This window comes from Vanessa atalanta, chromosome 1 (genome assembly GCF_905147765.1).
Source record: "Vanessa atalanta chromosome 1, ilVanAtal1.2, whole genome shotgun sequence".
NCBI classification, from domain to species: Eukaryota; Metazoa; Arthropoda; class Insecta; order Lepidoptera; family Nymphalidae; genus Vanessa; species Vanessa atalanta.
Genome location: NC_061871.1, coordinates 1,737,330 through 2,025,687, shown reverse-complemented (window position 1 = coordinate 2,025,687; position 288,358 = coordinate 1,737,330). Strand labels below are relative to the sequence as shown.

The 288,358-nt window shown below is 32.2% G+C and overlaps 10 protein-coding genes and 3 non-coding genes across 29 annotated transcripts; 6 read left to right on the top strand and 7 right to left on the bottom strand.

Moving 5' to 3' along the window:
- Positions 1-33,915: 33,915 nt before the first annotated feature.
- On the bottom strand, positions 33,916-34,003 carry Trnay-gua. The gene is given in 2 exon segments: positions 33,916-33,951; positions 33,967-34,003. It is a non-coding gene; the product is annotated as a tRNA-Tyr (tRNA).
- Positions 34,004-34,932: 929 nt separating this feature from the next.
- Positions 34,933-35,018, top strand: Trnay-gua. The gene is given in 2 exon segments: positions 34,933-34,969; positions 34,983-35,018. It is a non-coding gene; the product is annotated as a tRNA-Tyr (tRNA).
- Positions 35,019-37,462: 2,444 nt separating this feature from the next.
- Trnay-gua lies at positions 37,463-37,548 on the top strand. Its single transcript is given in 2 exon segments — positions 37,463-37,499; positions 37,513-37,548. It is a non-coding gene; the product is annotated as a tRNA-Tyr (tRNA).
- A 64,361-nt stretch (positions 37,549-101,909) lies between these two features.
- Positions 101,910-207,605, bottom strand: LOC125064075 (neuronal acetylcholine receptor subunit alpha-7). 13 transcript variants are annotated; one of them, XM_047670860.1, is made up of 13 exons: positions 207,452-207,605; positions 136,305-136,444; positions 126,011-126,055; positions 121,729-121,838; positions 108,708-108,888; positions 107,500-107,575; positions 107,187-107,381; positions 106,316-106,402; positions 104,863-104,949; positions 103,305-103,414; positions 102,740-102,966; positions 102,324-102,527; positions 101,910-102,193 (listed from the first exon to the last, which is right to left on the bottom strand). In XM_047670860.1, exons 1-13 carry the CDS (start codon positions 207,495-207,497, stop codon positions 102,109-102,111), a joined length of 1,593 nt encoding a protein of 530 aa, XP_047526816.1. In that variant the 5' UTR covers positions 207,498-207,605; the 3' UTR covers positions 101,910-102,108. The 13 variants fall into 13 exon arrangements, with proteins under 13 accessions (XP_047526816.1, XP_047526832.1, XP_047526849.1 ...); XM_047670876.1 differs by lacking the exons at positions 104,863-104,949; positions 106,316-106,402 and adding an exon at positions 106,905-106,991; XM_047670893.1 differs by lacking the exons at positions 104,863-104,949; positions 106,316-106,402 and adding an exon at positions 106,905-106,991 and having other exon boundaries at positions 102,324-102,512.
- Positions 113,858-114,753, bottom strand: LOC125064143. The gene has a single exon (XM_047670976.1). The coding sequence runs from the start codon at positions 114,548-114,550 to the stop codon at positions 113,942-113,944; it is 609 nt and encodes a 202-aa protein (XP_047526932.1). The 5' UTR covers positions 114,551-114,753; the 3' UTR covers positions 113,858-113,941.
- Positions 207,606-216,197: 8,592 nt separating the features above from the next.
- On the top strand, positions 216,198-217,948 carry LOC125066202 (mediator of RNA polymerase II transcription subunit 27). Its single transcript, XM_047674183.1, has one exon. It carries the CDS (start codon positions 216,266-216,268, stop codon positions 217,163-217,165), a length of 900 nt encoding a protein of 299 aa, XP_047530139.1. The 5' UTR covers positions 216,198-216,265; the 3' UTR covers positions 217,166-217,948.
- LOC125066194 (RCC1-like G exchanging factor-like protein) lies at positions 217,806-221,219 on the bottom strand. Its single transcript, XM_047674170.1, has 7 exons — positions 221,002-221,219; positions 220,613-220,791; positions 219,840-220,031; positions 219,288-219,490; positions 218,876-219,048; positions 218,377-218,541; positions 217,806-218,188 (listed from the first exon to the last, which is right to left on the bottom strand). Exons 1-7 carry the CDS (start codon positions 221,111-221,113, stop codon positions 217,851-217,853), a joined length of 1,362 nt encoding a protein of 453 aa, XP_047530126.1. The 5' UTR covers positions 221,114-221,219; the 3' UTR covers positions 217,806-217,850.
- Positions 221,220-221,792: 573 nt separating this feature from the next.
- Positions 221,793-227,632, bottom strand: LOC125065989 (centromere/kinetochore protein zw10 homolog). 2 transcript variants are annotated; one of them, XM_047673865.1, is made up of 7 exons: positions 227,436-227,632; positions 226,478-226,547; positions 224,486-226,255; positions 223,847-224,053; positions 223,115-223,244; positions 222,222-222,363; positions 221,793-222,056 (listed from the first exon to the last, which is right to left on the bottom strand). In XM_047673865.1, exons 3-7 carry the CDS (start codon positions 226,050-226,052, stop codon positions 221,841-221,843), a joined length of 2,262 nt encoding a protein of 753 aa, XP_047529821.1. In that variant the 5' UTR covers positions 226,053-226,255; positions 226,478-226,547; positions 227,436-227,632; the 3' UTR covers positions 221,793-221,840. The 2 variants fall into 2 exon arrangements, with proteins under 2 accessions (XP_047529821.1, XP_047529830.1); XM_047673874.1 differs by lacking the exon at positions 226,478-226,547 and having other exon boundaries at positions 227,535-227,626.
- Positions 227,633-227,871: 239 nt separating this feature from the next.
- Positions 227,872-229,434, top strand: LOC125063857 (translocon-associated protein subunit beta). Its single transcript, XM_047670529.1, has 3 exons — positions 227,872-227,995; positions 228,156-228,532; positions 228,970-229,434. Exons 2-3 carry the CDS (start codon positions 228,161-228,163, stop codon positions 229,168-229,170), a joined length of 573 nt encoding a protein of 190 aa, XP_047526485.1. The 5' UTR covers positions 227,872-227,995; positions 228,156-228,160; the 3' UTR covers positions 229,171-229,434.
- Positions 229,435-235,121: 5,687 nt separating this feature from the next.
- On the bottom strand, positions 235,122-237,825 carry LOC125064589 (CSC1-like protein 2). The gene has a single exon (XM_047671715.1). It carries the CDS (start codon positions 237,592-237,594, stop codon positions 235,354-235,356), a length of 2,241 nt encoding a protein of 746 aa, XP_047527671.1. The 5' UTR covers positions 237,595-237,825; the 3' UTR covers positions 235,122-235,353.
- Positions 237,826-238,438: 613 nt separating this feature from the next.
- LOC125066629 (scm-like with four MBT domains protein 2) lies at positions 238,439-245,733 on the top strand. Its single transcript, XM_047674801.1, has 7 exons — positions 238,439-238,635; positions 241,255-241,665; positions 241,895-242,017; positions 242,119-242,247; positions 242,459-243,324; positions 244,634-244,809; positions 244,895-245,733. The coding sequence occupies exons 1-7, from the start codon at positions 238,564-238,566 to the stop codon at positions 245,731-245,733; spliced, it is 2,616 nt and encodes an 871-aa protein (XP_047530757.1). The 5' UTR covers positions 238,439-238,563.
- A 97-nt stretch (positions 245,734-245,830) lies between these two features.
- On the bottom strand, positions 245,831-247,851 carry LOC125066630. The gene is made up of 2 exons (XM_047674817.1): positions 247,735-247,851; positions 245,831-246,909 (listed from the first exon to the last, which is right to left on the bottom strand). The coding sequence occupies exons 1-2, from the start codon at positions 247,736-247,738 to the stop codon at positions 245,831-245,833; spliced, it is 1,083 nt and encodes a 360-aa protein (XP_047530773.1). The 5' UTR covers positions 247,739-247,851.
- Positions 247,852-249,351: 1,500 nt separating this feature from the next.
- On the top strand, positions 249,352-283,803 carry LOC125067222 (neuroglian). 4 transcript variants are annotated; one of them, XM_047675715.1, is made up of 16 exons: positions 249,352-249,470; positions 249,850-249,933; positions 252,091-252,217; positions 268,321-268,938; positions 269,679-269,869; positions 272,644-272,919; positions 274,731-274,872; positions 276,465-276,592; positions 276,796-277,077; positions 277,160-277,527; positions 277,609-277,770; positions 277,864-278,836; positions 278,947-279,154; positions 279,264-279,361; positions 279,524-279,589; positions 280,580-283,803. In XM_047675715.1, the coding sequence occupies exons 2-16, from the start codon at positions 249,876-249,878 to the stop codon at positions 280,705-280,707; spliced, it is 3,825 nt and encodes a 1,274-aa protein (XP_047531671.1). In that variant the 5' UTR covers positions 249,352-249,470; positions 249,850-249,875; the 3' UTR covers positions 280,708-283,803. The 4 variants fall into 4 exon arrangements, with proteins under 4 accessions (XP_047531671.1, XP_047531644.1, XP_047531663.1 ...); XM_047675688.1 differs by lacking the exon at positions 279,524-279,589; XM_047675707.1 differs by lacking the exon at positions 280,580-283,803 and having other exon boundaries at positions 279,524-279,787.
- The last annotated feature ends 4,555 nt before the right edge of the window (positions 283,804-288,358 follow it).

Here is a 288,358-nt window from a genome sequence, read left to right as displayed (position 1 = left end):
AAATTAGTATTTTAAAAATGGGCAAACATCTAGACACGCGGTAGCGTGTCAGCCAAGTTCTAGTAACAGAACTGGCGAGCAGCACCGTGTGTAATATTACACGAACCATTTGGAGCCACTTTTGACCTCCTCATAACTCAAAAACTATTTGACATAAATGTGTCAAATTTGGCTCATATATTAAGACTAGCGAGATACATATGTGTTCCAAATTTCATAAACGCATCTCAAATGGTTATTTAGACGTTAACTTCTAAAAATCGTCATTTGTATCACTGACTGACCTATAGATCAAAACTATAACCTACTTCCAGGTGACCTAGAAAGTTGAAATTTGGCATGCAGGTAGATAATTAGGCCAATATAAAGGAAAAAATCTGAAACTGGTAATTTTTTATCATTTTATTATAATTTTTCATTTTATTGGGTCTATAGGAACACTTATATACTTAGTTCCTGTAATAACTGTAATAAGAAAAATGATGTAAGAACCAGCAATCAAAACTTATGACAGCCGGTCTTAATGTGGATTTTAAGGTCTTCACGTGAATATATAACAAGTTGAATACCACTCTTAAGTTTTTTAAATCCAAATATTTCCGTTTTATTACTTATTAGTATAGCCGACTTTGGTATTTATTATGTTATTAACTAGCATTTAGTGCACATCAATGGCTGCAAATAATTATACTTAAAAAAATAATAATAATAGGCATTTCGGTACACGTCGCGTGACGTGACGCCAGAGCAGCGGGATAGGAGCGTTGCGATTAAACCTTAAAGCGGACGTGTCTGAGCGAGTGGCAACCGCGCTCATAAGAATTATTTCAATGCCATCCGATGGAAGCTGCCTAGTCTATTCGACTGCATTTTTTTTGTTTGAGTATACTAGTATACAACAACAAAATAGGTTTCGTGAGACTAGTAGAGTATGTATATCGTAACAGGAATGATTTAAGTTGTAATCTAGCGCTACAAACGGGGATCCTTATTGCTTGGAAGAACAGTATCGAGCGAGCATGCTGATGTCAGCAAAGGACTGGTGAATTTGTCCAATGGAAAAATAGAGGAAGTACATTGGGGACGTCGACAACAGCAATAGCGCACGTAAAATAACAATTCAATTTAAACATAATTTAATTTGCGAACTAGAAGTCAAAACCAAGTTACAGATATTAAGTAATGTACATATATGTTCAAAGGAAACAATTCTCTATTTGCTTAGCATATTCTACTACTATACACAAATCACAAGGCCTTCGCCTTCACGGTGCTCTTTTCGACGTAGGCTCCTCTATATTAAGTAAAGAGCAGGCTTACGTTGGCCTCTCTAGAGTTAAAAACTTAGATGGAATACATCTTATCAATTTAGGTCCAAGTCAAATCAAGACACAAGAGAGCTCTATTGTAGAGTACAACCGTCTGCGCACGTTATACCACCCCTACTTGGGCAAATTAAGTATAAACAGAAAACGCGTAAAAATATCCGGACACTGAATGGGCAATTCACTCGAACATTTCAGAGGTACCTACAAGAAAAATAAGAAAGTATAAAAAAAAGACAATTATATCCCGTAAACATAAGAAAATAGAATAGTTTAACAAAAACCATTTGGTATTAATTTTGTTATTAATAAGTACCTAATAATAATTTATATACAAAAAGTAGTGATATCCCATCAAAAACATAAATGTAAAAATGAGAGTCAAGTAAAATATTATGCTATTTACCTTGGTTGTTGTCTTCAACGACAAAAGAAGTGAGATCTAAATTTGTGCCAAGTTAAATAGTCCTTTCTGAAATTTATTTATAACTACATAAAATATCATTTCTTCTTATAACTTGGGGTAATATATTGTTGCCTAAGCTCTGACTTGGCTAGTTCTCATATACGAATTATATTATAGCTTTCGTAAGTTCTAAGCCTGTTACAAATGAATTATAAACACAAATTAAGCACGCAAATACTCAATGGTACTTGTCTGGATATGAACTCGCAATATCTGGTTAAGATTCATGTTTTCTAGTGACTGGACCATCGCAGCTCTTCATGTACGTTAATACTAACTAAGCAATACTGAGCTGTCCTGCATTCTTTTTAGATGTTCTGAGTTATAAATTGTTATTCTAAGCACAAACTACAATTTGTGTTTATAAACATATAAGAACTAGCCAAGTCAGACCCTAGGCAACAATATATTACCCCAAGTTATAAGAAGAAATGATATTTTATGTAGTTATAAATAAATTTCAGAAAGGACTATTTAACTTGGCACAAATTTAGATCTCACTTCTTTTGTCGTTGAAGACAACAACCAAGGTAAATAGCATAATATTTAACTTGACTCTCATTTTTACATTTATGTTTTTGATGGGATATATTTATCAATAGACAAAAAACAGATCAGTTCCTTTTTCCTGCTATATTGGTCGACTGTCTTTTTTCTCGTTTGTTAACCAATGGAAACAAGAGTACAAACGATAAAGGTTTTTGTTTATGTAATTTTCCTTTAACTTAAAGTTATTATGGTTGATTATTGTCTGAATTTCGACCACTGGCCGAACACAAGCTGTTTCAAAATATACATGTTAGTTCGATATATACTCGTGGAAATTGTATACAGTACATTGTTAAAAATATGTATATTTGGAATTACTAATTGGACTACACCCAAAAATTTCCTTATTTCCGTGTTTTCTTAGATAAAATTGCTGTCTCTTATAGTTTTAAAGTTTTCTATCCTATCCTGATCTGTATCAAAACACCGTGCACAGTCTCTAAGAGTTTCAACGAGTAACGTAATTTTGTTTAGTTTGCAGAGTGCAGGTTAAATATATTAAAGATACGAAAGTTTAGTTATTTCGCTAAAGGAAGGATATAATTTGGCGTCTTTGTTCGTTATCAACGTTAATCGTTATTTTATTATAATATTGTATTAAATTTTTTATTATTATTTTTATTTCATATAGAATTGTATTGAAACCTAGCAGACAATTTTACACATGACTTAAATTTATATTTTATATATAGTTAAGGCCTAATTTTCACAATTCTTATGTAAATAATCAAAATTTAAATGATGTATCTCCAAGATATAGTTTCTCAACATAGTGGTGAAAGCAAGTATTGTAATACACTCACAAATCCAACAAGTCTACCTAGTGCTAATATATCTTACCGTAAACCCGAACCCTCTAAAGCTTATGCATATTTTAATATATCCGAAAGTTGTGGTCCGAATTATAAGGTTACAAAAGGAAAATTTATTCAAAATCAACAACTTTATTATAACACTTATCTAGGCTCTTACAAGCACTTAAAAATTATTATTTAACAAATAAGTGTTTCGGAAATAATGATATGATTGGGTTCCCAAATTTACTTTTATAATTTTATAAAAATCATTGAAAAATTTCCAACGACAAACATTTCCTTCCTTCCCCTGGGAATTATTTAGTTGCAATAGCTGTGCTAGAAATTGCGTCATTACCGCTTAGGAGTTAAAATCCCAATGGTCATTTTTACCAATCCGCTTCATCTTAATTTGTGGTATCAATGGATTAATAAAAATATTATGATAAGGATGTAAGATATGTTTAACTATGGAATATTTTATGATTTTATTCGTGGCTCATGAAAACTTTTTACAACTTAAAATTGAGTTTTAGTGATTTGGTGAAATCATAAACAAATTAAGGTTATCCCAATATTTCATCCCAAGAAAAATAATTTATTTGTAGGTAGGTTGGTTACAGGCGTGTTATATTTATAAGTACATTTATTATTTGTAGCTGCATGAGGCAGTGGTGAAGCACCACAGGATTTTGGCGTATGTACGTTATTTGTAATTATAATTCATTTTATGCCTGGCTGTATAAGACATCTTGGTGATAAAGTTGCAAGCTTGCTGGGTAGGTTTCTGGACGCATCATATATTCTACTACCATGAAGCAGTATTTAGTATTGTTGTGTTTTCAAATGAAAGGTGAGTTAGCCGGTGCTACTACAGGTACAAAGTAACATCTTCACCTATGTATATGTTCATCATCAGTTCGCAAGATTGGTAACACATTGGCCATATTAGGAATGGTTATTATTTTATACAACGCTAAATTCTATGAGTGTTATTAAGAACTATCCATCACTTTCACTGTAATCTAAATTTAAATCCAAATACGAATTCGACGATTACATAAATTTCTGATACCATATAAACTAACAAATAGAGCACGTGCATCTAGATTAAGATGTAATCTCGTAAATGTCAAAAATCCTCATAGTTCGATTGAACCCGTCTATTATTCTGTTTGTAAAGGTGTGTATACAAAGCCGAACCTTTCGCAAACCGCGACAAAGGAACTTTCCTATAATCAAATTTAACTGTTACGTATTTACAAATAAGCAGGCTAAGGTTCAAGGGTCTTGTGTTATGTAAAAGGGAATATCGAATTACTCGTTTGATACCCCGTTTTAAACCTTTGTAAGTAGATCAGAGATGGGTTATGTTGTTTTTATAGTTCTGTCAAATGTTTCTGATATTGTTGTTAATATTAATCTCATAAATGTTGAACTATTTCAAAGTTTGATATCTTGATTGATTTTAGTTCTTGGCTCGAAAATGTGACAAATTTAATGTAACATCAATTTGTCTTAAAATTACTATTGAATATAAGAAGTTCGTATTTTTAACTGATTTTAATTTTTTTTTTATTTTTTATATCTCAATCTGGCGTATATAGACGGATTAATCTTTACTAGACATGTTTTATGCAGCATCAAAGCTATAGATGGACATAATTTTTGCAAGCTCGTGACATGCTTTTTAGGAAAAACGATCAAGTAAAAGTATACGGGATGGTAACAGATCAATGTTTTATTTTATTGCCTACTTGGTAAAGAAATATTTTTTAAATTCCGTGTACCTGGTTGCTTTTAGGGTTTAATTTTAAATGACTTTATAATCTCAGCATCGATCTTTTTGTTGTATTCTCCATCGTACGTGACTTTGTTTTAATGACCAGTTCTCTCTTCGTACACCCGAATCCGCACATTGAAAATCATCGAATTGAGTTACACGGTTTTATAATTGATTTCATTTTCTTTTTTATATTTCATATCTTGATTTTTACTGCCTCGTTGGTCTAGTAGCAAGATATAAGGCCGCTGGTCCCGGGGCCTTGGGTTCAACATCCCGGTAGATCAAATAAAATTGTGTTGGGTTTTTCTATAGAATACTTCTCAGTTTTTTAAAAAAAATTGGAATTGTGGACTATTTCGTGTCTCAAGCAGCAATCAGTTAACGTTTAAAATAAGCACACTCACACGTCTTGATTTGGAAAAATAACGTTAAAGTCTTTATTTCGGAATATTTATCATGTATCATAGTTACAATTCAACAATAAACGATATCCACTATTATGTATTATTTTTATGTAATATAAATATGTGATACTCAGCGCAGTATTCACCTTAAACTACAAAAATGGGATATTTATAGATATTTATGTATCCAGGCGCGATAAGGATATGGGGATCTCGTAATGCGATACTGATTATACGTAATATATGTATATCCATTATATGGTCTTTAATATATTTTAATGTGAAATCAAATGAAGTAGTAACAAATAAAAACAGCTGTCATTGTATTGTGATTTGGCTTTTGTGTGTGTCTATCTTTAATTTGTTCGTCTAACCTTTTCGTATCTTGGGTGAATTTTATTTTAAATCATGAGCTTGATTTTAAATTTGGCTCTCTTTTGATGTAACTGTATATTGTAGTAAGTGTTCTTTTTATAACTCAGATAGACAAACTGGCGCTGTAATAAATAGTGAAAATTTCATTCCTTAGATTGCTATGCGCCACTAAACTTAGGAGCTAAGGTGCTACGTCCCTCGTGCCTGTAGTAACATTAGCTCACTCATCCTTCAGAAGACAACAACGCTAAGTAATGTTGTTTGGTGGTAGAATAACCGATGCCACTCATCAAATATTCTACCACCAACGTAACCAGTGGAACCTACCCAGACGGGGACAAATGGACAAGGACAATGCCCTACCACGAAATAAATGATTAAGTGGAATATTATGTATAAAACATTTATAGCCTCGCTGAGTATTGAGTATATCATAATTAATATATTTTGTATTAGGACTTCTTTCAGCACAATATCTCCAAAAATGGTAATTCAAATTTATGTTATTTTCTCTGTCACTATTTACGTCTGTATTTACTTGAAGATACGTCACGACTCCTGTGTGTTATGATTTAAGACATAAACTCATAGACTACCCGCATAATGATAGATTAATAACATGATGTGGGTGATTTGTGTGCCTGGGAATGATTTTATGTATCGATAATAATTAGCATGAGGTTACTTGGACATTTTATAATGAGTCGTAAGTGCCGTACAATAATAACAAACTATCGACCATCACATTTCTATATAAACTAACAATTACAATATTACGTATACACTAGGTACTGAAAATCCAGTTACACGGGCAAACTGCTCGAGCGCCTCTTACAATTAGCAAAAGACTAATGACAGAAAATACCTACTGGGGTTCTTCACGGTAGAATCTACATTTCGAACCAGTGGTAGCATTACGTCTAGCTTTTCAGATATCCTAAGTTTATAGCTTATTGTTAGTACTAAGCTTTTACAAATATATTTGCAAAAATAAATAAAACCTGGCCGAGATGGCCCAGTGGTTAGAACGCGTGCATCTTAACCGATGATTTCGGGTTCAAACCCAGGCAGGGACCACTGAATTTTCATGTGCTTAATCTGTGTTTATAATTCATCTCATGTTCGGCGGTAAATTCACTACTCCCAATGTAAGATGTGTCAAAACGAGTGTACGTTTAAACGGGGAAGCATTAGATGTTTTAGAATCAACAGAGTTCCTTGGTATGACAATAGACTCTAAGCTCCAATGGGGCCCCCATATAAATAAATTGGCGAATAGACTTAGCTCTGCAGCCTATGCGGTAAAAAAAATTAGACTTTTGACTGATGTGGATACGGCACGCCTTGTGTACTTCAGTTATTTCCATAGTATAATGTCGTATGGCATCCTACTCTGGGGTAATGCAGCTGACATTAATACTATTTTTGTACTGCAGAAGAGGGCTATTCGTGCAATTTATAACCTGGTCCCAAAAGATTCGTTAAGAGGTAAATTTAAAGAAATTAAAATAATGACTGTCGCTTCTCAATTTGTTTTTGATAATGTTATGTATGTACGCAAAAACATAAATGATTTTCCCAGAAATTGTGACGTACATTCTATTAACACTAGGAACAAGAATAAACTTGTTACTCCAAGTACCCGATTACACAGGGTTAGTAACTCTTTTCTGGGGCAATGTATACGTTTTTACAACAGGATCCCAGAAAACGTTCAAAATTATTCAATTATAAAATTCAAAAGAGTCGTTAAAGAGCGTTTGTGTGCTAAAGGATATTACAACACTAATGACTTTTTAGTTGACTGCACACCTTGGGAATGAAATGATCGCCTCCAGGCTGTTTCAAACAACTAATATATACTTATCATTGTACCTACATGGAAAATGGTTAAAAAAAAATGAAAAAAAATATATCCCGCTGAGTTTCTTTCGCCGGTTCTTCTCAGGTCCGAGGTGCTAAATTCCGAACCGGTGGTAGATTTTTGACAATCAATAAGCAAGTGCAAACACTTCTATATTGAATAAAGATTTTTGACTTTGACTTGACTTTGACTTTGAAGGAAAACATCGTGAGGAAACCTGCATGTGTCTAATTTCAACGAAATTCTGCCACATGTGTATTCCGCTAACCGGCATTGAAGCAGCGTGGTGGAATATACTCCAAACCTTCTCCTCAAAGGGAGAGGAGGCCTTTAGCCCAGCAGTGGGAAATTTACAGGCTGCTAATGTAATGCTAATGTAATAAAACCTTCGGCTTTAATAGTCTCTCGTTGTAATTAACCAAAAACAAAGTAAATAAAAGGTATTATGATTTTCATAAAATTCCTTTCATTACAGTATCGCGACCGATTAAAGTAATTTTTTACATTAACGACAATAACTTTGACTCGTATAACGAATATTTATGAATTTTATCCGACGTTACGTATTACGCATAATTAAATGTTGATAATAGTTATTAATTATTCGATAGTTTTGATATGAGATGAAAATAAATACATATAATCTGTAAAATTATTTCGTTTTAAATTAAATTTGTTTCACTGAGAGTAGTTTGAAACGTGTTTTTATTACAATCAAATTAAGATGTTTATATTTGATATATTTATTTTAATTATAAATCAATCGAAATGTAAAATAATCTTTATATTATTTTTAAATTATAATATAAAATGAAGTAACCATTACGCTACTAGTAAAATTATCACTATTAAAAATTTAAATTACACTATTTTAGTAAAACATCAAATTATAACCGAGATAGCCCAGTGGTTAGAACGCGTGCATCTTATCTGAAGATTTAGGGTTCAAACGTAGGCAAGCACCACTGAATTTTCATGAGCTTAATTTGTGTTTATAATTCATCTCGTACTCGGCGGTGAAGGAAAACATCGTGAGGAAACCTGCACCAAACCGCATTGGAGCAACATGATGGAATATGCTACAAACCTTCTCCTCAAAGGGTGAGGAGGCCTTAGCCTAGTAGTAAGAAATTTACAGGCTGCTAATGTAAAATTATCACAGTGTTACATGGTACTAGAGAGCCAAGATGGCCTAATCCACGTGTTATTACCAAATAAAACGTGGATTTCAATTAATATTGCGTATTTATTTTATTCATAATGATCCGGAGTCGGTCTTTGTTGACGTGTGATGTAAGTCTTAAATATGTAGCCATTAACCCATTTGCTCAAACGGGGAGTAGGTCTTAGCCCAGCTATGGGACTTTTATTACTCTTTTATTTTACGTACAATATCTTCTGTAAGGAAAAAAATAAACGTGGTTTCGGTCGGGCTTGGTTCAACCCCCTTCAAAAATTTATGGCTCTAACCTATCGGGTTCACTGATATTCTAAATTTAAAATGTTGACCTTCAGAGCGACCTCAATTTAATGTATTAGAAGGCTAATTTAAGGGTTAACTGTTGTAAGTAAAATAATCAGGAAACAATACTCAGCATTTTAATTGCATTTTTTTTACAGAAACTAAGTTTATGTTTTTGCAGTTGTTACAGTCTAAAGATTATGATGCCGATTTTTCAAAGAGAGCGGATAAGAATCGTTTCGTGAGTTCTTGGCTTTAAAGTAAATTGTAAAATGTATGATAAAACCCCATAACGCATTTTCAATTTTTCGGTAGAGTATTTTACGACTCGCGCCCCACCCGGTGTTGCTGTTGAGGCCAGTCTGGATAACGGCTACGGTATATTTGAAAAAAAAATCTTCCATTTTTGTGAAAATTTCAGCCTCGGCCCAAGCATACTGAGCAAAATATACGGTAGTGCGAGGGTATCCAAACACAGGTTCACTATCTACACCATCTATTTTATAAATAAAATGGACGGTAAATCCTATATGACTAACGATAATCTGAATATTTTTTTTACATCAGGATGATACAATGATTTGTTTTCAGAAAGAACCGTTAACTTTTTTATTGACCTTACCGCCGATTTAAGTCGAGGACCTCAGGCTTTGCCGCCTTATACGCTACAAAAAAGTATTACAAAAATAGTGTAACAGATTTAGTTTTTTACAAAAAATAAAATACAAAAACCTTTGACGCGTATTACAAGCCTAAGCTGGCTAGTATAAACCCAATAGTCTACACGTCTGTCAATAAAGTTCCGACATATTTTTCATACACCGTTCAATAATTCATTTTCGTTTCTCGCTTTATTTCCTAACGAACTAATGTGGTACAATTCTAGTGGAACGAGTAGCTCCTGAACTTCTAAGCGCTTGGTATTTTTAAAATTCCGTACAACATTTTAGTTTCAAATCGTTGATCGAATCGAAAGTAATTTGTAAAAGTGCTTCAAAATGCCCGGCTGACCTAAATCTTAATGCTAGGAATCGGCCGGCAAGTTTAAAATCGTAAGTATATTTCGAAATAATAAAGCTCTACGAAAATCCGTTATTCCGCAATTGTTTAAAACTTTCGTTTGCACTGTATATAATAAGACAGATTATGAAATATTCACCATACCTTTCGGAAATCATGAAAAAATACACTGTGTGACAACGCGGATGTGAATGTTCAATTCTGACCACATTGTTCAAACACAATGTCTGGAAAGTATCAAAGATATTATAGTGCCACCTATGCACTAGACACACATATAAGTACCCCTTATTTTTATTCTTATTTTTATTTTATTCTCCATTCCAATAGTTTAATAGGACTGCAATCTGAGAGAAAGTCAGAGCAAGATAAGGCGTAAATCTTTATGATCCATCCAGCCAAAAAAAATCCGATTGCATTATGTGGTCTATGTCTATCTATCTATATCTTATTATGTATTTTTTTAATTACACGATCATTCTCACGCAACTATCTCGTTGTATTTTTTCTTAAAAGTAAGCTCTAGGAATATTTAATGGTATACTTATCATATGCTTAGCTCATCAATTCCAGTCTGAAACCGGATTATGTGGGATTCTTACCCACTAAAATGCCTGCGATGACCATCTTCGGAGTATAAGGGAAAATGAAAAAGATAGATATGGAATAGTTCCGATATAAAATCGGTGGAGCTCTCTTTAGAGGTGAAAGAGTAATCTTGCCCCACTTACGTCTCGTAAGTGCGTATGACATTTCAATGCCATTCTAACTGCCATGCTTATATCATTAATATCACTACTATTCTGGACGAAATCTGGCACGCGCCCTTAGACTATATCAACTATTAGTACAGTCATTTATTAGGTTTTCCTTGAAATTTGAGATATAAAGCTATAAACTTCTATAAACTATAAACCTACCTCAAGAACGATTGTAGGTATAAAAAAATATTGCGAGTTATATTGACTGCCGATACGAGTGAAAACTTAAAACTTTTAGTAATAAAATGTATAGTTTCCTAATGTTTCAATTAAAATCATCAACATCAATCCGGTTTTCACATCTATTGACACTCCGAGCAACGATCATATGCATGTTTATACGTTTTTTATTATTATGATATAGTAGTACAAGATCATGACGAAATATAAATATAATTTAATTGAAATTAAAATACAATCATATTATTTATGGATATTTTTTATTTACATAAATGTCAATGAACTTGATTTTTAACATTGACTTTGCGTCATTGTCATCATCAATTTCAATAATACTTAAGACTTTTTCGACTTTTAATCAGTTTTTAAATAAAATAAAATATTTAATGGAATAATAATTATATACTATAATTTTCCATTAATAATCATATTTTAAACTTTAATTATTTTTTGTTCAGTATAGTTTCACATATCCCTGTATGGTATTTACGGAACGTCCATTAAAAGTATTTCTTCATCTGCTACAGTTCTGCTCGTTATAAAATCACTAACAACTATACTGTATATACATATTTCTATTGATCACCACATGGCTATAACGGTCAGCACGCCTAAGTTCATCATGTGTCTTCGTGGAGTCTTCCATCAATGTGCCTTCATAATATTTGAATACACAATTAAATATTATTCCATATTCAAATATGTTATTAGTATTCTTAATATAATTTTAACAATGTTCTTAGAAGCGATAAAATCCTTCGAATATCGATAGTTCGACTACGAGCTGAGCCCCGTGCCACACAATTTATCTTGAAATGACAAGTTTAAAAGGCGTGTTTCACGGATGTTGAGTTTTGATGACGTAAAAACTTACTAATGCGAAATGAAGACGATCCGCTCCAACGACTTCCTATAAAATGTGTTTTCTTTCAGCTTTCGTTATTCACTTTTTTTTATTAATGAATTTCGTTTTTATTTTGAACTGTTTGATCATTGAAGTTAAAAATTGTATCTCAAAATTCGTTTTTGGTGGTAGAGTTTGTGCAAGTCCGTCTTATCACCACATTATTATCATGTATACTACTGCCAAACAGCATAAGTATCGTTGTGTTCTATTTTAATGGACCAGTATAACTACAGGCACGAGAAAAATCTATTCTTATTGTAATGGTAATATGAGGAATATTCCTTACAGTAGCAATGTATATGGACAAAGTTACCACTTACCATCAGATAAAACATTTTCCAATCCGCCATTATGACATGTTAACTTTATGACATCAAAATATTTAAAAAAATGTATTCCTTCACCGCTAAGCAGTAAACAAATTACCAACACAAATCAAGCGTACAAAAATCCAATGGTATTCTGTTTTTGAAACTAGAATGTTAGGTTAAGATTTTGGTAGTTTTTATGGTCTTATCATAAAAGGTTTTAAATAAAAGTCATTGCATTAGTCAAAACTTGTTATAAATAAAATCTAATAACAGTTTATAATACGTATATTTTCGCCATAAGCTTCGAATTAAGATTGATTTCTTTTAAATCTCTTTCCAAACCGTTGAAAGTGATAAATTATTCTCAGCGCGTTTACGTCTTTAGAGAAATTGACCGTTTATTTAAGTTTGAAATAAATAACGTTTACAAATACTTTAAAGTGAATATTTTAAATTTAAATATTTTATAGAAACAGAAGTGCTCGTGATTTATTTTATACAAATTGTCGCCAGAGTCTTCGCTCGTCTTCAGGGTGGCTGATTATCAGGTATTAGGCACAAAAACCTACCTATGTCATTCCTTGAAAGAGCAACAGACAGTCAGACTTACTTTCGCAGTATGATATTATATAGTTTTCATATTTAACAATGGAAACGCGATTTAATAATAAATTGGTGCTTGCAATTCTACCATGTTTGAATTTATTAGAAAAGATACATTATATAAGGCGAGTGTTTATTGTATGAGCTGGGGTCCAGTAGTCAGAACACGTGAATCTTAATCGATGATTGCAGGTTCAAGCACCGGGTAGCGCCACTGAATTTTCATGAGCTTAATTTGTGTTAATAATTCACCCCTTATTCTAAACCATCCCTTCAAAAGGAGAGCCTAGAGGTAGCCTGATGTTACTTTCATTTACATTATTTAAAGTTAAATGTAATTCTGAAAATTTACTTCTATTGGTAACTCCTTATCTCTTTGATGCAAAATTCATTGATTCAAATGCCCATTGACCCAAATGATTCGGATAAATTTAAATAACCTTGTTTAAAAAACCTACAAAAAAATTTAGTAGCCTGAAAAATCTTCTAATCGAGTCGTAAAAACACTTTCCTTTACAATGACCCAGGAGAGATGTAAAATGTGAGTTTTTAAGTGAATTCAAAATTTATATCATATTATGCACTTTCACAATATTCAATTTTAACATCTTAAAAAAAACAAAGATCTTCTTGGATTCAAAGCCTCAATTTTCAAAATCTCATTCAAAGTCCGATAAAAAGTTATTGGGTTCGATCGAAAGACATATCAAAAAAAGCCCAGAAACAGACCGGTGTCTGGAAGTTGGAAGGCACGTTTCATTTAGTTATAAAAATACCATAGCAACTTATAATGACAGGACAGCCATATTGTGACCACAGAGTGTTTTATATTTATGAGTGTAAAAATTTTAGCGTGTAAAAACTCCACCTATATGACAAAGGAACACTAATACCTTAATAATATACAATTTGTTGATGTATGTACATTCCAGGCCAAGTTTGCATGGACCGGGTGCACAAAAATAACCCAACTGAACCCAAGAGGGAATATTGGTAGGGACCAAACAAAAAATATTTTATCTAAATCTCTTCATAAATGAAGAAGTTTTGAGACAACAAACATTAACAAAAGTTTTAAGTCGGTTGTCCTTAGAAAGGGTTTCTGAAAATTTCAACTGTAAGGAGGGGAACAATAATTAATAATAATAATAATGGGAGGGATTTAACTTGGTATGAATTTTACCCGCACGGAGTCAATATTTATGTTGCTTTCGCATAACTGTTGTAATCCCTGGTATCAAGATACATTAACAGCCTGTAAATTTCCCACTGCTGGACTAAGGCCTCCTCTCCCTTTGAGGAGAAGGTATATAGCATATTCCAGCAAGCTATTCCAATGTGGGTTGGTGGAATACATATGTGGCATAATTTCGTTGAAATTAGACACATGCAGGTTTCCCCACGATGTTTTCCTTCACCGCTGAACACGAGATGAATTATAAACACAAATTACACATTACACACAGCACTTGAAAATTCAGTGGTGCTTGCCTGGGTTTGAACCCGAAATCATCGGTTAAGATGCACGCGTTCTAACCACTGGGCCATCTCAGCTCAAGTATCACGGTAACTTGGGTTCAAATCCCAGCTCATCTTATAATTTTTTTTTCAGTTTTACTGACAATATTTTCCAGTAGATGTCCGGAGATTGAAAATTCAATGTTTATATTCCAGTGGAGTAAAGCCGCGCTTGAAATCTCTCCGGCCGTGTTCGTCGGATTTTGATGAAGGAATAAAGAGTGCACATGTGACTGTGCACATAATTGTCCACTATAACCCGCAGTGGTTATAGTTTTAAACAATGGCCGTCGTGGATAAAATTAGTTCAGTAGAACTGATGATCGTATTCTGTATGGACCTAACGTTCGTTAACGATTCGTATGCCGTATAACAACAACGAATTCTCCGAACTGTTTGTAATTGTATACTCAATAGTAGTATTTCATTGAATTGAAAGTCGAAAGAAACGATAGGCTGAATAAAGAGCACTATAAAAAAACACTTAATATTACCTTTTTTTTTCTATCAAACTATACGACGATAAAAACCCATACAATATGGGATACTTATGATCCTTTTCGCAAATATTAACGCTAAAGTAACAAAGATAGCGAGCGTAAACAACATAATTCAAACGGTAATATTTACAGAAGCCTACGTCAGCTGAGTCGTTATAACTTCGGTGAAGTTTTCAGCACAATCGCAAGGAGCATTTGCGAAATAAACATTTGAATTTATGTCTCTTACCGCCGAGTTTCATTCGGACGTTTAAAAATAACTCCCTCGAGTTAGTTTTACGAGCGCACCCGTTTCGTATTTACTGGAGGTAAGGCACCCGATTTTATTACCATATGTACGTTCCACAGCTAATTAAGATTTGCTGCGTTACGCTATTAACTTTATACGCCATCGCGCTGAAATCGTATTCGTTGATAATTATTTCGAACTTTGTATGGTACCAATACTAGCGTATCGGTAATTAGAAGTATTTTTTGGGACGTGGATTGAAGTAATTGTATATGTAAAACGTATTCCTACTCCTTTTCAGCAAAGGCGGTCATTTTTCTTGGACACTTTGAAGGGCTCTGGGTGCCGCTAAACAGTATCAATATTGTTGTGTTTCGGATTGCTGGCGGAGTAAGTCAGTATTATTACAGTCAAAAAAGATAGTCAGAGAACTGCTTAGTTTCAAAAGTTGTTGGTGTATTGTCGATGATATCTCGTAAAATAAAAATATTTGATATGATGATGACTTACATATCCAACATATAAGGTGTGGTCCGTTTGTCAGGACCTCGAGATCAGCAGCTTTATAACTTAGGCACAAGAAAAAAAAAATTGTTATATATGCTAAGGAGTAGAACTGCGTCAATTAAACCACGAGGCTAGTTACACACTCATTTAATATAAGCGTTACACCGGCGGGGACGCAGCCACACGCACACACGTAAACGTATTACACAACTACATATATAACAACCTTGAACTTCAAATGAAACACTTTAAGAAAGTCACCTATATTATTTACCCAGCGTACCGTCTCGTTTTATCCCACTTAATACATTTATTTAAAAAATAAAGAGAACAAATATTCCATCAGACATAACGAACAGACCACAATTACGATTGAAAACAATTTAAAATATCGATTCCACATTTAATCAACGCGATCATGCAGCGGCCTCTCATTAATCTACTGAAACAATAATATATTAGCAAACAAATTAACAGAGCGCCGCAGCATTCACATTGATCGTTTATACGAACCCTCAATAATGCAACGATTTGAACTTAAAAATTATATGCAATTTGACATTTAATATCCAGGATAAACCTTGGAATCCCAAGTCAGATATATAAAGAATCGCTCTTCTTAAATATATTTGGCATTTGAGAAATGTGTATGCTCTTTTCTAGAAGTTTTCCAAATCGTATCGGTTCATAAAAATCACCGGTGAAAACAGGTTCCACAGAGTGGTTGTACGAGGAGAAAATGACTTAAAAATTGCGTTGTTGTGGATTTTCGGACATGTGCGGATAAATCTTCGAAGTTTGACGCGATTTCCGTAGGTGAAATTCAGCTCATTCGTACTCCATGTGAGGCCAAATATGCGCCTCGTCGTTTAGGCCTGTCGCCTGTGTAGTTTTAAGCGATGGGCTGGCGTGTCTTACTATGTTGAGCACACCAAGCTTTTCACCAAAAATCGTGGATATACGACAAATAGTGATTTTTTAGCGGTTTGACCGACGTAATCGCACACTCCACGTCGCGATACAAAAAAATGTTCCAATTTGTATCCCGGGTGAATATCCGGGTCTCGATAAGAAAAAACAGGGCCGGCTTCGCTCTCAAACTGAAAGTAAACGGAGTTCAAGTTGAAGTTTATCCTCTTTATATTCAGAAGTACATAGCGAGGGTGAAAGGGGTTGCCCTACGATGCCTGCTTGCCCTGAACGACGAACGACGATGTGACGAGCGCTAAATAGTGATTAATGGTGAGCATTCAGCATCGCCCATACATATTGGCGCTGTAAGAAATATTAACCATTACTTTTTTCGCCAATGCGCCACCAACCTTGGAAGCTAAGAAGTTATGTCCCTTGTACTTGTAGTTATACTGGCACTCACCCTTCAAGCCGGAAAACAACAATACTAAGTATTGCTGTTTGGCGCTAGAATATCTAATAAGTGAATGAGACCTACACAGAACACAGCACTTGCTTGCCCCTCTACCAAAGTCGACTCCAAATGACGTGAATGTAAACTAAATTATTGTATTTATTATATAGTATGTCATATTATATAATGTGACTTATTATCAAAGCTTAAATATATTTAAAGTTTCCGATAGTGATTTTAAAGATCTTTAGAAATATATACTTTAAGGTACTATACCTACTTGTACTACTTATAATTTAATACGAAACGTATAAAGTTTTTACTACTTTTCGTCAACATGGACTTGAAATTAACAAGAAGAAGATATTGTATTATTAAAATATTTACACACTAAACAACATATATGACTAAATAACATATTGATAAAGCCGTAAATGTTTCAGCACTACGGAGAAGGTCAAAATTACCGTTTACAGTGCCGGATTTAGGGAAGGACAATAGGGTCTTTAAACTTACCCCTATGGTATTCACGAGTAAGGGGCCTCAACAAAATAATATTTATTTATAGGTAATAAAAAAAACAGTTTTATCATAAAACTCATTGTAAATTTATCATCTTGAAAAATTACCCCAGAACGTCCAAATCTTTAAGTCCGGTACTGACTGTCTATAATTTAATTATTACCAAGAGAAGGTATTCCATAAATGTATATTCAAAATCTGTGCAACGTGTGTGTGTGTGTGTGATTAAATTAAATTGCATTAAAATATATAATTATTGTTGGTTAAAGCAAATACGCACAAATCAATTTCAAATTTACATTTAAATCTACAGTACGCGTACATCGCTCACTGCTTTTCGATAAAAATGGTGACTCGTATAGTTTCTTGAAACATTTCATTTTAGTTCGAGGTGTATCTTAGCTCTTAGCATTGTGATAAACACCTTTTATTAGTTATTTTGCAGTGAGCCAATGGGTGGGCGTGCAATGACCTAATATGTACAAGTGGGTTTATAAAGGGGTCACAACTTATATTACACACAGACAACGCTCAAAGCGCATTCGATACGTGGCTACTTGTCTACTCCCTGAAACTCTCAATAATCGGAATCTCAGTTCGTTTCTTTTTTATAGTGGTTATGGACAATTTTTTGTGTTATTAAACGTCAATGTATGGATTCAAATAGTGCACTCCTGCTAAAAAAATACGTTGAAATTTTGTCGCCCTCTAAATTATGTCGGTTTCACTCGGCTAATAGGGAATTCCGCCGCTGAAATTTCATTTAAATAGGTAAGCAGACTGGCAAATGGGCCACCTGATGATAAGTGTTTACTTCCACTCATAGAGATTGGTAATTTAAGTCCATCTCTTACATCGCCATTGCGTGGGCGCTGACTGCACTTGTACTGGCTTACTCAAGTTTTCTCAAGACATGCGTTTCTTAAGAATTAAAATGGCAGACTTTGAAGAATTTTCGACATAAACTGAATTTCACACTGGCATAGCCACTGGATTAGTATAAATATTTAGGAATATAATATACAATACACTAGTAGAAATCACTTAATTAATTCTTTTAAATTTCGATGTTAATAGAACCAATTTTAACTGACACAAATAATAAGCATAATTATGGCAAATAAATCTAGTGTAAATATAAAGCACCACATCAGTGAAGCCAGATCAAATTGCCAATATACTCAAGTTTAACTGCGTCTGCGCGAAACTTGTACGCGCGTATACTCATACGCACGTACAAGTTTTGCGCAGAGCTTGCACATCTAAACTCAACTCAACGGACTATAGAATTTTTGATAGGAATTAGTCATTTCGGCCTATAAACATCGGCATCACGTTGCAACGCATCAAGGAATTTTCCCTCCAAACCAAAATACACTAAGGAAAAATACCCCATAGTCACTACCTACGTTTCAATAAAGAACTTCTTTTTAAATCCATGTGTAAATATTAAAAAAATAGTTAACATACATCTACTTCTACCAAACCTACTTCCGTGGAAACTGTTTGGTAGAAATTAATGGAAATCTTAACAAAGACTCCTTTGTTAGCTAGCTACAATAATATACATGTCTTCTATCTAGTTTGAGGCAGAACTGAATCACACTCACACAAACATGAATGAAAACATATGTCGAAAATCATAGAGCTTGATCATCCGAAGAAGTGGCATAAGCAGAGACAAACAAATATAATGACCTATAATTCCCTACACAATATAGAACAGTTGAAAGAGCAAATAATTTTAATCGCTTGAAATAAAAAAAAAAATCATGTTATGTTAAGTGTCGTTCTTTAAAAGCCGCTGACATTTTCAATCATCTCTTTATCTGTGACGGAAATTATATAACATATTATGCAATCATATTATGCATCCACCTGGGCAAATATTATTCAAGATGCAACGCGGCTCGGAATATCTCGCCCGGTTTAAGCCAACCTCAGCTAAATTAGCTAAACACATAAACTAGAATGTAATTTAATTTTCTTGATGTCTTAACTCGTGTTTGAGGTAAATGTAGGCGACTTTATTTGGAGCTAAAATTTTTGATGTTACTTATTTTTATATATATGTTCTTTTTATATTTTATGTTCAGTTGAAAGTAGTGATCATGGAAACTAATAGGCTGATAAGAAAACACATCTTTCCGTTGCCCACAGACATTGGCGCTATAAGAAGTACATCACTAATATGCCACCAACCTTGGCAACTAAGATGCTATGTTCCTTGTGCCTACACTGGCTCACTCATCCTTCAAACCGGAACATAATAGTATTGCTATTTGGCGATAAAAAAATGTTATGAATGAGTGTTACCTCCCCTAACGGGCTTGCACAAAGGGCTACCACCAAGTATATATTAGTAGAATAGTTTTAAATGGTATCTTTCTTAAGATGGCTAAAAACCAAAAAGAAGGCTTCTTAAACAAAGTATTTAAATTTTAAAAAGCACCACTGAATTTTAATGTGCTGGGATCATTTTACCTGTGTGAGATCGGAAACGAAAGCACGACGGTATGCTTGTGGCGTGGGTCGGTACTCATCCCAGCATACGCTGAAGACTTGCCTTGGGTGAAAAGCGGTGAGCAGATCCGGGTCCGCAAATTGGGCGAGCGTTGTCCTTACGAGTAGTGATGTTGACGATGCTCTGTAAGGAATCGGCGTGGTCTCTTTCTGTGAAATCCAGTTCCCTTCCAGAGGCCGAGTATATTTCGAAGATTACATTTAGTCTAAGAATAATAATTTAGTAAAAGGGTAAACCTTTTTAATACTGTAACATTTGGTTACAGTGAGTGAAATGTAAATGAGATATTTATAATATTTATAATTGAAAAATTCTCAAGTTTTATTTATTTACATTTATTTTTCATAGGTAAATGTAAAATTTGCCTATGAAAAATAAATGAAAATAAATTATACATTATTCTTCACATAGATAAATTGATCGAGTTTGTTCAGGCGCTCGAAATACTGAATTTTCACAGGGTTTACGATTTTAACGAGAAAGGTTTTAGTATATACACCATACTATATATAGTACTCGCATGAAGTAGGAAGTTACAATCGATTTAATTTTTCTGATTAATTAACATTGCCTACTATGTTTCAAGTAAAAATACATAGCGAGTAAGTGTCCCACGGTTTGGCCTGTTCATTTGAAGATAAATTTGGAGCTTATCACAACTCTGTCCCAATGCAGGTTAGTGGATGCTCCTGATACAGAACATAATTTTATGTTTTCCTTTACCAACAAGCTCAAGATCGATCATAATTACTACATGAAAACCCACTCAGATTCACGTATTTTGCCAACGGACAATCTCAACTCCTGAAACATTTATTTGACTAAATACGATTCAAAGATTTTACTACTAAGAAATGTTGTATACCAAAACGTAAAACATTGTTTTTATCTGAAGAAGGAGGAAAGTCAGTTTATACAAATAAACTCAATGTATACATGTAAATGACTCCTAGTGACAACGGGGAGGATCTTTAACAAAGTTTTGAACGACATCTTGTCATTATGTCACTAAACGAGCACTGTATAAGTAGTCCTTACAGCGTAGGCAGGGGACATATTATAATGTCTTTACATTATAGAGCGCTGAAAACCTTATCATGTCGTCCTAATTACTGCGCTGTTGAAACACAGGCTTTCCAGCGCTGAAATGCTTGATTAGTCTAATTTTCGTTTTGAGTAAAAAATATATTTAAACGCAATGTTGAATTGCATACCGATATAATATTTTGTACTATTTTTTGTAAAATATTTGAAATTGTTTGTTTATGCAATAATTTAAATTGTTTTTGGAATGATTATTTCTATCGATATATTAGTATTACAAGCCATTAGTTTACATAGACCAACAAATTTCTTTCCAATTTAATGGACCTTGTCAATCGTATTGGGAATGATTATCACGTATCCCTAGTGTTTATAACGTAAGCAGATCAGATCCACGATTACATCGACCGGTTGCCTTTCGTCCATTTATCGGAGGAACTAAGTACCTACTTCGAATGTTAATGATTTAGAGTAACCAATTGTATTCGAACGTATTCAAATATCTCAAAGACACGGATGAGTCTTTTTTAAAAGTATAATTTTGCATTTGATTGGTACACAGAGACTCGTAAGTTTCTTTTAGTCTTGCTTGTTTTTTTTTTCAAATAATTTCCACTTGGTGATTTTGGTTCTTCTTAACTTACGCGAATAAAGGATCTACGATACCAAATAGGATACGTCGTGGAGCCTTTTAATGTTGTAAGTGGGAAATATAATCGAATAGCTTCATGCAATGTGACAGAATTTTTTTCTACTACTTCATCAATATTATTTAAATAAATAATAAATTTAGCCAATCAATGTTATAAATGTATACAATAAATAAAAGCGTCAAATAATTTTAGCTTTTAAAATATTCTCAAATTATTTCTGAGACTTTTTATAAAACAGTAGATTAAACAAATGAACGTAGCAAATTTTATTCTACATTACTCATTAACTCATTACGTATTAATGATATATATTTTCAAAAAGTAGCATTATTTCAATGAATAGATCTCATATATTCCTTATCATTTAATTTAACTCCACTGACTTTTACAAGCGTATTATTTTTCTGTATACAAATAATATAAACGAACGAATTATTTCATTATTTATAAAGCATTGTACTCAAAAAGAAAATAGTATAGAAAGGCTTAAAACTAATTACAGTATAAGGTGTCATATAAGATCGCCAATTATCAATATCTTCCAGACAATATATAATATTCAAAAGGGTATAATCTGCCTAAGTATTAGCAAGTACGAACAAATTTACGTGGATATAAGATCAAGTTTTCCAAACTACGGACAAGTGTTGAGCTGTATTAGGGTTGATGCTTATGTATATATGTATATAAACTAAACAGTTTATTAAATATAAAAATGAATGAATTTGTTTTATTTTTAGTCAGATTATTTAAAGTTTTTCCATGACGTAGCTCTAACGATTTATTCCTGATATTCGTTTCAATCTATTCTAAATGAGCTCTTATAGTTTTCGTTACAACACGTGAAACGTAAACGAAAAATATAAATGAAAATGTATATATTTCAGATATCAGATAGATTTATCTTTATACGGTATGATAATCTGTACTAATATCACAAACGTGACCACTTACCATCAGGTGGCCCATATACTCGTCCGCCAACCGATGCCATAAAAAAAAAGTAACTATGTCCGTCTGCCTTTTAAACTCTTATACTAAACACCGAACCAATTTTGATGAAATTTAGTATGAACTGAACCCGAAAGACGGATAAAGGCTACTTTTCTTCACCCTTTGAAATAATAATTTTGGGGATAAGGGGCTGTGTACAAGTTGTTGAATCATTGTCTTCACAAACTCAATTCCATGTGGGCGTAAGTTGAGCTAGTACATAATAAAATATGACAATGCATGTTGAGTTCGCGTAAATCTTATGATAATTTTTTTATAAAATACATATTAGTTCGGCACTATATAATGAAACGAAGTAAAATTTCAAGTCTGTTAATTTATACGCTTAGACATTGATAGTCGCTCAGTCAGCTTTTTTACGTATATATATGTATGCATCGATCGAATGCGATCGATTCGAAAAATCACATAATTTGAATCGGGCTCCAAATTCAAGATGTTTCTGATAATTAAAAATCAAATTTAGCATCGAATACTATAAAATCGTGGACCCATCGTGGATCGTGGAAAAAACAACATAAATATTAAACATTACACGAAAAAAAACAACAGTTCAATTATTGTTGAAAGTTTTATTAAACAACAACATTGTATGCAGTGTATAATTATACATACATATTGCTCATTGTACATCCCTATTGTTACAAACTGCAACAAGACTGAGAAGAACACTCTTATTGAGTTTCCCAGCGTGTCGCCGGCCTAATGACTCAGTTATATTACATAACATCTGTCAACAATTACGCTATTGTTATCACTTTTGAATTAAAAACCGGGATAGCATAGTTTATAGAAGATGTGGAATTTAATCTAACTTTAGTAGTTGAAATCCTGGTGTAGGTATAGCTTTTTCTTTTTTAAGGGTAATAAAGTACTATATAATGTTAATATACACCGGGCATTTTTGTTACTTAACTCGTAGTTCAACATTCTAATACTAATAACAAAAAGTAATAGGAGACACCCGCTTGGAATGAAGTTGCTTCTACTATATATTATGTTTTAAATAACAGACAGGATAAAATTAAAAAAAAAACACGAAAATAGTTGAATAACAATGACAATTCTATAATTAAAAATCCCGTGTGAGTTAAAACAAAAACATAAAATAATTTAAAATAATGTTACATAAAACCGTAAATGATGAAAAGGGTTAGACTGAAAGAGAAAGATAAGGAAAGATCGCAGGTCCTTAAGTGACGATTTCAGCCAGAGCACTCTATGAAAAAAAAAATCTCGTATAAGCCGCGTTAAAGAACTTCGGTCCAAAAAAATGAATAGAAAGAAGGATTTTTTTATTTGGCTTATTTGTCATCAAAATTAATTTTTTCATATTATTTATTTAGTCGGATTCAAAATAATTAAAGCCTGTTTACTGATGTGAATCATCAACATTAAGAGTTACTGCAAGAGTTCCTAAGAAAAGAAAACCAATGAGCATTTATTAAACGAAAGTGGTCGACATAACTCAGAGGATTAGCCAGTTGAAGGCCGGTCACATCTGTAGAAGAACTGATAGCCGTTGGGACAGGAAGGCTCTAGAGTGGAGACCGCGAATCGGCAAGCGCAGTGTAGCACGCCCTGCGGCACGGTGGAGCGACGATATATGGAAGGTGGCCGGTAGAACATGGATGAGAAGGGCTCAGTAGCGCGCCTTGGGAGAGTCCTACGTCCAGCAGTGGGGTAATACAGGCTGATCATGATGATGATGATGAATGAGCATTTATTAATAAATGATTTTGTTTAATAACTGTATAAATTTAATAATAGAGTAACATTAATTAAAACATAGATTTATTTTATTATAAAGGAACTAGAATTAACCTTGCCTTTGGGCTTCACAGCATAAGAGTCAGTATTACTCCGAACGTATGCCAATAGATGTTTACACCAAAAACAAAGTAAAGTGACCGCCTGTAATTTTTCCACTGCTGAGCCGAAGCCTCCTCTCTCCATCGAGGAGAAGGTTGGAGCTTATCGACGGATACACATACACATTCTGGGTTTGATCCCGCAATTATCCGTTAAGATGCACGCATTCTAACCATTGGGCCATCTGGGCTCTATATCAATAATATATTTATGAATTATATTCGCTCTGTATAAAACGGTACGAAGTAATAGGCGGATGAACTCGTACTTAAGCATTTCAACAACCCTAATACACAGTCGTAATACCGCTATTCGTAATGGACATCGCGTCCGTACGAGACTGCATACGCTGCGCTCTATATGATATCTCTACGTGAGCAAAATTCATCAGAACACCATTCGAGAAACGTCTTTGATCAATTTTAATACACTTTTGCAAGATTCTAACACATAAAACTCTCTTAAGGATATTTTTACACAAATTTAGAGTTGAAAGAAGGAATGAAGTTTTATTTAATTTTTAGTGTACTAGGTATTCCAACTGTCATGGCGATCGGTTGTACGATATGGATGTCGATGTTCAGAAGTACCCTCTAGAGGCGAGTTATAACAATGTAGATAGTACAAAAACTTTCTCCGTGCCAAAATCATTTAACATATACAAGCTATCTTTCATGGTGATCAACATATTAATCGCAGATATATTCCATTTTTATTTATAATATTTCGGTGTTTTTCTATAATAATCACGTTCTTGTCAATTCTGTAAATGTGGGAGAAATCTCCCTTCAGTATCGTTACGGATAGAAGATGTCTGTCCTCAAAATAAAAAAATTATATTATTATTATTTTTTATGACGCTGATCCAACAGCGCAATTATTAAGGCATTTTCTGGCTCGCACCAGAACCAACATGTGGTTTTTCCGAACCGATAAGACTTCGGAACGTTCAAAAAGAGAGCCTACTCAATCCTAAAAGGCCCGAAGCGCACCTACAAGCTCCGTCCGCTACATGGGTCGTGGGTGACGAAAGTCACATTCCATCAGTGAAGATTTACCTCATGGAAAGTGACTTATACTTCACCACTAACCCGTTTGCCACCTACGTCAAAGTAAAAAGTTAAACGTAACAATTCCAAATGTTTATAGACTATATAGTATAAAGACTTTGGTAGAAAGGCAAATGTAACGCCAAAAATTATAATATTTAGTTGCATTTAATCGAATTATATAATTTACTAGTCGTGTACCCGATGGAATATTAAAAACTCATCGGAAAAGTACAAAAAAGCCAAATTTTTTTATTAAATTAATTACGGCTTAAAGAGTTCTAAGATCATTGGAGTTTTAAAACTCACAAACTTTCATTTTGGGACAGATTTTGATTTTGAAGTGCTGAGACAATTGTCTTTTAATCACAGACAGATGTCTAAAGACTAATTTCCATAATCCTCAATTTCACCACATCGAATGATAAATATTCAAAAAAATTCGTTTTTATGCAAACTTAAAATCCCTCATTAAACCCAATTAAGAGATTTGATTACCTACATTCTATAAAAAATTCTTGTGCAAAATTGACATCCACTGGTTTAGGCTGTGCGTTGTATCAGTCGTCTTTTAATTGTATTAAGTATCGATGAATAAAAAATAGCATAGATTCATTATTAAGGTTTGCCCATTAGTTCAACCATCAAGTTCCTGATTAGGATTTAGGATTTACTGACATTAGTCTCCTTTGATTCACTCCAAATTTTCCTGCCATCCAAATGATCAGTCTTTCTGTGAGTCTTTTTCACTTTTTTCGGGGTTGGACTCACCGTCCATCCATATCCAGCCGATCTTTGTTTTTAATATCAATGTATTTCATATGTTCTCCTGCAAAAATCTTTATTCATAAGATAGAATTCCACCAATTCGTACCAGATTCGTGACCCGAAGGACCGTATATCTCTACTTCGTAGAGAAGAAAGTATTACGAAGTTTATTCGAACGTTAAAAACTTATTCCTGTTTATCCCCAACGGGATAATGCGATTCGCGTATGTTCTCGAAAATTAAAGAAAGAATTGACATGAAATACTTCTTTACTTCTTTAGTCCCTTATGGAAGAAAGGAGATTCAAAATGAACTTTAATATTTATGATATTAAAAAAAAAACCTAATTTGGTGCCATGCATGTTCCAATTTATATGGAGTTTTTATGTTTAATAAACAGATTATTTTTTACGTAAAGCTAATAATAATAAAAAGTATTATTCAAATGTTTAGATTTTTGAATGCTTGGTACAACTTTGAATAACGTTGAATATTTTTCAAGTGAATTATTTTTATGTAGCCTGGTTGTATACGCCACATCATTATTATTTTATAAGTAGATCTTTTCGCTTCAGTGCGTTACATTAATAAATTTTTAATAAAATAAACTTAACAAATATAATCTTATTTTGTATTTTTTGCCATCCTTACTGTTAGTTGTCTCACGGACACTAAGACATATCGTGAGCTCTAGCATCACTCGCTTATACTAATGCACTCCGATAATAATATATCGTGGAGGGGCAAACCTTCGTGAACGAATTGATCTTTCGTGTGGCTAAAAGTGACAGGTTGAAGATAAATTTATACAACATTATTCTAACGTATATAGATACATATACGAGTGACTCTTGCTGAATTTCGAATAGTTAATCATGAATAAATATTAATAACTACTTTTAAAACGTTTTTCTAGTTGTTGAACTTACGGTTAATATCCCAGTTTGAGTTGACAAAAACCTACAACAATTATTATTCTAATAAGTATGACGTAAGGAGTTTTATTTCCGAATGAGGAATATTTTTGTCCCAAATAGCCAAATCATTAGGGATTTTATAACATCACGCTACAAACTACAGGATCAGTAGCAATAGTCGCGGATGTAACTGTGCGGAGGAATGAGTTTGATATATAGTTATATATAATTTTTTTTTTAATATTAAATTTATTTCATTTGAATATATATTAATATTATGCAAAGGTAGCGAAAAATTACACAATTTTTCTTTTTTCTTTCGTGGAATACGTATATGATGGTACTGTGTTACTCGTGCCGAAAGTATTTACTTGATTCGAGAAAAACAAACCAATAAAGAAACTATCCTCTTTATACCATCAGTATAATTTATGGGTAAAGCAGTAAATATGTTTATTTCGCATAATAAATAACTCGAAGATAACGACCTAATCTTTTCCGTTTCAATTAACTTTCTACAAACCGCGACAGCTACCCATTCCTATAACTACTAAGTACATTAATCAAGATTAACCCGAAGTATACTATTATAATATAATAAATGCGAAAATAGCACTATCTGTCTGTTACCTCCTCACGACTAAACCACTTTTGACTGCCTAGTTGATCTATAATCCTGGGTTCAAACACCAGTGTTTTGGAAGTTAAAAGAATATACTCCGGTTCGGACAACACACAAAAGCGATCCTGTGGCGCCCGCCGAAAAGACAAAGATGCTATCGCTGGTTTTTTAGTGGGTATTCCGGTGTACTTGGGCGCACTAGGCGTCCTGGTCACCGGCTAGTCCCACTCCCGTGCCTCGGAAAGCAAGTATGGCTGTTGCTCCTGCGCTCCTTAACTCGTTTCGGTGGTGTTGTATTTGCCGTCTCATCGGATTGTGAGAGTGGGATTATCGAGAGATTATCTATATTTGACCACTCACGTAAGCATTATATTATGTCCTGTATTGTTGACTAGAGACTCCTTAAGATTGGCCGCCATGATTAAAATCGATTAGAAGACATACGAACTACTAGTCCATTAAACATATTTTTTACATTAATTTTGGTATATACTAAAATTTTGTAGTGATCATGTAATTTGATATGGGGTTAACCTGAGACCTGAGCGCACATAAGCACATACTTATAAGACAAAGAGTAACGTAACTGACGTAAATGACGTCGGAATAGCAGTGCCAATATAAAAAGTAACAGATATTCTGTGCTGATGTGGTTGTTTTAAATACAATTGCTATAGATCACACTATGATTTTAATCTAAGTAATTATAAATCTTAAAAGCATTATCTTATATGCGAAAACGAATACTCTGTTAAACTTCAAAATGAGCCTGGATAAGTTATTTAAGAAAAACATACAGAATTAAATTGAATTTACTCTGAGGTGATGATCCCAATATCATAAACTTTTAATAAAAACAGTAACGGAATATCTACAAGAAAATAGGAAAATAGAAATCTAAGACTGTCCCGATACCTAGAAATAAATGAAATATTAAATCCTAGATAAACTCTGGTATTTTACGATGTATTAAAATAGAAACAAAATGCAACAGGAGTTAAAATCTGATTCACAGAATGAAAATTTAAAGATAGCATAGAAAAGTAAAAATATCTATTACAATTATATATAAAAAAAAAAAAAAGAAACAGAAATATGAAATAGAACAACCAAATAATTGAACGAAAATTCCAATCTTTGGAAAATATAAAGTAAAAATAATAAATACAATACAAACTACAACTGATAACACGAAAATATTGTACGACAAGCCGTTTTCGATATATTTTTTATACAGTTCATATACATCCGATACAGTTTATTTTCTTCAACGAATTCTTTGCAAACCTAGGAAAAAGGCCTACTGGAATCATTAACTTTACTACTTATGCAGAACATAGCTAATCGTATCAAACAACAATGAATTCCTAGCTATTGATCTACTTCTATTGATTTCTAGATCCCGATTAAAATTTCAGGATTAGGTACTGTCAATCATCATTATCATTAGCTAGCATCTTTAAGCTAATCTAATAACAAATACATTTGTATCTCCTCTTGTAGAAAAATCGTTACAAGGTTTATGATCCGTCTGGGTGGATTATGTACCCGGTACCACACTTATTTATTTTACCGCTACAGCGCAATACTTTTTTTGGTACCGAGAGTGTAAAATAGTGCGCCGTAAAAAAAAAAAAAGTGTGACATAAAAACATATCTCCCACGCGCTTTCCTATTCTTTCAGATATTACAAACTGTTACTTGGTCCGAATTGCAAACTTAAGAAATATAAATTGGAATTGCTGTATTGAAAATTATACCAATTTAAGGAACGAAACCCGAATAAAATTAGTATGTCATTAGTTCGATATGTGTTCATTTAAAATTGTGCACTTCAGTATTTTACAGTTTGAGTTTAATTAGAGGAGTAATATAAATATGATAACTCAAACCAAATACTTCTCCAAGCGATGTCATAGCTTGAGTATTGTCGAATACGTAGCGAAGTTTAATTAACAGGCGCTAAACAAAACAAGATAATTAATGAAGTTCAGTGCAAAGTTCGACGCTCTATAGCATAATGGATGAGACTAAAGTTGTTGTTAATACGGCTTTAACCAATACATGCTTTTTTACACATGCGGGTTGCATGCGTTAAAATACAATCCAATATCCCATATTAAACCTTTTTGGTTGTATGTTTTTATGATATTATTTTCGATGTAGGATATTGGCTTTTACTTAAACCTGTCCTGGTTTCATTTAAAATAATATCCAGAAAAAGATATGTAATATTCATTTGTAAAAATTCGTTAATTTTTTAATCATACGTTACTCTGCGAATATTATTTCAAGAAAAAATTAAATTAGAACTATTCGAGCACATATTTGCTATAAAAATCTATTTCACTAATGACTCTTTTAATTCGTCACATTCAATAAATATTATACCTGGTAGTGGAGAGTTCCTGCTTAATACTAAAATATAAAAAAATGCGTTTTATATGTAAAGTTCCTAGTTGCAGCTTCGCTCGCGGAATTAATCAGTTTTGCAACACAAATAGCCCATTGACAACAGAATTCGACAATGAATTCGAACTTTAAAAGACAATGAATTTTAAATTGTAATTGAATTATTGTTTTAAAACGACAACAAGAATCCACAAAAAATCTTCTAAAAAATAAAATATGCCATGGTTTCTTGTAATGATGTTAAATTTTTAGTGGAGGGGATACTTATAGAAATTGATAAGTTGAACAATATTTGTAAAATAAAAGTATTAGCTTAACCCATTTGGAGAGTAGTAGGCCTTTACCCATTAAGCCCTCACCTCCGCTAAATAGAAAGTTTGATGTATTCTAGTCCAGGTTACTGTATACATAAGTCGCAGAGTTTTATTTCCTCCAACTATATTTTCTCGCGCTATCTTCCTTTACCACCGAGCACAAGATACATTTTAGGCATTATTTAAGTGTATGAAAATCTTGGTGCTACCGCAAGTCATGCTATCGCTAAAAATATTCTTTCCCATTAGCTAGGCCAAATCTAATGATCTCGGCACTTATGATTAATCTAAATTCTATAAAAATCAGCATTTGATTTTCTAATAATTAACAACCCTTATAGGTTTGTCATGTCTGTCTGTCCGTCCGTATTTCACAGCCACTTTTTCGAAACTATAAAAACTATACTGTTGAAACTTGATAAGTAGATGTATTCTGTGAACCGCATTAAGATTTTTACACAAAAATAGAAGAAAAACGCAATAAATTTTTGGGTTCCCTATACTTAGAATTGAAACGCAAATATTTTTTTTTCATCGAATCCATACATTTGGGGATATATGGATCTTCAAAAATGATAGTGAGGTTTCTAGTATCATATTTTAAACTGAAGCTTGCTAGAGACACTTCCGAAGTGGTAAAATGTGTTCCCCCTCCCTCCTGTAACTTCTAAAGTAAGAAAATGCTAAAACTAAAAAAAATATATGATATACATTACCATGCAAACTTCCACCGAAAATTGGTTTGAACGAAATCTAGTAAGTAGTTTTTTTAATACGTCATAAATCGAAAACTGCAATTTACCACAATTCATTTTTATTTCATAAATATAAACCTTGTTACTTGATGCTACGGAACCCTTCATGGGCGGGTCCGACTCGCACTTGGCCGTTTTTTTCTTCATATTGTCAATATATAACTCCATATAAGTTATCTTTAAATGAATTGAATCTAACAGGTCCTATTTGACGACGTCCTCGGGATTATCCCAGATAAAGTACGTACGTGAGAGCGGTACAAATGAAACTTGAAAAGTTTCTTAAATGGTCGTTTAGTTCTAAAGAAACATTATTGTGTAGTTGTTTCAAGACCTAAAAAACATTTAACTACGATTTCATGTTGAATTAGCAGTTATTTTTTACAATGTATTTCAACAAGAATATTACTCAAATAAACTGCTATAGTGTATAATTCACGGCTCATATTTTTATTGAGTAGATACAATGTAATGTTAATAATAAAGTAATAATTAATAATACTTTGGCACGATGTATCAGCTGCATGTACTTAAGATTTTAATAAAGTAAGCGATCTAAATGTATATCTATAACCAAAATTTCTATAAAAAAATAAAAACTTTCTAAAAACTGGACCCGATTTATCATCATCTGGTGTAAGATATGAAAAAATAGCTTATGTCCTCCCTTTTGGTTCAAGCTTGCTTCATACAAAATTTCATCAAATTTGGCTTAGTAGGTTGACCTTGAAACTGTAACATAGAGACAGACAGAGTTACTTGTAATATTAAACAGTTTTTTTTTTAAATAATAAATCCTGTACACAAAGCATAAAATTATATTAATCTGATATAATATACTTATTTTTAGTAGTTTATTATAGTTACATATATATTATTTTATGTGTGCATATACATATATGTACATATAAATATTCGGGTTAAAATTCGGTAAGTTTGTCTGGAATAAATGGCTAATTAGCCATAAGTTACACATAAATTAAGTTTCTTTTATTTTATAGTGGTGTACAATAAAGTATAAATAATAAAAACATTTTTGAAGACATGCCTTTGACGTTTTTTTTTTTAAGACGAACGGCCACTATGTCATTATTCATTCGTACCTTAGAATAATTGTTTGAAATTGTTCGTTATATTTTCTTGTTGATGAAGTAAATGTTAAAATTGAAAAAGCTATTGAGGTTAGTGTATCTTTTGACTCGAACGTTTGGAAAACATCATGTGGAAATTATGACTTCCGTGCGTTGTTTTCTGTTCTAGTTTAACATTTTTTGCAGGTTTCGGACCGGTTTTTCAGAAGTGCACATACGTGACGGGCGTTTATCTCATCGATTATGATTGCCATCTGTAATGATAGAAGTCTTAGCAATAAAGGACAATTTGTCCTATTCCTCACATGATTGATACACCAGTACTTATATCATACTTACAGAATGCTATAATTACAGAAAACTTACGACAACCGCACGTGCTACACAACCTTACATTTATTAGAGAGAAATTCATTGTTAATTGGAAAATTTGTAAAATATAAATAAGTCAAACTCAAACTCAAACTCAAATTCCTTTATTCAATATAGAAGTATTACACTTTCTTATTGATTGTCAAGTTAAACACTACCACCGGTTCGGAAAAGAAAACACCCTGACCTGAGAAGAACCGGCGAAAGAAACTCAGCGGGACTTTTTTTTTTTTTTTTAGTGTACATTTTAGTAAAACATAAGGATACCTTGAACTATTTCCTAATTAATAGATTGGTAGTAGACGCCAGTAAATGGCCCACAGCTTAGCAAATATCTCGTCTTGAGGAGATTTGGAGCTTATTTCAACAAACTGCTCGAATGCGCGACGTGTGGCAGAATTTCACGAGGTTATCCTACATCGCCAGGCGCAAGATTAATTACGGACAGAAATCAAACTCATTTATAATTCTAACGAAAAAATATAGTGTTATATTATTTTAATAATAAATTGTGGTAAATGATCCTTAGTAAAAGGTTTATATTTATTTAAAATGAATTTTGTTTTTTTTTCATAAATCCACTGGACCTGTGCCTGATCCCTCTCTAGACTTGTAGCATTGATCTACCATCATTAGGAAAAAGATAGTGTCCTAATTTTGCACACACAAATATTTTTTTAAAATATCAGGGCGAGCATAAATCCCGCTGGATGGGAAATTCACCTATACCCATAGACAATCTGTAAGAAATATTAACCACTCCCTTGTATGGCCTTTGTGCCTGTAGTACACTCACCCTTAAAACCGGAACATACATACAGATTTAGTGGCCAGAATTGGAATGCTTTTCAGAAATGCTTATTCTGGAAGCCCTGAAGGCTTAGTCCCGGATGCCGTCTTCTAAATCCGAACCTGGTATAGCGATATCAAAATTAAATGGATACTGGTTTAATTCATAACTTTTTTTATAATATAAGAAATTACTAATATCAATAAATTTGAATACATATTGTCTCAAACCAAATGAACCAAATTAAATTTGAATGTTACTAAAAATTATCCTTCGAGCCGGATTTGAACCAGCGACCTATGGATGACAATATTAAGAAGCTACAGTCCACCGCTCTACCAACTGAGCTACCGCAGGCTTGACGTGATATCTTACTTATTAAGGCATACTTTCAAATTACCGACGTGACATTGTATACTAAGTAATAATAGTTCGGAACAAAAAATAACTAGACCTGAGCAAAACCGGTGATGAAACTCAATAATTTCAACCCAGCAACCCATATTTTTTTCCAATTTTAATAAAAATAAGAAAACAAGGCTGACCTTAAAAATGTCAGAAGATGCTCTAGAAATTAAGTTTTTATATTATTCACAATAAAATACTATCCGAATAACAAGCCCAAAAAACTTCCTATTATTTTTCACACACTTTTTTTTTACATTAGCATTAGCAGCTTGTAAATTTTCCCACTGCTGGGCTAAAGGCCTCTTCTCCCTTTGAGGAGAAGGTTTGGAGCATATACCACCACGCTGCTCCAATGCCGGTTAGCGGAATACACATGTGGCAGAATCTCGTTGAAATTAGACACATCCAGGTTTCCTCACGATGTTTTCCTTCACCCTCGAGCACGAAATGAATAATAAACACAAATTAATCACATGAATATTCAGTGGTGCCTGCCTGGGTTTGAACCCGAAATCATCGGTTAAGATGCTCGCGTTCTAACCACTGGGCCATTTCGGCTCTCGTCACACACTTTATTGATCGAGAAATAAAAATATAATTGACAAATCATATTATTAAATGAAAACTATGACAGAAATAAGTACATCAATAGTTGAAGAATAATTAGGGGTTTAACATTGACAGTGAACCAGTTTTATGATATACAAGCATTTAAATAAATAATAGAACAAATTTGGACGAAATAAAAGTAATCTCACAGAGGTTGCCTACCGGTTTTGCTCAGACCTAGTTCTTTTCATGTCCAAACAACTTTCTCTTATTATGCAATGTAACGTTAATTTGTGAATGTATAGTAATAAGTCAAAAATAACATCACACCTTCGATAGCTCAGTTGGTAGAGCGGTGGACTGTAGCTTGTTAATTGTCATCCATAGGTCGCTGGTTCAAATCCGGCTCGAAGGATCTTTTTTTATGAATTGTATTTAAATTTTTATCTGCACGTATAAACAGATAAAATGTCAAATGTTTATTCATATACCACAAGCACATACTCTAGTACTAACATAGACATATATATAAAATTAATGTATGTCTAAAAATATATGCCTATTTTTTTTTTTGTTAAACATTTCATGGAACATCTTGTACAAATTATTTAATAAAGGTTAATTTTGAATATCAGTGAATGTTCCAAATTAATGTCATCAATTTAATTAGGGGTTAGTATTATATATTAAATTATAATTTGACTTAAAGTGATAGGAAATTGAACGAACCTCGGTATGGGAGCGTTAAATTAAGTTGCTTCATCATTAGTATTTATCTAAGAGACTACGAAACTGTTTCTCTCTTTAATAAAGAATTGTGTACAATAAAGTCTTAATTATATAAATATAAATAACTACTGTACAAACCATGACCGTGTTGAACGTCCGCAAGAATTCTAGCAGCATTTTCCTGTTGAATTGCAATTCCGACCCTTTGGGTAAAAAATTAACCGGCCTTCCTTTCACCAGTGAAGGCAATAAGTCGAGGTATTATACTTTTAATAAATGTTTATGCACTATTACACTAAGGTCCAAATGTTTCTCGTTACGGTAGCATGCGAAAGCGATCATGACCCGCCGAAGCCTGCCGAAGAGATGGAGAGGGTACCGCTGATTTTTTAGTAGTTAGGTAGTCTAGTGTACTAGAGCGCGTTAGGCACCCTGGGCACCGGAGAGTCCCACATACCCCAACCCCCACTTTAAATGGAGGAAATAGTTTACGCGTTTGTCCAGCAAGAAAAGAAAAGTCCAACTGTTTCAACCGATTTTCATAAATCAAATGAATTGCTCGAAATCAGGCGCCACATTCATTCTGAAAGTAATATAAGTAGACTGTAAACAAAAATCATTCATCATATTTTTTTCGAGTCAATTAATAAAATACGAAACACGTGCATCTTAACCGATGATTTCGGGTTCAATCCCAGGCAGGCACCACTGAATTTTCATGTGCTTAATTTGTGTTTATAATTCATCTCGTGCTTGGCGGTGAAGGAAAACATCGTGAGCAAACCTGCATGTGTCTAATTTCAACGAAATTCTGCCACATGTGTATTCCGCCACTCGCATTGGTGCAGCGTGGTGGAATATGCTCCAAACCTTCTACTCAAAGGGAGAGGAGGCCTTTAGCCCAGCAGTGGGAAAATTTACAGTCCTTTTATTAAATCAGTGTATATAATTTTTTGTCATAAAATTTTAATTATAACTAACAAATAATTCAGGCTCCGCCAGAATTATTAGAATTCTAGCTGTACAAATACTCCGAACAATACGAACTCGTAGGTTATTCTCACATAATTGTTTCGAGCATTTACACGAGTACGTTTTGCTTTAGTTTCTGTTTTAGTTTAGATCTTAATTATCTTTGGAAATGTTAAGCAGCTGAACTAAGACACAAGATGTGTCGATCTGCGTTTGTCGAACTGTTATTCTGTCGTTCACTTCCTATTACGAATCTTGAACATAAATGTATGTACATATATTTACACAGGAAAAATACATATAGGTATATTTTTTGTTACTTGAAAAAACACATTTGTTATTGTTTGAAATGTTAAGTAAGAAGTGAGTATATAAGGTACTTATATCCATTGGGCCTATAATCATTTATATTTGTTAACTGGCTCACTCGCCCTTTGAATAAGATTTCGCAAATAAAAGAACTGATGTTTTGTTTGTTTACAATACAGTTATTGTATAATAGGTAGGCGGTTGCAATCTAAGCACGCGTGCACAAAGTCTTACCACTAAGTAAGCGTAAATAGGGTTGTAGCGATTAAAATTACTTGTATACGTCTACATATTATTTAATGTTATTATAACTTTACTTGTTTAATTAATATAACTAAAATTACATTTATTGTAAATCATTATAAATATAACGATATATAATATTTGATGACGTCCGTGTCGAGTACTGTGTAGGCCGGTTTTCATGGGTAAGCCACTCCGAGGTCCCGGGTTCGATTCCCGGCCGAGTCGATGTAGAAAAAGTTCATTAGTTTTCTATATTGTCTTGGGTCTGGGTGTTTGTGGTACCGTCGTTACTTCTAATTTTCCATAACACAAGTGCCTTAGCTACTTACATTGGGATCAGAGTAACGTATGTAGTAATGTTGTCCAATATTTATTTATTATAAAAACAATACTAGATTAATCAGTGCGTACCGATTTATATGAAAGCATTTACATTGAACCTCGAAATCGAAACAAATACTCGTAATCATTGATATTGAAAATACAATTGTATCAATAAATACTTTCTTGTACTCTTGTACACCTTGTTTATATTTCAAAGATTATAGCGACAGTCGTTAATTTAATTTAAATGTGCAGTTATAAGTCAGATATCACGTCAGGCCTTCGATAGCTCAGTTGGTAGAGCGGTGGACTGTAGCGTGATCATTGTAATCCATAGGTCGCTGGTTCAAATCCGGCTCGAAGGATCATTTTTACTATTTATATTTAGAATAGTATCCACAAGTAAATAAATAAATAAACGTCATCTTTATTGATGATAATTGATTTGGGATGAAAAATATTCTTAAAACTATTACGGAAAATTCTTTATATACATATTCTAAGTAATTTTATTTTTGTATCTATATAATTAAAAACTCGAAATCGAAAATGTCAGTTACTAAGCTGAATGAGTCTTTTTTGTATTTTTAGAATAATATTTAAATATCAAAAGCGAATTGTTGAATATAAACAAAAAGAAAAAAATTAAAATTCATTCTGACATTGGCGTGGATACCTTCACACGATATATGGGCTGTATAAAGTACGGGGGACGATCCTCTGTCACTGTTCCATGGTTTACACCCTCGTAAATATAAGGATCATTGGAATTTCTGTTCACAATGGAACTTCAGAATAGATAATATCTCAGTTTATATTATTTTTTTAACGTTCTGTGCGAAAAACTCTCTAACACTACGTTGTAATACGATTTTTTGTTGCTATTTTAAAATATTTTTAAATGATCATGTGAAAGGCAATAATAAAAATAGCTGAAATATCCCAATACGTATTTCAATGTAATATATTTTAACACTTAACTTGTTTCACGATACTGTTTATATAATACGAATTCAATTTTCTTGTTTCCTAGAACGAAGTTCATTTCTACTCAAATCGCCTTAATTGAAGTAAACGAAATAAATTAAAATAAATAAAATAAATTAATTAATTCTCTACATAAACTTGTTGAATTATTGACCACTAAAAACTATTTTCTACTGATACGCCTTTGGATAGTTACGAATAATATATACCTATATTATATATTTGTGTTTAATATTCACAAGCTCGGTAGTGAAGGAAAATCGTTTGGAAACCTGCATACCAGTAACATTTTATGATAGTAATACTTTTAAGAAGCAATACAACCTTAGCAAGTAAAATAAAAAAAAAAAGCTATATTTCAAAATTCAAATGCCGACTTCGAACTCCATGTAATTTTTAACTTTTGTGTTTCAAAAGGCAAAGACATAAAACAAAAGGCCAGTACATTAATACAATAAATACTCGTCGTCCGTATTGATATCAAAAGTTTTATGTTAACTCTAACAGAAAGTGATATGTTACGTACATTTAGAGCATTGATGTTGGTCACAGCTCAGCAAATACATATATTACCAGGAACAGAATTTATGATCTCGTAAATACGCGGTGTGTCACCAGTTGAATGTGAGTACACGTCAACGTCGACAATATGCATGTTAGAACTATTTGTGATTCACTATCTACCTATTATTTATTTAAACACATGTTGAATTTTTCAAAAGTGTTTGGTTATGTCAAATGTATGATAACATGAATAAGGTAGCTAAGAAAAAAATTGCGCCGATTTTAAAAATAACAATAACGCACTATAAAAATACATTTCATTTGGGTTTGTCCCATCAAAATATTTTTTTTTTTTATTTATCAAATATTATTGTGGAAAACTTTGTTTCTATCTCATTGCATCTCTTCCTTATTTAAAAAATGTATTATTTACCGGTTGGCTTTGTGACAAAATAAAAATTAAAATAGTAAAGTCCATTCTCGTTGAACCTCGTTTGTTTGCTCACATTCGTCAAGCTCATGAACTATTACAATACGAAACAGTTAGTACCTTTTCATCAGTTCTGCTACCGGCAAACATCAATACTAGGTTGCTGTTCCAGTTTAATGACTGTCCTCCTTCCTTTTGTTAAGGGTGCATTAACAGTGTACAAATGACCTATAACATACTCCCATAGAAGAAAGAATAAAGATAGCCGAAACTAAGATTTACTCATTCCATGCATTATCTAAGAACTACTAGTAGTGTACAATACAGTGTACCTAACACTGTATTGTACACTACTACTACTAGTAATTCTTTATTAATTAATATATCTTCACTACTTCTATCCACTTTAATTTTACTTCCATAGTTCCGATGACAACTTCGTTGACGTTCAAAACGCAATTTTTTTCGCAAGTCTATAACGAATACCATGTATTAAACGTGCATTAATGATACGGACATTTGGAATGATACAGCATCTTCATTCAGAAGATTACGACTGTTCCAAGCATCGCGATAAGGGATCATAACAAAATGGCTAAACATAAAAGATCTCGTGGGGTCGAGAAGGTTGAACCGAGGTTTGCGTTGCCTAATTTAATTGGCTTGGCGGTAGAGCTTTGAGAAAACCCGTCTGGGTCGTTAATGATTGGGTATCAGATATTCTATCAGCAAACAGCAATTGTTAATTATTGTTGATTTAAAGAGTGATTTAGCCAGAAATTACAAACTTAATAAATATTACTCCGTGTAAAATTTGACGGCGTAAGACACTCGGCTGTCATGTAAAGTCAAAACATAAAAACATCTTAAAACATAAAAACGTTAATAACATCTTCATATATTAAAAGCGTAAGCCGATTTTTGTCCCAGTGATTATGGGATAAACAATGGGATATAGTTTCATTTTGAAGGCCTTCAGCCGTAGATGTGCAGAAAAATAAAGAGGATTTATTAAGTTGTTTTGATTTAACAGATAATTAATTTTAGAAAGCGGTTTAAGTTACTGGCTGGTTACGAGCGACGCTATGGCTGTATCTATAAAAAGAAAAGTAAAACGTGCGAACAGACGTCGTCAGTTTACGTTCAATTTAAATCAATACAAAACTTAGGTTTCGAAATTCCTAAAAATCAGTTGAATAAACGCGAAGTCTAGCTGGCGACCCACTAGTTTTAGTTAATTATATTATGTTGATAATATTTATGAATTCGAATTTCAAATGTTTCACTAATATCGAACATTAAATTTTACGTCATTGTTATTCGTTCCATATGATGTATCTTGTATTGAAATTTAATCATAATTATCTATATGTAAGCATTTCCAATGACAAACAGAAATTACGGTTGAATTATCAAATTATAATCAAAGCAAAATGAATTTGCAACTTGCTTATTTAGCGTTATCGAATTGTATTTGTCTTTGGTATGAAAACGTTTTCAATTTATTAAAATGATCTATTAATTTATTTAATTGTTTTAAAACTTATATTTCAATATTCTTCACAAACAATTTGTAGCGAAACTTGTTCCCAAAGATTTCGTGTGTAACTACCCCGTTGCATCTGATTTACAATTTAAATAAGTAGTAAATCCAAACAGGCTCCGAATCTCCAACGAAGGCATAAAATATAAAATAGTCAAGGATAAAAGTTCAACGACTTTTGCCTGTTTGTGTGGGAAAAAAAACACCCTTATGTCATTTGTTCTATTCAAATTCTTCTTTCAATAAAAATCTTTTATATAGATGTATCTTTTATATTTGAATATAATTAAGGTTTTAAAGTAAACAATTCTTATGTAAATAAATATTTTAACGATAGAACAAAAAACAATAATTTTATATGAATAATAAAATAAATTGAAATTAAAAATAAACTATAAAACATGTGAAATGAAATATAAAATTTCAATAATAATAAGTTCGTTTACTGACTGACTAGGAATATAAAAATACAAAATCGAGACACATTTGATTTATTTTTTGCTATTCCAAATAGTTTCGGATTTCACCATCCAACTCCAGGTGAAAAATTCAATGAATATAAAGGATATTAATTGGTCTTGTGTGTGTTTTCATTTAATCACTTACTTTTGCAGTAAGTGTAGTAAATATATTATAAGCTTTGGTTCACAACATGGATAAGCCCCTTATATTGAAATCCTGCAAAACATTGACTCAATATTGTTGACATTTATTAAAGGATTTCTATTATTATTTATTGGAAAAGTTACACCATCAACTTATCACTATGCACTTAAAATTAATATCTGACTTGGGTAACATACAAAGTGATACGTCTTTAAAGGTGTAAACAACTTTGACCTTCAAAAATACTTTTGATAGTAAACTATATAAGCTAAACTAACCTATATAAAATATAAAATTAAATTTAAAAACTAAATAATATTTGAAATTAAGATAACAAAGAAAAAATACCGTACTGAGGAATATAAAAGCAAATTAGAAAATTTATAAAAGAAAAAACAAAACTATATTACTTATACGGTATGAGATTGAACAAGAAGATCTTTGGAATGTTTAACAAAATTCGTTTTATTATTATGAAAGATGTCAATATCGCCGTTAGGTAATAAGTCATTGAACGAATTCATGAGTCTGTTAAGAGGTGCATATTTACCTAAATTTGTTTTAGATGTTGAAGTACAAAATTTTTTTTTTAATTGGACGTCTAGGAATAGTACGAGGAACTGATAAATTGATTTGCTGGATTAATTCAGGTAAAGATATGTCACCATGAATTATTTTGTATAAGGTAACGACTTCAGTAATTTTACGGTGCAATTCAAGCGATATAATTTTAAAGTGAGCCAGCCTCGTATTTATAGGTAGCCCGATAAGGACAACTGCGATCTTTATAAGCTAAAAATCGGGTAAAATTACGCTGTATACGTTCTAACCTTACGACATGAATTTTATAAGACGGGACAATTATTATTATAATACTATCAACATTCAATTATAGGCGGCGGAGTAGTACTAGATAATTATCTTCAATACAAATACAAAAGAGGCAATTTACATAAGATTTACTTATAATAAATTAATAAATGTGCTGATCGATTAAGAATCAAAGTAAAAAAAGAAAAATAATTTTTGGGAGCCTAACTTTAACTTTTTTACTTTATGGTTAAGGTATAATCATGTGTTTTTAGGCTATTCTTTTAGACTGTCTGAATATAATCTTTCCAGTTATGTTTTTCAGAGACCGATGACTAACAATCACAAAACAATTATAAGTATACACAAATACAGTCTAATTTTTTAAAAATAAATAATAAACCAATATACATAAATACCACACTTATTTATGTATTATAAATCTTGTTTCTGTCAAACGTTACACTTTAAATGCGAACTTGTAATTATACTGTCATTTTGACAATTTGATTTTACTATAAATATAAAACAATTTAAATCAAACAAGAAACACTTTCATAAAACGACACTTTAGTTTATTTACAAACTTCTTATTTTCGCGCCTTGGCCAGTATTTACGATTCGGCACCCAATAAGTGTGACAATATTTCTCGTAGCGGGAAGCAATCTTTTAGACGAAAGCGGAACCGCCCACGCTTGTTTACGAGCAATAAACTAGTGGCCAGTTTTACGTGTTGTACTTCACACTGTAATTCTTATTCTGCAACGGTAATAGGGTTATTCATTTTTTAATAGTCATATTATTTTGATCTTTGTGTAAACATTTCTAATTCATAAGACCCATAATTTTCTCGTGTCATTGCCTAAACGCCTGGCCTATCATCAGTCGGGCAATATGTTACTACACTAAATATTATGTCAAACTTTTATGACGGGCTTCCTGACATCGATCTTTCTCAGGAATGATTTTGATAATGGGTTGGTATTCTGACACCTTACGGTTTAGTCCTATTTCGACCCCAGAAAACATGCTTACATTATTTAAGAAAAGATTTAGTATTGCCCTTGAAATTGTTAAAACGTTTAGATTATTTCCAATACTATCGAAAAGTCACCAGACAGTTATAGTAATCGCCTTGTAAAAATCCTTGATTTATCAGGAGTAATTAAATGTCTCAATCAAATGGAACGTTGCTCGCTTAAAATAACAAAAACAGCACAGAAATAACATTCGCCGTCTCTAATTACTATTAAAAACAACCGAACGATGAACGTGCTTGCCATCTAAAAACACATTTAAAAAAATAGAACATACGTGATTGTGACATAATTAATTCCAAATCGATTCTTGTTTTTTTTTTTATTTTAATTGTCTCTTTTTTAAGGTTGCAAGTATAATTACGTTTTGAGTCAAATGAAAAATAATGTTTGAAATAAATTACTGTATACTATTATTACGATTAATTTAGTTTTGTTTAAACCTCAAAAAAACGTAATCCAACACTAATAGTGAAAGTCATCAATAACATTTATTTATTTAATTGAATTTAATTAAAATAAAATGTTGCTTTTGCGTCTTTAATAATTTATAATAAAATGCTGTTTGTAATTTTAATCCAATACAACATTTTCGCTTGATAAAGTCAGTATAAGTACAAAAGAGTGGGACTGCCATCTTTTATATTATAATAACCACATTTCATTCAATTGTGTTCAATTAATCTATCTAACTGGTTGTTAAATAAGAGTAACCACTAATTTTGTTGACGGTTCTTCTCTGTAGAATCTACATTCGTAACCGGTGGAAGCTTTAGAATTAATTTAATCCTGTAAAGCATATTTGATAATTATTATAAAATCACTGCATCTTTACTACATATAATTAAGTAATATAATCCAAAAACAAACTAAAATAAGACAAATTTATTTTGAACATCATCAAGAGTAATAAAAATATAGATAAGTTTTACTCACTTTATTAACAGAATTAAACTTTTAATTGGTTATTTATATATAAGACTCTAGAAACATAAGGCTACTCCCAGCGTTAAAAGGAAAAGTTTCCTTCAAGCACTGCTCAAACTTCTGACATCAAGTGGCCCTAAATCAACATGTTCCATTTAAAGAGACAAGGATCAATGTGTACTCTGCCTTATTGAACCTATCTCATTGTATGAATAGCACATAATATTGATATAAGTGAATTATATACTTATGTAATAAAATCTTGCAAATTTATTATCCAATAAATAGTCATGATAATAAAAAATATGATATGAGTATTTTCATCAGCTCTTGATTAAGTTTCGTCTGTCCTTTATTTATACATACAGTATTTAAAAAAATATACTACTTGCTAATATTACTGTCGGTGTGTTTCCCAGCTATACAGGGACCAGGGGAGGATTGATCTTCATGCAGTATTTATACTATATTATGAAGTATATAAGCTGTATAATATTTTCATTAATTTAAAAAAAAACCGATGTAACTATCGAGTTATTAATATAATTCTATCGAGAATTCATATTTCGAATCAGTAACTCCTAATCGAATGAAAGACATTTTCGATTTGAATTCGATATTCAAATTATTTCAAAAACAATCGTTGCATTATAGTTTTGAACAAAATTTCCACAGATACACGAAATAAAAATTGTAAGATGTAAACAAGATATTCTATAAGTTATATATACATTAGATTGAATCAAATAGCGCACTCGGTACTGTCAAAGAACTTTCGCAACAATTTCTAGAATCTAGATTTCTAAATTCAGTTGTCAAGTCACGGAGAGACGGAAAACTTGAACTGCGAAGTGAACTGTGACTTAAATAATAATACGCTGAACTAGATTGATCTACTTCGAATTAATGTTTGAATAAATCTACATTTGAAAACATCAAGTAAAATAAATGAAAATGACTATTTTTTATGAAATACTAACTCTATTTTTATTTTTAAGAATATACAATGGCTTTATTTTATCGCTCAGTCATTTAAAATTATTTTTATTATGTTTAAAGAATACTTAATGGCAATATAAAATAAATGTAAGCAATACATACCAGAATTATTATTAATTATTATTATTATTAACTCTAAAACATAATTGATTGATAAGTCTCAATTGTTGAGGTGTTCGCAATACAACATGAAAGAGAAGACCCGTTTGTTCGAGAACATTGTTTTCCGGTTTGACGGTCGAGTGACCGTGTGACCTTTCTCTTGGATCACTCTATCTATTAAAAAAAATCCGTTGCGTAGTTTTAAAAAAATAAGCATACACAGGGACAGACAGATAGCGGGAAGCGACTTTGTTTTATACTATGTAGTGATTATATAGGCGTAACATAAAAAGCAATCACCGTGATGAATAAAAAATAAAAAAAATTTCATTGAAATTTAATTTAAATCAGTCCAACGGTTTCCTTTACACGAGCTCAGATAAATAAATTATTTTACTAACATTAATTTTGTTCTTATCTTTGCATCAATATACTTTAAAAATATTTTATATAACACGATCCATTAAAGGTTAATAATATGCATGGAACGCCGCTTATTCGTATGTGACATATGTGTAACGTTTAAAAGCAAGTTTAATTAAAACTTAATTGAGTTCGTTTTGTTCTCAGTGGAATTCGGTCGGTTATTATTGCTGTCCCTTTTTACTATCTTTTGTAACTTTCAACGTGATTTTATATAAAGGCAAACGAAATGTCCAGTCTCCGCATGAGTAAAGTTTATTCCTAGATTTTCTATTTACGCCTGTAACTACATATATATGTACATTATCAGTTTTATCTATGAATTATTTTGAGGATTAAATAAGCAATACTGTCTTCTTCTTACACGCTTTAAATTTAGTATGTCTGAGAAAGAGAGAAAGAAAAATCAGCGACTTTACTAAACACCGCTTAAAATTTATAAATAAATTCGTTAATATCTTACATACCACACGACATATTCTTTGGAAAACATGAAAATTTTATCCCCCATTATACTTAATAAGGCTGCATATTTGGAGGTCTTGGACCGCAATCTCGGGTTGAACCTATTAAAAAAAAATCCCCAGCAACTCGTAGTTAGGAAATTCACAATGTTTACAAGCCCAATTTTAGGAAAGCACGAAAATTTGTTGATTCGGCACCTGAATTCTGTCCAATCGCATTAGGTTCGCTGTCTTATCAGATTATGTGAATAGCCGTGCTCGAAATCAATCAGGAAGAAATCACATCATTATAATCCGTGTTAAGTGTATTTATAAGTTATAAATTCATATATCGAAAATAGTCAGATAATATCATTTCATATCAAATATATTCAACCATTTTAAAACTAAAAATATTCTACTATCCTTCGCGCCTTACGAAACATCCCTGAAGCTGCAAATTGTTTGACCTGCTGCCTTCGTAAACGTTTCGAGTTATCGCTCGGGGCTTTGACTGTTGACGCGTTAACACAAGGTAGGATAGCTTACCGCGAATTCAAATTTAGATTGTGTTGAGTGTTTTATTAAAAATACGAAGATTTAAAAACATTTAACAGCCTGAAAAGGTTTTTTGTTTCCCACTTGAGAACGTACCTACGCTTTAATTCAAAGGCTATTCTAGATGAAAAATAGCTGTATAGAAGGAAATGTATATGTCACCTGCATATAGCTTTTTAACTCGTATTGCTAAATTACTTAAATTGTTGTCGCACTACAAAAAAAACTAGAAGAAACGAGCCAACTTTGTTATTTTAGTGTGGGTGATACCCACGCTTGACACTCGCCAAACGTCATAATACTTTAATAGTGTGCGTTTACTTGGTGATACTATTTTTTTCGACGCGTTATCAGTTAGTTGTTCACACTATATAGACATATAATGAATCAAAGCCAATTAATATATTAATTTTCGTTTCGTTTTTTAATTTTATAAGGCTGCAGATCCTAAGATCTTAGATTTAAAACATTGGTGGAACAAATAAAACTTTTCGGTGTTTTAATTAAATTTTTAATTATTAGCAGCCCGAAGATTCGACGTTGGCGATACAATCCTGTGTCTCGAAAAGCACGTTAAGCCGTTGGTCTTTCGCCTAATTTCTCTTCGATGCTGTGGGATTTTCGTCCCATCTGATTATTTGAATGAAGCAATAGATTATAGGTACACATTGTGTTTACACTTACTTAGTATCATGTAGTTGGTTAATTCTTGAAAATTGTAACCGTGGCAAAAAACCTACTATGAGCATATATGTAAATTTGTAACGATTGATAATAATGACAAGTGAAAACCATTATAATCCTTTATTCGAGTAAGCAAGTAACTACAGGCTTCAACTCTAAAATTATGGAGTTCTTTTCACTAAGACAGTTTTAATTTCAAAATAAACGCAGATATGAAGCGCTTTATTATTTAAATGGTTCAACTAAAAAAGATGACGTAATACAAACTAATAAATATATTTATCTCAAATCGAGATTAATATTTTAAATGTCAATATCATGTGTTCGGATGTTTGTTACACAATCACACTGAAACGGCTCGATATATACTTATAAAATTTGATGTTGATGTTGAACCTGACAAAACCATAAAAATGCGTTTATAGTTTTGGCATCGGGCTTTGCATTTACGGAGACTGCTTTACGTATCCACATGATATTGAGATTGCAATAAATGGCCATAAAGATTAACGAAAAAACAAGCAAAACTGCAACCGTCGACGTTCGAAAATCAAATAGCATGAGCGTTTACACAACTAGGTCACGCTCAACACTACTTTCAAAACTGGCCAGGGCTCAAGAGGCGCGGACGCCGGGATTACTGGGCGGGGTATCCACGGTGCACTCCCGAACGGATTATGCGAAAGTCAAAATATACATTTCCACAGTTTTATTAGTGCTAACTTATACAATCCGTACACAAATAAACTATCGACTCGTTCGTGACATTGGCTTCACAATTAAAACTTACTATGCGTGTTAATATTGACTTACAAATATATCGAAAGCTTGACGAATTCATATACCAATGCATCAATATTTCAATATACCTTGTTTATTCTCCGTTTTATTTTCGTACTAAATTCACAAAGATTCTGTTTGGAAAATATCCAAAAATGCTTTTTGATTTCGTATTATAAAAAAATATTTTATTTTACAAATTGTATAAAATATAACACGAAAAGCAATAAAATATCAATTTTGTTTTATCAAATTATCGCAAGCGCAAAATATAACATCTCAATCGATAACTGTCACCTCGAACCGCCAAAACAAACAGACTTTATATTTTATTTAGTTCGTGACGCGCGTAGCTAAGAAACTGTTGTATACAGCCAGAGACCCTTTTTAAAATATTGAATACTCTCTCCCGCATTGATGTAATCTGGAAAGACAGATATTGTTCGATTTCGATTTATTTAAAGTATTTTTAATACCATTAAAACTATGATATTTTAGGATGAATTATATAAACATAACGATTGTTGTTATATGATGTTCATTTTATATTAGTTAACAGACGAGAAGGGTAATCAAAAATATCGATTTTCAATAATTATTGAAATTAACTTCTAAATGCCACTCTGCAGCCGTAAGCAAATATGCCACACATATAACGCTAGTAATAAGCGATATTTTCGTGCTATATAGAACTATAGATATTTTTTTAATTAATGGCTAATAATAATCAAAAGTCAAGTTACTGATAGAAACTCAAAAAGTTATAAATTACAGTACCAGAAGCTCCTTTCTTTCAATATTTTTTTTTTAGTCTTAGCAGCCTGTAAATGCCCAATGCTGGGCTAAAGGCCTCCTCTCCCTTTGAGGAGAAGGTTTGGAGCATATTCCACCACGCTGCTCCAATGCGGGTTGGCGGAATACACATGTGGCAGAATTTCGTTGAAATTAGACACATGCAGGTTTCCTCACGATATTTTCCTTCACCACGAGATGAATTATAAACACAAATTAAGCACATGAAAATTCAGTGTTGCCTGCCTGGGTTTGAACCAAAAATCATCAGTTAAGATGCACCCGTTCTAACCATGGGGCCATCTCGGCTCTTTACTATCTCTCTAATTTTAAATGTTATGTTAACTGAATTATTGAAATAATTATACAAATCATATCAAGATATCAGAGAAATTGGCGGTAAACTTTATCGGCTTTCTATAGCGGTTTTATCCTAAAGAAAATAAAAAGTCAATCAACCCAAATTTTTCAGGAACATTACTAGTAATTTATAAACCAAACGACCTTGAAAAAAGTATTTGCAATATCTTTTACTTTATAAACATAAACGCTTAAAAAGTACTGAGATCACTCTTTACATTCATTATTCATTACGACTTATACCAATAATTTTACAAATTATGAATACGGACCATAAAAACATAATAACGACTAATATCAAAATAAAAAGTTAGGACCACAGATAATCAAGAAGCACTTTTATAGCAGTCGCGAAAATGCGCGCTCGTAAAAACTGAACGTTCTTAATTCAAATGTATCTATTCCATATTCAAATTAGCTCGCGCTTGAAGTGCTCCGTTCTCGCGTAGGAAACGCTCGATGCATTATTTACGCCATGAATACATATTTCGTGAAGAATAAATATTATTTAAGAGATGTGAGGTTAAAATGATACTATGCTCCAGAGAGATACGCTACTTACTCAACTATTTCCTTCTAACTTTATATTTCTAGTTGTTGGGTTAAGTTAGCTAAAATTTATTTATTATTTTAAATAATTTTAAGTCTAATAATATGTTATCAGTTAGTACATAAAATTAAACATTCGAATTTTAAATTGAACGTATTTAAAAGTCTTTTTCTGTTTCTGACGCAAGATATAAGATTTATTTTTCAATACAACACTTCGTAATATAAAATAATTTCCAAATCGAACCTAAAAATTTGCATTTCGAATAAAAAAAAATATGCAAAGAATCAAGAACAAAGTTCAATGTGTTTATTCAGCTTGTTTTATATAACCTGACTGTGGGAAACCGGGAGGGTATTGTGGTTTACACCACTATTGAAACGTACGCCGTAACCGCACACAACTGAGGTTTTCTTTAATCACGAACTCCTTTAACGTAATAACAAAATGAGACGTTATTTTAAAATAACGCTAACAGAAATAACGTTATATAAATCAAATACAATAAATAAACTGTACTACTTTATTTGTAATGATTCTTTTCGTAAGGAAAAAGAACAGACTCTGTGGGAAACTTTTAGTGCAAAAACATCATAAAAGACGTATAAACCGTTGCACTTAAACTCTTGTTTTGTTTTATTCGAGGGCAACATTTAGAATTAACAGGAAAGTATATTCATTTAAGATAATTGGATTTTAATACATATTTATGAATGTTTAATTTGCAAACAAAGGTGAGCAGGTGGGTCGCTTATATATTGTAATTCTTGGGTAAAAGGGTACAGGATGGTTTCATAATTTTCCAGTACGTGACAGAAAATACCTCGTAAGTAATGACAATTAAATCGGTTTCTGAAAACGAATTCTTCTAATATTATCAAGAAAATTATAAAAGTAGGCTTATTATAACTTTTTTTTAAGATATCGGTAGGCGGACGAGCAAATAGGTCACCTGATGGTAAGTGGTCACTACCGCCCATAGACAATGGCGCTGTAAGAAATATTAACCATTCCTTACATCACCAATGCGCTACCAACCTCGGGATCTAAGATGTTATGTCTCTTGTGCCTGTAGTTACACCGGCTCACTCACCCTTCAAACCGGAACACGACAATACTAAGTACCTACTACCAAGTGGTAACTAACTTTAATGTTACGTATAGTTTTAATATATTTCCTTCTTTAACTGAATATGAAGTTAAGCTAATTATCTATTTATTAATTTAGCAATAAATTTAAATATTAATAAATCAGTAATTATAAAATCTGATAAGTAATGAAGTCGCTTACAAAACTACCCTTGAAACAGAAATTCATATTACGCTTAGACATTCTTTTAATATTCTTTACATTTCCATGGGAGACACACATTCAGCCGGTGTATTATCACGTCGTCTTTCATAGCTGTAACAATGTTTTGTTCCTCCTTTAATGCATTTCTCGCGTTTTCCAACAAAAGACACAAAAACATTTGCCCTTAAAATATCTCAATGCGGGGGAATATGAAAAGTTATAACGGAACTTATTTCGGTAATACTTCGTTGATTTCAAAACATTTGTTTGGTTAATTAATCAAAAATATGTTCGTTTATCGTTATTTATTTCTTCGTTCCAAGAGAGAAGAAAATAACGAGAATTTTAATTTACTCCTTTATTATTTACTTTAGGAATATTTTAAATTATAAAAGTACGACAGTAGAGTAATTAATAACTCTTGATCGAAAATATTTCGATAAACTTTTATCAATGAGTTTCAGAAATGTTGAGTACCAAGTTGTCACGCAGCTGTGCCTATCCGACCATTATAAAATATTTGTATATATATACAAAATATTTATATTTATACATATATATATATATAAAGTACAATGTTTAATTCGATTTGTATAACATATAATATGACATAGACACACATTCCCATAATCGTAATTCCCTTCCCGGCCACTGTACTGAACAGAAGCTATTATGATGATTTTCTACTCACTGATGCTCAGCAAAACTACTACGTGTTTATTCTCTCACTCCGATGGATAACAAGGACCGTCTTTTCTCTCTTTCGTACGCTGAAGGCACGGAAGTGTAACTTCCTGTCTTGTCTGTGAATATTTGACAGTATTGCATACATTTTAAAGTGGCTTCAATTAATGTAAAGGATGATGTTTGATGTTAGCCACTTTGCCATACATTGGTTTAAAATTCGTTATAATTTATACCGATTAAACAAATAAAAATCAACTATGTGTTAGCAGATAAAATAAAACATACCTTATGTTTCCTATTCATTTACTTTGAATCAGATTTTGTATCACTATTTATACTAATTTAATATAAATTTTAGTTGTCAGTTTCCATCGTTTTATAAATTGTTAATGTGATTCCACCTTGAATTATAAATTTCTTTAGTCTCACTTTAAATGTAAGTTTTTATAAAAAAATGGTCTATTCACATATGATACAAGGTACACGATAAAGAGTGCTACGTTGTAACAATAAGTTGTGACATTATATATACTACATCAAATTGTATTCAACGTGTGCACCTTTCTTATCTCGCTGAAAAAAGACATTAACGTTTATCCTCCGTATGAACTGGGGCGTATCTGGAACTCACTAGCACCAAATACGCCTAAATAAGGACCAAAAAACCAGTGGTACCAACTCTGTCTGTCTTTCTCGATAAGGGGTCACAACCGTTGATACTTTAAAAAAATCCTCATATCACCTTTGCACCATCTTTTGGAACTAAGATGTGTTTTTCCTTTGTGCCTGTAGCTACACTCGCTCACTCATCCATCGAACCAGAAAAAAACAGTGCTAAGTATTTGTTTGACGGTAGAATACTACTTGAATGGATGGTACCTACGCAAACGGGCTTGAATCAAGTGCATACTCTTATAAAAAAAGTAGCTGAAATTTTATCCGTATGACCTCAGATAGAATTATAGTAAATTCTTAACCTTTCCAATAAACTAGACAGCATATTCAAAATGTATAAAACAATAATAAACAAGAAGTATTAATCACTCACGCGCATTAAATTTCGCGTTTAACATCCCAGCAGTCAAAGCGAGTGTCTGATAACAGTTGATTCTACCGCGGAGAGATCACTTGAGCCATGACGTGCAGCCTTTGTAGCAGTTTCATAAGCCGTGAATATTATTGAAGTTCTTCATTAACGTCACAAAAAAAAAATGTTATAAATTTGATCTGTGTGTGTTTCTTTTATTGTATGTAAAAATATTGTAGATTAGGTATATAGTTGAGATATAAATATAAATAAAGCAAATTTATAACCACAGAGCAATCTCGGCTCATTATAATACCATGTATAATGTACAGAAACCATGGGCGGTGGTAGTCACTTTCCATCAGGTGAAACTCCTGCCTGTTAGTAGCTTTATTACTGCCTGCCCGGGTAGGTAAAACCATCTTATTATATATTCTTGCGCCAAATAATACTTTCTATTATTGTGTCTTGGCTTGAAAGGTAAGTCAGGCAGTGTAACTAATGTACTGTACTGTAATGTATTTTATAAAAATTAAATGATTTTATATTAAAATTTTGCGTATCTTAGTGTTCGTATAAAGTTCCAATAACGTTTCAAACAATGTCGCCAAGCGCCGATCTTCTGAAAAGCAAAAATGTGAACTATTTAATATAATTGCATACAAGCACCCGTCACATGAATAAAGGGTTGAAGAATTCTAGCTGTTTTAACGCAATTGTGAGCAAAGATGCATTTATAGCATCAAGGACTCGAGCTATTTTATTATATAAAAGAATTCGCATTATTTACGATGGTCTTCTGGTCTTTATTGTTGTGTCATAGCGTTTAATTTTTCTATTACGTCGGTGTTTCGAGCGGGATTGCGTATCACAAAGTCAGTTCTTTGAACCACAATCAATATTTCGTACTATTGTTATCCTATGATATTGTTTGAATGGTGAGAAGCAGGGATGTTATGGATATGTTATTTTGGATTTGGATATGTTAATAATATTTTACCGGTTTCAAATACGGCTACGGATACGAAACGATATCAGATTATCCGATTGATTCATTTACGAATATTAGAGAAAATATTCAGATAGAAATTTTTAAAGAGAAAATTACAAGGTAAACGTTTGATTATATTTGCATAAACACAGAAAATACAAATAGCCTTAAAAATATTTATAGCAACTTATTTCAAGTATGCACATGCAAATTAAATAAAAATATTAAACAATTTTTTATCGACTTCGATTACGGTTTCGGTTAGAATTTCCTTTCGGATATCTGATAAGTTCGGTTATGGCTACGGCCCTCCATATTTCGTGGGGGCCCTAGTCGACCAGTCTAATGGGGAAAACCTGCTGTCATTTAGTTACAAATTCGTCCTACATTCTGTGTGCTAGAATACACAGAATATCGTAGAAACCATAGGAACATAATGGATATATAATATGGAATTATACTTAGAACTAATACGTCTTATGTAATGCTAATGTGCAGACGAAATAATAAGATAATGGATTGTGTCATTATGTTATTTAGGGAGGTAATGATACGCGGCTGCTTTTGTACGTTAAACACTTTATGAAAAGATGTATTATTTTCTAAGACACAATATTTACTATTCACTGACTGCAAAATTAATAACAAATACATAGCGTAAGTGAGGTTTATTAATAAAAATATTATTTACAATATAACTGGTTTTTGAACTTCAAATAACAAAACAAAACGTTCTAAATATTTATTATGTTTAATCTGTACGAATATTATGAACAAGAGAAATGGTTTGTTTATATAATATGATCTCGTTTTTCCGATTGAAAATATATTTTTAAGTAAGACAGACGATTATTTGTGAAATATTATATCACACAAATAACTTCAAGCTACGACCCAAGTGGGCGGAACAGGAACGTTCAACGCGGTTATAACCGCGGGGCAGCTTGCATTTAATATATAAGACTTAAAACGAAATAATTTAATCTCAACAAAACGTCTATTCAATTTTATAATTGTCTTTGACTATGGGTAATTAAGTGTAAACAAACTGTAATTTATCACGGAAACCATCAAAAACAAAAGGAAAACTAAACATTTTATTAAACGACTCCGTAATGACGGCGGTTAATGTCAAGAGGTATTCGCACTTCAGAACAAAGCTCTGAATATACCATGAAGACTTTTGTTGCTGCGATGTAGTGCCTAGTTAACTGTTGAATGGCTAAGCGCGACTTATTAATGAATGTCAAAGGAACACTTTTTATGAGACTGCCTGCCTCTCTTTGAATACATGCGGAAATTCATTCTCTTGCTAATTTTTAAATTTGTTTGTTTTGTTCGAGCGCTTTAAAGATTGGATATACTTTTTTTTATTTATTTATTACTAGTAAAATGTTAAGTATCAGTACATAACAGGCATAAGAGATATAACATCTCAGTGAAGAAGTTGGAGGCATATTGGCGATGTCAGATATGGTTAAAATTTCTTAGGACGTCGATGTTTTTTTGTAATAGTAAACACTTACCATCAGGTAGCCCATTTGCCCATCTACCGCTTTTTATCTTGCTGGAAAAACGCATTTACGCGTTTCCCCGATTTGACGTGGGGCTATGTAGGCCTCACTGGCACCGACTGCACCAGAACATTTCATCTAATTCAACACTATAATATGACGATTCAAATTGCTTTTATGAACTAACGTGAATAAAAAATAATTTGATTTGATAAATAAAAAATAAAAAACAGACAAAAAATGGCATTTTTTGTATGGGAGCCCCTTAAATATTTATTTTGTTTTGGTTTTATTATTTGTTGTTATAGCGGCAACAGAAATACGTACACCGTCACACTTGATACATTGATGCTTGGTGACGGACAGGCGGCCGGACAGACAGCGAAGTCTTAGTAATATGGTCCCGTTTTTACCTTTTGGGTACGGAACCCTAAAAGTAGTGTCATTAAGGCATCACAAAAACTGTATGACATCTGTATGAAAATGTATAAGAGACGAAGTAAAATCTATGATGCCATGTATTTAGTTAATTACTATCACGCCAATTATAGCTTTGTGATTGGAATTTAGGATAATTCATTGATACCAAATATTTGTTACATCGTATTTACTAATCACTGAGCGAAAATCAAATATCTCTGAATGTTAGAGTTATATTTTAATTTGAATAAATGTTGTATTAGTTTATATTTTGACCTCTAAGAATGCTATCAAATGCGATTAACTTAATAAATGCGCTCGTCAAATGTGGGATATATATATATATATATATATATATCCCACATTTATATAACCTGTGCATAACCTGCAAACATGTGTATAATAACATTTTACCTATATAATAACATATCTGTTCAACCAACATTAGAAACTTTCCAATGGAACATTCCCTAAGGGACAAATTATTTTCGTTTACAATATTGAATATTTATATATACTATTATCTATTATTTATCTATTATCTGTGTTATTATATGTCGAATGACATTTGTTTGGCATGTATCACTTTTTTTTTCAAGTTCATTGACAAAGGAATTTACATAAATAATATAGGTATAATATTTTTTTTAATGTAGCAATGCCTCTTTTTAAGGAATTACTAATATTCCTTTTTACCCCACCAATTTAGCTTAAAACTTGTGTTATTGTGAATGGAAACGACAATAGCCCTAAGGGTCAAGATCGAACCTGCAACTATTTACATCGCAAGACGGCACGTGAACCATTACACTATTAACGCTATTCAATCATTGTTAGAAATAACAAAAAAAACTCACATGTCAACCTGAAAAAGAATATCTTAGCCAAAACTCTAATTAAAAAAAAAAACAGATCCATTCCAGTCACTTTGAAATGAGAGCTAAATAAAGCTAGCACAGTCGATGATCAATAGTTTTGCAAGTATTGAATATCGGGTGTAAAACATTGTGCAGGTCTTATCCAGGTCAGCGGGTCAGTTCCGTAGTGTCCGTAATGAAAATGTTTTCATTGAAACGTGTTGTTACCGACCGATGGTTGAAGCAACAAAGTTTTGTTTGTTACGGCATTGCGTAATATAAGCTTAAATCTATACAATATTATAAATACGAAAGTAACTCTGTCTGCCAGCTAGTTGCTCTATCAAAACAAGCATTTTTTTTATTTTATTATATTAACGGTAATCATAAACAATAGTAGTCTATTAACGTATCCTTTCCCCTGAACGTTTTTATCTTATTCCACGACAGTTCTCCAACACCTGATTAGAATCTGGAACATGTGGTAGAATATCATCCAACAAATAAAGATTTGGATATAAATGGGTGTACGAGGTGAATATATTTTTATGGAGCAATTGTTAAACGGTCAGGAGGCTCACCTGATTGAAAGTCACTACCACCATATACACCACCAATCTATACAACACCGGGGTGCTTCCAGATGCCTTGCCGGGAAATTAAGCACTTGGAAACTCAATGTATTGATTAATACATTTATTTCGCTTTCCAAGTTAAACCGCAACCAAATTCTAGTATATAGTACCTATATAAAGCTCAAATTCCCCTGTCTAGTTAACACAACATATAACCTTTCTCTTTAAAATGTTAACATAATAGAAATATGGTTTAAATTAATTGTTAAGATCGCCTCACTCCAATACAACCCTTGAGACAACAAGTTTGTTTATTGGACCTCATATCGGCTCCATCGATTATCCTAACGACTAGAAACTTCAATAGTTACACGTGGTGTGTTCCGATTAAATTATCCCTCAGCATACTATTTAGGTTAACTTTTTAATAACTAAGTAACATCCATATAATGTGCAATTCTTGGACAAATGTCTCTCCTCACGAGGAGAATGGAGTTTATTCCTCAACGTTGCTCCAATATGGGTTGTACCAACAGTCCAATCTCACACGCGGGCAAATCCGTGGGCGGAAACTAGTGTTTTATATTTGGTTGAAATGAAGTGAAGGCGGTTATTTAACTCCCAAAGCGAATTAAAACTTTCCGTACATCCTTTAGTAGGTAGTAACGCTACTATGGGTCTCAAATGACTTTTATATATATTAAAATTTAAAATTTTAGAACGTTTAATGTTATGATAAACGAATCTTGTAGCATAGGTAACGAGTTCATCATTTCCATCTTTGTTTCTCGTGTTAAAAGAAAGCTCTAAAATGTTCAATGTGTTACGAACGTTCATAAAAAATGTGGTTCAGTTGTAATAAGTCGTATGTCACTGTCATTATTTTGCATAAATGAAATTGTTTTTATTAATTTAATTCGCGGCTTACATTATTTAGTATGTACAAATCAGATATAAATATTAAACTGTGTGCATATTAAGCCCGTCTCTGTAAGGAAAATATATTTTTATTGAACCGAGTCAAAGTTGGACCTTGAGGTCTGCAACCAAGTTGCTAAACAACGAAGCAGTCGACAAGACAAATGAAAATACTGTAAAAGGAAAAAAGTCCACCCTAATGTTTTCTTAAGCCTTAAAAATTTCCCCGCAATTTCCGGCCCCGATGACAATAACGAAGGGTAATTCAACACATTTTCAGAATTCGTAACTAGATATTAGTGAAGTTTTTGGGTATTTTTTATTTTTGTTAGACCGTTAAGAAATTAAACTTCGAGGGTAGAACAGAAATTTTTTCGTCTACACAAAAATGTTAAATAATTCATTTCAAAGGGGAAAATTTAATCCTGACATCACAATATTACTCTCGAATTAAACCCGAATCTCTTTATCAGCAAGTTTATTTATGTAATGAGAATTTTTTCGTCATTCGCCCGTTTTTATAATTGCTTCATATCCTTTTTTTTTCTAAAAAACGATGTGCTTAGTTGTTAATTTCATTATGTCACTCAGAATATAAAAAGGAATACGTTTATACCAGGTCGTGTTTATTGACGTAAATTTACTTAACTTGGTATGCTTGGTATTATCAGTTCTTTTAGGAATATTATAGGAAATTTGCATCTCTCTAATATTTTTGTTTCTTTTGAAACCACTGATCAGTCATTGGAAAATTGCGGGAGAATAGTTAGATGTTTTTTTCTTTTTCTGTTATAAGTTATTTCTGATTCAATAGAAAACAAAACTAAGTAGAAAGAAAACATTAAGATGAAGGATAAAAGTAAGTACTAACACTAATTACACAACAACAAACAAATCTATATTTATTTCTCCTCTTAACTTTTAACAAAAATCTTACCAAGACTACCAGTAACCCTAAACGTTAGAGCAATCAAATTGCCAACATAAATTTTGCAATGTAATGCCTACTTTTAAGTAACCAGACTGGACGGAAATAAATAAATTAAACTCACAGTGATAGATCACGACCTTTTTCATTTAAAATAAATATATTGTCAATAATTTATGTGTCAAGATGGCGGTCAAAATTTCTGGTGCATTAAAGAGGATTTTTTCGTTTTGGTAATACTTATATTATTATTTTATTCAACCTTAATATTTTTAATATAATAATTTCCATGCATGTAATACGATGTAAGTCATATTTTTTCAACTTTATGTCGCCCTAATCTTAGGGACATCTACCAAACATGTACCAAGTTTAATTTATACAGAATGATACGGCATTCACAGGCTGCCTTAAATTCAACCACATTTGGGATACCCATTCGTAATAACTATTTGTAAATATACCTATATTATAAAATCAAAAACAAGAAACAAATGCTTTTATGAGTGCGTAATATCAAAATATTATCTCATACGGTATTTGGTGAATGTCACGTTCATTTGATATTTATTTTATATCACACAAGGTTAATAACGCATTGAAAGATATGTAATGAAACTCGACATATCTGTACTAATATTATAAATGCGAAAGTAACTCTATCTGTAGGTTTGTTGCTTTCTTAGTAACCGGTTCACTGTGAAAACGGTAAACCGATTTAGATAATATTTGGTATTGTGATAGCTGGAACCCCAGGAATGATAAAGGCTTTTTTATTGAGCTCTCGAGGGAGTAAAATGGAAGGTGACGGTGTGCTGTAAGTAAAGTTGTATAAATTTTGGGCGGATAAAGCCGACAGTACTTTTATGAAGTAATATTCTTATATAAGAATACATATACAGGTCAAAATAAAAAAGACAATTCTGTTATATAATTAACCTTTCGATGTTTTGTTTCAAATCCGATTTCTGATAAGAAAAACATATCAGTACCTCTCAGGGCTTTGGCAATATATATATCTAATAACTGTTTTTATATTACAAACTTTCAGTTTCAAAGAGAGAAGCCCGGCTTGCTCAAAATACTGGGAAGACATTCCATTCACTAATCAAAATGAGTACATCAAGTTGGCTAGCGTGCAACTGACGCCTACATTACGGCTCCTATCGTTCCGAGTTTCCAAAAACTACCTGTATTTCAGCTTTGCGAGACCAGACACAGATCTTTTGGAATACACTGAGCTTTGTGGTGAAGATGGTGAGTTTTTTTTAATTTAATATAGGCAGGACCCCCTGATGGTTAATGGTCACTTCCGCCTCTAGACATTGACGTTTGAGTAATAATTCACCATTCCTTACATCGCCAATGCGTTGCCAACTTTATTTCCCAAATAAAATATGTCCCTTGTGCCTGTAGTGACACTGTCTCACAACCATACCAAGTTTTTTTGTTAGGAAGTAAAATATAATGATGTGGATGGCGCCTAACTAGACTTGCATCAACCACCCCTACCAAGCCCTACCACCCATAAAAAAGTTTACTATGTTTTCATATAGAGTGGCAAATTTTATTTTAAAACTTATACTTTTGGTTCTTAACATTTTTATTTTGTTTCAGATTTATAGTCAATCTAAAATAAATTAAAATAAATGAAAGAAATATACCCATATATTCGTTACAAAAAGCTACCACTCTAAACTCGGTATATGGAATACTTCACTTTTGCAGAACATTATACCGCTTCAGTCATTAAGATATAAGGAGCTAATACTTTTAAAGGTGCCAATTAGATGTCTTTTGTTTTTGTGAGCGTTAATTGTCGCGCTAGTACTGTCGTCACGAGAAGTGTTTTGTAATGCAAATGTAATATTGTCCCGTGTTAGTAACAATAAGTATATTGTGTCGTTTTACAATGCAATATTTGGGGAATGTTGAGTTTTATTTTTTCAAACGAGCTCCGTTGAAGCAGGGCGCATTTGCATAAGCACTTTTGCGCTCATATGTACTTTTAGACCGGCTCAGACCTGCATACATTTACGAGTTTTTAGCATGTTGGCAAAAAATAATATTTAAGCTATGAAATTGAATGTATGGTTCTAAGGAGATAGGTGGTAAAGTGTATTTTTATTTTAATATTAAATTAAATCTCGAACCTTAACTTCTAGAGTGCAACGACCTTTAATTATTTATATAATTTTTCTGTGCGTGTTCTCCCAAACGCTGGAACAATTTTGCTGAATTATTAGGAACTATTAAGTAGGAATAACGTTGATCTTTTATATCTATAAGTAGAGTTATATAACATATTTCAAATGAAATTGTTGTTCAACACCCAAAAGTCGTACCAATCAGCTTGCTAATAATCAATACATCGTACTAGTATCTATCAAGGCTTAGCACCTGAATCGTTGTTGTGTAAAATATTCCATTCTATTAATACAGAAGCCGTCAACCGTTGACTGGGCGACATACACGAGTAACGAGCAAAACCATCCATCCCCCCTGACTTTTCACGTCTGCGTTATCCAATAACTCATTCTATATCAAAACTTTAACATTGCTGATGTCTAGTTTTTATAAAGAATAGGAATTCATTTTAAACATTATTTGTTAATATATAATGCTCATCGCAGTAAATTCTGTCAATTTCCTAATTCCGCGCTAAAACAGAATGTCTGACCAAAAAACAGTAATACGTTCCGGTTTGAAGGGAGAGTGACCCAGAGTCAATACAGGCACAAGGGACATACCAACTTAGTTCTCAAGGTTGGTGCCGCATTGGCGATGTAAGGAATGGTTAATATTTCTTACCTTTCCTATGTCTATGTCTATCTATGGGGACTATTAACCGATCCAACATTTGAACATAATAATGTTGCCATGTAAACTAACCAAAAGACATATGGGACAGTCTTTTTATTTTTATAATATACTGAACCCTAAATTGAAATTCAAACAGTTCTTTCAAAACAGAACCAAAAAAGTTACGTTAGAGGAGTAACTTTTTTAAAGCAGATTTTTCCAGAAATTAAGCCGTCCTACTTGATCCACGAATGTTAATAAAATTATGATTACGTAGCAAAGTTCAGTGGCTTCATTAACGCTTGCAAGCAGATGGTGCACCATCCATCATGACTTTTCAGGACATATCTTGTTACTAAGGTAATATAATATATTTGTTACTGGCAGCACATTAAAATTAAAAAAAAACGTGCTATGTCGTCTTAGATGACAATATATTATTAAATATTATATTTAAATACTTCATTTTTACTCTTACTTTATAAATAACCTTTTTAATTACAAAAATTACATAAATAAATAAAATTAAAAAAATCAAATAATCCAACGGACTTGACGATACAGATAGAATTGGTTACGATAACGTAATACGATAATAAAAAAAATAGTTCATTTCTGGATAGTCATTTTACTACCGAAACATTTATTGTATCCATTCGAAATTTTATGCGTGGCAACACTATCCGGAGATAAAAACAGAATAACAGTTAGGGGAAGCTGCCAGCAGACGTGATTTTCAAGTTTGCAGACCTGTTGCGTTGGGTCGAACGTATTCTGGAAAGCCTCTCGGAAGATTAAAATTATCTTGGCATGCACTCAAAAGCGCTAAGTAGGTTCTAAAAAATTCTTAAGAGAATCTTTAGACGTTTCCACATTTATTAAAAATGTACTCGGAATTTTAATACCGTTACAAGTTTTTCAATTAAGCAATGTTAACATTTTCCACGCGATGGAACTGAGTGCCTAGTGAGTGAGTGATGTACTAGAAATCCGATCCGAATTTGCACAGTAGTATTTATTTTGGCCGTTTTCGCGCCTGTTTTTCGGTAAATCAAGATGACAAAATAAATTCAAGCTTCATAATTCGCAATCGTCCAATCATTTCTCGTGACAGATCGATCTTTTTAAATATATATTTGTGCCAGTCTCAAATAGTATGCGAAATAAAATAATAATTATGAAAGTTTAACAAATTATTAAACAAAACTAATTACGACAATAAGTTTATTAGTACATAATAATGTGTGTATGTGTAATAATAGAATGTCATAATTAACTATAATTAATTATTACATCCTATGACATAGCACCGTATGGAGGCTTAGGTTACACGCTATTATCTTTTTGTAGATAAATATTACCCTATATACAATTATATGCTGGATGCCTGTCATGTGTTATATACATGGTTCTGGTATATGTCTTATATGTGTTGGTTTAATATTTTTTTCAATTAAGTAATACAATAATAACGTCTCTTCATTTCTTCATAAGTATTCATTGAAATATTTAATTTACACAAAAACGCTTAACTTAACGTGTCATTGAATTTATTCATATCAAATGATTTTATTTTTTCAAATATTTTACCCTTTTACATTTTTTTTTTTTTTTAATATTAGATTATTGTGACTCGCCTATACAAGATATAAAATAATTATACTATTATACAGGACCTTAAAGTAGCTATTTAAATTTTTTTTTGGTTATCTGTTCCAATTCTAGCCGAGTTCACATGTTAAGCTTCCGTGCCGTCAATTTTCACTTCGTCTACATTTACGTAAAAAGCTTTACCTCGCTGAATATTCATATAAACAAATCATATATGCCTAGCCTTTGTCCGTTCTGAAATTATATAATATAGTGTGAAAACTCCGTATCAATTGGCTGAGTAGTTTTTACATAAGCCCGTAATCCATACTTAATATTATAAATGCGAAAGTAACTCTGTTTGTCTGTCTCGCTTTAACGCCAAAACTATTCGACCGATATAAATGAAATTTTGTACACAAATTATTTTTGAAAGATTAATTAATTATTAATAAATAATTTATAATAATTTGTTCTTAGTTGGAAGATTAGTTAATATTGTCATTTTTAGAAATAGAAAATATTTTTAGGCTGTTGATCTACACTTATAAAATAATATATCATGATACACCCACTAAGGAGCGAATTTTGGAAATTCTACCTCTAAAGGGTGAAATACTAGGGAGTTGAACGTTTGAATGAAAAAATGGAAGACCGTCATTTTTTATGTTAGAAACATTAAACTTTATTTTAAGGATACTGATTAAAAATGAGTACATGAATATTTAAGAGTTTTGCATATTTTACCCCTACAGGGGTGAAAAAAGGGTTGAAAGTTTGTATCTGTATTTTTTAAGATAGAAACGTGAAACTTTATTTTTGGGATATTGATTCAAAATTACTAGATACGTATTTAATCTTTTCTAGATAATCTACCACTAAGGGGGTGAAATAAAGGTTGAAAGTTTTTATGGGTGAGTCAGTCATTTTTTAAGTTAAGAACATGAATTTTATTTTTGGGATACTGATTAAATATTAGTAGATACGTATTTAAGCGTTTCTGCATATTCTACCTATAAGGGTTTAATAAGGGTTGACATTTCGTACACAGGTTAGTCTGGAAATCCGTCATTTTTGAAGTTAGAAGCATGAAATTATATTTTTGGGCTACCGATTAAAAATTAGTTGATTCACCTTTAAGAGTTTCTGGATATTTTAGGCCTAAGGAGGGAAATTGGGTTGACATTCCGAATACAGGTTAGTCTGGAAGTCCGTCATTTTTAAAGTTAGAAGCTAGAAATTTTATCATTGGGATACCGATTAAAAATGTCTTGATACGTATTTAAGCGTTTATGGATATTTTACGCCTAAGGAGGGAAATAGGGTTTGATATTTCGTATATAGGATAGTCTGGAAGACCATTAAAAATTTCATTTATGAAATTAGAAGTATGAAATTTAATTTTTTGGCTACTAATTAAAAATGAGTAAATACGTATTTAAACGTTTCTGGATATTCTACCCTAAGGGTTGGAATACCCACCAATGTGGCATACAAAAAGGTCTTACATTAACGTAATATTTTAAGTTAATTTGTAAATATATTCATATTCTACGCGAGCAAAGCCGCGGGCAACGGCTAGTAATAAATAAAACTTACTTCTATAGATCTAGCTTATTTGTTCTTTGTTGGAAGATTAATTCTACCGAGAAAGTACAATACTGAGACCAGTAAACTACTTAGTAGTAATTTTCTTCTACCCATTCAGTTAGTAGGTATATTAATTAAATAATATATAAGGGAATTATTATATATTTTAGTTTATATCTTTTGATTGCATAAAAACTCGCTGCCGAGCGTGACAAACGCTTATGATTAAGCAAGATTACCCTTAGATTAACCATTATGTCCATACAGCTATAGACACACTGGCTCACTCACCCTTCACATCGGAATTAATGAGTATTGCTGCTTGGCGGTAGAATATCTGGTGGTCGGTACTATCCACTCAATTTTGGGTAGGTACCCAGACTAAATTGCCTTCCACAAAGTTATAAATCTAATTACATATTATAATATGTTCTTATGAACATAAATAAACACTTACAAATCCAATATTTAGAAGGAATCTCTTCAACGATACTCTTATTTCAGAGCACTTATCCGCTTTTCTTATAAATTCTTAATCGTATCTAAGCCTTAGAAGCACCCAGATAACAAAAAAATCCACTTGTAAAAGGTAAGATATTAAAGTCATAAATGAGAATGAAACGAACCAACTTTATTAAAAAATAATTATTAACATTAAGGCCTTAAATATATTTATAAAATAAAAAATATAAACAAATCATGATGGCTTCGAATGGTGGCAAGAATGCAGGCAGCATTTTCCCGTTGAATCGCAATTCCGATCCTCTGGCCAAAAAATGAACCAATTCTGCTGTCACCGGCGGAAGCAACAAGGTGAGGTGTTATACTTTTGATGAATGTTTTAGCCCTACTACACAAACTACCAATATTCTTTTTTGTTGTTTAAATATAATGTGATTGTTTCTAAGATATAATTGTAAATTGAAGTAAAGTTACAACCTGGAAATTACCCACGGCTGAGCTAAGGCCTCCGCTCCTTTTGAGAAGAAAGTTGTTCAAATGCAGTATAGAATTTCATTTTAATTAGACAGATGAAGGTTTTCACACGATGTTTTTCTTCACCACCGAGCACGAGATGAATTTAAAGCCGAATTAAGCACATGATAATTTAGTGCCTGTCAGGTTTTGAACCCGCTATAATCGGTTAAGATGCACACATTTTAACCACTGGGCCATCTTATGTATTGTAAGACATAATTATTGTCTCCAAATTATCCGCGCCCACCGTCTGTGCCAGGCTGCGTCGAAAATAAAGAGATTAAAGAAACTAAAATAAAGCAATAAATAAAGCATGGCTGAAGGAAATCCGAATCATAACGAGGCGGGACGCTGTAATCCTGTAATAACTTCGAGAGAACGTCCCACCTGGGTTCTATAATCAAGAACAAGTTGTATTACGCGCTTGTATTGTATATATTTGTTCCACAAAGTTAATGTGAGTTGTTTTTAATGGATTTGATATTTGATTTACAATTCGGAGAGTTTTTTCAGGATTCAATTTCTAAAAATAAAGCAAGATAATACGTATTACAGATAAGAAAAATAAATAACACGATTAAGATTAACATGTAAATTCTGAAGTTGTAAATATTTTTCATTATAATCACGAGAACAGAGCGTAATATTGCAGCGATAATGCAACGGTAAATAAGTCGCACAGCTATTCTTCAAAGATTGGTAGATACAAGACCTGACCTGGTTTAAAGCACACAGTGTAGCGTGCTTATCTGCCTGATAAATACGGCACCGACACGCGATGCCACTGCGCCGGCCATCGATCAACTTACATACTTGTATTTCTCTTCGCTATGCAGTTCCTTAATTTTTATGCGGTTCTTGTATCGAACATGCAATACTGATACACACGCAAAGATAGCATTATGACGCAAGAGGTATATCATCTTATGGTTCGTAACGTATTGGTATGCCTATTTTAATTGAGCTCATTAGCTCGGGCTACTGTACAGATGAATTAAAAAAAAAACTAAACAAATACCCACCTTTATTTAGTGTTGTTGAAATGTTCTCAGTAACAGCCCGGAATCTGGTCCACTTTGGTGTTATTTAATAATACGTATGTATGTGACTAAATATTAAAATTATAATAATTCCAGTACATTTTCTGGTACCCAATCTATATGATTTGTAAGCCAATTTGACTACAACACGGAATTCTACGAAAACGTTCCATAAGCCCTGAACAGAGTTCCGAATAAAGTCGCAGGGGACCGGATAAAAATCCGGTTCCCTATACGTTAGGTTGAAGCACACTGTACCGTTCAACAAAGGCCGGAGCTGATTCTTTCAAAGGCGATTTCCTACGATAGCCGACGAATTTTACGTCCATCCATAAAATCACTGTGCTACTTCTATGGACGTTATAAACTGTTTCCCTCTTAGATACGACATACACTATTGAGCAATTTTGAATCTTCTACGCATAATATAAGAGTCATAATCCTTTATGATTTTTATAAAATATTCTTATGCCCATCTATTGAAGTATTTGAAGATAATACTTGAGCAACTAGTACTTTGATGTCCTTTTGATTCCTAAACGGCTTAGAGCCTAAGTATACAATGACATTTCTGGTCTGATATGTGCCCTTGCTTTAGGCACGTTAAGTCTTTTTTTTTTATTTTTGTAAAATAAACCTCTGTAGCATCGACATATGGCCCATTTTGAAAGTTTTTTTTTATGTTATTGGTAAACGGACAGGGTCATCTGATGATAAATGCCCACAGTCATAGACATTGACGATGTAAGAAATATTAACCATTCCGTCCATCACACCAATACGAATACAACCTTGGGAGCTAAGGTTTTATGTAATATTCCCTTGTGTTGGTATTTTTTTATTTTTGTTTTTTTAATGTCATAAGAGCCTTCTCAGCGATTATGTAAAAGTCTACCAAATCAAATTTTATTTAATTCACTCCAATTATAAATACCTGAATAATATTTGAACGTTTAATTAAATTAACATTACATATTAAATATGACTTTCAATAACAGACAAAAGTCTATAAGATCAAATGTACAAAACGAATATTTGCTCACTTTGTCATAATTGTCCTAAATTTGTCTGATGTTATTATATTTTTTTATAGGGCTCCACTTCGAAAAATACCGTTTCCCTGAGGGAATCGTACGGTAACGGAAATATTTACCTTAAGAGCCTTGCGTTGACCATCCTCGATGCGGATGCGAGCGGCCTCGTGCTCATAGCTCAGGGGAGGGAGAGTGATCGCCTCCAGCGTATACTGGGCGGCGTCCCTATTGGCCCGTTAACGCGACATGATATTAGTGTACATTTAATAAGCATTGTTTCATGTGACTTAAAATCCCTTATTAAACTATTACTCAGTAGGTATAATATCGAAACTATTTTTTTTTAAAGTGACTTTTTACATTACTGTGTGGACCAAACATTTCTAATGTGAAATTTCGAGTAATTACTTTTTTCTTTTAATAAGAAATACAAGAAAAACCCATAATATACTTTTAAGATTTAAAAATCATTCTATTTATTAATATATAAATAAATTTTGCTTAAAGGCAATTTAGTAAAAGTTTTATACTTTTACTGGCCAAAGTATTTTCACGAGTAATGTTCCTATTATGTTGATGATTTTTTGGCCAATTTTCACTCCGAAGGCCAATGGAGTTTGTCTGTGTGCAAAAGGAATTGCAGTGCGCAGATACACACAAATGCTATTGCGTTCCTTTAACAGTGGGTCGACCAGTCGAGAGTAGTCGGAAGCAAACACAACGGTTTTTCGTTATTTTGTCAAATCCAACCGAGATCCAACTTCTTAACAGAAAAACTTTATCAAAAACTTGGATACCTGAACCTCGTGATCATACAAGCTAGATACTAGACCAAACAGTCGGCTTAGCATTTATAACAACATACTAGTTACTCGCTTGTATAAATTTCCATGACACGTGGTATAATCGTGTACAATATCAGGTTATATAAAAATCCCTCGTACGGAACGTCGAACAAATCGTTCATCCGGCGAGGGCTTCGCAATTACGAGCGTGACTACCCTCATAATTGGGTCAGTGTACGCTTTGATGTGAAGGACCGAATTGTACTTTTTACTTCCGAACACCGTTTACTGTGATTGTACTTTTGTTAAAACTTCTTTTGTTAGGAGGGAATGGCTTCTTTCTTAACGCCCGATAACGTTCGACAAACAATCTTATACATACTATGAAGGCGCGATTTCTAACGTTATTGTTATATTTAGCTTTCAATTTTATTATACGGCAATATACGTATTTGGGACCACAATTGAATGTACATGACTCAGGACGTGTGTATGACACACATTCATTTTGAGAATTCTAATAAAATATAAATGTATATCTAACTTTTCCTCCCACATTATGTAACAGGTTTTCTAAAAATAAAATGAGGTAAAAACATAATATCTACAGCGTCTCAAAACTCAAACTGTTTTTTTTTTTCTTGTTTGCTTTGATATAACAATGACATAAAAAAAAATCTAGCATAAACAGCACTTAATTATTAGCCTTCCTATATGTAAATATCTTACTTTGAAAATAAATCGCCCTCTCGACTGGATAGATTCTCATTTCTCTCTCCAGCAGGTAATCAATAGTGCTGCTTCGACTTATATTTAGCTACGAGCTGTTGTTCCAACAACTCATTTCACGAAGATATCCTTACATTGTATTCATTCATTTCTTATAGTATGAAAACAGAATTTTAATAAACTTTACACACGAATAAAGTTCGTTTGAACGCTTTTTAAAGGGAAATTAACGTTATTTATAGGAACAATTGCTCAAACTGTAGATCATAAAAAATCTCTTAAGTGTCCAACAATAGCAGACCGATCACCTGTCGGTAGGTGGATAAAGTCAGAATGTTACCAGATACGATCAAATTATCATTGGATGTTTCGATTATTAATGGTGAACTATCATTACAAAAACGAAAATAAATAAAAATTCAGCAAATTAAAAAAAAAAAAAAACATCAGAGTGCTTGATTTACTGGGTACATAAATATAACAAGTTTCTTCTTCACATAGAAATACTTGTATTTTATCAATAAAATAATGTTTATTTATGCAACTTGAAACAATTTATGTATATATATTTAATAGTTAAACGTATTCTTTTAAGTATTAAGATGTCTACTTCCTTACCGTAGCTCAAAATCTTCAGAGAGAATGTATCCAGAATATACATGGTAATTTATGGAATGCGATATAAGTTGCTTTCAAGCATAAATATTTAAAAGATCTCGAAAGTCGCTTCATCTAACTCTACATAGAATGTAACTAGACTAGTTTTTCTATATAAAGTACTAACTATTTGTTCCGTCATTGACGTAAAATAAAAGTTTTAACCCATGGTAAATCTTAATGTATATAACTTAAAAAGGTCATTAACAGTCTGTAAATTTCTCACAGATAAATCCTCTCATCCTTTTGAGGACTGAGGAGTGTTGTTTGGCAAAATAGTCGATAAAATATATTCAAATCATTCATTCTCACGATTTTTTTCTTCACTACTGACCTCGAAATGAATTATATACATAAATTAATCACATGAAACCTCAGACATGCTTGTGTTTGAATCCGTAACCATCGGTTAAGATTCCATGTTCTAAAAACAAATGTGTCAGAATTTGAACAAAAAGAACTGCATTTTCAAATTTTAATAAAAAAAATATGATCACTTTAATAGAAGTTTATAAAAAGCCGCGATGGTCTTGTGAATAAAACGCGTGAATCTTCAGCAAAGATTACAGGTAAACCCTTTCTCTCGTGCCTAATTTGTTATTAAATCTCGTGCTCGGTAGTGAAGAAACACATCGTGTGAACACGCCGGCGTGTTGAATGAAATAATATGGAATAGGCTCCAAATTATCGCCTTACCAAGAGAACGAAGCTGCGGGATATATGAGATAATACTGTGTACTGATGTCGTAACGATTTTCAAAAAGCGTTACCAGTATTCACACAGTATTTTAGTATAAAACTGTATTAAAAATGTTCTAAATTTAATAAACTAAATTAAATTTACAATTTATTAAATATTAAATATTTCATTTCAAGGCTTTGTGGAACGTCTTAATTTAAATTTCTAAGTACGATGAATTATTGCGCTAAAACTTACACTGGTATTGGTATACCACAAAGCTGGTGATGCTAAATAATTTAATTATATTCGAAATAACAACAGATATTTCTATACTGAATCATCATTTTCGTTCCCTTTTAGTTCCTTATGCTAAAATAAAATTATTCATAATATTTAACAAGCGTGACTTGAATAAAAAGACCGTTCAGTCTATACCGACCGATATTTCAGTCTAAGAGTGTTTAAAAAAGTATGCAATATTTAAATCTCATCATCATCGTTTCAATCGGAACGTCAACTTCTGGACAAAGGTCTCCCCCAAAAGATCTGCACAAAAATGGCTCTTGCACTACTCGCATCCAGTGGCTGCTTAGTAATGGACCTGCGGACGCTGCGTTTTCCGTTTCGTGGTTGCCTATCGTATAAAAATCTGCTAAGTGATTTTATTTTACATTATGTATATTGTGTCATGACATAAAAAATATATATCAGTATTTAATAATTTCCAAATCTGAAATTAATAGAACATATTATAAACACTAGTTGGTCTTTTAACTTTTAAAGTCGCTGTTCAAGATGTTCACGAATCAAAACCTAGTTCAATAGTCAACCAAATTCATAGTGTTGACACCCCAAGCCTCGACAACCACGTCAAATAAATTACTTTTCTAGTTGTATCGTTAACAATTGAGTTAACTCCATCTCTTGAACTAAAGATATGTCACGCTTGAATAATCTGTCTTGAATCTCTACAAAATTCGTCTTCGTCGAGTATAACGATAGCTCAGATATCACTCATCACTGCAGAAACCAAATCAGCAAAGATAACTCCACCATACTTCACTACAATTGGGTATTATAAGCGTCAGAAATCTTATTCGGTACACATCTGTACACTCAAAAATACTTCGAGACCCATCACTTGAAGAATTGTTATAAAGAAAAACATTTAAAATACTTAATGATTATCCTTTTAGATCCAGGATTCTTCAACTAAACCATAAAAAACGATCTAATAAACGAATACATACACCTTACGCTCATACAACAGTAACAACAGGAACAGCCTGTAAATTTCTCACTACTGGGCTAAATCCTCCATTCCCTTTGAGCAGGAGGAGCTTATTCCACCACGCTGCTCCAATGCGGGTTGGTGGATACACGTGTGTCAGAATTTCGTTGAAATTAGACACATGTAGGCTTCCTCACGATATTTTCCTTCAACGCCGAGAACGAGATGAATTGTAAACACAAATTAAGCACATGAAAATTCAGTGATGCTTGTACGCTCTACAAAGATAACAAATTAGTAGAACACTTTTAGCAGATATTTCGTAAAAAAATTAAGTTAAAATAAGTTTGTAAATTTTTTTTATTATAAACAAATACATATAACGCACACATTGACGTTTTGTAACAATGTGACCCTCGCGTTTAAAGTAAACAAACGACCTCATAGACTATAGACCACCTGTCGCCTTCCCGCCGTATAAAGCGCGACAAGCACAAAGAAATAAACGTATCCTTTTCAAATACACGACAAAATACAATTCATATCCTAAATAAACAACTTTCAGAGATAAAAAAATATATATTCATTATTCGATATTGAATCGATGTATGGTTTGTAAATTAACAACTCTACAAGCTTTAGATCGAACTCTCTTTAAAGGAGGTTTCCAATTTTTTCTGTTGGCTGAATATTTTACTCTAGCATAGAGCTTAAACTCGACTTCATGTAAAAAAAAAAAACAATTTTTTACTCGTCTGCCCAAAACGGATTGTTATGTTTTCAGAGTTAATGTATTTCTGTGTACATGTGAGTTTCTTTATTTCACCATAACATTTAAATTGAACAGATTTGGAAGTATGGGATGTCGTTAGAACCCTTTAATTATCCGGAATAAGAATCATCTTTGATATAGTTATAGATACAAGTAGTTAAGTGAAATAGTGCTGTATTATTTTATATATGTCGGCGGAAAATCACGTATTTAATAAAAACACTTTAATTATTTTTAATAATCGAAAACTGTTTGATTATCAAATAAATAATATTTAGTTAATTTTGAAATTGTTAATTGGTTTGAAATATTTTACCGTCCATAAATAGGTGTTATATTGAGTGAATAGTGCCCCCCACCCATTTTTGTTATAAAAGGCCGAACGCCCGTCGGTATGGAGAGGCTTGTTCGAGCCGTCGAACAAGCCTCATCAACGATCGGACCTTCTCAGTTTGCAATAAATCAGAGAAGAATATTTCCTGAGTTTAATTTCATACCTTCAAGGATGGATAGAAATCCAAACCCTGACATTCGTGACGTCATGTTTTTTAAAAACAATGTTGCCATTTACCATCACAACTTATAAGTCGGTCATACCCTGAAACATAATAGATGTATCATAAATTTAAAAAACTGCTTGGTTATAAAAACAGCTTTAAAACTCAGGTGTCATCCCCATGGGTGACAAAAGATAATATTTCTAAACGGAAAAGGGGCCACGTTAAAATATGCATAAAATCCGCATAAAATGTAAACGTAGAATAGAAGATTAACAGTTAAGGAAACGTAAAACTGCTCTCAGCCTTGCCTCCTTTTTACCTCAATTGGGAAAGGTCACGTGCGTCGCGTATCGGAAGTATTTCCTTCTTATAATAATAATTGATTTCAATTTATCGCCGAGTCTGTCAAAATTGGCAAATATGATAAACGAGACGTTATAATATTAATGGGTATAAATAATTTAACAAGGATTATAATTAGTGAAGTTTACTTTTGAATTATACTTTTAATAACGGTCCTTTACGATTTTGTTATCAAACGATCTTTATAAGAATATTTAACGATGGTCTTATAATTTAAAAAATTACGACCCGGAAGGATCCTCTTTATTATATCCAAAACCATAACTCGTCGAAATTAATTATTGAAATATAAAATCTTGTCGGCCTAATGGCTTATAAGGTTACAGATACGAACTCAAAACTAATTTAATAAAAAAATAGAAATGTAAAAACGCCTAATTATTTACCTTTATTTTTGATTACAAAGACATAAGGATGAGATAGAAGAACTTTAATTTTAAATTTTTAAAAATAAAGGTTGTAGCGTTCATTTTTACTCAACATACTTGTTTGTTTTACATAATTCATTAAACAGTCTATTCATTACTTTCATAGTACTAATAAAACGCTAAACGCAGAAAATTTAATTTAAAATAGCAAACAACAAGAACTAACTAGCGAATAACTATAATCGATCAAGTTATACTTGTTGCGTAATAGTTATTTTGTATTGTGTGACATCACACACACACATATATCAACTTCGTACGATCGCTCCGTTCCACTAACAAAGCAATTGAAATTAAAGCGACACAGTAACTTGAAACGAAATTATTTATTATATTTTTTATTATTAATAGCAGGAAATATACGGGCAAATAGGTCACCTTAATCACCGCAAATTGCCGCTTTAAGATTTATAAGCGATTTATCCTACATGACCAATTTAAAGGATCCCAGGAAACGTTTAGAAATTACATACAATAAAATTTTAAAAAATGTTATGAATGTGTCTTAAAACTAATGACTTTTTAGAAGATAACACACATTGGGAATGATATGATCGTTCATCATTCGCTGAGTTTTTATCGCCTTTTTTTCTCAGGTCTTAGCTGTTCCATTCCGAAACGGTAGTTTTTTTTTATAGCATGAGTAGGTGGACTGATATATGGTCCACCTAGTAGTAATCGGTCACCACTAACCATAAACATTGATGCCGTAAGAAATTTTAACGATGCCTCACATCGACGTTTCACTTACATTCTTACGATCTGAGATGATGTCCCTTGTGCCTGTAGTTATATTGGTTCACTTATCCTTTACCAGAACACAACGATTCTAATTATTGCTGCTTAGTGGTAGAATAAATGACTAGTGGTACCATACCAGACCAGCTTGGTCAAAGCAGCCCTCAACAAGCGGTACTAGATTTTTGCCAGTGTAATCAAGTGTAATGTGTCTATAGTAATTTGAATTAAACTTTGTAAATAGTCAACTGGACTGGGATATATATAGACTGCACTGTCTATGCTCCTCAATACCAACACCACTCCAACACGACCAGAGACAATAGAACAGGCGCAGGACTATATCTTCTGAGCTTTCAGAGGCATGAGACTCTGAATATTCCACATATCGGCTGCTTTTGAAAATTATATCTCAGAAAAACCCCATAACATTTTTTGGCTCGACTCAGTGCATGAACTCACGACCTCGGGATATCTCTGTAAGCAAATCAATAAACGAACGAGGTACCCAAACCAGTATGTAATAATAATAAATAAAACATACTGTTTGTACATGTTTTGATAACGTATACGATTGGTCTAAAAGTGATTTAATAAAGCGTTCTCGGTATATTGTAGGAGGCATAAGAAACGATCTCGAACATTGGCACGTACAGACACGCTTCTTATAAACACACTCAACCTCTAACGACTGGAAAACATGGAAATTTATCGAATGTTTATTTCCAAATATCGGAACCGTCATATTTTATACTCAATAATTTAATTAACAGATACAAAGAATTAACTACCGAGGTATTGGATGGAAAATATGGATATAAAGGTTCAAATCTGGGCAATTAATGAATTTTCTTGTGGTTAATCTGTTGTGACGCAAAATGTCAGGATAAAACGTGTATGTCAGATGCTGTAGTATATAGCAGTAACAATCTTAAAGGCCGGCAACGCACCTTAAAGCCGTGGTGGAGTGTGTCGTGGTGGTGGTAATATGGCTGTCACTTTCCATTAGCCTCCTGCAAGTTTGCCACCTATATCATTAAAAAAACATGACGTAAAAAACTCTAAAACAACAATTCAAATATTTTCTTATTTCTTTTATAAAGAATAATAATAAGTTGGTCGAATTATTTCATGCAATTTCTATTATAAATCGGGACGTCCCGCGTATCGGGAACGGGACACCTGGTAACAATAACTCATACCTACAAAGCCACGCTTCGAATGAAGGATTACATTTACCGTCATTAAAAGTATGTAAACTAAGAAACTTATGCGGGACATTGATCGATGGAATACATAAGATCAACGAAACCATTTTCTGATATTTTTTGGCACAAACAGCATCTACAATAATTTTCAATTACATTTGATATTTATTTCTTTGATTATTACAAATAGGCAGACTGACTGCCACTGATCACCACCGCATATATATATTGGTACTGTAAGAAATATCAACCATACCTTACATCGTCGATACTTGAACCTTAGGCACTAAGAAATCATTACCCCTGTTCACTTACCCTTCAAACTGTTTCAACAATACTATTTTTTTCTGTTTGCCGTTTACGAAGCCATACCACCAAGTAAAGTTTCTCGTTGGAGCTATTTATATATACATATATATAAATATTTTAATACGTCGACGTTTCTTAGTAAAATTAATTTAAGGAAAATTCAAATAAAATAAAATTATTAAAAAAAGAAAATTATTTACCTATTTTATATAAGGTAAATTGATTAAAAAATGGAGTTTGAATTTTCGTACAATATACATAAATTCAATTGTACTGAATTTTTTAGCGGTCCTTATCAATAAAATTATATTGCGAAAGCTGTCATAGATCCGGTATCTTAAATTTAATTGATATTTTAATTTATTGATTCAAAACTGTGCTCGTAAAAGAGTCTACTTTAATGAGGTACATTTTTGTTTTATAAAACAATAGTTTAACAATAAATATCTTAAATTTGATCGTGTATAAAAAAAAAAATCAAAACAAAAGATTTACTTTAAAATAAATATTCGAGATAAATTTTGTTCATGGTCTCTTTCAGCGGATTTCAGCCATGACATCTACGCCAAGCTATTTGTTACTAGTCATATCTCTTTGTGTAGGTCGACCTCTTGCTGTGCATATGAACAGCGTTGTGTACATTTACCTATGTGATATAACCAAATGTAGTGTAGATTTTAAATCATATTACATATATAAATAAGATATATACATAGAATAAATATGTACAAAGAGAAAGCTTTTATAGTCGGGTGGTCATACAAAGCCGAAGAAATGAGTTCTTCGGCGTTGTATGACTATCTATAATATAAACGCAAGCTTAAACGCCAAGGAACGACACACTTTTTTATACCGAAAACCTAAGACCTTCCCCTAACACGCGGGCTAAACCGTGAGCAAAAACTATATATAATAACCCTATCATAATGTATTACTACTCACAAAGGCAAGTAAATACTCTAGATTTTTTTTTTAATTTTCATTTGTGATTCACATGGTTAAGCCTTTAGCGTTCGTCCATAGACACTTTGCTAGAACTATAGCCCACTTTTTACACCATCATGGCGCTGCCCACCATTTGATCTACGTTATACCTTGAACTTTTCGTAATAGTATTTTACAACAAATTGAAGAATACTTTTTTTTATATATGCAGACCAAGAGCTCATTACGCTGTCACTATACCCTGTACAAGTTAGCTTGATCTTTTTGACAAACAGGATAGTGATGGGAAAGAGAAAATATCTAGTAGTCAAAAAATAACTTGTAACTGTGACGATATGGTGTGGGTGAACTATGTGTGAAATTCTTTACTTTCTGCACTAGACATATCAAACATTGGGTAGATAAGCGACGTTGAGTCAATATTCATAATAAGTACCAATTTAATATTACAGAGTTATTTTTGGAGCTCACGCCAAATTTAAATAGGTGGTTCAGTTAGGGTAATGCTTGAATATTTAGGGACTTTTGTGTGATATGTATTTTTTTAATATTTTCAGAATTTTTAAAATCAATAAATTAAGCAAATAATACGTTCATCATTGCTAAGTTATGTCGATTAGAAAAATTTACATCAGTCAAAAATATCAAGCTAACTTGTACAGGGTATAATAAAAAATGTGTTAGCGACTAGCCCTAGCCCCCAACATGGTGTTATGTTATTGCATTATATCATTAATAATATCACATTATTATTATTATTACATATTATAAATATAGACAATTATTATTGTAATTAATTGATCAATAATTTATACAACTTTAATTAATATTATTTTATATGGAATAACATTTAATACTGGCATGTAACACTATTTCTTATTTTAAAATTGATTGAGCTGTCATAAGGAAAAACAATTGAACGATTGTAAGGGACTGTAAAGAAATATAGAGAGATCGGAACATCATTGTAAAACATAATTTTATTTTGCCATCCCGAACTACTGAAATTACAAATATGTCAATTCTATTGTATTTATAAATCTACTGTATAGGATTGTGGTGTCACCTACACTAGCTGAATTACCTATGTCATGTGATTTAAAATTTTGTTCTATTTTGGTCGGAAATAAACAGGCGTCTGTTCAATTCGGAAAACTGGGGTACAGACACAATCATATTTAAATAAGTTTATTTAAATATGATTGCAACTGTACGCCAGTTTTGCGGTTATCTCGTCGCTGTTGATCAGATTTTAATTAATGTTATTCCATGATAATTAAATTTATTCAGTATGATACTCGCGTAATCAAATTAAGAGTACGTGTCTCTATTGCAATTTTAAAAAGGTCAATTATGTTATAAATCTTTTCACGTTAAGTGGTCCATTTGTTGAGAAAGATTATAATGCTGCGACCCATGGGGGCGGAAGACTAACATTTAACTCGGGTTAAAGCGCGTGGTAGCATCAATTTAACATATGCATAATTTTTTTTATTTATCTTATGTACATTGCTTTAATTTATCTTAAATAACATTCTACATTTTTACATTACATTAGGAGCCTGTAAATTTCCTACTGCTGGACTAAGGCCTCTTCTCCCTTTGAGGAGAAGGTTAGGAGCATATTCCACCACACTGCTCCAATGCGGATTAGTGGAATACACGTGTAGCAGAATTTCGTTGAAATTAGACACATGCAGGTTTCCTCACGATGTTTTCCTTCACCGCCAAAAACGATATAAATTATAAACACAAATTAAGTACGTAAAAATTCAGTGGTGCCTGCTTGGGTTTGAACCCGAAATCATCGATTAAGATGCACGCATTTTAACCACTGGGCCATCTCGACTCTTATCTTTAATAACGTAAAAATATAATAAAATAAAAGGAGCAGGAGAGTTCTAGACATTAATAATTTAGTCACTTATGCGTCACTCGTATTACACATGGGACTGATCGTCCATTACATAACACCGAAAAGCGCTCAAATAAAACGTAAAAACAGAGTATAAAATATTCGAAAACATATATAAGAGATAATTATGTCTCATGAATAATTGAAAAGTAAATTAATATCCATTTAATGACTGCTGCAATGTATATAAGCCGAGATGGCCCAGTGGTTAGAACGCGTGCATCTTAACCGATGATTTTGGTTTCAAGCCCAGGCAGGCACCACTGAATTTTTATATGTGCTTAATTTGTGTTTATAATTCATCTCGTGCTCGGCGGTGAAGGAAAACATCGTGAGGAAACCTGCATGTGTCTAATTTCAACGAAATTCTGCCACATGTGTATTCCGCCAACCCGCATTGGAGCAGCGTGTTGGAATATACTCCAAACCTTCTCCTCAAAGGGAGAGGAGGCCTTTAGCCCAGCAGTGGGAAAATTTACAGGCTGCTAATGCTAAAAAAAAATGCAATGTATGTACTATGTGCACATTTATACTTAAAACTTTTGCAAACCAAAGTATTATTATGGCATATGATATATTCCATTCGGTCTTCGACTGAGATCACACCTTTTTTATTTTGAAAGAGTTGCATCTGCCATGATCATGTCCTGACTTTTTAAGTGACACTGAGAGTGAAACAAATACCAATTTCCAATTCAATCCGAAATTGTAAGCTTCGTGTACGTGACGCCGCAACCGCACCGGCGACGCGTGAGTACCGCAAATTCTGTTGAATAGTTCGATATCACAGTTCAATAGGACATTATAATAAGTATAAAGTAATCATGAATGTATATATGTACATTCGTATATAATTATATAAAAGTTTGGTTAATGTTAGCATTATCTAAAAACTTGGATATTTCGGAACTTGGACAATACAAGCCTTTCGCGACCAAAAGGCGGCTTTTGACAGATGCGTCTGAGTATCCTTAATCGATACACATTACGTTTGAAGATAATGTCACTTGACATAGTGACTTATATTATCTTTAAACTATGGTAAACACTAGAACAATAATTTGCATCAGGAGTATCATTAGACGGGGACGCGTTTTCTCTAATGGTAATTTTGAAATAGTATTCAAAATAAGATAAGATTTTAAAAATATATTAAGTCGTAAGTATTGTGCTAGCCATAATACCACAATCAAATCGAACAATGTCGTGGGATTTAAAATATTAATGATTGATGCATATATTGTAGGTATATAATACTGCCTCAAAAAATCGATATATTTACAGGCTTAAGACTAGTTCACATCAATACTTTATTTTGCTATGGTTTAGGTTGTACTCCTTCAGTAATCTTAAGTAGTAAGCGTTATTACAAGTGCAAGGTATTTAATTCCTTCAGTCCTGAGCTTTGCTCCGCATTTACGATGACAGTTTATCGTCTTAGGTTATGATTTTACTGAGCTAGTGTCTATTTGCGAAAGTGACCACTTAGCATCAGGCCAAATTCGCGTAAGTGGTCCATTTGCGGAACTACCTCAATGAATAAAAATCAAACGGAAACTATTGAATCTAAAATCTCCAGATTATATTATTTTAAATCAAGTAAAACTTACTCTAAAGTACATTTATCTGAATTTGAATTAAATAAGAACAGTTCTTAAATTAAGAAAAGAACCGATAGTTTGTTTTTTTTTTATACCAAATGCGACTTATCTTAAGAAACTAATTGAAATCTTACAAACGAAGTAGCACAGACATAACAATGAATGCTCCGTGAAGTGCTCACTCGACGTTAGTTCTTAACGAATTTCGTTGTTCCTGTACGTATAAATATTTATACGTTTGAGAACAATTTAGAGTTTGTTTAGGATTTATCTTGTGAAAATTGGAAAACTAAAACTTAAACTTGGAATTGGAAACTTGGAATGGAATCGTTAGAATATACTTGCGTATGCGTGTTGTTTACAGGGAGTTACTGGCAGGTTTCTTTCGCCGGTTCTTCTCAGGTCAGGGTGTTTCCTTTTCCGAACCTGTGGTAGTTGTTTAATTTGACTATCAATAAGTAAGTGTAATACTTCTATATTGAATAAAGGAATTTGAGTTGAGTTGAGGTGACTGCCAAATTCCAGTGTATTAATAGTCACACAGTAGGATTATAAGGTGACTCTATATTTGGATCGACGATGACGGAATAGTATGAGAGTTTGAGACTATTGTACGTGCATACGCTCTGCTATAAGTATCTTGTTTCTGTAATTATTACTGTATTTGTTAATAAAATTACAAATCTATTTTAATTATTTCAGTCTTACCGACCATGCTAGATAGCAGGTAGTAATCGTAGAGTATTGTTACGACCCTCGTAATACATAATTATATATATTTTTTTTATACTGGCTTTTATTTGTGCCAAAAGGGCACAGATTATTTCGCCAATGTCACGTGCGAATATTTAAATTTAGAACAGTGAGTCAGATTGGCAAAAAGTGACTTTGAGATCGCATTGATAACTACCGTCTATAGTAATTAGCTCTGTAAGATCGTTTTTCATATTACACTAAAAACTAATCAAAAAGCTTAAATATGTGACCATTTCTTTGTCCTATCTAATTCGTCTGGGAGCTTAGGCTGTAAATTTTAGCAATTAACAATGTTGCTTTAACATCTGTTAAATATATAATTTTAATTAAGATATTAAAATACGTAAATCTTTTTGTAGTCGGTCAACACTTTTTGTAAAGTTTATGTATTATCTGTAGTAGCTTTTAGTTCTGTGTAAGAAGTAAAATATAGTGTGCATATCACAGAAAGTCTTAATTTAATTTATAAAGAGTATCGAATGCCTAAAAATGAAAAACATCAATAAGGAGTTGGTCTCGCATTGCCAGTGCAATAATAAACAGTAAAAATCATTTAAAAAGATCAAAGCATGAAATTATGTCGCAGTGTGTTTGGTTCGACATAAATCAAGTACCTCACAGACCCACAAGAGCTTAACCGCATTAAAATTTCCTTTAAACATTAAAGAGAAAATGCTTTACAAATATGAAGGTAATATCGATATGAAAGGCTCCAATTAGCTAAAGGCTCGATATCGCAGAGTTGCCTTGTAATAAAAAGGGCCTCGAGTATCTATCTATAATATCAAAGCAACATATTGCATATGAATTCCGTATACCTTCCGAGTTTAACGAAGAACGTTCCATCGCAAATTGTTAAATTAAAAACCGAATAAAATACAATTTTATTTGAACAAATTTCTATGCATATTTGCGATTCTGCAGTGTCACTGACCGAGCTGAGGCGACTGCACATCGTTTGGACATAGTTGTCGACATTGATATCGATCGATATAAGACTAAGCTCTGTATCTATCTGATTTGTGATACCGAGAGTTTTTATGCTTAAATAACGGTAGTCATCTCGAACTGTTTTTTTTTCAATTTATTCTAAACATATTTTTTGATATGAGATTTTTATATTCATTACAACGTTCTATTTCTCATTGATAACAATTATGTTATAATTTTTATTTACTTAAACTATAACATGAAAGAACCTTTTAAAATAAAAAAAATAAATCTCTCAGATTATACTTTAACATCTCAACGAATACGTCATTCTTCTATGAAATTTGACGCAAATATTTCGTAAAACTCTTAAGATATTTAATATTTTAATCGAATTATAATAATAAAATCATTATATGACCTCTTTTGTAAGTGAAATGACAGATGACCATTAGGGTTTTCGTTAACATTTCACTTCACAAATCATCAAACTTTGATGACGAGACACAATAACAAGTGGTACTTTCAATCGCCATTGGACATTGCGCCGGTGTCGAGGAGCCGTCGGCAAATGTTACAAAAAAAAGGTACATAAACAAAACTAAATATATTAGTAAATTAACATGTAAAGTTCGTTTAGTAAAACGACGCTGTCTACCAAAAGTTTTCAATTTTTATTTTCCATGTTCGTTAAAGTGGTTGAATTTATTCATCTCACGTACGCTAGAGGTGGGCTCGTAATGTTTGACTTAGTTTCACTTCAAGCTAAATCCGATTTGCGGCGCTCGTAACACACGAACTCACTGGTGACTTTCAAATTACAAATCTAGTCGCATGAAAAATGTATCAACGCTGTTCTGTTCCAGTCGATTCAGCAGATATCGGATGTTGTGCAATCTCTTTTCACATCGATACTATTAAATGGAAAAATGTTTTAGTGTCATTGTAAGGTGAGCTGACGTAAATACAATGCGTTTATCTACATTGTGGTTCCAAAATATGAGTCACATGTGTGTCTCTAGCCTAGGCAAAGTCCTTTTCTACGGGGCTTATTCCTCTACCCTGTTTCGTTGTGTGATGATGATGTATCCTTCCACCATTAAGTACGAGGTAAATTATAAATAAAGATGGTTTTCAAATACGAAGCTAAAACGAATAGCACATTAAACCTTAACCTGAAGCCTGAAGCACGTTAACCTGAGAAATATTTTTGTCCAACAATCATTTACATTTTTTTTACACAACGATTTGACAGAGATACAGCTGTCGTAGCCATGAGCAGACTGAGAGCTCAAGACATCCGATAAAGGCGACTGGATGACAGTTCTTCGTTTACCTTGACTTTATTATTATTTTTCTAATATATTTCTGTAACTAACGCAAGTATTAATAGTATTTAACTGAATATAATAAATGAATTGCATTATAAACATCTCTAAAAGTCAACTTTATCGCCATTAAAACGTAATCATTGTGAAGTCGTCCTGGCCGATTTTGTTACAATTTTCTACGCATTCGAGATAAAAAGGCGTGCGTGATATATGTACTTTTACAGCCATTTTTCTAACTTGCATAATCCAATACAAAACGATTGAAGAGAGTTCAGGCCTTTGCCAATACCCACATGCTGCGTTAAACATATTTTTATATAGACTGTGATCCCCCAGAAAGGAATTAATAATGGAAATAATGGAAGTTCCATGTTGATTGGATTTGAAGTTATTGAGTTTTTAAATTACATTTGTAATAGAAAATATATTATTATTTGTAAGCCTTTCAAAAACATTGTTATACAATTTAACAGAGCGAAACTTTTTCTACGTGCATTAATCCACATGAGGTACTAAGAGTGTTACATAATGAGTTTTAAATGTATAAAAAATTACCGTAAAGAATTCTCCTTCAATGTTCAATTTAAGTTTGTAAGAATGGCAATATGTAGCAGCTGTTTAATACAGCGCTACCATCCGCTTGCAATAAAAACATACTATACCGTGTACGAAGCATACATTATACTTTTTACATTATAAAAATATAGTTAAAGAACTTACCGACCGAAGTAAAATATATATTTTTTTTTAGCATTAGCAGCCCGTAAATGTCCCACTGCTGGGATAAAGGCCTCCTCTCCCTTTGAGGAGAAGGTTTTTGGAGCATATTCCACCACGCTGCTCCAATGCGGGTTGGCGGAATACACATGTGGCAGAATTTCGTTGAAATTAGACACATGCAGGTTTCCTCACGATGTTTTCCTTCACCGCCGAACACGAGATGAATTATAAACACAAATTAAGCACATGAAATTTCAGTGGTGCCTGCCTGGGTTTGAACTCGAAATCATCGGTTAAGATGCACGCGTTCTAGCCACTGGGCCATCTCGGCTCTGTAAAATATATAAATGATCAATATAAATTTTGTTATTGATTCGGTCGAAAGTTTGACCCGATCGTTTTTTTTTTATTCTACAAGCAAAGCCCTCCTTGTAAAATAAAATAAATAACGTTGTATTGCCTGTTAATATTTACTGACATATATACATTATATAACAATATAATTGATAAATTCAAAGTAAAAATACTTTTTAAAAAAAGCTTTTATTTGAATGCTCTAAAAAGAAGAAAATAAAAGTTTTTCCTTTAAAATTTTAACTATCAATTTATAACCTCATTATACACAATTTCTTTAATCATAAAAGCTTGTCTCGAAGTTTTCGCGAAGTACATACATAGAAGTATTTAATTAAACTGAAATAAAAAAAATGAAACTTAGCAGATTAAATTACTAAATTATTTGGTACTAGTTAATTTACGCAAGGTTACGCGCAATAGCTCATGTAATTACAGATAAAAGAAACTATCTCAGTTCCCGGGGTTAGATGGTTGGCGTATTGGTATTTTGAGGAATATTTAATATTTCTCTCAATAACACTGTCTATTGTTAACTGTAATCTCTCTGTCGTGAAATTGTGAAAATGTTTATACGAAACCGAACAAAAATATTACGAAAAAAAATATTTACCTGAATAATGAAACAAAATCATCGTACCTTGACCAGTTATGTATCGATTCACGAATTTGTTTATAAAAAACACCAAATGATCAAAGCTATACAAAAGAAAAACGATGGAAATTGCTTCAAATCGAATCATGCATTTACTAAGCCCGCTGGTATGACTGTATCGGGATATCGCATTTAGAAAGGATAAACGTTCACGCGTTCTGAATTTAAACACACTTCAAACGTGCATTCGTTCAATTAACAATTTGCATTATTGGAGCTAAATGACTTAAAAATATATATGACGTCATTATTTTTAAAAACAATATTCTGCTCTTCATTATTATCGTAGCTTTCCATAATAAAAGTAAGTAAAACCAACTTCAAATTAATCGCTTTATTTAGATAAAACTGACAATAGAGAGCTCTATCCTGTTCGGCTACGCGTCACAGAAGCCCCCTTTGTGACAACAACCACTCATATTTATAACTAAAAGAGAGTGTGGGGCAATCTTATGTTTTTTTACAATTACCCTACTGTTTACATGCACCGTACTTATTCATAATAATTATAATTTAACGTAACTAATTTAAACAATAAAAGAATAATTTAACAGATAACAATAAATAGCAATCAGTTTATGATTTTAAAACATAACTGAAATAATTTATAACACATAAACATAAATAAATAATGGTGTTACGCCAATATATATAATGCTAGATTAAATATGAATATTATATAGTACATACGTCGTTAAGACAGAATATAAAAAACGCCATGGTCTTTCTTTGAGCGTGAAAAACAATGTATTATTTTAAGCTCTTACAGAAATGTGGAACGTATAACATTATCCGTCTTAACCTTAGAGTAATTTTTTTAAACTTAGCTCCTTTGAGCTTTAAAAATAAGACTTTGGAAATGTTATTTCCCAAAGTGACTTGCAATTACCCGCCTGTTAAAAAAATACCGTTCAAAGGTATAATAATGAAAATCACATTTTTTTTAAAGAATCCGTGTTTGATATTATGAAAGTGACTCACGATGTTACCGGGTCGAGGGTGCATAGCTCTTTGTAAAATATTAATTTAAACAACTCGCTTTTGTCTCTCGAGTTATTGCCCCGGCGACACGACTCATTTCAATTATTAAAGCGCTAATTTAGACTTAGTCGACCTCCAAAATCATATGAATATTCTGTTCACACTTGAAGCCTTAGTTACTCTAAGTTTAAACTAGTACCTAACTTGTATGAGGCATATGTGAATATTATATTTGTTACGACAGACAGACAATGCGTGTACTATATCTATCTTTGTTGTAACTCCGAATTGTCTTCGCTATTGTGCATTAAATGTTGATTTAATTGATGAGTTGTTGCTGCTCTCTCTAAACTCAGCAAATTTCTGCATCCATTAGGGTGCTAAATATATTTTTGAATGGTACATTAATCATGATAAACAGATTTTTTTTATAAAGTACATAGTTTTTCAATAGATACGAATTCGAATATTAAAATTTATGAAAGCGTATTAAATAAATATTGTCTGTCTTATTTCAGCAACGCTGACAATTTCAACTAGACAACTATGCAGGATATATTATAATGAGTCACAAGTGCGCAAACACTTGTGCGCAATAACCCTTACCCACATAGTTCGATAAGAGGCTATCCAACACGACCGAAGAGGGATCGAACGCAGTACTGACATCCAACTTCCAGACTTCTGCTGTTGCTGGAAATCGTTGACAGAAAAGAAAGGGACAGATTATATCTATCTTTTATAGATAAGTCGCATTGAAAATATTTATGCTGATAAAAAGTGAAAATAACAATAATTACTTTCGTTTTAACAATGAACTCTCTCATTCTTTTATGTAACTTTACAAAATGTGTAATTAAAGATTGCACATTGTGATGCTCACTCACTTATTTAACGCTCGAATCTGACCTGTTATAATACAGGCGAATGCTCTCGGTGTTGTACCGCCCTAAGAACAAACGTGCCCCTCGACGCAAGAAATGATCTTGAAAGGTCCGAAAGTGATATGTCTCAATTACTTTAGATATAATTATTATAACGTATTTTTGGTGCCCGTGCATTAAGAAATATTAGTTATATTCCTTGTGCCGTGGATATACCGGTCACCGTGCGGAAATAAATGCGGAAAAAAATAACGAATGCGAGTTTAATTGCTAAAAATTAAAAATATACATATACAAGTTTTTATATCATATAAATTGTGTCAAATATGAAATGTCGTTGCAGGGTAACAGTAATAGTTTTAGAGCAAAAGTTTTTTATTTTTTCTTTTAGGGAATTTAAATAAAAGCTTGTTTTTAAAAATATTATTTATTTTTAATTTATCATTTCTCTAAGATTGCAGCGGCGTTACTTTGTGTAGTAATGTAACTTCAACAATAGCTCCTCCTAGCATCTTCAAACGCTTCCATCACGATCCAATCTCTGCCACGTATGCCATTTTGATGGTCTAATCCCTGCTGTTTGGCTTAGAATATCAAACGAGTGGGTGGTACTTAAACAGATGAGTTTTATGCAATAAAGTCTTGGAACTAGAAATATATATATTATACTGAATAGGTAGATAGAGAACTATGTTAATTAGGGGACATATTCTTCGAGAAAGCTTGTCTAACCATCCCATCTTGGATTCATTGTAGGAACAGTTGCTTGTAACGTCGAAAAAAAAAATATAAAAAGTCAGCGTAAAATCTCTAAGCGCTTTCGTAAGGTTCATGAATTTGAGTTGACTCGAAGCTTAGATCATTATGGTAATTCGATGCACATACTGATGCGACTGTAAGCGCTCCGGATCAATCTGTGTACAAAGCAAAGCATCCAAAGGTACAGGAAAAAAGTGTTTACGTGATACTAAACGTTTTAGTACCAGGTACATTGAATACTTTTTATTCAATTGATTTATTAATTGCTTCTGGTTTTATAAACAGATTACAAGCTAACTAATAATTGTAACCATTGATATTTTTGTGTGTTTCACTTGTGTTATTCGATGACATTTTAAGAAGAATATGAAAGTATGGTGGTGACAAAGTGAAAACTGAAATGCATATCACGCATATAGTATGCATGTCATTTTTTACCTCGTAACATAATTCTTGCAGTTCCTACAGATACAAGGAACTATTAAATTGAGCCCCGATGCGCAGCCTCTGGACTTTTTACACGCAGTGGACTACTCACTAAAACCATTCAGATGGTCGCTTTTGACACGAATCAGAGAGGCTGCGGGAACGTGTCCCAGAAGTTGGACGCAGTTCTTCTTTCGTCTCGCTTTGAAATTACCTTCGCCACCTCAGGCAAAACTCCCTTTTCACGAAATTCCCTCCACGGAGTGAAGAAGAGCGAGAAGATAAATGATACACATCAGTATATTGTATATAACTTCTTTAAGAACTATCAAGAAAACCGAATTAAAATTTATATTTAAGAATGCAGTTACCAGCATATGGGACTGGTTTTTGGATATAATACAATATACAGGAATATTTAAATTGCTTGGCATCGATATTTCAAGACTCGAAGGTAAAGGCAAATTGGCGTCTAAATAGTTTGGGTGTGTTCAGCAAGGCAAAACAGTACTTCAATTCATGTTGGTCCCTAGTAACCAAGTACCAGAAGACATTATTATTTACATATTTTTACCTTAAAATATTACCAATTTATTACACGTAAAGCCACTCTATAATATTTTTTAGAAGATTTTTTTAAGTGAGGACACAATATTTCATGAAATACAAAATGTAATATGAATTTTCAGCTCGTTCTTCGCTTAATAAATACTTAGAGGCTAATAAAAGCTGATGGATAGACAGAATAACGGGACGCTTTAATAATAAACGTTTTTATTCTTTATATAATGTTCATCCAATATCTCTTGTACTGACGTTTTAAAATAATGAAATCGCTGAGATACAGGCATAACTTGGGGTCACTTTTTGACTTCTTTTCTAAAATTTCTTATAGATATATGGAAGGCAAATGGGCGAACAAACGGTGAATGATCGCTGTTGTTGCTGTACAAAATATAATTCATTCATAAGTCTGGACTAAGTTATAAATCCTTTTCTGAATGTAATAAATTTAACTGGTTCAATTAAAAGCTGAAAATATTGATCCAATTTTTCTATGTGAGATAACCATATTGCGCTTATTAACCAAATGTTATATAGTTTGTCCCAACTTTGGAAATCACCACCGAGTTTTGATGTGCTTAATCTTTGTTATAGTTTATGTACATAAATGTACTGCATTTTTCGAACGAAATTCTGCCATAGGTGTATTCATCAATAATATTTGACCAACGTACTGGAACAAAATATAATCCTCAAAAAATAGAAGAATCTTTTCTTAAAATAGAAGAAGGAGAAGAAGAGAAGAGGCCTTAGTCGACAAGTGAAATATTTTTAGACACTTTAGTTATTAAGTCAACGAGCTTAGTAGTCGCTTTAGAAAAATTAGAAATTCACAAAGAAACTACTTGCGTATTATCTTAAAAGTAGAGATTTTTATGGTTTTTTTTTGTTTTATATTTACCATTAACTTAATAAAACTTTTAAATTGATTTAAAAATATATTATAGTCGACATCATCAGGATTCAAAATATATACTAGAAAAAAGCATTAACACACACATACACTCACACACATACACACCCTAAAACATACACACAAAAATAGATACAAAAAATCGTAATAGAGCATTTATCCACTAAATATTCCACAACGATTAATCTTATAAAATATTTCATGAACACTTCCCTGTCACAGATTTATTAAATGACTACGGAATAAAAACTATCCATAAATGTCATCATAAAACTATAAATCCTCCGTGAAAATAAATGACCGATAAAGTTAAATGCAGATAATAAAAATATTGAATCAGAGTTGAGATCAGGGACGGAAATGACGCGATTGGTCTAGGAAAATCACAAAATTTCATGATGTTATTATTCCTGTTCTTTATATTGTAACAACAGGCACAAGAGACATAAAATCTTAGCTTCCAAGGTTGGGTTCGCATTGGTGATGTAAGGAATGGTTAATATTTCTTAGAACGCCAATCTATTAAGGTGGTGACTAACTATACTATAATAACCTATATTTCCAGTTTGCTAGACTCCCTTTAAAGATTGCTGGTCTGATAGAAATATAATTATATCGAAAAAAAAAAATCTTATTGATATAGCTCCACCGAAAATTCGAGGCCATAAATTCAACTGTCTCACGTAGCGTTGTAATAGTAATAACGTGAACCGAAATTACATCTCAGCCTGCGAGACCTAGGCAACCTAATTTCAAAGATGACTCTCGACAGTCTCGACTGAATAATTCATCGTTAACTCGATAGTTCCAGATAGTTTAACTAGTTTTACTGTTAGTCAAAATAGAACATTTACACTCGTACTAAACTTGCAAAGAGACCAAAACTTGAACACAATATGCTGTAGTGAACGCAGAGGGCTGGGTGATTTTCTAATGGAAGTTTAAAGGCAATACAAAAAACTTGAATGCCTATTATTTTAATCAAGCGTTTAGTTTTAATAGTCCACTTTACTCAGACAGCCCCAAATGTGACTTAACCTTTTCAAGCATTTTCACCAGTCAGGTCTCTTTTTGGAAAAAAAACTAATTCTAAATAGGGAGTATATTGACGTCAGTCATATCTTATTTAAACATCTTGGTTTTGAATCGGCGTTACATTTACTACATTAAATTGTATTAATGGTACTTTTATATATAGTATAGAATATGTACGTATAAATATAGTAAGATTAAACTTCACTAGCAAAATTAATTGTTTTTCGAAACGAATATAGCATCTTAAGCCTATTCCTATTATATAATATTTTTGAAAGCTTTACCGCAGAAATACTAATTTAGATAAGAACAATGATATAAATAGTATGTAACGTATGTATGTATGTGTGTATTATGAGTATGTATGTATAAATAAAGTCACAGCCTATAAATATTCATTGTCAAATATGGGCAAAGGAATCATCTCCCAAAATTCGTCCTCAACTTTCTTGTTCAAACGAACTTCGTTTATTCCACAACGCTGCTCCAGTGCAAGTTGGTAGATAAACTTGGGGTGTTTTATTCGACGCATGAAGATTCGTTGTTTATCTTCACCGCCGAGCACGCAATGTATTTCAAACAAAAATTTACCACATGATAACATTGCTTACCAAGAATTTATCCCGCAGGCGTCGGTTAAAATACACTTACTCTATTCACTGGAATACCTAGTTCTTACATATACACACAAATTTTAGAAAAACGTCAGAAAAATAGTATATACGAGGCACTGCTCGAATGAAATCATAAATAAAACGAAGAACGTCTTATAATTCATAGGAAAGTTATATCCCGGCGTGGAACCACCATTTCGTTGATATATCACGTGAAATTTCATTACATTGCGACTTTTTTTTCAATAAATTCTTCCGAAAACTGATGTGTGTCAATATTTTATTCGAATGACTAATACGCAGGGTCCTATGGTCAGGATACACCTTCAGATATAATAATTCTTCGTTCCGAATTTAAAAGAATGCCTTTTTTTTTTTGCTTTGCTACAATATTTTTTTTGTATTAATCTTTGTAATTATTTTATAGGATAATAATATTTTCGCTATATTTTCAATATAATAAATGAAAAATTATAAAATAATTTACTGGCAATTTGTAACCGTATATTTTTTTTCAATTAAGGATATTCTAAGAAAATTCGATTTAATAAAATATGGAAGCTTCTAATTATTCAATCTGTTACTTAAATTATAAATTGTATTAACGATAAAAGTATACTTCATTACACACGAAGAAGAATTTTAGTGTATAATTTAAATATATTTTGAGGGCACTCTGAGATGCCCAAGATTTAAAAAACCCACTTCGAAATGCCTGGGTTTTTTCTTGTCATGATGGTCCCAAGTTTGCGTGACATTCAATTTTGTGTAGATCTTATTTTTCCGTGTACGCTTAAGAATTTTAGCACATACATTGTAAAAAGTATGACAGATACCTTAAAACAAGATAACTAATGAACTAGACGGAGAAATAATTAAAAAAAGGTATTTTTACCAAATTCAAATAATAGCTCGTTCTATATTTAAATGCACTATGACGTCATAAAAATAGAAACGGTATTGATAAATCAAGTTCCATGCAAAATCGATGCGACGATAAAAATGCTAAAAAATTAAGAGATGACGTTGAGTTTTATGAAGTTACTTAGTAATACGGCTACATGAGGTGTGGTGATTACTTGGTGGTAGGGCTTTGTGCAATACCGTCTGGATAGGTACCACCCACTCATCAGATATTCTACCGCCAAATAACAGTACACTGTATTGTTGTGTTCCGGTTAGAAGGGCGAGTGAGCCAGTGTAATCACAGGCACAAGGGACATAACATCTTAGTTCCCAAGGTTGGAGGCGCATAGGTGATGTAAGGAATGGTTTATATTTATTACAGCGCCTTTGTCTATTTACGTAATTGTAAATGATTAAAACATTTCATATGCATCCTCCTATCCTTATCCCATTTTATATATCATGTGCACTATATATCAGCGGTTGCCACCAGATTTAAATGTTTACACTTCAAATGTTTACTTAGAATATAAAAAATCTCGAATCATAATATTTTTCTTAAGAATTCCTTCTTCTTCAAAATAAGATAGCTGTCATATCTTTCTCGAAATGATTTTCCAAAAGTAACATTTTGGCGCTTTAGCGTTTCTTCCTTTCCACAGACGTTATGATTTTGTTTTTCAATTATTACCTTTCATAAACCATTATAGTTCTGATTCAGTCGCTTGAACACGAGTACCTTAACTGAAAATTGCAGTGCCAAGTCCAATCAAACACTAAATACTCATTATTGTTAATATCCAAGGAAAACATCGTGAGAAACCTGCTTGTGTTTGACGAAATTCTTCTATATGTATAATCAAACCGTGTTGGAGCAGCTCGCTGGACTGAGCTCCTAAACTTCTTCTCGAGAGTGATAAAGTCCCAGCAGTTAGACATTTACAGGCTGTTTTACTTTTTATAATAACAATTCCAACAATTTATTTACAACTTTCAAAATAAATATTTCAATACACAAATCGCCCCATCCGTAACCCAAACATCCTCCAATTTAGGTATTTCCGCAGCACGATGTGGTAAAATTTTCATTCGAATTTTAAAATGATAGGTAAACCGATACCTCTAAACTGTGTTTGAATTTTGTATAACGTATATTTATTTTTGAAATAAATTTGTCTAACTATACCAGACTGTATTATTTTTCATTTATTATCATTAACAAGAATTATATGATATTTGACGCGCTTTTTAATGATCTTTAAAATATTGAGTTGAGTAATGCTTTTCCTTATTCATGACTTTTTAAGTAAGGATTTAAATTTATGAAATGACAAAGTTAAAAATATCGACTATCGACGAAAATTGCTCTAGGAAGGATTATTGACTTCGCGGAAGCGGAAACTTGACGTTATTAGCTTATCCTCACTTCTCGTGCTTATACACTAATTATCACTGAACCATTAAAATGATCTATGTTATTCTGAATATACAAAGCATTGATGTAAATATATTGTCACGCAACTGTAAGTAATCTTTTACTTTTTTATAAACGTGCCGATGGTCGTCTCGACCTCCAAGATTATTAATAGCACGACTGTTCACAACTCCAAAGTAATATCCCATGAGCCAAACAATTTCGATAATAATTAGTAGACTAACTTTTCTAACCGCGTATGTTGAGAGGTGAGTCTTCCTGTTAAGAACTATAAAGTATGATTAAACTGAAGCTGAGTTGAAAAAGCTAAAAGTGTTCTCCTAAAAAAGCGAGGAAGCCGTGATCCAAGATTAACGTTATTTTTTTTTAACCATTAATTGTGCCACTCGGTTGTATGTCGCTCTCTTATACCGTCATGTGTTAACACATAGGTGATCATTACTATGTAATAACTATTTATTATTTTAATAAGAAAAATATAATATTTTTAGTATTTATTAATCTGTTTATTTATTTATTTATTGGTTTTCTCTAATGATAACTTCTCTTAAGAACTGTTAATATTAATATTTCACATCTGCCGATGACCTGGGACAACCACGTTTGCTTATATATTTTACAAGAATAAACTATGTAATAAAAAGTCAGATTATACTGTCACTTGCCTAAAAAACATTTCTTAATATTATGTTCTTATAAAAATATTATTAATAAAGAATAATCTCAGAGTTTTATAACATCGTACGAACTATATCAACGGCAACGTACACCATGTACCTAGGGACCGGGCCAGTGATTGGAATACATCACACAAGGGCACTTCACATATGAATTTACATAAGCTAACGAGTTATTTGTTTAAGCTAACAATGTAACGGGAATTTGATTTTTAATTACTTCAAAATATCAATCGTTATCCATCAAACGCATTATTTTTAGATAGATTATAATCTATTGAAGTGGACCTCAATTAAATTGTAAAACACTAAACCAACTTAACCGTTTACGATCCATCAACAATTCTCCGTTCACAATCTTTCGACAGTTTACAGTCTCGCGAAATATATTATTTCATTCACAATTTTACGGTGATGAAAGTTCTTTTCAATTAATTAAATAAATTAAAAGATAATGTGTACACAGTACAGTATTTTGATTACAAATAGTCATTACAAGGAAACTAATAACAACGGAATATTATGGGAATAGTTCTATAAAAATAATTTAAATGAAAGGATCTTGAAAACGGGTTCTTTGTTATTATTCTTTGTATTGTATATTTCTAAAGTTTCTTTAATATCATAAAGACATCAGATATGGATAAGATTTTATAGATTGCTATTTGATATCTCATATCAATAATATAGCTTATTAGATTTTTGCTGTGGTATATGATAATATAAAGCCTGATAAACATATTGTATATTATTTTGTATGGACTAAATTTCATCTTCGGTCCTCTCATCAGAAGTTCAAATTTCATCCACCCTACCTCGATATCGGGATATCCAGAACGGTACGATTTTGAAAGAATTTTCTGTTTCGCATAACTACTCTGTGGAATCACCTTTGGCCTGCGGTTTTTCTAAGTCGATAAAACTTGGGAACATAATATATTAACACACCTGCAAACCAACCAGTGTTGCAGATGTGAGTAACTTTTCATTATATGAGCCCGCTTGCCTCCTATGCCACAAAAAAAGAAAATACCTTTCCTTTCGTATTCCTGAAAGCTGTCACGTCATGAGAGTGTTTCCCACATATTTAATCACTTTCGCACTATTCAGGTTTTCATCACGTCCAAAAGATGAATTGAGAAACACAACCATTTTTCATTTTGAATTTCAATCCAATCTTCATTCCGTCCAAGTTTGAAACAAATGCAACTGATATTAAATAGAAAATACAAAAGAAGATTTTAATAAAATTGTTTTCTAATTCTTCAGTCTGACGTGGCGGCAGGTGTGGAAGATATTGCTGCTGACGGGATGAATCGATCCCTCGAGCTTCTTAGTTATGATTGTTACCAAGTTTTCTGTTAGAATAATTCTAATATTCACCTTGTAATAAGTTAGAAGTAGTTTACTATTTGTTAAAAACACTTGTGGTTAAAATTCTCGTGAAGGTTAAATTATTGAAGAGAGCTGCTTGGTGAAATTAATTCCGACAATCTTATCTTCAAGAGGATCTTTGCACAGCGACGACGTTAAAAGAGTATTACGATACTAGTTTAAAGCTATCGTGTATTTGTTTTTGTATATTCGTTATTTCACGTCTAAACTTCTGAACGAATATCATGAACGGATGGACGATATTGAAACTTAATATAATTTTATATTAATATCATAACGTATGTTACGTATGATTTTTAATCAAAGCTAATAATTTGTTTCCAATAATGTAACCTTTGGTAAATTACTTTGCTGCCTCTCCCTGATGAAAAGAATAGAATCTTCACGGTAAATGCGCGGTGTGGACTGATAAATCTTGTTTTTACTACTTAGTTTAATTTCAAATATTTTAAGATTAAAAGAGAGCATATAAGTTTATTATATGTATAGAAGTAATTATAGTTTATTCTCATCTCTTGAATTCTGGTTTCATATATTAAATAAATAATATGTCTCGCCTTTATATAGTCTCCATTTTTATATTGGCTCCATTCACACTAGTATAGACAGGCATTCTACAGTTCTAGATAAGACTTTTTGCACATCTGAGTAGGTAGTAGTTTGAAAGGTGAGTGAGTCAGTGTATCTACAGGCACAAGAAATATAATATTTTAGTTCCCAGGGCGTTGGTGCATTAATAATTTAAGGAATGATTAATATTTGATGCCACTCCATCAGGTCACACGTTTGACCATCCGCTTAACATTTCAATAAAAAAAGTTTAAAGTAACGCACCTAGATATCAGCTTTAAGAGCATTTTTTTTTAATTTAAATTTGAAATCTATAGACATCTATTCAATAAAAACAACCTTCAAATCAGTTAGCATTCACCAATGATATCGAGTACCTACAACACAAAATAAAAAACAACAGATTTAAAAAGTCTGCTCTCGTTTCAAAAGTCGGCTCAAGAATAAGTTTATTATTTTACGCTTTGCAAAATAGTCGGGTTATAGTTTGTAGATATACGAGTAGTAGGGTTCGCACAGTGGTCTAAATTAGATCACAATTCTTATTGTAAATTTTAAGGAAAATATATAATCAGCATAATTCTTTTTTCTAGGCTTTTTTATAAAATATTTCCATCAAACAAAAAAATTTGTAGACAAACAGTTGTTTGTTTTTCGTTGCCTGTTTAAATAGATAAAGGGTTGACAGAAGTGAATAAAACAACGCTTTAGTATAAATCAGATTGCTTTAATTTTAGTTTTATACAAATCGAATACTACTTAGTCAATTTAACGAATAAATGTATTACCCGTTGAGTTTTTAATAATCTTTACAAATTTACCTTTGTATTTTTATAATGACGACTATTATAAAAAACCTCCATAGGGGCTTTCATTTAAAAACTTACATTACTCTCGGTAGTATTTTTATCTTACCTGCAGTCATATATTTTTTAATTAATTTTAATTAATTATTTTCGACTATGGATAAGCCACAGGAACACAATGTGGAGTATTATGTGAAGGCATAGAAAAATAAATTATACGATGTGTGATTGTGATCATGATAATAGAAATTGATTGATTAAATGTATTTAATATTTTTGTAGTCATCCAATTGAAAAATCAAAAATTGTTACAGAAATTAATTATCTCATAATCTGTCTAAATCATTGCATAGTTTACATTTTTTCTAATACGTGCGGTCTTAACTTACACGTACGATTGATGACTACAAAAAAAGCTGCATAGATAAAAATAAGGAAAAAAATATTTTAAGTATCTTCGCGTAGACATGGCAACTTTGAAATCATTTGTCAATAACTTTTATATCAACATAATCTCTTTATATGATTAATTATTTTGAGAGACCCAAAACGTTTACTTATGAAAGACCGAAATCATCTATAAAATTCAACCTGTATTCATCGAAATGTTTTCACTAACGAAACCATTTGCTTAAAATTGAATTGAAATTGTAAACTTGGCATCGGTTTGGCATGGAGTAGCCAATACCATATGAACTGTGTATCCAATATCTTATCTCGTTTTAATCGTAATTGCATCCCTCGCTTTTGTTCCAATATCTGTGATATTTGCTTTGGAACTTAATTTAGCTTTGATGATTTTATTGTCTTATCTTTAATTAATCCTTGTTTTGATTTAAGATTCGATTAATTATGAACGTGTCCTCGCATGTCGTTTTTATTTAGTCATTTAATCCATTCATATTTTTAACATCATAATATATTTCAAATAAATTAATATTACGAAACATTAAAATCAACATCAGATATGCATTACGCTTAATATTTTTGACAACAGAAATAAAAGTCATATAATTTGATGGTAAGTCCGCCATGATCTGAAACATTATAAAATATCTCATTTTCCCTAGCACTGATAACATGGCAACAATTAATTTTATGAACGATACATATTTGCAAAAGGTAAATTACGTCATGTTTTCGGTTAACGACTCAAAGTCATTTTTTCTGTACTTCAAAGTTACCATGAAAACTTTTGTTTTCGTGTTGAATACGCATGATTACTACTTATATATATAAATTTAATATGCATGAACATTTTAATGAAATATTAGTCGATAATTTCGCGTTGATGAGATACGAACCTTATATTTAATAAAGATTCGATCGTGAAATCTTAGACTACAGGTATCAGAAATACGGAAATAGTGATAAATATACATGAAAGTCAAAAATACCTGTTTTATAATTAAAGCATTTAGTTTCGGTTGTGCAATATGCATATATAGTTCTGTTTGTGTAGTTTTTTTTTTTTTTTTATTTATAATCTGTTTTTTTTTTATTACATAAAAATGAATTTGCGCAGGGTTTATCAAATGTTTTTCTTATGATTTATATCAGTTTAACTAAAGAAAACTGTAATTAATTTAGAGGTAATTCAGTGAAGTTTTTATTTCAAAATACTACACAAACAATACCGTGTCACGCATATATTGTTAAATATTAAACATAATTTTACACCAAAAGTTTTTCAAATTTAAATACATTTAAGAATTTTGGTATAAGTGCATGATTTTTTTACGTGTAGAAGTAAAAACATTTAAATTGATGATGAAGAAATGTTCCTTTATAAGTACAGGCAGCATAAATTGCGAAAAATATTTTTAAATAACCGACAAGCGTTCTTAGAATATTATCAAATGTCGTATTTATCTAAATCGGTGATTATACAAAATATTTAAAATACACGTCAATATGGCAGCTTTATTTCCTTATTTTATCTAAATGATCACCCACAAACACGCTCGACACTAACCTCTTTTTTGTTATGGCGTTTAATTTAATTATTTAAAAAAAAAGAACAAAAAAACAAATTTCATATGGCCAGTGTTAATATTTTTTCATATTCCTCACTAAAAAGATCTTCGCATCGGAGTTTGACAGATTTCTAAATAAGTGGCACTTAATGATTGTAATGTGGATATTATTACTATTCATTCAATGAGCATTAAAGCAAAAGCATTTTTTAATATGTAAAGTAAAGCACTGCAGATGAAAGAGTGTTGTAATGCATCAGTTCACTTTTAACGTTTATATCCCACCCGGTCCCGAGCAGGCGTTTGTGTTATTCTTTTTATTTTATACGTAGATTCAATTCTACACTTTTTTAAATGTATAGTTTATCAGACATAGAATCGCAACCTACGGGCTTTTAAAACCTTTTCACAACCTCTTAATTATTTATTTTTTAAAATAAACTAAGCTTTTAAAATTGGCTGAATGACCCCGTAGGTGCGGCCCAATGTGTTTACAATGTTAACTTTAAATTATATTAACAAATACACTATTTCGTTTTTTTTTTTTTTTAATTTTTACAATAAAATTTTCAACGTTACCTTTTAATTTATAATCCTAAAAACCAACTTAATTCAATTTTATAAATCCTAAACTTTGGCACTAACAAATCTAATTTATATATATATCGATTATTATTTTTCATCGCTCGCGAAGACGAATATAATTTATTAATACTGTTATATTTACTGATAATACAAAGGTCATGAGAATTCTCAATTACAATTTTACAATATTCAAGTAATCAGAAATGAAATTATTTTATATACAAAGAAAACAGCAATATTGATATAATCTGAGCACCATACAGTATATGATAAAAGTAATAATTTAATTATGTGAATAATAGTTTAGAAACATTTTAATATATATTAAAAAAAAAAACCCATTCTACTTTTGAAGCAATCAAAATTTTCACAACTGGTATAACAATTCGATCAAATAATTAAAATATAGAAAAATAGAAGCGAAAATTCAATTGCAGCAAAAACACAATAAATACAAAGAGTAATGCTTGATTCGAAATAACACAATGATACGATTTTTGTTTAATTTTATTTAAACCACTAAAGTTAGTGAGCTTCCTTAGAGTAACACGGTAGCCTTAATTAATAAGAGACACGACATTGACTAGGCTATCACGACACCTATAAGAGCGAAATTGAGGAACGGACATAGATAAAGACGTGAATAAATGTTATAATTACGTAATTTATCTAAATTACAATAGTTACTATTACTACGGTAAGTGCTAAAGGATTTTTCACCCGAAACAAAGATAGCACCGTCACTCAGCACATCAGAGACACGTCTCGAAACGTTTCGAAATACTGTCGAGTGACAATCGTGCTATCTCCTGGGTATTCGCCTACATATTTAGAACGTTGCTTCGCATTTCGATTTTACTCATTGCTATTAAAAACCTAAATGACGGTACTTTAAACCCGCATTGTATATACATATTTTCTCGTATAAAATCATACACACGATACATTATAATTTTCAGCAGCGTGATAAATTGCAACTATTTTTAAAGGGTCATCTATTCAACGGAACGTATCTAGTATTCTCGTTTAAACATATCTCATACTAATTATTTATTCGCATCAACACACGTCGTACCAAAATTTAGACGAGTCGTCTCACCCACATCTTAAATTAATACACGATTTTATTTATTTCACGAATTTAAGTATTTTTCATTTAAAATTATTTTATACGCGTATCTACTTCCTATTCTACCGTTACTTTGGTTCCTTTTACTTATATAATCTGGTTCAATTCCACAGACGTTACCAATTCCCGATATCGCACGGCATCTAGATCTGGACTGAAAATCCAAGTATCAACGACCGACTCCGAATGATATTACAAAACAAAATAACCTTAACGTGACCCAGTACTTGTATCTATTATGATTCTAATATAGTTTATGTTATGTACATTACTTAACTCCCTACGGTAATGTCGTCGATAGTGATCCCTCATTTGCTTAAAGGATTTGTCTCATCTCTGTCTTATTATTCTTCGATAAATGTAGTCATTCCCATTGATGTTAAATCTCTGAAATTATTTTATTCAGAATGAAATCTAATAAAAATCATGTATCAAAATCACCTAAGTACAGTAGATATATTTCTTATGTATCAAAAGATATCAATACTTTAAATAATATGCGGATTGTTGTATATAATGAACCAAAGTAAGTCTGATTCACGCTTGCCATTTAAAATATTTTAACTAAACATTTTAGTCATATATTTAACCGTATTTATTAGAAATATAATTATATATTTAACAAATTATACGTCAACATTTATATGTATTACTCCCTAGTCAACATCACAATTCTTTTATAATATTAATGTTGGACTTAACTAAGCTAAATGTAATGTTTTAAAGTTTTCACGTTTACCGTCTTTCGACTTAGTTTAAGAGACGTGTGCGTTTGAACCACGTATCAATGTAATTAATTATATTACTATACATAATTATAATTACATTTTATAACTAAATTAGTTCTCTCGTAGTTGCTTTAAGGGACTAGGTTCGCTGTTCACTGTACGATGATATGCGGCGCCGACAGCAGCACAGCCACCGTCGCGATGATCGTAAAGAGCGTGAACACGAACAAACAGAACCTGTCGATCATATAAATCATCTATAACACCTTCAAGTGATTTTATTATCTACAAATTTAACTTCCTTATTGCTCTTATTCCCTTTACTGTGACTTTAAGCACTAAAATTATTAAAGGTTCATAAATTTACCTGTCCACTACCATCGCTGCGAATTTCCAATCGCTTATAAGTTCTGCTTCTTCGTCTGCTTTCTTCATCCTTGCCGTGATGAATTGCAACTCCCTTAAGATTAAGTGTAGTTCTCGATGGTGGCTCCCGAGACCACCACCGACGTCTTCCATGGTCGACGGTCGGACGAACGAACGACGAAAATCCGTTCTAAATATTGAACATCTGTTAAAAAGAGTCAATTGCTAGAATTCGAATGATAAAAGTAATTGATTAATGTGTAACAAACATAAGAGGAAAATAAAATATCAACTTATCCCCCAGGTTTAGCGACACATTAAAAAATGAAATTTCATTCAAATTTCTTTCAAATACCTCCAAATATATAAAACATATATACTCTAGCAGTTACTCCTTAAAGTATTACACTGTCTTACCCCGGTCCTAAGTTCCCTGTAGACGCGGTACTGTTTGGTGGCGGTGGTACATGTCTAAAGTCATCATCTATATCCAGCACGTTGGCTAGTAGAGATTTGGACGAACGCTCTTTTAACTCTAACTCTCTCATTCTATTCGACATCATTATTGTTTTCCTAGTTATTTTCTTCCCTGGTCTCGACATGCGCAAGATCCATGGCAGCCATTGTAGGAACACTGTTTTTATCTAAACGAAAAAAAATGTTTAGTTTTATTTTTTTAATAATACTAAGCTTTATAGTCAAGGGCAGTAAGTTTTAGAATTAAATTATCCATTCCGAGTATGTTAACGGTAATAACTAATAAAGTAAGGTAAATAAGAGATCATCTGCCAATAAAACATCAATATCAACACTCAAAGGAGATTAATTAGTTCTTATTACTTATTTAAATGTCAGATGTACACAAAGTAGCATTGACCAATTAACCTTGGCACTAAAACGCCAAAATTGTTATACAGGTTGGATTTAAAATTTAAGATTCTGACATAAATGCCATATATATAGTTTCCAAAGGATGTCTTACCCATTGAGGCATTTCATGTATGTCTGCTGTTCGATGGTGATAATTTAAAACGACGACAGTTAGCACCACAGACGAAGCCACCATAAACATGATGCAATTGAAGTAAGTCCCTGTTATTCAGAAGATTACAATTTCAAATTCATATAATATTAAATAACGCTTTAATTTTTTTTTTTTAATGTAACTATTTATTTTTTTATGTAATTATATGTACAACTTGTATTATTTACACACATATTTAATATTAAAAGTTTAATAGTAGAAAGGAATAAAGAAATTATAAAAATAAGGAGAAAATTAAGTACTTTTAAGAATTATACCTCATTAACTTTGAATTTATCTATAAGATTTTTTCAAGGCAAAAAAGGAAGATTCATACTTTCTACATTTGAACTACAATTAAACAAAATTGCGTGCAAACTAACATGCTCTAAATTATTCTTCGTATTATTATTTGTTTTATTAATATATAATCCGAATGCGAAACGAAACTTAAAGTGTGTATTATATTAATATATATTAACTCATCAGAATATAAAAATAGGAAGCACTAAAAAATATCAAAATACTTTTTAATCTTAGTACAAAATAATTTATCATGTTTCAAAACGAACGGTAAATAAAAAAAAACACTTTAATATAACAATAACATCATTAGAGATAGGAATATATAATTAACAAATATATATTTTTATAAACCCGTTATTTAAAATAACGTTACTTTATACAATTCCATATAATCAAACCCCTTTAAGGAAAAAAGGCTAATGACATTATTGCAATATAAAATCATGGATACAAAACAAATATATAAGACGTACGTTAAAAAGATACTTGGAGGCTGGATCCTCGCTAACGAAATGTTTTCAGCTCACTTTTATCTAAAAGCAACTCTATATGTATTTAATAATAAAGTTTCTTTTTTAAAATCAAGGAGAGTTGTGCATTATGTAATTTTGTTATGTTACACATTAAGAACATGCTCAAAGTAGCGTTATTTGTAACCTAATTACAATCGTTTAATGTAAACGAAAAAAAAAGACAATCAATGAAAATAGTGTCAATTGTGGTGAAAGAAGAACGAAAAGGCAAAATCATTTTAATACATTACAAGAAGTTAACCAAGATTGGAGGCCAGTTTGAAAGTACCTTGAGGTTTTTGGTAGTTTGAAAGACAGAGATGAGTTTAAACATACATAGCTGTGTAGCCGCCATACTCATTCCGAGCATTAGCAACTCTTAAAGCACATTAATTCCATCTTGAATTTCTAAAATGCAATTAAAAGTAAAAAAGGTTAAGGCTCTATACTTTTTAGATAGATTAGATCATTCAAGCATATACTATTTAGGTCGTTGTTAACATTTTTCGATAAAGGAATGAGTAGAGGAAATGTTACAAATAAATGATGAATATATTTAAAGTAAATTGAGAAACAATTCCTCTGAACCATTCCCTATTGATATATTTATAGAAGATCTATTCACATATTAATTTAATTTATTAGTTTTTTTTTTATCATTATTTTAATTTAATCACAAGCAAACACGAATTTCTCACCTATTAGGGGGATCGCCTCAGAGGTTTTAGTGATGACGTGCCCCACCAATAGAGAGAAAACAGTTTGCGACAGGAGAATTGTAACACCTGGAAAGACCAATACAATTCCATGATAAATGTCTTATTACAACTGTTTCGTAACGCAGATCAGTTAACATCTGATTCCATATCGAATGACACTTTGTATCGGCTTTAGAAAACACCTGTTCGTGGGCTGTGTCGGTAAAAAGGTTACAAGTGAAATAATAAAAAAAATAGAACGAAGTTTTCATGCAGATACTATTTTAGGCAGTTTTATTTAGTTTTTGTTTTAATATTCGTATTAGATATTTTAGTTTAAATCATAACACAAAAATGTATCGAATATATATTCGAACGAATCACATCAAACCACCCTCCAAGTATCCAAAAATACAATTAAAGGATCGGCAATCGGATAATAATTATCGATTTCAAATATAAAAACACAAATAACACAACACAAATAATGGAACCATGGAATCGATTACGTATATATAATAATAATGTATATAATATATATAACAAAGACTTACCTTATGTTATACATAAACATGTGTATTTCACCATGCCATCTGGGCCGGATTAACCATGTCGGGGCCCCTAGGCAATGCACTTCTCGGGGCCCCTTTAATCTTTACTAACTTACTAAAACATATATATTTTTACCACAATGCAATTTTTTTCATAAAAACGTTTTTTTACTATATTACTAAGGTATGCCTTCACCCGATTTAAATAGGAGAAATTTATGGTTTAAAAAATTTCCCAATTTTTGTTCTGCCTTGGTTCCCCTAGTCCATGCGGGGTCCCCTAGGCGGTTGCTTAAATTGCCTAATGGATAATCCGGTCCTGCATGCCATGCATTTGCTCCTCATTATGCATCGTAGAAAAATACATATTTATGCGCTACAATCCAAATTCAATTCAATTTAATTTTAATACAATATGAAATACTTATATCATAGTGACGTGCGGAATCGATTCCAAGATTAATTATTTATTTCAACACATATTACAAATTACATTATAGAACTTTTAGCTACAATGAGATGAGTGGTTTTATTCAGATTTATTCAAAACAGTAAAGTGATATTATTGATTGACAGGCAAAAGCATGTATTTGTAATAATTTTTCTAAAACAAAACTTGTTACAACATAGAAACCTGTGATTATTTGCGAAGAAAAGGATATCTTTAATTACCATTCTACTTTTTACTGTACATAATTTACTCCTTGTAATGTTTTAAAATAATATGTTTAGTATATCAATTTAAATAGGATAAAAAATAATATTGAAATAATTGAACGAAAATAAAGTGGTTAAAAGCTTAAATAAATAAAATAAAAAAATCATATCGGAGTCTTGGTTGCGAACAGAAGTAATCGGGGGAATTCGAGGTAGGAATTCGAGTTTTGGCCTGGACAGTGTACCTAACAGGGGAATTGCGTCGGAGACCTGCGGCAGGGTCTCAGCAACCAGGTTGAGGAACACCGTCAGCGATAGAAGAATAGTGACTCCTGAAATCAAAAGCATAGTTAACCCTACAAGGTAGTTTTGGATTCGCTCCGTGTTACTGCCTTCGTTTTTACAAAAACCGTGTGTGACACAACTCTCCAATGCGCGCTTTTATATTTAAATAAACTTTACAACTAACCGTATATATTGAGTCCCTATTAAAATATCGTCGTTCGTATGATTGTGATGAAATTAAGCACGAAAAAGTAGCTGTATACTTACTTTTTGATAAATCTGAAAGATGGGTGGACTGGGAAACATCTAACACAAACAATCATCGCAAAGTTCTAGAAACATTCAATATTTAGGCATACACTACTAAATATGTTTCATGTATTCGGGACTTCAAATTCATATTTATATTAGTAAAAAATATTTCCAAAAGTCAGATGACACCAAAAATGGAGAATATGAATTAAAATGGGCCGAGAGAAGGACCCTGCGGGGTTACAAACATAAAATCTAGAAAGAGCATGCGCACATTCGCCTCCTACAGCGCGATACCTATCAGAGGTACTGCATCCGACGTAGAAGGCAAACTTTCAGCCACCAGGTTGAGAAACACAGTCAACGACAACAATATTGTCACACCTGTTATTCAATAACACATCAACTTATTCGATAAAATAGATATTGACTGAATGTCCTAGAAAGTCATATTCTTATTTTACATCTAATTAGTACATATGTTTATAAAGGCACATATTGACATCAGTTAGAGCCATACTTCAATATAGTATTAAATAAATTTGTAATTTTTAATAATTATTTTCAAATCATACTCACCAAGTGTAAGTTTTTCTCCGGAATCAGGTGGCAGTGTGAACCCGAGAAGGGCCATAGAGGATATCAATACACAGGGGACTATCAAATTGAAGAAATAGTAGAGCGTTCTTCTTCTTATCATAATTGTAAACGTCACGTCCACATACGGTTCTGGACAGCAAGCGTATGTTATTGTATTTTTCTTCCCTGGCATACCTGAGAAAATGACATTTCTTAATAAAATCTTCTACATATCGAACCTAACCGACATTATAGAAGTTAAACGCTAAGCTTAACATTCCTAAAAGTAACTAGTAGACTTTCAAAATCTTACCTATTAAATACCATTCTCCATTCGTTATAAAATCGGATAAGTCACCTCCTGCTTCATCCTTTAACACCAGATCCAGCTGTTAGTGCAGATTGTAATTAGTAAAGGTCAATAAACTGAAAACGTTCTAAACTACGATAAAATTACTACTTAAACACATGCACAATCCGCAATCCTAATTTATTAAACATTACAATATAATAAACTTAATTTCGAAAATACTGGGATAGTAAATCGATGAACAATAAAAACTTAAAAGATAGAGAAAACATGCTGGTAATTATATTATTATCCTAACTGCCAAACGGATTTACGCTGATATACATATATACAGAAAGAATACAAGTGAAAAATAGTCATCCGACAGACAAACCATGTAGAATTTTACAAAGTTTATAAAAGAATACATATTAGTACGTATAAAATTATAGAAAAACTAATATCGATTAAAACTTAATTTATTAAAAATAATGTATACACAGGCATTTTTTTTTTATTTGTACAAAATGTTAACAGATGAAATATGTCATGCTTAATAATACTTTTTATATACAAAATAAATTTGGTACGTAAGTTAAAATCTTTAAAAAAAAAAACATTTCTTTAATAAGAACATTAAATTATAAAATCAATGTTATATTATTTATTAAAGAAATGGTTTTCATTTTAATATAATTTATTCTAATATGCGTATCCGAATGGCAGAATAAATATAGATCGGTACATAATTTATTAGGAAGTGCTTTGTGTTGTTCTCTTTTATTTGCATCATGCAAAATAGTACATACAAAACTTTTAGGATATATAATATCCGTCTGGTTTATCACATGATTCCCTTAATGGTCAACTGTACCTAATTTTACCTAAGCTATTCTAAGGAGACTCTTTCATTTGATTTTTAATTTATAGCTTTAATATAATTGTAAAACTAAAACTAAATTTCTTGGCTTTTAATTTCATTGTATTAGTACTTGACATTTAAATCAATACATGAAAATTACTATAAGTTCTAATATTTTTTCAATGTGAAATAGAAACATAAACAAAATGTCAACCCAACTATAAGTTATTATTGAAAATATTTAAAGTACTAACTTTAGATGATTTTCTATGAAAAAATTGTATTTTCTATTAAATATATATTATCAAATATTTAAACCCTTTGGTTAATTATAACAATGGCAATAAAAAGAACCTATGTTTCGCTGTACCTGATTGCCGTCGTAAGTCCAGCTACCGAACTTCATGTCGCAATGTTGGTCATCGAAGGGAAACCAGGTGATGTCTATCTTGCATGTGCTCTTGAAAATGCCCGGGGGTACGTACAGGCAACTGCCGTTGTTTCTGACCACCACGTTGGTCTGGTACGTCCCATCAAAACCCTCGTCAGCACTATACCAATGAGAAAATCGTAAGCGTTTAACTGCAGTTCATTCTCGTTCAACCCGTCCAACACATCATAACAGCCTCGACAATTTGAGATCCATATTTTAATACTTCCAACAGACGAATAGTTTAATATGCAAGCAGAGGAACAATATCAATTTCGTTCCATTCGAATTTCACAACAATAATAAAAGCTAGACAGAAAATCAATGACCCAGGTTAATAAAACCAAATCCCGAGTGGATAAAACTAATGAATTTCCACTGAATAATTTAAACAAATCTACCGATCCGTATCAAGTCCTAAATTGTTAACCTAAAAAAGCTTTTTTAATCAATAGGAGAACGCTTTTAATTTGCGTAAAACGTTCCGCTGAGAAGTCATTAAAATTTATTACGCTTCAACATTTTAAAGCTACGGTTAATATATTACAATATTTCATACAACAGTGTGCAGACGTTAAATAAAATTGTATATTTATCCTGAAATTTGAGATTCAAACATCAAAGCATTACAAATAAAATGCACCAGAGAAAGAACAAAATTGTACCAAAACGAAAATGTCAATTAGTGAAAGCTTTTGAGAAAATAATAGTGTGTTTTATTTAAAATTTAATATTTTTACTTTGTTTATTTAGAAGCTGTGACGGAAGCGAGTTTTAATTATGCGTTTACGTATTATATTAGTGCTAAGGTTTTATCTGGGACGTTTTAGGAGATGCCGTCAATAGTAAAAGGACTGCAGAAGCAAAATTACTTTTATCGTTAACGGCAGCATTTTTCATCCCATCGCTTATTCAGATCGAAGTCAATATTATTTATTTCATGCAAAAAATGAAAAGCTGACGTTACGTCTTTTATTTAAATATTCCTTTTATCTGATAAGCGAAACGATGATTGTGGCGTGTCAAATCAGCGACTAGATGACCATGTACGTTTATATGTTCATTTTCAAGTGTGGCAACAGGCAGTAGGAGGTTTGTCAATACCAAGCGAGCGATTGTTACATAAGCACCAACCGTATTCGGGGTAACCTCCTACTGAATTGTCACTAAGTCTGAAATATTCTTTTTTATAAATATTATATTTAACGTAAATTTTAAGGTGAAATAAAAAAAAAAGATAAAGCAAGCTAAAAACATACTTTACCGTGCATAATTGTTAAATACTTACGAGCATTATTTCAATCCATTTTAATTCATTTGTGTTTTATTACCAGATTAATCATTACACGTAGTGTATAAAATGGACGCGTACTTGTTTAATACAATTTGTATATAGAGGGTGTTGTTTAAAACACTCTCCTTTATATTTCCACATAAAAGTGCTTCCTTTTTATCGTGCACTCATTCTTAATTAAGAGCCAGTGCTGTGCATTTGGAGGTAAAATCTTAGTTGTTCAGAGCGAACGATATAACGGAACACAAGAACTATTTAGAACACGGTTAAACTGTTATTTGTCTGAAATACTATCTAGGGAGCGTCTGACTTTAGTTGGAATGTAGATTCAGATTATATTGTGATGTTCACGACCGAACAGAACAAGTTGTACTTTGTTAAATGGGTATTTAAACGGACTCTGGTTCATAGCCTCAGCTTCGTGTTGAATTCCAACAGCAGTGGAATTAAAATATTTTTATTTTTGAGTATCTTTTTTATTAAATATATTGAATATAAACTTAGTTAATAATATTGACATTATGTCTGTATAAATGTGTGAAAGATTAATTAATGCTCAATCCAATTAATATGTCTAGATAAATTTATCCATGATGACTCATTTGACATTGAACGCTTGAGTTGTTGTTAAGAATGAAATTCATTTTATAATGCAGTGTTCGAATTTACTCCGAGATTGAGAATCTTCACAAAAAGTTAAGTGAAAACTAAACCAAGCGGGAAGCCTGACACTTTATCACCGAGTAACCTGAATCGAAACGAGCTAGATTTTAAATTAAAAGATACTTTCAGAAAGAACGGTACTATTTTTTAACAAACAAACAAGAATAATAAATGATCCTAGTCCGAGTCTAATGTTTATATAGACGTTATATTTGTTACAGTTTTAAAATGCAGCATTAAAAATGTCTGCGTCTCAAATCAAAACTGGATATGATAAGATGTTTTTAATGTAAAAAAAACTCTTTTGTCTTTATCCGAATATTGTAAGATTTCAAAAGATTTGTATCGTTATTTTAAATTCTTGATTTTAACGCTAAATTTAAACAAATTGTTCAAAAATTTCTTGCTAATGAGATATCTGAAACTAAAATCGACGCCTACAAACTATATACAAACATGTAGAAGCATGTAACCATACCTATAATACAGCTATAATCCATAACAAATCAGATGATTTTACTTCGAGAAATGTTTTTACACAAGATAAAAAATAACAAAATATATGTTTACTATATTTACAACAAAATGAAGTAAGTGTAGGATTAATAGTAATTTGCACATCTAAACTGTTGGGTAACGTTAACACAAATTGTAATTAACTTTCGTTCTCAGATTCCTTTGCGGATTACACTTAATTTGTTTCACAAAAAGTCAGGCATGTAACATTAATTATAATTCTCAAATACTAATTGCATTTTTAATTAACTTTAAATGAGTGTGGTAGCTTTTTCTCTAAGCATTAACACACTGCAGTTATTGCAATACTGGGTGATAGAGATTTGTGCAAGACAGTCACGGTACCAGCCACACGCCATATATTTTACCGCCAAACAGAAACACTTAGGATTGTTTTATTCCGCTTTGAAGGGCGAGTGAATAAGTGAGCCAGGTCCAAGGGATATAACTCCTTAATTCGCGATGTTAATGGTACATCGACGATGTAAAGAGTGGTTAATATTGTCGATATCTGTTGGTTACCGCTTACAATCCGCTTACAATCGATGGCTTATTGTGCGTCCGCCTACAAACATTATAACATCAAATGTATCTTTTTCAGTTCAATATTTGAAATGATTGCAATAAGCTTACATTAAAATGTTCACCATCAGGTGATCTCGTTGCCAGTCTGTCTGCCTTTTAAATTAAAAAAAAAAACAAGTTTTTCACAAAGAAATTGTAACTCTTAGTACGATTGGATCAAATATACGTCAGATGTTTGGCAGCGATCCAAAATGGCACTACAGAAGCGTTTGATAAGGGAGGCTTTTAAATCACTTACAGGTTTCAGTAATAAAGGCCGTGTTTACTGTCTCCGCGGTGTTTTGCTATCGTCGGTTTCACTGGCCGTCTATCACACATCAGCGTAACGCGCGAACCAATCAATTTTATTTGTTATACTTAATTCTATTATTTGTGATTTTCATCTTTATTTAGCGGTTTTGAGCATAAATCTGTTACAACAATGATTAAGAAGATTGAACTTGTAATATAAAATAAGCAATAATAAACAATTTTATAAATATTAATAAGATAAATAAGTTGTTAAAGTATTGAGTAGATCTATGCTTATCTGTGCGTATTTTATTCACGTTAAACACATGATGTTTAATCTAAGAATATTTATAAAATATGTTTAGATACATAGCGATCCTATTATTAAGAAAATAATTCAGTTATATATTAGTAACGCTGTAACAGTAGTGTTAACATTTGATTAAATATATTAGCTAAAAAGAATCTCATAAAATATTTTCTACAAAGTGTGGACTGTGTAATATGCGGTCCACCTTAATGCGGATTTGTTGGCGGCCTGCCAGTTTAGCATGGCACACATAGTGGCTCCACAATCGCATGTAAATTTCAATCTTACCACCCCGAATGTAAAGTATATAATGCTATAAAAACACAGATGTGGCCGAGCGTACGAGTCATGAATTCTACATCCGCCTCTGGAGACTTCTGTTGTCATGAATTTGCACCGATTTTGGGCTCTGTCACATTAATAATGCATTTGGCTAGTTCTTTTATAGATTTCTGGACTGAATAAAATGGTGAAGAATGTTTAATGTGTTCGGAATACGAGCATGTTTAAAAAGTTATGGTTCTTTGTACGAGTACGTAGTCAATAAATTATAATACCTTGGAATTTGGCTGTAGAATATGTGATGTGTGGGTGGTTCCCACTCAGACTTGCTCAAACTCCTACAAAGTCTATATTCATGAACAAGATTTCAGAATTAACCATCAGAGCAACTGAAGACATCCCACAAAAAATCTCTACCCTAACCTATAGAATTTCTTATGTGAATGAGGAAATAGAAAATAGAATCTATGTTTGCACCATGCCATATTCACTTGCCTTGCCTGTCTATGCCTTTTAATTTATTTCCCGCGCTACTCAACATTGTCCAAATAAAATAATGTGAAAATTACATATAAATCGAATAAAAATGTTAATTCGTAATAACATTTTGTCGTTATTCCAAAATTTACTATTTTGTTATATAATATTAAAATATCAAAACATAAAAAATATAAAATTAATAGAAGAGAGAAAGACGGAGAATATCTTTGGGTTAAAAATATTAAACGTCATTTAGACAAACAAGCTCCAACACAGTTTCGCTAGCATTTGTCAAGGAGGTGTTAGAAGTATCAGGGATAAAAAATTAACCAATGTGCTAGTCGAGAGTATCATTTTTTTCGGTACCTCATTTGTTTTAGTTGTATTCAGCCATTCTGGCGTGATCGAGTAACAAATATCCAAACATTCGCATTTATAATATTAATAAGATCCTTTAAAGGTATTTTTATAGCAGGCACTTAAATAGGGCTGCCTTCTGACAGCACTCGACGTGAAAGTGATTAATGATTTTCTGAAAACACTCAGTTTTTTAGCTTAAGTTTGAGTTTTATGTTTAAAAACATTCAAAAAATGAACCAATTGCAAAAACAATACCGTTGTTTTTAAAAAAAAAAGGTTCTATTCTCTTCTATCTATAGTACTATCTGAAGTCGATACCGAATCCTTGACAAATTTAATTTTCCCGTAAATTTAATAAGACAAAAAATATATATTTCGCAAAAAAAAAAAAATTTTCTTAAAGAAAATTCACTTTACTGCGTACATTTTTTAACGTTACATGCGTTATATCTGTTAAATAATTTCATCGTCAAGAATATCACCTGACTCATTATCGATTCTCACATCAATTTCTGGATATTGTAGCATTGGCACTTTAATGACATTTCTGTTGACAGTCTCACACTTCTTGACTTTTTCTTGGCCGAACTCAATGTACGGTATAATTATTTTCAGTGTATTCATTTCGTGAATCCAAAACGCCTTCTCCAAATTCAAAATATCGGACAATATTGTATAATCTTCAATAATCAACCTAACACCATCTGCATCTTTCTCCAATACCAATAATTGTAACACGCGGTTATAAATTTTAACATTATAATCGTATGTTGCATCTTTAAGTACCGTGATATGATATTTTAAAACATAACTCTCAGAGCCGTAGACTTCATTAATACGTATGACGTTATACTTGCAGGAATCCTGAAGACTCGCTGCAAATTCCATATATTTGTTTGTTATGTCATGGAACTTCTCTTCAAACTTGTCGACGAATGAAATTTCTGACTTAGGTTGACACAGAGGTTTCCTTCGACCAAGTCTATATCTCTTACAACAATGTACGTCCGCCATAACAAAAGTAACAAATATTACCAGAAAACGGCACATAATGGATGCCATATCAATGTCATACCACGACTATTGTAAATATTAGAATAAGTTGACCAGCGAAACGTTATAACAACAAAGGTAACGTTCTGATAGCCATGAGTGATAAGAGAATATTTATTTTTATTGTTACCGTTCATAATTCTAATTAACACAATAAAACAGTCACAGTTTGTATCCCGCGACATCGCTAAAGTTTTTTGGTCGGACTATTTTCTCTCTTTAAATATAATGCTATTAAGAGTGATTAGTTCCGTTAATTAGGAAATTAGAGACGCCTAACGGCTACTTAAAGCAATATGGACGCGAGAGTGTCAGCAATCAGAGCGCAGAAAGCGCTGAGATCTCAGATCAGACCTCATCGACGAGGTCGAACGAGCTCTCCCTACAAGCTTTTGTCAACGATGCTTCGGAGGGAATCGGCGTGAAAGACGGTACCCTAGGTAGATCGTGATGGACAAGGAGACGGCGGCATGAGAACAGGGATGGTTCTGTTCGGCGGATATGATAAAAATCATGAATTGGCCCTCTCACAGCCCTGACGCCCGGGGCTTAAAATATATATGGTAACCCTGGTGCCGTTGAGGCGTAAAGTATCTTCGCAATGACCTTACGCTACCGAAAGCAAGCAAAGATTGCGTGGAGGAATTTACGTCTGATGTCATAGCATATAAATGTTTAAGTTATGGTTTTACGTAAAATAGGTCAGTAATAGAAATAATTGTCATATAATTTTAACATATTTAAATACCAATCTTTTTAATGTTAAATATCTAAATTTTGCTGTGTGGCTAAACATTGACTAATTAATAGCTTAATTATGTTTCTGAGAAGTAATGCTCATTAAAATATTTAATGCTTATTAGTGTAAATAGTAATTAAGACTATAATGAACCTTGAAAACGGCTTAGCCTACAAACCACAACGTACTATACAAAATCATAACTATTCGTTTTGGTTGAATTGTTTATAAAACGAAGGTCTTAAATCGTAACATTAAACGAAGACGTCATCTACATTTATAGACCTATAATTAATTTTGATGGAATTTCAAGATTACAGTATGCATTCGCCGTAGTCGAAAAAAAGGACCAAGCACTTTTGAAGCGAATTTTATTAAAACTACAATAAATACCCGAAAACTTTGTATTAGTGTCGTTCATATCACTTATAGATTATTTAAAAAAATTAGGAAGTTCCGCACTTTCAGCTTTACAAAAATACTATATGAGTAATTCGTATAGATTATGAGGAGTTGGAATCATCCAATTTGTTTTTGAGAATAAGACTCTGATACCTGGTTAGATTATTTGGGCATAACCTCATTTTTCGCAAAACGTTACATTGACAAAAAAAAAGTTACATTTAACATAAAATATATTGTAATAGTTTTAATTTATAATTCTCACAGCCTAGGACTTTTGCAGGAAACATTTTAACTAAGATCTATATTTATCACAGTAAACGTGAAAAAAAATTATTTTTTTTTTTCGTGTTTTCACCGTGAAAATAAAATTTCGGTGTTGTGCCTATCAAGTTCGTCAACAGCGCTTCGAAATATGTACATATCTACACGAATATTCAGATTGATCGTGTGAAATTAAATGGATTCTAGTTGACGAACTAAATAATTCTAATAACCTAATATAATCTAAGGCATTGCCCTGAGTATGGCGATCTATTATTACGTATAAAGACGTAACAAAAACTAATATATTATATATTGAATTTTTTTTAGGTTCTTAATTGAATGCAATTAATTACTTATTTAGGTAATAATTATAATTTTTACTTTTTGTTTACTTAAAGGGAAATTCACATTCCACGCGGTCATGATCTTACAGTAATTATTTTTAATTTTTGTTTGTATATAAGGCCTTACTGTAAATACCTGTTAAATAAGTGATAAAGGTACTGTACTCAATACGGGAACGCTTTTTTTAATACACTAATCAAATAAGACAGCACCTTTTTAAGGCAGATTAGATTACATAGTTTTGACTAATTTTCATAAGACCACTTATCAAGTCATAATCGATTGAATGAAATAAGAAATTTAAATGTATTCACGATTTTCAGAGCTCTTGAAGAGACACGAAATTATTTATTAATAAAAATGCTGAAAGTTTTTAGAGTATATATATTGATTTACAAATAAAATATTCTCAGTATAACGTTAGTCAGTTTTTTTTATTTGAATTTACAATTCTCGAAAGACATGTCTTTTTAGTATTAAGATTGAGTTTAATTTTGATGTGCCTGTCTGGTATGATGTTTTAATTTCAAAATATATCATCCATTAGTATAATTTTACTACCCTCTTTGATTGTTATTTTTTCGACTTCTTATTAGACTCAGATGTCGTGTGGCAGTTATTTTCGTTGAGTGTTTTTGATTTTGCTTATCACGTATGTATCACGACGATTAAGGACACTTTGAAGTCATCTGTTAGCAAACAATATCCACGACAGAGTGTACGTAGATAAAATATTGTACTAAGCACATCAACCCGTCCTCAGCTTACGAGCACGAAATCTGGCTCGCGGCCAGACGGAACTGATAAAGAACTGTTAACATTTAACATTCAATTTCAAGCAAATTTAACGGATTTTAACGGTAAAATTTATTGTAACGATAATGTGTTAACCCATTTTAAAGTTGCTCATGAAAATTTTGCTCAATTTTTCTCTAAAAATTTTAAAACCCAATTTTCCTGGAATATCCTCATTTAGTCTACTGTAGTAAGTCTTAGTATATTATGTTGTAGGTGTAGATTCAATTTAAGTCAAGTGCTCACCAGATATTTGACCGTCAAGTAACATGATATACAATACATACTTTTACTGTACTTTTGTTATCCTGTAAGCAATGTTTTTTCATCAATTGTGCATTCTTCCTGATCGATTTTGATCTCGACGGCCATTTTAAAGAGAGACTAGCCAAAAGCATGGGATCGTAGTGAGAAATTATGTGCGCAAACTCAAATGCACTCTCTAATACAAAACCCTCATAATCAAATGAGTTGGCGAATCCGACACGATTGAAGAGTTTAAGGGCAGGACACACAGCTTTTCGTTCTTTCTAAGGGGTGCAAATACAGACAATATCCAGATCAGAGTTGATATTGAGAATTTCTTAAAAGAAAAACTCAACAGATTCTTAATAGCCTGACTCGGGATTTGAACCCAGGACCTCGAATTTTGTAGCCTTGTACCTAGCAAATACATCAACGAAGCATTCAAATAGACAAACCTCCTCAAACGTGATTTGGTGTATATTTTCTATTGCTATATTTGACTTTATTTCTTGCATGCCTGCAGGCTAAGTAAGCCGATTATATTTCATATATTATTTTGTACTAGATTTCTCATTCGTTATGTATATTAATATTGCTAATGAGTTGCCATGCGTCTCCAGAGACACAACTATAATCACCAATCCATTATCAAGGCTCGAACATTAATATATCTTTACGCGTTGACTCATACGTATAAAATTATCATATCATATCAGTATGAGATATGACTACTATATGTTTTTTTTATTATATCGGTTTGGCGCAAGCAAAATGGGCCACCTGATGGTAAGTCGTCACCACCGCCCATGGATAATGGCGTTGTAAGAAATATTAATCATTCCTTACATCACCAATGCGCCACCTACCTTTGGAACCAATATGTTACGTCCCTTGTGCCTGTAGTTACACTGGCTTACGCACCCTTCTAACCGGAACACAGCAAAACTGAGTACTGCTGTTTGGCGGTATAATATCTTATGAGTGGGTGGTACCTACCCAGACGGGCTTGCACAAAGCCCTACTTCCAAGTTTATTGAGTATTTATAATAATAATTGTCTAGGTGTAATCCAGTCCTCACTTAATTTACCGTTAAAAAGCACTACTTAGTATTGGTCTACTTCTGCTTGTATGCATTGTGAGCAGTTATCATGAGAGACATCAAATCTTAGTTCTCAATGTTAGTGCATTAGTTATTATCTATAAAAAAATATTAAATTTAAAAAAAAGTTTGTATACCTGGTGAATTTAAACTCGCGGATTTGTCTCCTGAATCAATTTAATTTTTTATAAAGTTACATATTTTAGAAGTTAATAATTCTTCCCATCATTTGACTGTTATGGGAAAAAAATATTAAAACCTCGGCATAAACCCACTTCGATAAAACGCAATTTTCCTTTACACGAGTTGGAAAATCCATTATCCGTGATAACGATAACGACATCTTAACATGTCTTTTGAATGTACTCAAAGTACATTCAGCCTATCACGATAACACCGAAAGCTTAAACAATAATCTGTATTGCCAGTACAATGACCATTAGCATAAACACAAATGACGCTGCGCCAAATGGTCGTCAAAGTATTCGAACGAATTTCACTTTTATCTTTTAACATAAAATAATATTCGAAAAGGAAACATACTCCAAATATCACTATAATTTTATTTTCAAAATACAGTTCCGTATTTCCATATTTATTATACACGGACCATTTGACGGTCTTGTAATGAATTTTATTAATTCTCTAGCGCACCTTTCAACACATTTCCAGCGATAAATTCTAGTACTTTTAAACATGTTGAACAGTAATGGCGAAGACGAAGTTTTCATATCGTATTTGCATTTAGAGTGCGCTGGCCGTCTGATAGTCTATAGGTCTCAGTTGAGAACATAAATTATTTAATATATTTTTAGTTTCGCCTCCATTTCTCCGGGATTTTTTTATGCATTGACATGATTATTGTCAGTAATATCGACTGGAGTGCAAGTATGGTACTTTTTTTTGCATATTTGTTTGAAGAAACTATAGAAATCGGAAATTATAAAAATTAATTATTTATCCGAGGAATAAACGGCAAATAATCAACGATGACTCAAAAATTAATTGCTATTACAAAACTTATAGATATTCTTGCTGCCGAAAATTATAACGAGTTTTAGATTTATTTGGTTTTCTCGGACAATTTTCATAGAAATTTTGTTTTCTATGATGTTTTCTTACGTTTGTTACCGACTTTAGATATTTAATCGTTTTAATAAATCACAAAAGTATATTCTACCAATATTTTAGTGTGTCGCTTGATTCTTTCCGTTTAGATCAAAATATTTATTTCGATTAATAATATAGTTTTTATGTTGACTCGAAATTGAACTTATAATAAAAGTCGGAGAACCAACGATTCGTTTGCTAGATACCGTGCAAGAAAGGTGTGCTGGCAAATATATAATTATAATATAAAATTAGTAAGTTACTTTAATTGTAATGAAAAACATAACGTCGTCCTCAAAGGAAAGTGTAATAGTGATAATTAAAGTGTCGTGCAGGTTATATGACTAAGATGATTCTAAAAGGCCGTAACACATTTATAAATGATTTTGATACAATTTAACAAGAAATAAAAATATCTTTTATTTATCTTATATTTGGCAAAAGGGACGGGTTAATGTTAAAACCACTTGATGATTGGTGGTCACCAAAAGGCCAAAGACATTGACGCCGTAAAAAAATTAACCATTCATTTAAATAATTTCATACTTTCGTCGCCAATACCAAGTTATTTCTCAAAGCCCTACTACCAAGTAAATATCTAATGTAAGATTTATTATAACCCTTCATTGTCCCATATTGTCCTTCCTCATTGAATTTATAAAGTAAATTAATTAATCAAGTACCTACTTGAACACTCTTCGCAGATGTTTGACGGTCGACGCCATAACACTATCTTTGGTTAAACGATATTTCGTGTAACTTGGCGTCGTTTCAAATACATTAACTCAAAGTAACTAGACTCATTCATATTCTTGAATTTAATTACGCAGCGAAGTTTCTCTCTAAGATGAAATTTTAACTGAATAATAGAAAAATGTTTAACTAAAGTTTTGTTGAACGAATTATTTTTAGGAAGATGTTTTAGCAGAGCGGTATTTATTACGGAAAAACGAGAAAATCGGCTACCGCATAGCGTGTTACCTTTGATAATAGACACTCGTACTAACGACTCTACTCCATCAATACTCTGGCAATTATTAGATCAAAAACATTGCCTCTAGTGTTTGTTATTTCACTAACACTCACCCTTAAAACCGGAGAACAATAAAAATAACAGAAATAACAGAATAATTGACACAGATATCCTTTGGTCATTATGTAATATTTTAAACAATAAAAGAACTTTTATTAATATTCAAATAATAGGTACGATAAGTTTATATATACAACTTTTACTTTGAAGAACAAACATTTAAAAAAATCTCTTTTTTTTCTAGTACAGTGCATGTATTATACCTTTTGAGTCACTTTGCATATTGATAAAAACCGCATTAAATTTCGTTTCATAGTTTAAAAGATCTAAGCGTACAGGCAGGAACCGACTTTGTTTCATAATACGGAGAGATGCAATACAATATTTAAAAAAAATCAAATCATTTGTTTATTGATCGCTTTAATAACGTAGATACGAAATATAATTATTTTAAAATAGAGTACAAAAACTTCACGAATAATGAAGTGATATATATCATTTTCTAGCGATAAATTTGGGACTAATACCTACCTCTTACTAAAGTTATTTGTATAGGCATTCACGCGGTATTGTATACATGTAGAAGACATTAATTCAAAAAAAAATTACCTGTTAGTTATAGTAAAATGCTTAACAATTTTTTTTAGATCTGGCAATAAAAACGGTAACGTATCTTGACATTAACTAGAAAAATCAATTGTTTAAAAAACTAGGATGGAAATTTTAGTTTTTACTAATATCAGTACTGAGTCCACCTAAAATTTCCAGTAGCGCTATTAGTGTCACCAGTTAAAAAAAGTTTATGGTTTATGTCATTAAAAATGTACCTTGACATGAAATAATAATAGGCTTCAACTTTAATAGTATTTGCTTTATTATTTTACATGTTGTGTTTAAGAATTATTTAAATAATATTGCAGAAAAAAAAAATAACTTAACAATGTTTAATTTGGTGAAAGTGACATTACATACACGTAGTATGCTAAAAAATCAATGTTACCAACCTTAAAAAAAAGAAAAAGAAATAGTGCATTCAGTTTAAATAAAGAATAATTAACTGAAGCATTACCTAGACTCGGAGACCGTTTTCCACTGAAAGAGAAACATTAGCATCGTATTATTTCATAGCATGTCTCATGCAAGATCTCACCTATTGTACATAAGAACGTCTGGTTTCCAAAGCTTGTTCGGTGTGATGCGAAGATCTTTAACGCCTCCATAATCGCTGTCATTCCACCTTAGGTTGTAGTCATTCCATTCCTGTCACACATACAAATCAGTTTATATGAAAGAAAGAGATACCATGTTATAAAAAAGAAACGCCTGCGCTCATTATTGTGAATTATATAAATAATGTGCGCTGCTCATGTAATTTTGAATATGCAAACGAAATTGAAAGATGTGATTATAAGTGCAGTTTGTAGTGCACGATTGTATAATAAAATTAAGTTTGCACATTTTGAATTGAATATTGTTTTTAAGGATAATATTCTATAATAGACCTTTGGACACAATTTTTAAACATTTTTCTTAATAAAGCAGTACATTAAACTATTTGTACATTTCAGTACAAATACTTTAATGAACTAAAACTATAAAATATTCATTGCTCTTAAACATTTTACCCACGTATCCACGATCCCTTAACTTTGTACAATAAAACTAACAACAAAAAAGTTTCAAAATTGCGTCCAACTAATCAACAAACACCATACGGGCTAGGGCGGCATTTGAAATACGCTGCAAACGATAAGCGACCCTACAATCTAGACGTCCACTTATATATATCGTAAGATAGCGTAAGCAGTGCGACGATTTAAAAATAGAATTACTTATAAATACATAATAATCATTTTTAGATAAAAAAAAACATATATGTTTTAATAATTCAATCAGAATTATAAATTATATTGACAAATCTAAAAATATATATTTATTAATACATAATTCAACCATGAAATTACTTTATTGAAATTTTTTTTAATTTCATTTAAATAAACCATTAGAAAGGTCAAACGCCGACATATTTACAGAATACAATTAATTCTTTAATAAACCTTAAATTATTTTTGTCTTATTAAAGTATCGCATCACATGTGGAGTCGCAGCCTTATTAAGAATGAAACACAGCAACCACAAACTCCGGTCCCTCACCACTTATATTACAAAAGTTGCCGTAACTTGGCAATATCAGACAGACCAGTTGTACGTCGTACGCTCGATCAAAGACTTGTTACAATACGGTAGGAATCTGTTAGGAACTTTGAACAGAATTGTTGCAGTGTACGTATACGATACTTTTATATTTTTAATAACATTAAAATCTACTTTCCGACTCCCATGTTCATATTTAAAAAAAGACTATTATTTTCAGTTTAATATAGTAACTGACTGCAAGAGTCCCACTACTGGGCTAAGGCTTACTCTTTTGTTCTCTGGAAGTCCTCCTAAAGTTTGAAAACTTATTAAGCATTACTCCATTGCAAAGCAAAATGTGGCAAAATTTCTTCCAATATATGCAAGTTTAAGCACAAAGCTATCTCGACATGATTATGAATCCCGAATATATCCAAAAACAGTAATAACAGTAATTTCTAAAGAACTGTAATAATTACTGCCATTACCTTCCTTTCCAGTCAACGCAAGTAATTAAGTTTAATTTTCTTTTTAACGATCTTAAGTATATTGTATTACAATTGCTAAATAAGAATTCTATAAAATACTTTTGTCAAAAAAATGTCAAAACATACTTTATTACAGTTGAAAATTGAATTGAAACTGGAATTATTCTATTAATTATTATTTTAATTGCTTATAAATTTATCATCGGCGATATAATTGACTCAATAAATAAAAAGCAACAATATTATGTATGAAGCATTGTTATCATTTAATATTCGAAGTCTATCTGCTTTAGGTACGCACGATATTGTCAATATTAAATTAATTTTGATATTTGTACCGCTTATAGAATCATTCGATGGGATTATTAGGAAACGTTGATTGTCAAACTGGAAGCTATTTACGCTGGTTACGTATATGTTGTACGTGTACTTTTATAAATGAATACAATAATACTTGTTTAAATTTTAATACCAAAATTCACTGTCAGTAAATCTGATATTATGACGCCTCTATTTGACAGACTATATAAAGGCTACAGTAAACGTCAAACAAAAATGACATAACGTTTTTCTAAATTTAACCATCAAGCAGTACTTGAATAAGAATTAATTATATTGATTTGATTTGTTAAATATTATCAATTCTAAATTCAAATTAATTACGGGAAACAAGAAGCGTTTCCAATTGGTAAAATCACAAACACTGTATAAGTGATAAAGGCATTTGTGGAACCTTTATAATGAATACCATTCAGCATCGCACCGCTTAATCAATTCTTGTATTAAATTTGATTTTGTCAAGAGTAAACTGATATTATTATTTATACAAGAGAAATAAATTTGTTCGAAGACAAGTCGTTAAAAATATTGTCAGTTAGTAATTTTCGTACAAACAAAAATACATTAATAAAACTTTTTAATCTTCAAGACCTATTGTCTAAATGTTAAAAAAAATTATGAAAGCCCTAAAATATTTTGTAATCTACATATAAACGTAAGTATTTGCCGCCATAACCCATATGATTAGAACGAGACAAAAGTACATCTTTTTCATTCTCTCCATTGTCTTTTACAGGCAATGAAACTATTTGATTATTAAAATAAAAAAACCATAGTTAAAATGGAAGTATAATTTATTCATTGCCCATAAAAGATAATTATAAAATGTGTGAGTTAAAAAATTAATCATGTTACATTTCTTACAACACTTAAAAATTAAAAGAAACTATTTAAAAGCAAAAGTTTCAATTAAGACAGCACTAACAGATGAAAAATAAATACAACAGATAATAAATTTTCATGGTAAATAATAAAAGAGCTGTCAAAAAAAGGTAAAAAAATTAGGAAGTAAAAAAATTATAAACTAAGCTACACGTGCACAGATCATGCGATTATCGTTCACCACACAGTAAACAAAAGCGAGTTATCAAGAAAATTTTGACCGCTCTCAAAGATTTTTGTAAGATTTGGGAACTACTTAGTTTGGGTTAACTGAGCTGCCATATTGGTAAATGCTAGTATATTTTTTTAACGCCCGCGTAACGTACTTTTAACATTTAGTTAGAAGTATAATATTAAAATTAATTAATTAAAAGTACCTTATCGAAGCTTTGTTAGTCATTTTTTTTAATGGAAAATTGAAATATAAAATAATAAAACGGGAAATTATAACTATTACATTCCGTTCGGAAGTGAAAAACAAAAACAAAAATAAATACATAATCGAGTTTCAAACGATTTTTATTTATATTTATTGTTTAACTTAGTAACTACGAGAAACGATCGGTAAAAATTTGGAAAAAAATTTTTGAATAAATAATGGCTGCCCTATGGCATCATTCTCCGAATTCAATGGATTTCCTTTAGCATGGCCATGCAATACGCTGAGCATGATTTACTACAATTCCCTTGTAGCGAAACGAAATAACAGCGGGTATTAGGTGAGTGCATAGTAAATTTACAGTGAAATTCACATAGTCCATTACAATAATGTGCATAAAATACGCTTCAACGTTCCAATTCGAACAAAAATTAAAATATTTGAAAGGAAATAAAATCCCACGACTTATAAATTGATGTATAATTTGCGCCAATATGTATTATAATCGATTTGTTTTTAATTTTATTATATTATATATATTATATGCATTGCGGATTACGCGGCAGTTTTTGCAGTAAAAAACAAACCGCCATTAAAAACCAACAACCGAAACATCTTATGAAATTCTTTTATTAACGTCTACAAGGTATATTTCATATATTTTAAAACGTCTATATATAAATTCGTTTACTATTTTTAAAACAAATATTTTTCTCTGATATCAAAGCTAATTTGGAATGAAAAAAATATTTGTCACTACGGAATACCTATTTGCTGTATCAATTATCACATTTACTTACCTGAAAGAAAAAAACATTCTAAGGAAACGTATCACCTAAATAGATAAACTAAAGTATACGGGTACTTAAAGAATTGTCAAGATGCTATTCAACAAATGACAGTCTCATGATGGGATGCATAACAGGGACTACCACTAAGCTACTTGTACGAGCTGCACACCAGCGCAATGATCAGGGTTTTAGAAAAAAACACTAAACAATGTCCAAACAGTTGAAAATATATCAAAACTGCCGCATACGCCACAATGCAATGCAATTTTCAATACAGATAGTGGAAGAGAAATCAACGATAGAATCAACGTAAACAAAGAATCGAGAAAAAATTAAAACAAAGAAAAAGGATACGAACATAACTTTAAGAAATTTTATCAAGTGTTAATTTAGGTTCATTTGTTTAATCACACTTACCAATGACAGCCATATATTGGTTATAAGTAGTTGATTCTTCTCGTCCTATTTGGTTAGACGATGTCAACATAAACAGAGAAAAAGGACGCAGTCAGTATAATGTTCTAGACAGCGGTGACTCGGGGCCACGATACAGAGGATACGGGCGGCGCGCGAGGGACGGCATGCGCGGAGCCCCTCGCGCTTCGCCCCACACAAAATCTAATATTAGGCGAAATGACGAGTACAACAATTTAACACCGACTCTCCATGCGACATTACTGCCGCGATGGCGGCGCCCTCTAGCCGCTCCCGCCTCCTGTAACCGTTATTTTTAAACTGTGCTTCAGTGTTAAGCCAAAATTATTATTCGATGTGCGACCCAAGTTTACTGTGCTTTAGCGTGTTAAAATATTAAGAAAAAACTTGTTTGTGACTTTGAATAAACTTTACCGTTGATTGATTGCAAGGGCGGGACGGCGAAGGCGCCGGGCCCGGCTCCTACCACTTACCAAGTTAAGCCAGACGTTCGTAGTCAGGATTTGATTTTTCTCATCCTTATTTTGTAAAACGAACGCACGGCGTCGCAAGAAAGGAACGAAAAAACACATTGATCATCCAAATTCCCAGAACGTTTACAATTCATAATTAACAAACATCTTACCCGCCAACCTTTCTGTTTTTATCTTTTCTAAAATACAATTTTACTTAAATAACATAATATTAATAAATATGAATAACACGTAAAGTAATCGAAAATATAAATTCAGATAGAGAAAAAGTCCGAAAACGATGGTTTCATAGTCAAATATGATTGAGTTGGTCATAAATAAAAATCTCAGTAACAAACCGCTCACATAAATAACTCGCATAATGCTGCGGCCAACGAATTGCGTCACGTGTTTTTACGAAATAATAAATGACGAATTGTATCGCAAATGGGCTGGCAATTTTGCAAATGTATTGCAAATTTCCGTCCAATTGGCCAAACAATTTCTGAGGGGCAATGAAAAGATTCGTTAATAGAGTTTTTCAGTCGCATCCGGAATGCTTACTATTCAGATGAATAAGTTACTGACCTGCAAAAAAACCTAACCTTATTAGTATTAGGTAAATTTGTAACATTTTGGTATTTCCTATACTTAAGACGTAAGAATGGGCAGACGTTATTTTTATAGGCATAAATATGCAAATTTCAGTTAATTCAGTTAATATGTCTTGCGACTAATTAATTTTAATTATACAACGTTACAATGCAGTTTTTTTTTTTTTAATTTACGAAATAAATGTAATTGTTTCGTTGGAAGTATTTTTATCTTACTCTGTTATATTTTTACCGTACGTAAAAAATATATTAATTTACATAATTGACGATACACCAGCGTGTTGACACAAACAAGCTGAAAAGAGGATTACGTGTCCCGAAAACTACGAAACATGATAATGTTTTTCTTTCAATGCGATTTACATTTTCTGGCACGGTACCAAGAAACGAGCTTTGATACCGTATTGAAATTCAGTGTTTCCATAAACTGTTCTTATATCTTTGCCTTCTTTATTGCCTAAGTACCGTAATTTTCATTCAATTACGCTAATAGCTACTCCATTAACGTAACATCGGTTATATTTTAAATCATTTCAAATCAAGTTTCTAGGAATAAGTTATGACCTTCGCTTAATTAGTTTAGAATACAAATGATTTTATTGATCGTATTCAGATAAATAAGATATTTTTAATATGTTGGAACGTAAAACATTTTGCGAAAATATTCATATTAGACTGGGGTTAAAACCGAGACCAAAAATAAATCAACTTTAACTATTGTCTGTTTATGAATTAAAACATGTTTCTAGTAACATTAAACAGTATCCAACATTTATTAATAGTTAATATTTAATTAAAAAAGTCACGGAAAAATAAAAAAATCGCAGGCAAAGACGGTAAAGACGATAAAGTTTGTAATCAAAAACAAACTGAAATTTTACTCTAATCTTTGAATTTGTCTAGATTTCATATTACTAATAACAAAAACTGTATCTCCTTTAAGCATAAGGATGTGAATACATCATCCAATTAACTATGACAGTCTTAATGCATAAAATTTTTACATTTTGATATTTTGTAATATACAATATAATAAGGAAATAAACATAACGTACACCAAAACAAAAGCAATAAATTATATTTTTTAAGAATAAAAAATATTACAAGATTTACGGATTACAACCAAGCTTCCGATTGAATAGATAGTGGACAATAAGAAAATGAAGCTGCATCTTACGATATTGCTCGAGTCAAAGCGGGCACGAGGTACAAAGGAGGGATTAGTGCGATGGAGACCACTTTTACAATGACTCACGGTTGTAGTTGTAAGTGTAGTATAAAATGAGACAAGTGCTGAATAGGGAAATAGGAAACAAGTTTTTGTTAAGCATTGTTGGGAGAAGGAGCTGGAGAAATTAATCGGTCATATTTTTTTCTAATAATGGAAGAATGGTTTGGTATGACGTGTCCGCGTAAGCACTAGTTTTTATAAAAATTGTTCGATTATGTTTACAAACTGATATTTTAAGACGAAAACGAAAATTTTATTTTTTATAACAGTACCTAAGTCACCCCTGCCTTTCAGTCACTCCACTTCTTGCTCGCACACACAATAACTTTAATTGCTCTCGCAAGGACTTTAATTTGGACTTTTTTATTTACTTTTGTTTCTTACCTTATTTTAATTATTTTTTAAGATATCATAATGTATTTAATGTGATCATTAAAATAAGAAATGGAAATTTGTGTAGCTGTTGTTTGTAATATAGATTTTATTTTATCTAGTTTAGACAAAGGTGTTTCATTCATGTTAGATTTAATCTTATAATGTTCTTGTTTATTTGTCAGTTGTGAGTTGTGACATAGAAATAAATAAATATATTTTTATTATATAAATTTCTGCCTTTCTGCCAATTATGTAAAGCGATGTATTTTTCTGTTGATCTTTCATATAACTGTTGTACTCAAACTCTTTGTATTCAAATACGAGAACGTTATATGTTTTGCTCATTCTATTTTATGGAAGAAGTTATTTGAAAATATTTCTGATATTTTATATTATTAAATGTACAATGAAACAAAGGAAGTTTATACATATGAAATTGCACGTTGTATTGTTTAATAGCTACTTACTATGAATTCTTAAACAAAATATATTCAATTAAATACAAAGAAATCAAAATTGAATTCATAGAAAGAGTAAATTAAAATAAAAATAGACGGCAATGGGAGGTATTGTTTAATCCTCCGACAAAAGACTGTGATATTAGACTTAGGTGACGATGTGTGACGATAACGTAATTTGGTTTGTTTCCATCTTAATAATATATAAGACTATTGACCTCAATTCATAAAAATATTCATCGTACGTGAACTATAAATTAATTTAAATTATATATATAGTGGAAAGGAGTTACTTTATTTCATCCAACATTCTATATAAGACCCCCCCCCCCTTATCTTTAATACTTTAGATGTAAGCAACTTGAGTTACGTTGCTTTTATCTCTTGTCATTGGTAGCCTATGACGTCATCGACTGTAATCAACCAATGACAATTTATATTAAAGCCAAATTGAATTTGATTAAGATTCTAATCCTCTTGTAAAATATATTACAAAATAGACAACGACTACGCTGACGATACTTTAAATGTTTTAGTATATATCCTACCCTACCCGACCCTAGATTTAACCGTTTGACTGAGATTTTTACTTTATTTCTAACACGCATATTATATCTATATATTATGTGAATATTAATGTTTCTCTGTCGAGTTGAAACTTAGTGTAGTTGTTGTCGAAACTTGCATTAAGGTTTCTGGTCGGTCAACGTAGAATTGAAGACGCGCGAGTAATCTATTCTAATATTAAAATTGCGAAACTAATTCAGCCTATCTGTCTGTCACGCTTGAACAGGTATGTTTGACGAATATGGTATGCAGCAGGCTTGAACCCCAAGTGTATAAACTGCTTTATTATACTAAATGCCTGATGACCAACCTTTAAAACTAAGCTAGCGACAAATAGTATCGAATAATTCTTAAAATGTGAAAGGGGAATTGTTACATAGTCGTTAGCTTCAATATTATCAAAAATGTTTGTACATAGAAGATAAAAATTAAATCTCGTAGCCTTATAACCTACTGATTGGAATCATAATCAGTGAATTGTTTTAGCTTTTAGAATAAACTGAATCTACGCACTTTAAAATAGTTTTCGTTCGATATATATTATTTTTCACATCATCAGAAGCAATAGCATTTAACAGAAAACAAAGTATCCTGTTACTGAAATAACAAGAAAGTATTTAAAAAGAAAGTTTTATAACTGGCGATGCAATTAAACTTTTCAACGAAGCAAGTACCAAGATTTCGACACTTGTAACAAAAGTGTGTCAACAAAGAACTAACCAGACTGCAAATGGAATCCGAAATTCAGTTAGCTCCACGAAAGCGAACTCACAAAGTTACACTGAAACATTAAAGAAGTCAGCGAATACAACCTGCGGCGTTACGGAAGAATCCTTTGTTCCTGAAGCGAGGAGACGTCAAAACTGAACCAGTCCAAACCGGTTTATTTCAAGTCTGTATTTTAAATCGTATATTTTGAATCCGTTACATAATGTATGAAATCTAGCCAGTTTAATATATTTACCACATTGATTGGTTGAATAAATTGCTAGGTTATAATAAATTTAGACTAATTTTATTCCGGTATGCAGGTTAAATGGTAATTCGGTCTGAGTTACGCAGATAAATTTTGCTATTATAAATAGAGTACTGTGGTGAAACTATACTATGTAATTCGGGTTTCAAATGATGATTAGAAAACTCCTCAATTCATTATAATCAAAATATTTATACAGAAAAATATGACATCGATATAAAGTGAAGTTTTCTACGAATTTCAAATCTATACCTTAAACCTCAGCTAAGCGTCGATGGTCAAACATGATCTCGTGTCTGATTTCAGCCACGTTTTGGATTTGACTTGGTGTTAGACTTTGTGCAAACCCGTCCAAGTAGGTAGTACTCATCAGATTTTCTACCGCCACACAGCAATACTTAGTATTGTTGTATACAGGTTTGAAGGGTGAGAGAACCACTGTAAGTGCAGACACAAGGGACATAATATCTTAGCTCCCATGGTTAGTGGCGCATTGGTGTAATTTGAGCAATGATTAATATTTATTACAGTGCTTATGTCTATGGCCGGTGGTGACCACTTACCAGTAAAGTGGCCCAATTGCCTTCGGTAGAACTGTGGTACACTCACTCACTCTTCAAACCGGAACACAACAATACTACTAGTATTACCCAGACCGTCTTGATCAAAGCCCCAGGTAATTTACATCAATGATAGAATAATATTTCTTATCGGATTTGCTGTAACCTTGTTGGAGCGATTTAATCTTAACATTCGACAATATCATTTAATTCAGCTAGAAAGCTTGAAACTCGCCGCTATAGCTTGTATAACACTCTGAGCTGTGTTGAACATGGTCTGTAGATCTATTCATGACATGACATTCAGGAAGTTGGCGATAGACCAAGCCAGTTTAAATCACTTATAGCTTGTATAACGTCTTCTGATTTTATTAAAAACACACTCAGACAAGATTAAGTAAACCTACAAGACGAATTTGTTGTTATTTTTTAATTGCATAATTTTAATTTTTTTATAAATTAAAAAGGAGTCGAGGTCCTCAGACACAGCTGAAAAGTCTTCTTATTTCAACTTTCTTTGTTTATCAAATAGGTAGAAAAATGGGTAATCTGATAGTAATTCTTCACCACAGCCCGTAGACTTGGTCGTTGTAAGAAATATTAATCATTCCGTTTCTTGTTAATCAAACGTAGCCCATAAACCGACCACTACTACTCATTGAAGCCTTCAAACCGGATTACAACAATACATATTATTACTGTTTTGAGGTAGAATATGTGATGAGTGTTTGGAACCTACCCAAACGGACTTGTACAATACTCTACCGCCAAGTAAACTACACCTATTATAATTGAATGCTTCATAAAATCATAATATAAAACACTCCCTTTTTTATCATATAGAAGAATGTTTTTTACCATACAAGTTAAATCATATTATTTAAAATAACGTTATTAGTTTTGAACTCCTTGTTTATTCGTCATAATGAAGCTAATATTTATAAGTTAATTAATACACGTATTTCTAAATGGTAAACATTTATAGATATTTTCACTTTATGCGCACGTTATTTGTATTCATTGAATAAATATGCAAATAAATTTATTTAATGTAATCGTAATTCAACATTTTGTCTATAGACTATAGACAATATCGATCATCTCTAATATAATAATAACAATAAAATATTTTGTTAATATTCGGTCTATTAACTTTAAATACTTATTTATATAGAAATATAACAAAGAACTATTTCGAAATGATTTCCTTAACATATATAACATAAGCAGCCCGTAAATGTCCCACTGCTGGGATAAAGGCCTCCTCTCCCTTTGAGGAGAAGGTTTGGAGCATATTCCACCACGCTGCTCCAATGCGGGTTGGCGGAATACACATGTGGCTGAATTTTCGTTGAAATTAGACACATGCAGGTTTCCTCACGATGTTTTCCTTCACCGCCGAGCACGAGATGAATTATAAACACAAATTAAGCACATGAAATTTCAGTGGTGCCTGCCTGGGTTTGAACCCGAAATCATCGGTTAAGATGCACGCGTTCTAACCACTGGGCCACCTCGGCTCTTATCGACTGTAATTTTACTCTCCGAAGAAACATTATTTTTATTGAAAAGAAAAATGCTTTCTAACGATACGAAACATACGGATTTTATATCAAATAACCGTATTTTGTACTGATTCTTTACAGTTCGTTTTTCGTTCTATTGAATTTCGTGGCAGAGGCAAAGATATCGGACGTCTGTCAGTTCACGTGAAAAAGGTTTCCCGCTTTCTGTAAAAAAATAAAAAGCCGAAGTGAAATTTCTCGTGAATGCAAACACATTCGACTCTATTTTATTTGCTGGTTTTACGAAAATATAGAAACGGAATGTTAATTAACCCCTAATTGAAAAACAAAAACGGTTTTGTTCCTTTACTTATTATTTCAATCTTAATATTATAAATAATACAGAACATGTTACTCAAAATAAGACTTCTTGTAATTATATAATAAATAGGTGAATGACGTATTACTTACTCTACTAGGAACTGCCACATTACCCTTTATCAAAATTTCTTCTGACATTTGTCAGAATTTTTATCGGGAACAAGACATTTTATAATCCTTGAGAATACTTCTTAATACTTGAGAACCGTTTTTCTTACGGATAACAGAAGTAACTATATGATTATCTAAAATAACGAACGAATGATAGGTTCCTACCTATGAAGACTTATAAACAAGCAGCAAATTGAAAACGAATGTTTTATCTTTACTAATATTACGCAAATTTTGATTTTCTCTTATCTAAAAATATCCGGAACAATTGAGACGATTCTACGAGTTAATAATAAGGAAAGTATACTGGAGTTATATGAGATATATTTTACTGTAAAATAAATAAATTGCCAACGCGTTATCCCAATATAAGTAACTCAAGTCGTAACAATGAGGATATTTTCCACGCGGTTAAACCCGCTGCGCGCAGATAGCATTTTATATAATACCAATACTATGTCCAGAGGTAACAGCTACTATCAGCTGGCCTATTTACTGTTTCTCTAATATAAATAAAAATACAGAACGAAATCCGCTATTTCCGCGCTATTAATTATCCGTATGATATAATAAATTTAAATATTGATTCCCAATCATCGCATCATTTCCTTAAAAACTTAGTCACTGTTTCTAAATTAAAAAAAAAAAAAAAACAATTTCTCTCGGAACGGTAACAAACGTATTGCACGTTATACAAATATTAAAATAATACATTAATCGGGTTTTTTTACAATAATAGAACGTGTGAATTGTTACAGTAAATATTATAACCTTTAAATCTGTGTAAATGTGTTCTTATAAAAGAAGTTTTCAGTGCGCGCAATCTAAGTTGACCAGCACAAAGTTAGACCTTGCGAAACTTACAACATATAGAACAATAAAAAATAACGATATTATACCATTTTCGTGTTTTCAACCGCGGAATATTCACAAGCCTAAGACACGCCAAAGATTTTATCTGCGTATACACTCGCGGGTAATATACATAGATATAACCATTAATTGTACATTATATTCAATTACAAAAGCTTATTACGTTTGGTTATAAACTAGTTTTCGTCCGTGCCTTCGCCCACATATTGCGGGAATTATTCTTAGGGTTCAAGTTTTCTTCACACCCAATTACATCACATATTATAAATACATTTATAATATTAGTGTAAATATATTTTATGACATAAAATTTATATTAAATTTCGATGTTGAATATACATACAAGTTATCTGCGCTTAAGTACTTAATAATTTATCTAGTTTACTTCGTCTCTCGACTTCGAATTAAGTTTAAAAATTAATAATATAAAATATTTAAATAAAATTTAAATATTATCACTTGCTAAGGTAAGTTATTTTTATTTTTTTTATAAAATTAAAATAACGTCTGCCCGTAATATTTTACTGTATGAAATGAAATAATTAAAATTAATAATCAGTAACGAATTCGATACGACAAAACGTTTTCACTTCAATTTCATTACAAATTGTATTAAGGGTAAACAATTACATTTTTTAAAAACGTTTAAACCAAACATGACATAACATACTAAGAAATCTTCAAGAAAAATCGGAACCAATTTGCAATGAAACCAAAATTTTGCTCAGTTTTTCAAGTGATTGATTACGATAAGAGTAACATATCACAATCTGGGAGCAACATACATATTTCTGTATGTAACGTTTGAAGGATTCACTTCTGTAACGTAACGTTACGTACGTTCTGGAACGTTGCCAACCCTTAATTGTTTTTTGTTAATTTTCTACACTTTGTAATGAAATATCTCAAACATTACTACGTAAGGTTAACTGCACAACTGAGTACACTGACATCACAAGTTAGCAAGTCACTGAAGTTACTTAGACGGAAACCTCCCAGACCGCAGCTACCGGACGGCCGTCATTAATCTCAGCGCAGAAGATAAATGCATCCGACATACTTGGTGATTTTCACACGCAAATCATAAGCTAACTCAAACCGGCTAACTTATCTGACCAACTTGACAAGACAGTTTCGAGATCCCTTCTCCTCTGTACTTGGAAGATATCATAAATAAAATATACACCAAATATCGTCCAGTCTTAGCTATGTAGTATTTGTCAATAACTAAATAACACATTTTTTACGAAGGGAAATTTCTGTCGTTCATAAGTAAATACCGTAGGAACTATCAACACATATACTTATGCTAGCATACATTACATTTCTTTTCTTTCGGTTTATGTAGCAGTAGAACTATTCTGTAAGAACAAAATCTAAAGTCAGCACAATCAGCCAAGCGATGTTAACTATAATTATCTAACTTAAAGGATCAAAATAGCGTATCACCGTTATTCGATGTTCAACATTTCGCAAATGAGATACAAAGTCTTACAGAATAGCATTACTGAAATTCAATCGATAAAGACGGTAAAGTAATTCAAATTTAAAGTACCCTTTAACCTTGCAGCTATTTAATTCCTAATTCGTACATTTTTAGAAAAATGATAAATTCGCAAAATTAAATTTTGACATGGATTTAATTTTCTTCGCGATTCTGTTGAGTATTGCCAACAAAACCTTCGCCGGCCGTCGCAAAACGACAAAGTAAGATACACAATGCAGGCGCAATTTTAATTTTGCGAAATATTAATCAAAGTCCCCAGCTTCGACTACGTTCCTTTCAATTTCTAGACACGTGATAAAAGTTACTACTTTTAAAATAAAAAAAAATATGATAATAGTTATCATCTGAACATAATGTATAATACAATATTAATAAACTTCCATAAAATTAATACTCGAGACATGAGCTCATTAGTACGAGCATCTTTATGGCTTTCTAAATAATATTTGTATAAATTTGTACTTCAGTGATCGTTTTTATAGTTACTAATACTATTGTAACGTAAACGTTTATATTTACACTTTTAAATCGATGGGATTCTGCATATGACAAGATTATAATGCTTGAAAATGCATAATTTCTAAGAACCTTTAATTACCACTGTAAATAATATTATCAAATACTTGTAAAATTATTATTTTTATCAAATTATAGAATGAAACCTACCACGTCAATGATCTGTTGCAGCGTGAGTCCAAACTTGACCTCTAACGGTTCACTCTCGTTGGCTACCGGCCGCTCCAATGTATTGTAGGAGTTGAGAAGACTGTTCAGTAGACGTTTCTCGTGCGGTCCTTGCTCCGATACTGTAAACAAATTCATAATTAGCTACGCGTGAATATAAAACTTGCACTTATAATAATCTACTAATAGCCGTGACAATGGTATTAAAAATACTAATGACAAGAGTCAATTGTTGCGTATATAAGAATAATTTCGAGTACACCAACTCATAGTTAACAGAGCAAACAAATTCGACTTAAAATCTTAAATCTTTAAAACAAATAATATAAAAAATTAAAAGGTATACACAACTATATGAAGGCCTGTATATACGAGAACGAATATTACTTTGAAAGAAGATATAATACTCTTCGACATACATAACTAGAACAAATTGATAACATCCTACAAACGTTATGTACAATAAACAGGATATTGAACCTACTTTTGACAAGTACCCAAAATGTTGAACATAATCTAACCAAATTTTGGGCAGACAATAGAGACGACGTCGCGGTGAATTCAAATGAAAAATTCCTGTATTTTAAAAAGCTTTATCTAGAGCTGCGATATTTTCTGTGTCTATTTTTTCTCTCTGCATTTCTTTTGTTCACGCGTTTGTACTTGCTAATTGGACCCGCCTTCCACTCACTTTTATTGGACGTGACCGATGTAAACTCCATGTTTGCTTGTAGAAAACGTATATTAGATCCCTTTGATGAATATTTCAGTTTTTAAAGCTTTAAGGTCGTTTTGTTACATTTTATTTGCGTCGGATACCTCTGCCTTTTTAGTATACCGGTCTCTTATATAATTCATAGGGTCAGTAACTTAGCGCCGGCTTTACAAATGACCGCTGGAGCTCTAGGAACTACCCGCAACAAATTGCGCAAATCCTTGTTGGATACTCAAAGCGACCCGCTCCGAAGAGTTACGACTGGATAAAACCTTTAGCCACGCACCTGAACCTCTCGAAATGGTAAATTTATGACCACACCTAAACTAAAGACAAAAAGTGCAATTTCGTTTGAGCAGTCCTCAGAAATTCACTAGAGTCCGGCTTGAAGGACCAGCAATAAACACTCATTTTAGGGGCTTAGATCGCTCTTGTGAACGTGATATACGGAGGTGCGAATGCGACAGGTATAATTCGTATATGGCAGGATTAGTTTACGTGAGGGAGATGGAATACGCGAAGCCGTTAAACCAGGTGATTCATATCCTTGGGAATTCAAGGGTACAATGGGCCGTTTTACGTGTAATAGTTTCAAGATGCCGTAACGATTTTAATTAAAAGACATGTTCGTTTAAGGACTTTGATCATTGTGTTCAAATTTATTAGACAATTCCGCGTCTCATTCATCATGTTGTTATTATTAAGGGAAATAAGGTCTCATGTGTTTGAAATAATGGATTTAATCTAAAATTATTAAATTTGCACCATCATGTTCTACTTTGTTTCTCAGTTGTAAATTACAAAATAGCTTTAGTGTGGCGTCTACGTTGCTTTGTTTTAGGTTAAAAAGGAGTTTTAATGAGAGGAGATAATAATATCTTTAAAATGTATATCAATAAATAAACTAACGTACTTTCTCATTTTAAAAAAATAAGTATTATTAATAAATCTATTTAAAAATATAAAGTTTTATATTATTTAGACTTATATTTTTAAGTATATTAAATACTCGATCATTGATGTCATTTGAAGTATTACGATATATTTCTGTGTTCACTTATTTCTGATAATGTGACTAATCTTTTTAATGCTAGATTTAAGCACCTTAATTATAAATTTTAGCGTGTTCTTGTATATTGTATAATAATAAAAGTTATTCGTAACAATTCATAGCAACACAATAGCTTCGCCAGCTTATTGCTCACCGGAACGCAATAACGGCACGGTCTCGACTAATCTAGTGCTCAAGCGACTGCAACAGCTAGTACCAAACAAATAAAAAAAGTTGAAAACTTCGTCATTTGCTTTTCGAAATTAGGAAATTCAAATACGTAATTCATAAGTAAGGGTGGTTTGGAAAGTTTATGGTTTGCATTCTATTAAAATTGCCAGTTACTTTAATTCTTGGAACATTACGAACAAATTTTATAAACATAACAATTTATATACAATTCTGTAAAAAGGTTCTTTAGAAAAGGTTCAATATCTATAAAGCAAAAATGAAACGGTGTTTCATGTTCAATATTTTTAAACTGTGGGATTTTAATGTTCCGGGAGTTTCATTATCAACATCACTTGCGAACTGCGTTCACTTCCGGTAAGTGTCAGGTCACCTTCATGTATAAATTAAATCTCTAGCTATATATGACGTTTTCCAATTTTCAACTATTTTTAACAAGGTGATCTTTGATAACATCAAGAAAATACACTTTCATATGTACGTACCAAAGTGGGTTTGATTGGTATTGGAGACTGAACCCAAACGCAGTTATTATTTTTTATTATAAAAAAGCTGTATATAACACATAAATAAGTAGCATTTATATCTTTAAAATGCAGCATTAATTAGAATTACTTGCTCTACAAATATATGGTCAAAACTATTCGATCGAACTATATTACTGTCAGTTTTATATAATTCAGATTCAGACCTAGATAGAATATGTCTTTTCAAGGTTATGTTATGTTTGAATAGGTAGATAATAGTATATATATACAACAACACGTTTGCTACCAGCCTAATAACTAAGTGTCGAAAATAATTAAATAAAAAACCCAGGATAAGCGAGACAGAGATAAAAACTATCACATATGTGAGTGTATCAATGTGCGAAAGAGACAAGTCCACACACCCGTAGATAATTTATAATGCTACTTCACGCTGCGCCCTCGTTGAACCACAGAAGTGACATGAACCAGGGTACAGACTACATTACAAAATCCTTTTAACTCCACAAAGGGTTAATTAAAATGTCAGTCGCCTTCAAACAATCGGCCAATAGTGTTAGATTAGTTCCACTTTGTTACAACAGCCATTTAAAAAAAAATAATTAAACATCGTTAATTTGACATTTTATACGAACAAAGAAGGAATTGAGTTAAATTACTAACAATCAGTAGAAATTTCATGTAAAACAAATATGACCAATATTATGCCTTCTAGGGAAGATTTACGACAAAATTGTTAATATGGTCATTATAAAAATCATATAAGTATAATCACAGCTTTCATGGTTAGTTACATAATGACTTCTATTAAACTCTAAACAGTTCAATTATCAAACATCAATTTTTAAATAAGTATAAAACAATCGATCAAGAAAGTCAAATACGAATATAAATTAATAACTGCTGAGTGTGAAGAACACTCACATTAGTAGCACGAGTTTACTAAAAACTAACTATCAATGAAATATAAATCTCTATAACTTAGAAAGATATATTTTTTACACATTAGCAGCCTGTAAATTACCCACTGCTGGTCTAAGGCCTCCTCTCCCGTTGAAGGGAAGGTTTGGAGCATATTCCACCACGCTGCTCCAATGCGGGTAGGTGTAATACACATGCGGTAGATTTCGTTGAAATTAGACACATGCAGGTTTCCTCACGATGTTTTCCTTCGCCGCCGAGCAAAAGATGAATTATAAACATAAAATAAGCACATGAAAATTCAGTGGTGCCTGCCTGGGTTTCAACCCGAAATCATCGGTTAAAATGCACACGTTCTAACCAGTGGGACATCTCGGCTCATAATTAAAAGTTAATTTAATTAGTACGAAGTTATAACTCAAAATTCGGAAAACAATTAATATGATAATTCATATTCTTGATTATGAGTAGCGTTTTAAAGTCTTGTCCAAATATACCATATCCCAATCAAAGAAAGAGATAAGATAGATAAATTTAATTAGATTTTCACATTCCAGACGATTTGCTAATAGTTCTGCTATGTTATACAAACAATTATTGATGAATATATCTTTATTTATAACACTTCGCTTCACTACTCTATACATTGTACTTTTACTATCAAAGATCCGATAATTACTTCACCGGCATTTTTTCGCGAATCGATAAGAATGTTTCCATAAATATGTTTGATTTTATTCAAGCTCTCGACCAATGATATTACGTCGATTCAATGTTAAATGTTGTTTAACATGATTTAAAGTTGACGAAGTTGACGGATATAAGTAATTAAGTACAATAATATCGTATTATAAATAAAGATACATAAATCAGGAACTTTTAACTGAATAATATAACTGAGCTATTATGAAATTGCATGGAATACGTAAATCTAAGGTTTGTTGACCTTAATCCTTTCTTCAATTGAAATAGGCTGTATATGTATTCTTTAGCAATATTGAACTTAAAAATCCCAATATATTTCCTATTCGAATTTCGAACGTAGTTTTCAAAACAGTGTCATGTTTTTGATAGAATACAATTTAAATAAAACTGCTTGCCACTTTCATAACTAGACGCTTTATATTTTGAAGACTCAGTGCTACGGAATCCTCTGCAATTCGACGGATTACGTCACGCTGTGCTCGTCGCCCTTTGATGTTATAAATTGAATGCAAAAGAATTTTTAACATTTTTTGGTAAAAAAAATCCCGTGTCTGCGTCATGAAAGATATGCAGACTTTTCATACGAAACCTCTTTCATTATATCTTTTTTTACTTTAAATGATTTTAGCAGAACCGTGATGACTTAGTGGATAGCGGACTGAATCTTAATCAAAGATTACAAGTTCCTAGGAAGCGAAACAAAGATGTGCTTGTATATACATCGTGATATTTGTATATTATAATATATTCCTGTAGATTATCTTCTAAATTCTGAATCATTTATCTGCCAACATTAGAGCACCGTGGTGGATTAAGGTCCAAACGAAGCCTAACCTTTGTGTAAAGTGCGATATTTGCCGGTCGATACTTTACCTTTATACGGTTACACGTAGCTTATACCTGTTTATATGTATATGATTTTTTTTTTTTATTAAATACGTAAGTGAGTGTAAATGTAACTAAGTAAGTGGTCACTTCTACCGATAGACGCTTTGGCGCTGCAAGGAATATCAACCATACTTTACATCGTGACTAAGATGTTTTTTCACTTGTATCTGTAGTTACACCGGCTCACTCTCTTGCAAACCAAAATTCAACAATACTAAGATAACTGCTTGGCGATAGAATATATGACCAATGGGTGGTCCCTACGTTTGTATGTAGTGATAACCACATAGCATCAGGTGGCCCGTTGACCGTCCCTCAATCGAAGCCATCAAACTAATGATATCAACATTTACATATCTATATGTGTTAATAAATAAAATTCTTACAAAGAGAATACAACACTGGAAGAGTATCATTCATATCTTTTAAAAGAACATAGATAGATATTTCATAAACAAAAACAATTCTCTATAAATCTCCATAACAAAAAGCGTTACAAGACCCTATAAGTTTGTTAGATTAGTCGGTCTGTTGGCTCGCTTTTAAATTGAATATTCTTTGCGGCTTGACAGTTACGACATGTAGAATCGCTGCTAAGATTTACTATGACAAGAATTTATGAAAGTATAACTTTTTATTATAACTATGAAGCGGAGAGAGCGGAGAAATTATAAAGTTCTATTTTTTAATTGATTCAGAAGGTCATTGATATTAAAATCTACAGGACATTATGCTAAATATCCATGTATCAAACTGGAAAATCATTTGAACGGAATATTTGCTTAAAAATTGAATTTCATCGATCCTACTGAATTTTTTGATAGTACTCGGATTTCTCAAAGTTCACGTAAAGCCCTTTGGGTATACGGTAAAACTCAGGCGGTGACCGAGGTAGCTCGGTCTTGGGTTGTTGACACAATAAGTTGTTTCGAGATACCATTAAATAGAGACCTTCGAGGCCTTGACAATTCCGTAAGAAAAAACCCGAAACTGACCGCGGATCACGATCATAAATATCATGAAAATATGATATGATATATGACGACCTCCGTGGTCGAGTAGTGTGTACAACGGTTTTCATGGGTACGCCACTCCGAGGTCCCGGAGTTCATTAGTTTTCTATGTTGTCTTGGGTCTGGGTGTATGTGGTACCGTCTTTACTTCTGATTTTCCATATCACAAGTGCTTTAACTACTTACATTGGGATCAGAGTAATGTATGTGATGTTGTCAAATATTTATAAAAAAAAAAAAAAAAGATATAATATGACATAGTCTACAATCATAACATTCAAAGTGTCAAAATAGCGTATCTTCGTAAGACGGTTTCAATATTCCTGAAATATAGATAGATAGATACGAAGTGACTTCTCACAATAGCACTGCTATTGTTGATATTTATTCATGTTCATCGAACATATATAATTAATTTAATACGTATGTTGTAATACCAAACACTCACATGCAAAAATTATCCAATTGTTCTCCCTAAAAGTACACAATATCGACATACGACATATCCTTGTGCACTAAAAATCACGACATCCTATTTTGTTTTCTCGAAATAATGATTACAAAACATTAAATATTAAAATCGATTTGTAGTCATAAATACGACAAATATCAATTTATTATGTATAGAACCTCGGAGGTAATGAACTGTTACAAAATATCGACAAAGTTGGCGGCAGCGAGCCGTGTTAATTGAATCTTCATGTCACCAACAGTAATTACCTAGAGTTTTATATTCCACGCTATATTGTCCCTTGCGGATAGTCCAGGATACTCATAATGGTATAATTTTAAATATTACTCATAATTAAAACGATGAGTGACCGCGAAAATCCATTGTACACCAATTAATGTAATAATGATGCCGTGTATTGATATTCTTTTCAAATAGCATTTCTCATATCGCTAATGAGAACTTATTGAATTAATACGTGCGTATCTGTTTAATGGGCGTTTGACGGGTATTCCCGAACACACGGTTTTTTTTTTCATATCATCAGGAACACATCAAACATGGAAGAGTTTAAAACAAGTTGCATATATGTGACCATAATTGAAACGAGTAAGGTGAAGTAACTTTTCGTAAATGTCTCCTATGCGGATTGATGGGTACTCATGTAGCAGATTTGTTATCGACGCATGAAGATTTCCTCATTATTGGAGCACGCGAAAATTGATTGAGGCTTGCTAGGATTTGAATCTGTTTTGGTTGTAGATTGACGTATTCCTAAGATTAAACAATAGAATGCTTTACAACAAATATATCTAATTTGGCCAGAACTCTCCTCTCAAAAGACTTATGAGAAAATACATTCAGCGAAAACAATAACATCAGTCATCATTCGATAGCAGTCAAAATCAATTTACACAGAATTTTTAACAAAAGCTAATTAATAATTAGATTTGGATACTATTCTATTCCAGTTATTTGTGTAGACGGAAATAAAATCGAGTGTTTTTAGTTTATTTTTGTTATTGATCGTGATCGGGTCGGCTTTCCTATGTTATATACGTTCATAATTACTTTTGTTTTTGTTAAATACGTAATATTATATATAGTTATTTTTTTTAATCAAAATAAAAAGATAATTTACTTAATCAAAAAAAAAATCGATAGATTTGTGATATAAACATTTATGAGTAATATATATGAATGAAAATACAACACACGCATCTAAGTATACACGCATCAAATAAAGTATATCATCTTAAATCTGTTTTCAAAATTTCAGCAGATACGAAGTGATTCCTTATACAAACAGATAACTTAACATATACGTAATCCCAAGAGATCACATTTAAAGAACAATTAAATGCTCTCCCTGACATTCGTCCTTTTGCAATCCATCTTTATTCATTTGTTTAAAAAAAAAAAGCTCATTTATATATTTTTAAACAGAACATTCTTTATCGCCGTTGCAAAAAATAATACAAGTCATGTTAATTTTTTAGAACAATCGGTCTGCTGGCTTTTATACTATCGCTAATGATTATCTTTTAAGTAGTTATGGCCTTTTTAGTTAAAATAAACTGACTATATTTTGTTTATCTGTCTTATATTTGTTTACTCGTTATTATAAATATGGTAAACAATGAAGTTTATGTAATTTAATTCTTTTCAACTTCGCGAATAGTGTAAGTATTGCTCATGCTAAATTAGCAAGTTTTTTATTTATTTTTTTCACCCGAGCGGTCGGTAAATCTACAATAAAAGAAGCCCGAGTAAGGGGGCCAAGCCTCGAGGCCCGTACACCACTCCGCCTTGAGGGCAACACGAGAAAACTCTACCAAGGTTTTACTTTTATTTTTTATCTTTACTTACTCCTCTCGCTTACGGTAAATTCGGAACTTGGAAAATATTTATTGATTACTATAACTTTTTGGTTTAGCGCGATTTGAATTTATAATACACTATAGAATCAATACGTGTATTCCATTATTTTTAAGATAGAGGGTCATTAATTTATTATCATTATTCAATCTTGCTATCTGTTGTTTATAGCCTTTCGACTGGTTGGTAACAATCCAACTTCTAAATTACACCTCGTACACAATTCTCTTGTCCGTTAGCAAAGCGTATCGTTTAATATGAAAGGACTGATCTCAAATCAATAACAATTTACCTTATGATATGAAAGGCGAAATACATAAACTGACGAAAAAAACAGAAAAATACAGACTAAAATTCTGGGAACTATAAACTTGAGTCAAAATTTAGACTTTTAAAATAAGAACATTTATAACAGTAAGTATTATGACGAAACCGGTAATTAAATTTTCATTAAATTGTTTAAATAGTTTAAAAGAAGACTAAATCTTCATAATTTTATTATAATATACGAGAAAATATTTAACATTTTAGCATATATAAAAAGTCAACGTGGAAATCAATGAAATTAGCACCCTAGTTATATTCGAGAGGCTGATTCCGCCCCTACCGTCGCCATGGCAACGGCTCAATGCCCCAATTCCCCGGGAAAAACGCTCTGCAACGTGAACCTTTATTTTAATTCTTTTATATTCCGCTTTGAAGTCTCGTAACAGGATCGCCTACGTTCAAATTCTATAACAATCCTTGCTGAGATTGTTATAGAATTGTGGCAAATGTACATGCTCTTTGAAGTCATTAAATTTAAATAATTACACGCTAATTAGAGATTTTAATTGAATAAATACTTTATTTTACAATCAAATATAAATTGAACAAGAGGCGGGCTTAGCGCGGTTAATTGTAAGGGTACATTAGACCGCCAATGACAATTAAAAGCGTCATTAACGATCTCGATCTATACATTGAGTCCGGGATTTTTAAGCTTATCTTTGACAGGTAGTGCTTAGCCATCCTTTCAACGGTTATTTCTTAAGGCTCATATTTGTAATAAAAATAATACAATTATGTTAATAAAACTATATAAATGTAAAGACTAAAATTTCAGGTATAAAAGCATCTGAACCCCGTCGACATCTTAAAGCATTCATTAGTTTCATTAGCAATACTTAGTATTGTTGTGTTCTGGTTTAAGGGTTGAGTAAGCCAGTGTAACTTCAGACACAAGTGCTACAAAATCTTAGTTTTCAAAGGTGTCGATCGATCTAAGGATTTGTTAATATTTCTTGTAGTGCAAATGTCTATGGTTAGTGGCTACCACTTACAATACGGTGGTCTATTTGGCCGCTTATATCTATCATAAAAAAACATAAACATTTTTCTACGAAGCACGAAACACTTTTCCAAAAGGAGAAGAATCCTTTAGAAAATGCAATTTTAAACAACGTGATAAAATAAATAAAATTTAAATTTAATTTACATTCCGTACCAAACAAGAGCGAAAGACTGAAGATTACTGAAGATTAACACATAGTCTAACAAGATATAAAATATATGTGTGATAGTGTGTGAAACTCCACATTCTATAACTAGAATGTAGGGAAGTAAAAATAAACATCGATATATCTACCGAACCGTAGCATTTCACGCACACTTATATATATCGTGAACGCTAACGATGCTTTAATTCGTCCTTGTCATACATACATATACATTACATTAGCAGCCTGTAAATTTCCCACTGCTGGGCTAAGGCCTCCTCTCCCTTTAAGGAGAAGGTTTGGAGCATATTGTGTTGCTCCAGTGCGGATTTGGTGGAATACACATGTGGCAGAATTTCGTTGAAATTAGACACATGCAGGTTTCCTCGCGATGTTTTCCTTCACCGCCGAGCACGAGATGAATTATAAACACAAATTAAGCACATGAAAATGTAGTGGTGCATGCCTGGGTTTGAACCGAAATCATCGGTTAAGATACGCGGTTACTAAATTATGTTAAAATCTAAATTACATGGAAAAATCTTAGTACTTTACTCCAATTTTTAACGTTTACATGTAATGTAACCAATAAACTCAATCATATTTTTATTAATAATTATTATAGTACATTACATCACTACGGTAGTGCAGGAATTAGCAAAGCGTTGTGCAAGTATTCAGCTTATATCAACTAACCTCAGCGGTCAAAGGTTAAAATATCGTTTTATTTCTGTGAGTAATAAAAAAGGCGCGAACCAAAGAAGGTCTCGGGTAAGACCAATAAGTCCCTGTATATGTAGTCTCTGTTTTACGTGAATATTTAACTTTAAGTACAAGTATTAGATATTAGTATTTCATTATAAATTTAGTATATTTATTTAACATTAGATACGTATGTAGATGTCCGTAAGTTGTATGTAAATGACATACCTCAAACCCATCTTAAGTAGAACGTAGGTAAATTTCGGTAGCATCTAAAGAAGTTTAGATATCTCACGTCACTGTGACATGTTACAAAAAATATAGGATGTTATCTTTCACGCAGCCATGATACAATTGTAGCATTTGACCGCACATTTAAACGAACAAGTCAATAGAATCAAGTTTCCTTAATCAACTAAATACATAGATAATGTCAATGAAGTACAATTCGTAAAAGAAATAACCCGCTGCTGTACAAATGCTGAAATACTTCTCTCATGATATTTAGTTGAATGATATTCTAGCGGTTTGTTGGATATACAGTGAAACCTGGTTAAGTGGGACCTGGATAAGTGAGAAACCTCTATTATTGAGAACTCCAATGAGGTCCCGGCATTTTTCCATTAAATTACCTCTGTTAATGGGACTTCTTGAACCTGGTTAAATGAGATTTGAATTCTAAGACTTCATCGATGTTTACCTCTATAATTGAGACTCTATAACTCAATAACCTGTATAAGTAAGACAATCTGATTAACTCACTTATACAACCTGTATAAGTGAGTTAATCAGGTTTTGACACGCTTTGACATGTTTGTTTACATACATTTCGCGTCGCCTTTCGCGCATGCTTTGTTTTTAGTACTATCTCAGGTTTTGACTTAAAAACAAGGGAATAAAAGTGTACAAAATGTCCCAACGTAAATATAAAACGTTATCAGTATCTGAAAAATTAAAACTTCTATCAGATTATGATTGTGGAAAGTCTAAAAATGAAATAACGGCACATTTCGACCTCTATAAGCGGTCTGTCTGGGGTCCTCTGTAAATGAGACAACTATAATTTTAAACCTGCTTAATTGGAAAACTGGATTATTGGAAACCCTCAATAATTGGTACATGTCTTGGTCCCTTGAGATCCCAATTAACCACGTTTCACTGTACTAGAACATACTTAAAACGAAATATTATACAATAAATGACAATTTGTTTTTTTACAATGTTTTTCTTACTGTCGAATGGAAAAATTGTTTTAAACGCAAATTAATCATGCGGAAATCTCTGATGCTTATTCGGACTTGGACCCTTGATCATTGCTTAAATACACACGTTCCACCCATGTGATCACACGACTCTCTCATTGTATAGCCAATTTTTATTAAACGTACTTCACTTCTCATCTCACTTTACAGCAATTAATTGGAGCACCATAAGCGGGGTTTTCCTTTATATATCGTTTTTGATTTCATAAATACTACTCTCGAACCATGAAATCAATTCGTATATAAGTACATAATTCGAACTCGTATTGTGAAAAAAATTAAACTCTATCGTTTACAATGTTGTAACAATCTACGTTCGGCAGTTATCAAACGAAAATCAAAATATACCTCATTCAAGTAGGCTCTTAAGGCACATTACAATCGTCATTGTACAATAGATTTTAACGAGAAGCAAGAAACTCAGTAACTACTTACAATCTCATAAATTAATGTGTATAAAGTCACATTAGATTTAATATTATATTAACGTGTCTGTTAAACTCATCGACTAATTTGAGTAAATATTAACAGTTCCAAATAATAGAGGAATAATAACTGTTTATAGTGTAGCTGTTCTGTAAGAAATAACTCGAAACCTCCCACACAACACGGTCGTGAATTGGCAGAAAGTAATTTGCGTCGTTGTATATAAAAATCTGTTTATAAAAATAAATATATATTTTTTTTGGACAAGCATCGCGGAAATCCTCTGGATATTTTGACATGAAAGTACCATTATATTGCGTGTTTCAGAGCCTTCTCTGGCTAAATATTACCCTCTATACCAATATTATAAATGCAAAAGTAACTTTGTTTGCTATCTCTTCAACCGCTAAACCGATTTAGAGAAATATGGTGTGGAGATAGTCTGGATAGGAACTCTGGGTAGCAGCTCTTACTAGCTAGGATACCCTGGGAAAGGACATAGGCAGACTTATTTAATCTACAACTGGAGTGGTAAAATGTTGGTGATAGTTTGACTACTATAGGTAAAGTTTAATAAATTTAACGCGAATAAAGCCGCAGGTTCAGCTAGTACAATATAATTCATTGTGTAAGGTAGTCACAGCAACGCGAATACTATAAGAATACATGCATCAAAACAGCGAATCGTCGTAGGTCGGTTTTCAATATTTAATCAGAGTTCGATTATTTTTTGGCATATTATCGTACGCTCATAAATTCGAAATCATTAATCTGTGCAAATATTATGAAATATTGGGATATACCGTTGTAGGTACTTACAGGTAGATATATACACCAAAGTAATAAGAAAGGACACAATACGTATAACAGAAATGAAAAATCTTTGCGATAGAAACATTTCATTCAAAAATTCCATCAGAATAAAAAAGGTTTAACAAATTGTCAGTCTGTACGAAACATAACGCGAAAAATAATGAATAGATTTTAATGAAAGTTACCGTGATAGCGTATATCGGGATATTGACCCGAGGTCAATATAATACACAGGAATCTTTTTATCCCGAAATGAAAACGGAATGGAATAAAATTGCCGAGGCGTAACAAGGTTTAAGGTTTTATTATCTGTTATCTGCGAGTGCTCTTACCACAGAACGGGTTATAAGAGCTCCGTTGCATCAAACCCAATCCAATTGACTGCAAATTGACGGTGAATTGTAGAAAATTATATATGTAACAACTTTTTGCAATAATTAAAAAAACCTGTTAAAATTGAATTTTAAGCGTCATACTTCTATTTCAGAAATACTTTTTTTAGTGACAATTTTAGTATGTATGTTCGTAAATATTTCTTTCGTCTATCAATATAATCATAAATATTAAGAATATACGACACTCTCACATAAAGATGAAAACCACTCCATTATATTGGTTAGAGTCCACCTCCCATAGATATTGGTGCCGTAACAAATATAGATCCATTTTTAGATCGCCAATGCGCCACCAACATTGGGAACTAAGATGTTATGTCCTTTGTCCCAGTAGTTGCACTGAAAAATTGGCCCTTTCAACACACAAATATACTGTGTATTGCTGCTTAACTGAAGAATATATTATCGGCGGTATGTACTCAAAAGGTCCTGTATAAAGTCCTACCCATCAAGTAATTAACTACATGATTTCAGAATTTTAGCTTGCTGATAAAGGCTTCGAAACTCCGCACGAATATTCGAGTGCTGTACAGTACAAACTCGGAGCAAACTTGTTTTTTTGTACAACTAACCAACCTGTCGCCGACACGCTAACTAGGTGGCTTTTAATTAACTATTCATCCTCTACAGATAAAATATTCATGGTGTCTTGTAATTGAATCGAATATTTATATATTTCAGAATAAAATTGGGAAATAGTTTATTATTTTGCATAAAAAATATGATCCTTCGAGCCGGATGGACATGAATATATCGTGACTTGTTCAACAGAGCATTGCTAGCATACGATGATAAACTATATACAATTATGAAGATCAGTGCAGGGATATGTCCAACGAAAGGCCAAATAGTTTATCATCATCAAGACTCTTAGCACGTTAAAATAAACGAATCTTTCAAGAGGCGTCTAAATGGTAAAAACAACTTTCGAAACAATGAATGATACAACAAAATTAAAATCATCTTTAATGTTTCGATATAAAATACACAAACACAGCTGGCAGACGCTGATACAAAATTTTAACTTTTGAACTTCGGAAACATTACAAAGACAATTATAAAACAATTACGAAAAGGAAAATTTATAATAATCAACGGAAACTCTTTAATAAGTTTGCCTAAAAACATAATATTCGTAGCGACTATATCAATAAGATTACGTATTAAATGGTTTGAATTAAGTTGTTGAAGGGACTAGTTATTTTACTCTTGCATTGCAATTGTATATGATTTATTTAAACATTTAATTTACAGTTTTATTATTTAATGCATCAGTTATGACGTCATCCTAACCGATCTGTCCACGCCGGCCAATCTCAAGAGAGATCAGCTAAGTACGCAGGACATATTATAGTTTACATGTGTACCCGCAAACTTAGGTACACTCTTGTTATCCGATGGAACGGCAAATCTGACGGAAAGAGATTAGGCGCAGGACCAACGGTTTTACGTACTTCCCGAGGCATGGGCGTGTGCACACTTCCATTTTCCAGACTCCACATTATCACTGGGATTTTTCGATTGAAAAATTTAATGACTTTATTCGGTCTGATCTGGGGTTTGAACCATGGAATTCGGGATCAATGACCTTATATCTAGAAATTAAACCACCTATGCGTAATCCATATGCACGAATCACGCATGGACGCATTCTAACCACCGGGCCATTTCGGCTACACTATCTGTGTGAACCCTTCTTCTTTTCAACCGCTAAATTTCAATAAGCCGAGATGGACCAGGGGTGAAACACTTCAGGTGTGCTTAACCACCGATTGCAGGTTCAACCCAAGCAAGCATCACCGTTTTTATGTACATAATTTGTGTTTATTCAAATTGATCCTGTGCTCGGTGGTGAAGGAAAACATCGTAGGAATCTTGTATGTTTTGAATGAAATTTTGCCACATTGATGAATTAGACGCAAACTTTTTCCTCCAAAGGAAAGCCTTATACAAATATAAATGCTTGAATTACAATTGAACTCAAGGAAAATTAGTATTTTAAGAGCTAGCTTTCCAGCGAATATCCACCGATTATTTTTAAATTCTTACGAGAATTAAAAGCGTTTTCAATTCTGCTTTCATAGTTTTCTTTTATGCGAGTGCTATTTACATGAGACTGGTTGGGCTTCGTCTCTGCACTTTGTTGCTACGCTTATGGTTATGAATTGGAATACATATGCCACAAAGATTCCCCATACGGTATTCGTTCCTAGACCATTCGAGGTGATTATTTTTGCATTGTTTTTGTGGTAACCGTCAAGGCGTCACGACAATATAAGCAAGCGATCCCGTGAGGCCCCTAAGAGCATTCAAGGAGTGGGTACCGATAGTTTTTAGGAAGTATTTTGGCACACTGGGTGTAGGTGACTCCCAAATACGCATAAAACACTCTTAATCTGGATAAATCCCTGAAGATTCCTCGTGAACTAGGAGCCTTTAAATGTTTAGCGCTTGTTTATTATTTGAATAAATAAATATAATGCTTTAAAAGCTACCATCATTGGAACCATCCAAATGGGATAAGGATCATCCTTATCCCATTCGTTTGTAGTCAATACACTGAACTATAAGAAAAAAAGATTTAGCAGATATTTACGGCTTGCCTGACTCAAACCCTCTTTGGGAATACTTTGGATAATGGGTTGGTTTTCCTACACAGAGGCCCTTACGTAGTCAATTGACGAATTCGAATTTTGTTAAGCGAACACAACAAAATTCCCTCAGTCTGCATTTACGTGACTTGATGAGGTGGTTTTATTCATTTTTGCTGTAACTACACGACGTCTTAATAAATATTAATTTATAACGATTATACTGAGTATTTAATGTAAAAAAAGTATTTTTCATGATCATAAATTAAGTAAATATCGAAGCAATGTTTCATACAAATGTCATTATTCTACCCGTAATGTCGTGGGATTGTTTTCGTTTTTATACATACTTCTACAAGTCCGTTTATCTAGCTCAGCAAACGTCCAGGTCGTAATGCGAAGGCTGCCGTTTTATTTATGATAAATGCTGCCATTATAGCACTCACCGAGTCCAGTACTCGACCTAAAGTTAGTCATACATCAAAAATATATCGCTATATAACGCAATTTCGCCAGTGTTATTAACTTAACGCACAATTTATATAAACAATAAAAGTCCTTTATCATTGGTGAGTATATTGTCTCGATGTTGGATTTAATTCGTATGAATAAATATGAAAAATAAACAGAGAAATGAGCAAAATTTGAACAAATTGTTAGTAAGGTAAAAAGACCCTCAAAAGAATCGTAGTTTAAAATCTCTGTAAAAAACAACATTAACGTTACAACCTTTTGAATAACGGATTCGTAATGTCTGACAGCCAATTTTAGAACCAAGTTAGTGCTCATTGGTCAAATCCAATAGCGCTCGCTATCACGGCTCTTTGTTACATACTTCCGTCCCCTTTCACAAAATCATTCCCACGGTTTGCAGGAAAACGAGACGAAAGATGTCACACATCATAACGAACACATATATATATATATATGTGTGTCAAAATTAAAATAAGAATATTTTTTATTCAAGTAGACCCACCCATTAAAGCACTTTTGTCTCATCATGTTACAGTGTTGAGTTAATTATAACGCTAACACCAGTTCGGAATATTCAATGTCTGTTTTAATACAGAGTTTATTAAAATCCATTAAATTTATATATATCCTGCCTGAAAATACTAAGTCCACGCTTATTTATCATTAATATAATCCCATATCGTGACGTATGCCTTATTTATTTATTAAGCTTTCTTTTTACATTAGATTTACATTTATTAATAGGCTTAGTTTAAAATTACTGTGGAATCTTAGTATTCATACTCCTCATATATTCGACCGCCAAACAACAAAACTCAGTATTATTATGTTCCGGTATGAAGGGTGAGTAAGCACACCCTCTTAAGACATAGCCTCTTAATTCCCAAGGTTGGTGGCGCGTTGGTGTTGTATGGAATGGTTAATATTTCTTTTGGTGCCAATGTCTATGGATGATGGGACTTACTGGTTGGCCTATTTGCCAGGCTATCTATTCCATAAAAAAAGTATAAAAGTTTAAATACTGGATTTCTCGCTGGGTTTTTTCGTACAATTTACATTACGACCATAGTACTAGTATAGGACGATACGACAATAGTAGTTTTACGTTGAAAAACTTATAAAATGATTTCATGTGTTTATAAGAGTGCGTATGTTGTATAAAATGATTAGAATTTAAATCAAGTAATCTTATAGAAATTTAAAGAGAAGAAGACGAATAATGTTTGAACAACACGACTAACTTCGAAACGAGCTTTATATTGATTTGAATACCTAAACTATATTTATTTACGTTTATTTAGTTAATTTCAAAGAACTTTATTTTAATTTAAGTTTAACTCATGAAGATTTTAAGTTACGTTATGATTCATTGTTGTTGCCTTGCATTTTATGATATAACTTTTTAAGCATCTGTAATGAGAATTAATCGTATGAGTACAAATACATGCAAAATTTTCTAGCTAGAAATTATATAAAATAAAATTCTTTAAGTTTTGTCTTTAAAATTTATTTTACAAAATTTTAAAAACAACAAGGTATAGCGACTTCATACGATTTTAGATAAAATTAAATGTTTAATTAGTTTAATTCTAAAGTGAGACCAAAACACAGAACTACCTGCGGTGGTGGTAAAACTACCAAGAAACACAGGGCATATAATAACACGAAATATTAGTATTTAAAATCGTGCAAAAACTTTGCAAAAATAATTTTGCAATATCAAGTCGTTGCACCGTAGACTTTCAGATATATCTTACAAATGCTCAAAGATCCTGAAATGTAACGGGCTACATGTCTCAGTAAGCTGCCATTAAACATCTGGCATCTGTTGCTAGGGTCGGTCTTACACTCAATAAATAGCGTCACGTAGCGCTACTTGACTTTAAGATTGGTAAAACTTATATTTTATTTCTCTAAGAGCATCCGTGACCTTCGGTTTCGATCCACATATAGTATTTACCAAAGTTACTTTTACTCCGACTCCTTTAAGATTTTATTTAGTAGCAATTGTTTGTTTTAATAAAAAAATATTATTTATGAAGTTTAATAACAAAGTGAACAATAAGGCAAATGTTTCTTTCATTGGATAACTTGTATTAACTATGCTACTGACTGCACATAACTTATGAAAATTGACATTTTTGTTTTTTTTTTTAATTTCATCTCAATTTATTTTAGTATTAATGTCGTATGTAGAAAAACTTACAATCAGAAAAAGATCATCGTCAGGGAAATCGTCCCTCAAGGAGACCTCTGAGGTCGAGGATGATTTCTGCCAGTTCACTCTACTATAAGCCGCGTAAGAGGACATAGTGGACATAGCCAAAAATGTGTTTATATGTGATAAGAAACGTCGCCCCATAACCTTGAAATAAAAGGACCACATCGTCCTACTATAAATTTTTTCGAATCCCTTTACACGTGTTTCGCTAACCATGGCGCGATGCCCGCTACTCGTTTGCCAAACAATTTTATATATTTTTTTCTGTCGTACGAAAACTCAATCAAACGCCTTTGTCACACATGTTCCTGAACTCAGAAATATTCGAACCGAACTTTTAGGCGCTAGTTTTTTTAAATAACATCTTTGAATGCAGTTCTCTATTTTTGTAACTACTGACTTAGCCATACGGTCAATTTGGTTTATACAAATATAAATATTTATATCATACAGCTTGTAATATAAGATGATCTTTATAATCCGGAGTGATTCATACTTTATGAAGCGAGCACACACCCGTTCTTAGCTTCGTTCGAAATCTTAGCTAAATATTATAATAATTTTGTTTGCAGGATTATTTTCCTTTATTTAATATACGAGTACACGCTATAGCAAATTTACGAATACAAATTTCATTATGTTTATGTAACTCGAAGGTATTTCAATTCCAAGTATTTACCTTCTATATTCTAGAAAGCCTTTTAAACTTAGTAACTAGTAAATACAGTTTTAAAATTCGATACGCGAAGTTTGTTCTACATTGAGGTGTTTCCTGGTGTACTAAAACAACCAATGAAAGCTTAGTAGATAGAGTTTGCTTTCAAATTATATTAATTTAGTAGATAACTAAAATTTTATTCGTAATAAAAAGTTGTTTTGTATGCGGATTGATTGAAACAATGAAACTATTAAGTTTCTTGATGGTTCTCCATCTGAACCGCTATTGGCTTTGCATTAGCTTTTATGAGTCTATTAATTCAACAAACCTATCCTTTTATTTAATTTTAATATAACATAGTAAATAAATAAATATTGGACAACATCACATACAATACTCTGATCCCAATGCAAGTAGCTAAAGCGCTCGTGTTATGGAAACTCAGAAGTAACGACGGTACCACAAGCACCCAGACCCAAGACAACATAGAAAACTAATTAACTTTTTCTACATTAACTCGGCCAGGAATCGAACCCGGGACCTCGGAGTGGCGTACCCATGAAAACCGGTGTACACACTACTCGACCACGGAGGTATATTGCGACGATCTATATTTTAATTTCGTATCTTTGTCCTTCAATACAAACATTTTATATAGAGACTTATTGTACTCATGCGAAGCCGGGAAGGATAGCTAATTGTATTTTATATACTATAATAGCTTAGTACTTTGTTATTTGACTGACGTGACGCAATCACGAAACACAATACAAAATAGCGATTCCATTTTGTAGCACTGCCACACGCCAATATTGCATATTGACGCCTGTGTTCAGAATCTACTTTTTTATTTATTTCGCCCGAGTCGTATCTGTACTGTTATAGAGCTGTGTCTGTTTGATGATCTAAAAAGCATCCACCTTGATACAAAATGTTTGCATTGCCTTTTGAAAATTAGTAAATTGGTTAAACGATACTTGGTTAGTATAAGTATTGTTGCGTTCTGGTTTAAAGGGTGAGTAATATTTTAGCTCCCAGGTTAGTAGAGCATTTGATATATGAGGAATGGTTTATATTATAGCACGGATGTTTATCTGCGGTGGTGGTCAGGTCAAATTGCAGAATTTGCCCGTTACTCTACCTGTTTAAAAATATAATTTAGAGGTAATTATTCGTAGTTATCTCTGGATTAGGCTTTACCGATAAAGAAGGCGCGTAATTGTCTGTGTCCTGTAATTCCTTAATTTCATTCAGCAGAACGTCTCGCCGGGTTGTATCGCAATTTGCGCGTATCGATTACATGGAACGTATTAAAATAGATCCTTATCAAAAATAAGACGAACTCCTACGGAGTTTTACTTAATAATGCATTGTAAATAAAAGAGTCTTGTCATAGATAGCTCAGGAAAAAAAAGCTAATAATAAATTCAGTTACTTTGTATGTTTATTTTTATTATTTCTTTTTGTATTTATTATTTGTATTAGAGACGAAGAGGATACGCTATACTCGATGTATGTGATTATTTGTTTAATCTTTTCCTGGAACAATTGCCGAGAATAAAGGTATCAATGTAGCTCAAATTGAGCCATTTCGCATGTATCCACGCCTTAATCAATAAATGAGACTTTAAGAAAATCCTTGTATGAATGATGAATACGAATTCAATTGTCTTTTCTATATGAAGTTCGATATTCCATGATAACATATTTAAACAAAAGTAGGGAAGTTTGAATCTTATATTTACTCAAGAATAGATAGTACATTATGATTTTATAGTGTATCGATGACGTCACGAGTAATTATTTTTAAAATGTCACAGCATGCGTGAAACCCATCCAAATAAACTTAATGAATGTGACACATGAATTGACGGATGGATACAAAATCCATTTAGCCACAGAGTAAAAACTATTTTGTACTATTATATAGATTTAAATTGTGTAATTTAAATAATAATATGAAAATATAAAGACTTAAGGCCTAGGTAACCTGTAGGTAAGCAAGCATCAGAATAAGCTTCAACAACTACCTCTAGCGCAGAACGGGCCTTACTCCGTAATAGGGCTTTGTGTAAATCAGACCGGGTAGGTACCCACTCATCTGAAATTCTACCGTCAAACATAAATACTTAGAATTGTTGTGTTCCAATTTAAAGTTTGTGAGCCAGTGTAACTACAGGCACAAGGAACATGACATCTCAGCTAAAAAATGTTTAAAATTTCTCAATTTCATCAATTTCTATAGGCTATGGTGATCACTTACCATCAGGTGATCTATTTGCCCGTCTGTTTAACTATTCTGTAACTTAAAAGGTGCTACATGTGAGCATGAATAATAAGGCCACTAAATTTTCCTATCTAGACACGCGGTAGCGTGTCAGCCAAGTACAAGTAACAGAACTGGAGAGCAGCACCGTGTGTAATATTACACGAACCATTTAGAGTCACTTTTGACCTTCTCATAACCCAAAAACTATTTGGCATAAACGTGTCAAAATTGGCTCATATATTGAGACTTGCGAGATATTACATTTTCTAGCCGTCCCTTTTTAACAAAATTATACAAAAAGTACTTAATCTTTATTTTACAATGTTGAATTAAATGTAGAGCTACCACCGATTCGGAAAGTAGATACCGAGAAGAAACGGCAAGAAATTCAGTAGTTAATTTGTTCAACCATTATAATTCCAAAGTATGCCAAGTACAATTCAATTTTTATATATCTATTTATATATTTCCCTGGCTTTTCTTAAAGCCTGCATGTGTTGTAGTCGTACGAGTTGGAGAATGTAACTAAGATGCCTCGAAGCGTAATCGTGACTTATCGCCTCGTTGATAGAAACCTATCGCCGAACAATAGAACAATTCATCACGCTTGTGCGTTCATACGCATTAATATGATAAACTGTTTTATTATACAATGGCGGCTTAACTACAATGGCCATGTAAATTATTCACTTAAATTCATCACGAGCAAAACGTTTGCGTTTAATTTCAACAATAAATTGTTGGTTAGAAATTTTAGTATGTTGTTGCTTTGTAATAATTTTGGAATATAAGATGGCATAACGAATACCTCTTAATATTATTAAAGATACAATAAAGTATTTTTTTCATAATGCTAACATATCTACAAAATGTCTATAAAGTTTAATCCATAGTCGGAGGCAGTACAAGGAGTATCTGTAACCCTATACACGTAATCTAGCAATGAAAGTAACAATCTGTTAATGTCCTCATGCCTCAAAGCCGCCTACCCTTAAAAGGAGGGGAGGCTTTAGCTTATTCCACCACGTTAACTAATGCGTGCATTGTGGATAAGAAGATAGGTAGGATCCTAATACAAATATGTCAGGATAAATGACATAGATAAAAATTTTAATTAATTCAATCGCGAAAATAAAATCATTTTACATATATAAATAATAAAAAATAAAATTGCGTATAAAAACGGCTTTATCGCTTTTATCTCTTATACGCCAACCTCAGGAGTATCGAGATAAAACTTTAAAAGAGTTTCACTCGTACAAAATATTTTACAGGGATGACTTTTTTAATCCCATTCAATGTCCTATTTAACCACATATAAAGGCAATTGTGTACTCGTTTACAGAACACAGAGATTATCCTGACTGAGATAAAACAATAACGCGTTCGTTAGATTAGGTCTCGTATCGAGAGTACTTCATGCTGAAGCAAGTTAAAGTCTCCTTTTAATTTTGTAATTAAATATAATATATCGATGACCTCTTTTTAAAAAAAGCATTTATGTTGGTAACTATTTAACAAAATACAATCTTCAATAACATGATTTTATCACCAGCTACTTTCGTAGCTGGTGCTAAATTATAGTGGAATAATCAGTTAGTCCAAGTTCCGAGTTGGAGTGAACTAGCCAGTGTAACTACAAGCACAAAGGCTATAATATCTTAGTTTATTTATTTATTGGAAAAGTTACACCATCAACTTATCACTAAGCACTTAAAATTAATATCTGACTTGGGTAACATACAAAGTGATACGTCTTTAAAGGTATAAACAACCAAGGCTGATAGTGCATTGGTGATTCTAACAGTGCTTAATGTCTATGTAAGTGCGGTGGTGACCACTTACTATGAGGTGTCCCTGTTACCAGTATAGCTATCATGTAAAAAAAATATATATTTGTCTCTGGTCTGACAAAAAGGATATTGCATCTTAGATCCGAAGTTTAATTAATTATATTATAAATATTAATTCCTCTAACATAACAAGTGTCTATGGACGAAGGCGATCACTTATTATCATTTGCCAGTCATTAATCAATAAAAAAACGAACTGCCAATATATATAGCATAAAATATTCAACACTATTTGCTCAAATGAAGATATATGATTTTTTCCACAAGTCATAGATTAAGGAATCTGAAACGACATTGATTGGTTCTCCTTTGTGTTGTCTATTGTTCTGATAACGATGTGGGATTCGATCGATGCGTGCTGTTCTATCATTCAGAGAATTATGATTGCTATTATCCGTGGCATGTATGTGTAAGTAGTTCATATAGAACTTACAGTTACATCATTTTCGCACAAACATAATAATAGACGATTGTTGATTCGAGTCGGGCTAACATCACTAAGCTTCCATGTGCTTAATTTGCTTTTCATCTCGAGATCTCGAGAAAATCTGTATGTTTCGAATTAAAACCTGCCGCATATTCATTGACCCATTGGAGCACTGCGAAATAAACTCTATATCTTTTCAAAATATATATTCAGACAATAACCAACTTTCTCGCGACAAATATCACATACTATAAAAAAAGTCGCTTGCCGCTATCTTTACGCTTAGATCTTTTAATGTACGCAACGAATTTTATCAATAAGCAGAGTGATTCGAATATATTTATTTTATAGCAAAGAAAAAAAGAGAATTTCAATTTTCCTAACCAGATCCAAGCAAGATTTTTTCTTTTTATATCTGTTCTTCCATTTAAAAGATATATATATTATTGTAACCGTGTGAAACAAAGACGAGGAGCTAGTTTTAGATAAACAAAAACAAACAAACGTATCGAAAGCCATTTTAAATCAATTTCAAGCCAAGAATATAGCTTTTTCTTCATAAAAACTGTATATAAGATAACGAAATCCAGTGAAAATTCCCGATTCAATATTCCAAGTCTGTGTTTACGTTTCTTTCATGTCGCTATTCTCATTTCGGAGATGGTTCATCCCGCAGACGATGTAATAAAGTCATTCCGATATCTACGGGGAAACAAAAAAAAAATGAATAGAACAAAAACGCTCACGGAATGCGGAAAACGCGCAAAAAGAATTATTAAGCGCTCAGAGTTGACGCCATTTGTGTGCGACAGTCGGAAGGTTTTGGATAAAGCCAATTTGCCTTTCTTTATTTTTTATATAGATTATATTAGTAGGAGACTTAACGGTTTTGTGTGATATTTCTATTAATATCGTTTTTATTTTAATATGGTGAACATATAAGCATATGAGCCGAGATGGCTCAGTGGTTTGAACGCGAACATCTCAACGGATGATTGCGGGTTCAAACCCAGGCAAGTACCACTGAATTTTCATGTGCTTCATTTATGTTTATAATTCATCTGCATGTGTCTTATTTTAACGAAATTCTACCACATGTCAAGCAGCGTGATGGAATATACTCCTAACCTTCTCCTCAAAGGGAGAGGGGGCCTGAGCTCAGCAGTGGGAAATTTACACCCCGTGACTGTTATACTATTATATATGAGTATATATAAGCCTAATGGTAAACGGTCACCTTCTTCTTTTAACATTTGTAATGCAATTACGTCTATTATCGTCAATGAGCCGCTGACCATACAGCGACTCACTCGTCCTTCAAAGATAAATTCACAAGACAAGCATTATAGATTATACCACTTTGTTTTATATATGGCACAGCGGACAGAACATATAAATCTTTACATAAGATCGCGAATTCAAAACCAATATAACAAAATTGAGAACTTTTGTTTATTTGTCTATAAATATTAATAAAATCGTTTTATGAATATAACAGATCATACGTCATAAAGTCAACATTTTTTTGTTAGCTAGTAATCCGACTACTCTAAAGTATAAGAATTAAATAGCATAAGAGAAAATTTTAATACAAATTAAATACACAAGGCAACTAACATATCTATGTGAAAAAAACATTAATAATTAATTGAAAAAAATGACTTAGCCAATACCGTACAGTTTTTTATTCATTCGTAATAGATACAAATAGGTATTATACGTTTACCTTAAAACATAGACACGCTATTTTCCAGTACATTATATTGATAATATCTTAAAGTTTATTTAAAAAGTAATGTAAAATAAAAATATATTTAACAAACCCACATTCCCCGTACATACATGTATATAAATATGTATGTATATTTTAAATAGGTATAGTTTTTTTTAATTATACTCAAAACATTTATTTTACGTTATTTCTTACATTACCTTATAAAAATATATACTAATTGTATTCACAGCCTTATTATATTACACAAAGAACATAAAACGCAGCCGCAAAAGAACCGCTTTTACGTCCATCTAAATCTGTCAATCTGTAAGTGACGTCTCCAGCTTGTAAATGGACTACAGTGTGACGACGAGGAGGAAAATATAAACATATAAGGATATCACAACAAAACTGTTAAGTGTCGAACCACCCCCGCAATCAGGCTAAACGACATCGTCCCTCGACTAACATTTGTAAGGCTCTAGTCGCACCTGTTTGACTAAGGAAAATAACTGGAAAAAATAAATTTTACAGTCACCTGTTTACACGTTTAGTGGCAGAGTTAGTTGTTACAAATACGCATACAATGTTCGAGCTCGAAGGTCGCTTCTTTACATCAAACCACTCATTCGCCTATTTATTTTTCTCCTATAAGTAATGACTATTAAATATTTCGCTGGTTCAATTCGAGTTTATAGAATCGTTCCTGACACTTTTGCCTATCACAGTATCCACATTTATACAAGCTTTAAACTTAATTAGATAAAAAATAAAGTATATTATAATCTGAATAAAGAACATCATATATTTAAGTTAATTGATTTTAAATACCCGTGGTAATTAAAGAGTCATAAATATTTCAATACCCATGAGAACACAGTTCGTTATTGCCTAATTCTATTATTATTTTGTTGAAATTTTAAAACAATTGCTTGTTACTGTCATTGTCCATTTCCTTTTGTACCGTTCGGCTTATGTTAAAACGATTTGACATAATATAAATGGAACATCAACAAAATAAATGAGTTCGCTAACATAACATGACGTCGCTAAAAATGTGCACTCTACCTGATATAATTTGTTACCCCGTCAAGCCGTCACGCTCTAATATTACACAAAAACGTCTTTATATCCACGTTACATTTATATTTTCATTAATTGAGTTTTTGATTGCATTGATAGTCTAGTATCTCATAAGGACAAAGATTCTATAGTCCTAACGTTCAAACCGCGGGCCAATAAAATATTATAGGACTTAGTAAGAGCCGGAATCTGAAATCTATTAGAGTATATTCTACAGTACCTCGGAAAGTGTGTTCGAAAACACACTTATGCAATATAATATGTTATACGGTACTTACTAGTCTCTTTAGGCCGAAATCAGTCACAAAGAGCTTCAATGGTTTCAAGATTCAAAGATAATATAATCAAAATATTTTTATTTTTAAGAAAATATTTACAGGACATACGATGAAGTATATATATATATGTCAATTGTCTTTTTATATATATTGTATGTATATAATTTAAAAGGCAATATTAACTATCCAATCATGGAGGCGGAATTGCGGCAAGAATGCTAGTAACATTTCTCCATTGAACCGCAATTTCAATTATCTTATGGGAGATATGAACCCCTCCCGTCACCACGAAGGCAATAAGATGGGAAGTTATTTTATATTAACCGTAATGGTTATTTCGTGTCGCATATCCGTCTAAATATAAGATTATTGAAAAAATGTTAAATATTTAATGCAAGTGAACCTTACAACGGCATAGAAATTAAATAATATATTTATAGATCTGCCATGTTTATGTACCAAACAACAAGCATACAATACCAGATCAGTAAAGCAATTCAATTAAATCCTGTATGGATTAATAATCTTAAAAATAAAATAGTTTTATTTAGGCAGATTTGCTTGGCTATAAAAACGGTTAATAAAAAAACAAAAATCCAAATAATAAAAACAAGTACACAAGTGTGAACACGTATGTACATAAGAATAAAAATAAAAAAAATAAAATGTCCTGAATACTTCATCTTGTATGAAAAATGTTGTATTAAAGTTTTGTTTTATAATTCTCGTTTGTTTTCTCCATTAAGTTTTTTGACCCGGACCCGAGTTTTGTAGATATTAAAAAGAAAACTACGCCAGTTGTAGATATTTTATCGTTCGGTTCTGCGTTAAGTGCCAACTCGAATATGCCGCTATATAATTTAAGCGAAAATCTGAAAATGCCGCACGAAAATATTTCACTTTCCGTTAAATATTTTCACAAAAGTTTTTTAAAAATATTTTCGAGATAAAATCTGTTGAAACAGAATATAAGCGCGCGGACACACTTCGCGAAGGTGAGGATCCGAGTTAAAGTTTACACTTATATTTTTTTAAATTTACCCCGTAATTTTTTCACTTTTAATATAAAAATTAACGATACTTTTTCTTGATTCGATACAAAATTGAATAGAAAAAAGTCAGAATGTTAATTTAATTGTGTTTTTCTTCAACTTTTTTTAGTAAACGATGACGTTGCAGACTTCTTTCACAAATAACTTCAAAAAGCAATCGATTATACCAAATTTAGAATAGTATTATTAATAATACGTACGCTAATATCGCTGATTCATTTTGTACGTGTATAATACATACAAAATGAAAGTAAGGAACCATTTCTTTATGTTAGACTGTTTGCTATTCACCATTATAGCACAAAACACAAAGAAATCGGAAGTCATATTAATTTAACAAAACAATCAAATTTAAAATCAAAGTAGGCAATCAAACTATACAACTTAAACATACTTCTTATATTAACCACTGAAAGTCGCGGTTTATATAAAAATTAAAATATATACAAAAACAGACGCGACATAGAAGTTAAAACTTTTCTAAATTAAGATGTTTTTTAAGCGGAATTACATTACGTCACTAAGGCAGTTAGCCTACCCGTTCCTTTACTTAACAACCATGCATCAAGGAAGAAACAATTTGGAAATTATATAAGTAAAATTTCGTACCGTTTAGGGGAACGAATTTCGCAATTAAGAACTCTCTGATAAATGGGACATGAATTATGGTAGGAGGAAATACACGTACTAGACTTTAATGGGAAAGAAAATTTTGTATGCATAAATTGATGTAAAGTTAACAAGAATTTAAAACCTATTATTTGTATTTGATATATACCTCAAGATTGCATGGATCTATTTTAAGAGCCGAGATGTCTCATTGGTGAAAACGGTAACAAATGATTCGTCTCATGCTCGGCGGTTAACGGAAACATCGTGAACAAAACCTACGTGTTATGGATGAAAGCCCTCCCGTCTTGTATATCCGTATAAGTATCATTGTGAAATACGATTCAATCCTTCTCAAATATATGTATAAAAATAATAATAATTATTATTATTATACATGTATTTGAGAAGTTTTTTTCCCAACCCATTGGTAGAATTTCGACAGTTAATAAGTGACAGTGTTCGACGGTGAATTTAAGCCTAAGAATTATACTATGTGACCATTTACAGTTACCGTATGTTTTAAAAACTTCTGGGCTACTGTCTAGGCTAGGTTTTGGAAAAAGTAACTCTAAATGTTAATAATATGTTAATATAACGTATCAAGATAGCACACGAAAAATAAAACGACTTTTAATAAACGTATTTAACGAAAAATTTTAACTCCTCCTAAAAACATTCGAGTTATCAGGCCTTTCCAATATTGACAAGAATTTCTCAATAAATTTAATTCCGTAATCTCTTTAAGTCGAGAGGCTGGGATTGGTTTAATTGCTTTTGTTGATTTCGACGGGCTTAAAATCTTTCTAAACTTTAGTTGAAATATAATCTTTTATGGAAATAAGGGTTTTTATATACCTATTTTATTGTTTTCATAAATACGTATTTAAAAAATTATTCTTCTGTTGTAGTCTTTTGTATATTTATATATATTTGACTTTATGTGCTTTCTTTTTCACTGTTCGTCATTCACTGGACAAGGCAAAACTAACAGATATTTAGTAGTTTTGGAGTAAAAAATATTTTCGTTAATCAATCCTTCATATGAAAAGCATTATCAGCATTTACAATAAAACAACTATTAATTTTAAATATAGACATTAGACACTATCAAAAAATATAGATCATATAAGATTAATCTGTTTCTCTATTAAATCTTATATTGAAATTACATTACCTATGTCGCGCTCTATTTTTCTTACACTATTGTATGCCAAATTCAAAGAACGTGAGCAAAACGACACGAACGCTAACATTTTTAAAACTACACTCGTATTTATTCACTTCTATGTTTCTCCTTTGTACCACGTAGAAAATGGCGCTTGTCAGCTACATCGCGTAGCGGCGTAGCGGTGTTACGTGCTGCATTCGTAGCAAATCTTTCACGCGTAGCAGACAACGCGACGGGTAGGCTTGGTTTGAAATATATGCCATATAAAATAGTTCAATTTTCCTCGTTTATATAAAATTAAAATTGCAACAAAAAACCTTCACCAGTAAAACCACAAAATCTTGTTACATTTAGTTTTCTTAATCGCGTAAAAATAGTGAAGGAAATAATTTAGATAAACGAAATAAAATAAAATTACACCCTATTTCGTATAAAAGAATTCCATCTCGCTGTTCCAAGATATACAACGCCGCGAGTTATTTACGCGACATAAAAACCATGATCTAGATTTGGTTACCTCCGCGATTGCCTCAGCGAGTATCCGAACGCATCCGACGCCATTTTATGGGCCATAACTAAGCAATATGGCGGACGGCGGGAAAATATTTCATAGCATCGCTTAGGATTTATTGTGTAATATGACTTTATAGAAAGAAATTGTACACAAACGTTGCTTAGTATAACTAAATGCGTCGTACATATTTTTGCAATGAAGAAAATATAGTATATTTTATGTTCTCGTTTTATCTTTGAATTTAATATCTGTGCTAATGTCAAATGTCAATGTACATTTTCTACAAAAACATACTTAATGAAATTAAGGTAATTTTTTTTTTTAAAATACCATCGTATAATAATATCAACAACCGAGATTAACACTTTTTTCAAATGAAACAAATAGTATAATAAACCTTAATTAACACCATTAAAGCATATATTTAGTTGCACGTTTGATCCGTCGCTAGTTAGCGTAATATAAAAAAAGAAAAACTATTTTTCAATAATTTTTGTTTAAATATCCTTAAATACTGATATTCTCTTTTCGAAACTCGTCGCATTTTCGATCAGATTATTCGTCGCGATGTCTTTGAAAGCCTCCCCCGGGACCTTGAAGAAAACGTTTCTCAGATCGCGACTAATGTATATTTTTATGGAATATTTTATTTATATAAAACCTTGGAAGACTGAAACATGCAATACAAAATAAACAATTTAAATTTATTATATTGTTTAATTTAGTATATTTATATTGTATCATTAAAACTTTATATATATATTTTGGATATATATGTATTATATCCGTTTATATTATAATTCAATCTAAAGCGTGCTTTGTATTTTATGATTTATAAAATTATTGTTTATAACTACACTATAACAGTCTTTAAGGATCCCACAGCTGGGCTAAGGCATCCAATTCTTTTGAAAAGAAGGATTCTTACGGAGGAGGATCTTACATTATCTGAACAACATCTAATTAAATTGTTTTATGTACATTCGAATGTTTTTTAATATTAAAAAATATCTTCTCTATAACATCGTATTATAAGCAGAATGGAATTAAATATATATACATAAATTGTTGCCAGTATAAATACTTTCCGAAAAAAAATAAAAGGATCAACTAGGTCTCAAAACGAATGAAGTATCAAATGACTTTTCATATGTCTAGTTATGTGCGAGCGAGAAGGGATAAGAAAGAGTGAAACAGTAAATGGTCCTTGACTTGGCTACATTGTTATCTAGTATAATTGAAATATCACACCTCGCCTCTCATTTTTAGTATCTAATTTAAGTAGAATTCAACGAGAAATATAAGATTTTCTTTCTTTCGTTTTAAATAACAGATTAAATTTTTAGTCCAAGAAAAGAAAAATAATGCAATTATATATTTATACGAAGCTGTAGTACGCGAATACCGGGGAATCCCTAATGCTATTCACTTTCGACAATATGTTATAGAACAATGTGCCTTAAAGACATAAAAAATACACTATTTCAGTAAGATACCCTTTGCATGTAACTTGTACAACCTTTACTTTGAAAATTTCCATATATGTGTTTGTATTGCTTAAATAAAAACACATATATGTACATAAATTTTTTGGTTGGTTCTATGGGATAGGATTCACAGTCTAAGCAGTGTCAAAGTAATACTGCCTTTTGTAATGACGCAGTCGAGTAGTCAATTAGGAAAACGTTAACACGTAAATTACTGGAAGCCTAAGAGGTTTCTGTTCAGGGGAGTATCTGAATGGCCATATTGTTTTGCTCACTTAATCCCCAGCTAAGGGTCATATGGCTTCTATGTGATTAATGGAGTCGTTAAAATCATTAAACCTTTTTGCTGAAGAAATTAAGTTTATAAATTTCAGCTCGTGGCTAAGACTTTTAATTAAAAAAAATAACAAACTAACTGATTGATATTATTTTTAAATTGATGACATATATTTTTCTTTTCATACTTAATTAAACTTCAAAACTTAGCTGTGCAACTCTGATTTATCTCTTTTTATCATGATAATTACATTCGAAAGAAAAAGGCAGAACATTATTTAATTACTCATCTCTTAAATTATATGCTATGCTTATTATGGGTTAGAGTAAGAGAGGAGGAGCCTGCCTACCGCTGCCGTATGCGTAAGAGAAAGGGAAGCCAGACAGACTGGCGCCGTAACGCGTTACGTAACGAAGCGGTTTAACCCCAACAAGAAGTTATCACTTCAAAATAGTAACTAATAATTTTCATGCCAGTTGTCCTCGATATAATTCACGTACAGGTTAAATAAAGGTTATCCATCTTTGACTCTATATTTAACGCAGTAATTTGCTCAACATTACTAAAATACGGTATAACAACATCTACTGTATGAACATACTCATCTTTGATTATGCTAACACATGTTCTAGGTTATTGTATATTAATTATTAAACAAACCTTAAATATACGTATGTGGTGTTTCTGCACACATCCAAGGGCTAACTACCATTTGCTTTGGATCCACTTAAGCAATTAAGCGAAGCGAAAGCAAATGCAACTGTGACCTCTCTTAAAGCTAAGATTAAATATATGCGTCCAAGCAAGTTAATACTAAAAGGATACTTCGTAAATGCTATTTCGTACATACTATGATATACTGGTCTGTAACAATGCCACAGTCAGGGCGAATCCGCTTCGCTAACTTGAATTGTATATTGGATCCTTTGTTCAGTGGTATTTTACGTTACTGAATATATTAACGTACGGCTTAACAAGATCGACTGTGTTTAATGTTTTTAAATGTATCCGATATTTATTTTATGCTACGCGCAGAACCATAAAATATATAAATGTATTTCAGCGCGGACTATTCAAAGATTTATGCTTTTTCCATTATTATATATGGAATATAATATATTTTTTGTTTATTAACTAGCTATCCGTCCCGGCTCCACATGACTTCCAGCTCTATAGAGTAAAGCAGTGCTATAAAAAAATAAAGCAAATATTCCTAACTTGGTTGTAGGGCTTTGTACAGGCCCGTCTAGGTATGTACCAGCCGCTCATCAGATATTCATAATATTATTGAGTTCCGGTTTGAAGGGTGAGGCGGTTTAACAAAGACGTAGAGACAGGCATAAGGACCATAACATCTTGTTACTCATGGTTAGTGACACATTAACGATTTAAGGATTATTTCTTACATGGGTGGTGGTGACCCATTTGCTCTTCCACCAATCCATAGCATAAAAAAGTAAACCACCAACCACGACTTAAGAATCGTGATGGAATAAGCTTCAAGTCATACTATATAATTGGAGAGGAGGCAGCTTAATTTATATTATTAAAGGGAACGTTTCTTAATAAACGTGTCTGTGAACGCAAAACGAAAGAAGAAAAAAGTTGATAAAGTTTCATAAGTAAAGAACTAATTATAATGCTTTATTGGATTTTAAATGAGACTTCGTTTTTAATTTCACATTCCGTGTTTCTCATTTTGATCTCGCTATTCCCTTTTCATATGAGTACATATGAAAAGGGAATCAGCAGCAGATATAGTCCAGTGTTTAGAACACGTGACTCTTAACCGAAGATTGCGGGTTCAAACCCGGAAAAGCAGTTTATGTATTCAATTTGTGCTTATTCATATGTGCTTGGCGATAAGGAAAACTGCCTGTTTCGAAAGAAGATCTAGCACATGTTTTTCCGCTAACTCGCGATGAAGCAGCTTTGTGAAGTAAACTCCAAACCTTTTTCTCAAAAGAAGAAGAAGCCTTAGCCCGACAGTGGGATATTTATTTACCGTAGCTAACATAGCTCACGTTAAAAAATACCCTCATAAATCCTTTTTAATTACAATATATAGTATAATACTTTCTTGCTAATTACATGTAGTTTCTATTAAACCAAGAGTTATTAAGCTAAATACTCCTTGGTTAAGTACCTACAAAGTGGATGTACTTAACAATCCAAGCGCCTAAACGCTTGTAAAGGAACACGTTCACATTTAAAATGTATGTGCGTCTGTTTCCGAGTGCACTGGGATGAATTATTCATTTGTGTACAAGTGCTAGGTCTACAGCAAATGGCGAAGTGTGGTTCGATGTTTATCTCAACACCAGCAAACGTTCGCTGGACACTTAAGCACTTACATACTAAAACATTCATACTAAACGATACAGCGTTTGGAAAAGAACAAAACGTTTATAGTTGATTGATAATTCAGTACCTTCCTTCATTCGTTCATTCATTCAAGAATCAATAATATATGATGGCATATATTAATGTTAAAAGAGCAACCTTTACATTGCAGTATAGTAGCTTTTATGAATGGATTTTTCTGTTACGAAGCCAATTATATTCTTTACGCAAACTTCACAAAAAATAACACTACTCTGGTTATATTCAAGTAATATGTAGGTAATTTTAAGTAATTCGTATAATTATGTAGACAAAACTCTGTAACGAAATAAGATTTCCCTTGTAAAATCCGTCATTACATTTAACGATGTAATTTTACCACAATGCGCATACGACACACGTGTGCGAAATGGCGGCGAATGAATGACAATATAAATATTTTGTTATGCTCTGTTATGCTGATGACGCAACGCGAAATGTACTATTTAATTTATCTGTGACCGCATTTGTACCTAAGCGAATATACTTTTATAATGAGTTTATTTTTTTTTTGAATTACTGCTTAATATTTTAGTCCTAATGTTACTTAACCAAGCGACTAAAAATATTCTTTCTTTGCAGATAACATGATATTATTTAGAATGTTTGTATTTAAATAAAAATAATTGGTCGGGGAATCATAGGGTATATTCAGACTATGAAGTTTCCTTTTAAAAAAAGCACTGTATAAAAAGTTAAATTATGAATTTAGACACAAAATTTTATTATTTTAAAATCCCAAAAACTCTGGAATCTGGGATAATTTAGACTTATTTCAATTCGGAACAATTTCTTTGTTATCAGTTAGAAATAATCTTCTTAATAAAACTCTACTGACTCACTAACAAATAATGCAGTGCCAAATCCAGTGTGTCTAATAGCATAAAATGTATTCCTACAGGTAGGCATAAAGAAAATATTTTAGAAAATTAACTCCCTAGGAAACTAAAAAGGCTTCTGTTATTAAAATAAAGGCAGCCACATCAAAATCGGTACATAAAAACTTTAACCCCTGAGTACATTTTGATAGTTGTTGAGAGTGTACATTACGAAAGCAATTTCATAAAACATTAATGGCGAAAATATCAATAGCTTCTTATGATATGTGTTTAGCTAGTAGTTATACATAATTCGAAAGAAAACAAATCCAATAAAATATATATGATTGTTGTTTTTCGGTGTGCAGCATCTTTCCTCTCACTTCCAATCTTTTTGAGTAATTTCATGAATAGGACTAGAATTATGTTCAAGGGGAATCGTCTCGAATCTCTTTCAAATTCTATACTTTATCTAAACTCTATAACCAATCTTGAAACTGAGAGAAAGTTTATACAAAATTTATTTTAAGATGATTCACAGCAAAAACATCACCAATAATAAGTATATGACACAATTTTCATGCAAAAATTGCCTCTATTAAAATGTTATAGGTACTACGCTTTATCAGTTTTTACAATCACTTAGCGTTTATGGGAACATTATACGTTAACGTTTTTAGCTATAAAACGATAATATTGATTTTCAACTAAAGAGTCCAAAAGCCAGTCGACTGGGCTGGATAATATTTTTTTAAAGAAATACGCTTATCCATGTCTTTGTTTACTTGTTATTATTTATAATTAAATGAACATCGCGAAGGCGGGACACGAAAGGCATATATGCTAGAGTTCACCCTGTGAAAATATATAAGTAATTTCTGCGTGGTGGAATATGCTCCAAATGTTCTTCCCGAAAGAATAGTAGACCTCTGCCTACTGGTGGGACATTTGCTAGATATAACATTTTTTATCTAATAATATTTTATATCTATGTAAATCAATATTTTTATATTGATATAAAATATTATTATTATAAATTAATGATTAACAATAATTTAAAAGTAAAATTGAACTTATTAAAGAAAAATAAGGACGCATTAAGTAACTGTTACATTTCTATCAGAATAAAAAACACGATCACTTAGAATAAAGCACTAAAGTGCCTTTTATCACAGTGAGAGTGCTAATACTCCTTTGGAAACAAAAGCTAGTGATGGGACCCACATAAAATAATAGGATAATCGTTGGCACAAAAACCATTAAAGGCGTGATAAATACAACAGTATTAATATTTTTTTAGTATTTGTTTAATTTTATAAACTTATTAATCTTGAGGTTGAAATTTTATTTACGTTAAATCAGTAACTGTCATTTTTTTTTCTAATTTTGCGCGGGAAACTGTCTCGTATCAATTATTATTATTAAAGACACACGAATGACGTTCTGAAATCGATTACACTTATTTTTATCGGATTTATCTTAGAATCGGATACAATAACAATATATGAGTTTATTAAATGTATAAAAATAATATAAATGTAACTTCATTAATAAGTATTTCTAACAAACGTTTACCGAAAAATATTTTCATAGAGTTTCAAATTTCACATTAAAAATTGCTTGAAACAAGATACCGATTTCATTTCACTCCAGATTTTCAATTTTTGTTATTATTCTCAACGTGCTGCCAATCATATGAAGTAAGCTAGGTATTGCCAGGTTTAAATGAACCAGGCTTAACTAGGTTTCTTGACCATTAATACTTACAGCTACAAAACGTTATATGAGACATTAGAAGTATCTGACGTTTTATCTACAGAGTAATAGGACCTAACATGAAAAATATTATATTCACAACTAAATCAAATATACTACAAGCACTAGGTACACAAGTCACACAAAGTACCCCTAACGTATTCTTTATGTAAAAATAACATTACATAAAATGACAAAACAAGATAATTTCTAAGATAAAAGTTATTACTGCAAAGTAAATTTGTGAGCAAAGATAGCACCAATGAAAACATCAAAAGAAATGTAATAAGCAATTCGTAATACAAAATGGCAGATAGCTCAAACGACATACACTCGAGTAAAAGTTCGAACAATATAATCATGACAATAATACTATCAGGCAGCGTGCCAGTTAAAACTCCGGGATACGGGATCCGGGGATTCAAGGGATTGTGAGCTTGGTACAGCACTATTATCGAGTCGACAGCTTTCGAACGGTCGAAGTGTTCTCGTGTGAAGAGTCTCAGTGCACATAAGCCAAGTATTATTTCCAGCCGATTGCTGGGTTTTCTTAATTATGTATTATCTATTTGGTTCACCGCTTATATCTTTATGGATTGCTAAAGTTCCGAATACTTACACATAACATTTTATAAATCGCCCACGCTATAATAAATTGATAACTGCTTCACCAACGACGTTTTTACGTCAAATTGTACAGAAAATTCACTATATTTCCTATCTTTACATGTATTCTGAACGTGTCATTGAACTCCTAAATGGTTGGATTGATTTTGATATTTTTTTTATGTGCTTAAATGGGTCCCGAGATGGTTTAGTTTGGCACCGGTAGATGTAAAGTTTTTTATTATTTCTTTCCCAACCGGTGGTAGCTTTACTTTTGAACACTGTAACATGATGATTCGAACGTGCTTTTTTTGAGCCCACTTGAATACAGAATTTTTAAATTTTGATTTTGCCCGACGGAACAGGCTAGTATCAAATAACTTAACAGAAACTAGGATATTATACATGTTTTTTAACATTATACAACAATAGTTATTATTGGGGAGCTATTAGAATTATAGATTCAAGTAATATAAGAACTTCAGGGCCGTAAGCTGGTTTTTTTTCTTACATGGGGCAAACGAGCCGGATGGAAAGTGACTAAAAAGTGACATTAATTATTAAGTGACAGCTATTTTACTATTATCATATAATATGATTTAACTCATACTGCGTAATATTACGTCTGTAATTTCAATAGAATCTAGTCCAGAATCAACAGGGTACTTAATACTATTAATTAGAATTTAATATCCACAACAAATTGAATCCAACAAACTTTACGCAACCATCTAACTAGCTAGAGCAAACAATACCTTATACTTGTCTTAAAACTGGAAATAACTAGATTTAACCAGATATTACCGACGCCAGTCTCATTTTAGAACCATAATAAAAGATAATTTAACTGTCTTACTAAAGTAAGTCGCATTCCCATAAAAACATCACTAAACACATTTATAAGCACAAATATGAAAACGAGAGAGGTATCTCGTGTATAATACTTCTCATCGTTATCAAAACTTTTGTCAACGTAAAACCTCAATGGAACACTTACAATTTACTTTACCCATTTAAACCTTTACGGAGGCATCGCGTAATGGCAGCATCCGCGTTTAAGTTGTCTACAAAAAATCACGATGAGGCCTTTTACGAGATCTCGTAAAAACCTAAAAAGCCGATGTCGAAAATCTAAGAACGTTAAAGACCAAACTTGAATTGGTTGGGAAACGAACACGTATTTGTTTTTCAAAACGACTATGGGGATTCAACAATTGTAAAATGTAAACATAATATACACATTGTACTGAAAAGTTAAATAATTCTTATTTAGATTTACGTGAATAGAAATAATAAGAATTATGTATTATCTGTCTATCCCAGATTAATAAACAAAAGACAGGCGAAAAGTGAAGACAAAATTAACGACGAATTCATATCCCCGGTAGTGTGTATAGTAATTAAGAATTTGTTAATACGTCAATCTATACATATAATAAAATTGGAGTGTCTCTTTGTTATATTAAAATAACTGCTTTTTACTAAATGCATACACGGTACATATACCAAAATATATATTTTTTTTAATTTTTGTCTGTCTGTCTGCCTGTCTGTTAGTCCGGTTAATCTTTGGAACGAGTGGACCAATTATGACGGAACTCACACTGAATAACTAACCTAATAATGAGTAACTTAGGCTATAACAATAAATTAATTGTTAAGTTCAAACGCGCACGAAGTCGCGGACACAGCTAGTAGTTAATAAAATTAGAGTGTCATCACTCAACGTACATATCAACAAAAAGACGTATTTTGCACTACCGGGAATTTGTATTCGTTTTGGTGCCTTTAATGTTCCGAGCGCTCCATCTCACCGTATAAATATCATTTGTGCAAACTGCTGAAATCACTAAATGGAATTCAATGATATAAATTTAGCATAATAATGTTTTATATCCACGGTCTCTTTATATGATAATTTTTCTGCCGGGAAATAAAATATTCCATGTGATAATCAAACACTGTAACCCCATATCCGACATTTACGCAAGTAAAGCGCAGACTTATTCCAGCTTTGTATAACCATTACGGTATATATAAATAGGTGGCTGATTTAAAAATATATATATATAATATGAAAGTACAAAAATGTTTGTAACCTTCGTTAGAATAATAAAAAAATGTAACAAAAACTCCAGACTTCCGCTTTTTTTGTAGGACTGTAACGCACTTCTTTTAGGTCTTCGGTGTGTCTGAGCTTAAGACCGGAAAATATAGTCCGTTAGTTCAAGTGGATGCTCATCTGAATAAAAAATCAGTGTCCATGAAAAATTCGCCTTGTTTAGCTAAATTAGCACATTTATTAGTCTAACTAAACAAAAGTGTGCGTGTTAACTTGAAATAAATTCAGAAACTCTGCATTGTTTAAATCGAAGTTGCTTCACGTCTTCTGTACGCTTAGATCTTTTAAACAACGATGCGGATTTTATTTCGGTTTTCATGAGTAAACTGAGTGATTCGAGAGGAAGTTTATTATGTATAACACATGCATTATTATAGAGAAAATTTTCAGCTCTCCTAGCCGTAAAAAAATTAAATCTTTAAGTTGTGTGATGCCTTTATTATACCCGCGTGGAGCCGGGACGGGTAGCTAGTAATAAAATTCCCATTTGATTCAACCTTTTGAATATAATCTGAAAAGAAAAATATTATGTAATGTTTAAAAGAAAATGCAGATATCAATTAGATCGATGCCTCTCTGGAAGGATAAAATTTACCCGGATCTGTATCGACCGTTTGTATTAGGAATCTTTTATATGTCTATCTTAAATGTCAATCTTACCTTTTTTTGGGCGAATTTCATCAGTTGAAATCCTTTTAGCGGAATATGGTAATTGATATGTCTAACCGATTTCAAGCAGCAACGAATGGTTTGCTATACTATATATACTCTTTTTTTAATATAAGAGGTAGGTAAACCGGCAAATATGCCACTTGATGTTAAGTGGTCACCACCGCCCATACATATTGGTGCTGTTAGAAATACATGATAACCATTCCTGACAACTCCAATGCGCCACCAACCTTGGGAACTAAGATGTTATATCCCATGTGCCTGTAGAAACACAGAATCACTAATGTAATCTATTACTTTTATCTTTAACCTTGATAAATCATAACAGTAGTGTTCGCAATAACGTCAATATTCGACCATAATCACAATGCAAAACATAAGAAAAAAAATTTTTTTTTTCACTCGTTTCTTGAGGAGAGAAAGGGAAAGGCGGAGCTTGCAAGAAATAAAAAGTACCCTATGTGCTATTCCAGACTATAATCTATCTCTGTGGCAAATTTCATTCACATCCATTTGGCAGTTCTAACGTATTGTACTCAATCATAAATCCAAACTTTGGCGTTTATAGTACAAAATTGCATACGACTAATTTATTTTCATTGATATCACTAAAGAAAATCGATTAACAAACTAAGGAGATAAATGTACTGCGCTGTTTTGTCCTTTCCTATTTATATATTCCTAATAATATGAGTTTGAAATAACAATAGATTATATTTCTATAACATTGTATTATTACACAACAGTAATAGGTTATAAACGTAACTGCTGACCAAAGGCCTCCCTTTCTATTAAGGTAAGTTTGTAGCTTATTTTAGTTCGCTTACGGGTTAGTGGATACAGATGTGACAGAATCTCATTCGATACATGGAAGTCTCATAATGTTTTTCCGCAAAATACGAAAAAATAAAAACCCAAATTAAGTACCTACGTGTAATGTCCGCGCCTGTACAGATATGGACTCTCAATTTTCCGTTACACGTGTATATGTTAAAGATGACTATCTTCAACCGGTGGAAAATATATGAACCATGGATAGATTTTGTAGTAAATTATGATAATTAAGCGCTGACTAGCAAAATATGTATAATATATTAATCCTACCAAAGGTTTACGATATTGTCTTATTTAGTATATATACATGGAGTACGCCGAGATAGCCCAGTGGTTAGAACGCGTGCATCTTAATCGATGATTTCGGGTACAAACCCAGGCATGCACCACTGAATTTTCATATGCTTAATTTGTGTTTATAATTCATCTCGTGCTCGGCGATAAAGGAAAACATCGTGAGGAAACTTGCAAAGTGAGAGGAGGCCTTAGCCCAGCAGTGGGAAATTTACAGGCTGTTAAAGTAAAAAATGTAATGTACATGGAGTTGATACCACAAATCACTACCTAGTGGCAAATTACAAAATTTATAGTTTAAAAAATCTTCTCCATAAAAATATACAAATTTCAAATATACCAAATCCGTGGCTTTGCCTGTTTCTTAAGGGTCATCAATTTTAGGTATCAAGCCTACGTTCTTCCTTCCTTCCTTGAATACCAATTCAAGCTTGCTTTATACCAAAACTCATCAAATCCGCGGTTTCAGCGGTTTAGCCATGAAAGCATATCAGACAGACAGTAAAACAGACAGAGTTAATTTCACATTTATAATATTAGTAAGAACCAAAATCTACTTTAAGAGAAAATATTTATTTTTCCAAAATATTACCAACGAATCTCTCTCAATGTCAGTAAAATTGTTCTTTTCTGAACAAAGTAAATGCAAGAGGAGATCAGTAACTATATTCTTGGATATTCACCTTTTAGCTATTATAATAACAAACTCTGAGAAAATAAATTATAAACAAAATTCGAGCCCATAAATGACGGAGTTCTGAGGTAACAACCATAAAAAAATACTACCGAATTTATAACCTCTGTCTTCTTTTGAAGCAGATTGATAAGATAAACTTTTTACTGCTTTTTTTAAATGAAATAAGTAGACGGACGGGCAAGTAGGCCATCTGGTGGTAAGTGGTCGCCATCACCCATTGACATTGGCGCCGTAAGAATTATTAACCATTCCGTACAACACTGATGAAAATACCATTCCATGCAGTCATGATATGTACAGTAACCATTTTTAACATAATTACTTGTGATTGTATGTAAATAAATAGTTATATACTTGTTTATAATAATTAAAAATATATATTATATATAGGATATTAGACAGAGTTGTCTGAAAATATAGGTTCAATATATAAATTGTATCCTCAGATGGGTTATTCAAAAAAAACTCTCAAGGTTAGAAAGTTGTTGCACTCTTGTGCCTGGAAAAATATGTAAATCGTTAGTCTTTGTATCTCTCATTGATCGTGTTGGATTGTCTCATTAAAATATGAGTGAAATAAAAAGTGCATCTATGTTATATGATAGCCAACACGCGTGAACGAATACTTCGCTCAGAGCTTGTTGCTAGATTTATAAATTGTCTATTTACTCAAATACACATATTGTATTCATACAATTATTATGCATGATTACTAAAATGGCAAATATCAATTCACATTTAAATACATTATCTACTGATATTCAGAATGAAAGCAACCAAAGGGTATTTACCTTCTGTAATTATTCCTTAGTCTCAAACCAAGTTTAAGATTTTGCGACATCACTATTAACGTTAACAAACAGAACCGAACGAAAGCACTGAGAACAGTCCTAATGTCTAGATGAAATTCAAAGTCATTGACCTTTCCGTTTTCCGTAAGCATTATCTCTGTCAATTATTAAGGGTTGCTTCTCAAAGTTTGCATAATATCTCCATAAACAGTAACGTTTACATGTAGCAGTGCAGAATATGCTGAATGGATAAGCGTACTCTGGTAATTACGCGAATGGAGCCCAAAAATGTAAGTAATGTTTTGAGGGTTCAGGTATATATGAATTTATTTGAGTTTATATATCCCTCCATAAATTTTAAATACCTGAACATATTTATATGTATGGTATATCGTTGGAATCCTTTCATCGTCCTGAATGACACTTACTTTATATTAATTTATTTCTCCATTCAGGGCAATTATAAATAAACATCGGTGTACATAAAAAAATATATCAGTATGTTTCTGTTAATAGATAGTAATCAAGTATCTTTGTTATGTTAGGTCTCCCTCCAGTTGACTCCAAATGCCATGAATGTATCTCTACTAATATTACAAATGCGAAAGTAACTCTGTCTTTTACCTCTTCACGCTTTAACTGCTAAACTGATTTAGAAGAAATTTTGTATGGTAATAGTTTGAATCCCCGTCAAGGACATAGGTTACTTTTTTAACAAAAATCACTCGTTGATGATATAAAAAGAGGGGTCGAAATTTGTATGGGGTTATGTGTGCTATAAACGCGCGGCTGAAGTCCCGATTCGGCTACTATGTAATAAATTATATTTATTAAAAAATAGTTTAATAACTACTAAATAAACAGACGGACTCGGCCTTATATATGTTTATTACAAAAAGTATTTAACAAGCACAAGCTATTATTATTCATTACAGGATAATCTATATTTATATAACGATTGTATCGTTCTCACATATTTTGTTTGTCTCAATATTAATTAGGTAGTTAATATTTAAAATTGTTAAAGTGAAAACCGAATAAAGTCCTATCCATTTACACAGACAGCAGTGAAGTATATTGTGTAATGAATAATTTTCCAAAAAAGAAAAATCTCATAAATCAATTTATCTCGGTAACATTACACTATACTGAGCTATGTATCAAGAGAACAGTTCAGTGCGAATAATACCTCACGCTGAAGTTGATTTGCAATTGTAAATTGAGGCTGAATTGATCCGCCGCATTCTCGAGATCGAATGGGATTAGGTAATAGCGAAATGGAAATGAACCATTACGATTCTAAGATCTTCAAATTTGAGGTTATTTTAATGAGCAGCTAGACTAGGGGAGACTATACTCGATTAAATGACACATATATAAGACTAGCTGGACCTGCGGCTTTACCTGCGCGGAATTTATAAAACACGACTTCCAACCCCCGTTTTACCTCCTTAGTAGGAGTTTCGTAAATAAGTAAAATGAAATGATATTAATATAATTTATACCCTATAGCACTCAAAAATAATGTAGCTTTATGCCAGTAAAAAAAAATTAAGAATAAAAATTGTCATCTCAGTCGAGATTTATATTTTTTCAATAAAGAACTATTAAGATTTCTTTAAAAGTAAAATACAACAATTCCTCAACTAAATTATTATAACGAAACGCAGTTATACCATGTTAGGACATGTTTTACTTCAGGATTTTAAATAGTTAGAATTTTAAACTAAATACAAATGACATTTCCGAGTGCTTACGTCACGTACAAAATCTTATCTCCAAATTTTATACTCCAGCCTCAGTAGTTTCGGCTCAACGTTTGCTATCTTTTATATTTATAAACATATATACCATATGTAATACATATATACCATATGTAATACATATGGTATATACAACACGGAATATTATAAACTAAAAAAAACACAATTTTCAACCGCAGAAATTTTTAGAATATCATTAGATTATTATATACTATTAATATTTAAAAATTATTGTACGTACTACGTATAAATCGTATTAATGTACAAATTAAATATAATCTTATTAAAATAGATTAACGAGATATCTTAAAATTTATAAAAATCTTTCCACGAAATCAAACACAGTCATAATAACTTATATAAAAAATAAAAACAAACAAAACGAAGTTGATGTAGAAACAATAAATGTCATTCGTTTATTCCATTTATAAATTCAAGCAACAAAAAATATATTTTCACTCTTAAACATATACAGGATAAATAAATATTTCGAATAACGAAATGAAAACAACGACAATCACACAACACAAACAATCGTAATCACGATTCATTTCATTTCTAAGCCGAGCGTATATCATCGATCGGGAAAGGAAATGTGTGTATCCATAAAATTAGACAATAAATAACAAAATCAATACTTTCCTCGCAGCGGGGAAGAGAAGTTAATTAAAATTTATGATCGCGTTATCTTTTACTACCAAACTCTTGGCGCTTAATTACAGAGAACACGGTATAAACGTACAATATCGGGTTACTTCTTAATTAATTAAAAGTTTTAACAATTAAGATCATTTCGACAATTATTATATTTGTAAAATATTGTGTTGCTATGTAACTTTATGTTTAGGTTGGGTCATTCGTCGCTTTTGTCACGTTTTTTATAGACTAATTTATTAAATCTATAAGCGTTCTGATGTTTTTCACGCGATCACGGATCAACCCGCACGAAATGTGCAAAGAATAAATGGACATTTGGTATTGAGATACTTAACCTAGATCGGGTAGTTTACCAGGAAACTTACTATTTATAAATGCAAAAATTTGGACGAGTTCTGCATCAGATTCAGATATGCTTTAGAATACAAAGCACTTTTTTATTTTTCAAAAGTTGTGATTAATATGATTTCTATTAATAATATAAAATTTGTTTAATGCCGAGCGAAACAAACGCATAAAAACTAGTAGGTAATATTCAAACAGTAATAAAATATTGAGAGAAAACAATAACGAAACTTTAACTATAACGTTTAACGAATGGTAGTTACTTTCTTAATCAACAAATCCAGGCAATCATTCTTCACGAAAATAAATCACTAGAAATACAAATCAACAGAATCCTCTCATCATCATGAACTTATATATTTCCAAACATTCTTTCCGACCGTTGACATCGCAAATCATATATTATCCGAATATCAAGAACCTAGAAATTGAACGCTATCTACTTGTGAGCTATTTGGACCGTATTTACTGTATACAGACCGCCTACTTTTTTTTCAGAATACACAAAGCTGAACGTTCGGAATAATATGGGTAAGTATCGCTTTTCTAGTACTCGGTATATATCTAAACGGTTGATATATCCTCGGCGCGATATATGCGATATAATCAAAGCAATATATCAAATACAAAATATTCTTAATTCAAGGAGGCTTATAAAATACTTTTGAAACGTCATGTTACAGAGTTGAATTAAATATAAAGCTACCTTCGGTTCGGAAAGAACCGAGAAGAACCGGCCAAAAACTCAGGAGTTACACCTTTCCACCATTTGAATTACAGAGTATGTCAGTAAAGTACAATTTAATTTTTATGTATGTCATAAAAAAATAAAACTTGTCGTTTCACTATCTCTAATCTCGTGTCTGAGCGCACTGGCAAAGATTCTTGCATAATCCATAACTTTACTGTCGCTGTCGATAGGAAATGCATTTGTAATTCTAAGCCATTGAACCGATTGTAATTATTGTTGACATAAAGAGAGCTCGTGACGTAGAAACGGACATAGGTATAAAAATTACGGGTGCGAACCCGGATTCCAATTCACAAAACAAAAGCTGTAATTTCTACTGAGTTCTCTTCAGTTAGACAAAAGTCGAACGTCTACTCGTATATTTTATATAGGAACACGAGACCACAGATGTTAGTATGCATGTAATATCAGAATTCCGTCGCTATTCCAAATTGTCGCTTTTTGGTAGTATCGGCGTGTTTAGAGCAACACGTTCATGACCTCTGGTTTTATATTAAAAATCTGTTGCCCTGTTCATAGAACAAATGTTTAATAAGAGTGTGGCTTGTGCGTGTGTCGAATGCTTTCATATGTATTTTATTAAATGTACGCGTGATAAACAGGAAAATAAAAACTTGGAAAATATACAAATACGTCAGAGTATTCCTTAAAATAGCTTTCCTTAAGCTGTTATTGAAAACATTCCAGGGTGAATTGGAAAATAATAATTTGGTAGAATTTCATCTGAAGATCTTCGTACGAGGATTTCTTATATACATGAGAATAAATATAAAAAATATTAATAACTCGTGAAAATTCAGTAGTCCTTCTCCAGATTTAATTAAAGAGGACTTCCTTTAAAATCTACATGTTCTATCCGATGGACTATCTCAGTAAAGAAATATCCATTTTTGTAAAAATATATACATGACATCAAGCTAATAAATAACTATATTTCAGTCATATTTGCCCCAGACGATGCAGATTTCAGGGTTCCATTGTCATGCAAATCGCATGAAATGAAGTTATTTGAGAGGTCGTCTAGTATGTATTTTGCATTGGTTACCATATCTCGCGGACTTATTGAGAGAATACTCTTGAATAAAAAACTGAGATAAGCAACTGTACGTGTGACTGAGATTTTGAAACAATTTTTCGTAAAAAAAGTTCACCAAATATAATATTTTATAACTTTGCACATTGAAATAAAATGACAAAAAAAAAATAGTATCAAATGTGTTATTGAAATTAACATAAATATCATCTTATAGTCTGTAAACAATTACTTTGAAAATATACGAACAAAGATCTAAGATCCTCTGAAACAGTTGACAATATCTTTGTTCCTTCTGCATTAGGCAGTCGCTGAGTTGTTTTTCCATTTTGTACACATCGAATTAAAATACAAAATTATATTTCGTGTCTTCGAAATATAATGTCATGTTTAAAGCCTGAAACACGATACTTGAAATGTCTCACTTCTAGTTAAAAACTTAAGGGTAATTACAGAAACTTTTATCATTAACTCGTTTTGAAAACACTCATATATCCTTTGAGACTTTATAATAAAACTGATACGTTTGTATTTCTATTGCATTTAATAAGAAATATACACAAAATGCAAACTATAACCTACATCAAAGAGATTCTTTGACCAATGAAGTGGACATAGAAAACGAATAGACCGATACTTTATTATACATAATTATTTGATAAATCATTGGACCGAAAGAAATCATATAGAAGTATCTTACATAAATGTTTATTAACAAATCCACAGGAACTAAAGTGTAAATAGACACGACAACAACAGCGAAACAAATATGTGATGATGAATAATCTGTATTTGACGAAGGAAAGAAACACAATTGCGCCGTAAAATAAAATACAACGCATCGATCCAAAATATGCATGCATAGGGAAGTAAGCGAATAATGACGTGTTAATTAAGCTGACCCATTGTGACCGTAGTTGCACAAACGAATTCATTTGAAAGAGATTTTTATTCCTTGATCAAGCAGATACGTTCCAGCTTTAAATAATTTGATTACCAAGTGTGCTCAGTGCACGAAATTCGACCAAAATTATTATTAAAAATTTAAGTTAGACATTTTGCTTATTTAGACCATTTGTTTTTTCTTTAAATAGCATTTCAATTTTATTGACGTCACTAACATTACATACATACATTAACAGTATGGAAATTTCCCACTGTTGGGCTAAGGCCTTCAAGGAGAAGGTATGCAGCATATTCCACCACGCTGCTCCAATGCGGGTTGGTGGAATTCACAAGTGGCAGAATTTCGGTGAAATTTCACGATGTTTTGTTTCACCGCCGAGCACGAGATGAATTATAAACACTAATTAAGCACATGAAAATTCAGTGGTGCTTGCTTGGGTTTGAACCCGAAATTATCGGTTAAGATGCAAGCGTTCTAACCACTGGGCCATATCGGCTCACTGAAATTCATCAAAAGCTAACAAACAAAAAAGAATCATAATAGATAATTTAATACATAGATAAGAACAATGTGGACTCGTCGTTATGCCACTGTTGATACAATTCCTTTTGTGATGGTAATGCGAGATGAGTTAGTCAAAGCAAAACATTCTTTTAATTAATGAAATAAACCATTGATAATAATGATTACAACGCCAAAGGAAAAGTTCGCGTGACGCGTAATTATCACGCCACATTATTTAGGTATGAAAGATGAGAGGAACTGAACACGCCAAATAACAATGATATATGAAATGCGATTATAATGATCATTTTTTGCTGTAATTTATGTAACACTGTTTTTCTGATATTACTTCGCGTAAATAATATTCTTTCGCCGGATATTGTATCCATATAAATATATTTTAATGATTGTGATGCCGTTGAGATGGATTTCGATATTTACTCAGCGGTATTTGCTCAGGGAAAATTATAATGTCACAGCGCGCACTCATAATCCGATGGGACCCAATCTGATACATTCGGAAAGACTGCAAACGCAAAGCGACTGCTGTACCAAAGGCTTTAAGTACTTCAAAAATCAGATACATTTTTTTAAATATTATGACAAATATATATTGAATGTTAACAATATTCGTTAAACTTAAAAAATCAGAATAACATCTTATAATTAAAAAAAAAAGTGAAAAATATCATTGTACATAATTCATTAGATTTATGCTGATTTTAACATAATCATTTATTAATTGTTTAGTGTGTGATTTTAGCAAATTTCTTGTTTTGCGATATGGCGTAGCTAGCCGATGCGGACAGTTGGGAGCTTGATTCAAGGGTGCCAAAAGACATAAATTATTCTTTAATTTAAAACTTACATATGTTTGAGGAGCGACCTGGGTATACGGTTGTAACTCTGTAAATCTAACTCAAGTAGCATATTAAGCCGAAAACCTATAATAGCGCACGAACATGTTACTTGTTGGGAGAGAAACAATATACACAGATACCGATTTGACTAAACTCGCCTAGCTGACTTTGAAATTAGGTGATTACCCAAGCAGTAAAAAACATATTACAATTTAAAAAATACAAAACAAAAATTATATTTCAATGCAAAGCTAATTAGTTCATAAAATTTCTATGTAACTTGAAAAAAATACGAACACATACCACAAAATATCTTATTTTGCATGTTAAGAGAATGAATCGATAGGTACATTGTTTAAAACGTATTATTCCACAAACACTTTCGGATCAAAAGTCGGAAGCATCGCGAATAAAAAATACTTTGTGACGAAAAAAAAACAATTTTATCACGAACAATGAACCTTTTAGAAAAGGCAAGTACATTTAACACCGTCGCAATCTCTTGCATTGTTTAAAAATAAAAATGTTTTCGTACCGTCCTATCCGCTATAAATCATTCCACTACCATTAAAGTTCCATTTCGAAGCGACTGTGCTGTAATTCAACGAGATCTTAGGGAAGCTCAAATCATATCGGTTTAATGAAAGCAATAAAGATGAGAAGAACAATTATAACAAAACTTACAAATGTTTAATCTTTTAGACAAGGGATGGCGCATTCGCTATTTTTTTTTTTTAATATTAATCTGACATTGTACTAAAGTCAAGATCTGTAGGGCCAGAAGCACCTACTTCTAATTAACTCTGAACATACAAATTATATGTCGGAATATTCAAAAAACTTGATGTTTTATTTTCCGTATGTCGTTGTCCTTTATAATTTAATAGATAATTTAAACCAAATTATTATTTTAAAAAACGTCCATCGAATCCTTACTTTTTATAGCAAGATCTGAACACCGTCAGTTTTAAATCGCTAACATCCACTGAATTTTAATGTTGTTAAGCGTTGTATAATATCAAACTAGTGTATTCAATTTACATGGTTTTACCGAAATCTCTTCTAGCTGGAAATTTGCCAGGTAACACCAGCTCACTTATCCTGCATAGCTAAGCGGACGACTAATACACTCGATGTTAAGAAACTATTACTCGATGACAATATACTCGTAAACGTACAAATATTGATTTTTTGTTTTATATTTAATAAATATTGTATTAAAAAAAAAACCAATGATCAAATATTAGCAAGTTTATTGTTACTGAATGTACCTAATATACTTAAGAACAATTACCAAAAATTAAATGAATAATGTACATCAATTGGGTTATATTCTAGCCATCAATAAGAAGCTTATTTAATTGTTTTTTTATAATATAGGTAGGCGAACGAGCAAATGGTCCACCTGATGGTAAGTGGTCACCACCGCATAGAGAATGGCGCTGCAAGAAATATTTACCATTCCTTACATCACCAATGCGCCACCAACCTTGGGAACTATGATGTTATATCCCTCGTGCCTGCAATTACACTGGCTCATTCACCCTTGAAACCAGAACACAACAATACTGAGTACTGCTGTTTGGTGGTAGAATATTTGATTAGTGGGTGGTACCTACCCAGACAGGCTTGCACAAAGTCCTACTACTACGGATTATGTATGAAGCGCGAATAATGCCTGTTAAATAAATACCCACCATGAGAATTTAATCATTCGTATTTTCCATTTCACGGATCTACTTACGGTGACGAAGGATATAATGACTAAACTTAAAGGAGATGTTTCGTCGCGCGAGAGCCATTCCCTCGCCCGGACACTATAACTTTGTGAATTTAAAATTAATTTTAAGATTAACCTCTTCGCTTTCCTCCAAGTTCATAAATACCGAACTGAAATATTTCGAATGAAAATTTCAGTCACCGGAGATTGTGTGAACCTGGCCTAAGCGTTTAATTAATTCTCTAAGCTAAGCTGATGCCATTAATGAGGAGAGTGCTCAAATATTTATGTTACTAGCAAGTGTTTTTAAAGAACAATTTTAAGTATTTAACGAAATTAATTTAATTAATGTTAGTATTGATTAATTAATTGAGTGGATATTAAATTTATTTATTATAAATCAATCATTAAACTTTGGAGGTACATATGTTAATACCTACACAGAATATACATATGTACACAACATTTATAGTAACTAGAAGCAAAATGTATTAAAGACCAAAAAAAAACGAATAACTTTTTTTGCCAATTATATATTGTTTTCAATTCACTCCGTCTCGAAAATTTATTTTTTAATTATTTTTTGATGTTGCCTGTACTTATATTATTAATTTGAAAGTAACTCTCTCCGTCTTTTACGCTTTTAGGACTGAACCAGTGAATCGATTTTGAAATCCCAAGACCCTTTTGAGAGGGTAATGGTGGGGATAAAAGTAATAAGGGTAATGGATAAAATAAAGGGATAAGATATTGAATACAAGAAATTGAAGCATTATCGTAACAAATTGAATGCCAAGCAGGCGAAAACAAGGCTTCTGCTAGTGTTCTATCAATTAGCATACTAATTGACTTAAGATGAATGTCAAAGGCGTAAACGTATTATGCCAAAGAATGATGTAATTTAAAATAATATCTCATACTATTAAACCTTTTAATTAGGATGGGCAATTATATAGAATCTTATTTCAAATATTAAATGTAACAATTTTTTTTGTTTTTTATGGTGTACGCTTTATAACTGCTTCATTATTAAATATTAAATTACTGAAATGTTAAATTTCTGCTCAGTAATTTTCCCCCTCCCCTTAGGTAAGAAGGTTTAAAAATAAAAATATATGCAGTATGTCATTCGAACGTGCAGGCTTTCTCGCGATATTTAGGAGCACCTAATACATCTAACAAACCGCATAGGAGCAATGTGATAGAATAGCCCCAAAAAAACCTTCCCCTTAAGTAGAGGCCGTTGCTTATCTGTGAAATATTAACCCTGAAAATAACACAAGGACTTAAAACGGCTATATTATATATTTGAAAATGACCAAATTAAAAATTTGAGTGACGATTTTAATGGAAGCAAGGAATATTAATTTAAAAGTTAAGGTATAAGGCGAACAATCATTGCTTTCCACAAAACGACATTTTATCTCTCATTTACTAAATAATTTAATAGAGAAACTAGGTCATTTATTTACAATTGAATGATAATGAATACAATTAAGATTCGCCTTGTAACTTTGGACATTGACGCGACTCCCGGGAGACGGCGAGAATGATTCATTTAAATAACTAAATAATATAATTGTGTACGTTCTCGTATTCATAATATCATTAAGATAAAACGTATAGATCATTCAATTGCCTCGTCGGTCTAGTGGATAGTTTATGAGAGCCTGAGTTCAAACCCCGGTTCAGACCGATAAAAACGTTATTGGTTTTTAGTTGACACTCAAATTATGTTCAACAATTTATTTAAATACGTTCGAAATTTAAATAACATTTCACTTAATACTTTAAAAAACGGCGTACATTAGCCGCCAAAAATGACATATTCCCGCACCACAGACAGCAGTAGAACATTAATTATCGTTGACAGAGATAAAAAATTGCATACCAGAAAACAGGGTACATATGATTCAACGTATTCAGTGCAGCCTTACGCCTTCCGCTGCCGCTTCCTGAGGATGTACCGACATGAGCAGGCCTGTGTCGACTTATTTAACGCTATATAAAAGCGTGTAACAAAACTTAGCAAAAGTAGGACATTAAAGAACCGTGTCAAGGATATTTTCTCATAAATACTTTTTATTTAAATTTGGTACCTACTTAAAAAAGGGTTGCCAATTTTGTACTTTTCCAAAATTTATCTTTGTTCAAAAACGCCTAGAGAGTTCGAGACGCAGAGGGACTGACTATAATCGTAAATCGGTTTTTATATGTATTATTTAAGTAAAATAATTTAAAACAATAACAAATAATATAATACTATTGTAAACGTAATTAAAACTAACTTTAAAGTGAAAATTGAAAAAAACAGAAAAAAGTTTTATTAAAATTTTAATTTAAAAAAAATGCAACAAAGTCACGAGCAAGAACGAAACGAAGTTAATAACGAAACGTCATTTCCATACAAACAAGATGTAGAGAAAGAATGTAGTGGCTAGCAAACAGTGATGTTAAAATGCCTACATAATGAGTTTCACGACGTGTGTGCCTTTAAAAAATAAACATTTACCTTACAACTGCATCACGTGAAAAGTTGAATGAACAAAAATAAATACTAGTTACATCTTAGTATGAAAATTAATTTAATATGAAACTTTTACGTAAGAAACTTAAATATAATATGTAGATTTATTTTTGTTTGTTTCATATTTATTAATTATATAATAAAAAAAGTATTTATATCTACAAATGTATATACATATATTATTATCTCTAATTATTGCTTATATTTATAGGATAGTGCATGATGACGCTATCCGTAACTAGCAGAACTTTTGCTTAGATAATTTTGTTTTTTTTTTTTATGCAATATTGTATCTACTATGAAAATAAATTACTGAGTTACTATTTATACCTAATGATGTTATAGTATTCGCAACCAAAAATAGATTACTATTACTTAATATTGAAAATGATGTTGTATTAAGATTTACATGGCGGTTGAAATAATCAAATATTACTGGGATAATGAGATACTATTTTGTATATATTTATGTTATTGTATAAAGTAAACGTTGCTTAAGCTCAGCTAGACTGTTCTATCGGCTTATTTTATTTTATTCAATGTGTTACTTCATGTTATTTTAAATGAACAAGTAGAATGGGCGATAACAGACAGCCGGTTAAGCGAATCATTCACAGGCGACACAGCGTATCGTATCACTATCTCGCTCACTCATGTGATGTTGATATTGATGACACTACAACTATCACGCATCGACATTATTACTAATTGAATTAAAAGTTAACAATGTATAAAATTACAAAATTAATGTAAATATATCATAAAATAACTAACATTTTTTTTTGTTTCGTATAACGCTATTTATTTAGTGAACGGTCAGCCTACGCTTTATTGAATCCTGAATCCCACCCTAATCCCAGGCCCCGGGAGACAAAGATGGCGGCCAGAAAGGAGCATGGCTTTATCAGCGTACATACTTTGAAAATACCATAAATTAAACGTAATAGCTGGGTGGATTTGACGCGAGTTTATAAATTGCGAGAAGAAGATATCACATGTAGAAATTTAACGTATTTGAAATGAATAAGGCAGTTTAAATTTATAGTGCGATAAATTATCTTTGATTCCACACATACATACAAATCGAGAGACACCTCATAACACATGTTTTTAATTCATACAGAACTAATGATAATTATGTTATGAAGTGAATCGTGATGAAAAATTATGTATTAAATTTCATATGAGTTATATCAATTTATTAAAATAAAAAAAATTAATTTAAGTAAATTTATTGTGTTAAGTTTTATTGTTGTTTGTATTTGTTTTTACGATAGCGTGTGAGCTACAATTACAAAACTATCAAATCAAATCATATCAAAATATACTTTATTTAAGTAGGCTTTTACAAGTACTATTGAATAGTCATTTAACAAACTATATTAAGTGACGCTACCACTGGTTCGAAATGTAGATTCTACCGAAAAGAACCGGCAAGAAACTCAGTAGTTAACTTCAGTAGTTACTCTTTTTCAACATCTAAAAATACAGTCATGTTAGTTAAATACAATTATATATGTATGTTATATATTCTGCCTGGAAGTCAACATCGTGCATATAATTTATATACCTAGTTATAAAATGCGCTATTTTATTTTTAAAGTATGAAATAAAAAGTCTTTCTTATTTTATATGAACAAGAATATGAAATTCTCGCTTATAAATCAATAGTCTAAACTAAACGAGAGTGAAACTGCGAAACCTAGCTACTTATATATTAAAATGATGTACTAACGCCTTCTCTAAATCACGCTTCATTTTCTGGTATTCGTTTCATAAATATTGGTTTCATACTTTTTCACTCAGAAACAAAAAGCGACTTCGTATTTACTCGTGTAGAAGATAGATTCTTCAAACATTTAAATTTTTAAAATAAAACAAATTAATAAACGAATCAGAAAAACTTCACACGACTCTAGAAACATATTAAACAAGTAGTTCATAACTGATCTCGGTAAAAAATAAAAATATTCAGTTTAAAGCAAACATGCTCCAAGAAAAATATTTGTGTAGCGTAAAATTGCCATAGTTTTTCAACTAACAAATTGAGAGTAATTTCATGACGCATTTTGTTTTCAAAGAGTTTTATAGACGAGTTTTTACAGAAGTACTGACCGTGTGTTATATAAGCTTTTCTATATATAAAGTGTAGTAAATATTCAGTACCTTAATTATGTTGTATAAATACCGTTTAATATGAAAAATACATTAAATTATATCATATATTTATAGATTATAAGAAGTTTCCTGTGATTGAAGTTCTATATTATATGAAGGTTTGGACTAAAGATATTAGCATAATTAGCACACATAGTAACGCATAGAAATTATCGTTTCATAATAAATTTACATATATACAATTGTCGCTAAAACATTGAACAATGAATGATGAAACATGAAGTATAACTTAATTGCTAAGAAATAAAAAATGGTTTACGAAGAGTACGAAATAACAAATTTTTCTTGACTGATTTTTTTCTACTATTTAATATTCATCATCTAATAAGTAACTCGTATATATATTTTAATTTAATACGTAGATATAGTGATGGTTTTAATTTTTTGCATTTAAATATATGTAGAGGTATTTAGATACATGTAGAGGACGCCATATTAATTTTAGTGTGACGTCAAATATCCTACAAACAGCGAACGATCAAGACGCTACTAAATATGTCTCATTTATCGATTTATGATAAGTGGTTTTGAAGTTATGGGAACAAATGAAAATACATTCATACTGGTTGAAATCATAACCCGTTTTGATTTCGCTGAAATCGGGTAAAAAAGCGCCCTAAAAGTAACGAAGTGACACAATAGAATCGAACAAATTATTTACGAAGTTGATTGAATTATTTACATGTGAATAAATTTTAAATTTATTCACGAGTCGATTCCAATAGAACAGGATAATAAATCTTGTCTAGACAAAGGATTGAATGAAGTATCGCGAGCGCGCGTCGTGAACGTAAAACACGTGGATATCACTTATTTCATAATGACTTAGGTTCAGACACGGTGTTCGCCTTGCACACAATTTCAAAGAAATTAGTTTTTCTGCCTGTTGAAAGTATATACTTATATTGTAAATGAAAGCCACCACCTCGCCCGTCTCTAAAGATTATATCACGATTATATTTCGTGCCTAATGTAATGGTAAAATCACTCGATAGAGGGGCTTTGTGAAGAGCCGTCTGTGTAGATTCTTACAACGCCAATGTTTATGATGGTTGTGGTGAACACTTACCATCAGATGGCCCAATTAAGACTCCGTCAACGTATTCCTTAAAAAATTAAATGAATGATGGAATTCTTATTTTTAATAGTTCCACAGAAAATTCTGCGACAATGTTTATCGCCTCATCTGCCGGTGAAGGCTCGGGTTTTTAGTGGGTCGGCAATATCTTTGTTCAGATATTTAAAATTAATTTCTAGCATTTTTTTCAAACTTATAATAAAATCACAAATATAACATAACCCAAAGGTCCAAGTTATCGGTGATTTGTAAACCTCTTAGTGGTAGAATAAAAAGAGTAATATTTACGAAGTATCCAGTCTAGTTTTGTATTTTCGTCGTTTGTGAAGTTTCAAAACTGGCATTTGGGGCAAAAGTCATCTTTGACATGTAGATATTAATCGTCCTCATTCTTAGAAAAAACCTCAAATCTTGATCTATACAAGATGTGAAGTAAACCGTGCAGGGAAAGAAAAGCGAGGGCGTCCCATTAAAGTCCATTCATCCATCTCTCATATCAAAGAGACCGCTACTTGTAAATGAAAAACTGTTGAATTATTATGAGTCCTGATGGATGAGAAAATATTATGAGAAAACCTGGAAATTGGATGAAATTCGTCTTACGTGTATCCCAACCCTCATTTCATATCATTTAAATAAGCTCTCAACCTTCTCTTCAAAAGAAAATGTCTGCATCTGCCTAGGTGTGAGACATTACCTTACTCATTATTAGTATCAAATATAGTCTTTAAAATTATAAGCCACCTACAGACGGAATCATGTCTCTCATACAATTAATAAAAAACAATCTCATTATTTAATAATAAATACACATGTATGGAGGTCCTATAATAAAAAATACTTACAACAATACAACAATCACAGATGCACTTAAGTTTCTCAAGACCGGAGTTACTTAGGGAATAGACTCTACGGACTAACGCTAAAGCAAATGAATGTTTATTACAAGAGTTCCATTGCAACAGTAAATACACACGACAAACAAACTGAGATTGTGATACGACTGGAACAACTTGTATAATGTGCACGACTGTCCACTCCATCTAATACTTAATCTTTACATAAAATAAATTTTAACATCTCTGTTTCCTGACAAATTTTCGAAACCATCTATTTGTTTTAAATATCACTGACTGTAGCCACTTAAAAATCTACGAGTAATAGCAAATTTTGTATAACTTAAAGTTTGTATCGTAGGAATATGGTTAATCTATTATTTATTAAGTTTACTAGTTTGGTGGTGCAAATGAGTTGGTGAAATTCTGTAATTACCATAACCAATAAACAAAAATCGTTACATTATTGTTTAAATGTGGGTAATTTCCTGAAGAATCCCAAATGATTGTAACCACTAATTATATCAAATAGTTCAGAGAAAATTCATCATTGCAACACAAAGTTAACTGAAATAATAAAATGGAACTAGGATTATCTGTTAAACATTAATAGATCCCTGCAGAAGGTCTACCGCGTTTAGTAATATATAATTAAATATTAGCCAGAATGTAATCCACTACAAGAGGATTATAGAATATTAATTGTCACAGACTAGAAATAAGGTTACTTTTCGAAATATTAATTTCCTTATTATAATGTATGTTATTCAAGAAATCCAAATCTATTAGGCAAATACGAGGTATCATCAATCAATAGCACAAAATTTCCTAAATCATTAAGGAACAGGATTTATTTAAAACTATCCAAAAAAAGTTTTCAAATTAATCAGATAATCCTGAAATTTCATTTATGTGCGTAAAAATAAACATAGAAGAGCGTTTCAATGAAATTTAATATTTTAAATTAACCGAAACCAAATGCCGGAAATGTCCCCGGCATAACAGAAGTAGCCGTCACGAGCAAACGACCTTTACGAAATCCTGGGATATATTTCAAGCTCCAATGAAAGTTTAACTCACATTTTCTAAACTATACAGACGTTTAGAGACTTTAGTTATAAACCTTTAAAGATTGTTCAATTACTTCGTTAATACCCGACGGTATCTGATCAATTTTTTTTAATCATTTTGTCGCTTTATTGACAAAGAATCATTGGAAAATATTATAGCTCCCATTGTCGTGAAGCTACTAATGTGTCAAAATCATATGTAATTAAACCAATTACCGAATCACAGTCTTCTCGAATCATATCGACTAGCATTAGCAGCCCGTAAATGTCCCACTGCAGGGATAAAGGCCTCCTCTCCTTTGAGGAGAAGGTTTTGGAGCATATTCCACCACGCTGCTCCAATGCGGGTTGGCGGAATACACATGTGGCAGAATTTCGTTGAAATTAGACACATGCAGGTTTCCTCACGATGTTTTCCTTCACCGCCGAGCACGAGATGAATTATATACACAAATTAAGCACATGAAATTTCAGTGGTGCCTGCCTGGGTTTGAACCCGAAATCATCGGTTAAGATGCACGCGTTCTAACCACTGGGCTCATATCGACTATTCCTCGATAATACAAGCGAAAAATCCTTCGTTTTGGGCAACTTATTAAATTTTTCTGTTAAAATAATAATTAAATAAAAATTGCAATAAAAAGGTATATAATATATATACTCTTAAACATTTTGGTTTTGTATTTAATTTTGTTATTATTTTTTTTTATAAAGGACGTATGAAGATAAAAAAAAATCATGACTATAGCATAAAAGTATTATATTAATAATTACACTTTGAAATATCCGTAATACTATGAGATTTGCTCATAAATCCTTAAATTTAACAGGCTTATTGTTTGAGAAGCAGTTCCGCATTTCCTGAATCCTCGGGTAAAGTAGAAGCTCAGTAATTGAATGTCCGCCTCACGGGACCCAATGCAGACTTTAATATAAGACAGTACAGCGTACATCTACGAATTGTGGTAATTAAAAATGCCGGTTTTTCATTTCATATTTCTCGTGTTAGTTAGTTTTAGTGCAATTTTTAATTATCTTGATGGCAACATTACATTTTTTTTTCTATTTAATAAAGGTATGTTACCATAATATTACACTTGGAGTAGTTTGAGTACTTTAAAGTAAGTGTTTATTTTTTTTATACTTTGTTGATTGATTTATTAGTTAATTTATTAGTTGATTAATGTAACGGTTAATTAAATTGTCTATATTAAATACGTTTTTAAGAAAAATAAATATTAAACATTCAGTAAAATTCGTATCCTTTAGTTTTACTTATTTTAGTTACTTGCTTACAATGTCTAGTGTAGTACGAGAACGCTAATTGAAAGCCTTCAAAAGCGACCGCAAACTTTAATTCACGTCCGAGAATGGCGAGACATTCCACAGCATGTGGAATTTAACAGCACTTACGGATTTAAATTATCTTCTAAACTTTATAAATATTCTATTCATTAATTCTGGAATTAAAAAATATTCACTTAATGAATATTTCGGTCTAGAAATTTTACTTATATCGCGTTCAAAAAGAAGTATCACTCGAAAAACGAATGCTAACTTCAATAACATTTCATAAACTTCAAATGAATATTTAAAATAATTCGGCGCTAAAAGTAAAACTTTTTGACATATAAATTGAGAATTTTCAATCCAAACGACTTTAAAATAACATTGAGCGTTTTTAATTCACTAATGAGGTGCACTAAAGCCGAGTAATGCTTAATTCCGGTTTCATATTTCCTTTAGGAAGCCTAAGAAGTTGACGCCGTCAAAGAGGAAAAAATTCTTTGTGGATACCGTGAAGCTGTAATTTGTAGGACATTTTAACTTATCTCAGCGACGTCGCAAGAAAATACTAATTATAATCCTCGTGGCAATTAAAGGCAGTTCGAGTAATTAGGCTCAGCTTTTCATTCACTAATTTTAGATTACCGAATATCTTAAACGGTAATCGATTAGAGGCTTTAAGCAAAATTAAAGTGTAAATTATGAATAGGCCTTTCATTAAATTTTCAATCAATTTAGATTTATCATCGTCGTTACTAAAGTATATGTATTTATTTATTTTTATGTGTGTGTGTGTGTGTATATTATTATTTGTAAATGTATTATGTGACCCGTGATATAGAAATAGTGGTGCTTTTCTCACATATTTTGTAATCAGCAGTATGTCCAAAAGTTGTCTGGAAGAGAACGCTTTAACATTATGACCGCACTGGAATGAACCTTTTGTAAATTCTCATTCATATTTTAATTTTAGTTTTGGGAGTGCAATACTAAAATTTTTTTTTTATTATTTATAACTTCAAGACTCTTTAGACGTTTGTTTAAGTAATTAAGTTATCAATGCCGTAATTTATATATATATATTGCTACTCAAACCCTAGGCTACCTCTAACAGATTTCACTAGGATCGCAGCTGTTTTCGTATTCATAATATAAGTCTAATTATGATAAAAGAAATCTTTAAAAAAAAAACTTCTTTACAAACGTGGTGACAATTTAAAATTAAACAAAGCCACACCGCGTTTTGTTTTTAAGCATTTTCACAGCTTGTTGCACAGCGACTTATCGCTTGAACTGCGCCGCTCTGTTTCTCATTTAAAAACAATTCCGTACCATTATTTTTGATATTTTACCAATTGAATAAAACTTTACTTAATGTGCAACCGACACGATGGGTTACATTGAATCATTGAGCCATTTTTTTCAGGTGTTTTGTCACAGAAGAATCTTATAATATTACCTATTATTGAATATCTATAATTTTTAAAATTGTTTGTGAAAAAATATAATCACGCTTATTGTTATTTGGATTGCCTACTTAATATTTAAATTGAATTTAAGAAAAAGATAAACTGTTGCCATACTGTTAATTACTACATCTATGTAAATATATATTGTTACATCTAGATTAGGCGGGGAAAGCACTACAAAATCACCTTTGCGAAATAGAACTCTGTCGCTTTGCGTATTTTTTGTTTTGCAGTTGAATTATACCGCAATATTAAACGCTGAGCCAAAACCAATATTAGCTGTGCCTAAAATCCAGGTCATAAAGTTGCAAAAAAAAGTTGTTTCCAGTGAATTGGTAAGTCAATACCAATTAGTATGATTTCAGCGTAAACAGTGAATTGAATAATTCGCGTCGATTTTGTTTGGCTTGCTTAAATTCACCGCAAGTTAATCCGCGGTCTGTATTTTAATTCGCGGCTCTCAGTTGCTTAACAAAATTTTTTATCGTTCAAGTCCATTCAGGCTATTCATATAATATTCAATACGTTCGTATGAAAACTAAAAAACTGACTAAAGGTTTAGTGAATTCATATGAAATTTTAAAACTTTGTACCCTTTTACGTTATATATTTTCAATTTTTAGAACAAATATTTACACGGTGTAAAATATTTATTCGTAAGAAATTAAATAGAAGACTACATTACATTTGGATAAACAAATAATATTAAACTATATTTAAAATTGACCGCTCAAACTAAATAATTGTGTCAACAAGCACAGCAAATGTATTCTTAGGCAGATAAGCATGGTCGATTTTATTTTAGGTATTGAGGTAAGCAACATATAATATATATATATATCAATACTTTTGACGACGACTCGCTGTCTGTCTAGACCTTGGAAACAACGTGTAAATGCTTTACTTAATAATCAAATGTATTTTATTGCATTTTCCTAATGGACATTCACATGAGTTCACGGCGCAATTGTCAATTTTATTTCCCATAAAAACGCTGTTACTTGCATTATAGATGCATCTATACCTAAAATATTTACCTGTGCTAAGCTAAAAGATGATATGCTAAGCAATTTATTGGGCTAATTTGTACAATAATTCAAGAATCGTATGATTTTTAAACCTAAATCCCTTAATGATAAATAACAGCGAATAATTGGTTCATGTTGTGTTTTGCACGACAGAAGCGCAAATAAAATTTGATAAAATTTAAAGGAGATTGACCATTTTTATAGAGGCAGTAATCCTGTTAAATTATATCTGTATATAACGATAATATTATTTGAAAGCTTTTTCATATTTATTTTTCTTTATTTCGTTACATTATTTCTATCTTTCAAATCTTAATAACTTTCATAAGTGCTCCTGTTGATTGGTACAATTTTGCACTACACGGTACAATTATTGGTTATCTGTCACTAAGGGATTTAGGCGTCAAATAGTTGCTTGATTCAGTCTGAATTATTAAAAAAATACGAATTAATTATAACATCTCTCTTGTTTATAATACTAAAGATGATTCTTGTTACGTCACTCTGACTTGGCAGATTCGTTAAAGAAGATAGTGCTCAGTGCACAATGGCTCAACAGAAATTTTAAGTGAGCGAACACCCACTACACACCACACACACCACACTTCGTTATAATGACATCGCAAATACAAAATTAAGTCGTAAGATTCAAAAAAAAATCGTAAAAATCTATATACTTAAATGAGGTATTGATTTCATATATTTGGATGTTTTAATAAACATGCCTTCCTACATGCTGTTATATATCACCGAAAAATTTCAAATACATATTTATTTATATATTATAATAAAATTATGATTATAATAAATCTTGGGTGATCAAATTATAATAAAATGTATAATATTTCGATAGTTTATGATCATTCACTTTGATTAGAAATTTTCTAGTTAACCTAAAATGCACTACTATGGGATACAATCTACCAAAAAATAATGGGTTAAATTGTAAACAGTATGTTACGGTTCACGATCTTTGGACAGTTTACAATCCTACGAGATAGATTATAATAAAAAAGAAGTATTATTATTATTATAATAAAAAGAGCAGTATATACAAATTACAGTGATATAAACATATTGTTGACATTGAGAAAATATATAAGATTTTAAATTAAAATGTTTATTTTTATTACTAACAGTATTTAAAACGGGATATTTACCATGTTTTTTATTTTTATTTGTTCACGAGACTCTCGATCGAGTTTTAAATATTGAGAAAGTATATTTCAATCTTTATCAAAATATTACACATATCATTTCCAGAAACTAACCACTGAACCATCTGAACTCTTTTAATTTATGTTTCTTTAAATGAAACGCTTCCTACGCGTCACTTTCAGGTACACGTTCAAATTATATGCTGAAAACGTATTAACACACTAAACAAAATAAGAGAAGTGATACAATTACCTACTGTCATTGGCCTATCGTGGTGAGTGGCCAACCCAATTTCCTAATTACGCCGAAGTTATTTACTGAACAGTAATGGGTATCGAGAAGTAATAAAAGGCAAATTAGATAAGGTAACACAATTTCGAAAACCCGTTCAATAAAATGTATTTTTATACTCTCACAGATTCATTTGTTTTAACTGTGACATTTCTCAATATATTATCGCTAGCTTTTATTTGTTTAAATAAAAATGTTTCTAAATATTCAATTAAATCACCGATTGGTACCCGGGTAACCTGCACCAGGACAGTTTTAATGACATCACACTAAATAAAAATAATTAAGGTAAATAAATAGGTAGTGAGTTAAATCAATGCATGCAATTTTTCGACGACCTCCATGTTCGAGTAGTGTGTACACCGGTTTTCATGGGTACGCCACTCCGAGGTCCCGGGTTCGATTCCCGGCCGAGTCGATGTAGAAAAAGTTCATTAGTTTTCTATGTTTTCTACGATCTGGGTAGTACCGTCGTTACTTCTGATTTTCCATAACACAATTGCTTTAGCTACTTACATTGGGATCAAAGTAAAGTATGTGATGTTGTCCAATATTTATATATATATATAATTTGACCTCTAACGTAATATCTTATATATATTATTTTGTTTTTTTCTTCAATCGTTAAGACTAATTCTAAAAATACAATTAATTTTTCGGTAAGTACTTACTTATTTAATACGGACAAGTTAAAATATATATTTAGTTTAGAATTTATCAAAAACAAAAATGTACTTAAATCGTTAAAACACCTTTATAAACACATATCATATTAAACTATATAAAATATTTTATACGTGAAATCGTTTTGAAAAATGAAAATATTAAAAGTAGTCAGTATTATAACTACCGTAGTTGTTACAAGGGCTTATGTGGTCGTTAAATATAATTTTTACTCTAAGCAATGAGTACACTTTTGTTTATAGCACTTTGAATAAAGCTTTTAACACATCATCATATACTTACTCCGTTTTATACATCAGATCTTTTAGCGATAAAGAGAATTTTGTGTAAAAGTCGACACTCGACTTTACAGGCCTTCACGGAACATGATATTTCACTCACAAGTTAAAACAAGCAAATTACTTTTTAAACGTATTTCTATTTATGCGTCCGTCTTGTTTGCATTTTCGTATGAAAGCAGACAGCTTAAGCGTGTTCTACAATTCCAAAGCTACTTAACTTATTTTTTTTTAATCTTTTACGTCAGAATTTAGTTGTCAGGCTTGGCTTTTATAATTTTATTATGTTTTTTTTTCTTAATTCGTTATAGCGTGTGATTAAGTCTACTAATGTAATGTGTTCTGCCAGTGTCACATATAGTAAAAAAGGCGTGTAGATTAAAATATACTAAACTAAAAATATTATATGTGTAAATCAATCTCTCAATTGAATTCTATTGAATTCTCATGAAAATTATGCTTATCATAATAAATTATATTGTGCAGGAGTCATTAAATTTTCAAACTTAAGCTTACTTATATTTATATATATTTGATTATATACATGTAGTACATGAGGATATGTAGTATATGCGGATATAAAGGATAAGCCCAATAAAGCTCTACAAATCTAAAGCCTATAATGATGATGAACAGTTAATACTAAGCCGAATACAATGGGTTTACACTAACACTAAGAATAAAGCCATCAGCGCTTATCAGACACTAAAAGCAGACGATCAAATAAGAATATTAATCCATTTAATCACTGAAGGCAAACTTCCTCATAGATACGGAGTCGTAATAGGAAACACTGAATATTGGTATTTATCTCATAGCACACTAACTCCTGAATATTATATTTAACCGCTGAGGATAATCGTTGGCACTTAAGTATATTACTCATTCTGGTCATATTACTGAGTCAATATTCTCAAATTAAAAAAACACATTTTTGGTCTATTTTACTGGTGCCCTGCTAATTAGATTGAAGGCAATTTCGTCCTGGAATTCAGAAAATAATAATGCATTTATTTATACTAATAATACAAGTGCCAAAGTAACTCTGTCTGTCTGTCTGTTGCTCTGTCACGGCCAAAACACTGAACCTAATCTGATGAAATTTGGTATAAAACATGCTTGGAGGAAAGGCATAGGCTTAACACCTGACGATCAACCCCCAAAAAGCCGAGCAAAACCGCAAGGAACAACTGGTCACGTTATAAAACAATTACCTGGTTAATATACCAAGAAAAAAGTGTGTAACTTGACATAAAAGTAGAAGTAATATTGATATAATCACTTTTGAACACTGAAGATACATTCGATTATGGTTTGATATTTATTTATTTATTTATTTATGTACCAACAGAGTATACAGAAAATTATATAAATGAAAAATGTGTACAAAGGGATAACTTATCTCTAACATGAGGTCTCTTCCAGAAACCCTGAATCTAGTGGAGATTATTTGTAATACATATTTATGGTGTAGGTACAATATCAATTAGTTTTATATTATAAAATTCAAGTAGACTTAACGATAAATGAATATATTACACACTAAATACAAATAAATACATTAAATATCTAATATACATAAGTTATGCATCCCAGATTCACACGTACTGTCAACGGCATATCTGTTTTTGTGTATTAGAAAAAGAATTCCATGATATTATTGAAATTGTTCGTTTTGGGAACTTTAAAAGATTATAAGATCTGAACAATGCGCTTTATATTCACTGAAAGAGCAATTTATATTAGATTTGCTTGTCAATGCAATTAAAAAACTATAAAATGTAAAGTAATCACAATACGTCGTGAAAGAAAATGGCAAGTCGATAAACTTGCTCCGGTATTTTGAATGAAACCATTCAACCTACCGTCTTGAATAAATTTATTTAAAACACGTTATTTTAAATACGAATATTCTAATTTAACTTTCCCATTGGATCAATACATACCTTTATGAATCTCTCCATCTCAAACTACGGGAACGCTCGGCTTTCGCCGGCAATGACTAAAGGTAGGAACATCGATTTTTATGCGTATGATAGAATTGTTAAATATAAAAAATGATTTGTGATAAAGAATGTTTGATCTACATAAAGTAACATATAGTACCTATTGAAGTTTTCTCCTTGTACTTGGGGCTTTTTTGTATATTAGTATCACCTTGTGTTCTCTCAGACAAAATTATTTTCTAATTACATTGTCATAAACTTAGTTCATTTACACAAAATATCTTTGAATTATCCTTTTGCCGATCGTGGTTTCTAAGATCAACACGAAATCTAATAGGAAACTTTAATATAGATATTTGCTAATCATATGAACCACAGAATCGATAATAATTGATTCTTAGGTGTATAATCTGTTCATAATCCTCTGTCAAGTCTGTAAATATTAATTTATAAAATTATAATTCATACAAATAGTAAACAAGGATGCACCAAAACAAAATGTAAACATATTTATCAAAGGTTATTGAACTTTGAAATAAATTTTAAAAACTACTCTAATTTATTAAAATTGTAAATAAAAATACGGAATTGTATATAAATCTAAGACGCCTATGACAAATACGCGGCTGTCAATGGAACGATTGTTCGGATTATTACGTTCGAAATAACCAACACGAGCGTGTTGAGCTCAGCTGTACACTAATGGCACAAAAATGATAGATGCTCTGCCAACACTATACCAGAAAGACCTGCCATAAATCTCTACGAGGGTTACATTGCTATACATATTCTTATAGGTATTTTGAAACGAACTGCTGAAAATACATTTAGAGAAATTATTCATGCGTATCAAATTTTAAGAGTTTTACAAAGTGTTTATCATTTCTAATATATTACTATTAATAATATCTTCAGAATACAGGCAGCTCATTGTAGACTTATTTTCACTAGTGCTAGCAAAACTATGAAACAATGGAAATACGATAAACTTCACGTCGGTAAATTTTTTTTACAGTTGCAAACCAAAATACAAAGAGACGGATGAATTTCCAAAAACACACAGGTTTCAGTAACCGTTTGCAGCGAACCATTCCCGGAAACGTAAAATTGAAAATATTTTTATAAAACAGGCACTACTCTTAATACGGCCGTTAAAATAACAGCGATTTGCCTACTGTGGAATTATTACCATTTTGTTTAAAATGCCTCGTAGATAAGTTCTTCGAAAAAAAGGGACTATATGGTTGGAAAGATACATATATTATCTTTCAAGAATTTAGAAATTCTATATATATAGTTCAAGGTAGGCAAAATGGTGACAAGGCAGGGATTACTCTTGACCCTCAAATTTTCCATACATTAAACAAAAATTATCATTTTCACAAAGCGTTTTCATTCATGGATCCAAGTTACATAGAACCCCTGTAGAGATAAGAATAAAATGGATGTCTGAAGTAGCGGGGATGCACTTCTACTACACGAATTAAATACGTAAGAGAATGTTTGAAAGTAGCAGAAGCCCGTAGCAACAAAAACTGAAGGTATAGATTATCGTGGTAAGGACATGTAATGCGGTGGAATAAATGTCATATTACAAGGTATGGATGTGGATGTTCATAAGACATAAGGAAAACCGTAAAGAACTAAATAAGACCATAAACACTGGGTGACGAAGGAAGGACAAAAGGATTAACTGAAGATTTTACTAGAGAAAGAGACGGATGATGAATAGGTAGTTGAGTGAGCTAGTGTATGTACTACAAGCATAGGGGACATAACATCTGAGTTCCCAAGTGTTCCCGTTCCCGAGATGTAAGAAATGGTTAATATTTCTTAAAGCGCCAATTTCTAACGTGGTGACCACTGGTCATAAGGTTAATTTGCCCGTCTGCCTAAATACTTCATAACAACAAAATAAGATAAAATAAAAACTTTCAGCTTCTCAGTAAGAAATTGTCAAAGGTTTCATTCGCGACATGCTGACGATAAAGGGAAAAAATATGAGTTCGATCGGTCGATCGACGTTACTGAACAAAACGAATTAAACTTTAAATGGAATTCACCCTGACTTGCCTCATAATGTATGCCATCTTTATTACTCCGTGTTAGATCAATTCGGAAAGTTTTTAGCTTTACACGCAGTTGGGATCAAAGGATTTGTGTTATTGACACTTACCCAAATAGGTATTTGAAACTTCGAGAAAAACAAGCACGACTTTTATATCTACGGCATTGATCTGATAATTGTAAAATTTTGGACGAAAGAAATATACCGTTCAATTGCCTTAGTTGATCATTGGTTCAACTATATATTGATATATATGTTTATTTATTTATTTACAGGACGCAACATTTTCATATTTAAATTTGAATAAATATTTTATTTAATTTGTGATTTTATTGAAAACCGCGTAAATTGAATTACACGTACTTTACCGAATTACTTTATGAAATTATTATAAAACTTTTTTTTGGTGTTAAAAAAGCCTCTCTCCTGCTCTATCTTATTAAATATTCAACTTTCTTGGACTATTGAATTTATTAGAATTTAAAATCAATTTTTCGAAATGTATATCGAGAGTTGCAAAATTGCTTGAAATTGTTATAGATAATGTTATCAAATATACCAATTAAGTAACAATAAGTGAATTTGTTATCAGTCTGCATGGCTTTACGGTATATTATAAAAATGTATTTATTTATTTGTAGTTTGACTATTTAAGTAATTGCAAACAAACGATTTTAAAGCCAAGGATTACATAGAGTATTTATGTAACGTTACTTTTAAATAAATATTTGGAATTTTCCGAGAAGATTATTCACCCCGAGAACTCACTCCACATCTAAATATCAAACATCATAGAAGCAAGAACAATTCTGAACAAAGAAAATTGTGATAAGCAACTCCTTTGTTAGAATCGTAACTTTATGGTAGCAATAAATAATAAAGACCTTGTCAAAAGTAAAATACAATAATAAATTCAATGTTTCTGAAAGGATTTTAACAGTTATCAATTATGGAGAAATTTCATAAGTATTTATAAAAAATAATTATTAGCAATTCCTTATATTTTTTGTGCATCGATTACAAAGACTTTTATAAAAATTGAGTATAAATTATAATATAATTGAGTTTTAATAACATTTTATGAGACGGAAAATGTAATGTCATGTAGTACTTAATTAATGAATCCTTACAAATAGAATGTATCGGTGATGGTTACTTTGTGAAGCGCTTTTTTATTGAATGATAGGTTTGCTTAGTTTTTTTTTGTAACATTAATATTAATTTACTATAACAAAATAATAAACTCGTAGAATTAATTATGTTTACTATATCTCGATGCCATATTAAAACTTAGTTTTATCATAAGTCAAATATATGATTTAATTATGTACTTATTGGACCGAATACAGATATTAGATTAGCCATCGCAGCTTATTGAAATTACATAGAGAATATGTTTCTCTGTCGATTTCATTAGACGAAATTATATTTTTGTGAGAATATACGAGTACAGGTAATAGGAAGCATCCTGTCGGATGTCGCCCAATCAATCACGACGCCGAAGTTCACCTGACCTCGAAGCTCCCGGACCTCGAAATCTTACCAAATCCGAATACCACATCCAGATCACTCACAACACCTTGCTTATTGGAATCGATTGATAAACAAACGCGGGGGCGCGGCAGACGCCTGTTGCGCGGACGAGGGCAACACGAGGGCGGACTCACCGGATATCAGGGCGAGCAGCGCCAAGGCCGCCAGCATTGGGGCCATGGCGGCGACGCGCGGGCATACCACACCCGCGCCCGCTGCGCTAGCACGCCGGGGCGCTCATGCGGCCTCCTCAAACGTACGGCGGCCGGCCCGAGCGGCGCTCGGCGCGGGACTGGGCTCGCCCGCCGCCTTCACCCCCCGAAGCACCCCTGCCTTCCCGACCCCCTCAACCCCGCCCGGCTGCGCAGCCTTCAGGTGCGCGCGACGCCGACCTGAGCCCTGCTCCTTGAAAAATCCTCCGATCTCAGATTAGGGCATTGTGTGGACCGACGGCGTTGACTGTAAATGTTGATGTACAGGATGTTAGGGAAATAGGGCAGCGAGGACAAGGTCGCTGCAGCCCTGGCCAAGAGCCCCGTAATCTCTATGCGCCCTTTACAGCTCTTATGCGGAACACAATATTAATCAAAGTCCATCGCGCGTCTGCAAAGTTCATTTATCAAGATAAATAGTCAACGGCTTGGAAAATTTCAATCGATTTAAATAATAATATTGATGCGGGCAATTAGTGTGTACGGGACTGATATTCTAGCTATATCTGGCTATATTACGGAAATATTAATTAGTACATATTTATCAGATGTACTTGTTATATTATCAGTATGTATCTTTTACAACATTTTTGGTGATAATTTCAATTCTTTAGCAAGAACAGCTCAAATGCAATTAATTTTTTTTTGTTTCTGTGCAGTAAGTAAACGTCTTTATGTTATATGCAACCTATGTACATGATCCAAGTAGACACATAGGTAATTGTGTCGGCGAACCCTCTGTTGAGTAGATAATGTGTTTTCGAACACTGATCCTGTTACATGAGGGACGATAGAAAATGAACCTTTTATTAACTGTGAGAGTTTTCCAGAGCTTCCAGAATTTGCAGTTCGATTAAAAAACTAACATATAGTTTTTTACAATTTATTACGTCTTTTATGAATTTCTTTTAAACCGATTATCTTGATAATCGTTGTTGTCTCGACGCTGACAAAATATTTTCTAAAAGGTTCAACTAATTGGTCTGCGAGGGCTTGAATCCAGACAATTATTCTATCCATCAAGGTTTTCATTTATAAATTTAACAAAATAAAAAGACAAATATCTATTTATTTACCAATTACAGTTGGTATCGCGTATTTGATCGATTGTTTCAATTTACTGAAAGAAATCCGACGTCAAGTTGCCTATTTCTTTTTCTCGTTCATATTTCTTGTAAATGGCGGAATAATTTCGTCTTCATTCTGATTCTATATATGTATAACAATTTGCGAAGACCTTCGGAAATATGTAACTATGGTAATTTAGAGGACCTAAAATTGTTTACGATTATGTTTTTACTTATATTTTTATTTTATTACAAGAAAATAATGTTTAAACATCAACTCTACGCGTTGTTAAAATCTAACGAATATTGGACGTACAAACTCATACGATCATTGTGAAAACTGAGAGTTTGATTAAGAAATCAGTGATAACCGATATCCTGTGATGGCAGTCTGTTAGTTTTTGCGCAAAACGAGTCAAAAGTATGCTCTGCGATCCGTCAGGTGACAGGAAACTAATGCACTCGACTACTAGGGCGGATCTACCTAAGGCAGATTACAGCTGTATAGTGCTTGTAGTTCATTGGGTCAATGCACTTAAGGTAGGGAGGTAAAAATAGATTGCAATATAACCTTAATTTCTAGTCATTGGATCAATACTAGGTCATCCAGGCCAGTAAAAATATATTAATTAATTTGTTTTTAAACAACATAAATTACTAAAAGGCATTTCCAATAGATGTTAATATCTGGATTTACATTATTTATTTAAAAAAAAGTCGTGTAAGCAAAAATTTAATAATCTGTAAATGTTATATTTTAGTATTTTACCGATATTCGTACGGCTCGGTTAGCATATTTCAATTCATTTCTCATCATAATGTCATTACGCGAACGTAAAAAAATATATAAAGAAACTCTTGTGTACAAAAGATAATTAAACATTTTTGAGTTTGACATAACAACGTGTCGTGCACACCTTGGAAGTGCAACGATCACTTGGCTACTTATTTTTTTATATTGAATTAATTTACAAAAGAGGTACCCCGCTGAGTTTCTTTCTCTGATTCTTTTCAAGTCAGGGTATTTTGTTTTCCGAACCAGTATTGTTTAATTTGACAGTCAATAAGTAAGTGTATATATATAAAAGCTAAATTCCGAAACAGTATATTTATAATCCTCTAAAATTATTATAAATTTACTGTATCGGAATAATAAAGTTGTATAAGCCAACTTGAATAAAGCGGGAAATATACTTTATTTAAATATACTATAAATTTTATTTCCTGTTGATGTTTCTAGAATAAGAGTCCACAGTTATTGGAACTTGGCCAAACTTGTAAACATTTAAAGCAATTGTCAAAATATGGATAATTGATAAATAAGGCATATTAACCAATACAACGATATATTAAAGATAAAATATGAAAAATCGTGGATAAAAGTAACTGCTGAATTTCTTGCCGGTTCTTCTCGGTAGAATCTATTTTCCGAACCGGTGGTAGTTTTACATTTATTTTAACACTGTAACATGACAAATAAAAATTTTGATTTTACGAGTCTAGAATATTTTAATTTTGGTTTTTGTTATTATGAATTTACGACATCAATTTTTAATTTAAGAAAATCTTCGATAACATTTGATTTATAAAATGATACTCAGGACGAAGTGTTGTTACGTTTCAATTCAACATGAAATAGAACATTTTTCCCTCAAGTAGGCTTTTAAGGCACTCTTGAATTGTCAATCTGTCATGTCGAGATCACCATCATTCATCCTGCGAGAAAATCAAGACACTTAAACCACGCTTCATTATCCTTAATAAACCTTGTACGGAATTGTCATTGTTTGTTTAACAATTTACATTTATTAAATCAGAATTTATATGAATAATAATAGTCATTAACACATTATATACACACATAAATATATATTCTTATTATTATGTTCGTAACATAACCTAAGACTCACTTATTCAAAACTTATAAAACGATATACACTAATATTATAAAAGCCTAAGTAACTTTGCGTGTCCGTCTGCCTGCTGTCCTTTCATGGCTAACCCATTAACTGAATTCATTGAAATTTCGCACGAAGCAAGCTTGAACTCAAGGGAAGGACATTTTTTTTTTTTACCTAACACCTGTGGACCAATTCTTAAAATGCAAAACCACGGAAGACATTTAGTTATGTGTAAGGGATAGATGATAAATATAAAAAATAATAAATATGGCTCAGTTTTTAAATAATATAAGTTATTTTTTAATTCAATAAAAAAATCGGCTCACAGTCGAGGAAGACGTCAAGTAATAAACACACAACAAGTAACGTCAGCCTTATATAGCTCTAAGGTATTACTTTTTTTTTCATACATACATAATAGCCTGTAAATTTCCCACAGCTGGGCTGAGGCCTCCTCTCCTATGCACCACGCTGCTCCAATGCGGGTTGGTAAATACTCATGTGACAGAATTTCGTTGAAATTAGACACAGCAGGTATCCTTACGATGTTTTCCTTCACCTTATTATAAACACAAATTAAGCACATAAAAATTCACTTGTCTGGGTTTGAACCGCAATCTTAAAATTACGTTAAGATGCATACCTTCTAATCACTGGGCCATCTCGGCTCTGTTTTTCAAATTACATATTTAATAAAAATAATAATAATCAATTTCAATGATCAACAATAATATTACCCAGGAATACAAACAAAAAAACTATATCGATTTGATAATGTCCTCTTTTTGAAGTAGGATAATAAATAAATACAAAGAAAACGACATAAATGTCAGAAATTAAACATCTTTACACTAAAAACATTACACACTCAAGCGGTATACTCAAATTCGACTCTCTTCACAATAAAAGAAATTTTACTACTCTTTGAAAAATAACATAATACTATGTAAATTTTATTTAAAGTTATTTTATTTGTAACGCAATGTAAAACACGGTTCCATGCAATTTAATATTACTTCACAAAATGTTAAAAAAGATACAAGAATGAATGAAATCGACTTGAAAATATATTTACTTGGCTGTTCGCATTCGAGTAACACAAAGCACTCATAAAATGTAGAAACGTAGGGAAAACTGCGCAACGGTGGATACGTTCCCGGTATCTCTGTATATTACATAAACTTGTGTTATGTGAATATTGTTTGAGAAATTTGTTATGAATCTATTGTAATAAGGTTTCGTATTCGTATCAGGAATATGAATTAAATTGTACTCATATTCAAATTATGTCCTTGTTACTGTGCGAACGTGATAGTATACTATAAACATTAGGCCAACTTCTGTAACATAGTCATTGCGTTAGAGGACTACTCAAATATAATAACAACAATACGATAAATAAATATATATAATAATAAAAATCTAAACTGTTTACTCAATTGCATTTCATTTTAAACCAAATCAGCAAAACTTTGTTATCCATTTAATTCCTTTCCTTTCCAAACCCTCCCTAGGGAAGATTTTCCAGATCCTCCTTAGGGAAGTACTAGATATTAAATTAAATAGTTACTAATAAAGCTTATGTATAAAAACTTATGATACAAATAACAATTGCTTTTTTGTCAATATAATTTATTCATGAAGGCAACATACAGGCGATATAATTCTACTAACGTTTAAAATTACTAATTTTGAGGAACTTAACCAAATCTTAAAATGTACTTAAATATATTGAAGAATATATTTAAAATAATGTGTGCGTAAAACTTCTTTCGATAAAACACTTTTACCGAGACACATAAATCATCGGTTCCAACATAATACGGAAAATGGAATACAACATTTCGTCGATCGGCACTTATCTATCTGCAGCAGGCTGTAGACGCTTTAAATACAAACACGTTTACTGTGTTTTGATAGAAACGTGACTAGAGCAATTACAAGCACAAAGTAAACTCATTAAAAGTTAATCTTTAGCACGATAAATGGCAAAGTTGTTAATTTAAAACCACTCATTGGCAATTTCTTTGGACGATGGTGATCGTTTACCATCAAGTCGTCCATTCCAAATAAAACAAATTATTTACAAAAATATGTTTTAAATAAGCATTTATTTTATGATCGGTCATTTTACATGTTTAGAATTGTAATGTATTGTCTCTAGTTTCTAAATTAAAATAAAAGTATTACCTACGTTATGTAAAAAATAAAGCCAAATTGTCTTATTCGACCAGATTACGCATATTCAGTATTGAAAATGTAAACCAGGATAGCCTGAAAGTAGTCTAGATAAGTACTTTATTAAAAAAATCAACAACTTTCTCGTAAATCTGTCTCTTGATGAAAAAGGGTATAAAAATTCTCACATTAGTTCCTTGGATTAGCGTGAATATTCATACAGACAGGCGTGATAGGGAAAAGGATCTTTAAAATAATTTGTAGATAAAGCTAATGGCGATTTTATAAATTATATAATAATAACATTGGACATTGAAATAAAATAAATTAAATTATAAATAAGATACAACAACGGTCCAGATAGACGTCTGTTGTGATAAAATAATCACCAACAAATTTAATAATAATTGAATTTAAACTGATAAAATCTAAATACTCAGTTACTCAAAATATCACGCATTTAATTAACACCCAGATCCCAGCTATGCTGTAAACTAATCTCGTGAAACCAGTTCATATCAGCTATTTAACTTTACTTAAGCACGTAATGTAACATTTTATTTAAACCTAGTTTAATATAGTTTTATTAGAATTCCCCCAACCGAGTCGCCGGCGGCCTCGCTTGCCTTACTTCAGACTTGATAACGTTTCTTCTCGAAAGCCTGTGTCATTCAAATGTTTCAAGCTTCATTTCTCTTATACGTTGAAAATAAAGAATCTCCACCACGCTGCTCCAGTGTGGATTGGTGGATACACATATGCCAATGTTACACATTACATACACTTAAATTATGATCTTGCTCGGATACATTGAATTCATATTATTTTTATATAAAATATTTATGTAGACAGACGGGCGAGTGCGCGCCAATTTCAGGTCGCCATCTGATGGTAAGTGGTCACTGCCGACCATAGAGATTGGCGCTGTAAGAAATATTAGCAATTCCTTACATCTTTAATGCGCCGCCGATCGTAGGAACTAAGTTCTTATGACCCTTGTGACTTTAGATACACTGGCTCACTCATCCTTCAAACAGAAACACAACCATACTAAGTATTGCTGTTTGACCCGAAATGACTTGCACAAAGCTCTACCAAGTAAGCCGTATCTGAATTTAGCTAGTCCCTAACATATTAATTTGTAAAAAAAATCAATTATGTAAAACCTTATTATCGTTAATATATTAACCTTAAGTTCAGATACCCCATATCAGTGTAGTTCATAGTCTGTACATTTTACATGTAACCTAGTACACAATAATTCAAAGTCAAACAGCAGTAAAACCGAAGCTACAATAGCAGTAATACTTCATGCGTTCAATGTTCATTGTTGAACGAGCCGATTCGAAACTACAATTTCGGTCGGTATTAATGATTCATTCAAACTACTTAGGAGTACAATGATTTCGTTCGCCAACCTTTGAATTATGATATCGTCTGAACTAAACAAGTAAGTAATTTTGGAACTACCGCACCTTTCGAACTTCCATTGTGTTTACGTTGGTTTATCAGTAATTTGCGACTAATATCTGAATTTACGTGGGTACAAAACTGCGTTAAAATAACCCTTGTGGTATGAACGAAAGCGTGAATTGGTAAATAAACTGTAACTTAGTATATACTTTATAAAATGTTAACAATTATTTATCTATAGGTAAATATAAATACATATGTATAATATACATTTAGTATATTCATATAAAAATATCATTTTTGTTGCAATTCGATGCTGTTACAATATTCGAATTAATATTAATCAAATAAATTAAATTTTTCAACAAATAAAATCGATAAAACATTTTGCAGGAGATGGTCGACTAAATTACTCAATGGAGTTACTACACTCTTAGGTACAGCTCCCCAGTTTTATGGCATCTCACATGCAAATGATTTTCAGTTGGCTATTTCAGTTAATATGATCCAGTTTTTTTTCTTTTAAGTTTATGGCTTCATTTAAAATGATTTTTAAAGGTAAAATACCACACAATACTTTATAATTGAATCGATGATTCCGCTTTCCCCACGCTCACTGGTCAACCTTACCGTCATTTTAGAAACCCAACTTATCGTGAGTGTCTTTAACAAGATCTACTTCAACTACATAATTTATATTTACCTAAAACCATGAAAAATTAAGGCAAAGAATCCTGCTGCATTTGTTCTCATTAGTACATCTGGTCTACCTAATCTAAGAATGTCTTCTTGAATTCCATTATAACAATCATATGATACATATTACGAAAGCTTAAAAAAGCCTTACATTAGCACTTTAGCGTGGAGCAAAGTTCAAACCTCACGCTGCTCTTATGTGTGTACCACTGCGATAATGTCTACTGCCAGCGTCATCAGAAATTAAAGCTAAATTTTAATAAGAAATATTAATATTGACTATCGTTATTATAGCGGTGATCAAGAGTGCTTTTATTAGTTATGTATGTATATGAAATAATAATAATAATAATAATTAGTCGTGATGATGAGACCTGATGGACTGACTTTGTTTCCCTGCGAAAAAGGATAATATTCTTAAACAGTTGGACCTTAGAGTAGTAGTGCAAAAAGCTTCATTAAAAGTATAACACCTCGCCTTATTGCCTCCACTGGTGACAGATGGACTGGCTCGTTTTTTCCCAGAGGATCGGAATTGCGGTTCAAAGGGGAAATGCTGCTAGCATTCTTGCCTCCATTCACGCTGTCAAGATTTATACACTAACTATTTTTAATTCATATTTGTATATATTTAATTTAAGGACTTGGTTAATAATTCTAGAGTGCTCAATTATTTTAAATTCGAGGGTAAAATCAAATGGTATTCTTATTTCCTAGGGTATTTCAACGTCCAAAAACTTATAAATACAATATTATTTATTAACTCATGTCATTCAGTCATGTGGACTGATTTTTAAGTAAAAAATAAGGTTATTTTCTTTTAAGTTTTTTTTTTTTTCAGTCATGCAAAGAATTATATGCGCACAAAATTGCATTCGAGCTATTTCTTTGATTTCTATAGGTTTCACCGTATTAAAATAAACATAATGATCATAACTCATTTTGTTTTAAAAAACAACAAATATATTTATTTAAAATACGTTATAATATATATATTAATTAAATAATTATTAATATATTTGTTATTAGACCTTACTAAAGTATATTAAATGTATCATTTATATTTTTTTATATAAAAAATATTCGGTAACCAGTACAAAATTGCAATAGATTTTGCAATTTTATATAGAAATTTTATTTATTTCCTGTTTTAAATATAATTACTAATAATTTTTTGTATGAGAACAGGTAAGTGCATTTAAAGATGAGACTTTATATTTTATTAGAAAAAATAATAAGATAACTAAATTTAATAAAAACCATGAGCAAATTAATTTTCTTTTGAAACGTAACAGTGTACCTATTTAATATAAATAAAGACTGTAAAGTACAGATTCCTACCATACGAACCTTAATTAAAAAATCAACTGTCAATGTCAAATAGACAATATAATAGAGTAATTGACTAGTAAGTTTTGAAAGAATGTGCGTTTTGTTTGGTAAATCTGAAAACAATAAAGAATTATTATAAGTTTGTTAATATGAATCAAACTATAAACGTAGATCAACTTAACTCAGCATTAACTTCGCTGAGAACTCTTCGTTCGAGCGTTAGTCATGTATTTGAAACATTATCAAATGGACTGAGAGCCGATCACGGCGAAGACGGCAAAGACAAGTTTTTGGTAGAACTTCAAGAACTTTTAAGTAATGTAAATATAAATTTACGAGATTTAGAACAAACTGTTAATGGGCTACCAATACCTACTGCACCGTTCAACCTGGGAAACACGACATTTTTGAGTCAGGAAACAACACAAGATCGACAAGCATTATACACTCAATTAGTAAACAGTTACAAATGGACGGACAAAATTCATGAATACAGTTCCTTCGCGCATACACTGCTGAGTCAGAATTCCTTAAAACGATCGTACATTAACTCTGGAAGCACCAAACGTCGCGGTAAATTGCAAAGTAACCACAACGTAGCCCCGCTACAAGTAGACAATGTAATAAATAACATAGATAGATCCTACAACGATATGAAAATCACAATTTCACGCCCATTTGCAAGCAATGCTGTCGTCCAGATAAATTTAAGCCATGTTCTAAAAGCTGTTGTTGCTTTCAAAAGCTTGCTAATGGAATGGGTGATGGTGAAAGGTTACGGCGAGACTCTTGATTTGTGGACGGAGTCCAGACACCATGTTTTCCGAAAAGTTACTGAAAATGCTCATGCTGCCATGTTACACTTTTATTCACCAACTTTGCCTGAGCTCGCAGTCCGATCATTTATGACTTGGCTCCACAGTTACGTAAACCTTTTCAGTGAGCCATGTAAACGATGTGGATGTCATCTACATCATACTTCCATGTTACCCCCAGCCTGGCGTGACTTCCGCACGCTTGAACCCTTTCATGACGAGTGCAAACAATAGTTAATGTGGTATTGAAGTGGAAAGCTTGGAGCACTGGTATGATACTTGTGTTGCAGCTTTCTCCTTCAATATCTCAAGTTGCAATGAACACTTACTGTGAGTTGTGTTATATAAAAAAACAAGGACTAAAAATAATTTGAACTTCAAAATCTTTAATAAGTTTTGAGTAAAATTAACTGTCTAAGTAATGTGTAATACAATGTTATATACTCTCATATTTGGTGTATAATTATTAGGACTATAGATAGTATTGTACAATTTCACCATACTATAATCATGAAAATAAATGTTTAAGCTTAATTAACATAATGGACTATGTAAAGACATTTCTTTTAACCTGTGTTGCAATTGTATCTATATAGTGATCTTTTCTCTTAAATATACAAAAACTGATGAGCAAATAGTTTACCACTGCCAAAGACGCTTGTGCTGTAAGAAATATTAACCATTCCTTACATAGCCAATGTACCACCAACCTCAGGAGCTAAGATGTTATGTCCCTCGTAAAAGCAGTAACACTAGCTCACAGATCCTTCAAACCAGAATAAATCAATAAGCCATTTGGCAGTAGAATATTTGATGAAGGAAAGGAAGATGAAGTAAAATGATAAAAGGGTGTAAATAAAACTACATCTTTTATCTATTATATAGAAATAACTATCTTAAATAAATATAAAAACATTGACTATGTAAAGGGCTGACACATTGCAATAGTATGATCAACACTACAATCCACTGACAACACATGAGCACCAATACTTATTTTGAGAGGAAAATGTTGATCCTTCCCATGGCCTAAGCCTAAACAGCCATGTCTATTTCTACCCCACATGTAAAGATCTCCATTATTTGTTACTGCTGCCAAATGTCCAATACCACATGCAACATTTGTCACCATTTGTTCGGGATTAAATTCATTCCTCCCGAACAGTGGTGTTGGTATTTGCTTGGGCTCTTTAGCATGCTGCACGTTGGGTCCAAGTCCTAATAAACCAAAGCCCCAAACAAAGGCATCACCATGTTCTAAAAAAAAAAATGCATTAATCAAGTCATACAAAAATCTAGAACAATCAATATTATTCATATCATTGGTATTACATTAGTTTTGATAATTATTATTAACAATGTTTGTCTTAAAAAAAAAACTATATTTTTTGTTCTGTCATATATAAATATAATAAGTATTTTACCATATAGTTCCTATCACTTACCATTACATATGAGACAAAAGGAACCACCAGCCGCTACATCTACAATCTTTCCTAAGCCTTTGGTAAATTTAACTAAGGCGTATGACATGTTTACTTGTTGCTGATTTGTAGCCATTGGTACCTGTCCATATTCTGAATTTCCCCATCCAAAAAGTTCACCTTTATCTGGAAAAAATAAAACAAAATATCAACCTCACCACTTAACTAAACAGCCTTACTTATAAACAATGTTTAGTTTTTGTTACATCTAACAATAGTGTATCATTCTACTCAACCTTGAAGGCGTGGGGCATGCACCACAGTAAATTATTGTCATTTTAATAAAATAAAGAAACAATCTAATTTGTATATTTTTTCTGCCTTAGTTGTCTCACACATACTTAATCATACTAACGCAAACCATTGCAAACGATACATTTATAAATTGCTTAACTAAGTTATTTTAATGAAGTTCACTAAAATTTAATTTATTCAATTTTTTATACAAATATAAAGTTACCATTCAATGCAAGTACACAATCAGCAGTAGAAGCAACTTTGACTATCTTTTCACTAGTAATGTCTCCCTTAACAGCAGCTGGAAAGCCTTGATTTTCATATGTACCAAGACCTGTCTGACCATCAGCTCCCCACCCACATGAATATACGTTTCCTGATTCCGTGATGAAGAGACTGAAAGTGACAAACATTATTAATTTATATTTAACTTTGAATCCTATTGTATAAATCTTGTTACATTTGCTTCTTTGTAATTGTAACTCAAATCATAACACAGACAGAATTTTCGCAAGTTTAGTTGTAATGTTTAAACATCTCTCATTCATCTAATGTCTGCAATATTGCAGGTGCGCTTATCATATTATAGTAAAATTGTTAAATGAACAAATATTGTTTCATCTTGTTTACTTTACCTATGGTCTTGTCCACAACAAATGTCAACAATTTTTTCCTTTCCTAGCTTTTTTATGTTATGGGAAGCCATACTGCCTCTATATTCCTCATTAGCATTTATTTTTCTACCACATTGTCCATATGCATTGTTACCTAATGTATAAACACCTTCATTATCAGTCAGTATAAGAGTATGTGCTCTACCGGCTGCTAGTCCTGTAATCTAAAAGATAATGAATTCAGGTTTAATATAGACCTTGTCCTCTTTTAAGGGTTAAACCAGCAAGGTTTGTAAATTTATTTAAATATAAATTAAAACAAATTATTTTTGTCTATGCACATTATATGTATCTAGAGACAGTATTGTCTTAAGCACATATTCCAATCTTATAATAATAGAAAATATTAAAATGTTTACACAAAATATTAGTCAAAGAATTTACATGCACATATACTGTGTCTACCATAACATGTTTATAATAAAAAAAAATATATCACAATAATGTAACATTGCAAATATCAAATGAATTAATTGGATATAGGTATCCTTACCTTATGATTTTATCTCTTACCTTAGTCTCTAATGAAGTATATGGTATATAAATAGGTGCAGGACTTAGCAACATCTCCAAAGGTTTACCAATCCTAGGTGCATGATAACCAATCTGTGAATCTGTATTGATGCCAGTCCCAAAAACTTTGTGCTGCTCACTTGTTTTAACTGCTGCCACTGTGAAACCATAACCGCAAGCTATTTTTGTGACCTGAAATATTAATAGTATGTTTCAGATGGTCTTTAACAATTTTTTAATTTACTTTGTAATAAGTTGTCTTAAAGTGAACAAAGAAACAGACATACTTTTAATGTCTATTATTAAACTATTTTATTTCTTTATTGTACACATACATATACAATTGGCGGCCTTATCGCTAAGCAGCGATCTCTGCCAGGCAACCATGTTACGTAGGACATAGTATGATTATTATAATATAACTATGATTATTCAGAATACTTTCAAGATGCAAAAATAGAGTGAACTTTATATCAACTTCATTTTTCCTAATGACAGTGTCAGCGAGTAAATTCAAATGTAAATTTATATAATGTTCATAGGTTTTTAGTTTTATAAATTTAAGCCAAGATTAATAGAAACTCTGTTAGTATTTTATATATTAAAATTGTATTGATAATTAATTACATTTGATAACACTTAATGACAAAAGTATACTGATAATTTGATATTTATTGATTTTCATTGGTGAAAAGTAGCATAAATTATTTTGCAATGAACTATATAAATACTTTCAATAATATATCCAATAATTCTTGTCTATTGATACTCACATCAAATCTTTCGCAAAAGCTAGATCTCTTTGGATATGTGACAAAGGTAAAGTTGTTTCTGTAAGATTTCTTGCCTGTCTTTTTGCTCCTCGGCATGTGTATGCCGAGAGCACCAGTTTCTGCTAATCCCCATACATAAACTCTTCTATCAGAACTTTTGCTTACTGGATATTGAAAAACTAAAAAAAATATTTTAACATTTAAGTAAACATTAAATTTAACAATGTGTCGGTAATATTTACAATTAAAGTTAATTTTCGTTCATTATAAATAATGAAAATAACCTACAAATAAATAGAGAATAAAATTATTCGAAGGAATTAAAACGAATAAATTCGTAAATAATCTTCGTAAGAAATCTAAAGTCAAATAAATAGTAATGATTTTACTTGGTAACTTTTCCTCTTCTCGGGGATCATGTATTTTCTTTTTTGTAGTGGCAGTACGATAAACTAGGAAGCTAGGATATCTGCGCTGCACAAACAATTTAATTGCATTCATATTTTCATTTTACTATTAACTATTAATTATTTAACTGCAATTTAAAAAAATGTAAATAAAATTTTTGTCTCGCAATTTTTACATTTAAATTAATTCTGTCACTTAAGTGATAGATCCGATCAGAGTTGCAAGCTTCTAAAATATTCAAATCTTAAAGATCAGTTTCAAGAATGTGTTATCTACATTTTATCAGAACAAAGAATATACAATTTCGACAAAGAATTTAAGACATTTTAGTCTGGTAGAAATAAGGAAGAATTCTGTACCAAACAGGTCTTAGCGTACCTACCGGTTGGTCAAAAGTATAGTTTTTTACAATTTTCTCGTAAACGGTGAGTGCTACCATAAAAGCTGTAGATCATTATCTACGAAAATAATTATTTACTTTTTTGTAAGACCTACCATTCCTAACTACATCACCATTTACAACATCGTAAATAATAATATGCACACCTACGCCCGATGATAAATAGAAGCCCGATATATACACGGGATTTAGTTCATTGTTGAGTGGTTTGCAAATATGAGAAATAATATTAAATATACTCTTAAGTATTTTAAACCATTGTATTAAAGAAAGTACCTAGAATGTGAAAGACGGCCTAGGCATATAACCTGTAATCTAAAATTATAGGAGAAACATTAAACTTGTAGGGTTATATTTAAATTACAAAAACCATTAAACACATAATATTATATTAAACATAGTGACTACAATAAAACAACACTATTTTATTTTTGACAATAAATTGGCGCGAAATTGCGTGTTTTGGAATAGGGCTTTGATGAGACTTCTTAATTCTTCGACTTCAAAGTTCACTGCCAGAGGACCAGTTCCATCTTTCCAATGGTTTTCTATATCCTTTAGTGAGCCGCCAAGAACGAAAATTAATTCTTGCAGTTTAACCCACGATTTAACGTACTTCTCAACATCTGATGAATTCTGAAAAAGAAAATTATTTAAGTATCATAATTAAAAAGGCGAAAGATTTATACGTTTTAAATGGATACCAGAGGCCTTTACCAGTAGTACCTTTTACATACATTGTTTAAATACTTAATTTCGTAAAAAATATTGATTACTAATTAATACTAGAAATAAACATACTTGAAACATCTGTGGTGTCTTTTGGACTACAAGTGTGTACATTTCAGTGAGCTGAGTGGCCATCTCCATGGATATGTCTTCAACGGTACACACTCGATGTATGAGCTCGTCGACGAACATATTCACTAGTGTTGCCATTAATCTAAAAAAAAAAGTTTTTCTTAGAGATACAAATGTTAATGTAGTGTATAGTTCAGTTTGCTATTCCATTTTATTTTTTCTTACATAATGTATAACTGTTCACTTCACTTTTCGTTGTTTTTATTTCATTTCATTATTTATTTTGTAATGTAAATAAATATATCTAAAGTAACCGTCATGAGAAGCTATAAATTTTGTAAACAAGTGTTCACACTTTTTTACAAAAGAGTTCACAACATTTGAACCAACAAAAAAAAATGAATTTGTTTAAGATTTAATAAATTATTAAGTAACAAATATTATTTAAGAATAATTATTCGTCAGATTCATAAGTAAAATTAACAATAACCAGATCCGCGATATATGCAAAGCAATGAAACAAACTCGTACGCATTCGAAACTCGAAGACGCGTTTATTTCAAAATGGCGTCCCGATAGTTTACAATCCCTGCGACGGACGCGTTCCGGTACCAAAAAACACAAACGATAGCGCTTTGCGTCGTTAAAATATGATCCGACTAAATTAAATAGGTTGTTACTTTCATATAACCCGTCTATATTTCATGTCGATTGAATATGGTCAATTTATTATTATCTCGCAGTATAAAATGTTTACTTAGTAAAAGATGTTTGTTTACATAATTTATAGCTTCTCGTGACGGATACTTTAGTTCTTCCAAACTTCGCCTTCCTTCGTCATAATAATTATCAGTAAAAGATACACTTTTCTTTCTTGGTATAAAATATTTTACCTCGTAAACACATTGGATGGAAAAACACCGATCCAGACATTCTTCAATAGTTGCAGCTGCCTAAGACATTGCCTGACCGCTGCTTCCGCATTTTCACCTAGTACATCTTTTACGACGATGCAGTTTAAATCTGAAATATCAACAAATATATATCCAGAACTTTTGGTTTGTTAAAATTTTTTTAGGCTTATAGTTTAATTGTAAGGTTGATATTGATTTGATAATTGATGTAAAAAAACTACGTTTCAACCGAAACTTACAGACAAGGCAAGGCATTATATGAAAGAAAATTCCAAAACTTTTTCAAGAAAAGAATAGCTCAAGAAAATGATAAATATGAAGTCAAGAAATAAGTGGTTGCGGGTCGCCTGGCAGATGTGAAACATCGAAAACACTGTAGTCGCACAGTCAGTTCACCGCATCGCATAAGTTGTTTCATACTATCATTGTATCATACTGGTTGTCAGCCGCGGAGTCACTCGCGTTTTAGTGGTTGGCAAAAAAAAGGAACCTATGTCCTTGTAGTTTATATGAGTATAGATAGTGTTAAGACACGTGACCTGTTTGACCCATGAACTGTTTGTTTTGACCCACGTGACATGACGTTAGATGTTTCACACTGTTGCTTATATTGTAAAATATTTGTAACATTTATTTTTTCTAAGTAGGTAAATATTTATCTTTAGACACGTTCCTCGTTACATTATATACTATTTAAAATATAAAACTAACCTGAAGAACGTATATTGTCTAGAATTTGTTTCCTCTGTTGCTGCATGTGCATAGCGAGATGTCTGTAGCCTAACTCCCTGAGTTTCTGGACCAAGTCTATGAATCCAATTGCATACCCTAATTCTTGACCTTCCATCAAACACAACCATTTATCACCCAAGGTCTGTAGATTGTGCGCAAGGTACATACAATTGTTATGGAATAAAGCTGAAATATAAGTAACAAATATTAAAAATACATTACTAAATATAATGTAATTTTTATAAAATAAGTATTTTTAATTATTATTATAAAGCTGTAAATAAACTAAAGAAAAATTAAAGAATAACTAAAAAAAACCTATTATAGTGTCTCGTATATAGATCTGGTCACTCACGAATCAGAGTTCTAATAAAAATAAAATTAAGAAATAAACTCTAATCCGCATTTTTTTGCCGTGTTTTTCTGTCACACTCGTAAGTATGAGCGTTACTCACTCGTAGTAATAAGCGCGGATAATAATTAATTAAATGTAAATTTCGCGCCTTCGTGAATGAAAACATATAATTGTTGGTGACTTTCAGAAGAAATGCAAATTGAAACACATGTATCTAAATAAAAATGCGCTTAATTTAAATAAAATAAATTCATACAACCTACCGACATATTGTGGGATTGTCTGTAAATAATTTTCATGGCTGTAAGGAACAACCGCATCGTAAAGTTCAAATATAAATCTTACAGTGTAATACATTTTTTTAGCTACAATTCCCTGGCACTGCACAGCTTGCTCCATTATAACGTAGACTAAATCTAACAGTTCTTGTGCGGTTTTGGATATCATACATCTTGGAAAATAGAACAGGCTATGCGGTAAAGTCTTTCCAAATATTTCAAGGGCTTCCGCTGTATGGCTATCACCCGAAAAGTTTTCTGAAGGCGTAGATTCTTCTGGAATCTTTTCGACACCGATAGACATCGTTACACTTAAATCCTTGAGCATAATTGTCCTTGCTGTGTCCAAAAAGTGTTCACTTGATCTATATGCAAATAAAACGTCAATATCGTCCATGTATTTCAAGAGTGTTACGCCTGTTTCGGGAAATATTTTTATAGCTATTAGAAAAATTTGAAAATTTTGTATTTCTGTTGTTATGTTGGTATAACATTGGAGGTCGTTCATGTTATTTGGTATAGTATGTATTAAACAGTATTTTATCATCATATCGCAAATGTCTTTGCTTATAAAGTTCCCTAGTATTTTCATTATAGTTTTATCATTTTTAAATTTTAATTTAAATTTATCGTTGAGAAAACGAAACAATAACCTTATGTTTGAAATTGGAACACGGTAATGAGGCAATTGATTTTGTTTATGATGTATCGTTACCGTTGCCGTGTTTTCTGTTTCTGCGTAGAATGAACTGTCATTTTTTAAGATTTCTATGATAACTTCTCTCTTAAGAAATTCAGCGAACTCCGAAATTTTATGAACCAAACCGTTACTTTTGTCTAGAGCGATTAGAATATCTTTCGAAGCCTCTGAATTGTCTAATGTAATGTTGAAATTAAAAACTGTTTTACGAGGTCCAGGCTTGCAACTAAATGATACCATTCGGCTCCATTCTTGATTCAAATCATGCAAAAGAGTGTCGAAAATTAATTTGGCTGTATTTTTTGTATTGACATAAACTTCTAATTGTTTGAAACCATCCGCAGCTGTTTCAATGAACTCAAGTAAGTCATCAACGGCCTCTATGGCTTTTGAATAGCTTTGTGCTTCTCTACCTTCATTGAATTCCCTTAGATATTCACTGCATTTTATAATGTCAACTATGATATTCATAGCATAATTGACAGACTGTAATTCTTTGGCAATTTGGTCATGACTCTCGAGAGACTTGAGAATTTCGGCCATTGTTTCATCTTCAATTTCCTTTTTACATGTTTCCATTTCATTAACTAAAGCTTTACTATCGGCACATAATTCAGCGCCTTCATTTAATAGAGCCGCTACATCATAATCACAATTATCTAAATATGTTCTTACATCTAATTTAAGTTGATCTATTTCTTTAATTATTAGTGGCATTTTTTCCTGTGGTGTCCAATTTGTTTCATTGTTGTTAACAATTTTATTTATTATACTTTCAACATCATATTCTGCCATATTAACACTTTCTTTTTGATCTATCTTTTTTGATAGGGAGTTCTGGTTTCCGGTCATTTTTGGGAGATTTATTGTATGTATTTCTATGAGTACTACGTGTTGTATAGGATCTATTGGAACTCACAGCATGTCTAAGGGTATTGACTAGAAATCGTTTATTAGTTTTTTGCTGTGGTGCTTTTATCCAACCTGAGGGACCAACTATTTCAGCCCTTGCAGCACCTTGAACTGCTTCTCGTAGGAGTTCTTCTACTGCTAACCTGATGAGTAATTTAATGATTAAATTATCAATTTAAGATTTAACTTAATTAAAATAATCAGCTTTTATACAGGAATGACAGAAGTAATTAATAATAACTCATTTTGTGTTTATTATTGAGATCAATAGTTAAGTTTAATTATTAATAATCATTCTATTTGAACAACAATACTGCTATCCAAGATTATTACAGATAAATTTAATATGGTACAGAAATTATTACCACTAAGAACTCTTCTTCTTCATTTGGTTATTGATATCCTATCAATGAAACTGCAGCTACAGATGCAGTACTATGAAGCAAAATATAATATTTTGTGTTATACATGCATAATATATTACCCCTTTACAGTGGTGGCAACTGACTCGGCCAATATCTAAGTTTAGGCATTTAAAGGGTAAATGATGCCAGTATATATGACCAACTAGACATAGTCGAATGAAGATGGAGCGGAATATTTATTTTAAATGACATATCCAATAATTATCAAAATTGATATGATTATTGCAAATTCATGAGTGGAAAAGTTTGCACATATCAATTTGTATCATAGCAATTAATTTTTCGATTTTTTATTGGACATATGGAACGATTACTATTACTGTGATTATCTTTATGTAAGTTGATTATTTACTAAAGAACTTAATTATATAAAATAGGTTTTTGTAAAAATAAATTGCATTCAGATTAACCCGGGAATCCAAACTTTACACTATGTATGGCTAATATAGTTATGAAAACTTTGTTACATGTATCATTTTTTAAATATTGACCATATTACTAGAAAATTTGTCAACAATATAGTTTTTAAAAAATTTGAAATAAAACTTCATGACAATTTTATAAATTTTAGTAGTTGTTACTAGATTGTGTTTAGTATGTTTAATGTCTTTGAAAAATACAAAAATTGCCATTTTTTTACATAATTTAAATGCTACTAATAATGTATGTCGAGACTAAATCAATAATGTTAAAATATGAATAAAATTGTTAACGAATGACATTTAAACAAAACTGGATTTGAAGATGTATCAGGACAAGATTATTTGTTTATTTAGTGAAAAGGAACTGTCGTTATAATGACAACAATGTATAATAAAACTACTTTATACTACCACAATAAACAAACTATTTTTACTAAAAATAAAAAACAACCCATGAAATTATAAGTTAATCGTACTTCTCTAGAGCCTCGTCGTCTAGTGGTTCTTTAGCGGGTTCTTTATTAACATCTTCGTTATCTGTCATAGTTTAACTAATATTATAGCTCACTAATTACCTTTTAAGTAATTAAATAACACCAACTAATTAAAACTAGACATTTTTTAATCCATTTATTTTCACCAAAAATACGAATTCAATACAATCCACTAAGAAATTGACAACTACTATTTGAAGCGTTCAAAATAATAGTTGATGTTACGATCAATATTAGCCTTAAATTACATTTATATGAAAAAATTTAGTATTAGAAGAGTATTTAATTAATAAAGTAAGGTTACTTTAAAAATAAGAAAATAAATTTTACTGTTTTAAAAGAAATTTATGTTCAACCAACCTACCTTAATGGATGTACCCTTAACGGTATAATTAAATGTTTTCAAATATCTGGCAATGATTTGAACGCGTGGAGTGAAACGTCAGCCACGTACATTGACCAGTTGTCAATATTCGTAACATTTCACTATTCTCGTCGCTGGAAAGTTGTATTAATTTTTCATTTTATTAGTTAACTATAAGGTAATACAAACAAAATTTTACATAATATTAACCTTTCATAATATCCGTTTATATTCGGCTATTTCTAAGATAATACAGTTAAATTTTCATTCATATTCCTTACTGTGTTTTTTCAAGATTTCTCACTGAACAGTTTTATAATTAAAATCTAATTTTTCAGACACAATGGCTGCAAAATTACTAACATTGATTGTGATCATCGCTGCGGCTGCGACAGCAGATGAAGAACCATCGCTCGCAAAGCTTCTTATCTCAAAACAAGTATTAAACAAATACCTGGTAGAGAATATGGATATTTTAATAAAATACACATTGTTTAACGTGGGAACAGCACCAGCTGTGGATGTGAAGCTCGTGGACAATGGATTCCACCCAGAAGTGTTTACAGTGGTTGGAGGACAATTAAACGCCCAGATCGACAGGATAGCTCCACAGACCAATGTGTCTCATGTAGTCACAGTAAGATCCAACAGATATGGATACTTCAATTTCACAGCAGCAGAAGTCACATACAAGCCAAGTGAAGATGCTGCTGAGGTACAGTTTTTTTTTTTGTTCAAATCTTAATTAACAGTCAAGTGAAAGTGCAAATGTAAATTGACTGTTATTTAAAGTTATACAAATATTTTATGTTAGTGTGCATATATGTATATCAAGGAATACTAGGAAATTCATATTCAGTATTTTGTTTTTAAATGAAACAGTTTTAATTAATATTGGAAGCTAATGAGAAAAATTTTTTACTTCCCTATAAATTTTTTTGTCATTTTTAAATTTTTATATGCAATATAAAAATTTCATTAATCTGAGCAAGATTAATGTCTATTTGCTATGACTTTAGCCAGATTTTTAATAAGTATAAATTAGTAAAACATAGTTTTCTTTAAAAATAAACATTTTGAATATAAGAACACTGTAGGGCAGAATATAATTATATATACATTTTTAGTTCAATGTGTATAATTTTTTTCCAGGTTCAATACGCAATCAGCAGTGCCCCAGGAGAGGGAACAATTGTTGCTTTCAAGGATTATGACCGAAAATTCTCTTCCCACATCTTAGACTGGACTGCCTTCGCTGTTATGACTCTGCCATCTCTTGCAATTCCATTCGGTCTCTGGTTCTCATCGAAGAGCAAATATGAGAAGCTCTCAAAACCCAAAAAGACTCATTAGTTAGGTATTAGTAACTTAGTAAAAAAATCTTTAGTAATGTTGTTTGTTTTATTAAACCTTATAAAATAGGACATGCAGAGTACCAGCTAGCATAAAATAAAAGGAATAGTAAATTATATTCTACTTTGCAAAACATTTTGTTGAATATTTGGATTAACTTAAGCTGTAAAATGATTTCATTTTCTCATTATTTTCATCCGTATCATCTTTATTTGTTATTAATTTATATGAACAATAAAAGAATAATTTATAAGATTTTGTATATTATTTGTTTTTACTTTAAAACTAGTATTTAAACAATACTATTTGTATATATTATTGCTGATTTGTATATATTTAAAGCTAGTGTCTTCATAGTTATGGCACCAATATTATTATTTTAGTTTCATTTGTTTGCTCAAGATTTTTAGTAATTACTTTGTTTTATCATATTCTGATGTATATCCAGTGGCGTAGCTAGTTCGGCAAGGGCCCCGGTGTATAGAAAAAGAATCGGGCCCTCACAACCTCTAACGTATATTGTCCTTCAAAATTATAGATAGGACTGAAAAATAGGATACAGTTTAAGGAGAGTTGAACTTATCACTAGTAGGCTAAATCTATAAGTCATCTCTATTCAAAGCTTTGAATAGATGAATTATGGATTAGGACTTATGGTGCAGTGGCACCACCTGGCCCTACGATAGCTACGAAAAAAAACTAAATAAACATTATTGATATTTGACAAAGTCTTTGTCAAAATGCATGTTTTCAAAAATGTTTGAAGTGATTTGAACGCTGATTAATCCATAAAAAATTTTTGTAAACTATCTCTAAACAATACATAAACGAGCAGATTGCCTTCTTTAGAATGTATTGATAAAATATATACAGTCCATCAGCTGTAACAAAGTTCAGGATTACTTTCGAATTAATATATTTGATAAATATGCAAACTTTTTCGATTAAACTAAATGAAAATGTCAAGACTATCCATTAATCACAAAAAAATATGTATATTTAAAAATAGAACTGCAGTAACAGATAAAATTATAGAGAGGAAAATAATATTCGTGCATAGTCTCAAATTCGTTTGATATTAGAGTAAAGTTTTAAAATAATTCTTTTTGTTTTTTTTTTTCATTTGCGATTTTAAATATTGTTCCCAATATAAATTGATTATTAGTCTTTTAAATTCGAAAAAAATTCGTAACCATAAATATACTTCGTTCGAACCAGCCACTCTAATTGTGGTAATGGTGCGGGATCTTTGAATAAACGAACGATTACTAGAAAATTAAATTTAAACCCGTCTACGGTTTCTAAAGTATAGCGAAGGTTTGTAGAGATATGTAGTTCTTACGAAAGGATGTCCCCTTGTGCTTTTAGTTGCACTGACTTATCTGCCTTCAAACCGGAATACAACAATATTAAGTATTTCTGTTTGATAATAGCATGAGTGGGTGACACGGGATACCCTGGTGGACTAAGCCATAACGAAACTCATAATTTAATAGGTATTACACATGATTTAAATGAAACGAATGTATTATTGCTGATTCTGCGGATGACACAAGCTGCTTCTATTTAAGCTGTAATTTTTTAACAATATTATTATGTCAGTTATCCAAAATGCTATTTTATAGTAGGTTCTATGGCTGAGGACTCTGTAGTAATAACCAGCATGAAGCGTATTTAATAGTTAAACAAGACAGTAGCTTCGTAGTGATAACAAAACAAAAGTTATTACGACTTCACTATTGTTTAACAGTTGTTGGAGTCTAAACGATTTATTTACATCAGTATTGTAAAATGCTATTGAACGAGATTGCAGATGCGAAAACGAAGACCTGTACCCAAGAATTTTATTTAAATTCCTGTTGTTATTGTTATATGAATAGAAATTATTGTTTTTGTTTATATTGAATCAGAGTAGGGCCATTGATCCCACGAACCAAGTGATAAAAACGTAGGTATATCAAGACCTACAGATATCATTAACTGATACATTGTATTGAATATAGATATAGAGTATGTGAGCATTTGATATTAGTAATGATCGTAACTTCATATTAAATTAAAACAAGGCAACAAATACATATTACATAAATACAAGAGTCATACATTTATTCTATGACTCATATTTCCTTTGTATTTTCAAATTAACTATTTCCTTCTGTCTAGTGAGTTACTGACGTCGCAAATTCCTTTCTAGGGCAAGATATTTGTTTCTATAATAAAATTCCCCAGATATGTTTTACTTAGCCGGTTCATAAATTCAAATCGTTTGTTAAAAACCATTAATAAGATAACCTAGAAGAACAATCAAAAAATATTTACAACTTAATTTTTTTACGCTCAATATATTTACATAAAAATTTACAAAAGGGGCTTTAGGAGGGAGAACGTCGTATACAAGATGTAGGAGTTTGGGACAAGAAAACAGTATATGGGATAAGGAACCTTCGTCTAGGCCACATTCACACAACGAGTGATCTCTGACTAATTTCACAAAGATGTATGGGAGTACATGTATGTATGTCTAAGGTGTAGTCGGCAGATAGTTGTGGTGATCCAACGATTAGCTTGCCTGTGAAGAGAAAACCAAGGTCGCCTTGGAATATTTGGTTATGGAGATGCGTAAAATCTACCTTTAGATTTTGATGAAACTTTTCAAACAGGTTTCCAGGATTTATCCAGGTAAGTTTTCGCTAGAGCACACAAGTCCTCAGTTGAATTTTTAAATTTTTTAATACATATATATGTATTAAAAAATTTTGTAATATGACCATTCAAATGTGTAAAACCCTACTTGAATAAAGAATATTTTGATTTCTATTTTAAGTAAGTTCTGTTCCGGTAAATGATTTTTTTATTCTGTAATAAAACGAAATAATATGTGAAACCGAGTCACAGAGCTGGTTCTTATGGAAAAATGCAGCTTTCCTTCACCGTTAAGCACAAAATGAACTATAAGCCCTACTTGTGATAGAAAACGTTAATTTTCTTGCACGGAATTGAACTCATGACCTTCAGTTGAGATCCACGTGTTCTATGAACTAGGTCATCTCACATCTGAGCTGTTGTAATGAAGCAGATATGATAATTGTTCAAACTGTTTAATAATGCATAGATAAGGTAATCATTGATACAAACAAATAAGAAATAAATTAAAAAGATACATTCAAGTCGAATTAAAATGACCCCTTATAATATAGATAGATCAGTGTTTGGCCCGAATTTTAAGAATATCGGCTTTGAATGGCACCTGGTAGGCAATTCTACTAACATAAAATGATGGAACATTCCCGATTCTATTTCCTCACAAAATAGAAGGGCCAATTCTACTTATTAATACCGGTTCTAATGCGTTCCCGATTATATCGAAATATATCTATATAATCTAACTTTGATCGAAACGCAAACGGATCGCTGTTATGATAGGAAAACGGGTGAACGGAAACGATAAAGTTTCGAATCAATTACGATAAAATGATAATTTTTTAATAGAATTGGCGACCAGCAAAGAGATTCCCGAGATGTTTCATTACGCAGATGACACGTGATGCGTATTTTACATATAATATAAAACTTATAACGAAAAATTACACAACTTCGTTTTAAAGCATAATTTCAATAATTTTTTTTAAGTCTCCAGTTCATAAGTCTCTAATTAAAGCTGGGTGGTGTATTTCCAATATGGTACTTATCATATAGATATATTATTTACTGGCTATATTACAACAATGCTGAATGCTAAAATTTATAATTTAACAAGTTATAAAGTACCTACTAGTTGTCGCCCACACTTTTCTTGCGTTTGGTTGTCAGGTGTGGATTTAAATAAGTAGCCGTGAAAGGACGAGAGACAGATAGAGTTACTTTCGTATTTATAATATTAGTATAGATGTATCTAAGCAAATAATCATTAATTGAATATGGGACATATATTGTTGCAGCGTTGTAAAAAATATGTTATTTGAGTACCTAGCAAACGAGTAGGTACAACAATGAAAATTTATTTACTAGTATTTACATATTCTGCATAGTTTTAACGCGATGACACATAGCAAACTTGAATCATGCTATCAAGTATCTTTCTCAATTAATATAATTATACACGATCCACTTTATAACCCATTCCAAACAAGATGTCGATAAAGCGTCGACATTCAAAACAATGTCATGGACACCCAAAGCGAGCAAACACTTAGCCTTTTAGAGGTTTCATATCCAACTCGTAGGCGTCCTAAGCACGTTATTCTAGACGATAAATCTCAGCACTTATACATCCAACCCATCAGTGCTGCCAGGGCTAGGAGGGCTAAAAGTATAAACATTTCTATAAAAAAATATTTAGTTGGCCGATGACACAAATGTTGGAAAAACATTCAATATAAGTAGGTATGTAAAAATTAGTATTAATCAAGCAATACTAGTAAATTAATAAGCAGCTTTAGTTTCCTCTTATATATTTATTGATCAAATACGAGCTTACGTCAACATCTATTTTTGTATTATTCATTCAAGAAAAACTGGTTTTTCGAGACAATAAAAGGAATATGTTCTATAATCAACGCATTGGTCTTCCTTTCTATGATGGACAGCGATATCTCGAAAACGGCTTGACCAATTTTAATTAGAATAAATTATTACCTACATCTCAAAAGTAGGTATATAAATTTATTAGAATTAAGAAATTTATAAAAATAAATTAGTTGAAGCTTCAACGGATAATGCTAGCCATAAATAATTTAAAAAGCAAAATCGATCCGTAGTAATAATAAACAGTATCTATGATATGATAAATTGTATTTTAATTAATATCTGTAAATATAAATTGAGTAATGTCTCAATTGTCAATTTTTATGAGAAAAAAAAACATGCACAAAGATTTGAACATATATGATTCATGAAAATACTACAGAAAAAAATATATAATGGAAATGGTTTTGTTTGTTGAGATAAAAACATTTCAATATTATTTGCAGAATTGTACTATATTATTAATTTCTTCCTTCTAACTCAATGTTCAAATTCCAATTCAACACAATACAATAGATAAGCATTATCTAACAAATACATAGTTCCTACATTAAGTTAAAAAACAGGTACAAATAATTTCGCGGTGAAAACCAGTTCAGTTAACGTAACATATTTACGAATTCAATATTGCACAATGGTTTCGAATTGATTGCACTTGTATAAAATATTATATTCTAAATTAAAAGTTCTTTGTTATTATCTGCAGTTACGATAAAAATATTCCTTTAAAGCTATCAGGTTTCTTTATTCATTGGTATGGTTTCTAGATAATTAAATTATTTAAAAGTATTTTTTTTTTAAAACAGAACATGTTCTAATAGGTTTTATGTTAAACAAATAATCACGGCCAACAGAAGTTTCATTATGAAAAAGTATTTATAAAATAATAAAAATTATTAAATTATTATTTTATAAACATTTATAAGTAGCCTCATTATATTATAAAGTAAATTTTAATTATTTTAAAATTAAAATGGAATAAGTTTTATTAATTGACCTATAAAATTATTTTCAATTGATTACGTCATTATTATAATGTTTATCATTTATTGGACTAACATATTAAAATTACTAAGTACCAATGATTAAAATGATAAAGCGGATCTGCGCACACGTCATGTATAACAACATGAAACCACAATTTTGAACATAAACATTATCATTTATTTTGTAAAATTTAACTACATAAATGTACATCAATGGAACAAAAACAATTGAACATGACAATATCTGTGAACAAAATCAAGTGTTCGAAATTAGACAGCCATTAAAATCACAATATTAAAGTTTATTATTTACATATAAATATGCCATAATGTGACAATTAAACTAAATAAATTAGCGTTGAATTCATGTTATCAGAACGTTTGGACGCTAAACAAAAATTTTGCTTGTGAGTTGTATAACAAAGCAAAAATAAGTAATAAATATATGAATAAGGCAACGAATTATAAGAGTAAAGTTAATACAGATTCCTTCAAAATATCCTAAGGACTAGGAATATATTATAATATAAAAATATTGCATTAGTAACATACCTATTTACATTGCTATAAATACTTTTCTTTTGTCAATATCAAAACCGCGATCGATATCTAAAGATATTCTTTTATCTCTTGATATGACTTTGCCAAACATTAATTTATTAAGCCAAACAATCTATATGTTTATAGGGTCTGGATTGTAAGATAGATTAACGACTGGTGATGACGCGCCATAATCTGGTGTCGAAGGCGATGAAGTGGGCGGAGAATCCAGCGGCTTAGTTAAAACCGGAGCAACGTACTCCGAAAACCTCATACTAGATTCCTCTTGGAGAGGCGCTGGAGGTGTGCAGCTAGGAAATGGACTTAGTAATAGGAATGTCCCAAAAGCAACAATTGAAGCCATTATCAAGATTATCGTTCGGGCCTCAAAACCTGCTCGCAGGCCAGCCCAAGCCGCCATACTTATCAGCAAAAGCAACACTGAAACTCGAATTAATCTAACAGCAGTTGCATGAATTCGCCCGCCGCCAACCCCGCTCATATCGCACGGTCCATAGGCAAAATACAAATTATGCTTGTCGCCAATGTGTTTGAACAAGAAGTAGATAAGCCCAAACGGTGCTATCAAAGGGCAGGCCAAACTGTAGACCATAGTTATAGAGAAAATTGCCAAACTCCAAGCATAGTGCACTCCGAAAGGGAACTCATACAAAATAGCTTTCTTGACATAACTCTTCTCAGCTTTCGATTTTGACTGTAATAAATACCAGACATATAGAAATAACTCAGGGAATCGTATAAGTTCGAGCGCAGTACCTATGAAGCCAGAGGTAATTACGTAATTAACAAACAGTGCACCCTTATCTGGAAGAAAAACACAGTCCCAGCGCATTGTATCATTTTCATGGTGCAATGCCCACGCCATGAATGCTTCAGCACTAGCAAGTCCTAATGATGGTAAAATCAAAGTCATAAGTAGAAGAAACATTACTGTTTTTGTCATTATAGAATAATTTTGCTGGGATTTGGTCCAATGTGAAAGGAATTTGTCCGAGAAGGCCACAATTGCCGGCATCACAGCTGCCATGGTCCACAGAAGTAATGTGGGAAGAAACTCGAAGATTAAACTACTGACTCTATTTAGAGTTTCTGGTTTAGCGATTGATGTATTTATGAGATTAACAACAAAAGCAGGTGTCGTTAGGAAGAAAAGGACAATAAACAGAATAAAGTTGATAATAATTGCCTTAACATACCAGACACCAGGCTGCACACACAAATTCTCCCAAATAATGTCTGATGGGTTGGTGGCATGTTGAAGAACCCACCCACGGTGTAAGCTGAAGTGATTAATAACATGTTCAGCTAATTGATACGAGGGCAAAGTTAGAAAAGCTATACCTAAGGGATCATTCAGTACAATAGCTTTACATCTAATTGCTTCATCTTTTAATCGTTTTTCTTCATTAGTGTAATATTCTAGAGCATCCAATTCTGGCCCGCATAATGTTGGTTTAACTGTTATTCGCTTCCCAGTTTTCCTGAAGTATGTATCAGTATAAATAAGGGCTTCTGTCACCATTTCTTTCTTTTCCTGTACTTCATTTAATTTATTTATATTATAAGCAAGGCGCAAATCAACAATTTGAATATGTGGGAAGTTATGTGTAAAGTATGCCCTTATTGTTGCCTCATTTCTGTCAGCTTTTGATATGTTTGTGATCATAATTGTTCCTGTCATAGATGTAGGTACTGGTTTTCTTCCTGTACATCTTCTCATAATCAATACAGAGATTGGTAGAAACATAATACTTATCAAAGTATGTACCCACAACCAATAGGACCTACCATTGATATTGGATAATGTTGTACGACTGAATGTACTGGCATCGAGTTGTGCTGACCCTTGGAAATTAATCGGAAGAATTATTCCAATGGAGACCACAGTGACAATAAACATAAGCGTTATTGCATGTCTCTGGAAGGACAGATAGTGAACAGCATCTGGTCCACACTTGGCAAGTACTTGCTCGCGAGTAAGACGAAATACAGCAGGCAGCCAAGTGAAAAATCCTTCATCGATATTTAACGACTCATCGGCACTTCTTCGTCTCTCCACTAATGCGTCATTATCTCCACCTCGGTAGAATAAATTTGTCCAGCGACTTTTAGAACGCTGCACTAAAGCCATCCGTCCATAATTCCATGCGGTGCGTCGTAACACGGTAAATAATAGAATTAAACAGCTCCACGATATCAAGTTTAGTATCAAGGTCTGTGGTATACCATTGTACGCACCAGTAATTATCACATTCTGCGACGGATTTAGAAGCATACAACCCTCATCATCGGTTCCGTTTGAGGTATTTGAAGATAAAGAAACAAGTATACTGCTTGGTGTAAAGCGATCCATTGTTGATGTCGCAACACAATTCGTAAAGAGAAAGTATTCACATAATTAAATTACCAAATTAATTTTACTTTGACTCATTTGATCACGCACACTTTCCAGCTGTTTTAATATTATGATAAAATCACGATTAGGTGTTGTTTCGGTCACAAAAAGTCTAGCGTTTATAGATTTGTATTGACTATTGTATGATTTGTATGAAAATTGAAAAGTTTATGACTTGATTGACTTGATGAAATAGTTATCATTCGTTCTTACATTCCGTCATCATAACGTCATACATGATACAAACGTACAGACTATAACTCCAATCTACTCTATACATGAATAATGTAACGATGTTATATCAACACTACACGTTCGATAAATTTCGACTCAAAGTTTAATATTTTAATATAATTTATAATGCAATAAGATGCATTTGTAATAAAATATTTGCTATGGATTTTTTTTGTGTATTGATAGCAATTTTTTAGCAATAATATTTTAAGTTCATATATATTTAGCTAGATCTAGATATCATATGAAGTGTATGAGTTTATGTAATATATAAAATCAATAGTACTATATAAATATGTTTAAAAAAAATGTGTTAAATGACTACATAGAAATTGATATTTAGTCGTGTTTTCAAAACATGTTTGTAATATACGATATGTACCCAACATTTTGTATATTTATTTATAAATATTAATTAATATAAACTAGTTCATATTACATATCTGAATAGAACGATAAATCAGAGGTCTCAGATCTGTATTTTTTACCCAATACAATATATACATGCGTCAAACTCAAAGATTGAGAACAAAAATATAGTTGTGGGTGATTATGAATTTCAATTTCATTCAGTGAACTGAAATTTAAGGGGAGGGGAGTTAAGTTCGTTTCGGGCTTTTGAGTAATTTTATTTATTTTAAAATATAATTAGTTTAATGAGATCAACGTTCGCCTTATTTATTAGTAAAAGTTATGGAGTTCGATTGGAACAATTATTTAGAAGATACTAAAAGTATTGCTGTCCCTGAAGAATTATTTTCTCATGTAAGTAGCGACTTTTAACTACTCTTTAATGTTGTATAATGATAAAAATAGTTTTATTTAAAATTCTTATTGTTGAAGTTGGGTTAAAGTAAAATATATTAATGAGATAAATTTAATTGATAACAAAAGCTTTTTTATAAAAAAATAGAAATATATTTATAAAAAACATTAACATCATCGCAACTTATAAAGGCCATTTAAACCTATATATAGATTTTAGTTACGGAAAAAAGAAAGATACATACTTTGATTGCGATATATTTTTATTTATTGTTGTAGAAATTTATTGTTATTAACTTAAATATTATTTATGAATTAAACCATATGCTAAGAATACACAGAACAGACACGAATTGTGCCACATTGTCGTAATGAAATATAATTGCCTAATTAAGTAAGTACCTTAATTTTATCTTTTTAATGTTGTTATTTAAATTAATCATAATATGAAATAAATAGTAATTTCACTGTAGCAATTAATTGTAATATTTCCATGAATTACTGGATTTTATAATTTTGCCTAAGAAAATTTAAGAAACCTTCATATTTAAGTTTATTTTATAAAGATATAAAAACTTAAATATGAATATCTGCAAATATTAATTTTTTACTAAAAATATTTAAATAATGTACCACAATTTATATGTGTATGATGAAGGTACAATTTAATGGTGTAGATCAAATACCATTTATTTATGCAAACCGGTGAATGTTTCAATTATTAAATAAAATTTCCTGTTATAATATATATTTAAAAAATATATAATATCTCATAAACTCTCACATCATCCTGTTATTTACTCATTTGGTTCAAAATATTGTCTTGTATTATGTATATATATATACATATTGCCTGGACCCATTCCACATACAAACTACCGGGTTCAAACTAAACCATAAGGAGAAAAATTGAAACACACAAAAAAAACATCAAAATTGGTCAAGTTGTTTAGGGGTTCAGTGAGATACACACATCAGAAGAATTATATATAATATATATAATAAATTTAAGTTTAAATAAGTAAATGGTCAGTTCATTCAGTCATTTGTTATATTTAAAATATTAACTTGATGTGGTAATTGATAACAGTTTATATAAAAATGGATATTATAATTAGTACTTAGGTTTATTTTAAATATCAAACTATGAAATTTTAAATGAAGCAGGTTCTTTAATAATGCCATGTGGTTTTATTGAATGTAATAATTACAGCACTGACAACGAGGCTTATGTATTTATTCTATCATGGAATCCGTTTCATTCTATAATGATACCAGTCTATAAGGTTTTATGATTAAAATCTTATCCAAAAAAATTGTAAAATGGATTAATTAATCTTATATGTAAAGTTAAGACCTGTAAATGTGTTAGTACTGGGCTGAAGTCTCTTCTCTTTATAAGAAGAAAGTTTGGAGATAATTCCACTATGCTGCTCCAATGCTGTTTTTTTATAAATGTGACAGTTTTTCTTTTATATATATAAAGGTAAAAGTTTCCTGCACACTGGTTTTCTTCTCCACCGAGCATGAGTCAGTAGTCTAAACCAGTGTGATGTAATTAGAATGCTTCCTACAAATATAACATTAACTGGTCATTAATATTTTAAAAGTACATTTGGGTTTATCCTTGTGACCGAAAAAGAAATATCTTCTGCTAATATTTCTTTTCCTCTGCCATACCTCTCATACTTTGGCAATGATATGAAATTGGCCCTTTAATGAGATAGGCCGTAACATGTTAACATAACTTCTTGAAGTATTAAAAAATAATATAGCATAGTTTTTTATATGCTCAAGATTTATTTGAATAATAATTTGACCTTCTATGAAATGTGTACAATGCTAATTTCAAGGTGACTTTATTAGAATGAGTACTAATAGTTTTTGCCATCATAATGTATTTATAATTAATACATTTATTGTACATAGAAATGTCTGTCCGACTACTGCTTTGCATTATGTTTACCCAGTATAGAGAGTGCTTTAATAAAATAACTGTTAACAAATTTTATATCTACTGAAATTTAATTTGCTGTATCTGAAATGAGTTACCTTAAACAATGAATAGTTTTTAATGTTTTCATTTTGTTTTTTAATTTATTTAGACGATATTATTATTTTTTGGGCCCTGCAAAATTCTTTTATTGATGTATAAATTAATTGGTTTTTATTTTTAAAAGCACCTAACTCATTTTGTAACCTGCAATTTTTTTTAATTTAATATTTCACGTAAAGCATTTGTTTGGTTTGTCATTATTTCGTCTTTAATGTATAATAAATTTCCGAAAAATGACCACAACACGAAAATATTCTTGACCTAATAATAAAAGATGTCAAGGATGAATACTTTTATGTTACGACACGGCATTCGTGGATAGGTTTAGGTATTCAATTATTAAATGTATTTAATTTTCGTCCTAAATATATCTTAAAAAATTGTGACTTTTTTTTGTAAGACTTATTATTTCTACGTAACAAATTGAAATGTAGAAATGAGACCAGAAATAAGTTGATCAACTTATTTCAAGTATTTTTTTACTCGATTCTTACAGAATACATTAGTATATAGTTAGGTATGGTACGAGTAGTTTGAGAAGTAATAAAAAAATATTCTTATAGGTCGAAGCGAGTCTCAACAATGGCATCAAGCAAGGCATGCTTCTGGAAGTTTGTCATAAAAATAATCCGGACGTATACTGGATAGCCGATATCACCATGGTTTGTGGCCATCTCCTCAGAATTAAGTTTATAGGCGCCGAAACAGACTTCTGGTGTGATATATCCACCACAAAAGTTCACCCATTAGGCTGGTGCGGAAAATATGACGAGTTGGTCGAACCCCCAGATGAGATAAACGATAGATGTGGAGACACGATCATTGAAATAATGAAGAAAGCTCTTTTGGTCGGTAAATCGGTATCAATTGAGGCACTTAATAATAAAGGATTGTCCCCAATTGATAGAATTAAAGTGGGGATGAAAGTGGAAATTCAGAATGTTATTGATCCTTATAGATATTGGATAGCGACAGTGAGTATTAAAATAATCATATCGATATTGAAAAATAATTACTGAGTAATTGTAGACCAAATACACAATAACATGATTATAAAAAAATAAACGTTATATTTACAGTTGAAAATATAGGCTCTATTTTATTAGATACTACAGATTTATATATGATTCTTTAAAAAAGTTATAAAGTGTTTCCATAAAAGTATTAAAAATGTAACAGGATTTTAATATTGAAATATTTCAGGTTCGCGAAAATGTCGGCGGGCGTCTCCTATTACGCTACGACGGTGCAGACGAGGACTTGCAACAATTTTGGATATTTTTTTGCAATCCTCGACTAAGTAGTTTTGGCTTTGTCACAAACAAGGTTATTATTTAAATATCTTGAAACTTTTACATGTTTAATTGATTCCGTTGTTTGTTGTTACATTATTACCGTAAATTTTAAGACATTAATTATTGTTCTAGGGTTCTCCGTGGCAGTTTAAATATCCGGGCAAAGTGAATAAATTCTCGTGTAAAAATAAACTTAGTGCTCAATTGAGACAAAGCGCCGAAGAATCTATCAAGGAACCGACACCGGCTGATTTGTTTCAGGTGAGGTCGTCGTGAATCGTTTGCAGTTAAATTGGTTTTAGTAAAAAAATTTATAAACTCGTTAATTTAAGCCTGTTATCGAAATCGTAGAGGAAAATAACACTTCAGTTCAGGAAAATTATTTTAATGTATCGATAAAAAAGGAATGTATTAAATTTTCAAGGTTATCAATGTATTTGTATATTAATACTTCATTTTGAATACTCAACAGCCAAATCCAACATTAGAAGCTCACAGCTTCGCCACGGGTATGAAATTAGAAGCACTAAGTCCACTAGACATGAACACGTTCTGTCCAGCAACTGTTACCAAAATCTTCAATAACTTACAATTTTTGGTCGTAATCGATGACCATATCGATGATTACGAAGACACCAAAATGGCATGGATGTGTGACAATATGCATCCCTACATATACCCCATAGGCTGGGCACAGAGAAACAAACTCGAGCTGAAACCACCCAAAAAATGGACAGAAGGGGCATTTGATTGGGAAGAATATCTTTCGATGACTGCATCTGTTCCTGCACCGGATTACTGTTTTGGTAACAAGGATCTCTTAAAAGGTATCGATGTTAATATGAAATTGGAAGCTGCAAACCCTCTTAACCACGAAGAAATACATGTGGCGACAGTCGAGTCCATAGTAGAGCATATGTTATATGTCGAACTCCTGCCAATCGGAGAGAAATATTGGTTCTCTCAAGATAGTGATCTCCTTTTCCCCGTGGGATGGTGTGACAGCAATAATTATGAGCTGCACATACCTGACATGAATCCGAAAGAACCACCAAAACCGATAGAAGAACCGAAAACTATTAAAGAAGATTTAAAATCGACTGAAGAATGGTGCGATCGAATATTCTTTAACTACAAATGTTATGCAGGGCCATCGATAAGTCGAAACAAGTTGTCCCAACTACCGAAGGCCGTCGGTCCCGGACCGCTGCTGCTCGTGTTAAAAGAAGTGCTAAACAAGATAATATCGGCTTCTTACAAACCGGCGAAGTTACTAAAAGATTGGGAAACTGAAGGACCGCCGGAAGAAGGCATGAGACTTGAAATGTTGAGAGCGAAGTAAGTAGTATTTTATTATTATTTTTTAAAAAATATTTTATGATATGTTTATATATTTTTAGATTTTATTCACATTTTTACAAAAAAATATATATTACAATTCAAAACTATCAGATGTACTATATGGATTTCTGACTTGAAAGTACGTGATATGTAGGGATCAGCTACAGATATAATGTATGTACAAATAAAATGGTTAAATTTCCTTAATATTAACTAAACTTAAAAAGCTCGCAAGGTTGTGAAGGTTATATATATGTATATTTGGTTTTCAGTTTATAATTTTTTTTTGCAATTTTTTGTAAGTCTTTTAGATAACGATTACTGAGACAAATAAGGTTATAATGCAACTCCAATAAGGCCACAAGACGTATTCGCCTGAAAACCATACATATTAGTCAGTCAATTGATATAATCTTTATTCAAGTAGGTTGTTAGTTTTACTTGGTTTTGTGCAATCCCGTCTGGGTTAATATTATCATAATAGTCCACCGCCAAACGCAATACTTAATCAGTTGTTATCCGGTTGGAAAGTTGAGTAAGGCAGTATAACTACAGGGACATAACATCTTAATTCCTAGGATTGGCAGCGCATTGGTCATGTTTAATATTTCTTATAGCGCCAAAGCATTGAACGTGGCCCATTTGCCCGTCAGCCTATAGATTTAAAAAAAAAAAGTAAAGTAAAAGTAAAAAAATAAAGTAAGTACTAAGTGAATCATAATTTTACAATATAACTATTATGCAAATCTAGCATCGTTAAGTAGATTATACCAAAAAGTAACGGCGAGAAATCCAATAGTTACTTCTTGTCATTCTTATTCACGAATTTAAACTTTTTTTAAATATTGTAATGTCTTAGAATTTCACAATGTGTATGTTATTCAAAACACTGTGATAATATGATGGTACAGCCATAATGTAGATACAGAATAATAATAATAAGACTACCTACTAGGTAACTGTTAACCGTCGTATTTAAGGCATTTCTGTCGGCAACCCTACTTACATCAGCAACCCATATTAAGTACATGCATTAGTCCTATATCTAAAATTAAATTTATCTATCCTGCAGGAAAATTAACTTTTATTAATAATTATGATCTATATATAATTAAATATATATGTATCAATATTTTTTTATTTAAATAGCTATAATTCTTATGCGGAAACTGTCTTGATTTTTTTTATTTACGTATATAATGTTTTTGACTGTTTTGTAATGAAATGAATGTCATCATCATGGCTATAAATTATTTTTAATAGAACTTTAATAATTAGTTATTTTAAATGATGTAATTATTTTTAGACTAAAAACCAGACCCTACCACGCCTACGTCCCGATAGTGACGTCATCGGACCAGGTGGAGTCGTTTTGTCGCGACGTGTGCGTAAAGCTACAAGCCTGCCCTAGCCTGTTTGGTCCCGTCGAATATCCAGAGCAGTGCCCAAACATGTGCCAGCAAGTTGAAAAGTCTACATTCCGTAAGTATTGCTACTTATTTAAATATGTATGTTGTGTTGTTGTGTATTATTAATAAAAAATAAATTTATGTTATTTATATTTTAGATAATGGGACGGAACGTCGCGGTAGACCAAAAGGCAGTGTGAACGGTAGAAAGAAAAAGAAAAAGGTAGCTCCGGAAAAAAGAGAGAAAGAACAACCTCCACAAGAAGTTGAGAGCAATAGAGATGGTGAATCTGTTGAGAGTGAACACAGTGCAGGGTCTACGCCGCCTTCAGAATCGGGAACTAGGCCAAACTCACCTGACAGTGTGTCGGATTATAAGAGAAGCACTAGAAGAAAACGTGAAATTAAAAGCAATTACCCGAAAATGGAAATGAAAACACGAGGTGCAAAATTACCGAATTTTGCACTACAAATGAAAGAAGCGCATTGGAACAAGAAAGATGTTGAAACTATTTATAGTAACTCTTGCGTATCTAAGAAACAAAACAACGCAGACAGCGATACAGAAAATGAGACTAATGAAAGCAGTTGTAATTCGAGGGATGCCAAAAATATTTCGGACGTTTCGGATTCGGAAGAGCCAGAGCTAAAGAAACTAAAATTTAGTACAAATGACCCTCTACCGTCGGATAATAAAATGTTTGAAAAACACACGGCCATGACTTGGATTAAAGGGAAGGGAAAATTAGCTCGGAATCCCCTGGATTGGTCTGTTGACGATGTATATGATTATTTAAGTAGTACTGATGACTGCAAACTAATTGCTGACAAGATGAAGCAAGAAGAAATCGACGGACAGGCCTTTATAATGCTTGATCTACCAATTATAACACATTTTTTGCATATGAAAAAGGAATTTGCAATGCAATTGTGCAAGCACATAACTATGGTTAGGTGGTATTACATTGTTAATTTCGAAGAGAATGGTGAAACGTGATAATTTTGTTCCTGTATTATGTTATCTAGTCCTCAATAAATTAATTGAATAATTACATGTAATATATTGAATATAATATTCCTTTATAACAGTTGAATTAGGCAAATGAATTTTTACGAAACTTGCGACATAAATAGTTACAAATTCTAAATATGAAAAATTTGTTACATTCATCTTTATCATTATCGAGGAAATCCTCATCTAGATGTATATTTTTCTTTGCATTTGAACTTTTTACTGGTATTTCTCTATCCTTCAAATGTAGTTCTTGATCCTTAAAATACTTGTCTAATTCATGTTTTTTTTCTTTTAATTTCTTCAAATTTTCGGCCGACGCCAACGGTTCTTTTATGCCATCAAAGTCCTGATCTCTTATATTTATTTCGGAAAATATACTTCGATCATTCATTTTAATTTCGACACAACGATTACCACTAAGAAGAAAAATATTTAAAAATTTCTCTTTATTTACGTTGGTATTAAATTTCGAACTGTTTCGTTCAAAAGTTGAATCTGTCAAATAATTTTCGTTTTTAAAAGCTTCTGTTGTTGAATTTAAGCTAGTTGATACATTATTTTTATTAACATCAATATTAACTTTGCAATTACTATGCGTAGGAATATCTTTATGACATTCTTTTATTTCATTGAATTTGCTATTGTTTACAGACGAGTCTGATGATCCTATATGTTGTATCATATCTTTAATTAAATCTTCCATTTCTGTAACTGTATCTCCTTTACTCTTTTTTAATATTTCATGAAACTTTTTCTTATAAAGTTCAAACTCTTGCATATTAATGTAAAAATTTTCTAAGATTTGGTTGACAGTTGTTTTAAAGAGTTTTATATTAGAATCAAGACTGCTAATAGAATTATCCTCTGTTTGAAGTTCTTGAGACATTTTTTTGAGTATTTTCAATTCTATTTCATCAAGATCAAAGTTAGTAATAGAATCCCTCTTGTCTCCTTGCCCTGCATTATCTTTACTGAATGAATGATCATTTATATTACTATCATCCTTTACAGGATTATCGTCAACATTATATTTTTTTAAATACTTTCGGCTTTCGATATTTGAGCGCTGAGATTTACACTCTTCTCGTAAATGAGTTATTGTAGGAGAAATGTTCACAAAACAACTGTTAAGCCTTCTGACATCAGCTGATTTTTTGTCTGAAATTAAAATAACAAAAACAATGTACGAGCCTATTATTTTACAACAGAGGTTACAAAGAAGTTTTTCTTCCTACTGTTTTTAAAAATTACACACAAGAAATTAAATAATATTTTGTTCTAGCCTGGAGATAAAGAAGAATGATTTGACTTTTTTTTTTTGTCATAAGTAACAATAATCGTTCGGTCTTTTCAGTACGTAAGTAATATTTGAAACAAAAATATGTGTTAGGTATATGAGCGTGATTTGACTTTGACTTTGATTTGTGCATACTTGTTTTTTCCATTAGGTATTTGATTCGGTTTAAAAATAACTCGGCAAGTCAAACTGCCGTTCAATTCTAATTTGAAGGGTAAATGAGCCAGTGTAGCTTCATACACAAAGAACGTAACATCTTAGGAACCAAAGTTGGTAGTGAATTGGCGATGTAAGTAATGATTCCTTCATCAGATGACTCAATTCCCGAAATCAGCTCGCTCATTCCCCGTCTACATATTATAGTAAGCACTTATATAGTGAGCTTATGCCTGAAGTTATTTCTATGTATTTTTTTACCGAAGCTTATCTGAGTAGTAATTCAAGATAATTTGTAAAAGAATACTCTCAAAGAGGCTTTTATTTATTTTTTCTAAGATACAACTAGACATTTATTTAAATAATAAAATTAATTAGGTACTGCAAAAAAACATTGGAATTTTTGTCACTATCTATGATCTGAGTCTATTATTCTCATTTATGTTATACTTTTTTGCTAACTTACTTATGATCGCGCTTAAAACCGATTAACAGATGAAATATAAACATAATAAATAACAATACATTACCCATTTTGAAACCGTAACTTTACTTCTCAATAAAAACATAAAATAAAATTTAGGTACATGCATTAATTTTTAAAAAAAGACCAGAAAAACTTAACAGAGATTTATTTTTAAAATTCGTGACATTGATGCGTACCAAAGAGTACAGCATACATATGTCATATAAAACGCTATAGTATTTGTATGAAAAAGGTTTATATCATTTTAATTGTAAAAGTGATATTAAGACAGACCAAAAATATTGATGTGGAATTACTTTTTTCCTATAGAATAAAAAAAACAACCAAATAAATTATAAACATGGCAGGAGCCGATAGACCTATATGAAAAATATTTTTGGAATTAAGCCTTCAGTGTTAAAATGTTATTGTGAATTATGAACTGGTAGAAACTACAATAGAAACCGCTTCTAATTATTATAAAATATATTAGTGTCACGTTATAAATTAAATAATATGAAGATAATTTTATTTAATTACTTAACCAGAACAATTTAGAAATACATAATTTAAAAAAATCTAATTCAATTAATAATAAAATTTAATAGACATAATAGAAATGAAATTTCAGTAAGCACACTCGACACAACATTGAACACGATAACTTTAACAACAGTTCTTTTAAGCTTATTGTTAATTGTTAAATTTTGATGTTGGGTTTAAAATTCCGGCGCACGATTTTGGGGAAACTAAATATTATATATTAGTGGAGGTTTAGACCCTAATTATAATAATACCACTCGTATCGACTGAAACTGCATTGTTTTCGAGAAAATTACGAAAAACTAATTTAGACGCGAAAATATATCAAACACGTTATCGTAGCATCACTGTAAGAGGCAAGAGCTTAGAGCACGATAAGTAACGTATTTTGTTTAAGTTCGACAAGGATGCAGCACACAACAGTGCTTGTCATGTCATGTCAAAACGCTTAATGAATCTGTCAAATGTCACGAAATTTTGTATGTGGTGGTTTCTTTTAAAGATTTTGCTAGAAAACATAGATTTAGACATTTGATTGGCCAAATTTGACACAAAAACTGACTCTATTAACTCTGAGTCTGACTAAATATGGTATTAACGGTCTTACCACTACAGCGTTTTTTAAAAAACCGAAGGTGCGAAGAAGCTGCATCACCCATAAAGGCAAGAAGAGCCTATGATTTGTTACGAAAGACGAAGGTGCTGTACATCCTACCGGATACCGGATGCGCCGAAGGCCACTTTGTTTCGAAATTGTTGATAAAATTCTTTTTGTGGTTGGAATTATAATATTCATTACAAAGCTTTCTAGTGTCTACATCATTTAAATTCTATGAAAGTAAACATTTTAATTTAAACACATTATTATCTTGTTAGGGTGTACTTTACATAAATATTCACACAAATTATTATATTAATTTAGAGAAGAAGATATATTAACTTAAAAATGTTTGTATTGAAATAATTTGTTTTAGAAACTTTTATATTTATTAAGTAGAAAATTTATAAAAAGCTGATTTTATACGCTTTTAATATCTATTTTTATAACTGGCAGTATAACATTCGCCGTTTGCATAACTCAGAAGAAAATAAATATTGTCATGGCCGAACACCGTTAGGTTTTGTCTATGGTAGAGACTAGAGGTAACAGTTGAATTGATCACTGTCGAAACGAGAATCTCAAAGGCCCCGCCTTTAAAATCTGTAAATATAATTTACTCGGGCTTTCCGCGATGATGCTTTTATAAAAGAGACAAAGTAGGTAATTTTTATGAAAAAAAGTTTATATTAATTTGATATTTAATGTGTATTGAATCCGACGCCGATATCGAATGCAATTTATCGATTTACCGACCACCGTTGCAAAGTGCGATTGTGCGTGTTTTTACTTCTGATCAGTCATTAAATAGTGAATTAAAAAGGGCTAAGGGATTACCGTTATTATACTTAACCGTACAATATTTTTTTCTGTTATAACTGGGCGGCAGTTCAGTGCTAATGTTACTATTTTTGGTGGGTGTTGTCATTACGACTTACGGGCTTCATTCGGATTAGGTCATCATCAAGTGTGGTGAACATGTGTACCGGAGAAAAGTGTTTTAGTTTTACTAAATAAACTTGTTTGATTTCTCATTAGATCTACGAGCCACCAGTGTTGCAATAATGGAAACAAGTAAAATTATTTGTCTCTTCGCGATATTGTCGCAAGCGGCGGCTCTATGTAAGTGTTTTCGAAATGTTTTCTATTTAAAGCTTTGTATTAAACATTATTACGCTCTTATCATTTATAGTTTAATTATGCTTAGAAGTTCATTACACTTTCTTTGGTATTTATAAACAGAAAGTACTTTTTGAAAAGTCTTTTAAAAACATTTATTTATTTTTACTTAAGTATGTACGTAGTATATCAGAGGATCTTTGTTTCATTCATAATTTTATCTTCACTATATCTTATTCATGATTATTAACAAATAAAAAAAATCTAAATAATATAATATTTAAAAAAAACAAACTAGATTTTTATTTATATTCATTTACAAGTGGCTTGTAATCTAAAGAGTTTAAGTATAATATTATTGCTACATATCTTAAATGTATCAGTTACATACATTTATAATTTTAGTTTTTAATGTATAAATAAAATCATTCATTGCTTCAATAAAAGATTTAAATATAAAAATTTAATAATATTTCACTAAAGTAATTGGAATATGCTCCAAACCTTCTCCTCAAAGGGAGAGCAGGCCTTAGCCCAGCAGTGGGAAATTTACAGCCTGCTAATGGAAAAAAATTTAATGTAAAGTAATTGTAATGTATTGATACAACTTACAGCTTCTCACTAAAAAAAATTAAATTATAAATTGCATCAAAAATTACAAATAAAATAATATTATTATTATTTTAAACCAATAATTTACTTAATTATACAATCTTTGATTCACTTACGTAGTAAATTAAATATTTGGTAATCAAAGAAAAGTCGAGAGAAGCCTTGATATTCAAGTAGCAGTTCAAATTTAATATTATTTACATCAAGAATTTCTACTTGGTTAATGTAATTTGTAACTAAAAATAAAGCACTTTAGTTTAAAAAATGTTAGCGTGAATTTTTAATGGGCTTCTAATAAAGTACAAAGGACCTTGTAGTTATTGGAAAAGTCATTCAGTTTTTATTGCCTATACAATAATGATACACTGTATGGAAACTTTGTTTTTTATTAACTTTATTTAAAAATCACAAATTCAGTTTTAAATTTATTACAAAATTGATAGAATTGTTTTAGCAGGTTAGCATTGATTAAAATATTAAAGTAATATAAAAGAGAAAAAGTTATCAATAATACAAATCATGCTATAAAACATATTTTCTTTTTTTTATACCTAATAGGTGTTTTATAAAATGTATAAAAATATAGGTTTGTAATTTGTATTAAATACTTTTTGATTTACAACAGTAATATAAAGATTATGATCTTGCCGTGGCATTGACAAAGCAGTAAAGATGGAAACTTGTTCTTAATAGATCTCAATATTAAATTTGTTTTACTCAAGTGCAATTTAAATGCTAGCATAATTAGTTATGAAATCACTATGTATATGCTTTGTTTGCAATAGTTTTTTTTATAGTGGTTCTACCATTATACATTACTAATCTGTGCTCTCTTGGCACAAATAAAAGGCAAAATAAAAAAATAATAATTATACATTGCTTCTTAAATTGTCTATGCATTGCCTATCCATGGGTGTAAGTCTAAGTAATTATATATTTTTTTATTCTAGACTACCGATCCATCCCATCTTTGTATGTGTGTAATTTTATAAAAAATAATTTAATATGATATAAATATAATATTGACCCTTTAGAATTCGGGAATTATAAAGAAATTATAAAAAAAGGAATGAAATAATGTAGCATTCTAACAGTAAAACAATTTTTAGACTTGGATTATTATTTTTGCAATTTCTTTCTATATACAAACAAACAAATTTTATCACTTTATTATATTAGTATTAACAAACTGATGTGTGAGTAGTAATCAATTTGTATACCTGTATCTCGTACGCAAATTGAAATATGTTCATAATTTCATATGTTTGACTTGATTTGTTCTATACAAATTAACATCAGAATTGATTTATACATATTGTAATTATATATGAACTACTGATAAATAATATTCCAATATATGAAAAGAATAACAATAGATAAAAAAAACGAATACTGAAACAATTCATACAATAATTGCTTATTTTTGAATAAATTATCTATTAGTATCAAAGATTGATTATTTTATTCAAGATAGATAGAAGTTGTGATGTCAAGTACGTACTGACCTGTGGTAGTAAGTAATGTCTAAAATTCAATTTTTTGTGCCAGTGACGTCACCACCGCGAATCGTCAAGCAGCCGACGGTGGAGGAGCTGCTGTTCCAGGTGGCGCAGCCTGGAGAGGTCGACAAACCTTTTATCATAGAATGTGAAGCAGAAGGCGAGCCGGCGCCCAAGTATGTAGAACGATCCTTTTCTGTACTAACATTTATAGCCAGATATAGCAATTGAATTGAGACTCGTGAGAATTTTGTTCTCTTGTCTTGAATAATTAAAGGATTTACAAATATCATAAATTTGTTAGCGTGTATTATACACGTGTTACTTATATACATATATTACTTGTGTTATATTTCTAAAATATTAATATTTTATCCATCGTATTTAACCGTTACAAATAATAAAAGCATATCCTATGTATTCCACGTCTAAATTATTATACAAATACGTTTAAAAATTATAGGACTGCTTAAATTTTACACGACCTTTTGCACTGACAAGTATAAGTAGCGAAATATGCTTTACGAATCTATATAATCTGTTTGACAATCAGTATTAAACTAATCTATATATATTTTATTGAAATGAAAGGTATTGATTTACTAAGTATTGAATTAATAATTGTAATCCTTACTAATATATATGTATTAATATTTTTAAAATGAAATGTCAATCGTGCTTTTCGTATTAGTGTTTTTATATTTATCATTTTTGTTGAATGGCAGTACGAGAACATTGAAAGCCATTCAGCTGAATTTTATGTTGCTCATAAAAATTTCAGTTGGTTGATCGGTGTTTTATTTTTCAGAGCTCTAATGTTAGCTCTATAGATGTTTTTGTGCCGCCGGACGGTCCGATGTCGAAAATCCATTAGTTCCCCAAACATACCGTGGCCAGAAAACCCGATGGTTTCCATTTCACATTGATATACCGTATATATAGTTATCCTTTAATCAGAAAATTCTTCATTTCTGCATTCCTGTCTATAATTGCCTCAGCAATATATAAAACAAGTTCAATAAGCCGATCGTGCATTAATACTCAATTAATTTCCTTACAATGTTAAAGGTCAAAACTTCTGGACATTTCAAAGATGATAACCAAAACCATTCATACATTAAAAACAATAAATCTCGCTTATCATAATATTCTTATCTGATTTATACGTATTGTAAAAGGGCATTGAACTTCACCCTGTCGATGCGATGAAGTTTTTCTTAAAGATTCTCTCTCGACCATTACGTAAACAAGTTGACTTGTTTGGTACGTCCGCAAAAAGTTTTATTATTTTGATACCTTCTTTAAACGTACGCTTAATCTTTAAATGGGCATTGTAAAAATGGATGCGATGTTCATAGTGTTAAACTAAAGTAAATGTACTTTAAAGTTAAAACAATAGATCATGTTTTTCAATTGCTAGAAATTACAACCATTTCAGAAGCTGTCTTCAATTAGGTCAATTTTATTTTCGGCAGATTATATGACGTAAACCGTTTTTGTCAATAGCAATTATCGACATAAATCGTACTATTTAATGGGTTTGAATATTTAAAAGACTTCAGCTGGAAAACGGAATGAAAACACATATTTTTTTCAGCATTCTTGCTTTAAGTTTTCACGTTCATATTCGATTCAATCGTCGACTCTCGTAAACTTCCTGGAGCGTAACAACTATCGACTCGGCGGCTTTAAGAGCATCGTTATAATCCACAGGATACGGTTATTCAGAATGAGGACAAACTTTTTAACGATTGCTGAAGCGTTTTTGTGTATGAGCTTGATTATGGATCAGACGTTAAAACTGCAATAGCTCGAGGGATCTTACCCTTGCTTGTACTATATGTACTGTATGATTGAGATATTTTTTTATTCGCATATCTATATAAAAATCATAAATGCGAATTTTTGTCTCTCTGTGATCCTGCCGCTCTTTCACATCCAAACGACTGAACCGAATTTGATGAAATTTAGTATGAAGTAAGCTTGAAATCCAACGAGTGACGTAGGTGAGCGAAGCCGCATTCGACAACTAGTTACATTACCAGATAACATTTTTTTTTTAAAGTAAAAATGTCATAACTCTAGTTAGTAATGTAAATTTCCATTGTGGAAAACACTAACGATGTGAGTATAAAAACGGGGCCAGCGCTGGAGTGACTGGGAATTTTAAAATACAAGTGTTTAATTAACATTTTAAACTCGCTGCAGCGCAGGATAACTCCTGCTGCAACGTTAGGAACACTCGTCACAAGGGCTTTATCCTACCTTTATCTCGGCTAGCTGATTTAATCGTGCGCTTTGTGCGATGTTCGTAGAGAGATTAAGCAAAAATAAAAAACCACAATTTTTTCCCTCTTCTTATACTGCTTAATCTGTAATACTAAACTTTTCTATGTTAGGTTAGATTAGGAAAAGTTATCACGAGCATACCTCATACATATACCAATCTTATATATTATAAAGATAAGTTGATTTCTTTTGTTAGCTCATATATCCATAGCATTTATGTGTGAAAAGATTTTACTGCAAAAACTTTACGTACAATGGTTCCGTGACTTAAAACTTTCGACTGAAGAATACTGTCAGCGACGTGTTTCTTTGTCGCTTTTTATGATAAAGAAAAAACTTGTGCTTTTGACTCGACAGTCGCAATCCCTTGAACTGTATATTTGGTAACCAATTTTTTTTAACATTCATTCGATGGAATTCTTTTTGAATAAAGATTTTTGGGAATGTAAAGCTATCGTCTTTCAAACACTAAACATGATTTAGTCGTTTTTACTAAGATAGCGATATTCCGCAGTGAAATCTTATGATATTAATGGTTTGAAGATTTGCTGACATTAATATAAATCGCCATTAGTGAATTACCGCTGACGCTACTTTCAGTCTTCAGTGCAAACAATCTCAGGGGGTTTTACTTAAGCGAGTACTTTATTAAATTAACGAGTTACCCTTTTCAAAAGATTGCTTATTAGTGGTTTTTAATATTGGTAATTCTGGAATACATCTTATAAATTGAATGGTTTTATGAATATATGATAAATCTGTTGTTCTTTATTGAGGTCACATCTCTTGAATACGTGTCGGTGAAAGCGTATAATTTGCAAAGGACAATAAAACGTTATACGTTTGTGGTATGACGTATGTATGGAGTGTATTTTTTTTTAAAATGTGTAATAGGAAGTCTAGCAAGCAAATGGGCTATTTGTAGTTAAATGGTTAACTGTTAGATATTGTTACTGTAACAAATTTAATCCATTCAAATAAAAGATCTAAGGTTTTAATGTCCTGTGCGTCTATAATAATTATACTGATTCACTCACGATTTATATCTGAACACAGCAATAAAAATTCTTTCTATTGGGTAGTATTACTACCGATGGGTGAGGAGTGCGTAATCACATGAAATTGTTCATAGCTCGACCATTGAAATAAAGTATTTTTTTTAACTAAACGCTTTGTATATGTGGCGTTGGCTCGGATTTTGCACTTCCTGTCTTCAAATATTATACACAAACCACAACAATAAAACAAAACCCAGACCGTAATATTTTTTATGATATGGCAACATACATGTCTGTCGTCATAAAAATCCCTCGCCGGCCCTGTGCTGCAGTCTTCGCTGAGTAATGTATGTGTAATTAAATGAATCGTCGTACTAAAATAGACAAGCGAAGTTAAAAATTCAATGTTGACTTAAGATTTCAAAGTACTTGAAGAAAATGTTGGTGAAATTTTTACACTGCTTGGTTTATTAATTATTTCTGAGTAAATAACATTTCAATAATTTTAATAATGGTTAACTGATTTTTTTCATGTCCACTATTGTAATGGTGAACATAAATTTTGTCATAAATACTTGGGTACCTCCAAATCACGTTTATCCAATCCAGAATCAAAGTGGTTTGATAAGAATTCACGATCTCCGTTAAATTAAATAGGTTGTGATCGTTAACAAAAAAAAAAAACGCTCAATAATTGTTAAATAGATACCATGACAATTCAAATCTGAAAATTTGCTGACGTCACTACCTGGTTTGGTAGCAATCATTAATGTATTTGTGATTTGACATTACAAAATCGAAGATGTAGTTCAGTTTCGATCTCCCATTTCAACCTCAATTAAACCTCTGGAGCAACGTCGAAAGGCCTTCATCAAAATCTTGTTCCGTGTTATCGCATGAGTGTAATAAGGCGTATCACTAATTAAAATAAATAATAACTTAGTATTCAATTATTCATAACACTTGGTAATATTCTGTTAAATATTGATATCCATTGATAATAGATATAATAAATTCGATGCACGTATATTCACCCCGTGGTCACGTATCTCGAAGGCAGCGCCGATATAATTATTTTCACACTCTGACTACTGATCGTTATATTTATAACTTTATCCCGGAATTAATTTATCGGGAACAAAGGGAAATTATAGCATTTCCTGTATTTGTTTAGCCCCTAATTATGGTTTAATTACTTTGTCTTTTACGGAGCTTTATTATAAATGATTGTAAAAATGGTGTCAGTTCCACCGTACATAATTAAATGTTACAAAACTGTTACACCGGCGTGTGTCTACCTGAACGCGATAAATGCAGAACAAGGCAACGGATTTTCATACAGTTTTCGTTAATAAGAAGGGCTTAGTTGGATAATTTCTTAAGATTTTCTGTAAATTGGCTGAAAACTACTGGCCTGCGTAGCTGTAACCAATAGAGTCAATATTCTATCCGTGCGAAACCGGGACGGATAGCTTTTGAATGATATAATGTTACCACCACAAAACCGTAGTATGGGGCTGAAATTATAAGTTTATTTAATTAAAAATGATGTTTGATAATCGTCACAACTTTGTTGTGTACGCAGAAATAGTATCTATAGAAACAACCGCCAATTCCAATTATGGAATCCTTAAAAAGTGTCCAAAGTAATTCTAATGGGTGGTTGATTGTAAAACATCACGAACACGGCGACCTCATTCGATGCAGGTCATATTCCGAGAATCATTTGATGCAAGATCGTTATTTGGAATCGTTGAAGTATAAACATAGTGCTCACATAAATTATGCTCGTATTGATTTTAAATGTTATTACATTTCTACCTAAAGTTCTATAATAGTTTGAAAATCAATATATTGTACATAAATTATTCTAGTTTCCAAACGTTTCTCAGTTTATATATTTTTCTATTTCGGTTTTCCTTATAACGTTTTACTAGCATGCACCAGTCTATTTTTAACGATTTTTTTTTTAAATATTTTGTTAAAGCTGTACTAATATTATACATGTTAAGGTAACTGTATGTTACCTTTTTGCGCTTAAATCGTTTAACCGATTTATATAAAATTTAGTATGCAGATAATATGAGCTCCGGAAAATGACATAGACTCCTTTTTTTAATTCACTCCCACCACCTGAGGGTGTAAAATGGGGGTGACGGTTTGTATACTATGGGTAAAGTTTTATAAATATACATTTGTTATTAATTCTTTAATTACTTCTGTTCTGACCAAGATGGATAATATCGACCACGTGTAATCCTTCACAACTCCTGTCAGCAATAGTTTTGATTGATTACATTATTAGAAAATGTTTCCATTTGAACTTATGAACTTCAAAGATATATTATATTAATAAACAAATAATTTGAACGCGTTTATGAAAAAGTTCGTACGTATATTGGATTAGTATTTAAGTGGATCTATGCCGTATCAACCGAACAACATAAACAATGTTTTCTATATTTTCTTTAGCTTGAGCCACAGACCAGTACAAGGTATTGAGAGCAGTAGGTCTAAACCTGAATTCCGGCCACTTGCCAAGAGATTGCACGATCGTGAACTTTACTATTCGATATCGTATTTAGTTTCTGTAACATTTTTAGATGAAAAATCTTATAATGTTACTATTTTTTCGTTTGTTTTTGAAAATAGTAACTTTTTATCGCACATTATTGATATTTGAGACATATCGTGTTGCCTATGTTATACTCTTTTGCTATGCAACGTTTTATGTATACATACGTCTCGGATGTAATAACGAAACAAAAATAAATAACAGTATAAAAAAAATTATCGCGGTGACATACATATTCATACAATAAATATGTATGGTAATGTATAAATATGGCTTTTTTTGTTAAATATATTCCGTATGCGTTCTATGGTTCAAGAAACTCCTTAAGAATACCGGCCACCGTATCAGATTTCTAGTGACTTCGTAATGTTTATGACACTAGAGCTATTATATGAGAACAAACCCGAAACTCACCGCAGAACATAATCGTGAAATGTCAGAAATTTATAGGACACACAAATCCAAATAGCGTATCAGTATATGTGGATTTTCAACATTACACAAATGAGACGAGAAATGAGTTCTTATACCACCGCTGGTCATAATACTAAGGAACAACGAGCGTTACTATTGTCCAAATAGATTGAGACGTGTTGATTTAACTGTAAACATATACATATATCGAGTCCAATTGTCAAGTTATAAATTGTCATAAAATGTTGTCACACGATGACTCGGTCACAGTATCAGAAACGATAGAAGTATGACGAGAACAATGATGTCATGATATGAACATAACGGCCTTATGTTATAAAGGTCAGGGTGATATGACCCTATGCGTAAAATATTCGATTTCTGCCAGCTATAAACTGTAATTACTAATATGATCTATAAATGCTAGGTTTAAATTTATAATATATTTATGTAGATTACCTAAATATTTTACTTTATACTTGATAAAATTACCGATAATTCTCTACCTTCTAGTTTTATTTAGATTATGTATCATAACAATCTATAAACTTTATAGAAGATACAATTATACTTAACAACTAAAAAGTTTTCCTATATTTTAATGTGAATGTAACTTAGTAACTTACATGTTATCATATAATATATACGTTATATAATTTTAATGTTTACGTTTTTTTTTTTATACAAACACAGAAATGTAAGCGATTAATCGATAAGATTTTATTATCTAAATGTGGGAAATAGAATAAGATGAAAGCTTAAATCGAATCGTGTGGTTTGGTCAAACATTTGCCGGAGGTAGGCACGATGTTATTTTCACTAGCCAACTCTCATTACCGTTTGCATTGGGTTGCGCTACAATTACTTTCCTAGAAATAGAAAGCCTTCGAATGGTGACTGTGAAATTCATTATATATTTTACACCCTAGTTTTGCGTTTTAATTAAATGATGTTTTTACTTTCGTAATCATATATAAAAATATATATCGTGTGACGGGATTACGTCATTTTTTATTATATATAATGAAACAGCTAAGCTCAGCGGTTTATTTGCGTTTTTAGATTTACGTTTATATTGTGTTATCTTTGTCGTTATGTTTAAAAAAACTTAACAAACAAAGATTCAGATGAAATATTAAATTAGTTTCGAAGCAATTCAACCAATCGCACGTCTAAAATCGTCTAGTAATCGTTAAAAACATAGTAAAAATTGCTAGGAAGTCTGATAACTTAGAATTTATGAAAGACGAAAGTATGTCCTCAAAAATACCTTTCAAGGAGTGCGCGATGCAAGTTCTATACATCGCGGTAAGCGCTTTCATACCACGCCATATTACTTAAGAGCATCCCCGGCTCCTGGGGGATTACGACTAGGGAAGGCTTGAATTTCACATACGGAAAACAGGAAAGTGTCGTCCTTCCTCCTTCGATCTTAGCGTGCTATAAAGCTATACGTTGCTAACTGGTAGCTAGTTTTGAGATGGCGTGACTTATAACGGTTACTTTTATCATCTTTTCACGCGAGTTATAGGCGGTTGTCATATATTATATTATTATCATATATATTCCTAGGTCCGTAAAGTCCACAAAAGTCAACTAAATGGAAAGACTTTCGCTACTCCGAATAAACGATTAGACGACTAAGTATATTTTAATATGAAAACTATTAACTATTAGTGACAGACTCACAGTTTAATTTTTTTTTAAACCGATTCGTCCTCCTTGTCCTGTCATTTCATTTACTTCAATCCTAATAATACAATATTTATCAAAATTATATTGCGTGTAATTAATACCTGACGAAACTAAAGATAGAGATAGATTATTATATTATATATAACAAATAGTTTTCGTCCGCAGCTTCGCCTGCGTGGACGGTCGAAGGTTTTAGTTATAAATCAAACAAATAAAATCACATTCTTTTTTTTCTATGGAATTATTACACTTACTTTTTGATTGTTGAATTAAACTCTACCAAAGGTTCGGTAAAGAAAATACAAGAACCGTCGAAAGAAGCTGAGCCTATACTGCTTTGGGAGTCAAGCATGCCTCATCAAAATTTCATCACATTCGTTTCAGTCGCTTAGCCGTGAAAACATAATAGACAGAGTTACTTTCACATTTATAATATTAATATAGATGCGTAAAAGCAAATTATGCCATAAACTTAAAAATGTAACTAGCAAAACGTTAACTGGAGTGCAGACCTTAGACTCAGCCACAACCATAAGAATCCAGTGCAACCGAGAAATAAGTGAAACGTAAACAGAATTTAATCCTCTTATTCGCTAAATCACTTCCCGGTAACAGGATCCACGCTTATACACCATCCGGTCATTACACCCTGTCTTATTGAATTTTCACTTCCGTCGACACCTTAACTTGACTCAATTCAAATTTTAATTGAATACAATGGTTTTTTTTTTACATATAGCTATAAACTTATAACAATTAACAAAAATAATACTCAGATTTTTTCACAGCAATGTGAAGTCATTGTAATCGGATGGGATATCGACGCTGTATCACACATGGTTATGATTAATTACCGGTTAATGCTTAATTTTTCTGTTGAGTCAATATAAATACCAAAAAATACTTATAAATTCCTTCTAACCCGTATTAAACCGGACCTTTCTCACCGTGATAACGTATAGTTTCAAGATATATGGACATATGGACATATGCTGTATTATATGTTTGAGTATACTTTATTTAACCTTATTCTTAAGAGGAGAACAGTTCTTTGACCAGCAGTAGGATATTTATACGGGGCTCTTACTTTCTTTTATACTTTACAAGACATTACTAATTATAACGAGGTAGCCTATCTAGACACGCGGTAGCGTGTCAGCCAAGTTCTAGTAACAGAACTGGCGAGTAGCACCGTGTGTAATATTACACGAACCATTTGGAGTCACTTTTGACCTCCTCATAACTCAAAAACTAACATAAATGTGTCAAATTTGGCTCATATATTGAGACTCGCGAGATACATATGTCTTTTAAATTTCATAAACGCATCTCAAATGATTATTTAGATATTAAGGTTTAAAAATCGTCATTTTTATCACTGACTGACCTATAGATCAAAACTATATCCTACTTCCAGGTGACCTAGAAAGTTCAAATTTGGCATGCAGGTAGATAATTAGGCCAATATAAAGGAAAAAATCTGAAACTGGTAATTTTTTATCATTTTATTATAATTTTTCATTTATTGGGTCTATTAGGAACACTTATATACTTAGTTCCTGTAATAACTGTAATAAAAAAAATGATGTAAGAACCAACAATCAAAACTTATGACAGTCGGTCTTAATGTGGATTCTAAGGTCTTCACGTGAATATATAACAAGTTGAATACCACCCTTAAGTTTTTTAAATCCAAATATTTCCGTTTTTAGTACTTATGAGTATAGCCGACTTTCGTATTTATTACGTTATTAACTAGCATTTAGCGCACATCAATGGTGCAAAATAATTATACTTAAAAAAATAATAATAATAGGCATTTCGGTACACGGCGCGCGACGCGACGCCGGAGCAGCGGGAAAGGAGCGTTGCGATTAAACCTTAACGTGGACGTGTCTGAGCGAGTGGCAACCGCGCTCATAAGAATTATTTCAATGCCTTCCGATGGAAGCTGCCTAGTCTATTCGACTGCATATTTTTTGTTTGAGTATACTAGTATACAACAATAAAATAGGTTTCGTGAGTCTGTAGTAGACTATGTATATCGTAACTGGAATGATTTAAGTTTGTACTCTAGCGCTACAAACGGGGATCCTTATTGCTTGGAAGAACAGTATCGAGCAAGCATGCTGATGTCAGTACAAAACTGGTGTATGGGTCCAATGGAAAAATAAAGAAGGTACATTGCGGACGTCGACAACAGCAATAGCGCACGTAAAATAACGATACAATTTAAATATAATTTAAATTGCGAACTAGAAGTCAAAACCAAGTTACAGATATTAAGAAATGTACATATATGTTCAAAGGAAACAATTCTCTATTTGCTTAGCATATTCTACTACTATACACAAATTACAAGGCCTTCGCATTGACGGTGCTCTTTTCGACATAGGCTCCTCTATATTAAGTAAAGAGCAGGCTTACGTTGGCCTCTCCAGAGTTAAAACCTTAGATGGAGTACATCTTATCAATTTAGGTCGAAGTCAAATCAAGACACAAGAGAGCTCTATTGTAGAGTACAACCGTCTGCGCACGTTATACCACCCCTACTTGGCCAAATTAAGTATAAACAGAAAACGAGTAAAAAAAATCCGGACACTGAATGGGCAATTTACTCGAACATTTCAGAGGTACGTACAAGAAAAATAAGAACGTAACGTAAAAAAAAAAAGACAATTATACCCCGTAAACGTAGGAAAATAGAATAGCTTAACAAAAACCATTTGGTATTAATTTTGTTATTAATAAGTACCTACTAATAATTTATATACAAAACGTAGTGATATCCCATCGAAAACATAAATGTAAAAATGAGAGCCAAGTTAAATATTATGATATATTATGGTTATTGACTTCAACGACAAAAGAAGTGAGATCTAAATTTGTGCCAAGTTAAATAGTCCTTTCTGAAATTTATTTATAACTACATAAAATATAATTTCTTCTTATAACTTGGGATAATATATTGTTGCCTAAGGTCTGACTTGGCTAGTTCTTATATGTTTATAAACACAACTTGTAGTTTGTGTTTAGAATAACAAATTATAATTCAGAACATCTAAGAAGGTTGGAGGACAGCTCAGTATTGCTTAGTTAGTATTAACGTACATTAAGAGCTGCGATGGTCCAGTCACTAGAAAACATGAATCTTAACCAGATATTGCGAGTTCATATCTAGACAAGTACCATTGAATATTTGCATGCTTAATTTGTGTTAATAATTCATTTGTAAAGGCTTAGAACTTACGAAGGCTATAATATAATTCGTATATGAGAACTAGCCAAGTCAGACCTTAGGCAACAATATATTATTCTAAGTTATAAGATATTCATCCATGCGAAGCTAACAAAAACAGCAATTTAATCTAATTATTTTTTCAAAATAGTTTCATATTTTAAATATTTTTTTATTCTAATGGTATGAAAAGATTGATTTTTTTTCCTTTGTACTATGCATACAAAAGATTACATAGCACTATTTGATACATATATTATTCTTAAATTGAATTTTAAAATACCGTGAAGTTGATAGTTTGTCTCTATCCAACGACGGGGCAATGACCTCTTCTAATAAATAATACGATTAACAAAATTGATAGTTTTAAACCGACGTCGCTCGCTCTCTAACTCAAAATGTACAGTTTTGCATTTATTGCTCTTATCGTAGAGACAAAGATACAATATAAACTTGTTAAACTTGAAAGTCTACGGAGTTATTGAACACAAGTATCAAGCCTATACGTTCTCACTATCGATATAATCTCCCGTTGTGTGATTACAGGTCAGATATATCTCAATCTGTCTGGTAGATTTTTGGGGACGAAAATGTTTACCATGACCTGTTCCCGCCCCCTGTGGGGATAGCAGTTCATAGGTACTCTATATCTTTACCTCTGACAGAATTTCATGATCGGTTGGTAATCGGATTCGGAAACAAACTCACTTACGCATTTTAATTTTAGCTCATTTTTAATTTCAACTTTAATCGTATATGGTTGCTCTGAATGAAATAAGTCATCAATTAGCAGGGAAATGTCAACTGACCTACTCGAGACGTAGACGGACGCGAATGTTCTTACGACGCTCGTTATATCACTTCCCAGATTCGCGCCGGGTGACAAAGTGGTCATATCCTGCACCTTTACTTCGATTGCATCGTACAATGCATTGCGGTGTGACCTAGGTGAAGGACTCTTGTCTATTCGTGTAATGTTTGACATTTTGTTCAAATAAAACAATAAAGTAATAAAAAATCTTTTGACACAGCAAAATATAACAATTTATTGAATCTCGTAATATGCTAAGGAATATTGCACCGTGTTCGAAGATCAAGTAAATGCTCTATTGCTCAAAATAAATGTCCGCCAAGTTTCCGAAACGATCAATATCAATTGAGCCGAGATAGCTCAGTGGTTATAACGCGTTCATCCTAACCGATGATTTCGGGTTCAAACCCAGGCAGGCACCACTGAATTTTCATGAGCTTAATTTGTGTTTATAATTAATCTCGTGCTCGGCGGTGAAGGAAAACATCGCGAGGAAACCTGCATGTGTCTAATTTCAACGAAATTCTGCCACACGTGTATTCCGCCAACCCGCATTGGAGCAGCGTGGTGGAATATGCTCCAAACCTTCTCCTCAAGGGAGAGGAGGCCTTTAGCCCAGCCGTGGGAAATTTGCAGGCTGCTAATGTAAAAATGTAATATCAAATTAACTAAACTTCAATATGAAATTAATTGGTCGACAACGACTAGAGAATAGGATCTAAGTTCATGCAATATCATCTAATATCTATTATATTCATTTTATTTTTTACTATTGCGTGTTTATCGAATTTCATTCATTACTTTACCGGTTAAGATAGATAGAAAATATAGTATTTTAATACAATATAAATAAACAATAATAGTGGTTCATATAAGTATTAAAAACATAAATAACTTATTATCAATATAAGCCATTACCCATAACCCATAGGGGGTTAGTGGGTCACGTAGATATATACATTAGTAAATTAAACATCGCGTCGCCTGTTGCGAATGTGACTTGACTAGCTAATTTCCTTTTATAATAACTACAGGGTGTGACTAGATATTTATGAGCATAAATTTTCATAATTTTTGACCCAGATTGCGTTCAAAATATTGTGTTTTTACTTTAATCGATCAATCAGATAATCGTACAATCGGACCTCACTGTATGTTAGTGTTTGAATGTTTCCAAACGGTAGTGCAGTTTGATTCCCATACATTACTAAGACCACGACTTACCACTTATTACACAGTTACACATTGTGTTTTGTATTACTATGTGAAAGGTGAGCGAGCAACTATGATAACAGGCACTATAAATAATAAAACGTCTCACATAGAACATCATAATTGACTGACGCATTTAACAATACTAATGTCTATAGACGTACAATTAGCTAGATTTTCAATACTATAGTAGTAGTAATACAGACGGGACATTAGAACACCTAATTATACCTAAGTGCCCAATAGACATTAGCAATACGAGACATATAAACTGTTAAATGGCGAATACAATTTTGTCCCTTTTGCTGTTGTTTACACGAACTCATCCTACCAACATAGCCATATAGACTATTTTCGTTTGACTTATAACCAGACAATTTAAGTTGTGTGTCTTTCACTATCAATAAATCAAGTAAATGAACCACACCCCCATTCAAAGGTATATGAATGATTTAATTGTATGTTAACATATCAAATCGTTTGCGATTAATGTAAATTACCAGTATTCTTGTATAATGCATACGAATACATATTATGCATACATTAAGATGAGTGCATTCTTGGGCAGTTTTTTTTTAATCTTGTCGGATATAAGGCTGTGACAGTATAGGGTTAAGTATGAAATCTAACAAGTATGCTACAGCGAGTCGTGCCCTACTTCCTTTATACATTGAACATATTGTACAAATACAAAGAGTTCTATTTGTGCACACACTTTACTGCAGTGTATCTCTTAGCATAACAAAAAAATATACGGATTGTAAATATAATTCGGATTACTCTTGTTAATGTATTTAGTATTTAAAAAAAAAATATATTAAATAGGTCTTGAGCATGGATGTGGATGGATATAGAGGTAGGGGACGACCAAAGACACGATGGATGGATTGTGTGAAAGACGATATGGTTAGAAAGAATGTTACTTGTGAGATGGGAATTCCGACAGGGAAGTATGGTAGAAGAAGACATGCTGCGCCGACTCCAAGTAAAATTGGGATAAGGGCAGGAGGATGATGATGATGAGTCATGAACATATTGTTACATATTTAAAAAAGTACGAAACTATAGTCTAAGGCCATAGCATGGATAAATCTTGCAAATGGCTGTCCACGATGTGCGTGCGTGCGTGCTTGTTTTAGGAGTGGCGAAATAAAACCACTATTAAGGTAAAAAAACCTTTTAATTGAAGAAATACCTTTTAGTTGAAAAAATACTTTTAAGAAAATTGAATTAGTAAATGAGTATTAAATATATAATACAAAACTATCCAATTAGTCAGCACGCAAATATTCCCTTCTCCTTATCGACCCGAGCGCTCCTATTGATGCCGTTTGCCTTGTATGTTCCACTAGTTTTTAGCGTAATAAAAATATACTATATAGACAGTATATCTAATGCGTTCCCTTTTCTGCACTGTTGTTTGGTAAAAAACGTTCAAAAGATCTGACTTAAGAATTAATGATTTGGAAGATCAACTGAAGAATCGTTACACCAAGAGAGCGGGATGAGGATGGCTCCTTGATTCAAGTGTCCCATCTTCATAGTAGGATTCCCCTCGCGTAGAACATATTTGCACACACTTGGCTGTAACGAGTTCGGTTAAGTGGAAGGCAATTCGAATTCGTATGGTAGGGCTGAGTTCCTATCGTGATCGTTGTCTGTAGGTGTTTTTATAGTTAAATACTTTACCCTGTCATAAAAGCGGATTGTGGGGTGTTAACAAATATCACCAAAATATACACATTATGTTTACTTGAACTATAAAAATATGTTCCATGCATGAATTGTCTCTCTGGGCAGTGTGATAATTGCTTAAAACTTCGCTCATTAAATACCTCGTTAGTAGAAGCTTTATAAAACAATTATTTAGAAGTGTTTCTCACTATAAACTGAATGACGTAAACATACTGAAAACATCGTGCCTAGTTTATATTACTGAATGTATAATAGGTGCTCCAAACTCTTGACTAATGAAACTCCAGATCTGGAACACAATACTTATTGCATAATCAATAGATGCTTTGTGATTTCATGCCGATCGAACTGAACGAGGGTCTGCGTCAATCTAAATTATTGTAATCTGTTTGAAAATAATTAATTATACAAATGAATTCTTAAACTCCTTACGCGTCTTCAAAGTGTTTTAAGTAAATGCTTTACTTTTATTTAACTTTACACATATTTAAATAATAACGTATGTGTGTTGGGTCAAATCTTGTAATTGAATTTTAAACTAGTTCCATCAAAACAATTGATTTCATTTTTAAATAATTTTGCATTGATATAAAAAACTTAATTAAATTTGGAATACTGCGAACCCGAAGTTAAAACTTATCAACTTTTACAACCAAAGTGAAGCTGTCTGTATCCATATGCGGGTTAGGAGAAGCAAGTTCGTTCATGAACATTATGAATCCTAATAAATTATTCATGAGTCAGTCATTCTGACTCAACGCAGCCATCTCAAGGAGCAGACATCGGAAATATTGTGTCACTGTTAATAATGTTATATTTACTCAAATTACTTTGGATATACTATTTACTATACAGAACGTTATAATATATATTAAATTAACTGGTTTAGTATTATGAAAAATTGTAACTTAAATTAACCTATTCTGATTACCTCGAAATTAAGGGCAAAGTTCTTAATTAATTATAACGCAAAAATTGTTTGCTATTGTGAAAGTATTGAAAAATAATTCAGTAAATCCAACATATTGTTCCGATAGTCCTTTGTTGTCGGTTATTGACATTTCAATGCTTTACCAACGTTCGAATATTATGACATCGTTCACGAGAAAAACCTACCAATGTTTAGTATGTTTTTATGTAAATATATAAAAATGTTAAACGACGTTTTTATACTCCACCAAAGATAATATTTGTTTATGGGTACTCTTTTAACAGCATTGTTTATTATAAAATGTAGTGGGAGTAAGGTTCGTTTCGAACGTGCAAAACCTCTGTCATGGCCAATTATAATGATTCGACAGTGTCTCGTTTCATCATTACATCATACTTAACCGGTTATTTTTGTTCAACAGGTATAGGTGGATCAAGAATGGCAAGCCCTTTGAATATACGAGCTACGACAATCGAATCTCCCAGCAACCAGGCCGTGGTACGCTGGTCGTTAGTAAACCACGCAACGAGGATCTCGGCCAGTACCAATGTTTCGCTTACAACGAATGGGGAACAGCTACCTCGAATTCGGTGTACGTGAGAAAAGCAGAGCTCAACTCATTCAAAGAAACCGATGGACCTCAACAAACAATTACTGCTCAGGAAGGTCATCCATTCAACCTAACCTGCGCGCCTCCTGATGGTCACCCCAGTCCGAATGTCTACTGGATGTTGCAAGGCGAACAAGGGCAGCTCAAGACGATAAATAATTCACGTATGACATTAGATCCTGAAGGAAACCTGTGGTTCTCGAACGTAACTCGGTTCGACGCGAGCGTAGACTACGCCTACACATGTGCCGCAAAATCAGTATTCAGAAATGAGTATAAGTTAGGTAATAAAGTTTACTTGCAAGTTGAGCAAACGGGCATATCTCCGACATCGAATAAGTATCCCCCTGTCAGGCAATATACGACCAGAAGAGTGGAGAAAGCATGGCGAGGCAAGAAAGTGGAGCTGTATTGCATTTATGGCGGGACGTAAGTATTCAAACAATTAAAGTGACAAATAGGATGCTTTCATCTATAAAATATACGGCACCGATACCCGCATGCTATTTATTCAGTTAACAGACTTGATCTTGTTCCGTCAAAGTAACATTGTTATAATGCTTGAACTACTTTAGAGAATCAGGGTAATGACTTTATAATGCATTTTTCAGACTTGGCTTTATAAGGGGAGGCGTGTGCCAAATAGGTCGCCTTTAGACGTACCCGTGTCCTTAGCTTGAGAATTTTAATAAGCCTTGTAACTATCAACATGATATAATGAATCACTAAGTTAATGGCGCCTAACATTGCATATGTGTCATTAGTGACTGTGATTTTATTTTTAACACGATAAATCATACATGTTCCTGTGAACTATGAAAACCTTGGATAACAGCAATCTGGAACATGTCCTATTATTGAATTCAATGATGATTTATCGTCCATTGTTATTTGTGGTATTTTATCATTGTCGTTTATAAATACCGTTTACTGAATAAAAGTGTTTATAAAATAAAAACGTATCAATAAATACCAGCGATTTAGTTTATTTATATATAAGCTGTATAACATAGATACAGTGAATCGCATTTTTTGTATATTTATGAAACAGTATTTATGGGTTTCATTGCGCCAACTAATCTACTTAAAAATATATTTATAATTACTTCCCGTAATTACTTCCAAGACATATTTGCTACGTCAGAAATTTACGCAATTGTAATCCATAGGCCGTTACCTCAAGTGGTTTGGAAAAAAGAAGGACGGACGATACTATCATCACAGCGGATAACTCAAGACAATTATGGAAAAACTTTAGTCATCAAACGAGCTGGTTACGAAGATCAGGGAACATATACATGCGAAGTCAGCAACGGTGTTGGTACTGCCCAGACGTACTCCATCCAGTTAAACGTTGAAGGTATGTTAAATTAAACCACACTAAACTTATCGATAAATATATTCAACTCACTAGTTATAGTTTAATTCATATTTTTGTACCCTTTCTGTCGTCATATTTTCAATTTATCTCAAAAATTTAACGGCTCAAAATACCTAATGCAAATTAAACACGACGTTTCAGACGGCATACAAAATCGTTCATGAAGAATTATTTCAGAGCTTCGTAAATAAAAAATATTCTTTGGCTTTACGAGAGAAACTTTCGAACCCAAGCAAGCCTGAACGAGTGCCCTCACCCTTACCATTTCCCTTGCCTTATGAATATCGCAACCGGGTTATTTATTTCGCGAAGAGCGCTTTCATGTTGCCCAGCTGACGACTCGGGCGTGTACATGAGCATCGTTATACCGGCTCGTCTATTTATAGGATCATAATATAGTCTGATTACGCCCACCATACAAATGAAAGGGCGAACTTTGCTCATATATTTAGAGCCGTTGGTAAATTTCATCCAGCGATTTCATAATTAACCACCATGCTTCAATGAGAAACACGTGGTAGGATATGTTATTTTGGTTTTATAAGATGACTTGATAACGGCGATGACGTTTGATTGATCTAATTCAATATAATGAAACGCCTCCAGCATAAGCGTAATTTAGTCGTAATGACGGTCCGGAAGTGCGGCTCTAATGCGTCCAATTGAGGCGAGGTTCGTCGCTGTCCCTATAAGGGTGCAATATTTCGGATAATGGACCGTTTCGCATTTTTGGTATATGCAAATATAAGCGTCTTGCAGCGCGTTTTATGATCTAATAAGCCTACGGAATATTTGATGAGAATTTTGTAAACGCCATAATACCAGCACAAGATTCGCGAATTTTCTTTACGTTGAAAAAGTAGGCGTGTTCGTTTTTTAAAAGTAATGTAAACTTGTGATCTTTCGTAACTCATTTTGTCAATAAATAGAAGAGGTCGCTTGTAATGCAATAGGACAATGCCGCTCATCGGATACCTTAGAAGCAAACTCAACTAACTAAACACAGTTCGACAGAACTTCCAATAATCAGAAATTCCAATAATTCCTGACCGCAGTTCGAAAGATAATGTCCCATCACAACCAGCAAAGCGATCGCATAATCTCGTTACATAAATTGTTTAGTACATTGCTGTTACGCGTCACTACGCTGGAGTAATTGTGTCACGCGAATAACTCAGCAATGCACGCGACAATTGAGGGATTACATCTAAGTGTTATGTATGCGATATATAAACATCCCTGGATTACTGCACACTTGCAAAACCTTGAAGTATTTTGGTATAAATAAAATTTTAATGAATATGTTTTCATGTGCTTAATCTGTGTTTGATAACTCGTGCTCAGTGGTGTCAGGTTCATGTGTAAGAAGTAATTTTGATTCGGTATCTGCCAAACCTAGTTGAATAAGGTCCAGAAATCTTTGTCCAGCATGACCCTTTGACTATTCAGGGCGGTTTTTTTAAACAACTTTAATAAATTCGGAAATTCAAAAATAAAAAAGTTAATACAAGATCCAATTTTAAATAAACAAAAATAAATAACTGAGCGAACGATTAATGTGACGGGTGAGTTTAATTTGTATGAAACGCCGGATTTACGCTCAAGAGGTCTATTTTTACTTGATATTTCCTCAAGTGTTTACAAATGGGGGAAAAATAATTAACGAAAAATAAAAAAATGTTTTCAATACGAAGGTGTCACTGGCATTGTTGAGGGCTACAGTCGCATGCATTGCTTTAATCACGCGATCACGTTCTGCTCGCGAGGGGCTGGATTCGTAACAATGGCTTTATTTGAACATTTGAGCCTTAAAAGGTGTTGAAACAAAGGGAAAATGCATACGGAACCAGGGAAGCGTATTTTGCCAAATGGTGGTTGAAATAAAAACCGTAGTATTTGTGACATGATGTATGTAATGCGTTCCTACCCCTCAAAATAACTTAAATCCCATTCGTTATACCGATACAACATTTACCCTCCGGTAGGGGATTATAAATTTCGAATATAATGCTACCTAAAGTTGATGCTTTAAAAGAGAAACATTGATATACTTAATTTCAAAATGAACTTAGTTGTAAAATTTTATCGTTTTTCCTGTATTTCGTCATTTATTGTATTTTCAAGTGAGCACTTAGCGATAAAAGATTTTATATTTGATGATTTCATACTACAGAGTTCAAAGGGCTCAAAATACCCTCATCGAAATTATCAAGTGGACCATTTTAAAGGCCCCAAGCTGTATCTTTCCTTGACGTGGCTTATATTTAAAAATATTGGTTTAAATTTAACATAATATATTATAAACAATTCACTTGCTGGGTAATGCACGTTCCATATTTAATATATTCCGAAGACAAAGATATAGCTATATGTGTATGCATAGGTATTTGAGCACAGAGAATATTTTCTTGTCCTTTTTTATAGACGAAATCAGATCAGAGGATCTGATTCTGATCTTATTTTGTCAAGAATCGATTTTTCTTTTTTTCACACAAGCAAACTATCATGCAACGGACTCGTCTATACCAAATAATATAAATAATATTACGTATGTGAAAATCCAAGTTATATTTTACGTCCAGCTAAGTTAAGGATTGGGTTTTGTTGTGTATTTACAATCAATATTTTTTACCATCATATATGTATATGTATTATATCTGTCTTTTATTCTTCTAAAATAAAGGACGCATTGAACGACGAAAGAAACTCCTTCGAAGACTACTATTTATGTAACATATTTTTTTCCTCCACAGCCGCTCCTTTCTTCATCGAAGAGCCGCAATTCCAGAACCTCGCCGAAGGAGAGACAGCTATTATAAATTGTAAAGCTGGCGGTACACCAGAACCTCAAATAGCTTGGGTGCACAACGGTAAACCGATAGAGCAAGCGGAATCAAACCCCAGAAGACAGGTCACGTCCAATTCCATCATCATCACGGATCTGGTGAAGAAAGATACGGGCAACTACGGTTGTAACGCTACCAACTCGAACGGATACGTTTATAAGGACGTCTACATAAATGTACAATGTAAGTATACTTTTTTTTTTTAATTAAAATAATAAAGTATGTACATCACTTGAGAACGGCTAGACGGATTGGGTTTTGGTAGAGTAAAACTATGAAACTAAAATCAGGAATATTTTTCCCGAAAAATACTACTTTTGTATGCATTCGAAATTATACAGGACATCTTCTATCAGGCTAGTTAGCTAATTAAGAAAATTAAAAAAAATATAAACACTCATAGTAAAGTGAAAAAGATTATTACTCAAAATTATTCATATCATAATTAAAAATAGATTTCTGACGTCACTATACGTCAGAATATTGCTTTCGAAGTATCCTTATAAAATTATTGTCGTAATTCATGACATATTTACTATGTCGTGTTATTTGTATCTGAGAGGAAATTTTAATTAAGGCGTCGTTACTTTTGCGTCATAGCTGACAAGTCCTCTTCACTATATAATAATTATGATTTTTGCATTAAACAATTCGTAACGAACATGAAAATTAGGTAACTTATTAATAAATAATAAAATATCAAGACTAATTGGGTGTGGTTTTAATTTAACTTTAAAGGAAATTTTTATTTCTAACAAGAAAAAATAAATTAATTTCGCCGTTGGTTTATAATTTTTGCCTAATCGCATCTATTATTATTATTATTTATTTAATAATTATTTAGATATATAAAATATAGTTATTATTAAAATGAATACAAAGAAATACTACGATGGTGTAAGTATAACTTTTCTACAACTATTGCCATTGTGTAAAAAAAAACCGTTACAAAAAACATTTTCATTTAATGACAACGAGTACCTTAAAAAAACTACGCTAAGATTCGTTACTCAAGTGATGCAAAATCATCCAGCTGCACAAATTCTTGCGTATCCAAAGCGTGTTCGATACCTGCGGATGAATCATCTGCAACCCCCGAAAATACCGGACCGCGGTTGGTTACAACCCGGGGGCATATTTTTTTGCCCAAAGTTCAATCACCCTTCACACCTTTGTTTAGTTATCGATTTGTTCACCGTTACGTATAGAATATGACGTTACGCTTTAGTATTTACGGATAATAGTATTAAATTCAGAATTTGGATTTCGTCTTGTACTGTGATCATTTTAGCTATTATTTTTAACCGTGTATAAAAAACGTGATCAAAAACCCGTTAAGACGTTCACAAATACTGCATCATATCCTGCATCAACCTAAGTTTAGTCTAAATGATAGATGCGAGGTGTATTAGAGACATCCGCGCAGGTCGCTGGACGGCGGTACATTCACACGCCCACACTGCAATCTACGAATTGTTGCGGATGCTCACAATGCGAGAGTTATTATGAATTATTTATAAATAAATAGGTCAAGATAGTAAAAATGGTGATTAATGCGTGTTCTGTATACATTTTCTGGCTTAAAAATGGATTTTTAGATGATAAATTAAGATATACATGGTACAACTTATGAAATACATTAGCGGAATGAATTCGTCCTCACTTTTAATTTGTACTCTGCTAATTGTTATATCTGTGATGAATGGTTATAAATCTTTGCGGAGTAATTTTAATTAATGATCCATTAACTACAGGACTGGAAAAACCAAGACAAGATCGTATGTTATTTATTTAGAATCTGCCAAAATGTTAATTAAATTAAGTATAATCAGTGGTCGAACACACGACCATTTTTTTTTTACTAAATTATTCGTCCTTTCGAATGATTTATTAGTTTTTTTTATATAAAGAAAATTGTGCATCATCTTTATATAATAATAAATAGATTTTTAGTTATTGACTTCATTTTATCAAATCATATATTTTGTTTCTAGCCATACCGCCAGAAATCAAGGAGGGTCCAGAAAATCTGACCAAAGTGGACGGTTCGGAAGCGGTTCTCAAGTGTCGCGTGTTCGGCGCGCCCAAGCCTATCGTCAAATGGATGAGAGACGACGTCGACGTCACCGGGGGAAAGTGAGTATTGTCCTCTATAATTTGAATTGATATGGTGTCACAAACTTCGCCGACAAAATTACAACCTCAATCTAAGAGACCATTGCTATTTTTTAGGCTTCCTGGTACATGCAGGCATACTGAAATACAAATTAAAGATACACCAAAAGCACGAAAATTTCGATATAAATATAACAATAAAACAATCTATGTTTTGGACAAAGTTAGAAACCTCACTAATATATCGCCGTTGTTTTTTTTTCTGAATCCAGTCAAAAATGGTGTCTTTTAAATATGGAACTCTTAAACAATGATTACATGTTATTGTTATACATTGCTACGGTAGTGGCTAAAGCGTTGCATTATTAGCATTAGCAGCCCGTAAATGTCCCACTGCTGGGATAAAGGCCTCCTCTCCTTTGAGGAGAAGGTTTGGAGCATATTCCACCACGCTGCTCCAATGCGGGTTGGCGGAATACACATGTGGCAGAATTTCGTTGAAAATTAGACACATGCAGGTTTCCTCACGATGTTTTCCTTCACCGCCGAGCACGAGATGAATTATAAAAACAAATTAAGCACATGAAATTTCAGTGGTGCCTGCCTGGGTTTGAACCCGAAATCATTACATCGGTTAAGATGCACGCGTTCTAACCACTGGGCCATCTCGACTCACAAAGCGTTGAAATAATTTATTATAATTTATTAATTGAAGATATTATTTTTCCAGAAATTTTAAAAATAGATAAAAGAAAACAATTGTGAATATCATTTGCGTCTAGATTTATTTAGAGGGAGTAAGATAAGCGTTTGATCAACTTTTGACATGCCTATCGTACAGTTTATGTCATATTCATAGTCTATACCCCTGTATTATAGTATAGTATGGCCTATGGTCTTAATTATGTCAATGACTGTTAATTCTAGATCCCCGAATAGCAGCCTCGGCACTTTTCTGGTTATTAAAATAATTGGTTCATAATGTCTTCGCCACCCACTCAGCGACTCGGTAAACGTCAACTATTTCCGCGTCTTGATTCGCCAATTATTTTACTCTAGATAGTAAATGTCCTTAATAAATAAGAAACAACACTGTTTGTCGAAAACTTATCATGAATGCTAATAAATCGATTAAATTTGTAAATAAAGTTATTTACAAATTTGTTTTTTATGATTGTAAAATAAAATTAATGTTTTAATAGCAGTGTGTGTTGGTCATCGCCAAATAGATCAGTTTCTGCGTTGATTTATTATGACGTAATGAGTGAGTGAGCCATTGCTAAACAAGTTTATATAAGGTCATATAGTTCCTTCGCTTGGCCCATACTATCTAAATAATAGTGTTATATTCTACTGTCTAAAAGCAATACTTAGTTTTGTTGTATTTCGGTTAGACAGCTGACTGAACCTACTAGCTCACTTAACTACAAGCACAACGTACAATAAAATCTTGGTTCCCAGAATATTAGGATCTAAAGGATGGTTATTACTTCTTATAGTGCCAGTTTCTACGGGTGCTGGTTACCAATAAACACCAGGTGGCGTATTTGCCAGGCTACCTGCTCATTTGTAACATTAAAAAATGTTAATCACGTGAATTCTTCGCTCGTCAGGTACAACATAACTTCGGAGGGCGACCTCGTGATCAGAGACGTATCATACACCGACATGGGCACCTACCAGTGTTACGCTAAGAACAAGTTTGGAGAAAAGTCTGCATTTGGATCGCTTGTTGTTAAAAGTATGTTTATTCTGTTATGGTCTTAGTATGTTTTTTTCTTAACATTGAACTAACCTTAAATAACAACTCCTAGTTGTTATAGAGACTGCATAGAAATGCGGAATTTCTGTATATATTATAAATGTATAAAAGTACATATTTTAGACTAAATTATACATTTCATGAAAGCAATAAAAGACAAATAAACGCTTCCTCTGTCACAGAACGCACAGTCATCACGGACAAACCCGAGCACTACGAGGTCGCGGCGGGCTCCTCGGCGACCTTCCGCTGCAACGCCAACGCCGATGACTCGCTGAAACTGGAGATCATCTGGCTCAACGACGGACAGCCGATCGATTTCGAGAATCAACCGAGATTCCGGATGACCAACGACTACTCGCTGCTCATATCCGACACCACGGAGCTGGACTCCGGGGAATACACCTGCATCGCGCGGACGGCCATCGACGAGGCGCGCGCCCAGGCGACGTTGACCGTTCAAGGTATGCCCCTGTTACGAGTGACGCCCGGCTCGACAAGAACACACGTTCCGAATCCGAGTGATCCAACCGCCTCCGTCCGCAGACAAGCCCAACCCGCCGGCGCTGGACGGCGTGGAGTGCCACGAGAAGCTGGCCAAGCTGCGCTGGCACTCGATGGGCGACAACCGCGCGCCCATTCTGCGCTTCTCGATCCAGTACAACACGAGCTTCACGCCCGACAGCTGGGATCTGGCCAGCGACAGCGTTCCCGCCATCGACACGTCGTGGGCCGTGGAGCTGAGCCCGTGGGCCAACTACACGTTCCGCGTGCTCTCGTGGAACAAGATCGGGCCCTCCGCGCCCTCCGCGCACTCCGACGTGTGCTCCACGCGCCCCGACGTGCCCTACAAGAACCCCGACCGCGTCGAGGGCGAGGGCAGCCACCCCACTAACATGGTCATCTCGTGGTCGGTGCGTGTCGGAGACCAGACGCCAGCGCCCAGCACCCAGCGGTCGCGACTCTGACTTAACGATTCCTACTTATTCTTTCAGAAAATGCCCCAGATCGAGCACAACGGTCCCGGCTTCTACTACCTGGTGTCTTGGAGACGAAACATCACGGGGCAGACCTGGACCGAGGAGCAGGTTAGGAATTGGCAACAGACTGAACTTGTAGTGCCCAATACGCCAACCTTCCAGCCGTACAAGATCAAGGTAAATTCAATCATTCTTTTTTTATTATATATAATTTTTTAAGGTTGAACATTTTAGTAACGTAAAGTTTATTTTACGCTTATGTCCTTACAGGTAATCGCTGTCAATTCCAAAGGAACTTCGAATGTCGCACCAGTTGAAGTTATTGGATGGTCAGGTGAAGATACTCCATTACAGGCACCATTAAACTTCACCCTTGTCCAAGTAACTACGGGCACTACCGCATTGTTGAGTTGGAACCCAGTGACGCCTGAGTCGGTCCGAGGACACTTTAAAGGATATAAAATCCAGACTTGGTCAGATGGGGAAGAAGACCGGCCGAAAGAAATTTTGGTTAAAGCCGACGCGTCCAGTGCTTTAGTCTCTAAATTTAAGCCGTTCAAGAAAAATAATGCTAGGATCCTAGTCTACAATGGAAGATTCAACGGACCCCCCAGTGAAACTCTTAGCTTCGTAACTCCAGAAGGTAAACCTGGAACGGTCAGATCGTTCGAAGTTTATCCGATTGGATCTTCAGCTATGCTTCTCAAATGGGACAAGCCATTGGACGAAAACGGTATATTGACAGGATACAAGATCTACTACCAAAAAGTCACCGGCACATCCCTCGGACCACTGCAAGAGAGAAAAAAGGAGATTGATCCCAAATTTGATCGCGCAAAGTTGGCTGGATTAGAACCGAATACGAAGTACAGAATTGAAATCCGCGCGAAGACAAAAGCAGGAGAAGGAGACAAATATTATGTAGAACAAACAACTAAGGCTATGGTCAACGCGGTGCCTGACATACCAGTGTTCGAGACCAGTACGCTACCGGCCAAGGAGGGAACGGCTCACATACTGGTCAGGTGGATTCCCTCCCTAGACGGTCACGCCGGTACTCATTTTGTCGCCTGGTACAGACTGAAAGGTCACCCGGACTGGTTGCAGAGCAACGAAGTCACGGAGGACGACTACGTCATCCTGACGGGCCTGGAGCCGGGGCAGGAGTACGAGGTAAAGGTCACCGCTCACGACGGTGAATACTTCAGCACCAGCGAAGTCAAAGTTGTCGATACCAATATCGGTAAGTCTAATCAGATAGTTTATTGATTTGATTTAGACACCTACTACACTCGTACTTTTGTAAAAGTTTATCATTGGGATTAAACGAATCGCAACGTGTCCGCGCCGCAGACCCGCGCGTGCGGCCGCGCGAGGAGGCCACGGCGACGGCGGGCTGGTTCATCGGCGTGATGGTGGCGCTCGCCTTCCTGCTGCTGGTGCTGGTGCTGGTGTGCGTGGCGCGCCGCAACCGCGGCGGCAAGTACGACGTGCACGACCGCGAGCTGGCGCACGGCCGCGCCGACTGCCCCGACGCCGCCTTCCACGAGTACACGCACCCGTCAGTACCGCTCTCGCTCTCTCTCCCTCTCGCTCTCTCTCTCTCCCTCTCGCGAGTGTCGCTTGTTCATGTATCGGTTCATGTGATGCGGAATTTGATTAATTTTCAGACTTGACAACAAATCGCGGCATTCGATGAGCAGCGGCACTAAGCCCGGACCCGAGAGCGATACCGACTCCATGGCCGAGTATGGCGAAGGCGAGACAGGTATGTGGATGTCGGATAGATCGATTTGAAATACACAACTTGTAATTTTTTTTTGAGCATGACATGATGTTTTAATTTTAGTTTTTTTTATTTTTTATTTTTCTTATCGCATGAGTCCTTTATGTCGTTTGTCACGATTGCCTGTACGCATGATTATTACAGCGGGCATGAACGAGGATGGTTCGTTCATCGGCCAGTACGGGCGGAAGCGACGCCCGCCCACTTCCGGTCAGCCCGACTCGGCCTCGCAGGCCTTCGCTACGCTCGTGTAACCCCGCCTCCTCCCCCCTCCCTCCCCGCACACACTTAGGCTGCACAAAGCTGATATACGTTCTGTCCGCTAGACGAATCTTAAACGTAGTGCCATTGCATCACAACAGGAACCAATCGACCGATCGCTGCAACGCGAGGTCTCTGATTTGATCGGCCCATTCAACAAATTTACCCACCATTTTTATTCTATTTGGTTGTGTTTAGAATCTCTTTGAAATTCGAATTTCTTTGTTTTTATCGGTAATGTAAGGACGTTTTGATCTTATTGTACTATTTCAAAAATAGTCGCAGTAAAGATCGTTCCACATGTTCAACAATATGCAAGGCGTCATTTCTACTTACGCGTTTAGGTTAGGTGTTAAGTACACGTTAGTTGTAAGCTAATTAGGTTGTAAAAAAGATATTATAGACAGAGTGAATTGCAGTGAATGTTTCTAAATATAATATAGTCTTTATATTGAGCACGAGCGTTATGTTTTTAGTTTGCATTTATTGTAAGAATAGAATAGATAAATGTATCCATGTTTCCGTCCTTGTCTGTTTACCCTTTATCTCCTGCACGCGCCGCCATTTTTATGTTTTCAAAAGAGGTATGATTTTGTTTTTTTTTTTTTCGTTTTTTCGTTTATATATATATTTTTTTTGTACAACACTTTTTTTTTTAAATGTGGGCTCATTTGTTTAACATTCCTATATAACATTTATGCTTCCCCTTTCACGACCGCCTACCTTTTTTTTATAAAACAAGTTAATATTGAGTGCTTAAAATAAATATAAATTACAATAAAACCCGTCAAGAATATACGTCGCCGCCACGGGGACTACTCGTAAAAAAATATAGAAAAAAAAATGCCACTCAAGAGGAGGGGAACGACCGATATAGACTATTACGAGTGATCCTCGATATCCCTGGCTGCCGAACCTCCAGTAAGGCGTGTCCCGCAGGTCGCTTCACGGAGGACGGCTCGTTCATCGGGCAGTACGTGCCCGGCGCGCGCGTGCTGCCGCCGCCCGCGCCCCCCGCGCCGCCCGCGCCCGCCGCGCCCGCCGCGCAGCCGCCCACCTACGTGTAGGCGCTGCCGTCGCTCTACTGCCGCTGTTGGATTCGTTGATATCATTCGTATCTATTTAGTTTCATTTATTACTTCGACGGAGCCGCCCGGGTCGCCGGCCCCCATCGGTGTCGGTGGTGCCGGCTACGAGGCGGCTCTTTGAGTTTACACTGTTTTCGGTTTGTTTTATACGTACGGTGTTGAGCCGGATGTTCGATTTCAATGGAGATGCGATTCGTTTGTTTAAGACTGATTTTAAGTACCCGAGTGATATTATAGTCCTCATAGCCTGCCACTAGGTTCGAAAGTGTGAACATCGAGGAATCTCTGTCGCCTCCGAGACGAGGTTCGAATATCTGTAAAAATGTACACGTTCGACTGAAATGATAGGCTCGCATAGAATGTAGGAGACGGTTCTGGCTCGATATCAATTACTCGTATGGTAAGTGCGGTAGATCGCGAAGACTTGGAATATAAGAAATGCTATTTTTGTCACAGATGATATGGTATTTGATTAAATTTAAAGAAAAATAATTGCTCTGAATGCCGGTGGTCAGATTCGCTGAGGATATCTAGAATACTCTATTTATACAAGTTGCGTAAATCTTATCAAAACGTAACGAGGATTAAATTTGAATAACAAAACCTGGCACCATTCTATCGCGTTTATTTTTTATATAAAATGCATATCTTTCTATACACTTGTCTACAAAATTGCTAGGACCACGATGAGAATTATATTTTATTACTATTTAAGATTAAAATGATCAATTCTGATATTTATTCTTCTATATAGAGCAAATGTATTCGCTTCTTGCAGCTATTATTAATTTCTGTAGCATTATATGAGTCCATCTTTCACCGTTAGCTCCTACTATACAATCAAGTCACCGTTATATAGTAATGGTCGGATAGTTTGATTTTAATTGTTTAAAAGTAATATATTGTATAAAAAACAGAGCAATTACTCTTTATATCATAAGTATATTTTCCTATAAAGAATGTATCGAGTATTTTTGTAAGCGCGCGGTTTGACCACCGGACGACGTTGGTGCTTTGCGGAGGTGATCGGAGACGACTTGTATTCGATGTTGTGATCGTATGAAATGTAGATAAGGTGCACCGTTTGTTTGTCTGTCAGTGTCGCGGCAACTTGCTCAGCTTTCATTATAGGAACGGGAGACGAAACGAAACGAAGTAACCGCCTTGTAAATCGCATTGCTGTAACGATATTAAAATGAATCTCAAACTACCGCTCTCTTTTTATAAAAACGAATTAAATATAATGAAACCATAAAAATGGCTATAAAATTTAACTGTTGCTGAGACGTCAATCCTCATAATATTTTCCCACTAGTGATAGTAAATGTTAAGGCTTTTTATCTCCCAATTTAATATTTATCTGCCTTTACGACGCACCATACAGATGTTATGACAAGTTGATGTTTCCAGTTGTAATCCTTGACGTGATACAGACGAGCGCTTCACCAGTGTTGCCATGCACCAAAATTTCTTTTTGGAATATGTACATGGCAATTTTTTCGATCCCATGTCTCAAATGTATCTCGTGTTAGTGTTAAGGGTCTCGTGTTATCTAATGTTAGACAGCTAAGGCGTTCGCTTGTCGCTCTACTGTAATAAGTATATATATTCTTTGCATTATTTATTTTACCCAACAAAATACACTGTCGAGTAACTCTTGCGTGTACTCTTTATTGTTTATGCAATGTTTCAATGATCGAGTTCGGTTGACAGTGGATATAAAATGTTTATTTATATATTTAATATTTATTTATGCGCCTGAAAGGTGTCGGGTCCTAAAATACATTCCACGCGGTCAGACCAAGTTGATTTTGTGAAAATATCCTCTGTTTGTCAAACGGAAGTTGTCAGTCAGATTTAATCTGGACAATGTTTTTAAAACTAGACCGACGGTAGCCGTTGCGTTCGATAGAATTACATTCTGGTCATGATTTTTACCTAGCTCATGTTTTATATATTTATAATTGCAACACTAACATTGTTCTGATTTTGAGCTTACTGAGTAACGATTGGTACCTTATGACATTGCATTATTATATTTGAAAGCACTGTTATCTTAGCCCCTTTAAGTTGTTTGTTAAGGAGTCTTTATCATGTCTATTGTCTAGTAAGAATTTAATATACATATATATATATTAATTAATATAGTAGGAATGCCTTGTTCGATTCGCGTCTGTTTTCGTCGCTTTTTTTATTAAACCGTGCTGTTAATAAATGATAGATTCTCTCTTGGTATAATTGTTAACATTCAAAATGACAAATGACGTTAAATTGTTGACTCACTCAAAATTACGGTGATATATATCACTGCCTTTTCCCTTAAGAATATTAGAGTTTTATATGTGTTCATTTTACATTTTACCTCTTCAACAATAAACAAATCGGTTAGTCGATACTTGCCTTATAACTGTGGAGGAGAACCATTGTCAAGTTAGAGTTAATAGTACACGGATGTCCCTCGTTCTTGTACGACGCGTGCACAATGTATGCATTTATAAATGTTTCTGACGTCACAAAAGTGTACCGGTTTTGTATTCCGAATTATTAGTTTACATGACAAACCTTTGTCAATTATGTGTTGCGGTTGGATAAATGTGCAGGAATATTTCGTTTGACCGTAATTGTATTCAAAACTTTGACGTAATGTAAAAAATTATCTTGTAACAGTTGAAATAGAAAAGTGTATTTCTCGAATATATCTTAGTGAATTTAAGTCTTTGTATACAGAGTTATAATAGGGACACGTTCTCTAAATAACAAGTGATGGAGTTATTATTTGCGAGTTATGAGAGTAGTATGATATATACAGATATACTGTACGGGTGTTTCAGAATGTGTCTCTGTTATGACTATTTTTAGCTTTTGAAATGTTTTCAAAATATTGTTCAACTTTAATTGCATTTAAAGTTATTCATGACAAAATGTAAGTGTTACTGCCTGATGTAATTGGCACGATGAACATTTGAGTTGAAGAATTAATAATAAACTGTTTATTTCGCATTAAGTGACGGTAATTTATTGTAACTACGATGGATATTTTTTTATGTTGCATAGAAAATAAATTTTAAGAAATTATCACGTGTTTTTATTTTTAGTTATTTAATAACTTGATATGTTTTTTTAAAGTGATCATAATATGAAAATTAATTTCAAGTCAACCCCACGTTGTATGAATGGTATGGCAGCAAGACAATAGGCTTGTTTCCACTAATAATAAATCGGATGGCTTTGAGTTTCTAATGATTAACCATGATAATTAGTAAATAAAAAAACAACTTTTCTACAAAAATAATAAAAGATTAATTATATTTTTGGAAAATAAAATCGACAAAATGAGGCATTTAATCACGTGACATTAAACACCAGTCAGAGTCGCGTGACGTCACACCTCGCGAAACAAGAGTGGAACGCTACGTTGTTGCTATCAATTATCATTATGGCAGATAAACTGGGGGTACTACTTGGTTCTGGATCTTTCAGACACTCTGCGATTATTAACATACTTTGTTTTTTCAACATATATCGTCTTGGCATTCGAACTTCGTTGGTATACAACCTGATTTCATGCGCACTTGTGTCTTTACCCATAATATGATACTCTGTATAATTAGTCATATCATTTGGCAACTAAAAAAATAAAAAGCGTTTGAATTATTACATTTTATAAAACGAAAGTAATATTTTAACTCAAACAAATCATAAAATCCTATTCTAGTCCTAACATTTTATAGGTTATGTGTGATATATTATATTTGCTAAATTCATTTCTTTTACTATACATTTATAAATAGATATATCAAGTTGTATTTAATACTTACATCGAAATGATCTTCACAGAAATAAATTGTGGAATTAGTTGACAAAATAAGAGCATCTTGCCTCCATGCCATTTAACCACTTTATTCGTATTTATTTATTGTTTGGTACGTATATGAATAATTTGTCTGGCGTTTTTATCGTTGTACTTTCACATTGGGGCACCATACAGTATTTATAATACGAGGAATTCATTATTTATTAAAAAACACAATTGACTGTCATACACAAACACGGCTGTTTCGCGAGGTGTGACGTCATTCAAGACGCCATGACAATCTTGGCCTTTTTCGCGGTCAATTTCAAGTTCATTTCTAAAAACTCAAAATACTAACTTAAAAAACGTATTTTTCTTAAAATAGTATATTTTTGGGGTGAAATAGATGCTAAGCTATAGTTTTAAACTAATTTCCAAATTTTGTCAACTAGCCTATTGTCGAACACTTGTCTTCGCAATAGTACCGTTGTTACAAACAAAAAGCTCTGCATACTTAAAGCCTAAAGACGTACTAAGTTTGTTCACGTCATGTTTGAAATAACTAAACGGTAAAAGTATTCAGATCTAAGAACGTAATAATATATATTTTAAATCATTACTACGCATGTGTTTTACTAGTAGGTACACTCAAAAACAAAACTGTAATGTACAGTAGTACATCATGTTTTGAATTTTTATATTCGGAAATTTGGTTTAGAAAGTATGTGAAGTATTTTTATAAGTTTTATATTTAAGAAATAAGATTGAGCATTGGTTTTGAAGAGTTTTATGGTAAGTACATTTAATATAATTTAATTAATCAACCCCACTGATTCGCTTATTTATTTATCAAGTCTGATATAATATGCTATTTACCTTGATTTTGCCTCATATATTATTTGAGTATATGTTGTTGTCATAATAGTAATAGTTATTGACTTATTATGATTACAGTGCTTTGTCATTATAGCAATTTAAGTATCACTTGGTGTAGGACTTTGCGCAAGCCGTTTGGGCTTTGGTAGCATCTGCTCGTGATATATTCTACTGCCAAACAGGAATACTTTTTGTTATGTTCCGGTTCAAATGGTTAGAGTTATAACAGGATCAAGGGACATAACTCAGTTCAAAAGGTTGGTGGCGCATAACGCATCGGTTATAGTAGTAGAGTAGTGACTGTTGATGCCCATTTACCATCAAATGACACATTTGACAGTCCGACTAACAAAATGGTTAAATTAATATATAGATTACATTATACATTTTTTATTGAACTAGTGCATAAAATTAAAAGCACCACGATGACGATGATGATGATCTATCCACCTCTATTGCTACAACACTTTTTAAAGACCATCCATGTCAATTGAAGAAGTAAACTGGACTTATTCCATGTAGCGATCACGTCTATTTTGGTTAAAAATCGTTAATATATATAATATAATTAATACATTCGAAAGTACGAGTTGAAATAGTAAATTACGTGATTTATTTACGTAAAATGTTTAAGATTAATATGTTGTTTTGTATAAGGATATTCTTTAGGAATAAGATTAAAACTGCCTATCAAATTATTTGGCTTGGAAATGGTCCTTAAGAACTAAAACATTATCCGTGAAAAGCATGCATTTAAACGCTCATCCGTTTAAACAACATGTTCTTAGCCGATCTTCTGTAATAAAATCTTACTAATATTATTATTGCCGAAACATGGAATCGAATTTCATGAAAAAATTTTGTATTCGAAGCAAGCTTCGATCCCAAGGAAGGACATAAGCTACGATTTTATACCTAACACCTGACGGTCAACCCAACGCAACGCGAGCCAAGCTGCGAACTACTACTACTACTACTACTAGTGCTATGTCAAATATAATTCAAGTTTATGTCAAGCTGTTTTCGATTAAACTGAAACATAAAAACATACAAACAATACCATTAAATACATAGACGTCTTCTTTTTTGAAGTGAGCTAAAAATTAATATAAGTGGGTACACTTCGTTTAAGTAAGCTTACATAGACACTTTTCAGATGTCATTTTACGGGATTAAGTTACAACCGGTTCGAAATAGATACTACTGAGAAAAGACTTACTTGCTTACTTACGAACGGATTTTATTCCAACCATGAATAAAAACAATTAAACATTTGGCACATCATAGGTATAACTAATCTATAACACTTATTCATTATGGGTTTGTGATAAATGACGTTTTGGATGATAAAACTGAACTGGATATTAGTAATTTAATCAAGAATTGTTTGTGTAGCAAAAAAATCTTGATTAATATAAGAAATCGCATAGAATACGTAAATTTAAGGTTTGTTTATATTTACTCCTTGTATTGGAATTAGCTATATAATTGTTGTATTTTATTGATTGTAACTTTAGATGTAGAGATAGACTGTCAAAGCTGAAAACGCGTCGAAAAAAATAGTGGTCAACTTTTGGCCACTAAGTACACGCACCTATTATAGAATGAAGTTTCGCGAGTGACAAGCGTAACTTTCACGCACACTTAAATGATAAAGTTGACCCGTTAGTTTTTCTTTTTATCTAGATATCAATTTTCTCTCTATCTAGACATCCATAATCTAAGATTGTAACCTTGAATGACTAAAAATATTTGGTAAGTCGATCTAATTGGATGATACAGCCATCAGGCGGATAGTATATTTCTTCAATGGCTCGTATTTAACTTATCCAATTGCATCTGCTTTGGTTTGATATACCTATATATATTGCACATGATATGAACACGGTCATACACATATTAAACTGACAGAGGAATTATACCTATTTTATTTTTAAATTTTAATCATTACATAGTACATATAAAACGAAGTCGCTTACCGCTGTCTATCCCTGTGTATTCTTTAAAATGACACAACAGATTTTGATGCAGTTTTTTTTAATAGATAGATTGATTCATGAGGGTTTATATGTATAATACGTGCATAATATAGTAGAAAAACACTGATAATTTAAGTTTACTAATGTCGTAAATAAACACATTTTTTTGCGCTTACATTGCAAACGCTGGCTAAACCCTGAGAGATAAATCAAAATAATGTACTTCAGTATTGTACACCTTAAAAAGGTCTTCAAAAAAGTCCGCGATGGTACCTATATTATGTCTTAGGGATAACCCACAATAACCTTTTTTATCCCTTACTTTTTACGAAAAATAATGGCTTATTTTTGATTAATCCTTATCCAATTATGTACCTTAAGCATTAGTGCCTGCCTGGGTTTGAACCCGAAATCATCGGTTAAGATGCACGCGTTCTAACCACTGGGCCATCTCGGCTCTAAAGTATCTTAAATACATTGTGAATTTAATATATATCAATGTGGCTCTTTACAGCATGTAATTTAAATGAATATTTTCGAAGATATTACAGATTTAAAACGCAGGGACATAGCGGTTTGTATTCTGTCTGAAAAACTGTAAACGTAAGACATTGTGCAGTATACTTAGTATCAGCATTGCACCCGTGCAAAGCCGGGACGGGTCGCTTGTGTATATATAAATACTAAATAGGTAAGTATAAAGCAGATTGAATAACAAGCTTACTCAAATTATTCTTACGTTAAAAGCATTAGATTATATAATATTATATCTTGACACAGTCATGTAAGTTTTTTCCTACTGCAGCTTCCGCACATTTTAACGTTACAGAATGTTCAACAAACAGGATGACTTTGATAAAGATTTAATTTGGTTATATTAATAAACATAATATTATTATATTAAAATCAAGATATTCTTTATTCAAGTAAAAAAAGCGATTTTGAATCGTCGTGTTTCAGTGTTGAATTTAATGTAGAGCTA

Coding starts and splice junctions, on each gene's coding strand:
- LOC125067222 (XM_047675715.1), top strand. CDS start 249,876: ATGGAAACAAGTAAAATTATTTGTCTCTTCGCGATATTGTCGCAAGCG. Junction 252,218..268,320: donor GAAGGCGAGCCGGCGCCCAA/GTATGTAGAACG, acceptor TTTGTTCAACAG/GTATAGGTGGATCAAGAATG. Junction 269,870..272,643: donor CATCCAGTTAAACGTTGAAG/GTATGTTAAATT, acceptor TTTCCTCCACAG/CCGCTCCTTTCTTCATCGAA.
- LOC125066194 (XM_047674170.1), bottom strand. CDS start 221,113: ATGAATGCAATTAAATTGTTTGTGCAGCGCAGATATCCTAGCTTCCTA. Junction 220,032..220,612: donor GCTTTTGCGAAAGATTTGAT/GTGAGTATCAAT, acceptor TTAATATTTCAG/GTCACAAAAATAGCTTGCGG. Junction 219,491..219,839: donor ATACTTCATTAGAGACTAAG/GTAAGAGATAAA, acceptor ATTATCTTTTAG/ATTACAGGACTAGCAGCCGG.
- LOC125064143 (XM_047670976.1), bottom strand. CDS start 114,550: ATGGCATCCATTATGTGCCGTTTTCTGGTAATATTTGTTACTTTTGTT.
- LOC125066629 (XM_047674801.1), top strand. CDS start 238,564: ATGGAGTTCGATTGGAACAATTATTTAGAAGATACTAAAAGTATTGCT. Junction 242,018..242,118: donor TTGGCTTTGTCACAAACAAG/GTTATTATTTAA, acceptor TTATTGTTCTAG/GGTTCTCCGTGGCAGTTTAA. Junction 244,810..244,894: donor AGTTGAAAAGTCTACATTCC/GTAAGTATTGCT, acceptor TTTATATTTTAG/ATAATGGGACGGAACGTCGC.
- LOC125064589 (XM_047671715.1), bottom strand. CDS start 237,594: ATGGATCGCTTTACACCAAGCAGTATACTTGTTTCTTTATCTTCAAAT.
- LOC125064075 (XM_047670860.1), bottom strand. CDS start 207,497: ATGGCCCCAATGCTGGCGGCCTTGGCGCTGCTCGCCCTGATATCCG. Junction 106,403..107,186: donor CGGAGAAAAACTTACACTTG/GTGAGTATGATT, acceptor TTTTGATTTCAG/GAGTCACTATTCTTCTATCG. Junction 102,967..103,304: donor TACATGAAATGCCTCAATGG/GTAAGACATCCT, acceptor TTTTTCGTTTAG/ATAAAAACAGTGTTCCTACA.
- LOC125063857 (XM_047670529.1), top strand. CDS start 228,161: ATGGCTGCAAAATTACTAACATTGATTGTGATCATCGCTGCGGCTGCG. Junction 228,533..228,969: donor CAAGTGAAGATGCTGCTGAG/GTACAGTTTTTT, acceptor ATTTTTTTCCAG/GTTCAATACGCAATCAGCAG.
- LOC125066202 (XM_047674183.1), top strand. CDS start 216,266: ATGAATCAAACTATAAACGTAGATCAACTTAACTCAGCATTAACTTCG.
- LOC125065989 (XM_047673865.1), bottom strand. CDS start 226,052: ATGACCGGAAACCAGAACTCCCTATCAAAAAAGATAGATCAAAAAGAA. Junction 222,364..223,114: donor CCATCCAATGTGTTTACGAG/GTAAAATATTTT, acceptor TTTTTTTTTTAG/ATTAATGGCAACACTAGTGA. Junction 222,057..222,221: donor AGACACCACAGATGTTTCAA/GTATGTTTATTT, acceptor TTTCTTTTTCAG/AATTCATCAGATGTTGAGAA.